The sequence below is a fragment of the Bradysia coprophila genome, unplaced genomic scaffold (assembly GCF_014529535.1).
Source record: "Bradysia coprophila strain Holo2 unplaced genomic scaffold, BU_Bcop_v1 contig_24, whole genome shotgun sequence".
In the NCBI taxonomy this organism is placed as follows: Eukaryota; Metazoa; Arthropoda; class Insecta; order Diptera; family Sciaridae; genus Bradysia; species Bradysia coprophila.
This window is the reverse complement of record NW_023503501.1, coordinates 697,867-986,224: the sequence shown is the minus strand read 5'-3', so window position 1 is coordinate 986,224 and position 288,358 is coordinate 697,867. Positions and strand designations below refer to the sequence as shown.

At 35.2% G+C, this 288,358-nt stretch overlaps 2 protein-coding genes and 2 long non-coding RNA genes across 6 annotated transcripts; 1 reads left to right on the top strand and 3 right to left on the bottom strand.

Annotated features, from left to right (window-relative positions):
* Nucleotides 1-51,981: 51,981 nt before the first annotated feature.
* On the bottom strand, nt 51,982-74,566 carry LOC119077627. The gene is made up of 3 exons (XR_005087842.1): nt 74,170-74,566; nt 61,133-61,137; nt 51,982-51,993 (listed from the first exon to the last, which is right to left on the bottom strand). It is a non-coding gene; the product is annotated as an uncharacterized LOC119077627 (long non-coding RNA).
* On the top strand, nt 56,755-64,832 carry LOC119077628. The gene is made up of 3 exons (XR_005087843.1): nt 56,755-56,767; nt 63,563-63,568; nt 64,763-64,832. It is a non-coding gene; the product is annotated as an uncharacterized LOC119077628 (long non-coding RNA).
* A 37,416-nt stretch (nt 74,567-111,982) lies between the features above and the next one.
* Nucleotides 111,983-128,055, bottom strand: LOC119077626 (trithorax group protein osa-like). The gene is made up of 3 exons (XM_037184843.1): nt 127,785-128,055; nt 113,534-114,718; nt 111,983-113,456 (listed from the first exon to the last, which is right to left on the bottom strand). Exons 1-3 carry the CDS (start codon nt 127,785-127,787, stop codon nt 112,227-112,229), a joined length of 2,418 nt encoding a protein of 805 aa, XP_037040738.1. The 5' UTR covers nt 127,788-128,055; the 3' UTR covers nt 111,983-112,226.
* A 28,720-nt stretch (nt 128,056-156,775) lies between these two features.
* Nucleotides 156,776-273,808, bottom strand: LOC119077624 (zwei Ig domain protein zig-8). Of its 3 annotated transcripts, XM_037184839.1 has the most exons (8): nt 273,243-273,808; nt 259,773-259,775; nt 254,434-254,938; nt 180,841-181,007; nt 175,775-175,985; nt 161,682-161,809; nt 161,252-161,420; nt 156,776-157,784 (listed from the first exon to the last, which is right to left on the bottom strand). In XM_037184839.1, the coding sequence occupies exons 3-8, from the start codon at nt 254,474-254,476 to the stop codon at nt 157,636-157,638; spliced, it is 867 nt and encodes a 288-aa protein (XP_037040734.1). In that variant the 5' UTR covers nt 254,477-254,938; nt 259,773-259,775; nt 273,243-273,808; the 3' UTR covers nt 156,776-157,635. The 3 variants fall into 3 exon arrangements, with proteins under 3 accessions (XP_037040734.1, XP_037040733.1, XP_037040736.1); XM_037184838.1 differs by lacking the exon at nt 259,773-259,775 and having other exon boundaries at nt 254,434-254,944; nt 273,237-273,808; XM_037184841.1 differs by lacking the exon at nt 259,773-259,775 and having other exon boundaries at nt 156,776-157,781; nt 254,434-254,944; nt 273,237-273,808.
* Between the last annotated feature and the right edge of the window lie 14,550 nt (nt 273,809-288,358).

Sequence of the window (288,358 nt, the reverse complement as noted above, 5' to 3'; positions counted from 1 at the left end):
GTGCACTCTTTATAATAAGTCCCTTACATGAGTCTATCAGCTGAAATACAGCTGAAACAAAATGCGTCACTTATTTCAGAGTTGCCGACTGTTTAATCTTGTATATTGCCAGACTTTCTTTCTTCTTGATTAGTAAAGTTAGATTGGCTTAGTTACGGCAAAGATTGGATGGTAAATTCGTTTTGGCTCTCACTCGTGAAATTGTCTAAAATCCACAACAGGTACGGATAATTTTGTTCTAAGGCATGAAAATTTAATATATAGATCGCCCAAAACCACTTACAGTGGAGGTGTGACGCAAGTCCTGTTATCCACTTACAAAAGAACTGATATCGGTGTAGGTGACGCTTACAGATTCGACACGCAAAAAGAAGTGCCCCTCCTGACTTTAGAATCTGGCTACGGCCCTATGATGAGGAAAGCACGCGAAAGTTGAAACAACAAAAACTTTAGTAGAAAAATTTTAGTAAGAAAATTATAACAAAAAAAATTGCTTATTTTGTGTCTCGTTCGCTCACTTGTTCGTCTGCACATCGCAGACATTATCAATGACTAGAAATATCAAAGGCACATAAGCTCACACATAAATTAGGACAATTTTTACCTAAAATTATTGAATTCTGATGATAATTACGTCTAAAAAAATTGCATGGTCCGTTTTGTTTACTAAACAAACTTCAATGTCAATGACACTTTATCACAGCTGTCTGAATTCACCATGATAACAGCCATAGAGGGGCGTTTGCACGACTAGGTTTTTTTTCCACTGTTCTTCGGAAGTCAGATAATGTTGTTGTAAGCAACTGGTGGTTATTTGAAAACCTGAAAAAAGAACTCGGAAAGAATGGAATTCGAGCAGTGCCGAAACCGGATAACAATCTGGAAATGTTGGTATCCAGTCGACTCAAAGACAAGCCACCAATCCTGCATCAGTCCAATGTAGTATACGAAGTACCATACACATGTGGAAAATGGTATTGTGAAACAATGAAACACGTATCGACTAAAACTCTATAACTTTGTCTTTTAAACGAACTTTCTATCTGCCATATTTTCCGAGTTATGGGTCCTATAGCTCAATAGCTTAAAACGCTCATAACTCCGAAATTATAAGCTTTTATGAAAATTTCTTCAAATTCGTTACTTAGAATTACGTCCTTGACATACCCTGAAAATTTCAGCCAAATCCACCAGTAAATTCAAAAGTTTCGTTGTAACAAAGTGACAAAGTAACAAAGGTTGGTAAAATTCATCAATTTCAGAATGTATGGCAATCAATATCTTCATTCAAATTTTTAAGTTTTGAAATTTAATATCTCGGCCAAATCTTAACCTTATGAGGCATGTGATAGCTCGTTGAACTCCTATGGAAGTTAAAAAAGTTGTTCCTCAGTTCTACGGAAACAATTTTTCGTCAAATTTTTCAGTGTGAACAGACTTGCGTCACCACCCTTCACTAACGTAGGGCCATGATCAGTCCTACGGATTTTTTTTTGTCAAATTTTTCAGAGTGAACGGACTTGCGTCACGACCCTTCACTAACGTAGGGCCATGATTATGTCCTTGTTCGGAACTATTTATTTTGCCAAGTGTGGCGTTTGTAGCTCGAGTCGAAGACGAGTGTGTAACAAAGTTCCAAACACAAGTTAAGTTATTCAATTCATCACGCCCCTGGAAAATGGGTTGAAACTCTCATGTGAACGAAGTAATGACTCGTTTCCCAGGGGAAATCGAGTAAAATCCTGTTCATGAAATGAGGGCCTGGCGCACACAATGTATTTCCGAACTCTCTTCGAACTCGTTCTGAAATACTTCGTTTCTAATCGAACTCTAATCAAAAATCCAATATTCTAAACTCAAGCACAAAATAACTGGAAAATTAATTGTGTCCACTTTTAATTAAAACGAAAACGTTTAAACAATGTTCACCGATTTATTTCAACCATAGCACTGAACCAAGCACTAGAACAGATTTTTTTACAACTTTTCAATAAATTAGATAAAACATTCAATTATCGAAACCAAAATACTGTCAACAACTAGAGCATGTGTGTCCAAAATATAGTACACCGGCTACTATCATCTTTTATAATGACAACATAGTAGGGTTGCATACGCAGGCCTCCCTTGGAAAATCTGTTCTACTGCTTGGTTGCAGATGCTATGTGTCAACACATCAAAATTATTATTCGATAATATGTTAACATTGAGGTTAAAATGCTATGGGCGCCAAGTATCTATCTCGCCAAGTGCTCAGTATCACAATCAACCTCGTATCCATTGTCCATCATTTCTCCCATAGATACTTAAACTATTATATAGATCCGTAAATTACTATTTAATTCTGTTCGAGTAATTTTGTAGACGGTTTGTCGAGGTAAACATCAACTTTAACATCGAGTTCGAGTTTCAGTTTTATTCAATCCAGTATCCAAGGCATAACAGACCAATTGACTTTTAGCCGTTCGTTATGTGGAATATGTTCGACGTTTTACTTCTAAGTATAAATGTTGTGTGGTGCATCGCTAGTTTCGTTCCTGACATCAATAAATTCCATAAATTTGATCACAACATTATGCTGTTCAATGGTCTAGATCATATGTCAATGGAAGAAATTTACGATTCGAATACACCCAGAACAATTTTACTATTGAACGGCGATAAATCGACCCGCATACCTTATCAACGTATTTCATCAGCTGGTGGAAATAATTGCTTGCTGTTGCTTTTCACAAATGAAAGTTCATCGATGAAAGATCCATCATTTATTCACTCAGAGCTTGCAGCTACGAAACAGTTTTCGTATTGGAATGTGAAAATGAAAATTGGAATTATTTTCCTTCCCGTAACGAAGGTCAGAGACGATGAACAGGGGCGTTTAATATTTCTGAAAAAATTGTTCGACTGGAGTTGGAGCAATTTGATTGTTAATATTTTTGTGCTGTACGAGGAAGAAAATGGCAAAAATCTCGTTTACACATACCATGGATACCAGACCAATAACATCGTGCAAGTGGAACCGCTGTCATGGTCCTTGTACTTTCCCGATAAAAGCTCTAACGTACATGGTCATCAATTGCAAATTGCCTTTTGGACAATAGATGCGAACATTCGATATAAAGACTCGAGGTTCGAATTGATGGAAGGTAAAATGTGTGAGTACATTATGAGAGGATTGAATGCCACGTACCAAGTTACTGTCAGACAAAATTTGATTTGGGGAACACCTGCATTGTTCATCAGTAATTGAAGTGTAGATTTTATGCCGCGCCGTTTCGCTTTAAAAAATATTACACTGCCAGACCAACAAATAGTCACATATCCAGTAAAGTTTGATGCGGCTGTTTTCTTGGTACCGGCTGCAAAGCCGCTGAGTCAATTTGAAAGTTTTTTCAAAAACTTTGCAGTTAAGAATTCGGTCATTTTAATCGCTCTGCCCATGAGCGCAATGATTGTAATCTTTTGGATCTTTAGACTAGGGAAGAGTCCAAAGAATACGCTTCTGCAAAGTGTAATGGATGTAATCAGTCTCTTGTGTACACTTGACGTAGCTGGCAAAAAGTACTTTAAGGACAATTCCGATCGAATGATCCTATTGTCGTTGTCATTCGGAGGATTACTTTTCACAAATCTCATTTTGTCAGTTTTCATCAGTATTTTAACGCGACCGGTAATGCAAGATGAGATTAGCACGTTGGACCAATTAGAGAAAAGTTCTTTGGTAATTGCCGTGCCTGATCCAACCTACACGTGGTATTTATTAACGCTAGTCGCATTGAAAGGACACGATTGGAAGAACAGAGTGGACGATTCGCTCACAGTTAAGGAATACACGAATGAAATAAACAGCTACAATACAACATACGCGTATTTCTTGACACGTTCCAGGTCTGATGTATTGTTACAGCATCAGAAACATTTCCCGATACGTGGCTTTCACATAGTTGATGAATATTTAGAATTAGCCCTGAGTACATATCAGATAAATTCTCGAGCACCGTTTAAAGAAAGAGTGAACCAATTGATTCTTATAGCTTTCAGTGTGGGCTTGTACGATAAATGGGAACGAGACATCTATGCAGATTTGGTAAAAGATGGATTCTTCAATCAGTTTACTGTCATTAACGATGATTCACAGAAGCCATTTAATATCATGATTTTGCCTGTGTGCGGATGGGTTTTCAGCCTCGTTGTGTTTGTGATTGAAATTTGTTGCTTTTATTTTAAGAAAATCTTTCCACACAAAAAAAATTAAAAAATGTCCCAGGAACCGGAAATAAAATAGTTTGTCCTGATTGATTGAGTGACATAGTCATCTTTTGTAATTAATTTCTTTTATTTTAATTTTAATATCCATTTCTCTAATTGACTCTTTAACAGTGAATTCTATATAATAAAGGTTCATAGTTTATGGTAGTAATTGAATCTGCCATTTGTGACGCAATTTTTTTAATATAAAAAATTGGTGTTAAAGTTAAATTTTTGCGTATCGGAGCCTTGAGCGTCACCCTTTCTGATATCAATACTTTTGTAAGTAAAGGACTTGTGTCACCCTTCCTCTTCTAAGACGTTTTTGTCTGATACAATATGTACAAAATAATAAATCAACGGACTTAATTAGGTTCAATTTTCGAACGAAATGAAAATCAATGTTTAACAAGTCAGTAAATATCTCTGGGGATAAAGTGATAGAAAAATGAAATGCCGAATACTTCAATAGTTAATTACAAAACAAAGTTCGGAAAACGGTACAAATTCGAGGAGTATTTATGGGCTGTACCATTAACCTTATTACACAAGTTATTTCCGTTTCAGAACTTTCGGATGAACGTCGATTTCATTTCTCTATCTGATACTAAACAATATTTTAGGACATCATAATAGATTAAGGAACTTGATCACGAAGTGTCCGTTTGACAAGTGGAACGCAACCGGTTTTGATTTTCAAGGTTTTTATTGGACTGCTACGCAGATTGTTTGGTGACAAAGGACTTCAGCTTCAAATTTGGGGACCTTCGCTTGTCACCCCTCACTTCGTTCGGGCTATAACTCGTGAAATTGCCTAGAATCTATTTGTCCACAACAGATACGTATAATTTTGTCCCAAGGCATGAAAAGTGTATATAATTGATTATATCCTTGGTCGGAACTATTTATTTTGCCGAGTGTGGCTTTCAAAACTCGAGCCGAAGACGAGGGTGCAACCATTCAAGGTCAAAATACAAAGTTCCAGACATAAGTTATTTTACTCACTATGCCTCTGGGAAATGAGCTTAAACCCTCGTGTCGATGAAGTAATGACTCCTTTCCTGAGGGCAAGTGAATGAAAGTCAGTTCATGAGATGAGAACCTGGTGCACACAATGTGCTTTCAAACTCGCTTCTGTAATACTTTCTTTCTTATCGAACTCTAATCAAAAATACAATATTCTAAATTCAAGCAAAAAATAACTAAAAAAATAATTGTGTCCTAAAAGTGGACGAAAACATTTAAACAACGTTCATCGATTCGTGTCAACACATCAAAATAATTATTCGATGTCAACATTTTTTTATTAAAAAAATTCATTCAATGTATACAATGCAGTTTGGAAATTGAAGAAAAAGTTACAACAAGAAATACTCTTCGTAAAGTTTCTCTGAATCTGGCAAAGAGTCCATGATACAAGCTGCATTTGATCTCTGGATAGTAATGCTGATCTTTTGCATTAAAAACGTTTTAGACCTCGGTTCACCGGAAGTCTGTCTGATCAATGAACGCAGGCTGTTCACCAGATCAATCTCTTCATCACACCAGGGACCAATCGTTTCGCACGCGAAAGGAACAAATAAATAATTCTGTTCGATAATGTCGGAAACAGTTGACCTTTTCCGCGTTGCAGCCATCTTTGCGACGGAACCAGACACCGCAGTGGAACTTTCAACGTACGATGGAGCCAATGTGTCCCAACAGGTGGCATCCCACACCAAAATCTGTCCATGCGACCACGGAACTAGCATCATTCCGTCCGGGCGCCTTCCGTCATTTCTACACAAACCTTCCGGTTCCAATTTAGCTGGAATTTCTGCTGAGTTAAGTTCCCTCTTAAGAATGTCATTCAAATGCCGATGACGATACAGTTGACGTTGATGCTATCCCACTGATGTTGGGATGATTGTTGCGATGGTGGCAAAGTATTGGGCACAAAGAAGTCCAGGCATCCAATGTATCGTCAAGACCTGAGGTATCGGAAAAATCTGTTTGTAAACAAGGTAGAATCGTACAGATTAATTCCGAGTAACCGATTAGAGATGATAAGAACGATGGAATAGCAATGTCCGGTACTCGGCGAACACCAACACCACCGTTGCGAATTGGTAACGAAGTAAGGAACCATTTCTCATATTTCCATATTCGATAATCTGTAAAAATTGAGGTTAAACTGTGGATACGTGCGTGAATGGAAGAATAGCATAGCATTTGTATGCGATATTCGTACCGTCTGATACAAACCATATATGAAAGAGTGATATATACGACAAAGTTGAATATTCGTGGAACAAAAAAACCTGTGTTGGTAGTACCGAAATTGAGCTAGTTAGCTGTCAAAATGTATGAGACTTTGTAGCTCCTACAGCGCTTCAGCGCATCGCTACACCATCGTCTCGTACAACTTTGACAGCTAACTAACTCAAATTCGGTACTACCAACACATAAAATTTTAGCCTATGTTTTTCTTCTACATACCGTATATGTCTATCATTCATATATGTACAAACTCTTAATTACTATCTCGCCAAGTGCATATCCATTGTCCATCATTTCTCCCATAGATACTTAAACTATTATAAAGATCCGTAAATTACTATTGAATTCTGTTCGAGTAATTTTGTAGACGGTTTTTCGAGGTAAACATTAACTTTAACATCGAGCTTCAGTTTTATTCAATCCAGTATCCAAGGCATAACAGACCAATTGACTTTCGTTATGTTCGACGTTTTACTGGTTTTGCTTTTAAGTATAAATGTTGTGTGGTGCATCGCTAGTTTCGTTCCTGACATCAATAAATCCCATAAATTTGATCACAACATTATGCTGTTCAATGGTCTAGATCATATGTCAATGGAAGAAATTTACGATTCGAATACACCCAGAACAATTTTACTATTGAACGGCGATAAATCGACCCGCATACCTTATCAACGCATTGCATTAGCTGGTGGAAATAATTGTTTGCTGTTGCTTTTCACAAATGAAAGTTCATCGATGAAAGATCCATCATTTATTCACTCAGAGCTTGCAGCTACGAAACAGCTTTCGTATTGGAATGTGAAAATGAAAATTGGAATTATTATCCTTCCCGTATCAGAGGTCAGAGACGACGAACAGGGACGTTTGAAATTTCTGAAAAAATTGTTCGACTGGAGCTGGAGCAATTTGATTGTTAATATTTTTGTGCTGTACAAAGAAGAAAATGGTAAAAATCTCGTTTACACATACCATGGATACCAGACCAATAACATCGTGCAAGTGGAACCGCTGTCATGGTCCTTGTACTTTCCCGATAAAAGCTCTAACATACATGGTCATCAATTGCAAATTGCCATTTGGACAATGGATATTGACATTCGATATAAAGACTCGCGGTTAGAATTGAAGGAAGGTAAAGTGTGTGAGTACATTATGAAAGGCTTGAATGCCACGTACCAAGTTACTGTCAGACAAAACTGGACATGGGGAATACATGAAGTGCTCATTAGTAACGGAAGTGCGGATTTTATGCCACGCCGTTTCACCTTAAAAAACATGACAATGCCAGAGCAACGAATATCCACATATCCAGTGAAGCTCGATGCGACGGTTTTCTTGGTACCGGCTGCAAAGCCACTCAGTCAATTTGAAAGTTTTTTCAAAAACTTTGCAGTTAAGAATTTGGTCTTTTTAATTGCTGCTCCCACGAGCGCAATAATTGTAATCTTTTGGATCTTTAGACTAGGGAAGAGTCGGAAGAGTCCAAAGAATACGCTTGTGCAAAGTGTAGTGGATGTGATCAGACTCTTGTGCACACTTGACGTAGCTGTTAAAAAAAGTTTCAAAGACAATTCCGATCGAATGATCCTGTTGTCGTTGTCATTCGGGGGATTACTTTTCACAAATCTCATTTTGTCAGTGTTCATCAGTATTTTAACGCAACCGATAATGCAAGATGAGATTAGCACGTTGGACCAATTAGAGAAAAGTTCTTTGGTAATTTCCGTGCCCGATCCAGCGTACACCTGGTACTTATTAAAGCTAGTCGCATTGAAAGGACACAATTGGAAAAACAGAGTGGACGAATCGCTCACAGTTAAGGAGTACACGAATGAAATACACAGCTACAATACAACATACGCGTATTTCACGACACATTCCAGGTCTGATGTATTGTTACAGCATCAGAAACATTTCCCGATCCGTGGCTTTCACATAGTTGATGAATATTTAGAATTATCTCTGAGTACATATTACTTAAATTCTCGAGCCCCGTTTAAAGAAAGAGTGAACCAATTGATTCTTATAGCTTTCAGTGTGGGCTTGTACGATAAATGGGAACGAGACATCTATGCAGATTTGGTAAAAGATGGATTCTTCAAGCAATTTAATATTATTAAAGATGATTCACAGAAGCCATTTAATATCATGATTGTACCTGTGTACGGATGGGTTTTCAGCCTAGTTGTGTTTGTAATTGAAATTTGTTGCTTTTATTTTAAGAAAATCTTTCTACAAAAAAAAAATGTCCCAGGAACTGGAAATAAAATCATCTTTTTTAATTAATCATAAACCGAACCGATAGCGGAGGTTTGTAACGCTAGTTCAACTTCCCTCAAAAAGAAAAAAGAACAACCAACGGGAGAACTAAGGAACCTATATAGGCGTTCGGCGTCCGTTTTAACTTTTCCATACTGAACCGTATCTAAAAAAACGAGTTCAACGAGCTATAGATCATTACAAACGGTTATCTACATCCGGAGAAAACACTACTTGAAATTGAAGCACCTTCACACATTTTCAGGTACTTCTACATATTCGAGTTAATAGAAATGTTTCATGTGGGTTTGATATCATGCCCGTACGTTAGTAAGCGGGCGTGACGCAAGTCTACTACCAAAAATGTTTAAAAAAAAAAAATTTGGTGACGGCGGAGCATATTAACATCAACTTTTTGACTTCTCCCCTCTTAACTCCAACAAACCCCAAAATTAGCCGAGATATTGAACTTCAAATATTGATGTTTGTATGAAAATAAGCAAAATCTCGAATTTTCAGATAATGCAAAGCGCCTACGTTAGTTACTTAGTTAGTTGTACAATTGTACAGTCTTGTTGTTGAAAAACTTTTTTTTTTCTATATTTCAAGAAAATGACGGCCATCTTGAAATTTCATATTTTTGAGATATTTACGGCTATAGGGCATGTACAGAATTGGGATAAAGTGTCACTTGTAGAGCTTGCTTAACTCTAAGCATTACCCAAAACTTCCAAAACAACTGATATCCCCCCAAAACCTCAAAAGAGGAAGAGGTGACGCTGGTATTGTCAAAGTTAAATTTCCAAAACATTTGATATCAATTTTGGACCTTAACGTAATCAATTTTGACCAAGAAAATTTTAACAAGAAAATATGTCAACGAGAAGTTTCCCGATAAGATTTTACAACGAAAGTTTTACAAATCAAAAAATGCGTCATAAGTGGCAGATGCTGACGAAACTCCTCATACGACAATAATCGTCTGCCACTTTGTGACGCATTTTTTTCGTAAAACTTTCGTTATAAAATCTCATCGGTAAACTTCTCGTTGACATACTTTCTTGTTAAAATTTTCTTGGTCAAAATTGATTACGTTGAGGCGCAGAATGCGTCACCAAAACTGATATCAAATGTTTTGGAAGTTTAACTTTTACAATACTAGCGTGACCTCTTCCTCTATTGAGGTTTTTGTGGGATTTCTTTTATTTTTATTTTAATATTCCTTTCTCTAATTGACTCTTATAACAGTGAATTCTATATAATAAAGGTTCATGCATGTGGAGCTCAAGTCTTTAGAGTTATGCTCGAGAGGTTATAAATGGTGGTGCTAGTATTAAGTCAAAAATTACATAGGCCCTCGCTTCGCTCTGGCTATAATCAGACTCTTAGATTTATCAGTTAGAGCGATCATTTCTGATCAATGCACACAGATCACTCATGGGATTCTTTGTACCATACAGTCATCATTTAAATCTTGATGCCCCCTTTAGCATCTCATCTCCTTCTCAGCCTATTACCTTTCGCCAGCTATGTCTACGGCTCTACTTTGTCCAAAAAGAAAGTGAGTACAAAGTACTCTCCGAAAATATATTAATATTTTTTTACGCGTAAATTCAGGCTTTACGCTTTAGTTTAGCATTCAAAATGGTTCACCTTAAACTGTAACACTGTTTCAAGCAAAGCATTCAAGCATTGTAACTGCGATCTATGTTGAATCAATACAGTTTTCAAATACAGTCGATAACTTTGAAATAAATGAATAAAGTATTATTACGATTTGAAACGGATTTTCCATTATACCAATCTACTACTGTCTCTGTCATTCACAAAGTACGCACACTTTTAAGACGGGTTATACATTTTTTGCGTGTAAGTCGGATGGGGTTCAAAATTCATTATTTTTAGACTGCGCTCTTTATGAATGGCACCTGGTATGAGTGGATCAGCTGAGTCAAGTTTCCATTCCAGTCAACAAAAAGTATTCCGTGAGAGAGCACATTGTCAAATAAACAAAACAAAAATTGAAAAAATTCAATCTTGTCTCTCACACGTTGGACGTTTTTGGTAAGAGGAAACTAAGCATTAAATTAGCTTAGTTTATGGTAGGAATTGGATGGTAAACTTACGGTCCACTCCAAAAGAGCGCTTGCCATTTGTGGTTATTGGTTGTGGAGGTTCAAAGTGTATTACACCGACATCGGGAGTACCACGACCAATAGGGTCAATATTGGGGCCGTTCTTATTTATACAATATGTACAAAATAATAAATCAACGGACTTAATTAGGTTCAATTTTCGAACAAAATGAAAATCAATGTTTAACAAGCCAGTAAATATCTCTGGTATATCTCTCTACAAAGTTCGGAAAACGGTACAAATTCGAGGAGTATTTATGGGCTGTAGCATTAACCTTATTACACAAGTTATTTCCGTTTCAGAACTTCCGGATGAACGTCGATTTCATTTCTCTATCTGATACTAAACAATATTTTAGGACATCATAATAGATTAAGGAACTTGATCATGAAGTGTCCGTTTGACAAGTAGAACGCAACCGGTTTTGATTTTCAAGGTTTTTATTGCATTTGCGGTGTGATTCCCCGAAAAATTACTTATCTAGAGCGCTAATTCATACATTAATAGGTTGCTGTCAAAACAGTCATATGTTGTTGTCTCGTTTTCGCTCATGCAATAAAGCATTGTATTTCATATGGAGTAGGATTCTCGCTGTCGCTCGAGGATCCTACTCCATATGAAATAAAGTACTATTATTGGACTGCTACACGCAGATTGTTTGGTGACAAAGGACTTCACCTTCAAATTTGGGGACTTTCGCTTGTCACTCCTCACTTCGTTCGGGCTATAACTCGTGAAATTGCCTAGAATCTATTTGTCCACAACAGATACGTATACGAAGATACGAAGACGAGGGTGCAACCATTCAAGGTCAAAATACAAAGTTCCAGACATAAGTTATTTTACTCACTACGCCCCTGGCAAATGAGTTTAAACCCTTATGTCAATGAAGTAATGACTTCTTTCCTGAGGGGAAGTGAGTAAAAACCTGTTCATGAGATGAGGACCTGGCGCACACAATTTATTTCCAAACTCGCTTCGACCTCGCTCTGTTATACTTTCTTTCTTATCGAACTCTAATCAAAAATCGAACATTTTAAACACAAGCACAAAATAACTGAAAAAATTATTGTGTCGCTCACTTTTAATTACAACGAAAACATTTAAACAAAATGTTCACCGATTCGTGTCAATATATCAAAATTATTATTCGATAATCGGTAAAAATTTGAGGTTAAAATGCAGTGGACACATGCGTGAATGGAAGAATAGCATGTGTATGCGATATTCGTATTGTCTAATACAAACTCTTAATTACTATCTCGTTAAGTGCATATACCCATTGTCCATCATTTCTCCCATAGATACTTAAACTATTATATAGATCCGTAAATTACTATTGAATTCTGTTCGAGTAATTTTGTAGACGGTTTGTCGAGGTAAACATCAACTTTAACATCGAGTTCGAGTTTCAGTTTTATTCAATCCAGTATCCAAGGCATAACAGACCAATTGACTTTTAGCCGTTCGTTATGTGGAATATGTTCGACGTTTTGCTTCTAAGTATAAATGTTGTGTGGTGCATCGCTAGTTTCGTTCCTGCCATCAATAAATTCCATAAATTTGATCACAACATTATGCTGTTCAATGGTCTAGATCATATGTCAATGGAAGAAATTTACGATTCGAATACACCCAGAACAATTTTACTATTGAACGGCGATAAATCGACCCGCATACCTTATCAACGCATTGCATTAGCTGGTGGAAATAATTGCTTGCTGTTGCTTTTCACAAATGACAGTTCATCGATGAAAGATCCATCATTTATTCACTCAGAGCTTGCAGCTACAAAACAGTTTTCGTATTGGAATGTGAAAATGAAAATTGGAATTATTTTCCTTCCCGTAACGAAGGTCAGAGACGATGAACAGGGGCGTTTAATATTTCTGAAAAAATTGTTCGACTGGAGCTGGAGCAATTTGATTGTCAACATTTTTGTGCTGTACCAGGAAGAAAATGGCAAAAATCTCGTTTACACATACCATGGATACCAGACCAATAACATCGTGCAGGTGGAACCGATGTCATGGTCCTTGTACTTTCCCGATAAAAGCTCTAACGTACATGGTCACCAATTGCAAATTGCCTTTTGGTCAATAGATACGAACGTTCGATATAAAGACTCACGGTTAGAATGGAAGGAAGGTAAAGTGTGTGAGTACATTATGAAAGGATTGAATGCAACGTACCAAGTTACTGTCAGACAAAATTTGATTTGGGGAACACCTGCATTGTTCATCAGTAATGGAAGTGTAGATTTTATGCCGCGCCGTTTCGCTTTAAAAAATTTGACAATGCCACACCAACGAATAGTCACATATCCAGTAAAGTTCGATGCGACTGTTTTCTTGGTACCGGCTGCAAAGCCACTCAGTCAATTTGAAAGTTTTTTCAAAAACTTTGCAGTTAAGAATGCCGTCTTTTTAATCGCTCTTCCCATGAGCGCAATGATGTTAATCTTTTGGATCTTTAGACTAGGGAAGAGTCCAAAGAATACGCTTCTGCAAAGTGTAATGGATGTAATCAGTCTCTTGTGTACACTTGACGTAGCTGGCAAAAAGTATTTTAAAGACAATTCCGATCGAGTGATCCTATTGTCGTTGTCATTCGGTGGATTACTTTTCACAAATCTCATTTTGTCAGTGTTCATCAGTATTTTAACGCAACCGGTAATGCAAGATGAGATTAGCACGTTGGACCAATTAGAGAAAAGTTCGTTGATAATCGCCGTGCCCGAAACATCATACACCTGGTACTTATTAAAGCTAGTCGCATTGAAAGGACACGATTGGAAGAACAGAGTGGACGAATCGCTCACAGTTAAGGAATACACGAATGAAATACACAGCTACAATACAACATACGCGTATTTCATGACACGTGCCAGGTCTGATGTATTGTTACAGCATCAGAAACATTTCCCGATACGTGGCTTTCGCATAGTTGATGAATATTTAGAATTAGTCCTGAATGCGTATCAAATAAATTCCCGAGCACCGTTTAAAGATAGGGTGAACCAATTGATTCTCATAGCTTTCAGTGTGGGTTTGTACGATAAATGGGAACGAGATATCTATGCAGATTTGGTAAAAGATGGATTCTTCAAGCAATTTAATATTATTAAAGATGATTCACAGAAGCCATTTAATATCATGATTTTACCTATGTACGGATGGGTTTTCAGCCTAGTTGTGTTTGTGATTGAAATTTGTTGCTTTTATTTTAAGAAAATGTTTCCACACACAAAAGTTTAAAGATGTCCTAGGAACTGGAAATAAAATAGTTGTCCTGATTGAATGAGTGACGTTGTCTTCTTTTTTAATTATTTTCTTTTTTTTAACTTTAAAATTCCTTTCTCTAATTGAAGACTTAAAATAGTGACTTCTATAACATAAAAGTTCATACATGTAGATTGTAGAGCTCAAGTCATTAGAATTATCCTCGAGAGGTTATAAATGATGGTACTAGTCTCAAGTCAAAAATTACATAGGCCCTTGCTTCGCTCTGGCTATAAACTGCTAGATTTTATCAGTTAGGGCTATCATTTCTGATTAATGTAAGCAGATCACTCATGGGATCCGTCTCATGAATCGATAATCTTATATTGTTGTTCACAAACTACGCACGCTTTTAAGACGTGTTAGAAATCGGATGGTAAACTTACGGTCCACTCCAAAAGAGCGCTTTCTATTTATGGTTATTGGTTGTGAAGGTTCAAAATGTATTACATCGACATCAGGAGTACCACAAGCGTCAATATTGGGGCCGTTCTTATTTATACCATATGTACAATCAACGGACTTAATTAGGGTCAATTTTCGAACGAAATGAAAATCAATGTTTGACAAGTCAGTAAATATCTCCGGGAATAATGTGATAGAAAAATGAATTTCCGAATAGTTCAAAAGCTATTTACGAAAGAAAGTTCAGAAAACGGCTGTTAAAATTTTTTATAGATTAAGAAACTTGTTCATGTAGGTTTTGATTTTTGCTTTTTATACGTTGCCACACGTGCCGTTGTCAAATTCAAGGTTTTATAGGAAGCAGGGCCTATTTTACGGAAACATGTTTCTCAAGTTTTTGAAAGTTTCCAAAATGTTTCTTAAAGTTTCTTAAAGTTTCTTAAGGAAACTTTAAGAAACTTTGAGAAACTTTAAGAAACTTTTCAGAAACATTTTGGAAACTTTCAAAAACTTGAGAAACATGTTTCCGTAAAATAGGCCCTATTAGGAAGGCTACGCAAATTGTTTGGTGACATAGTACTTCACCTTGTACAAATTTGGGAACTTTCGCTTGTCACTCCGTTCGGGCTACAACTCGTGAAATTGCCTAAAATCTACGTGTTCACAACAGATGCGTATAATTTTGTCCCAAGTAATGAAAATTGATTATATTCTTGTTCGGAACTATTTATTTTGCAAAGTGTGGCTTTGAAAGCTCGAGCCGAAGACGAGGGTGCAAACATTCAAGGTCAAAATACAAAGTTCCAAGCATAAGTTATTTTACTCACTACGCCACTGGGAAATGAGTTGAAACTCTTATGTCAATGAAGTAATAACTCCTTCCCTGGGGGGAAGTGAGTAAAATCCTGTTCATGGAATGAGGACCTCGCGCACACAATGTATTTCCGAACTCGCTTCGACCTCGCTCTGTAATACTTTTTTCTCTTATCGAACTCTAATCAAAAATCGAATATTCTAAACTCAAGCACGAAATAACTAAAAAAAAATAATGACTGTGTCGCTCACTTTTAATTACAACGAAAACATTTAAACAATGTTCACCGATTCGTGTCAACACATCAAAATTATTATTCGATAATCTGTGAAAATACAATGTGAACGTGATTCTTCCATATCACATATGTCATATCATGTGTACGCAATATTCATATTAAGGAAAGATGCAAGTCTAATACAAACAAACACTCAATCACTATCCCCACACAGCGCAGTACATACTTTTCAGTCCTAGGGTGGAAATGTTCATCTCTTTGAAATATTTGAATTTTCATTCTATTTACATCGGCAATATGTCAACCAGCTTTTAACTTTAATGCTTGATTTACATAGCAATGTAAAAGTAACAGATGAAATGTTTTTCGATTGTTCAAAAGTCAAAGAACAAAAGAAAATTTTTTGCATCTGTCACTGTGACATTGCTATGGAAATCCACAGTAATCATGCTTCGGGTTCGAAAGTGGGCAAATTTTTCTCATGATTTCCTTTGTACCTTTGAATGTAATTGTATCTATGCATAGCAGATGTATTGCAACGTTGTCTTTTAGACTTTTGACATATTCGTAAGACGCGCGAGCTTCCCAATTCGATCTTTTGTTAATTTTCTAATTTAATGTTTGAATATCAATCAATTGGCCAGCGATACTATATTCAACGCAGTGCTGCCCTAGGGAGATAAATAGAACATTTTTTCATGCTGTCAAACTTTGTGTTGCTTTGTTGAGCAAAACAGCGTAACTTTTCTATGCATGCGTGTGTCCCTCGTCCAAGTGCACGGTATCACAATCACAATTGTATCCATTTTCCATCTTTTCTACCATAGATACGTAATAGTTATTTATGCAATTCAGTGATGATATTTGTAACTTACACCGCCTTTGATCAATGTCGTATGAAAGTATTTTACCGCACTAGTGCGATAATGGATTTTCAACGGTTTTCTAGTGCGGTAAAAGCCATTTGTGCCACCGAGAATTGAAATACGACTCTTTTCAGCACTCATTTTAGTGACTTATTTCAGCACCCGTTTGATGTGATATTACAACACTCAGTGTTGATATGGAATTTGTATGAGTTGTTACAGCATTCGTTTGAGAAAATGCAAAGCAATGTAATCGATCAAATTTGAAGAGTGATTGTTTACAATGAAAATTATGATTTTTTGTGCTCTTGTCTATTTCAATTCTCGGTTGGCACAAAGCATGATGTGTTACACGTATTGTAATAAGATTTTTTCAGCACACGACCCAATTTTCCTTACGAGCGGAGCGAGGGTCTAGTGCTGAAAAAATCAACATTACAATACTTGTAACACAACATACTATTGTTACTGAAGTCACACTAAAACCATCTGCGGTATTTATTCGATTTTCTTCATTGCATAAATTGTTGTATGTAACCATATATGAATGATTGATATATTCGATATGTAGAAGAAAAACATAGGCTAAAATTTTATGTGTTGGTAGTACCGAATTTGAGCTAGTTAGCTGTCAAAATTGTATGAGACGATGGTGTAGCGATGCGCTGAAGCGCTGTAGGAGCTACAAAGTATCATAAATTTTGACAGCTAACTAGGTCAAATTCGGTACTACCAACACGAATATTCAACTTTGTCGTATATATCACTCTTTCATATATGATGCAACACGAATCTTATGCTGGTATGTTATCACACACGACGACCTGGCTTCGCCTCGGATTGGCAATCTGACATCTAGTGCAATAATATACCTCCACACGATTCTCGTTACATAAATAACTATTATCTACCAAAGGTATGAAGGTATTTTATCGCATTAAAATCTAGTCTTCCTTGAAGGTAATAGGTTCTGTACTGTAGCCTGCGAAAAAGAAATTCTTTTACAATTGCGTGTGAAAAACAGGATCGTATTTCACTGCACCCGGGAATACAGTGAAATAAAAACCCTCACAACGATATTAAATGGATGCATGGAAAGCTGATGATTATGTCCCGAAATTGTGAAAATTACTATTGTATTCTATTCAGGTAATTTTTGTACAAGTTTGGTCGAGGTAAACATCAACTTTACATCGAGTTTCAGTTTATTAAATCCTATATCCAAGGCATAACAGACCAGTTCGTCATGTGGAATATGTTCGACGCTTTACTTCTAAGTATAAATGTTGTGTGGTGCATCGCTAGTTTCGTTCCTGCCATCAATAAATTTCATAAATTTGATCACAACATTATCCTGTTCAATGGTCTAGATCATATGTCAATGGAAGAAATTTATGATTCGAATACACCCAGAACAATTTTACTATTGAACGGCGATAAATCGACCCGCATACCTTATCAACGTATTTCATTAGCTGGTGGAAATAATTGCTTGCTGTTGCTTTTCACAAATGAAAGCTCATCGACGAAAGATACATCATTTATTCACTCACAGCTTGCAGCTACAAAACAGTTTTCGTATTGGAATGTGAAATTGAAAATTGGAATTATTCTCCTTCCCGTAACGAAGGTCAGAGACGATGAACAGGGGCGTTTAATATTTCTGAAAAAATTGTTCGACTGGAGTTGGAGCAATTTGATTGTTAACATTTTTGTGCTGTACCAGGAAGAAAATGGTAAAAATCTCGTTTACACATACCATGGATACCAGACCAATAACATCGTGCAAGTGGAACCGCTGTCATGGTCCTTGTACTTTCCCGATAAAAGCTCTAACGTACATGGTCATCAATTGCAAATTGCCATTTGGACAATGGATATAGACATTCGATATAAAGACTCACGGTTAGAATGGAAGGAAGGTAAAGTGTGTGAGTACATTATGAAAGGCTTGAATGCCACGTACCACGTTACTGTCAGACAAAACTGGACATGGGGAATACATGAAGTGCTCATTAGTAACGGAAGTGCGGATTTTATGCCACGCCGTTTCACCTTAAAAAACATGACAATGCCAGAGCAACGAATATCCACATATCCAGTGAAGCTCGATGCGACGGTTTTCTTGGTACCGGCTGCAAAGCCACTCAGTCAATTTGAAAGTTTTTTAGTTAAGAATTTGGTCTTTTTAATCGTTGTTCCCACGAGCGCAATGATTGTAATCTTTTGGATCTTTAGACTAGGGAAGAGTCGGAAGAGTCCAAAGAATACGCTTGTGCAAAGTGTAGTGGATGTGATCAGCCTCTTGTGCACACTTGACGTTGCTGGTAAAAAAAAGTTTCAAAGACAATTCCGATCGAATGATCCTGTTGTCGTTGTCATTCGGAGGATTACTTTTCACAAATCTCATTTTGTCAGTGTTCATCAGTATTTTAACGCAGCCGATAATGCAAGATGAGATTAGCACGTTGGACCAATTAGAGAAAAGTTTTTTGGTAATTTCCGTGCCCGATCCAGCGTACACCTGGTACTTATTAAAGCTAGTCGCATTGAAAGGACACGATTGGAAGAACAGAGTGGACGAATCGCTTACAGTTAAGGAATACACGAATGAAATAAACAGCTACAATACAACATACGCGTACTTCACGACACATTCCAGGTCTGATGTATTGTTACAGCATCAGAAACATTTCCCGATCCGTGGCTTTCACATAGTTGAGGAATATTTAGAATTATCTCTGAGTACATATTACTTAAATTCTCGAGCACCGTTTAAAGAAAGGGTGAACCAATTGATTCTTATAGCTTTCAGTGTGGGCTTGTACGATAAATTTAATATTATTAACGATGATTCACAGAAGCCATTTAATATCATGATTTTACCTGTGTACGGATGGGTTTTCAGCCTAGTTGTGTTTGTAATTGAAATTTGTTGCTTTTATTTTAAGAAAATCTTTCTACAAAAAAAAATGTCCCAGGAACTGGAAATAAAATCATCTTTTTTAATTAATCATAAACCGAACCGATAGCGGAGGTTTGTGACGCTAGTTCAACTTCCTTAAAAAAAAAAAGAACAACCAACGGGAGAACCTATAAGGAACCTATATATAGGCGTTCGGCGTCCGTTTTAACTTTTCCATACTGAACCGTATCTAAAAAAACGAGTTCAACGAGCTATAGATCATTACAAACGGTTATCTACATCCGGAGAAAACACTACTTGAAATTGAAGCACCTTCACACATTTTCAGGTACTTCTACATATTCGAGTTAATAGAAATGTTTCATGTGGGTTCGATATCATGCCCGTACGTTAGTAAGCGGGCGTGACGCAAGTCTACTACCAAAAATGTTTAAAAAAAAAAAATTTGGTGACGGCGGAGCATATTAACATCAACTTTTTGACTTCTCCCCTCTTAACTCCAACAAACCCCAAACTAGGATATCTGGAATCTAGGAATCAATACGAGCTCACCGAGCTATCACACGTTACTGCAGCTTCAAAATTAGCCGAGATATTAAACTTCGAAATATTGATGTTTGTATGGAAATAAGCAAAATCTCGAATTTTCAGATAATGCAAAGCGCCTACGTTAGTTACTTAGTTAGTTGTACAATTGTACAGTCTTGTTGTTGAAAAACTTTTTTTTTCTATATTTCAAGAAAATGACGGCCATCTTGAAATTTCATATTTTTGAGATATTTACGGTTATAGGGCATGTACAGAATTGGGATAAAGTGTCACTTGTAGAGCTTGCTTAACTCTAAGCATTACCCAAAACTTCCAAAACAACTGATATCCCCCCAAAACCTCAAAAGAGGAAGAGGTGACGCTGGTATTGTCAAAGTTAAATTTCCAAAACATTTGATATCAATTTTGGACCTTAACGTAATCAATTTTGACCAAGAAAATTTTAACAAGAAAATATGTCAACGAGAAGTTTCCCGATAAGATTTTACAACGAAAGTTTTACAAATCAAAAAATGCGTCATAAGTGGCAGATGCTGACGAAACTCCTCATACGACAATAATCGTCTGCCACTTTGTGACGCATTTTTTTCGTAAAACTTTCGTTATAAAATCTCATCGGTAAACTTCTCGTTGACATACTTTCTTGTTAAAATTTTCTTGGTCAAAATTGATTACGTTGAGGCGCAGAATGCGTCACCAAAACTGATATCAAATGTTTTGGAAGTTTAACTTTTACAATACTAGCGTGACCTCTTCCTCTATTGAGGTTTTTGTGGGATTTCTTTTATTTTTATTTTAATATTCCTTTCTCTAATTGACTCTTATAACAGTGAATTCTATATAATAAAGGTTCATGCATGTGGAGCTCAAGTCTTTAGAGTTATGCTCGAGAGGTTATAAATGGTGGTGCTAGTATTAAGTCAAAAATTACATAGGCCCTCGCTTCGCTCTGGCTATAATCAGACTCTTAGATTTATCAGTTAGAGCGATCATTTCTGATCAATGCACACAGATCACTCATGGGATTCTTTGTACCATACAGTCATCATTTAAATCTTGATGCCCCCTTTAGCATCTCATCTCCTTCTCAGCCTATTACCTTTCGCCAGCTATGTCTACGGCTCTACTTTGTCCAAAAAGAAAGTGAGTACAAAGTACTCTCCGAAAATATATTAATATTTTTTTACGCGTAAATTCAGGCTTTACGCTTTAGTTTAGCATTCAAAATGGTTCACCTTAAACTGTAACACTGTTTCAAGCAAAGCATTCAAGCATTGTAACTGCGATCTATGTTGAATCAATACAGTTTTCAAATACAGTCGATAACTTTGAAATAAATGAATAAAGTATTATTACGATTTGAAACGGATTTTCCATTATACCAATCTACTACTGTCTCTGTCATTCACAAAGTACGCACACTTTTAAGACGGGTTACACATTTATTGCGTGTAAGTCGGAGGGGGTTCAAAATTCATTATTTTTAGACTGCGCTCTTTATGAATGGCACCTTGTATGAGTGGATCAGCTGAGTCAAGTTTCCATTCCAGTCAACAAAAAGTATTCCGTGAGAGAGCACATTGTCAAATCAACAAAGCAAAAATTGAAAAAATTCAATCTTGTCTCTCACACGTTGGACGTTTTTGGTAAGAGGAAACTAAGCATTAAATTAGCTTAGTTTATGGTAGGAATTGGATGGTAAACTTACGGTCCACTCCAAAAGAGCGCTTGCCATTTGTGGTTATTGGTTGTGGAGGTTCAAAGTGTATTACACCGACATCGGGAGTACCACGACCAATAGGGTCAATATTGGGGCCGTTCTTATTTATACAATATGTACAAAATAATAAATCAACGGACTTAATTAGGTTCAATTTTCGAACAAAATGAAAATCAATGTTTAACAAGCCAGTAAATATCTCTGGTATATCTCTCTACAAAGTTCGGAAAACGGTACAAATTCGAGGAGTATTTATGGGCTGTAGCATTAACCTTATTACACAAGTTATTTCCGTTTCAGAACTTTCGGATGAACGTCGATTTCATTTCTCTATCTGATACTAAACAATATTTTAGGACATCATAATAGATTAAGGAACTTGATCATGAAGTGTCCGTTTGACAAGTGGAACGCAACCGGTTTTGATTTTCAAGGTTTTTATTGGACTGCTACGCAGATTGTTTGGTGACAAAGGACTTCACCTTCAAATTTGGGGACTTTCGCTTGTCACTCCTCACTTCGTTCGGGCTATAACTCGTGAAATTGCCTAGAATCTATTTGTCCACAACAGATACGTATACGAAGATACGAAGACGAGGGTGCAACCATTCAAGGTCAAAATACAAAGTTCCAGACATAAGTTATTTTACTCACTACGCCCCTGGCAAATGAGTTTAAACCCTTATGTCAATGAAGTAATGACTTCTTTCCTGAGGGGAAGTGAGTAAAAACCTGTTCATGAGATGAGGACTTGGCGCACACAATTTATTTCCAAGCTCGCTTCGACCTCGCTCTGTAATACTTCTTTCTTATCGAACTCTAATCAAAAATCGAACATTTTAAACACAAGCACAAAATAACTGAAAAAAAAATTGTGTCGCTCACTTTTAATTACAACGAAAACATTTAAACAATGTTCACCGATTCGTGTCAATACATCAAAATTATTATTCGATAATCGGTAAAAATTTGAGGTTAAAATGCAGTGGACACGTGTGTGAATGGAAGAATAGCATGTATATGCGATATTCGTATCGTCTAATACAAACTCTTAATTACTATCTAGCCTAGCCAAGTGCATATACCCATTGTCCATCATTTCTCCCATAGACACTTAAACTATTATATAGATCCGTAAATTACTATTGAATTCTGTTCGAGTAATTTTGTAGACGGTTTGTCGAGGTAAACATCAACTTTAAGACGAATCTACACATGGCTAAATTGTTGCCTACGTTTTGGGGCAAAATTATTATTATTTTCATGATAATTTTGGACTCGCGTCCTTTTTCGAAAAAATACGACCATCGTTTGGTGTTAAAATGTGTCAGCTTTCAGTAAAAATTTAAATGTTTGTGGTGATGTAACCTCAGTCCGGGAAAACTCAATATTTCACGAAAATTGCTACATATTTTGAGTTTTCTCGGAGTTAGATTACATCACCACAAGCATTTAAATTTTTGCTGAAAAGTAACACATTTTAACACCAAACGATGGTCGTACTTTTTCGAAAAAGACTGCGAGTCCAAAATTATCATCAAAATAATAATAATTTTGCCCCGAAATGTAGGCAACAATTTAGCCATGTGTAGATTCGTTTTAACATCGAATTCGAGTTTCAGTTTTATTCAATCCAGTATCCAAGGCATAACAGACCAATTGACTTTTAGCATCGCTAGTTTCGTTCCTGACATCAATAAATTCCATAAATTTGATCACAACATTATGCTGTTCAATGGTCTAGATCATATGTCAATGGAAGAAATTTATGATTCGAATACACCCAGAACAATTTTACTATTGAACGGCGATAAATCGACCCGCATACCTTATCAACGTATTGCATTAGCTGGTGGAAATAATTGTTTGCTGTTGCTTTTCACAAATGAAAGCTCATCGATGAAAGATCCATCATTTATTCACTCAGAGCTTGCAGCTACGAAACAGCTTTCGCATTGGAATGTGAAAATGAAAATTGGAATTATTATTCTTCCCGTAACGGAGGTCAGAGACGACGAACAGGAACGTTTGAAATTTCTGAAAAAATTGTTCGACTGGAGCTGGAGCAATTTGATTGTCAACATTTTTGTGCTGTACCAGGAAGAAAATGGTAAAAATCTCGTTTACACATACCATGGATACCAGACCAATAACATCGTGCAGGTGGAACCGATGTCATGGTCCTTGTACTTTCCCGATAAAAGCTCTAACGTACATGGTCATAAATTGCAAATTGCCTTTTGGTCAATAGATACGAACGTTCGATATAAAGACTCACGGTTAGAATGGAAGGAAGGTAAAGTGTGTGAGTACATTATGAAAGGATTGAATGCAACGTACCAAGTTACTGTCAGACAAAATTTGATTTGGGGAACACCTGCATTGTTCATTAGTAATGGAAGTGTAGATTTTATGCCGCGCCGTTTCGCTTTAAAAAATTTGACAGTGCCAGACCAACGAATAGTCACATATCCGGTAAAGTTCGATGCGACTGTTTTCTTGGTACCGGCTGCAAAGCCGCTGAGTCAATTTGAAAGTTTTTTCAAAAACTTTGCAGTTAAGAATTCGGTCTTTTTAATCGTTGTTCCCACGAGCGCAATGATTGTAATCGTTTGGATCTTTAGACTAGGGAAGAGTCCAAAGAATACGCTTGTGCAAAGTGTAGTGGATGTGATCAGCCTCTTGTGCACACTTGACGTAGCTGGTAAAAAAAGTTTCAAAGACAATTCCGATCGAGTGATCCTATTGTCGTTGTCATTCGGTGGATTACTTTTTACAAATCTCATTTTGTCAGTGTTCATCAGTATTTTAACGGAGCCGGTAATGCAAGATGAGATTAGTACGTTGGATCAACTAGAGAAAAGTTCTTTGATTATCGCCGTGCCTGATCCATCGTACACCTGGTACTTATTAAAGCTAGTCGCATTGAAAGGACACAATTGGAAAAACAGAGTGGACGAATCGCTCACAGTTAAGGAGTACACGAATGAAATACACAGCTACAATACAACATACGCGTATTTCTTGACACGTTCCAGGTCTGATGTATTGTTACAGCATCAGAAACATTTCCCGATCCGTGGCTTTCACATAGTTGATGAATATTTAGAATTATCTCTGAGTACATATTACTTAAATTCTCGAGCCCCGTTTAAAGAAAGGGTGAACCAATTGATTCTTATAGCTTTCAGTGTGGGCTTGTACGATAAATGGGAACGAGACATCTATGCAGATTTGGTAAAAGATGGATTCTTCAAGCAGTTTAATATTATTAAAGATGATTCACAGAAGCCATTTAATATCATGATTTTACCTGTGTACGGATGGGTTTTCAGCCTAGTTGTGTTTGTGATTGAAATTTGTTGCTTTTATTTTAAGAAAATGTTTCCACACAAAACGGTTTGAAGATGTCCCAGGAACTGGAAATAAAATAGTTGTCCTGATTGATTGAGTTACGTAGTCTTCTTTTTTAATTATTTTCTTTTTTTCCGTCTCATGAATTGATAATCTTATATTGTTGTTCACAAACTACGCACGCTTTTAAGACGTGTTCGACAAACGCGTTTGCTTCATACATTTTCGAGAAAAAAAATCCATTTTTTGCATGCTTAGTTCACGGTAGATATCGGATGGTAAACTTACGGTCCACTCCAAAAGAGCGCTTTCTATTTATGGTTATTGGTTGTGAAGGTTCAAAATGTATTACATCGACATCAGGAGTACCACAAGCGTCAATATTGGGGCCGTTCTTATTTATACCATATGTACAATCAACGAACTTAATTAGGGTCTATTTTCGAACGAAATGAAAATCAATGTTTGACCAGTCAGTAAATATCTCCGGGGATAATGTGATAGAAAAATGAATTGCCGAATAGTTCAAAAGCTATTTACAAAATAAAGTTCAGAAAACGGTTATTAAAATTTTTTATAGATTAAGGAACTTGTTCATGTAGTTTTGATTTTTTCTTTTTATACGTTGCCACAATGTTCCAGACTTTATGACAAAATTCAAGGTTTTATAGGAAGGCTACGCAGATTGTTTGGTGACATAGTACTTCACCTTGTACAAATTTGGGAACTTTCGCTTGTCACTCCGTTCGGGCTACAACTCGTGAAATTGCCTAAAATCTACGTGTTCACAACAGATGCGTATAATTTTGTCCCAAGTAATGAAAATTGATTATATTCTTGTTCGGAACTATTTATTTTGCCAAGTGTGGCTTTGAAAGCTCGAGCCGAAGACGAGGGTGCAAACATTCAAGGTCAAAATACAAAGTTCCAAGCATAAGTTATTTTACTCACTACGCCACTGGGAAATGAGTTGAAACTCTTATGTCAATGAAGTAATAACTCCTTCCCTGGGGGGAAGTGAGTAAAATCCTGTTCATGGAATGAGGACCTCGCGCACACAATGTATTTCCGAACTCGCTTCGACCTCGCTCTGTAATACTTTTTTCTCTTATCGAACTCTAATCAAAAATCGAATATTCTAAACTCAAGCACGAAATAACTAAAAAAAAATAATGATTGTGTCGCTCACTTTTAATTACAACGAAAACATTTAAACAATGTTCACCGATTCGTGTCAACACATCAAAATTATTATTCGATAATCTGTGAAAATACAATGTGAACGTGATTCTTCCATATCACATATGTCATATCATGTGTACGCAATATTCATATTAAGGAAAGATGCAAGTCTAATACAAACAAACACTCAATCACTATCCCCACACAGCGCACTACATACTTTTCAGCCCTAGGGTGGAAATGTTCATCTCTAAGTTTGAAACATTTGACTTTTCATTCTATTTACATCTGCAATATGTCAAAACTAGCTTTTAACTTTAAGGCTTGATTTACGTAGCAATGTAAAAGTGACAGACATATTTTTTTTCGATTGTTCAAAAGTCAAAGAAAATTTTTGCATCTGTCACTGTTACATTGCTATGGAAATCCAAAATAAGCATACTTCGGATTCGAAAGTTGGCAAATTTTGCTCATGATTTCCTTTGTACCTTTGAATGTAATTGTATCTATGCATCAAATATATTGGAACGTTGTCTTTTAGACTTTTGACATATTCGTAAGACACGCGAGCTTCCCAATTCGACCTTTTGTTAATTTTCTAATTTAATGTTTGAATATCAATCAATTGGCCAGCGATATTATATTCAACGCAGTGCTGCCCAAGGGAGATAAATAGAAAAAAATTTCATGCTGTCAAACTTTGTGTTGCTTTGTTGAGCAAAACAGCGTAACTTATCTATGCATGCGTGTGTACCTCGTCCAAGTGCACGGTATGACAATCACAATTGTATCCATTTTCCATCATTTCTACCATAGATACGTAATAGTTATTTGTGCAATTCAGTGATAATATTTGTAACTTACGTCGCCTTTAATCAATGTCGTATGAAAGTATTTTATCGCACTAGTGCGATAATGGATTTTCAAGGGGTTTCTAGTGCGATAAAAGCAATGTGTTACTGAAGTCACACTAAAATCATCTGCGGTATTTATTCGATTTTCTTCATTGCATAAATCGTTGTATGGAACCATATATGAATGATAGACATATACGGTATGTAGAAGAAAAACATAGGCTAAAATTTTTTGTGTTGGTAGTACCGAATTTGAGCTAGTTAGTTGTCAAAATTGTATGAGACGATGGTGTAGCGATGCGCTGAAGCGCTGTAGGAGCTACAAAGTATCATACATTTTGACAGCTAACTAGCTCAAATTCGGTACTACCAACACAGGTTTTTTGTTCCACGAATATTCAACTTTGTCGTATATATCACCCTTTCATACATACATACATGCAACACGAATCTTATGCTGGTATGTTGTCGCCTCGGATTGGCAATCTGACATCTAGTGCGATAATATACCTCCATACGATTCTTGTTACATAAATAACTATTATCTACCAAAGGTATGAAGGTATTTTATCGCATTAAAATCTAGTCTTCCTTGAAGGTAAGAGGTTCTGTAGCCTGCGAAAAAGAAATTGTTTTACAATTGCGTGTGAAAAACAGGATCGTATTTCACTGCACCCGGGAATACAGTGAAATAAAAACCCTCACAACGATATTAAATGGATGCATGGAAAGCTGATGATTATGTCCCGAAATTGTGAAAATTACTATTCTATTCTATTCAGGTAATTTTTGTACAAGTTTGGTCGAGGTAAACATCAACTTTAACATCAAATTTCAGTTTTATTCAATCCAGTATCCAAGGCATAACAGATCAATTGACTTTTAGCCGTTCGTTATGTGGAATATGTTCGACGTTTTACTTCTAAGTATAAATGTTGTGTGGTGCATCGCTAGTTTCGTTCCTGACATCAATAAATTCCATAAATTTGATCACAACATTATGCTGTTCAATGGTCTAGATCATATGTCAATGGAAGAAATTTACGATTCGAATACACCCAGAACAATTTTACTATTGAACGGCGATAAATCGAACCGCATACCTTATCAACGCATTGCATTAGCTGGTGGAAATAATTGCTTGCTGTTGCTTTTCACAAATGAAAGTTCATCGATGAAAGATCCATCATTTATTCACTCAGAGCTTGCAGCTACGAAACAGCTTTCGTATTGGAATGTGAAAATGAAAATTGGAATTATTTTCCTTCCCGTAACGAAGGTCAGAGACGACGAACAGGAACGTTTGAAATTTCTGAAAAAAATGTTCGACTGGAGCTGGAGCAATTTGATTGTTAACATTTTTGTGCTGTACCAGGAAGAAAATGGTAAAAATCTCGTTTACACATACCATGGATACCAGACCAATAACATCGTGCAAGTGGAACCGCTGTCATGGTCCTTGTACTTTCCCGATAAAAGCTCTAACGTACATGGTCATCAATTGCAAATTGCCTTTTGGACAATAGATATGGACATTCGATATAAAGACTCACGGTTAGAATTGAAGGAAGGCAAAGTGTGTGAGTACATTATGAAAGGCTTGAATGCAACGTACCAAGTTACTGTCAGGCAAAACTGGACATGGGGAATACATGAAGTGCTCATTAGTAACGGAAGTGCGGATTTTATGCCACGCCGTTTCACCTTAAAAAACATGACAATGCCAGAGCAACGAATATCCACATATCCAGTAAAGTTCGATGCGACTGTCTTTTTGGTACCGGCTGCAAAGCCACTCAGTCAATTTGAGAGTTTTTTCAAAAACTTTGCAGTTAAGAATTCGGTCATTTTAATCGCTGTTCCCATGAGTGCAATGATTGTAATCTTTTGGATCTTTAGACTAGGGAAGAGTCCAAAGAATACGCTTGTGCAAAGTGTAGTGGATGTGATCAGCCTCTTGTGCACACTTGACGTTGCTGGTAAAAAAAAGTTTCAAAGACAATTCCGATCGAATGATCCTGTTGTCGTTGTCATTCGGTGGATTACTTTTCACAAATCTTATTTTGTCAGTGTTCATCAGTATTTTAACGCAGCCGATAATGCAAGATGAGATTAGTACGTTGGATCAACTAGAGAAAAGTTCTTTGATAATCGCCGTGCCCGAAACATCATACACCTGGTACTTATTAAAGCTAGTCGCATTGAAAGGACACGATTGGAAGAACAGAGTGGACGAATCGCTCACAGTTAAGGAATACACAAATGAAATACACAGCTACAATACAACATACGCATATTTCTTGACACGTGCCAGGTCTGATGTATTGTTACAGCATCAGAAACATTTCCCGATACGTGGCTTTCGCATAGTTGAGGAATATTTAGAATTATCTCTGAGTACATATTACTTAAGTTCTCGAGCACCGTTTAAAGAAAGGGTGAACCAATTGATTCTTATAGCTTTCAGTGTAGGCTTGTACGATAAATGGGAACGAGACATCTATGCAGATTTGGTAAAAGATGGATTCTTCAAGCAGTTTAATATTATTAAAGATGATTCACAGAAGCCATTTAATATCATGATTTTACCTGTGTACGGATGGGTTTTCAGCCTAGTTGTGTTTGTAATTGAAATTTGTTGCTTTTATTTCAAGAAAATCTTTCCACACAAAATAGTCAGAAGATGTCCCAAGAACTGGAGATAAAATAGTTGCCTTGATTGATTGAGTGACGTTGTTCCGGTAGTCATCTTTTTTTAATTAACACAAACATTTTAATAGGTCGCACCTTATTGGTGGGTTAGGTCCCATGATTGCCACAGTTTTCTTTTATTTTAAGTTTAAAATTCCTTTAATTAAACTCATGCAAGGTTCATGCATGTGGAGCTCTGATCAATGCACACGGAGAAAAAATAGGAACAAACAGAGTTTAAACACTCTTCTTTTGCTCACGTTAAGTGAATGAATGGAGAAAAAGAAGGTTGTTCCTATGGCTCTACTTTTTCCAAAAAGATAGTGAGTACAAAGTAATCTCCGAAAATACAAATTTTTTACGCGTAAATTCGGGCTTTAGTTTAGCATTCAAATGATTCGCCTTAAACTGTAACAGTGTTTCAGGCATTGCAACTGCGATAAAAACGATTTGTTGAATCAATCCAGTTTTACCAGCTTAATTTTCCTAGTTTTTTTGCTAGATGGGGTATTGGTTGAATAGTATTTTTTGTACCAAGCCAGAAAAGTTCAATTTTTTCAGCACTAGTCCTACGTTTTAGTACGTGTGCTGAAAAGATCACTTTCCTGTCGAGGTAAAAACATCGTTTTTTGCACATGATACTCAAACAACCAAATAAATCAATTGGTCGCTTCGACGCACAATCAAATATTTGAGTAGTGTACCACAACTAGAGCACTGCGCCATTCAGCCACGCCGAGGCCGCCGCCAAAAAAGCACATCAGCCGGAACCGCCGCCGATACCCCTCTCAGCCGCCTCAGCCATTTTAAAAATCGGCGGCGGAAGATGGCTTGTTTTCGTTTTAACACAGTTTGGGAGAATTTTGCAGCAATTTTTTTCGTTGGCTTACAAAATTGTGTACGCACCTGTCGACTGGTAGAGGGCAGTACAATAAAGTCATGAATGTACTACATGTGAAATGGTAAAACGTGCGCGTGTTGTAGTTGTAGTACGAGTGAGATCAGCTTAAACAGCTAAAGCCTTTGTTGAATGTTCGATTCCTTTTTTGAATGGAAGCGGTTTCGCCTAATCCATATGAAACAAATATCTATGTAACTGACTTCTTTGACTTGCGTACTTCTATGAGATTTGATTCGATTGTAGCAATACAGGAGAACAAAAGTGAATATCGTCAGGTATTTTGATTTGGGACTCATTGTGGATTCCAAATGATTCCACACAAAATGTGTTTAACAAAAGAGGACCTAGATTATTTTCATTTCAGCTGGCGATCACGTGCCTACCAAAAATTCCGTATGTGAAATATTAGTCCTTTATTGGTTAAACAAATTTTGTGTGGAATCATTTGAAATCCAAAACTAGTCCCAAATCAGTAAACCTAACGGTATTCACCGGCTGAGCCGGCTAGCCGCCATAAATATCATACTAGCCGGCCGCCGAAGGGTGTCGGCTACGTTTTAGCCGCCAACTGTCCATCGGCTGAACGGCGCAGTGCTCTAACCACAACTCGTGTGGTACCAGTCACTCTTTCACACGAGATTTAAAAGTCCGTAGATGTTTGACTTAGTCAAATACAGTCAGCAACTTTGAAATAAATGAATAAAGTATTATTACGTCTTTAAACGGTTTTTCCTCCACCAAGCGTGTGTTTGTGACTATTTCCCCGTATGTGATCTAGTTTAAACTCTGTTGTCTGGGAGTCATCCACAAAGTACGCACGCTTTTAAGACTTGTTAGACAAAAGCGTTTGCTGTTTATGAATAGCACCTTGCATGACTGGATCAGCTGAGTTAGATTAGCTTAGTTCACGGTAGAAATTGGATGGTAAACTTATGGCTCACTTCAAAAGAGCGCTTGTCATTTGTGGTTATTGATTGTGTAGGTTCAAAGTGTATTACACCGACATCAGGAGTACCACAAACGTCAATACACAGTGTCCCTTAACAAAAATAAAGTTTTTCTGAAGACTACCCAAAAAATGACTTCTGATCCGAGTGCTAGGACCTAAAAGGAGTTCATGACCGCTTTGCTTAGTGTTCAGTTAGATCCTTCCCCATAGTCGAGTTGTGAAAAAAGCGACATTTCCCATACATTTTCAAGATTCTTCAGAGCAAAAAATTGTTCTACGGCATGTCTGTATTTTTTATATGTAGCTAATTCGATGTACCAAATTGCTCTGAAAATACACCTAAAGCAGTTATTTACTTTCGCTTGAGGCCCCTCACTACGTTCGGGCTATAACTAGTGAAATTGCCTAAAATCTATTTGTACGCAACAGATACGTATAATTTTGTCCCAAGGAATGAAAATTGAATATAATATAATTGATTATGTCCTTGTTCGGAACTATTTATTTTACCAAGTGTTGCCTTTAAAGCTCGCGCCGAAGACGATGGTGCAACCATTCAAGATCAAAATACAAAGTTCCAGACATAAGTTATTTTACTCACTACGCCCCTGGAAATGAGTTAAAACTCTCATGTCATTGAAGTAATGACTCCTTTCCTTTGGGGAAGTGAGTAAAATCCTGTTCATGAAATGATGGCCTCGCGGACACAATATATTTCCGAACTCGCTTCGACCTCGCTCTGTAATACGTTTTTCTCTTATCGAACTCTAATCAAAAATCGAATATTCTAAACTCAAGCACGAAATAACTGAAAAAATAATGATTGTGTCGCTCACTTTTAATTACAACGAAAACATTTAAACAATGTTCACCGATTCGTGTCAACACATCAAAATTATTATTCGATAATCCACGCCTTCGGCTGAGGATCACAATCACCAACTCGTCAGAATAAATATTTGGACACAGATGTATAACTTCTAGGGACTTTCATTTTACTCTGACTTTTCCTTATATATATAAAAAAAAAAAAATCGGCGACTCCAACGAGAATCAAACCCTGATTCTCTGCGTATGGAAAGCAGCGATCATTCCACTGATCTAACTACACCTCTAACATAAGCGAACGTTATTGTGAAGTGTTGCGAGCATAACAGTCGGGTTCACTTTGAAGTAAATGAGAAAGTAGTGTTTGTGCATATGTTTGTTTAATTAATTAACATAAATATTTAATTACTATTGAATTCTATTCGAGTAATTTTGTAGACTGTTTGTCGAGGTAAACATCAACTTTAACGTCAAATTTCAGTTTTATTCAATCCAGTATCAAAGGCATAACAGACCAATTGACTTTTAGCCGTTCGTTATGTGGAATATGTTCGACGTTTTACTTCTAAGTATAAATGTTGTGTGGTGCATCGCTAGTTTCGTTCCTGACATCAATAAATTCCATAAATTTGATCACAACATTATGCTGTTCAATGGTCTAGATCATATGTCAATGGAAGAAATTTATGATTCGAATACACCCAGAACAATTTTACTATTGAACGGCGATAAATCGAACCGCATACCTTATCAACGTATTGCATTAGCTGGTGGAAATAATTGTTTGCTGTTGCTTTTCACAAATGAAAGCTCATCGACGAAAGATCCATCATTTATTCACTCAGAGCTTGCAGCTACGAAACAGCTTTCGTATTGGAATGTGAAAATGAAAATTGGAATTATTTTCCTTCCCGTAACGAAGGTCAGAGACGACGAACAGGAACGTTTGAAATTTCTGAAAAAATTGTTCGACTGGAGCTGGAGCAATTTGATTGTCAACATTTTTGTGCTGTACCAGGAAGAAAATGGTAAAAATCTCGTTTACACATACCATGGATACCAGACCAATAACATCGTGCAAGTGGAACCGCTGTCATGGTCCTTGTACTTTCCCGATAAAAGCTCTAACGTACATGGTCATCAATTGCAAATTGCCTTTTGGACAATAGATATGGACATTCGATATAAAGACTCGCGGTTAGAATGGAAGGAAGGTAAAGTGTGTGAGTACATTATGAAAGGATTGAATGCAACGTACCAAGTTACTGTCAGACAAAATTGGACTTGGGGAATACATTGGATGCTCATTAGTAACGGAAGTGTGGATTTTATGCCACGCCGTTTCACTTTAAAAAACATGACAATGCCAGAGCAACGAATATCCACATATCCAGTAAAGTTCGATGCGACGGTTTTCTTGGTACCGGCTGCAAAGTCACTCAGTCAATTTGAGAGTTTTTTCAAAAACTTTGCAGTTAAGAATTCCGTCTTTTTAATCGCTCTTCCCATGAGCGCAATGATTGTAATCTTCTGGATCTTTAGACTGGGGAAGAGTCCGAGGAATACGCTTTTGCAAAGTGTAGTGGATGTGATTAGTCTCTTATGTACACTTGACGTAGCTGGTAAAAAGTATTTTAAGGACAATTCCGATCGAATGATCCTATTGTCGTTGTCATTCGGTGGATTACTTTTTACAAATCTCATTTTGTCTGTGTTCATCAGTATTTTGACGCAACCGGTAATGCAAGATGAGATTAGCACGTTGGACCAATTAGAGAAAAGTTCGTTGATAATCGCTGTGCCCGAAACATCATACACCTGGTACTTATTAAAGCTAGTCGCATTGAAAGGACACGATTGGAAGAACAGAGTGGACGAATCGCTCACAGTTAAGGAATACACGAATGAAATACACAGCTACAATACAACATACGCATATTTCATGACACGTGCCAGGTCTGATGTATTGTTACAGCATCAGAAACATTTCCCGATCCGTGGCTTTCACATAGTTGATGAATATTTAGAATTATCTCTGAGTACATATTACTTAAATTCTCGAGCCCCGTTTAAAGAAAGGGTGAACCAATTGATTCTTATAGCTTTCAGTGTAGGCTTGTACGATAAATGGGAACGAGACATCTATGCAGATTTGGTAAAAGATGGATTCTTCAAGCAGTTTACTGTCATTAACGATGATTCACAGAAGCCATTTAATATCATGATTTTACCTGTGTACGGATGGGTTTTCAGCCTAGTTGTGTTTGTGATTGAAATTTGTAGCGTTTATTTTAAGAAAATCTTAGCGCACAAAATTGTTTGAAGATGTCCCAGGAACTGGAAATAAAATAGTTGTCCTGATTGATTGAGTGACGTTGTTCCGGTAGCAATATCTCTTTTAATTAAGTCATTAATGTTATACTCGACAGGTAATATGTTGGCCTTAAGTCAAAACTTACATAGGCCCTCGCTTCGCTCTGTCCATAATCAGACTCTTGAAAGTTTGTCATTTTAATAATTCAGGTAATATTCTTCAGAATTGGAATGATTTCGTCGAACAGAAATTTTCTTTTTTTTAAATCTGGTCAGAACTAGAGGTGTGCACCGCCGATTTTACGCCGGCGCGCCGCCGATTTTTTGCTAAATTTTCGGCGCGCCGCCGCCGAAAAATTATAGCTCACGCCACCGCCGCCGCCGATTGTATTTTCGTCGCGCCGAAATTTTATACGTTTAGTGCTTTCAGCCATTTTAATGGGCGGCAATATAAACTTAAATTGAAAAATCTATACAAAAGTGTGCGCCTGAGTACAAGGTTTTAGCAAATGTTTATCTTTCTTAATTTATAAGTCAGGTTTCTATATGCTGCTATGTTTCTATATGCGTAGAAAGGAGTTTTTTGTTAAAACATACAACTGAGGATGGTCAGATCACGCTGGCCTGGGACCGCCATCGATACCCGAGGTCGAAACAACATTTGTCTTTTCTGTATCCTCACTTAACGTGAACCCTTGGGTACGTTACTCTATCTCCTGTGCAATGGAATGGAGCGCGGCATACGGCAGACGACGTTTCTCTTATTGCCTGTTGATGCAGATAAGAGGAAGAAGAAAGAGAACAAAATTCAGTGCATCAGTCAAAACTGGGTGAATACTACTGTAATTGTAAAGTGGCAAACTCAAGACCTTATGTAGAATTTGGGTGGAAAATGGCGCAAATCACATGCTTCAGGAATTTATAAAGTGGAAAATCTTTCCGGTTTCAAGTTTTTTCGTCAAAAGACGAGACACGGATATCTTTATTTTCAATTTTTAGCTGCTTTATGTACAAAATTTGGGAAATAAAACCTTATTACCGTATGTTGATCCCACGGGGAAGGGACTGTCGATTTTGTGTCCTGCTAATCGGGATGTAATCAGAGGAATTGAGTAAGCAATCGAGCGGTCATGATACGAAACGATTTATTGTAGTGATGTACTTGATGTAAAGCTACAAATTCTGAATTCCACGAAATTAGGTTATGTACACAGTACACAGCTAAACTATGAAAACTTACATATTGTGGTTGACTACACTTTGACAACTATGCGACACATAATCTACTTTACAGACGGAATTCTCCGGCTATGATTCGATACGAAAGAACTATTAAGTACGGCTCGCTGCGTGATCGACGATTTGTTCAATAGAAATTTCCGAATGAATCGCTTATGGGTCGTGAATTCAGCGTGACGTTGGTTTATATTTGACGTGTCATCTGTGATGAACAAGCTGGTGCCATCTGCACATTGTAGCTGGCAGTAACACCGTAGTCTATACACTTATTACTTATAAATTTAAGTTTATCTAATTCTCTTATTTGCGAAAACTTTCTACTACGATCTCACTCCTACATCGAAGATGGACTAAAGGCAACGGGAACGGTTATTGCATAAATCGAAAGATAATAGTAGTGAGTTTGCGTAAATGACATAAATTATAAGTTAGAAATAAGAAACCTGCAAAACATCTAGTATGACGATGTGACTTAAAATTTCCAACTTATAAGTTGACTTATAGCTTATGTGTCATTTACGCAAACTCACTAATCATTCTTGGATTCATTAAATTAGATGTTTTTAAGATAATAGGTCAGTAATTGTACATTCAAAATATAAAAGGTGAGATACGTCTCAGTTGATTCCCCTTGTATAAGTAGTTGATACTTCAGATCGCAAGATAGTAAGAATTCAGTGTTCGGAAAAAGGATTGCGCACGCTTTTTCAAATGTTTTTGCATTATTTTCGAAAGTTTAGATTTTTTGTAAATTTATCGGCGCACCGATCGGCGCACCGCCGCCGACTATAAATTTCTTTCGGTGCGCCGCCGCCGATCCCTTACCAGTCGGCGCACCGCCGCCGACTATTTTAAGATCGGCGCACACCTCTAGTCAGAACTGTATCCGAGCTATCTCGTTGTTAATAATAGAAACAACATTTCTTGTATCAATACACCCATTGTGTTAAACTCTATGTTTACATCATTATGGGCCAGATGTTGTCTGTCAGTTATTATTCGTACAATATGGCTTCATGTGTGAACTATAGTTATGGGCCATCAAAAATTCAGGCAAAAACCCTTTTGGGAATAACTCTTAAAACATTAAATCGATTTTGTTCATCCGTGACCCAGTTATCATGAATTTGTGTCTTCAATGAAGGAAACAAAAATTTCGAAAATCGGTTCAGAACGACCCAATTTATCGTCCCACCAAAAAATCAGTCAACAGTTCCTTTGGAGATCATTAACCTTAGGGTACATGAAGCGTTACAGACATTTCCCGTTTTCAATCGAAGTGAACTTCAAGACATAAGACCCTTAACTTAACAATCAAGTGAATGATAAAGATGATGATTGTAAAATTTTGCTTGGTTCATGATCATGTCGATTGTAACCTAACATCCAATCCAGTGACAATACAAACAATATACATTGTACGTATGCATACGTACACACGTCGCGTTCATTATAAATAAACTTAAACCATAAACGGAAAACCCCCCAACACAATCATACCTATATATCAAATAATCCTGTGCAAATATCTGTCTAAAACCTATACATCATAAATGGTATACGAAACGTAACCTCGAAACGTAACGGAATCCTGGAACACTAACACACACATTTCACATGGCCATTTTCCTAATCTGATGTTGCTGAAATTACCTCTGTCATTATACTCGCAACGTAAATGTTCGGTTTACGTATTTTATGGAAATGTAACGGTTCCCAGTGTAACTGACATTTTCAATGTCCCTTGGGCAACCTAAATTTGGTTCATCTCCACTCCCAACTCGAGGAATTACACATAAATTTAGGTACGTGTAGTGCGGCATAGTTGACCTGTCCGGCAGCAGAATTCATCTTCTGACATTCATTATCGTATATCATCATAACCGAACCGGACTAAGTAATTATTGCTAGCAACGAAAATAGTTGTTAGAGTTTAAATTAACATCCGTGTATAGCATATGTGATAGCAAGGACATGTGAATACATTCGTAGTCATTGGTTGGCTGGTTGTTTTTGTAATTTAAAAATTTTTTCGTAAAGGGTATTACAAGTCTCGAGTTTATATTCGAGTATATTGAGTATATCCAGTATATCGCGTATATCAAGTGTAAGTCGTAAAAATGACAGCTGTCAATAGAAAAATTAAGAAATTTTAACTCGATGGATTTTCGTCAAACAAAATGCCAAAGTGCACCGCACGATCTCAGGACTCCCCTAAAGTAAATAATTTTTCAATCGGATCAATGCCGAGTGATAAGACTTTGGAAAAAAGTTTTTTTTTACATGTCGACCACCTCGTGTTTTCGTCTTATCACTACTCGGCAGATATTAGTCCGATTGAAATAGTAAATTACATTGGATGCTGCGGAGGTAGTTCATTACATGAGGGATCAATTTTGTGATACGAGCCGAACTCTCAAGAGTGGTTTTAAGCAACAAGCTTTGGAAACGGTTATTTTGACAAGTGTAGACTACACGAGTCAAAATAACCGTTTCCAAAGCGAGTTGCTTAAAACCACACGAGTGAGTTTGCGAGTTCACAAAATTGATTCCGAGTGTAATGAACTACCAAGCAGCATCCAATGTATGCTGTTTTATTGCTTATCCACCCGGAAAATTGTTGTTACAAGTACATTTTCCCACACAAGGACCTGATATTTCAAAACCAAAAGTGTTCCTGGAACACTGTTCCAGAGGACGACTGGCCGATTCTTCAACATCAAAAGATTATTCTAAATCAAAATTCAATTGTTTTTCTGTTGACAATTGTTCATTTACATGGTTTGGACTCGATAAACTGGATATACTTAACACACTCGAATATAAACTCTAGACTTGGAATACCCTTGCCGTTCAATATTGTAATCTGATGATGTTTTCTGTGTAAAATTGCAAACATGATGCAAATGGTGAAACTACCAAAAATTTAAACGGATGTAAAGATATCACAGCACAGCTTAAATAAACATGAAATATTAAACTTTTGCTGAGTTGCTTTCCTTTTCACGAAATATCCTTGCTGTCTGTCTCATTAAAAAAAATGTAATGCAAAAAAAACACACACCGACCGAAAAGCATCTCCATCTGATATTTAACTTCTTTTCCCATCTATATTGTGAACAAACTATCTACTATTGTAACCGTTGTGTGTTGAGGGAACAACGTTCCATCCAAGTTCATTATATATATTTTTGATGTTGTACAAAACAGTTTTGCAAAATGTTTTTTAATGAACTTCCGTTTCGTACTTCCCTCACGGAAGCGAATGCTAAAACATGAATCTGTTCAAGATATTATTTACGAAAATGAAAATTTTATGTGCCTCCTTATAAACAGTTTGCAGATAAAAGTTAAAAGTTGTTGTCCATAAATGTCAAACGTACACAAAAGTGGAGGAAGTATGCAAAGAAATTCAAATTGGACACATAAATGCTTGGAAAGTGAACACTTTGAGTTCAGTGGAAGGTGGAAGGATATGAATTTAGCGTTAACGTACATTTGTTAGTTGAATTAAAAGATGGGGATTGTCTAGTTTGTTCGCTTGAACTTTTAATCCAATTTAATAACTCATACACAGATGATGCTAAGGTTTCTTCAGCACAGATGCATTTTTGTCTGATTTTTGACTCAAAAGTTTTGAGTACGATTTGATGAGCCAAAATCAAGATTATTTTCCTGAAAGAAGATCCACACTTTCAGGCACTGCTCTGTTGCAGTCCACATCAGGTAAGGTATGTATTTCACTTTTTTTTATCAACCAAAAATATACCGGCTGCACCATCGGAACATTCATTTTCCGTCAATAACAATACCGTTGAACCTCGTTCCCGGGTGTATTCGCGTGTAAAATATACCTCGTTGTGGTTATTTTGACCTATTGCGCTCCTCGCATTGGCTCAAGTTCGGAATGCTACACTCGTCAAAATGAAAATCTTTGAAAAAATATGTAATCCACGATAGATAGGTAATCAATTAATAGACCGAAGTGGGAAAAGCAAGATGTTAAGAGTGTCAGTGCAGTTTTACTGTCAGTGTGGTTAGGAGTTTCAGGTTGGTTAGGAATAACAGTCTTGTGGAGTGATATTGTAGTTAGTATTAGTGTGACTAGGATTGTTAGTGTGGTTAGGACTATTATTATGGTAACAACATTGTGGCAGTATATTTAAGAGTGTCAGTGCGATGTCTTGAAACTCAGTTTGGTCTCAGGAGTGTCAGTGTTGTTGGGAGTGTCGGTGCGGTTGGAGTAACATTTGAGTTTATTGTTTCAGTATGGTTAAGATTGGTAGTGTATCCCGGGCGAGGCCCGGGTGACAGAACTATTTATTTATAAAAGCGACTGACTCAGAAGACGATTTATTAAAACAAACTAGATAGAACTAAACTTTTGACTCACAGCATACTAGAAATGAGCCAAGGTTAAGGCATATTTGGATTGCTCAATCAACAAATAGTTACTTACATGACAAGGGGTAAAAAGATGAAAAGTCGAGTTTTTGTGTGAAGTTTTTTCGTCCGAATCGAAGCCGAGATCAACAATCACAAAAAAAAACGTGATATTTCCCAATTATCCCGTATTTCCTAATGGATTTTACTTGTCGTGATTTCCCTTTTCCCTTTTTTTCCCTAGTAGTGTAATAAGCTATTTTCGCACCAAGGGAAATCAAAAGCATGTAAAATGAAGTTATTTCAACACAGAAGTCGTAAACGTGCGAGACTTTGCTTTCCGGTGAATTCAGTTTTAATGCTTTCTGCAGAGCCTAATCGTAAGGGCTGCAGAAAGAATTAACTGAATTCACTGGAAAGTTCTTTTGGATTTTTTCACTTAAATACAATCACGTCTTTTTGGTCATCTTACTACATTCTTGGCAGAGAATTACGACTCTCTAATATACCAAACTCATGGAAATTGTGAAACTAATATTTGTTAGTATTTGTAATGTACACCTTGACGACCATTGGACGCAGTGTAATGTAAAAATGTAGATTTATATATGAATAAATCGTTCTAAAGATAAATTTTCCCTTAAAAAAACATTGTAAATGGTATTAAACAGGTCAGACTTAAAGCAATATTTGACAAAAACACTGAACGTATTTAAACGGATATATGACCACAACCACAGCCATAAAAAAAGTCCAATGGGCTCGCTCCGTATAATATACCAACAGTTTTGAAAGCAATCATTTTTTGTGCCAATAAATTCGATGCTTCGATATTACATTTTCATGCTAAAGTAGCTGCAGGGAATGAGTTTTATCGGAAAATAATGGAAAAACTTAATGTCTTCGTTTAAAACTAGCTCATAAAAACCAGTTTACTAGCTGGAAGTGGATGTAAAACATCTTTATGGTAAACTTATTTTATCCCGTTTATTCTTATAGGTGATTCAGTAAATTTTTGAGCTTATAATGGGTTTTTTTGTGTGTGTGCAATGTTGAGATTTTTGCAGTAATGTTTAGTTTGTTGCACAACTTTTAGATGGTGAACAGTTATTCTCGAACGGCGGTGATAAAGAAATTGCTGGATATAGCACAAACTTGCCATGAAATTTTTATTCTTTAACGATATGTTACGGAGTTTGGTGTGTTTTGGTTGCAGGGAAAAACGTTCGATTTGAGGAACTTTTATAGAATGCTTTTATTGTACCATGAAGTGCAATGAGCACCTGTCCGGAAATGTTTCTCTAAACGGATTGAAAATATACTTAGACATAAATGCACTAGGTCCCAACGGTATCGGTGGGCTAGATCCCTTGACTGCTGTGTAAATATCTCTTTTATGTGGAAAAGGTTCTTTTCTATATTGAAAAAGAACCTTTAGAATAAAAATCAAAAATTAATACAAAATTGACTTGTCCATGTGCATGCATTCACAATGGTCGCCATTTTTGACGGGGCATTATTGTTGGGAATTATTGTTATTGTTGGACATTATCGTTTTTGTCAAAAAAAAGCTGGCGTCCTCTAATATTAACAAACTGACGATGACTTCAATCAAAACCATTACACCTACTACGATTACGCATACTATTACCTCTAAAAATGAAACGTTATAAGTAAAAAAAGGTTCTTTTTCTATATAGAAAAGAATCATTTCTACGTACAAAAGAGTCTTTTTTGTACAGAAAACTGCAGCCGTAATTCCACCCCTGAAAATTTAAATAAAACAATTAAATGCGTTCATATTCGATCTAGCTTTCATCAACAATCAGTTAATTTACTGACTTCAATTCCACATTTCAAACAGAGCTGATATACTCGATCGATCGTTTTTTTTTTTTTTTAGTCTGTATTTATTGTCGGAGAAAGCGTCCTCTCCCGCACTAAAACTCCGATAAAAAATATGTTTAAATATTACAATTAAGTTTCATTACAAATCATTTCATTAAAGTAATTAAAATAATCAAAAGAAAAAACTAAAAACTAAAGAAACAAGAATTGAATAAAATTTCTTCATTAAATTTTCATATCTTGTGCTCGAGTTAATTCCCGAAAAACATGGAAAAGAAAAAAAAAGAAAACATTAGTATGTCTACGAAAAAACAAAAATTAAAAATTAAAACTAGAGTAAATAAAAATCATCAACTCTTTTTCCAAAAGTTCCTAATATACAAGCCGCATTCCGCCTCTGTATCGATATAGAAATCTTCTGAAGCAAGTAATCTAAAGACTTCTTCTCTCCGGAAGCCTTCTTCATCATCTTTCCTAAAACTACGAGAAACGCTTTCGTTTCTGGGCCACAGCTACCCAAACTTTCGAACGCTATTGGTTTAAACAAGTGATTCTCTTTCAGACCGACATAATGATTATGTTTCCTACGCTCTGCTTGATCAGCGACAGCTCCAGCCTTAGTCGACGAAATAGACAAATAAGACTGAGCTAAGGTATCTCGAACTGTCACGTCCCATATCAGTGACTTTCCTCTACTCCACGGAATTAACGTCATTCCATCTGGCCTCTTCCCATCGTCCCTCGAAATCCCTGGTGGTTGCAAAACATTAGGGACACCGGCTGACGAAAAAGCATGCGAGAAGATATTGTTAACATCATCGTGTCCTGGAATCCATCCTTTACTATTCTTACAAGACAATCCATGACGACCGTATTCGTCTACTAGCTTCCCACAAACACAACGGTGTTCTTCGCATACCTTGCAACCCAATCTAAGTGCCACGGCAATTCTTGCCGCGTTATTGTCTAAAAGTAACCCCAGATTACTTGAAGGTATAACTTGCAACCACTTTGAAGACTCTTTTGTTGATGATGCAAGTAACCTAGCACGGTCCACTGGAGAACTAGAAGCCAATAACTCGTCAAAAACCTTTCGCACACCTACCAAGTCCCATTCCTTTTGAATACTCTTAGATTTTTCGCTCAACAAAGAGTATTCAGAAGGAAGACTCTGCAAAACTGACAAAACGTCACCGTTCAGCACTTTCAAACCAAACTTGCTGAGGATCTCATCCGATAACTTCGAAGACTGATGGACAGACGACAAATACGCCGGATAGGCCAACTCCGAGGATTTCCTAATCCCTTCACCTCCGAACGAAAGAGGAAGAGATGCCTGCTTCCAGGGAACCACTCCAAGCTTCGTGTTCGTAATAATTTCAAGCGTAGTACGAAACATCTCATCTACCCTGTTTAACACCTCGGGTACTAAGAACGACTTACAAGTACGCAGCAGATAGTTGAACCTAGGAGCTGAAAGAGAACTCTTAAAAACACATAAAGCAGGATGAACGTCCAAAAGATGTAAACGTTTCGATAACAGCTCAACGCTTTCAACTTTAGTCGAAAACATACCATGGACACCTCCGAAAATGGGAGCTCCAAGCAACTCAAAAGAAACTTTATCTACTTTACGAATGCCTGGTAAAAGACCCGATATTTCCCTATACATTTCATCCTCCTCTTCTACTGATGCATTCACAAAAAACACCTCACACTTCTCGGTGTTCAATTCCATTCCTGAATAATCACAAAACTCTAATATCTTTCTAATATCTGACAGGAGGGCCTCTCGATTGTCATCATTTTAAAACTTGACCTGGAAGAGGGATTACGACATCAGTTCTCAGTTTTCTATTCTATGTCAACTGTACCGATAGAGTTGAACCGTACTCTTTTTCGAAATATGTCGGTGCAACACTTCTTTTGAAACTAAATTCCTAAAAATTGTTTCGAAATTGCACGCTATATAGTGTTACAAGCAGGGCCTATTTTTTGATTTTTTTTTACAAAATTTCTAAAAATTACCAAAAATTTCGAAATTTATTTTTGGCAACTTTTGGAAAATTTGGCAATTTTTAGAACTTTTTTATTACCAAAAATAGGCCCTGGTTGCAAGGACTCATTTAAACCCGTTTTCACCCGTTAAACCCTGACTTTCAGTCAATGAAATAAATTCCACTAACAGGGCCGGACTGGCTGCCAAAAGGCGCATCCGGGCGGTAAGTGAAAAGGCGCTCAAAACAATAAAAATAAAATATGACGCGCCGTTAGAAAAAAGCGTATACTTGTTTCCATTCCTCAAATTCGCAATAGATTCTTGAACTAAGGGTGAAGCTCTTACTTGTCTTAAATTCGACACTTTTTTTTCATCATTGTGACTAGTACTTGTTTCAATAGAAATTCGAAAAGAATAAACCTTTGAAATGAAAGTACACCAATAGGAAGCCGCTCAACTATGTAGGTTCAACATAATCATGATACAGTTAAAAGTAAAATTCACAACATTCGAAGTGTAAAATTGAAGCTATTTTCATTCAGAATTTTCCTCCTTAACCTGAATAAATGTAAAAATACGAATACAAAGAACAGCATAAGTCTTATCACCGCAGGATTTACTCTCGGTTATATATGCATTTAATTCAAATGTTTCCATGTGTAATTCACATTCCTGTAATATATTGTTGATGTGTCTGGAGAAAAATGGTTCATACGGGGAAGCAAAGATCTCGGATAGAAAAAAAAATCTTGTGTTTGGATATGTGCTTGAATATGGTAGTTTTGTGCACAAGTTATATGCGGCACATAATGGCACAAAGAGTTGGAAAAAAAGAAGCATTATTGCTTGCCATCTTGAGAACGAAATATTTTATTTACTTTTTCCAGCTCTTTTTTTCGAAAAAAGATAAAAAAGGACGTTACTTTAGCTCGTTTCAAGAGATATGCACCATGTTTATGTGAATGTGAATTATTTAGCGCTAATGCCCGTTTTTGTTTTCATTTTTATAATTTCTTTCGCCAGAAAAGTTTTCAATTATGGTTAATGCAACGACGAGGTAGTTCATTTTGGAAAAGTTGCAGGATTTGAGGAATTACTCAAGATGATGATTCATTTTGACAAAAAAAACTCATCTCACTAGATGGCGAAGAGTCTTGGTTTTTGAGAAGGGATACTTCATAAAGGTTGTCAGTGACAATGTCACTCGTGCGAAAGAGATGCAGTATACGCATAAAAATATGATAAATGGTTATTGTTGTTCCAAATGGGCTTTTGCCCATATAATTTGTCGCGTAGATCTACGGATCCGTGTACAGCCAATGTCTTCTTAATCTATGCGATAGTTCTAGTAACTATCTTCACACGCGCCAATGTCGATCGCGTGTTTATCACTGTTTTTATTGCTTGCCACATGCGAAAATTGATTCATACATATCAATTTGCCCCCCACGAAAATGGTCGATTCTCTGAGGGATATTTGCGTGACACTTTCGTCAGGGAATCTCTATTTTCGCAGGGTGCTCGAGTCATTCATGTAAAATCAGTTTTCGTCGGGTGCAGCCATATATGAAGGTGAATGCGTCATCTGAAATATTTTATGCTTTTTAACATGAAAACGGGAATAATTATTGATGTTTTGTGTTTTTGGACAATTATTTTGCAGTGGCGAGAGTTCAGTGTGGCAAAAGAATTTCAATTCATAAAAAGAAAAATCACAAAACTGAAAGCGTCACCCATCTTTGTTCTAGCAATAATTTCAATGTTTGTTAGGAACACACATAGCGAGCACTTTTAGTTGCGTATTTTTCACTTAAATTCGAAAACACTTTACACATTGATTAATTTTAGACACAATTCATTTCACTTCACTGCAAAAATTTTCGTCTAAATAACAAAAACAACAAAATCATTGCTTAGAATGTATTATCATGGTACGGAATAACAATTCAATGACAACATGGCACCTGCTATGGTGTGATCACTTCGATCACTTTCGGTACGGTTGGTACTGCTGTACCAATACCAATATTTTCGGGATATTTTATGAAGAAGTATGAGCCGATTTCGGCTGTGTACTGGTTTTATAGTGCCGAAAAAATTTCTATTTGTTTTGTTGATTTTGTCTACAGATATAGTTATTTTTAAATCAACTTTTGTTGCTATTTATAGAAATTGATATGTAAGAATCAATTTTCGCATGGGCAAGCAATAAAATAGAATACAGTGCACCCTGCTGCAATGATTCATTACATGGTGGAACAATTTTGAAACTCGCAACTCACGCGTGTGTGTTTAAGCGCCTCGGTTTGAAAACTGTTATTTTGACGCGGGTAGTTACATACCTCGCCTTCGGCTCGGATATGCAAACTCTACCCTTGTCAAAATAACAGTTTTCAAACCTTGGCGCTTAAACACACACTTGTGAGTTGCTCGTATCTCAAAATTGTTCCCCCATATCCCCCATGTAATGAATCATTTTCGCAGGGTGCACTGTAACCTACTATTCTTTAACAAATGATTCCCGTAGCTCGAGTAATACAATTCTAAGGAGCTGCATTAAATGTTGTCCATAAAGAACGTTGTCAATTTTTTTTATTTTTTTACTGGACCCTGAATTTTTATGTTTTTTTTTATATTTTACCAATTTTTTTGTGGTATTTGGGATGAGTATCTATTTTCGTAGTTCGTTTAAATTATTTGTTTACTCGAAAACATGAGGAAAAGTTGATTTTTCTTGAACTCCTACTCGGATCGGTAAAGTTCCCTGATGGGTCAGAAATCTTACAAGTGTTCTCCTAATGCTCAAAACAAACGAGGCATTGAAAACGTGTTTTGGTCCTATTTTTCATGACGAAATTTTCGAAACTGTCAAATGAAGTTAGAACTTTTTCTATTCAAAATCGCGACTGCTGCATCTGTCAATGAAAACTAGGACCAAAACACGTTTAGTTTTTAATGCCTCGTTTGTTTTGAGCATAACAATATGCTTTTATTTGTTCCACCTCAGTCAAATTTGTAACAACTACGCTCATATGAAATAAAGAAATGAGTGTGGTAGAAAGCGAGCGAATAATTTTTTTTAACGATTCAGTTTTACTAATAGTAATTGGAAAACTTTTCGTCAAACCAATCAAATTATATAAAAATGCGAGCGGAGCGAGCTAAGAAAATTGTAAATATTTGAAGACTCTTGTTGAGGCGCTACAATAAACTTTTTTCGTGCTTTTCTCTAAACTCAATTAAATCGATAACATTAGTGTTCTCACTAAAAGGGAGATGAATGACTGTTCGCTTCAGAGTTATCCTTTGCATATTAAGAGAACACAAAGTCTCATGTATGAATGTATGAATGAATGTATGAATGAAAATGGAAATCAATTACATTTTATATTGATAAATGTTCTCTGCTGAATTCAAAATCATCAAGTTATGCAGAAATATGATGCAAAACGTATTTTTCTCAAAATGACTGTGTTTGAAATAGTCTCTTCTTGAAGTGTTCTCCAAAATTTTGAAGTGTTCTCATAGCATTGCTAGGTTGCTACGTAAAATTTCGGACCCATGGTTCCGTATACCATATCTATCGTTTTTCCAATTGATAACCTACGTTCTACTATGCTCCATCGAAGAAAAACAATTTTTTTTCACAGATATGCTGTTGGGAATATAAATATGATTTAAACATAATTTTGGTTCAAATCTACAGAAATCTTTTTCCAGTACACTAGGCACGTTATGTGGGTTTCTAATGCCCGTCGATACGGAGCTCAGCATTGGTTTGTTGGTAAGAATGTTCTCAAAATATTTCGTAAAACTAGGTCCCACCTTTTGGGCGGGTCAGGTCCCTTGACTGATAATTTTTTTCAATATCTTTTTGATCATTTTCATTGTTGAACTTCCGAAGCATCACTGATACAAATGCCTACATTTGATCCTAATTTATTTTTACATATGCTGTATTCCTAAAAAAATTGTCAAATTTAGAACATTAATATATCGATTACTCTATACATTACAACAAAATTCTTCAAAAAATCTTTGAACGTAAGACCGAATGATCTTTGAGTTCTTATGTTTCTTATAAATTTGCAGCAAGATTTTCAATCAACCAATCAAACTCGTATGAGCTATGTATTATTCTGTTTGATTGCCATTTTGTCGAATTGAATCAGAGTAGATGCGAAGTTTAACGAATATGGAACGATGAGAGGCCTTTTCACTTTGGTAAAAAATTTAAAAAAAACCCATTTCGTAGAAGGATGAATTCCCTGGGAACGAACAAAACGCCTTCTCATTACATTTCGTAGAAGGATGAATTCCCTAGGAACGAACAAAACGCCTTCTCGCGACATGTACCACATTTCATTTGAAAGCAGGCATTTTTCTGCCGTAAGACAGTAAAAACATCTTTCTTTGGTATTTAGTAGACGGATTTTTGTTAGTCAACTATCAGATTTGTTAGTCAACTATCAGATTTGTTAGTCAACTATCAGATTTGTTAGTCAACTATCAAATTTGTTAGTCAACTATCAAGTTGTTAGCAGTTCACTAACAAGAGATGTTTACCGGTTAGAGGCTGGGCATGTACTGACGAAATTTTTCTTCCTATTTGTTTCATGCACATCATCGAAAACATACTTATACGATTTACACACACTACGCAACAAATTCAAATTTCATCAAAGTAATCTTTTTCGATTGAGGCTATAATCAACAGTGTAAAATCCTGTTTTTATGGCATAGCTTCCAGATCCTTCGTCCCACATAGCCCATCTTCGAACTTAGCGTTGGTATTTTACTTCCACATATTTAAAAAAAAATCGTGCCTTGAACGATTTTTTGTTACCCAGATTAAACGTTTTTCATGCCATTTCATACATTTTCAAGCACAGTAAACTTTTTTGTTACCCACATATTTCGGTATTTTCTGGTGTAAGACCCTGACTTTCAGTCAAGGGAATAACCGCAGCTCGTGTGAATTACAACCCTCGCTTCGCTCCACAAACTTTAGTCGTCGTAGTTGTCTAATGTTTGGTTTGCTTTGGCCGCAAACTTATCGCTCGTCCGAGCTGTCTAATATTGCAATACGACACTGCAACTCTTGTGAATTACGACACTCGCTTCGCTCGGGCCGCAAACTTCACACTCGTCAGAGTTGTCTAATAATAAGTTTTAGTCTAATCGCAAACTTCTCGCTCGTCCGAGCTGTCTAATATTGCAATACGATACCGCAACTCGTGTGAATTACAACCCAGGCTTCGCTCCGCAAACTTCAGTCGTCGTAGTTGTCTAATGTTTGGTTTGCTTTGGCCGCAAACTTAACGTTCGTCCGAGCTGTCTAATATTGCAATACGATACTGCAACTCGTGTGAATTACGACCCTCGCTTCGCTCGGGCCGCAAACTTCACACTCGTCAGAGTTGTCCAATATTAGGTTTGATCTAATATCAAACTTATCGCTCGTCCGAGCTGTCTAATATTGCATTACGATACCGTAACTCGTCGAAGTTGTCTAATGTTAGAATTGCTTGACTTTTGTAATACTATATACTCACTGTAGTGTATATGTAATTTTAGGTATATGCTGCTTGTTAATTAATAAAATATAAAATAGCAATTATCAAATACCAATTATCGAAAATCAACTATATTGTTCATTTATTACATTTCTATTTTTTGGCATAACTTCCGAAGCGTTGATCACACATAGCTTATCGTCGAACTTAGCCTCAGGAATCCCATTCCTCGTCGATTAAAAAAAAATCATCAAAATCGGTTATGAATTACTCAAGTTATCGTGGTGACAAAAAAAAAATAGGTTACAAACAATTACGTTTTTCTTCACATTTCATACAATTATCAAAAATTAAAAAGTATCACATTTTCGTTTTCAATAGGTAAAACACACATAAAACAAAAATGTGATACTTTTTAATTTTTGATAATTGTACATTGTTAGGCGACAAACATTTTATGGTATTAGATCATAGATCATTAGATCGATGTGTACTCTTTATAAGATGATTCTGGAGTGACAAAAGACATAGCTAATGCGTTCTTTTTATACATAAATTCATAATTGATATTCAAATAGCCAACTATCAAATTTGATAGTCAACTATCAAGCAAGTTGATAGTCAACTGTCAAATTTGATAGTCAATTATCAAGTTGATTGTATACCATCAATTCTAATATAATTCGTTGGCGAAAACAAATTCAAATGATTTACACACACCCTAAAAAAATCAAATTTCACCAAAGCAATCGTATCGTATTTAATAGAGAAATTATCAACAGTGTAAAATCAGGTTTTCCTGGAATAACTTCCAGATTCTTAATCCCACATGGCTCATCTTCGAACTTAGCCTCGACAATTTAATTCCACATCGATAAAAAAAAAAATTTGTTGAAATTGGTTAAGAATTACTCGAGTTATCCTGCCCACAAGAAAAAACGGTTACAGACATTTAACGTTTTTCATAACATTTCACAAGTTGATAGTCAACTATCAAGTTGATAGTCTACCATAAATTCTAATATCAATCGTTGGCGAAAACAAATTCACATGATTTACACACACATCCAAAAAAAATCAAATTTCATCAAAGTAATCGTATCGTATTTAATAGAGAAGTTATCAACAGTGTAAAATCAGGTTTTTCTGGAATAACTTCCAGATTCTTAATCCCACATGGCTCATCTTCGAACTTAGCCTCGAGAATTTAATTCCACATCGATTAAAAAAAAAATTGTTGAAATTGGTTAAGAATTACTCGAGTTATCCTGCCCACAAGAAAAAAACGGTTACAGACATTAACGTTTTTCATAACATTTCATACATTTTCAATCAAAGTGTACATGTATGGTTACAGACATTTTTCGGTATTTTCTGGCGTAAGACCCTGACTTTCAGTCAAGGGAATTAGATGTCTATAATTCTGATGAGAAAAATCTCTTCTTACCTTTGTATGCCCACGCTTCTCAACAGCACCACCTTACAGCCTATCACAATTTTAAGTATTTTTTTTATGTAAAGACCAATTGTTTCGGCAATTATGTTTATGACGATTTAAATTGATTTTCGAGAGAAGTAGAAAGAATGCAAAAGGTTATCAAAAAAGTCATTTCTACGAATAAATCATTAAAATATTCAAATGATTTATCCATTGTGACGGGGAGAATAATACAGTAAAAGCGAACAATACAAACTAAATAACGAAAGTCGGCAAAAATGTAATTCGAATTTGACATTCAAAAGCAATCAAATGTAACCATTTACGATCCATATGGATGACAATATTGCAACAGTCTTTCAGAAAAACAACATTCAAATAGTGTTGCCAAGAAAAAAAGACAAAAAAAGTGGGATATAAAACCAAACCAACTATTATGTTACATAAACACCAGCTCTTTTGCTACAGATATCAGTCAAAAACACTTACAAAGCAAAATGTGATGCAAGTCCCTGTGTATGCTTCCAAAACAATTGATATCGTTTTAGGTGTGCGTGTGCACAACAGAAATTACCAGAAATTAACCCGAAAAAGCGGTAAGACTTTACAAACCTCGTTACAAACTCCTTCTGTCGTCCTGTCGTTTTTAAAAAATTGGGAAAAAATATTTTTTAAATTTTTTTTTGAGTTTTGCAGTTAATCTACAAGAAATCCCTGGAATACCAACACTTTTTGTCAATTACAACCCTAATAACATGATGAGATAGGACAATGCACTGCTCCTAGCATGAACACTCCTTTGACAAATGTCCAATTTGGAGGCTTTTGTGATGAGAGATTGATTGCTTAAGATTGATTTCATTGTGTGTTTTAACTCATACAACGAAAACAAGTCATCTATCTTTACGAAAGAAACGCAGTGCCTACTGTGACTTCATCAGCCTCCAAATATTTCTTATGTTCATGCTAGGAGCAGTGCGTTGGATAGGAACTCGCTCTCATTCGCACATTTGTTCTCCCCAATGCGTAGTGTATGATCGCTCGTACCCTACGAAAGCTGTAGAACTGTACCTAGATGTAAAGAATTTTAATCTTCATTCCCTGCGAATTAGAAACGTCGATGATTCAATGACCCCATCAGTAAACGAAACGCAACCCGAAAATCGTATGGTCAAATCTCCTGGTGCATTTGGATCGAATCAACGGATTTCACCCGTAATAAATCGTCCGGATGTCGCTCAATCCAAGCCGGAGACGCAACCCGAAAATCGTATAGTCAAATCACCTGGTGCACATGGATCGAATCAACTGATTACGCCTGGAATAAATCGATCAGATGTCGCTCAACCCAAGCATCACAATGACTCCACAGATGTCAAAGAAACTCTCACCGGATCCACCGGATCTCGAAAACCCGACGTCTAATTCTAGTTCTTTTGCCGAGGTGGTAACTAAATCGTCCATTGCAATATTGTCAAAGACTCAACAATTCAACCGCAAAATGATTCGATTCGGTCTCAACGTACCTTTACGCCGGCGACAGAGACACAAAAGGTAGCTTATTTATATCCCAATTTGATCCGTCTACTACCGAATCGCAAATTGTCAGCTATTTGCTACGGAAGAATGTAATAACGTCGGCTGAAGATGTGTCATGTAAGATATTGGTTTGGCCCTATGAAAATAAGACCTTCGTTATCTTTGTATCATTTAAGGTCACTGTGAATTCTGGCATATTTGACTCTGTAGTTGACAGTGAATTGTGGCCAGAGGGCATTGTCGCTCGTGAGTTTGTAAAGCGCTAAAAATCCAATGAATTTTGTATTTTTGATTTTGAATTTTTTAAAGAAGTAAACATTTTATTCAGGTAGTTTTTTGGCGGTGACAATAAATGCATTCAATAAGTCGATTAATTTGGAGATTATTTTGAAAATTTGATGTTTATTTTAGTCAACGACAAAACATTTAATTTTGGTTTTTTCTCGTATTTAAACTTGCATCACGCCTGCTTTACAAACGCGCCGGCACGATAACACGAATATGATGATTTCTGTTATTCTTTTGCAATTTTAAATGTTTTCATCAATGCTCTTCCCATACATTGACTTTCAGCTTAAAAACTAAATTTTATTATGCATTTAGGATGGTTGAAATGCAAATTGAAAATATTGAATTTATTTTCCAATTCAAATTCTTTGTATATACTTTCCAGAAATTTTATGCTCTCCACTTTGATACTTTTGCTGTGTGTAGCATACGGACACAATGTATACGTAGCGTAAGTATCCACAATTCAACGATGTGTATTTGGCGCAGTGTAAAGCTATTAAAAAACTTCTACTTTCGAATCAACTTTAGTTATGCAAATTATTAGATTTGCTTCAATTCTTGTGACACAGTCGCTCGCATTCAAAGACGTATAGAAATTGGATTATACCGTCTCGTACGTATATGGATTCCAAGCAATATCCACGTATTACGGTTGATAGAAGAAAAACAAGCTTTTCGATTAGGGGAAAAGAATGTATTTTTGGTAACTAGACATGCGCCTCCAAATTCTTGTCATATTTATACCTTCTTCCATCTAGATGGAAGTTCATTTTTTACTGTTCTTTCGCCATTCCCTATGTGCTGGTTATAATGTGCCAAATGATTCTCCTCTTAATTTGATTAGTGTCTGGAGGTTGGAGCAATGTTTTTCAATGAGTTCACCATCTTTAATTTGGAAGTTGGAAAATTTAATTTCGTTTTATTTTGCAGTGCCTAATGTGGGTCAATTAACTTTTCATTGGCACAAATGAACAAGAGAATTGCTCCGTTGTAATTGGAGTTTTATTTACTTTTAAAACGAAAGAAAAAAAAAGTTCGAGGTGTATGATTGGAACGTGAAAACTTTCACTAATGAAAGCATATACAGAATTGAAAACGTAGGATAGCTGATGTCGTTTACTTCATATTGTACACAGCAGCCATACTTTACTAATGATCTACCTAAAAGCGCGGATCATCTATACTTTTATAATTTGTTTTGATTTAGTGACCTTTTACGGAAAACAACAAGTGCAGTCTCGACCACCGTCTTAGCGTGACTTCCGCACCACGCCTAAAAGTATGCAAATTTTATCTGAGGAAAGTCAGGTGCTAATTACTATCGCGCCTAAATGTAGGCAAATACAAAATTAATTGTATTTGGGTTACGTCATGCGAGTCATTCAGTGTGTACGTCGTTGCATCCACCAAACACACTGCAGCTACCCAAATTAGGAAGCTTGAGTGAACTTAGGGACGTTACAAATCACTAGAAAATTCCATGTGGAATTCTCTAACACTGGAGTCGAACCCGGATTATTGTGGTGGAAGGGTAGTACGTAGCCACTGACATACGCCGTCCAAATAATACATCAGATGATGACATCAAAAAAGAAGTAAAAACGTTGGAAGTTTCCTTTCATCTTCCTTTGCATCCAGAGTGTCACTTTTTGACACTTTTCAACACTAACAATTAGTCTACCTTAACAACTCACGAAGGGTTTTTCTATTTATGGTTCTATGCTTTGGGGCTCTTTGATTATACTGAAATATTTTACTGTGCCTGCGTAAAGCTCAACGACATAGCTTGATGCATTTTTCGGTAAGGTGTGCGATCTACATTGTACCTGTTGCTTTGTTTTGTTTACAGATCTGTTAGTGTTACCCGAAGTTTGTTAAGTTAAGTTAAATTCGGTTTATTAGTTAAAATAACTACTCAAATTCACATTCTAGACTTATACACTATTCATAAAAATACTTAATTTTCACGAATTCTCTACAAAAATTCTTAAACAATTTCAAATCATCTTCATTCTTAACACTCAGTGGTACTTCATTATACATCTTGACTCCATAAATGTCAGCACGTCCATAGCAATTTGTTGTTGTACTGACATAAAGTTCAATTTGTCCAACATCCATTTGACGCTCGTTCTCCTCCTCTTCATCAGAATCATCCGCATGCATTTATTTCGCAACTTTTGGATGCGATCAGTGTGCGTTTTGTCAGACAGGTTGTTTGAAATGGTCAGGTGTGCATCTGAGCATTTCATTCGTTTAATATTTGTATTATTGACGGTAATTGATATACATCGAACAATATGTGGACCAGTTGTTGTCATTTTGTGGATCATGTTCCAGAAAACATCAACTTTTTCGTAGTGAGTAATACAATCTGCATGGAAATAATCCGCCCGCAATTAAATATTTTTTTTAGATATTTTTCAAAGCTCGAGCCAAATTTTATTAAACTTTTCGGTTGCCTTTTTTTGACTTCTACTAATTTAACTTTCATTAGCTCAATATTTTCGATATTAATGCCTTAAGGGGATTTAAAACAATTATCGAACTTTCTATTCTTTTGTTTACTTTTTTCTTCCAATTAACATTCGGGAAGTTGTATTCTAAATACATAGAGAACAAAACTTTCTAAGCCAATGCTATTCGTCTGTGATTGCGAATAGTCTTCTATACGCAAATCGTCCGCACATATTCGAGGTTGGACAGGTGTGAAGTGCAATGCACTCACACGAAAAGTTGAACGGAAACTTTAGAAATAGCTGATGCGATGCCACAATTCTAAATTGATAATGAACGACGATGAGGTTGAAATTAGCAATAAAAAAATTCAGTTTTTGTTTGAGCGTTCGGAAGGTTTAATTGTCATAAAAATAACGGAAGTTCGTGGTTAATAGGAAAAAATGAAATTGATAATAGGGAAAGTCTGGTTACGCGTACCAAAGTGATTGTAATTAAATAGGAAAAATAAAGAAATCGGGCGGCCCAAACAATTTGTGTTATTCCTGATTATTGCTATTGAGTGCCTACAGCAGCAAACGGATTCATCGAGACTCATCGAATACTGATACAAGATATCACAACTGACAATACAAGTCGTATCTACAGTATGATGGAATTGTGACTGTTTCGAACTTTAACGCTTACCTGAAGTAGAGGACAATATACAGCAATACGTAGAAAATAGAAAGTAATAATAAATTTAGTCGATTGTGCCCCATACGAAGTACTTGGGTCTCATAGGTTTTCTATCACGTTTGGAACACCTTGAATTCTCCTAGCTATTGCGTACACTTCACTATTTGTACGGGTCACTTCTTATAGACGTAAGACATTTGTTTTTGTTGACGGTCCTTGATTCAATTGTCATGTTCAAAGTCTATAATCAAAATTCTCGTCGCCACATATGAAGCTAGAATCGCAGGCCGTTCCTTTTTTTTGTCAAATTTGGATCATGGGATCAAAAGTAATGGTTCAGGACCTAACCGTGATTCGCGTTACTCAGCCCTACATCGAGAGTTTAATTTTTGTTATATATTCTGCACGGTACTGCTGCCTTTTAAACGCAATGGCAAACAGGACACAGTACACTCATCATCAACGCGGGCGAATAGTAACTTGAGAGCTTCTGTTCCTTGCCATTAATCGATTTTCAGTCAATAAACCGTTTCTTTTGATCAAATTGAACGACAAGAAATTCATTAAATATAAACTTCCGATATTTCTATTGTCGGAAAATTTGTGTATATTGTGGGCTATCAATCATAACTTATTATATCGAAATAATAAATTCCGAGTAAAGTTGATTGATTTGTTTCCAAACAGATTGGTTCAATATAATTTTTTAGATAGGCAAAGTAAATAACCTTTTCCAATTACAAGGTCATCGGACATATGCCTACTTTCAGCAAGCCTAGTACAATGTGTAAATCATTTAGTTAGATGAGGTTCAGAATTGAATGTTTTGTATTTCGAGTGTTGCAATATAGTTAGTAACATATAGCTTTGATGAAGTTATCTTTGAAACTCACAAACTATTTATATCGATATTAAGCTGAAAATTAAAAGAATTCGTGTATATATATAGCGTGAATATAGCGTTTCTCTAGAGAAAATTGATTTGGTTGTAGCCGTTTGGCCAGCTCTGCGAAAAGATATCATCAAAAGTAAACTAGTATTTAAAAAACGTCCAAATATATGCTTTTCATCAAAGCATCAATGCCTCTTAATCGTCACAGTTGAACTTATTGCACATATAAGTTTTTCCCGGCACTAAACTTAGGGTCTATTAATTTAAAAATTAAAAATGTTTCCGGCTGTGGTAGTTGGAAATGATTTTTATCAGAAGCGAAACCGAATTAGACTAGAACGTGAAAATGTGAATTTTAATTACATTGACTGAAAGACAGGGGTCTACTACAGAAAATCACTTGTAATGTCTGTAACTACAGTAAAAGGTAGCCAGCTACCAATCGGGAAAATCGGAAAAATACCCGTAAATTTCGAAAAATCCACTTTTTTCTTATAAAAATGCGAATAGCTCTTCGGGAATCGCTCAAATTCCCAGTATGGCCAGTCCGCCACTGAAGGTAGTCAAGGTGGGACATGCCTTAGTGGTGAGCATAGTTTTTTTTGTCAGATTTTACGTAATGAGGTGCAGGCCGTGCTATTCAGAATTTAAATTCTTACAAATTTTTGAAAATTCCTAAATTTCAGGAATTTTAAAGAATTAGTTCTTACGACTTCTTAAAAATTCCCTAAATTTCCTAAATTTAAGAATTTTATAAATTTCTTAGAATTTTAAGAATTTATTTATTTAGAGTTCCCAAAAACTATTAAGATTACTACGAATTTCCCAAAAAAAAAATCAGAATAATCCGGTGAGGACGTCGAAAGAAGTGTTAAGGGATTGTCATACTCTTTCTGATTATCTAAAAATCCAATTATCACTCTGTTGCATAAGCAAAAGCCTAGTCATTCTGCACCACTAGCTGCTAGCTAGCTGTACAGTGAATTATGCGAAATATTAGCGAAGGAATAAAGAAATATTAAGCAAGAATTTTCATTGTGAGTGAATTTACTTTCAATAACAAACACTTCCAAGCTTCCAATTACACATCACAGACTTGTCCCTTTAATTCGCTCCAATTGCTCTTACTTTAAGCTGGCTGTGTGCATAGAAATTTCAGCGCTAAAACATGAACAAACATCAAATAAACCCTTGCACACACAATCGTAGCACATATGCAATGTTGAGAATAATGATCATCATGCTTCTGAAAAGCAAACAAAGAAAAAAAAAGGTTCTTCTGGGCTCGCTTCTAGGTTTTGTATAATACATGTGTCGTAAGAAGAGACTTGAGTCAAAAATAAAAGAGAATAAAAAATCGTAATATAAATTAGTTCGTTTTGTCTACACTCTCAAGTCTCAATGTAATTCATTTTTTTTTTCTTTAAGATTCCACGGAAATTAATCTTATTTTGCAAGCAGAAAAAGAATAATGTTTACACTTAAATCTAACAACATGGCTTTTTTTCGTCAGCATCGCCAAAACGTTTCCATATCTACGTATGTACTCGTCGTAATAAGAATATACAGTGGAAAATCTTAGCAGCTTATTTCATGTAGTTTTTCTTCATTTTTTTTTCGTTCGTTCGTTATGCTGTGCTCATCGAAACGGAAACGATGTAATTTTCTTTAGCTATGCTCCGTTCATGTTATAGCATATATCAATGAATGTGGACGGGTTGCGTTATATCATACATATCGCAATCGCATAGATTCATATGAAAAAAAATATGATTATTTAAGTAACAGCTTTTTCTTGCTGTGTTGTTGATAAAGATTTTTCATATTTTGAATAATGTGATTGAAGACGAACGCCCATTCCTCTCTGTTCTCATTTTATTTTTTGTATTTGTTACTGTGTTTGTATCATTGTTCATATATGCATGAAATTGACTCGAACACTATACATAAGAATTGCATACTACATACAGGCTGGTTAATAAGTGTGGACAATTAGAGGTGTGGCATAACTTATTCATTCGTTTCATGATAATCGACGATTCATATCTCTCGAACATTCCTACATAACGTCTTCAGGATTGTCTTGCCTAGTAACTTTCAATAATTTATTAATTCTGAAGCCTCATAGCTCACTACTTGTTACTGTTTGCGAAGAAAAAAAGACCTTTATAAGACAAGATTGAATTTTCCAATTTTTTCTTTCTTTATTTGACAGCTCGCTCTCTCACGGCTCTCTCACTGAGTACTTTTTGTTGAGTGGAGTGGACACTTTAGTCAAATCTGACAGAAGAACAAAATGTGACTATAAATATCAAACTTGACAGTAGAACAAAAGGAAAATTTGAATTAGGTCTCTTTCGAGTCGTGTGTAGCTAGAGTTACTCTGGAAAACTCAACGCGTTCAATGACATATATCTATCTTGTCCCAGGCCTAGAACGGCTATTTTGGAAATGGTGCGCACTGACCAGAGCTTATTATTGAAGTTTTTTTCCGTGAATTTTATTATTTTTTTAATTGTTAAAAATTCAAGAATTTTTTTGGAATTTTTAATTTTTTTGGGAAGTTTCAAATTTGGTTATGAAATTTAATTTTTTTTTAGAAAATTTCAAGAATTAGGAATTTTAATAATTCTGAATAATAAGCCTTGTCACAGACAACCCCTGTGTTTCCGTAAAGTAGCTACTACAACGAAATTTACAGGATGCAAAATCTGGAAATGAGTTAGAAAAAGTTGGGCTTGCAGTGGCTTAAAATTACAAAGTGCTAACATCATGGTAAAATTTTGTAAGCTTCAAGCAATCAAGGTTTGCATCTAAAATGTTAATAGCACAAGCTGAAAACCTCTCAAAGGAAAATGTCGCGTTGTTATAATTCATTAGCAGTGTGCTGTAGTCATTTAATCTTCTTAAAATGTGTCTTTTACACTCACAATTTTTCTGCCAAACAACCACTCTATTGTATCTCATTTTCTACGATGAATCTAAATATATATGGAACTATCCTTTGTTCTACTACTACCTCTACTGAATTAAATATGACGTTAAATTAACGGAAATATTTCATTGGACGAAGACCGGAATTATATTTCACTTTTATTTTCGGCATAGAAGCATTTAGAAGAACAAAATAAATATTTAAAAACGAAATTTTGGTAAAATTAATTAGCAGAAAAGTTAATTATTTTATGTATGTACCAGCCGTTAATTTCGGGTGTAATACCCAGGTGTATAGAAAATTATATATTTTTCAGTATTGCGTGATATTGTTATTGATATACATATACGATAGGGTGTGGTAATAGTGGCAAATTTTTGTTAAGTCGTTTTTAAAAGGCTCAGAACGATCGAGTTCAGGATTGCGAAAATTTTTATTTTATAAAAAAATGAGGTTTGCTTCAAAACGGTTCAGAACCAAGAAAGTAACACTTCGTTCGAAACCACGACTTTAGTTGTCATTTGGCCTTTCATTATCATTCGATACTTATTGTTAAGGGTACGTAAGTAGAACATTCAACTTTATTGATTTGTTGCAAAGTCCAGGGGTCGCACTGATGTTATGGAATATTATGTGTACTTATTGTCCTAGGTGTCTTTGATCCACCCGAAACTGCTGCAGTGCCTGTACTTAAATGGTTTTTATAAAAAAAGTAAAGAAGTGGTCATGACGTAACTGTGTTCTGGTAGTGCTCGAACTCTTTCACCACCACACACCACAAGCTAAACATAATCAGTCTTATTTATCAAAATAGAAGTAAAACTGTGGAAAGTGAGATTCTCATGTTGGGTTATCTCGGTAGGTACACCCTTACGACCTTCGGCTGTTTTGTCGATCTTTCAAAGCACGACATCCTACTTGAACAATATTTTCAACAACAACTCTAACTGGCTGAGCTATAACTTTTGAGATCTCTTCCCGGGCAACCACGGAACCAACGACCACATAAACACAGTTTTCGATGATCCACATGTTTAACTCAAACGCTATCACGAACCCTGACATTTTCAGAATTCGGTAATTCAACATTCTAATACTTTCTCGGCTGGATCGTTTCTGAAATTTTTATGAAAAAGTTGACACACCCTAATATTCCACACTCATTCGGGAAATTTGTTGTATCGAGTTATAAAAATTTAATTTAAATTCAAATGTAAAACACGAACATGAACATTACATAAATCAGCTATAAGTGTGTATAGCCAAAAGTTAATATTTAATTTATCATCTGAAGAAAGTAAACGACGCTTTTCGGGAAACTCAAGTAGAAAGAAGTCAATGAAAGTAATTACAATAATATTTACAATAACTGAAACGACAGAATGGTTCCACCACAGTATACCCAAACACACACAGCACAAAAACACACCAATAAAATGCGAACCGGCAAAATATTGTTTGGTTAGAAGTTTAATAAAAATGAAAGAAAAACAACTAAACTCCCGTCCACACACCATTTTATATTATTATACACACACAGAGAGGAAAGCTCGATATCAGAAGGAAAGAAAAAACTTTATGGTGGCAAACTGAAAACGAAAAACCAATTACCTTAAGTGAGAGAGTTTTCGCAAAAAGGAATAAGACGGGAAAAAAATCGGCTGGTTTTAGTTTTCCGTTTTAGATATAAGAAAATATTTTATGACGCAGCATTTATAAGTTGATATATGTTCAAAGTTGAGTCGACGGTAGAGTTTAATTTAAAAATGGCTGTAGATTACTGGTGCGGCAAATAATATCTGGTTCTAATGTAGGTTATGTAAATAACAAAACTATAATGCGAAGAAAATCGATTTTCCACCCCTTTCCACTTTGCATACATGGAAATTGAATAGAGAATTACATAATCAAGTAATTTGAATGTAATGCTAAGCGTTAAAATGAGCCATTCGGATATAGTATATTACAATAACATTCAATCAATAGCTCATGCTAAGCTATTGTACTCTTTGTACTGTATTTACCTTACAAACTGCTTGTTTTGAAAAGCCTTAGGTAAGGCTTACGATACCAGCTCAAACTTCCAATTAATTATTAAATTAGACTGTCCGTAATTCAACATTTCACAAATCAGTTTCATAACAATAGATTATGTTGAAAACTCGCAATAATGATGTGTAATCGGATGATGGAGCAATGTACTGAACCGATTGGTTTATAAAGAAAAACGTTTTAGCGAAGCGTGTTCTGAAATCACTCGGTGAAAGCAGTTGCTTGTTGATAAACACTATTATATTCAGTCCATCACTTTGCATTTAGACTCATAATCGAGAGGTCCCGTGTTCTCGCGACTGGGCAAGATTATTATTCCTTCATTCGCTTTCTATGTAACACTCACTCACATGATATTCTAATGATCCATTGTCGATTCGCAACGTTAAAAATAACGAATGTCCCAAGTTACCCTTACAACGCTAATTTCATGTCGTTACACATACAGTTGTTTTGGTTGATTGAGCCAGATGTCGTGGATCTGATCGGTGGTGTTTCAATTGACTGATTTTGTAACTGATTTTCGTTGAAGAGACAAGGAATTTGGCGTTTCATCGAGAAGACTTGGATCATTGGAAGGGAATTTGGTTGCGATCGTGAGTACGGTACCGCTGAGTCTTGTTATTTCGTTTCGTTTATGGTTCGGATGTCTTTGAATATTATGAATTTTCTCAGTGATTTTTTGCTGCGAATTTGTGATGAAGTTTTCAAAGCAGCCATCCTTTCAATTCGGTTTTCTCCACTTTTAATGGTAAGTTTTTCTAAATAAAATCGTCAACAACTTGTTCAACGTTGCGATTTTATGCTGTCTTGTGAACGAATGTGATGGAAGCATCTGAAGATGAGCAGTTCTGTACTGTTCTGTGACCACCACCACAGTCGAAACAGCGTCTTTGCCTAAAGTTAATTCACTAAACGTGAACCATGGGAAAGAGAAAAGCGAAAAGCTTTTTTTGTTCCTGAAGTTTTATCTTTTATTTTAGTTTTTCCTTTATAGACATTTCAGTTGGAAAGTAATTTAAAGAATTCCAAACGTCCTGAATAAAGACGCATTGATTTGATCTACACTGCATCTTCAACGCAAATAATAGTCCGAATAAATACACAGTGTAACATAATATATTGGAGTTCTGTTTCTGCCGATAACAAGCAAAACAACAATTCATCAATTAGTCAAAAACTTAATCAAATTCTTCGTCGATGTAAGATGTTATAATCATATTCTTTCCATTGAAATAATATTAGCAGCGACTGTTAGCCCCTAACAAAAATGTATTAAAATAAAAGTATAGATTGAGGCGTTTTTATACGTATTGATATTGTATTGATATGGGACCTATGTCATTAATACAAGCATACTGCCTCTGTTTCTAGCTCTACATGTCATTAACAAAATCGTGCTTTAATATGCATTGAACATGCTATTGTTTCGTGAATAACAAGAAAAATGAATCGAATGTTTGCGTACCATTTTTTCAACTTGTAGATGTCACTATCTGAAAATAACAAGTAAAGACAGTTGACAGTTCGTTCCAGAGGTCTCTCTGAAGCTTGATGATAAATAAAAATTTAAAATATAATTCTGAGTAAAAAAATGTTCGACGGAATGCCTCGCAAATGGTAACCAGAGTAATAGTCACAACATCGTGAATGCGAATTTTGATAATTCTATTAAGAATTTTTTGCTGGAGATAAAATATCCCCCTTGTAAAAGTGCCATCGGTACCATATCAATACAATGTCAAGGGCAATACTCAATATAGTATTGCCTGCTCTATTTAATTGTATGCATGTACGACAACATCATGATATCATTGATGGGAATGTTTAGTGTTTTACTGTCTCGGAAAAAGAGTTATTTGTAGTTGTACCAGTCCGAGCAACACGTATGTGTGGATAGCCCGTTGTCAAATTACAACGTAAAAAATGTAGCCTTCAAATGGTCCCATTAATTGAGAGGCACTGCGTTTTTATTAGTAATTCTCTCGGCGTAACACGGATTACATTGTAAATATTATCGGCTAAAAAACGCTGATAAAAAAAATTCAAATCAGGTAAGCAAACACACACACACACACACAAAATCCACTTTTCCCCAATAAATCGTTCGCTAGCCTTCACCTTGTTCAAACACAATATAAAGCACAGAGTCCCGAGTCTACAACACCCTAAACAATACATTCTATATATCCTTAATCGGGTAAACACAGTCTACGTCATGCATTTTACCTTTTTTTTTATTCGCACCACATTGGCTTTGATTGAAAAGGGGGATAGACGGTGAACGAAAGCTCACATCAAAAATAGCATAAACCATTACACTCAGCACCAGTTGGAATGTAGGATGAACAGATTTCTATTTTTAATATTTTGTTATTTTACAATTTCACTCCGAATCCCTTGTCAATGACGTAATAATGAGAGTATTTGTTGGCTGTTAGCTGATGGCAATGCTATTTATAATTTAGTATTGATAAATAGACCTAGACCAGCATCAAGCAGAAAGCACTAAAAGTATCCCAACATTGTCGTTGATAATGTCGTAGATTTGTCATTCATATAGTCATTTACATAACTAGGGATAAAAACGTTAAAAGCAAAGTTTTCGTGCGAATTTTATTGATCCCAGACGCAGCCAAAGTCAATAAACACACGCAAATGATGGCGTCGAAAGTACTACTTGAAATATGAAAAGTACGGTTTTCGACGCATGTAGCAGGTAATAGTACATTACGCCCTTGTTTGGAGATTTGTATTTTGCCGAGATGGAGGTTTGTAGCCAGAGCCAAAGGCGACGGGTCTTATCACTCGTGAAATAACAATCTCCAAACAATTTTATTTTCCCAAGGTGCTGCAAGTAAAAATAATTGACTTGCAAAATGTGATCTACTACTATACGCCGATGTGTCGGTCGTATTTAAATGCGAGGAGTAAAGATTTTTCAGTCAAACCTAAACTTCATATCTATTTAGAAACTATTAAATTACGTTACGGACTGGTTTGCAGATCGAACCGACTCACCTCGTTAGGATAAGATTACGACTAGTCCTGAAAATGCCCCTTTTCGTCACTTATAACAAAAATTACTATTAAATAGGGTAAATACTGAAAATCTAGAATAGAACAGAAAATATGACACCCACAGCTACTATTCGATTTCTATGAAAAGTTTAGTCAAGTTTCAGCTTTGAGATTGACACACTTTGAAAGAGAGTGAAACATTTCACCAAAGCACGCCATTGATTGACACAAACACTTTGGTTCATATCATTCCGAGGGGTGAATAAACGTAAATTCCGTTCGAACCCTATTTAGCCTTAGGTTCAGTCAGTGGGACTAAGGTCTTGGACTCAATTTTTAAGGGCTTAGTGTACTTCGGTTTCCAAGTCTTTCAGAATGTTTGTTAACCAAATGAATTGGTAGATTTCTTGATCGTGGCAATGAGAAAATTACTCAATTTATCGATTCTTTCAGAATATACCAGTCGCTTAGCTGTTCAAATATTGCCATTCAAATACTTTCCGATATTTTTAAACTCTCTACGCATTAAAAACGACGAAATTTCGACTTCTGATGTGTGTGTAGCTTCACGGCCAGGATGCCGAAAGAAGACATTTTAACATAAATCAGCCCAGAATTAGTCCATCCACCCGACGCGATAAACCGGACTATGAAAGAAAGAAAAATCAGAGTTGGTGTCCATGGATGGCGACCCTGTTTGAGTTAGTTTCAAAGCCACCATCTGTAAGATATAATCTGAGAAAGATATCTAAAAATAGAGAGTTAAATGACGGTAATCTAAACGATAGAAACTCCAACAATTCTTTTTTTAAACATAAAATCCTAAAATCTCGTATTATGTTTTCGAGGCGCCGGTGATCAGAACTCCTTAACTTCCTTAACTTTATGAGAATCCGCACCTTTAAATTTGTGTAAGCGTTTCAAAGTAAAAAAAAAAAAAACGTTTTCCTGTGACCAGAATCCAATTATAAAATAAATATTTGTGCTTCGGAGACCTCACATGTTACTTTTAACTTAAAATGATTTTCTATCAACATCAAATATTTTTTAAAGGAAAAAAAACGAAGAGAAGAAAATTGACATTATTATGTGTACCCAGAATGTGAATGTGGACTCTTCTGCCATTGACATAGGTTTCTATTTGAAAACAATTCACGTTTTCTGTAATCTTTTATTACGTTTTACCCACAAACGCTTTTATACACCACTCGTACACCTGATGCTGATTATAATCCTAAAAATATAAAAAAAAGCAACCTAACCATCATAATATGGATGTGTGGAGTGTTTAGGTAACGGAAGATTTTCGTAAACATAACAAACATGAATATAAAAAGGGGAACAAGAGCCAAAAGATTCTTGGCGAGATACGTTTAAGATTTGGTTCGTTTGAAAACTTTGCCATTACCTTTCGTACTCATGGAGATACGGCAATATGAAAACATAATCGATTGGTATATTAAATGAAGTTTTGCATCCAAGAAACAAGTTATCAAAATGGTAAATTGAAAGCTCTTTGAGATCCGCCTGAATCGTAGCAATTTCTGAGAATAATTTTCAAATGTGCTACACAATACCGTAAGCATATGCAACTTTACGTTTATTATTAAAGGTAAAATCGTTCTTTAGAATCAAGCTGAGAATTTGATTTCAATTGTTATGTAAATTGTGCGAAGGGATAACAGTGCTCTGCATACGTTTATACATGGAAATTAGAATAGTTTCGAAATGAAAATTCAGTCGACTCAATCAAGATCAAATGCGAGCAAACAACGATTTAATTCCTTGGAAAGTTTACTGAATATTGTGTTTCTTCTGCAATTGTATTAGAATGTGGATAATATTTGAGTTACGTTGCGGGAAAAGGTAGAATTTGCAGGAGTGAATTTAGTTCATTTGATCTGTTAATTTAAAATAGGTTCTCCTGCTACATTTTTCTAAGACAAATTCTAAATGAGTTAAGGATAATGGGAAAATGAGCTGCTAAATTGAGTGATCAGGTAGATATGTTATGTGTTTAAATCAAGGCAATCTTCATTTATCAGCTAAAAGAATCCGTTTAAAGGGCTAGTCATTTGTAGAATTTGTATTGTAGAGAGTAGTAAATGAAGTAAGACAAAAACGCATTGAATTTTTAACTAGGATTGTCGGTTGCAATGTTTTTAGGCAGGCTTTCTTTGCATACTTTAGACTTTACTTTGGCTTAACGGCACGCCTCTAACTCTAAATTGGGACTCCTATTAAGGAATTAAGGAGGTTTCAGCACAAAAAATAAGGAGAAATAAGGAAATTGTTAGTTGAAATTAATGAAAAAGCTTTTGTCTTATTCGGGACGTTCGTTTTCTTTGGAGCGTTTGTCTTTGTTGAAAGTTTCTTCTTCTTTGACTGATTGAATTAGCAGATTGACCAACTCTGTTTTAACTTTGTAGCCTTGGGGCAGTCCTTGATGCTTTAATATATGACGAAGTTTGATAAATTTGAGCTTGGAAATTTCTTGTTCCATGGATTTATTCATCAACGGCAGGCGATGTTTTTCTTTTTACTGGGTACTGACAGTTCAACAATGATTTGCCGATGACCTGTCAAACTTATCGTCGCTTAAATCTAGGCTAGACACATGCGCATTATTAATATATGTGGCTATATGGAACTATGTTGAGCTATATAGTTACAAATTTTATAATATATAGCTGATAATGCAGGTCGCAGAATTTGAACGTTAAAACGAAAAATAGTCACTGAAAGATGTCTAAAATCGATGATATAATTTACAAATAAACGACACAACATTAAAATGTCAACTGATAATCGAATATTCATAGGATTATGAATCGATACTTATCCATTATCTGTCGATACTCATCGATTATCTGTCGATACTTATCGATTATCTGTCGATACTTATCGATTTTCTGTCGATACTCATCGATTTTCTGTCCATACTTATCAATTATTAATCGCTTATTGCGTATCGTTCGATACTTATCGATTATCGGTCGATACTTATCGATTATCGGTCGATAATTATCGATTATCGGTCGACACTTATCGATTATCGGTCGACACTTATCGATTATCGTTTGATACTTATCGATTATCGGTCGACACTTATCGATTATCGGTCGAAACTTTTGGATTGTTAATAGATCTCTGCTACACAACACATAAAACACTTAGAGCAATAGAGATGCACAGTTTTATGAGAGAATTTCATACGTTTACTCTCTCAAAATCTTGTATGTCCTTTGCATTAAGTTAAGTTTTTTTTGTATATTCGTTCGTATAATTCTTGAACACCCTATTGAGTCAAGGAACCTGGAAAACCAATAACAACGTTTCTTGAGCAAATCAAATTGAATGTAAGTGAATGTAAGTGCAAGAGATTCACTTACCTTCTAGAATATTGCATAGCTCTTTTCGCTCTCATATGATGATGTTTCATCTTATTCCAATATAGAAATGATTTACGTCTTTGTTGAAGCGAATATTAATTCTGTCTTAATTAGCCTAAAATGTGAAATTGCAGTAATAACAACCAATGTTATGTGACATATTAGATGAAGATGTTGTATAATTAATTAATTATAAGATCCCATACCGATCCATGGTAACAAATGCTTTCTGTTATTAGTATGATGCTTGTAATTTCATTCAAAACTAGTAATCTCGGACGAAATTCTTTTTCATAATAATCTCTGTGTAAAGGACCGGGTCACATTAATATCAAACTAATCAAAATATTTCACCATAGCACATAGCCACAGCCACGATTGCTCTTGTTAATTACTTTTTTATATGAAATTAGTGAACAATTTTTGGTTGGAAATGCACGTGCACCACAAACGATCCCATTTAGGTGGAGACGTGTCTTTCATACTCTACACATGTTAGTTTTATACATACCGCAAAACGGTAATGAATCCCAGAAACTCGTATACATACACCGAAAATACGAATGTTATACGGACTGGTCACGAGATGCTTCTTTTTTTGTGATTTTCCAAGGCAGGAATTGCTATTCTTTATATAAATCGTTTTTACGCTCATTTACGTTAATTGATCTACATCATCTGGATGTGGTGTGTGTATATACAGCTACCATATAGTTATACAAGTTCCTTTGAATGGTGCAAAAGAAAAGGCTTCAACTTTAGGATTCACATCCAGCAACAGAGTTTCGTTTTATACAATTTTGCAGAGGGACTATATATTTTGTGTTCTTTTGTGAAGTACAAGACACATTTAAGCACAGAAGTGAAAGTGTAACTCAAAGATGGATTAATGACTGTCAGGCAGATAAATGAAACGTGTGTTTTTGAAGATGATGGTAATTTGTGCTGAAGAAAACGTTGCTTAGCAGTAATTTGCGGTGATTTTCTTCTAATTCGTTTCATTTATTTGAAATGAATTACATGCATAGCAAAGCATCTTTGACCGGGAGTTTATTAAAAATGCATTAAGCTTGTGTAAGGAAAGGACTGAAGACGGGGGAATTGAATGTAATGTGGTATTTTAGGGAGAAATGCTGACGGTGTACTTAAGAAACTAATACGCAGCTCACTCCAGGCCTGGACTAGTTAAAGCGCATCTGTTACAACCAAAACAGTTTAATCTCGATAATCTGTTGCTTATGAAACCCTGGTGCGTCCATTGCCCTGACCATATTATCCGCGTAGTCCAAGTGCGACACATACAGTTCGAAAAAAAAGTATTTTGAATTGCGGAGTTCCTTTCCAAAAAAATGATTTTTGTATGGACCACATGACATCCTTGACACTTATCCTTTCCCAAATGTTGTTTATTCCTTATTTTTTGTACGTGTACAGTCCAGGCCCGTAGCTACTAAGGAGCGAAGGTGAGCTAAGCTCACCCTGACAATGTCAGGCTGATATATGCAAAAAAACCGGTTTTTCTTTAATTTTCCCATACAAAAATGTTTTTTTGGTCGTTCAGCTCACACTGACAGAACCGGCTAGCTACGTCCCTGGTACAGTCCCTGGTGCGCAATGTTTTTTTTCCGGATTCATTGTCTATAATTTTAGGTAAACAGGTTTTCAGCTCCACTGACAAACGAAATTTTAGCACCCAATTTTCCTACTTGAAACTCATATAAATAAGATGGTAATAACGAACATTACTGCGTGTTCAAGACGATTTTTACATTACCAACAATATATTGAAGTGATTGATTAAACATAAACTTTGTGCTGAGTAGCAATTGTAGATTTGTTTTAAATAATAAGAATAATGTCATTGCGAGCGAAGCGAGCAGTCAAATTTTGAAGAATAAGGTGTCACTACACAAATTCTGATGAACAAGAAAATGATGTTTTGATTTTATTGGTATAGAACCAACAATGTCAGTTTGACATGTATGCGTTAAAAGTCTTAGTTCATGAATACCACATCACAATTCGCTTATTGGCCAGTTTTTAATTAAGTCAATGTTTGAGATTTCTCTTTTCCATTTTGTCACTTCTTGTTGTGCTGTGGTATTATTTTCGAGTCATCAGGTTTCCTTTATTAACCTGATTTACATCAAGTGATGGCAATGTTTCCGATAAAATCGTTAACTACTCAAAAGCGACACAAGGTCAAGACCTACTCGTTTTGGCCACTTATGTAAGGGAAAAGTTATATAGTTCCACTCGTGGTTCTAATTGTTTCATTTTAGACTTAACTTAGTAAATGTTCGGATCGAATATTCACATGCGAATTGAAATTTTCACTTTCAACTCGTGGAGTTATGAGACTTACCACTTAAAGACGCATGACGTAAAGATCTGTGAACTTATAACTTTGATTAAAACATAGCTAACGCCGACCCGTACGAAACACCTATTCGTTTCAAAAGCCTTTAATGTGAAACTCTTCATTTCTCTTACTTCTCTCTTACTTACCCTTTAAAATCACTTACATTATCCACTCTTTGCCTTGTTATCATATACAACTAAATTGCCGGAGGCAATATAGACAGCCCCGTACGAAGACAAATTTCATAAATTCCTATTTAAACAGCTATATACCGCTATATTTAACTATATTTCACTATAAATAAACATTTCACAGATAAATATATGCTATTATATAGCTCTATATGCCTGTATATAGCGCAATATAGCTGTATATAGGTATATATAGATGTCCGTATATGGAATCCCTGAAACCCCACACACATAACAAATTATTTCCATGTTAACAGAAACTCTCTAAGTATAATTTTTCCCAAGATATTTCTATTTTACTAAAATCCATTTTGTTAGGAGACCGGAAATAGTACCGACGCTTTACATTCGTTAATACCTTTCAAACAAAAAAAAATTCATGAAATTCGGTCAAAATTTACTCGAGATATTGTCAAAATACACCACGTTCACTGTACTTCCGAGTAGCCAGATAAGAGCTCACTCCAAGAGACCTAGCTCACGCTCCGGAGAACATAATTTCATAAAAAAAAATTTCCCTGATTGGTACGGTCAATACCTATCTAATAAAGCTAAAACAGACGAAATATGTTCAAATGTGGCCGACCTACAAGCAAAAACTGCTTGCCGCCCTGTGCCTGTTCCACACCAAGGGGTCTAACTCACGAGTCGGTCATCCGATTTCCATAAACTTTTTTTTTGTCGATCGGTATTGTAAATACCTTTTATTTGACGTATCACTTACAAGTTTAACGTTTAAATGTCCGGAGATATCTTCGAAAAACCGTAAAGCACTTATTGGGCCACAGCTCGGGAGGGGTCGATCCAAAATCACTCATCTTCGAACTTAGCCTGTCTTTTGACATTACCAAACGGAAAAAAAAGAATTTTCAAAATCGGATGCGTTTTACTCAAGTTATCGTGCAGACAGACAGACGGACAGACGGACATTTTTTTTTCGCGGATTTGGCATCTCTAGACAACCACAATAGGTTTCCCCTTACTCAGGGAGTCCAATTCGACGTGTTACAAACGTATGCGTAAACCTATAAGACCCCAGTACTTCGTACGGGTCTAAAAAGCAGGAAGATCTTTACTTATGACTTATGTAACCATGTAACTATTACTGACTTACTTTAAACTTCTAAATTCGTATTACGTGCTTCTGTTCGTTAAATGTCATTATTTTAGTCAATTTTCCATATTTACCGACCAGAAGCACGTAAACCACTGTACGTATTTATTAGGTTCCAATGTACTATTACGACCGTCATTAAAAATTTTGACGAGTGTGGTGTTACTTCTAAATAGTTTTATTCAAAAACGTGAGGTAATGTTAACTTTACTGCACGGATCCAAGATCTTACCTCAAGTTTTTGAATAAAATATCTTACTTGCAATGGGGTAAATGATGGTAATTCTTGTGTGTATACCGATCGAGGCGTAGCCGAACGGCGTAGCCGTTAAACACACAAGAAGTACCATTTCCATCATTTTCCCGATTGATAAGCAATGTACTATAATTTATTTGTGGTTTGCGAGAACTCTGTGAAGACTTTAAGTTTGATTACGAGCGCCGCTTAAAGCGTATTCAAATTTCGCTCCAAAACATCATAGACTGGAAGCACTTAATTAACTGTCTCTTCAGACAATATTTCAGACATTCAGTGCCAAATTTTTCCAGTGACATGGGCTGGGCATGGTGTTGAATTTCTCATAGGCCAAGTTTTATATTCCACCTACTGGGGAAAAAAGTCGAAAGATATAAGCCCAAGGGGATAAGGTGACAGAAAAATGTAAGCCAAAGGGGCGAAAGCGAAGCTTCCTGTAGGCAAATGTTTTGTCCCTAACGTCTGCTTCGAATTCCTTGTGTTACAGTCGAAACAGCACCCAATACGAAACAGTATTGCAATACAAATTATCGCAGCTCAACCAAAATTCATCTCATTTCAATAAAAGTATAAAATGTAGATTTTCGCCGCATTGAAACCTATCGATGATTTAGAATTTAGAGTTGCTAACAATTTTGGAAATTAATGAATTCTGTCATCCAATGTTAAACCGATGACCACATCAATTATGCTAACCCTCTCCGAACTGGACGCAATTCGAAATGATTCCAATTTTAAAATTACAATTGCAATGCGTTACATATTGCATTCATACAAAACTAGTTTAAAGGCCGTTTCCATTTCGGTTTTAATCGTCATTTTCCAATATACTATTAGTTTTGTATGAACGGTTCGAGGCGGTAAAGCGATGGAGGTGATTCTATTATAATAATCAACCAACCTAGATTCAACATGGATAGCTGAATACAATTTCGATATCCTTTAAAACGGATAAAATGTAGGTCAATTTATCGCTCTAACTGTAAACCGAATAACCGTAAATTTTATGGCACGAAACATTGTTGTGCATTTACAGAATAATGTCCTATACAACAACGTCCAAAAACAAAATATCTTACGATTCTGTTTTGAGTTAAGTAGTCAATTTATACGATACACGACATTAAATACGTAATCCGAAACCCCACAGCAAAGATACTGCTTCGCGTCTCGTTTGCTAAATTTATTCCAATTTGCTCATTGAGATAAAACTTTGGTAAAAGCACAAAACTCTTCCGCTGATTGTTAGCAAAATGTTGTGGTTCAGTCAGCGGAAATGGTTTTATTGTCCCTGAAACTACTTCAAGGAACTTAAACGAAATCAAATATTTATTGCTGTAGCGATGGTAGAGTGCCTGTCGCTTACCACATATAACGTAAATTGTTGAGGCAATAAGAATATGCAATCTACATGTTGATTGAATGAATGTCGGTCCTTATGTTACTATACGGGTGTATAAAACGATGTTCACTGTCCATGAACGGAACATGCATTAAACATTCAATGGTAAATGTTTATGTTCGAAGACAAAAACTCTTTCGTCAGCTCGTTTTGATACAAAGTAAAAACATGTCGCAATAACAACACTGTAAATAACGATCTGTAAGCTCCAGTCTCTGTGGAAAATCTTTTGTGAGTGGACCGTCGTATGTTTCAACCTGTTTCAAACGACAGACATTTCATTATATTGTTTACACCAACAAATGTATTATTCAATATCTGTTGATATTTCGTTAGTCCTTAACAAAGTTCGATTACAGATGACTTTTGGTATCTAAGAATTTCAAACAAGAATAGACCGGCTAAAGCCTGGTGAGGTCTTTTTTATTTTTTTGTAGGCAAGGCGGAAGAATAGCTTCATCAGTCGATATCCAGCTGTTGAAGAGTAAACATCTCCACTAACGTTTGACCAATTTGGAATTCAACTACCAGTTTGATAGTCAACTACCATAAATTAAACTTTAAATAGGAGAGCAGTTAGAATATTTTTGTCAGTCGGTGCGTAGTTCTCGAATAGTAAACATCTTTCCCTCAAAAATTACGTTCAGTAGTCAATTATAACCTCGGTACTCAGCTACCAACTACCAAATTTTTGAATTGCAGTGTCAACTCTGAGCTATCGGTTATCAGATAACAAATAATTATTATTTGCCTGGTGTTGATATGCTCACGGTAGCTTTGCAATTTTGAATGTCAATCCACCTCGCAACTACCAACTACCAAAGCTACCGACTACCAAATTTCCGATTTATAAATAGCCGAGCATGTAGAATAATTTCGTCAGTCGGTGCGTAGTTCTCGAATAGTAAACATCTCTTCCCCAAAAATTACGTTTGGTAGTCAATTATAGCCTTGGTAGTCCAACTACCAAGTACCAAATTTTCGAATCGCAATATTAACTGTGAGCGATCGGTGATCAGATAACAAATAATTATTATTTGCCTGGTGTTGATATGCTCATGGTGGCTCTGCAATTTTGAATGTCAATCCACCTCGCAACTACCAACTATCAAAGCTACCGACTACCAAATTTCCGATTTATAAATAGGCGAGCATGTAGAATAATTTCGTCAGTCGGTGCGTAGTTCTCGAATAGTAAACATCTCTTCCCCAAAAATTACGTTTGGTAGTCAATTATAGCCTTGGTAGTCCAACTACCAACTACCAAATTTTCGAATTGCAATGTTAACTGTGAGCTATCGGTGATCAGATAACAAATAATTATTATTTGCCTGGTGTTGATATGCTCATGGTGGCTTTGCAATTTTGAATGTCAATCCACCTCGCAACTACCAACTACCAAAGCTACCGACTACCAAATTTCCGATTTATAAATAGCCGAGCATGTAGAATAATTTCGTCAGTCGGTGCGTAGTTCTCGAATAGTAAACATCTCTTCCCCAAAAATTACGTTTGGTAGTCAATTATAGCCTTGGTAGTCCAACTACCAACTACCAAATTTTCGAATTGCAATGTTAAATGTGAGCTATCGGTGATCAGATAACAAATAATTATTATTTGCCTGGTGTTGATATGCTCATGGTGGCTTTGCAATTTTGAATGTCAATCCAGCTCGAAACTACCAACTACCAAAAATACCAACTACCGACTGAGAGCTACCAAAACTACCAAATTTGTGGAACAGACAGACGGACAGACAGACAGACAGACAGACAAACCGGCCATAATAGGGTATTTTTTCTAGAAGAAAAAAGACCTAAAAATTGCACAAATCATGCTCATAGGGTGACTAGTCCAAGTCTTTTCCCTTGTGTCAATTCGCTCGTTTCAAGCTTTTCGAAATTTTTTCTTTATCTCATGTGATTGAGTATGAGAAACTGTGGAACTAATTTTTTTCTGGAAAATGGAAAATCGTCGGCTGGAAAGGTGGTTTATATGAAAGTCAAATATCCACTCGGAAAATTCCTAAACTTTGCGTTCACCTCCCACCGTCCATTCGAAACCGATTCCATTACATTTTTTTCATTGAGGAACTTTTTGAGAGCTATAAGCCAGGGTTTCCACGGTTGGCTAGCCTGTTAACAATATTTTAGAATTGATTCAGTATTACTTCCGTATCAACTTCTAGGTCCTAGAAATCGTAGAAGTTTGAAAATATAATAGTAACCTGTGTTATCTTGAGTTAGTATAAGGCTGGGGATATGTAGGGTTTAGGTCGACCTGTAACCTCAAAATTAAAAACCTGAAATTTACGTGACTTGATTTACTGTCACAAACATTCAACTATGCAGCCTTTTTCTAAATCTCTTACTTCTCCAACTTCTCTTAATCATGGCCCTACGTTAGTGAAGGGCCGTGACGCAAGTCCGTTCACACTGAAAAATTTGACAAATATTTTTTTCCGCAGGACTGAGGAACATATATACACGAACTTTTTGACTTTTCCCCCTTTGCTCCTACTTCCCCCAAAGTATTTTATTCGTAATCTGGGCGTCCATACGAGTTCAACGAGCTATCACACGCCTCATAAGGTTAAAATTTGGCCGAGATATTAAATTTCAAAACTTGGAAACTTGCAGAAATTTGTATGAAGAAATTCATTTTCATACATTTTGAAATTGATGAATTTTACCAACCTTTGTTACTTTGTCACTTTGTCACTCTGTTACGGCGAAACTTTTTAATTTACCGGTGAATTTGGCTGAAATTTTCAGGGTATGTTAAGGACGTAATTCTAAGAAACTAATTTGAAGGAATTTTCTTAAAAGCTTATAATTTCGGAGCTATGAGCGTTTTGAGCCATTGAGCTATATGACCCATAACTCAGAAAATATAAAAGATAGAAAGTTCGTTTAAAAGACAAATTTATAGAGTTTCAGATTTTATTCGACACGTGTTTCATGGTTTTCCTAAAAAGTCGTCTATTTGGGAGCTATGAGCGTTTTAAGTGCGAGCTATGTCAGCCATAACTCGGAAAATACGGCAGATGGAAACCTCGTGTAAAAGACAAAGTTATAGAGTTTTAGATTCTAGTCGATACGTGTTTCATGGTTTCACTAAAAAGTCCCTTATTTGGTAGCTATGAGCGTTTTAAGTGCGAGCTATGTCAGCCATAACTAGGAAAATACGGCAGATGGAAACCTCCTGTAAAAGACAAAGTTATAGAGTTTCACATTCTAGTCGACACGTGTTTCATGGTTTTCCTAAAAAGTCGTCTATTTGGGAGCTATGAGCGTTTTAAGTGCGAGCTATGTCATCCATAACTAGGAAAATATGGCAGATAGAAAGTTCGTTTAAAAGACAAATTTATAGAGTTTCAGATTTCATTCGACACGTGTTTCATGGTTTTCCTAAAAAGTCGTCTATTTCGGAGCTATGAGCGTTTTAAGTGCGAGCTATGTCAGCCATAACTCGGAAAATAAGGCAGATAGAAACCTCGTGTAAAAGACAAAGTTATAGAGTTTTAGATTCTAGTCGATACGTGTTTCATTGTTTCCCTAAAAAGTCGCTTATTTGGGAGCTATGAGCGTTTTAAGTGCGAGCTATGTCATCCATAACTCGGAAAATATGGCAGATAGAAAGTTCGTTTAAAAGACAAATTTATAGAGTTTCAGATTTCATTCGACACGTGTTTCATGGTTTTCCTAAAAAGTCGTCTATTTCGGAGCTATGAGCGTTTTAAGTGCGAGCTATGTCAGCCATAACTCGGAAAATAAGGCAGATAGAAACCTCGTGTAAAAGACAAAGTTATAGAGTTTTAGATTCTAGTCGATACGTGTTTCATTGTTTCCCTAAAAAGTCGCTTATTTGGGAGCTATGAGCGTTTTAAGCGCGTCAAATTTTCGATTTTCGTCAAATTTTCGATATTCGTCAATTTTTCGATTTTAGTCAAATTTTCGATTTTTATCAAAGTTTTGATTTTCGTCAAATTTTCAAATTCCGTCAAAATTTTCGAATTTCGTCAAATTTTTTATTTTCGTCAAATTTTCGATTTTCGTCAAATGAAAGCTGGAAGATTCAGATCAAAGAGAAAGTTATACAGTTTTGTAAGAAGGATATTTTCGTTCAAACTGCACAATATGATTGTCTATTATCTGCGACCAAATTATAAAAAATCACAACTTACAAAAGAGCTGATATCGCCCAAAACCACTTACAGTGGAGGTGTGACGCAAGTCCTGTTATCCACTTACAAAAGAACTGATATCGGTGTAGGTGACGCTTACAGATTCGACACGCAAAAAGGTATACGTCACAAATGGCAGCTGATGAGGAAAGTACGCGAAAGGCTTATCAACAAAAATCTTACCAGAAAAATTTTAGGAAGAAAATTATAATAAAAAAGTTTGCGTCACAAGGGGCAGATGATTCGGCTTTCTTCCGTTTGAATTCCATTTTTTAAAGGAATGTATTTCACAATTTTAAAAATTTTCCTTCCTCAACATCTGCCCCTTGTGACGCAAACTTTTTTATTATAATTTTCTTCCTAAAATTTTTCTGGTAAGATTTTTGTTGATAAGCCTTTCGCGTACTTTCCTCATCAGCTGCCATTTGTGACGTATACCTTTTTGCGTGTCGAATCTGTAAGCGTCACCTACACCGATATCAGTTCTTTTGTAAGTGGATAACAGGACTTGCGCCACACCTCCACTGTAAGTGGTTTTGGGCGATTCTCCATAACGAATATATAGAGAAATGAGAGAAGTAAGAAAAATAAGAAATTTAGAAAAAGACGGCATAGTTGAAAGTTTTGTCAGTACACGGTCCCCCTGAACCAAAATAAAGTTTTGATGAAAATGCACCCAAAAATTGATTGCTGTTCTAAATAGAGGGACCCTAGGGGAGTTCAAAACGATGGTCCGTTAAGCTGGACCAGATGCTTCCCCATCCCATATATTTTTTTTCTTAGTTGTATGGGGTTGGGGTAGCATCTGGTCCAGCTTAACGGACCATCGTTTTGAACTCCCCTAGGGTCCCTCTATTGAGAACAGCTATCAATTTTTGGGTGCATTTTCATCAAAACTTTATTTTGGTTCAGGTGGACCGTGAGTAAATTTGACCTGACCTGAACTCTTTATTTAACTTGACCTGAAATGACCTTTCGTCTCGCACTTTCATGCAAACGTTCATCAAAAGTTGTTGTAAGAATTAGTAAAACAGGTCAGGTCAGGTGAAGTCGAGATAAATTCAGGTCAGATCAAGTAAGATTTTCAATTTTCAGGTTCATCAGGTTCAGGTTCGAATCAGGTTTCAGGTTTTCCAGGTCTGGTTTCAGGTTGACCTTAGTTCGTAAAAGATGATCGAAAGCCTTATGTTCTTGGATCGCAACGATAGGGATAAGGAATGATCAGTGGTTAGGAACTGACATATAATTACCTCAAGACAATAAATCCAGAAAAACATGAAAAAAAATCCGGTAAAAATACGAGAAAGTTATTGGTTCTAGAGCTTGGAAGATAATGGAACATCACTGATGATCAGGAAGGTACTTAAAACTAATGGATTGTATATTGTGCAGTTAGTTATCACCATTTGACACTTCTGGCGTTAAATCATCTAATAGGAAGTATTTTAGTGGAAAAATAGGGTTTATAACGACGAGTTATACAAATTTGGGTATTGAAGGGCATCCACAACATCGATGACATTTTGTTTGACATGAAAAAAGTTGTTCCACGAAATTTTCGTATTAAATCAGGCTTTCAAGAAAAGAAGAATTTTTGAATAAAGTTGTATCCTTCGGTAGATATTTGACTTTTAATTTTGCAAAAGTGATTTTCCATGTTCCAAAAAAAAAATTAGTTCCACAGTTTTTCATGACCTTAAAATCTTAAGACGTTAACGTCTTAAGACGTGGAATGAGTGAAATCCTGACATTTTTCTAAATGTTAAATGACATTTCTTCCTCCTGACACAAGGGCTGGACTAGACAATTTGGTTAAATTGATATCTAACATTAGATTCTAAGAGGCAGAAACGTAAATGATCTGGAAACACTATCAACATTTTCGTCTTGAACCCATAGAATAAAAAAGGTGAGAGAGTGTGTGTGTTTGTGTATTAAAGAGAGGGTGTATCAGAGGCAGAAGGGGTGTGTGTGTGAGAGAAAGAGATTTTAAGATTTAATCAGTAGGGTGATCATTTCTGATCAATGCACACAGATCATGGGATCCTTTGTGCTACCCTGTCATCATGAAAATCTTGAAGCCCTTTTCAAGACCTCATCTCCTTCTCAACCTATTGCCTTACGCTCTACACGAATCACTCCAGGCGAGCAAACTGATCCCTATGATTAGGTACCAAAATGATAGCTAATCCTTAGGGCAGAAAGCAAAGAGTGACTGGCGTCAACCTCGTTTCATTAGACTGTAAATTCTAGAAAGCCACTGGGAGGACAGCTGTGTCTCACCCCTTAGACCTTACACTAATGACAGCGAGTAAGGCCGCTCGATATGGACCTGGTCCAGTCTCATATTTTATAAGACTAGCCCGTTCGAACGTAAACTTTCTCTGCAGTGGGCCGATATGAAAGCCGAGCCAGACAGAAGCGTCACTCAGCAGCGCGCCACCAAAAGGTCAACCGCCAAACTTTACCACTATTTAGCCCAAAAGCCCTTACTTTCAAATTAGACTGACGGACGAGCCACCTTTGAGACGAGGACCTTCGGTGCAAAAAGCGAAATGACAGCGTGTCCAGACGATGGCACACCACTGAATAGCACAACGACCCGACACGTCGACCATATCGTCCCTTTGCAAAGAGTTTTGCATAACATGGAATACATTCCTCGAATATTAATACAGAGAGATGTACCCTCATTGAGTGTACGTTGTCTTTGCGAGGAATCAAAATAAAAGCCGGGAAAAACTAGCATCTCTCAGCGGCATTACACCACCAATCCATCCGTCGACCTTGTCCACTCTATAGCCCGAAAGCCTAAGCTCTATGAATAGTCCGGATCATTTTACTCATATAGAAACAAAACAGAACCCAGCCACATCAGTGCGTAAACTTTTAGACCATGAACCAGCCGAGAGCTAAAGCTGGCGAGTGAGGCAAAGCAACTAAGAGTCCTGGCAGTGACACACCACTGAGAAGAGTACCAATCTCGCCAAGCCTTCCTAATGTCTCCTCGCAAAGAAATTCCGCTCACAGCGTCCAAAAATTCACCGAAGTATGTTCTCGAAATATTCGTCGTGAATTTCTGTTGGTTCCAGCTGTCACTATTTTTTTCGACGGTACGCGCGGTACGCGTACACATTGTGAGGTTATGACGAGCACCGTATCATTAGCCGCACGAAACCGTTGGTTTATTGGATGATTATGCGAGAACTCCAACTTTATCGGCGACCATGGCACTTCATAACCAAGATTTAGCCAACAGAAACGTTTTTTCTGGTCAGTTCTGACTACAAAAAGTATAATTATTTTCAGACACAGAAACAAAACACTTGTTGACGTTTGCAGTGTTGTCACTGTGTGAGAGAGAGAGAAACTGGTTGTATATCTGGTAAAATTGGGCTAATTCCATCGACTAAAATTTGAAAGTCAAACCTAACTCTTCGTCGTACTAATAGTTACGTTTCATAGCAAAATTTGAGCAATAGCCAGAATATGCATTGCATTCATTACAACACATAGCACAGACTTTGTCGGTATATTTAATTCCCTTCGAATATTAAGAGCCTTACTTAATGGTTTTGTTTGTCTTTTCATCTTAATTGAAATAATTTGCTACAACAGAGCAAAGATTTGAAGTAAGTTCATAATATTGTTGTTGGAATACATCAAAATGTATTAGTGAGTTTACTTTCATAATGGGAAACTATTGTTATCGAACGTTATGAAATATGTTTTGTTTCATAACATAAACTATTCAACGAACATTTTCGAGCATTAACTATTTGTGCATTATATAGAATGTTCTACAGGGGATTTTCTACCAACATTTCCATACAATTTATATTCATTACGGCTTTTATGCACTAAATTGAACTAAACTATAGAATGGAGCACCATACGTGTACGTGTACGTATATACTACGTCCAACAAAGACCACTCCAATCAAATGTCCGTAAATTGTGTTTTACTATTTTTCCTGCACCTCGGGTCTCTCTCCGTAAATACTGCTACGAATCGAGCATATAAATTGAAAAGAAACGATTGCATTTTACAAAACATACAGAACGCTCATAAATGTACACTAACTTGATTGAATACCTGGGAATGTACTCGGTATAAAACCATATTGTAAACTCGGAAGAAACTGATCGTATACAATATTCTAAAAACCCTTACATATGCACATAAAGCTACACAAAGCGTGTATATACAAGGAAATTTAATGTTTGGAAGAAGACGAAAAAAAATGTGGAGAAATTTCCTTGTTTTTCTATCAAAGAAAAGTGTTCTCGGTTCTGGAAACACTTGGAACATAATTTTACTATGATAAAATGTAGTGTTACCATCACCAGCATTCGGATCCACATAGCATACGAAATTTCAAATTGAATATGCTTTATATGTTAACGTAACTTGGGCCATTAGTAGATGGTTGTACATGACTGCATGAGACGGCAATTTGTCTGCACATTCACACAAAAGCCCAGGAAAAATGATGGAACAGGTTCAGGGATGTGTAGCACATATATCGCATTTTTATATAATATTATAATACAGCGAACGTATACTACAGTCACAATGAGACTTGAAACATATGTGAGAAATAATATAAATTTTACTGCAAGTCATACTGCACTAACGTAAAAAAAAGCAATTTTTTCACTTTATACTTTACACCCCTTGTAATCATAAAATATTAGAGCAAACGTATGTGCAGAATATACAAATATTTTTTGTCATAAAATAATTTCGTAATTCGATGTCGCAGGAAGCATATAAACACAAAAATAAAACGTAATTTTATGCAGATATATAGAACATATTTATGTGCATTCGGTGGGTATGTGTGTATGTACAGGGAAATTCATAAATGAAGTACTTTTGTTGGTTTTCTATTCGTCGCTAATGAGTGGAAGTTTGGGTGGTTTTACATGTGCGTAAAAGTACATAACAGCACCATAAATTGTATACCACGGTAACATATCATAGAAATAGGTTATATTGTATAACAGAAAGACTTCATTGACAACCGTCTAATTTCTAGTGTGACCAGGTAGGCCCGCTAACTTCTTTCCCGGAACAGTCACCAATGTACACCAATAGACGTAAAGTCACGAGTAGATAAGGAAATAGTACGTCAATACATGCCGATTAACCACTCTTTTATTGGTACGTATTGGTGGCTATTTGCATCTATTGGCGTCTAGTGATTTCCATTGGCGTCTATTGGTTTCTGGTGATGTCTATTGGCATCTATTAGTACCAATATCAAATAGCACCAGTCAAACAAAAGCTCTGAAAATATGAAGGCGGCTCAAGTCTTTTTGTATGAACTTATAAAATGTGTGATATCGCTAGGAGTGACGCATTCTGAGTCTGATATCAAACATTTTACCATAGAGTTTTCTGAAAAAAGAAGTTGAGTCACAAATGGTGTATCTGACACTTTTGGTACAATTTCTTTGTGAAAATTTTCTCTGGCATCTGACATTTGAGAACCAAAAAACAAACAGTCAGAAGTCCTAAAATTGTACAAGTGGCAGCGGTTGGGAGTGGGAAACTTTTCTCACTATTCCTCCTCATTCGACCTCGGGAATGTAGTTCCTTAAAAAAATTCCTGGAATACCAATTTCACTTTCAACCCTATTCCCAGCTGTGACTCCTCCGGATGATGAGCTTGGAACCAACTTCCAAAGTTCTTTTTTCAATTTCCCAGCCAAATATTACCTTATTTTTACGTGTGATAGCTCGTGCGGATGTTCAGATTCCAAATATCTAAGTGGGACCAAGTGGGTGAACCAAAAAGTTGCAGTAATATGTTCCATGTTCCTTAGCCCTTTAAAATAATTTTTTTGTAGTAGTGGACCTGCGCCACGCTCGCTAACTAACGTGCGAACATGATATGTATGGAATCATCTACTTATAGTTTGAAGTTGTAAGAAAAATAGAAGTACCAATTTAAATGGCGAACTTGTCTTTGGTATATTATTGCTTTACAGCTTTAAATGAATTCTTTCTTCAGGTCTATAGGGTACGGACCCCAGTATTCGGCATAGTTTAGAATATCGGCCATCTATTGTTTAGAACAATGAAACCCAATGAAACCTATTGTTTTGGCCGATATTCTAAACTATGCCGAATACTGGGGTCCGTACCCTACATATTCTGTGAAACTATTAGACATTCTAGGAATTTTACGTTTCCTTGATGATTTTATGTAAATCGACTCATACAAAGTGTGTATGTGCGTCGGTATTGAAAGAATTTCTTAATATGCATTTCAGAAATGCGGGAGCTTCAAAATGATATTCTGACTGCTTCGTTGCCATTAGTCTTACGTAACAAAGTAACAATACAACTCATTTCCAACAAAAACTTTTAAATCCGGCAAACTTATTATTTTGTTCAATGACTGCAACATCAAATTAATAGCCGGGAAATCCTACTTCCATATGGCATTATTATTTATAATACGTAATGCATAACGGCACTCATCGACAATGTGCTGTGTAAGTGCAACAAAAATGGTTGTAAATTAAAAATCGTCAGTGAAAAAGTTGAACATTTTCTTGGGAAATTGTGAGAAACTTTTCCGTTCTGGAAAATTTTATTCGGAAATGAGAAACTCGTTATTCGACATAATTTTCGTGAAACAAAGAAATACGTTTTTCTTGTTTTCCTTTATGGGAAATACGATACACCACACATAACGGTACACGAATGTAAATCCGATTTCATCAGGAATTTTTTTTCTTCTTCTTCCTATTTTGAAGTAAACTGGTTGGGTGAACGTAAGGATGGTTGGCATAAGAATTATGGTTAAAATGTTTTCTTCTTCTTTTTTATTTGTCGAACGTGAGCAACGGAAAATGCTATGCTTTTTAAGGAAAACTCAAGCATGGCCTAGAAAGTAAGAGGTTCGTGTGCGTTTCATTTTTATTTAGGATACTCTTGACTCGAATTACGTTTTCATTGTTCAAATAATTTATTTATGCGCTGGTGGATAAGGATGTTGTTGAATTATTAAATCACTTTCGCTGTAAGTGTTAAACATCATATATCAACGTAAATTTTCATTGTACCTACAAAACGCTATATGTACGTTATGCGGTATAATAGGGTAGGGTTATCATCGGAATGTTAGCATATTCAAGCAAAAAGTTGAGGCATTTACCACAATGTGTATAAACAAGTGGTGTGTAATATTTCATTGCTCCAAAGTGTCACATGTAGACGAACATTCCCAGACACAATATAAATTTTAATGCTTCGACAATTACGCATTTAAATTTTTTATGTCGATTTGGCGCAGACAGCTTTTAATGTACTTAATGGTGAACAATCACCATTTTGTTGCGCTCAGTAAAATTGCTTTGAGAAGTGGTGAACATTTTCGGTTACCAAATCCCCTGTGATGTATATTTCGATGACAAAGTTAGAAACTTTCTTTCTTTCTTTGTATCATCCCAGTTAAACAGCGACAATGTCACCTTCAATTCGTGCGAATGTTGTGAATTGAGTACATTTAATAAACCTAAAGATAAATAAGATTAAAAGGTTTTTGCCAAATGAAAAACCGTTTTTCTTAGAAGGAACTTTCGTATTTCACGGCTACGAACATCCAGCTTAATAACATTTCGTGTGCTTATCTTCATCATTTTAATTTTTAAAATAAATTCGTCTTAAATTTAATGATTTCTTGAAATTTCCTTCGGTCAAACATTAAAACACATAAAGATGAAGTTGAAGTGTACTTTAAAAATGTTAAGCGGAACTTTTCAAACACTTTTTTAATGAATTACCACTAACGTCTTTTCAAGTACGTATACGATGTGCAGCTATTTTTTTTTGTCTTGCTGTCCTTTTAAAAAGTTAACCTGACTTTCTAGCAAATCATAAGTCAAAATCTTCTAAGCAAATCTCTTTTTTTTTGCAGAAAAGTCAGGAAAACCACTACACGTTAAACTAATAAACTCTACGGGTGTTTTGTCAAACTTTTCATTAATTGGCACCACATCCATAAAATTGTGTAAGTCGATCTTCCGGAGAGTGGTGTCTCTTTTCTTCATTCTACCTTGTATGGTTCGCCATTTTTCGAAAGATGTCGCTGCAACAAACCCGGTGTCAACAGAAAAATAATTAATTTTTTACTCCACGGATTTTCGTCAAATAAAATGCACATGACCTCAGGACTCTGGAACAGTAATTAGTTTTACATCGACTTGGCGATAAGAGTCTTAAAAAGGATGTGGTGAAATGATAGCAAACGTTTTTTAAATCGCTTATTTCCAAGAAAATATAGGGCCGATTGCAAAAGAGTTTGAACTTCAAGCAATTGAGTTTTTAATGACAGCTGTCAAATGAAAAAAGTTTCCACATTCTTTTACAGCGCACTAATGTTTGAAGTGCGTTTGTTGAGTAAAAAATAACTATTTTTTGGTGACACCGAGTATCTTGCAGCGACATCTTTCGAAAAATGGCAAACCATACTCTATCGGTAGTGTGGATATAGAATAGAGAAAAGAGAATTGAAGTTGTAATCCCTCTCCAGAATTGCAACTGTAGGGAAAATTGGAATGAAAAACATTTTTCATCGAAAAGAGGGTCAGATATTGTTGGTGTGGAAAAGAGGACGAAAGTTTTTTTTTGTTATAGAAACTGGTTTCTAGTGTTACATGTTTGGGGACGGTAAGTGCATTTTCCCTGTCACGAGCAGTGATGTAAAGTGCACTTTACCGTGCATAAGCATGTAAAACTTTTTTTCACCATTCTTCTTCGTTTGACCTTTGAACATCATAAAAAATGACTGACTTACCAACCTCCTGCACTACACAAGCTGCGCAACACATACCTGGGAGTTTATTCAGGTGGAAATAATTTTCTATACGTGCGAGAGTGTATTGGTGTGAATGTAATGGCGATACATAACTAAGAATAGATATTTAATCACATCCGTAGGGAATGAATATTGCTTGACGTTTGCACAAACACACTCGAACAAGCCCTCGTGTGCGTAAATGTCTCGTTATATACTTCATCTCGCTGCACGTATCAATGGGATAAATTATGGAAACGGTGACTTAATTGGGAAGGTTCACTATCCGAGGCGAAGTCAGTGAACACTTTTTTTCAGATTTGTCAGCTTGGGACGATCAGTTTATTGATCTCAAAACAACACACATCTGGTGATCCGGTAAACACACACGAAACTTTTCCATTGATTGTCCCATTGACCTCTCGTTTATGCGTTAAATTTGTTAGAGTATGCATGCAATCGTAGCACTCTCGAGTATCATAGTTCACATACTTTCTCATTAAAGAAAATTTTCTTCTCATTCCAAAATAAAACTTCGTTCTGTTAAGACGTGTTTTCACTGAAACGTAATAGGTTATGCGCCCAGCAACTGAAACGGAACAGAAAAACAACAGAGGGTTGTAACGAAGTACAAAAGGAATCAACACGCGACAGCAGTGGGTTGTCGAAAAAGAAAATTGGACAGAAAAAGCAGTGGGCTTTCCGGTGAAACGATCTTGGCAGTAGGTCAAGCGTTCATATAGCAGAGGGCTATATCCGGTGAATCGATCTTGACAGAGGGTCAAGCGTTCATATAGCAGTGGGCTATATCCAGTGAATTGATCGTGACAGTGGGTCAAGCGTTAATATAGCAGTGGGCTATATCCAGTGTAAGGATCTTGACAGTGGGTCAAGCATTCATATAGCAGTGGGCTGTATAAATTCATCGAACTCGGCAGTGGGTCGAGCGGACGAACAGCAGTGGACTGTATCAATTCATAACACTTGGCAGAGGGTCAAGCATTCATAAAATCAGTTGGTTGAACATTCATGCAGCAGTGGGCTACGTCGTTTCATCAAACTTGGCAGAGAATCAAGCGTTTACATATCAGCGTAGGAGCGTGCTACATATCAAGTCGAATCTCATTTGAAGAAAATGGAGTCGGAAAAACACGAAATCAAGAAACAATTTATCTTCAACGGTAAAGACTTCAACAACTGGAAGTTTCGTGTGGAGATACTATTGAGGGAGCATGATGTTGAAGAGTTCATAACAAAATCGCTGGGAGAATATGATGAAGCAACGTCATAGAAAGAAAGAACAAACTGAAGGAAGAACTCAAGAAGAAGGAACGAAAATGCTTTTCTCTAACGATTATCTCGAATATTTCAAAGAAAAGGATAGCCCGAAGGATGCATGGACGTCTCTATGTGCAGCATTCGAAAGAGAAGGCGTTTCCAATCGAATGTTTCTCTGTCGTAAGCTGTTGACATTGAAGATGAAAGAAAACGAGAACTTGGAGAATCATTTGCTGACTTTCGACAAAATATTGCGTGATTTGAAGGCCGTTGGAGCAAAGTTGGAAGAAGAGCATATCGTATGCCAGCTATTGTCATCACTTCCGGTGAGCTATGATTCTGTAGTAACAGCGCTTGAAACAATGAAAGCAGAAGAATCAACCATGTAGTTAGTCAAAGGACGCTTATTGGACAGTGACATTAAAAAGAAATCAATGGTCAGTGGAGGTCAAGATCGCGAAAGTTGTGCCGAAGATCATCCGTCTGCAATGATGGGATACAACAAGAAACAAATCACCTGTTACCTATGTGGCAAGAAAGGACATTTTCAAAACAACTGCCCCGATTATGAGAAACGATGCAATTGCGAGTACAGCCGAAAGAATCGTGCAAACTTTGTTGAGAAACAAGAAGACTCTGATTCTTCAGCTTCTTCATTTTCAGGTGCTTCGATTGAGGGGGCGTGTTAGAGTATGCATGCAATCGTAGCACTCTCGAGTATCATAGTTCACATACTTTGTCATTAAAGAAAATTTTCTTCTCATTCCAAAATAAAACTTCGTTCTGTTAAGACGTGTTTTCACTGAAACGTAATAAAATTTTGTCAATTATTGTCCATACAATCAGAGAGTGATTAGACAAACGTGAGAGCCTTCGCAAAATTGTTTGTTGTGCATCTTTGCCGTTTGCTTCGAAATTCTATGTTGTTTTTCTTGGTTTGGATTATTGCCGATTCAAACTAAGAAAAACTACACAAAAAAGCCTTCGAAAAATGTCAAAATTTAAACCGCATTAGTGCTTTTCAAATCACGAGTTGTGTCATTGGAAGCATAAAATATTCAATTCACAAAACTCACATGTGCTGGAAACTGCGGGAAAAAGACTGAATTCGACTTTTTCGAAGAATCATTTTCATTTTAATGTCACTCAAAAACAATAGATGTGTTTTCGTCTCCGAAAACCCAGACATGACAACTAATCCATCCACCACAGTCTTCACTCCAGGTTTCTGATATGTGTGTGCCTCGCGTTGTACTTCTCCAGATTTAAACTTTGAACTGTGGATGGATTAGTTGTCATGTCTAAGCTTTCCAAAAGCAACAAACAATCGAAGACGAAGACACATCTATTGTTTTTGAGTGACGTTAAAATGAAAATGATTCTTCGAAAAAGTCGAATTCGGTCTTTTTCCCGCAGTTTCCTGTTATACTTTGACTCTCCATTTTGAACCAATTTAAAATCCATACTTCCGCAAGTATATAGCAAAAAAACAAACGTTCTCTCATTGTTTGCCTCAAAATTCATATTCAAATTATTAATTGAACATTTTGTGTTATAAGAGAAATGTTGTTTCGTTTCACAATCCCATAAATGTTCTGATACAATTTGGAAATTCAAAATATCAAAAGTCATGTATGTAAAGCTTCCACTTTCAATGTACAAAACACACATTTCAGTATTGTGATCGTATGCCAATTCTATTTTCAAATAAAAATTTATAAAATGTAATTTACCGATGATGATTCGGTTTAAGATAAAAGTGAAGAGAAAGATCGAATGAAAGGTGGAAATAAAACGAACAAACGACGATATTTTCGTGTACATAGGGTCAAGGCCCCGACAATGACACACATAATAACATCTGAAATAACTGGAGGCAAAGAGAAAACAAGTTTGTTTTGTTGTTAAATTCAATACCAGGTTGAAATTGAAAAGTTATATGAACATGTGAAGCGACGGTCACAACGGTTTTGTTATTTGGTTATATATCCGAAATATAATCTCTTATTACTTTTTATATATACGGGCACTTGTGATGTTGGATGGAAGAGGATATGTGAATATACTATAAACAGAGATTTTAAGAGAAATGTGCGTGGACGTGACTGATGTGTGGGAGTTTTTGGATATTATGTCAGCTGATGCTCGCTGACGCATGACATTAATGCGAAATATATATTTGCGATACTTTCGAAACATCCACTTATAACAACACTTCAGGCTGAACGATAGGCTCTGACAAAAAAAGCTAACAAAAATGTGAAAAATTATGATTTCATCGTGGCGTTTGTACCGTATTATCTCCATGGACTTACATTCTTAAAGCTATCGGAGTGCACAGCTGAATGTACACTGATAAAAAAATTTGGTCAACATATGTCCAGTATGTGTGAAATAGCTTCATTTCTGCCTAACTTGGGATATGTATATTCCAACGTCTGACATGTACATCGTCCATGTTCGACGTATAAACATACGAGTGACACAATACGATATACATGTCAGACGTTGGAATATACATATCCGAAGTGAGGCAGAAATGAAGCTCTCTGCCAGCCATTTCACACATACTGGACGTATGTTGACGAATTTTTGTTTTATCAACGTAGCTTCACACAGTGAAGGGAAATACATTTAGAGGCAAGCGAAACATCCTTTCCCGTTGTCAAAATGAAAGTCTCCAAAGTACGAAAGGTCTCAAATCTATTGTCTTTTGTGGCCAAGAAATTACGCATTTCGAACTTTTGTGACTTTCATTGTCCCCCGGATTTCATTTCAGTATAATCTTGGAAGACCTTGCTTTAGGCATTTTTCACATCCAACTGTAGGAACAGTTATGCCTTGAGCTCGAGCTAGGACTAAGCAGATTCTGCTTTGGGCCTGATGTGAATGTTGTCTTCTTTCAATACATTTTGACGTTCATTTTTTGGCTCAAATTTTGAAATTCGCGCAAAAATGTGTATGAATCATTTGAGCGAGCGCTTTAGGGATGCTTCACTCCCGTTCACTTTTAATGCGGAAGGGAGTACCACAATAGTATAACATATTATTGCATCTCAAACGAAGAGTGTTTTCAGACAAAAACACAATAATCTGGCTCTTTCGAGCTGGTGAGAATATCCCACCAGATATTAGAAGATTGTTTGAGGTTTATGTTGACCTAGAATAGATATCGTTGTGAGGTTTGTTTGATCTGGAATGAACAGTACTTTACCTTCATTGCATTCTCAGAATTCTACGGAATTCCGAAGAATATCAAGAGAAGTAATTTCTCCGAACTTCTATTGAATTTTGTAAAATTGGACAATATAATGAAGGTAACACTGGCATAATTTGAACTAAAGTTAACCTAAATAACACAATGGTAAACTGGTCGAGCTGCGTGCATTGAATAACTCTGGGAATTAAGGAATTTGTTACAAATCTAGGAAATAAAAGCACCGTAACTTGGAAACATCGTCAGAGAAAAGAGTCATTTCCCCCATTCTATTGAATATTATCGCATTCATTCCAATAAAATGTGTTGTATATGATGGTGTATTAAAGTACAATCGAAACGATGTAAAATGAAAATACCCAACGGCACAACTTTACTCTCCAAACTACACACACCAAATGGATTTATGCACAGCCGAAAAAAAGAGCATGCGAACGAATTTGTATAACATTTTCGATCCTTTTGATCATTCACTATCGAAATCCGTATCACACCACATATTCTTATTCATCACCATGTGTCCCTTTTCACTTTAAATTTAAATTTTTTTTCTTTCCTTTTTTTGCGATTTTATGAATTGTTTGGGTTCTTTCTTAACGTATTAGATAGAGGGTTAAGAAAACTGTATAGGTGAAATGGGAAAAAAAGTTTTTCTTTTTCGTTCTTATTTCCTATTTACAAAGTGTCCGTACGTATAGTGGGAGCGACAATGAAAGTTTTATTTTTTATTTATTGAATATGTTGATCACATAAACATAAAATCGAAATCTATAACCCCGTTAAATTGATTTTATTTCAGGAGAAATAAAGATTTTCTTTGTGAAAATCATCAATAAAATATCAACGTCCAGGCTTCGCCTAACGATTCTTTATTCTTTTCAGTCGTGCGGCGTGAATAACATTATTTTCTCCACTCAAATGCGGTGATAGGTTGGCGATTTTTTGACATTTTTTCTGATGACAGTTTAGGTGAGAAAATTGTTCGTTTCTCAACTCTTGTTTTTCCCATGTGGCGAAAAATTGTTTTGTCTCTTCGCAACTGTCAGTTTGTTTTGATTCTTGAAAAATAGTGACGCCAATTGATGTGTTTGATTCATGGATAAATTATGTGTTTACCTCGGGCCCTCGGTCAGAATTAGGAAATTCCAAATTTCGCTCTAGTTGGAATTTCCTATTTCCTCCACTTGGTAAACAAATGACCATTTCTATTGAGCGACGTCGTAACCATATAAATGGACTCTCCATTTATACATACACGTTGAATGAAGATCTAAATGTTGATTGTAAATTGCCAGCTCAGCTCAACCAATATTGCAATTTAATGTTACAGCAATCGGAATGTTAAACCAAATTCAAACAAAAACCTTCTGGTGAGCTACGAAAAAAACAAAGAGCAAATTCTGTTATCGATATAAAAGAGTTTGCTTTCATATACGGGTTCGACATGAAGTTTTATTTCAATGTAATTGCAGCAAAAAGTGTAAACATTAGACGGGGGTTGTGTGGTAGAATTTTTTATGGGTTCCATTTGAATGCATCCTTTCAATATCAAACAATTAACTACAAATGGATCAATTAATAGAAGCGAGCCACACTTTCGATTATCATCATTTGGAACATATGCTGCCATACCCGGAGTATGGAAGTTTAGATTAGAATTGTAAATTGTGTAATTTCAATGGGCTCCCTGGATATAGCAATTTAATAGCACTTAACGTCCTTGCTTGTAAGGTTGCTGTTTTGGCAAGTGTGAGCTTTGCGCAACGAGTCGAAGACGAGCGAAGTAATAACACAAGTCAAACAATTACGTAAGATATTTTATCACATACGCGCGGTGTTCGGATGTCAAAATTACTTAACTAGAAGAATAATTCAAAAAATACACTTCAGGTCTATGTTGTTGTCTCGTTTTCGCTTATGTAATAAAATAGAGTACTATCAGTCTCGGCAAGCCTCGACTTCTTCGTGACAAGTGTGTAATATATATTGTATGCTTGCTAAGAGGACCGAAAGTAGAGCTGTCAATTCGCGGGGCCTTAAATTGACATTTGCTTTCTTTCGGTCCTCTTAGCAAGCATACAAAACTTAATACGTAACTCTTTCGGCCTCCTCAATCGATACGTAAATAACTATTACTATACGTGCGAGAGTGTGTTGGTGTGAATGTAATGGCGATACATAACAAGGAATGAACAACACATAGTAGGGAATGAATATTACTTGACGTTTGTACCAACACACTCTCTAGTGTATAGTAATAGTATATTACGTCCTTGTTTGGAAATTTTAATTTTGCTGAGAAGGAGGTTTGTAACCAGAGCCGAAGGCACGTCCTCGTACACATACATGTCTCGTTATATACTTCATGTAGCTGTTACATATTATTACATGCTCGTGTACCGTAAGTGTATTTTCACTGTCACAAATTGTGACGGTAAGTGCACTTTACCGGACTTGCACTTTGGGTATTCAGGTGATGCCCGAAAAGTTTTTAATTTTTTTTTATGTAGGCCAATGAAAGGCATTTTACAAATGTTTTTTATACAAAGCCCCAACGTCTTTTTCGAAGCCAGTTCGTCCCTGCATCCGGTACTTCAATAGTACTTCAGTCATTATACTGTTGTATCTACTACCGTATATAGACGTATTAAAGATCAGTTGAAGCAAATTCATGCTGAAATTTAACTGTCTCTGACTGTATCATAACTGCTGATTAAAATGTTGAAAGGGAACAACGGATATTTTCCTCAAAAAAGAACTGTAACATTAGGAACGCTTACAAACTAATAAATCGTTTTCAATTCTGAACATCAGCCCCATTAAAGATTCTACTAAAAATTGTGTTTTTAATGCAATTTCTTTAAACTTTTTTTTATTCAACGAAGAATGAAATTACTTGAGTTAACTTCGCTAATGGAAAATATCGCAGTAATAATCTAAATGTTGTTGAGCAAATTCAGAAGTGGGACAACTATTCAGTTTTTGGTTATTTTAAACTTTCTAAAAAAGGGTATAAAATAGGCAACTTGAACGACTGTTACCTTTTTGGCCAGAGCGAAGCGAGGTTGGCAAAAAAGGATAAAGCGAGAAAGTTCTATGGTGAAAATCAATCAGTCAAGGGACCTGACCCATCCAAAATGTGGTCGTACGCATATACTGGTATACCCGTATAAAGCAATTTTGTTTGTATCACTTGACCAGCTGCAAATCAGCTGAAAAAAATTTCTAGCTAAATTTCACTGGCATACGTTGGAGCTTTCATTTCACTTTATTTTCGATTTTTCATATAAGATTATTATGTACAGTACATCAACCACCACATTAACTGAATATTAATGTTTCATTCAGTGTAAATTATACATCTAAACGATTCGCAACCTGTATGGAAAATCGCATATATTAATTTTTAGTTGGAAACAACAACGAATCGGACATTTCCATTGACAATACCGGTAGTGGTAGTACATCATGTGAATAGTTGAATGCTATTATATGGTATACATATTCGTTGTTGGTTAACGATCAATTTTATATATCGTTCGTACACAGAGTTATACAGTTTTCCACATATTTGTTCAATCAACATAAACAAATAACAAAAATTTTGTAATAAAATTCAATGTAATTACAAATTCGAATTTCATTTCAACAATAGGCTGTGCTATGTCCAGCTCGATTTACTAAAATAAAATCACGAATAATGTTGAACAATATTTGATTGCAATGTTTTTGTTTGGGCAAAATTATTGTTGTTTGTAATGCAGGGGATTTTTTTTTTGTAAGCGGACATATTTTACATTTCCTACCTTCATTGCTCTGTATTTTTCATTTATTTTAGTATATAAAATCCCGAATTGACATCACGAGGGGTAAACTACTTCCAAAACTAGCGTGACACGTTTCTTCAATAGACCAAGAGGCGTTGACCTTTGTTTCCCTATAGTGATTTCTCTATAGACATTCCTCGGAGGTATGGACAAGATTCTCCGTAGTTATTTACCCCTTCTTGGTTTGAAAGTATATTTTAAAAAAAATCAAATTGAACATTATTTACGACTCGTTTCATTCAATAAAGCAATGTGCTTGCAAAGTGTTTTTTGAATGACACGCTCAATGCAATAACGAACAATAACGATAAATTTCCAATTACAAGCTGCTAAAAGATGATAATGATCTATATTGTCTCTTCGACGCACACGCTGCATATGACTGTAAAAGCCCTGCATCACATTATATCAGTGACTAATATGTAGTACGTTATTACTTGGAGGTTCTCTAATCCTTCCCAACTTCGATTATTTTATTCCAAAGCTTTCTGTGTTACATGAAAACGAATTAAATGAACTACATGGCATTAGACATCTGAAAGTCTCGGTCAGATAGCCGGAAAAACGGCAATGTAGGTTTTATTGTAAGTACCTGGTTGCGTGTCCATAAAAGAAGCCATCGCCGACAAAGTCAAAAATGGGAGAAACAACTGGTTCGCTAAAATCCATTCTAAAGATGAAAGCAACTTTGCAAGAAAAACCCTCTCGAAAGACATCTTCCACGTGCGTATGAGGGAAAACACAGGTGGGCTGGCCAAATGAGACAAAGACAACAGCGATTCAGGCTAACGCAAAAAGAGAAGAATGAAATTACACATGCGACACCCGTGACACGATCAATGAGGAAAATTTTTGCGTACATTAGTCGTAACCAAAAATAAAGCGAGGAAGTAGAGGAAGATAATCGTTGCACTCGGCTCAGGACTTATTCACCCAAACAAAATATCTTTTATTGCCATCCTGAATCAGGGCCTATTTTTAATTTATTAAATTCATCAAATTCTTGAAAATTCATGAAATTCATTAAAATTCATGAAAATTCATTAAAATTCATTAAAATTCATGAAATTCATTGATTTTCATTAAAATTCATTAAATTTCTTTAAGCTTCATTAAAATTCGTTCCCGTTTCCGCTTGTTGGAAAATAAAAAGTTTAGCAAAAAATTATCCACGCAGGGCTAAAGTGAGCTTTGCTCGGCCTGGAAACACTAGATTTAATTTTTTTGAATGTATTTTTCGATAATTTTGATAATTTTTCGAGAATTTAGAGAATTTTCTGATAATTTCGAGAATTTAAATTATCGAAATTAGGCCCTGGCTGCGCCACTGTGAGCAGTCTTTTTTTCGCTTGTCAATAAAATAAAAACGGCCCTGCAATGTATCTATTTTAATTATTTATAGGTTTATCAGTATCAATTTTTTTCAAATTCAAGCTTTTCAATTAGTTAGAGCTGTACTCTAAAAATATAGGCTTTCACGTTCGTCTTTCTTATATGATTAAGAATAGCAACGGTGTTTTCCGCAATGATAAAGATACTATTCGCAAGCGACGTGGAATACAATTTTTCCTTACAATTCACATGTGAAGTTGCGTAACGTAAAATCGTATGACCTATTATAATTTCTACTTTTTACGTCAAAGTGTAATGAAGAATTATGAAAAATTCGAAGCAGAACATTATTCTTAGCAAAAAATTGTTCTACGGAACGCCTCCAAAATGAACAGTTTTTATATTTTTACAGTTTTCATTATTTCAAAATTGAGCTTTACGTCAAATTTAATTTAAAAAACTTATCAAATCTTTAATCTCCCATTAGACAGTTTGCGCAAATGACATATAATTTATAAGTCAACTTATAAGTTAGAAATTATAAGTCTGGAAATTCACTTGTAATTTCCAACTTATAAGTTGACTTATAAATTATACGTCATTCGCGCAAACTGTCTATTATAAGTGGAAATCAAGATTTCTGTAAAATATAACAGAATGAAATTGTATTTACGCGGTTTTTGAATACAGACATAAAGCACGTCAACCATTTCCGCATAAAGTAGGTCCCGCTTAAAATGTATACAATAGCCTCATCTTAACTATACGACCAGGCCTGGACTGGTCATACTGGGCGATGCCCGATGCGCCTTTTGCTTTTTTGGCGCTCCTCAGACCAATAAAGTTTATTTAGGCGCCTCTGAGTCTTTTTCAGCCAATCCGCCCGATGAGCCTTTTGGTAGCCATTCCGGCACTGGCGTGGGGTAATCTGGCACACGGTGCTAAAACAACGCATTTTTCTACTACGTAAAATGTGAACTCGCACACAATTTTTCAATACCAACATTTTGTAAAAGGAGTCATAAAATCGATGACATGGCTAAAAAGCATTTGCAGCATTAAACTTACGCGTGTGAGTTCACCTTTTACGTAGTTCAAAAGTGTTCTTTTTGCACTGTGTGCCAGATTCCCTGATGCCGATTTTAAAGGCTAGAAAATATTTAAGCAAATGTGTGAACTGAACAGCCTCGATGAAGTGGCTTCATCGAGGCTGTTTGGTGTGAACGTCTAGAGATCCGATGTTGCTCGGAAACAGATTGAATCTTAAGCGGCTTCATCGAGGCTGTTTAGTGTGAACGTCTAGAGATCCGATGATGCTCGGAAGCAGATTGAATCTTTATTTACGGGTCATAAACGAGTTGTAACTAACATAGAATTTAGTTATTTATTTCTGGAAATACTTTCATATACAGCACTGTGATCACAATTCTTGAAAATTCATTAAAATTTATTAAAATTCATCAAAATTCATTAAATTCATTAAAATTCATTAAAATTCATTAAAATTCATCAAATTCATCAAAATTCTTTAAAATTCATTAGAAAATCTGAAAAATAGGCCCTGATCCTGATCGATCTATTTAGACACAAAGTCGCATTCTATTCTGTCTAAATAAAGTCGCCAGGCTTGATCACCATGTAATACTAAAATATTCATGGTGAGTGATCCTATATAACGGTAAGCGCTTTTTCAGTGTCACAAACACTGACGGTGTAAGTGCGCTTTACCGTGCAGGCACAATGATTATAATGCTCAAAATAAGTTGAAGCTTATGTCCATTGAATCCATGCGGAATTGATAGACATTTTCACTTTCACTTTACTTAAATCGTCGAGGAATGCCTCCAAATAAATTTCTAAAAATTCAAAACGGAATTCTAGATTTTTATAAATCTCGACGATTTAAGTAAAGTCCAGGGTACCGAAAGTTGACAAGCCGCAATTAACTTCAACGTGTAAAAGTTAGTCTTTAGTTTTATTGTTAGCGATAATAAACAAACAACTGTTGCCATTTTTATCTAACTCCTGATTAAAAAATTAACTGAGTTTGTTTGTTTACATGGACCAGCTGGTCAAACAGCTGAATTGAAAGTCGGCCAGTGTACTGTACCACATACACGAAAAATTTCGAAATGTTTTAAAGGCCAGCATATGCGGCGTCAACACCTCTACCAATGACCATAATTTCAGATAAATGTGTTATGTATTGTCGGTGATATGAAACAAAAACTTTTGTGCATCCGACAACTGAAATACGACCTATTTTGCCATGATTTTTCATTAAGAAATGTCAGTTTTTCCCGAACTAAATATCGTGCGGGAAAAAACTTCATTTCTTTACGATTTATAGTGCGGTAAAAGAATTACATGAATTTTTCTATGACTACAGTCAAAGGCAGTCAATTTTCAGCATAAATTAGCTTCAGCTGTTTTTCAGCTGATCCATACAAACAATCACAACCGTTTATACGTCTTTATACGGTTTTACCACTATCATGCGCGTGCGTGTAGCAGCTTCAACCGTATGAACAAGAAAAACCAGTTTTGATTGTATGTGTGGATCAGCTGAAAAACAGCTGAAGCAAATTTATGCTGAAAATTGACTGTCTTTGACTGTATACGATTGATTAAATTTAATATGGTGAATGTGAAGTGTGTATGTTTTTAAGTAAATTGATGTGTTTTGTCTATTTCAGTTGTCGGATGCACAAAACGTTGTTCGTACCTCGACAGGAAAAGGATTTTTTCAGCACACGTCCTAATTTTCCTTACTCGCTTCGCTCGTAAGGAAAACTTAGGACTGGTAAAAATACTATTTTGGTCACCCTAGTGCAGACCATTTTTTCATGATTTCTGGCGTGAAAACTTCGAGGATTTTATTTGTTGAAAATGACTCCCCTGATTCAATTACTGTATACCCTCCAAAAATCGACGATGGCATGTTTTTAAGTTTTTCGAAGTTTTGGAAAATTGACTCTTAAGCATCAAGTCTGTTGTAGAGAACAAGAAAGTACTAAAAAACCTGATATGGAACTTACAACTTCAGCTGTGTCATTTCCCGCAACTCTTTGAGCAACCTTAATTCGGTTAAAGAATTTGTTTTTTGTATAAATTCGCTCGGTAATAAAATCTTTTACGATTTTTCTTGGACACAAGTCAAAAGTACGTGATTTTTCAAATGCACATCCGCCAATTCGAGTAAAACTTTAAAAGTGTATGCTTCCATATTTGACGAACTTTTTTTTAACAAACGAAACGATGTTACGGAAGATCTTATTGAAAGTCTGTAAATCTCAATGGCAGGCAATCGAAAAAGTTTTTCGATTTTCTATGAATAAAACAGAGTCGCTGGTACATTGTATCTTAGGCGAACAATCTGAAATAGAATTATTGTTGGCATAGATGTAGCGTTGTTGATACAAAGGAAATACTCACTTTATAATTACTCTGTGAAAATTTGTACAAAACAAACACATTAATTGTCCGAAAACGCTCTTGAGCCGACGAACAGAAAAAAACAAAAACAAAATTTTATCTAACATTTCATCGACGAAAAATGATAGTAATTTTCGGTTATTAAATTAAATTAACTTATTGTTCCATCGCGGGTTAACAAAATATTTCATAACTTTTCTCTTCTCATTTCGTTAAATTTTCTGAAATGTACCTCTGCATTCCACAACATTTCGTTTCGTCAACGCGATGAACTCGACCGGTTGTTGAGAATATATTGTTCCCACGACATGCCATATTCAGAAACATCTCGGTTAAAATATCTTGCAAATTGTGCACGATGAACAGATACAATAACGAAACGAAATAAAAGAAAGAAAATAAAGGTACTTAAGCATAATATCCATTTTCATGGTAAGCCACAGCCACAAAACCTTACGGTATCATCATCATTTTGCGTTGCCATTTATAAGATTTAAATACTTTCACTTTAAAAGAACATCGACAGTAATAATGTAAACCATAAAACATGATCACCAATTTTTACGTGAAGCAACAAAATATTGAAATCGAATCGTCTGCACAGGGAATCCAGATACATTTTTCGGAACATAAATACCTTTAAATTTGTGTCATAGTTTGTTTTGTGGTAAGTTGTTTCGTTTTATCAACGTTAATCCATGTGCAAATTTATCATTTTATTTACAAACACTTTTTTTGGTTCACTCCCATATATACCTTGGCATACACCATACCAATACGGCTGGTTATAAGGGAGAGCAAAAAAAATGAATAAATTTTGCCGTCATACCGAAATTTATCATTATTTTATCCGAAAAATATATATTCATCGATGCCGGATTATAAATATAATATAAATTGTGGCGACACATTGTGTGATTCAGTGTTCTACACGTTGTGACATTATATACATATATATGTTGTGTATCAGTCAAAAAAAATCCTGATGGTAAAAGTGACGCAAGTCCTTACAAAATAACTGATACTGCTGAGTTTTATCAACAAAAAAATGACCCAAAAATGTGGGACAGAAAATTTTACAAAAAATTTGCGTCACAAGTAGCAGACATTGAGGAAAGTAGTGTTAGGAAAATAGTTAAAATTGGGAAAAAAATAAGGTAAAAGCAAAATAAAATGATCGAGTCTGGTTTTTGACAATTGAATTTCAATTTTCAAAAACCAGACTCGATCATTTTATTTTGTTTTCATTTTATGTCCTGAATCATCTGAATCCCAAAATTTAGGAACTAATCTTGAAACATCTCACTCATGTCGAAAATAACCCAAATGCATCGAAAAATCCGATGGAAGTTAGGAAGTGCCAGACGAATCATCTGTCATCCTAAAATTTAGGAACCAATCTTGAAACATCTCACTCAAGTCGAAAATAGCCCAAATCCATCGAAAAATACGATGGAAGTTAGGAAGTGCCAGACGAATCATCTGTCATCCTAAAATTTAGGAACCAACCTTGAAACATCTCACTCAAGTCGAAAATAACCCAAATCAATCGGAAAATCCGATGGAAGCTAGGAAGTGCCAGACGAATCATCTGTCATCCTAAAATTTAGGAACCAACCTTGAAACATCTCACTCAAGTCAAAAATAACCCAAATCAATCGGAAAATCCGATGGAAGCTAGGAAGTGCCAGAGGAATCATCTGTCATCCCAAAATTTAGGAACCAACCTTCGAACACCTCATCGGAAAATCGAAAATAACCCAAGTCAATCGGAAAATCCGTTGGAAGCTAGGAAGTGCCAGAGGAATCATCGTCCATCACTCATGTCAAAGATAACCCAAATCCATCAAAACATTTTTTCCAACATTTAGGAATCACATAATGACTAGCTGAAACGAAATTATTTTCTTTTGACTCACACATAACTAACTAACGTAGCCAATTTCAGTTATCTGAAAATATGAAATTTTGCTTATTTTGATAAAGAACTCATAACTTCGAAATTCAATATCTCGGCCAAATCTGAACGTGCTCGTTGAACTAGTATGGATACATAGATTCCGAATATCCCAGTTTGTAAGTCGTTGGAGTTAGGGGGCAGTCAAAAAGTTGCTGTAAATAAATGTGTTCCTTAGTCCCTAAGAGATTTTTTTGGAAAATTTTGTAATAGAGGACTTGCGTCACGCCCGCTTACTAATGTGCGGGCATGATACATAATGTATACCATATAAATGCTATGAACTAATATGGCGAGACAACAAGACGTGTAAACATTGAGAAAGACATACGTATATAAATTCGTTGTTTATTATGTATATATACCTTACCTATACCGTACTACACAGCTTGATTGCGCATCAATTTCTCAGATGAATCGAATCGGTACCGGAATTTGCAAATCTGCAGAAATCGAAATTTTGATATTTTTTTTCACACAAATTACTAAAATCGTTAAATGAAGTCATTTTTAGCAGAAACCAACAGAAACTTTCACTCTTATTGATCATTTTTGTGGAATTTTCATGCTATTTAGTTAAGTACACACACTCAGGTGAGTAAATAAAATATTTATTCGCACATTTTTTGAAGGCGCACCTTCTCAGCGGTTTTATTTTGAAGCACAATCTACAAAAGTATGTTACGGACTTTTGTGTACTACCTGGTTATAGCCTGGTGATATATAACCAACAATATTCATCATTTTCGAGAAGATATAAAAAATGTTGAATAAGTCCGGAATCGAAATATATTTCCAATTTGTACCACATCGCTAAATGAGTTTCATTTTCATCTGCTGGTCATTGACTATACGCTGTGTTATTGTATGTTAATGCATTTTATTTTACAGATATTTTGGTGTTGATGTTCTCTGATTTTTTGTTTCGTGTGAATTTGTGTCAAGTATGTGGTTATATGAATATTTATTTTAAAGATTTTCGTTTGTTTGCTTTGGATGTGTATTAGGTCCGTTATTATGATCACTTAACACTATGCGATGTATGACAATGTAGTACAAGTAGCTTAATGCAGAAAATTGTCGAAACAGGTAATAATTTTCACTGCTAATTTGATGATTGATTTGACGTACAGCAAAACAATCCAAGTGAAAATGCTTAACGCCGCTGTTCTACGTTGTAGTTTTTTTATAGCTATTTACATAACTAAGGATGCAAATGTGAAAAGTCCGGTTTTCGCGTCGAGATTGTTGATCTCATGTGACGCACAGGTCATGCGTCAACTAAAGGACGGGATAGCTTTGTCGTTACGTACAATATCCTTCCACCGAATTGTTTTGGGTTGGATTTAGAGATGAGCGGGCCGCCCGAAATACATAGGCCCGACCCGACCCGACCCGGCCCGATCGGGTTCGGGTTTTGAAAATTCATTCGGGCTGGGTCGGGTCGGGCTTTGAAAATAAAAATTCGGGCCGGCCCGACTTAGAAATACAAATTTAAAGTAAGCCAATAAAAGCCTATAAAGCATGAAACACTAACTTATTTTATTATTTTACTTCGCGTATAAGATTATTGCAAAGCTTTTATGCGTAGAAAATGATTTTTCATTAAATTTCTTATAGTAAAAAAAGTCGGGTCACGTCGGGCCGATGATTTTTTCGGGTCGGGTTGGGTCGGGCCGCGAAGAGAAAAGTCTCGGGTCGGGTCGGGCTCGGGTTCAAAAAATTGGATCGGGCCGGGTCGGGTCGGGTATTGAAAAAACGTCGGCCCGCTCATCTCTAGTTGGATTCCAGTGGGAAACATGGATTTTTTCTGTTAAATTTGTCGTATTGGTAAAGTCCTAAAGTTCAATACACCTTCATAATTTGGGTGGTTGCAGTCTTGTACGATCACGTCGTACTATGAGTTTTAGTACGTGGTTCAATCAAAATCAAGCCTTTTATTGGGTAAAATGAACCAGACGACTGGTCGAACTACACACACAAATTTTGTCCGTAATGTCTCACTATCAGATTTTTATGGATTCTCATAGCAACAATCTAAGTAAGAAAAAAACTGAATCTCCATTAACAAAAATATTGCAAAATTCTATAAGAAATCGTTCCCTCACAATTCGAAGTTTAAATATCGACTGTCAAGTCGTTCAGCCAGACCAACATCGAACGGATTTCCGCGATTTTTCCTTGAAATCTGTGTATCTCGCACTCCTCCACCAAATGTTTCTTAGTTTTCGCTTCGCCGCACTGGAAAATTGCGATTATGTTCCATCTATGGAGCGTGAACATCCTTACCCGGTTCAGATACGGTTTAGACGCAGCCACTACGACAGGGTAAGTTGGAACCTTCCACCTCCACTGTCGGGTCGATTATTAACTCTTTGTTGTTCACCGTCACAGTGCTCCACCAATCTTTCCACTGAGTCTTTCGATCGCTTTGTCTGTCCGCGTTGCGGAAGAAAACCCAGAATGGCGAACGTGATCTTAGTCGTAAGTTAGTAGGAGCCGAGACCAAGTCATCAAAGATAGGCTACTATTATTACACGTGCGAGAGTGTATTGGTGTGAATGTAATGGTGATACATAACAAGGAATGATCATCACATAATTCGGTAATATATATTATGCATCTGTTGCCAAGATTGGTATTTTGACGTGTAGGACATTATTGCCCCAGCCGAAGGCTATGACCCACGCCTACACGTCAAAATAACAGTCTGGCAATAGGTGCATATCATATTTTATCTGTCGAGAACAGATATATCGAGATAAGCAAAAACTCCCTAGAGGGATAAGCTCGAGATTATCGTTCTAGACAGATAATGAATATTACTTGACGTTTGCACCAACACACTCTGGCGTATATAGTAATAGTATGTACATTACTGCTATAAGGCTATATATAAGAGACGTATACGTATACGAGAGCTTGCGCGAGTAATAGTACGAGTCTCTTATATACAGCCTTATATCAGTGAGGTATTTTCTAGTGATATAATTTTGCTTGCAAAACCTTTAGCTCTCTAGGGTAAATTTGTAATCAAGACTGTTGGCGTAATGTTAGAGCAATGAAGTAAACTGGGATTTAATGCGATTTATCCGAGGGTTTATTTAATTTGTTCCTGCTTATACCATTCACAATCGACGTTGACTGTTAGTCGCACTTTTATCGCATTTTTTGTATAAAATTTCACGAATTGTGTATGAATGCGGTGTAAAGGAGAATAAAACTATCCATTGTGTCAATTGATCCACTTTACCATAATATGCAAGGAAATACGTCGAATGGTAATCATAAAAAAATATGTCCCAAGTGGAAATTGAAAGGATTCGTTTATTGCGTTGATGGGTTCGCAGATCTACCCCGAAATTTGCCTATAAAAAGGAAACCATTGAAAGTGTACCCAAAGGTGACATATGTTAGAGGTTTTTCTTTTGATAAATGAAATTTTAAATCTGTTTTTTTTTTCTCTCTTGCCTCCGTTTTGCCATCAGTGATTTTCAATACCTCAAACTTGTGCCATCTACACATGAACCATACTTTAATATTCTCAATTTCTCTTCGTCGTTTTCCATAAATATTCAATGCGAATGGGTTTCGGGTGTATTTTTCAATTTTCGATTTTGAATGTAATTTTTTCTATGGTTTGATTTTCGGCTCCGGTATGATATAAAGTCAATTTACATAGGATGATTATGTGGTTGCTCTAATGTCAGTTAGATTGATGTACACAATGATTCCTATACGGTTTTTTTTCTTCTTCTTCTTCTTCTTCTTCTTCTTGTGGTTTGAGGAAATTCATATCTGAATAAATAATTCAGGGGTTAATGTTACATTTTACTCGGTCAGAATCATCAAAAATATGAATGAGTTATGTTCGAGGATGACAAGCGTAATGTTAAAAATATATCACTGACTGACGTGAATTTTTTCTTTACATTAAATTGATGAAAGAATTAGAAGCCAAAAGTCATAATAGATGATGAATTGTAGAGATTCGTCGATTATCCCATAATAGTGTAGCATGGGTTTAGAATGATGCTAAGAACTTTTCATCACATTTCAGAAACGACTAATCATCTGGTACCGTCAACGACAAAAATATGATCAATAAACTCTAGCTAATGTTGCCTTATACAGCAAAATGTAGAATTAGAACAAATGAGGTAGAAGATTGGTGATCAAACTCTTGGCGATAGTTTCAACAAAAAAAGTATCAGATTTCCCGATTTGCATGCAGTTTGTAAACAATGTTTGAACAAATAGAAGTTGACGTTTTAGAACAGACTTAGATTGTTTTCCGATACTTTGGGTAACATAACATATATCGTTGGCGCAAAACGTATCATATGGCCATATAAAGTGGTATAAAGTGATCACCGACCTTTTCCCGAAAAATTTGCTTAAGACATCGATAACCAGATTTAACAATATATGTCCGAACGAGGCTAATCGCCCCGTTTCACCAATCATCATTGTATCAGAAAATGTTCTGTGACTACGATCATTCTATCGAAATTCTTCCAATAGAAGTGATGATTTCGGTGCACTATCATGTATGGAGCGATAGCGGAGGACTTGACGCAGTCTAATCCCGAAAAGAAGAACTTAGAAAATTTTTTGAGACACGTCAACTATCTTTAGCCGAACATTTCAGTTTCTACCCTTTGGTATTTATTCCATCATATTCACGCTTTAAATACGAACAAAACATGCTATCACTCGACTATGCAGGTTTAAATATATCGGAGATACATCGTTTTGAAATTGGTCAATTTTCATACTAAATACACCAAAATTACTTTTTCCCGAGCTTTTTCCAAACAATCAAAATCTTTCAACTTACTCTGTATGTTTCTATCTATCTATCTATCTATCTATCTATCTATCTATCTATCTATCTATCTATCTGCCCATCTATCTATCGACGGGCTATCTCAGAAAGTAGTCATGTAATCTCCATGAAACTTTGCAGGCACCTTAATCAGGCCATTAGAACTAAAGTTTCATTCATCATTATCCCAGGAAAAATCAGAATTTCGTGTAATTAATTAATTTTCGGAACAATTTCTCTCATATAAAAATGTACAGCCATTTTGTGATGATAGTGTTGTGAAGTTGGTTGTAATTTGGTCGAAATATCAAAATTTAAAGTTTTTGAATATTATGGTTTTCATGGCGAGCAACTGGAAAAATTTTGTCACTTTCTGCGTATGTCGGGCAGCTGGAAAAATTTGGTCTCTTTCGGGGTATGTTGGGCAGCTGGAAAAATTTAACTTAAGTTGTAGCTGATTTTCACCAAATTTTCGATTTTCGTCAAATTTTCGACTTTCGTCAAATTTTCGGTTTTCGTCAATATTTCGATTTTCGTCAAATTTTCGAATATGGTCAAAGTGGCAGATGTTCAGGAACAGACCTACAAGAAAATTTATCTGCCATATGCGACTCAGATTTTTTTGGTAAAATTTTGGTTGTTTTCAGTCAATTTTTTTTGTTAAAAATTATTTGGCAAATGATGAGGAAAACTAAGCCAGCTTGTTTGAACTAATTGGGTGTACAATTTGATTTTTGCGTAACGAAGCTGAAAGTCCCAACTCTAGCGATATCATTCATTTTAGAAATTGTTAGAAAGACTGCGTTCTCGTAGAGATTTTCTTGGGATCATGACATAGATTGTTGAACTAGTTTGCCAGAAAGGCTCTAAACGAATTTACCGGATTCACACGTGAGTGGGATGCAAAATTTGAAGATGGAATTTGCCATATGATATGGTGGGGCTAAATCACCCATTTTGAGTGTATGTGTACAATTCTTAGAATTTTTACACGCTCGCTACCTTGGATTCTCTTCCAGCATTTCTACTAAAATATCGCTGCTAAAACCTGGACAGCTAAGTGGATATGGGCTTCCTTAGCCTAATGCGTTCGTTTCAGTTATATAATTACAGATATACAGAAAATCGCCATAACAACAAATTCTTTAATGGATGAATTGTTAGGCCAATGCAAAGATTAGAGTATCCTTTACTTCTCCATACTGTCTTTTAACAATTTTTCTGGGAAAGGTTAAAACCCTTAAAAAATTGGGATAATGGGTTTTGAGTTTTCTATTTTTATCTTCCTGGGAATCAACGCTTCATACAAATATTCGTCGATTAATATTCAATGAAACGACCGGGCTCTTTTGTTACGGTAATGATAATTGAAGGACAAAGAAAATTCGGGAAGTTAGAGCAGACTACATTTAAATTAGCCATTAAAATTCCGCGCTTACAAACATTCCGTTGTAAAAATTGTTACCTTTATTAATGTGTTATGATTCATTGAAAAAAAAGTATTCACAGCCGATAGCCTGTCATAATTTACAGTTTATTCGAAATTTCTTACCATTTTACCAATAATTATAAAGAAAATTTGAGATTGATTAATCGCTTCGAAACGGTACGAACATAATTTCTTCCTTCTGTCCAGAGTGTATATTATATGGAATGTATAGCATATTGAAAAGCAATTTAAGCTTCACCTTTCTCTAAAATAATATCATTACATTCCGTGTCTCTACTCACCGCACATAATCTTCACAATCAACGAAATACCAAAATAATTTAGTTTTGGAATGAAGAGGCAAGAGGCGATTTTAAAAGAAACAGAAAAATTGTTACAAGAAAGTGCAAGTTAATAATGAAAGAGTTGAACGACAGCGGTCAGACGGTTATATCTACTCTTTTTTTTATAATGAACTTACCGACCGTCTTCTGATATTCATTATGGGATGGGATTTTGTTAATTTTTGTTTGTTGGTTGAATTTTTCTGTGAAGAATCATCAAGACGAATACAAAATACCGAAGTACACGAGTAAATGTTAAAAACAACATCAACAAGTACAAGTCATGAAAGATCAATACCCTGAAGAGTCATTAACGGAATTGCTTTCAATTTCTCTTCATGAAGTTGAATGATAAAAGAGATTAATATGCCCTTGGAGGAGGTAATGATTTCCCACTCAATTTAATTGATAGCAAATGGCAAAGGTAAAGTCGTTGGGTGTACGAACGTAAAATGAAAATGTTTAAAAAAAATTTATATTGAAAGCCGTTAGCCGCAGTAACATCAAAGAGATTCGGACAATTTTCTTTCTTTTTAAGTGGTGTCACACGCACGTGTTTAGCGAAATTTCTGTTCTTTTATCGTAAAATTAAAAATGCAAGTAGTCAGGGGGCGGATGCCATTGACGAAATAAATAAATAAATAACCTCAGGAAAATTGTTTTCGTCTTTTTTGTTGTTGTTTTGATTATGATCATTATTTGCCATCAACAATTTCATCGCATTTGATGTACCTCATCATTGCTTGCCAATAAATATCTGACCCACATGAAGCACTGAGGGCTTATACAGATAAATATGCCGTTTGTAACAAGTGGAATTCGAAGGAGAATTTAAGTAAATGCCAGCCTTTTTGAAAATTTCTCTTGGTCTAGTATGTAAAGGTTCACTCATGAGTTTTTGAAAATCGGTTCAATGAATCATGGGCTACAGAGACTCGGCCGTATAATGACAGTAGAAAAACCAGATTTTCATAATCTTTTTCAGCTTTAGAAATTATTTAGGTGGAATGTTGGTTCCCCCACTTGCACCACTACTCATGGTCCACCATCTTCCCATTTCTAGAATTCTAGGATTTTGAAGAAATTCTAAGATTTTTCGGGTTCTCTTCTGGACTTTTGTAATTATCGAGGTGGCAAGGTGTTGTTTCCCAAAATTCTAGAACTTCACATGGTGCCCCAACTTCCCATTTCTAGAATTCAAAGAATTGGAAGGAACTAGGATCACGTACGAATTAGGTGTACGGTATATCGTACAGGACTAGCATCGCAGCGTCTGCTACATTCTCCACTGTTTTTTTTTCAAGTTCACTTGGCCTGGCTGGACATTTTCTGTAATCCAATATAACTCAAATGACACAAACAAAACCCATGCGTCCATCAATTATTTTTGATTCAACCAGTATTTAATGACTTGTATGCAATTACTTGAGCAATGGTTTAATTGGAAAAAAATTGATTTAACAATCTTGTAAACGAAGGGAACGTTAGCTACAATCTACGAAAATATGCTCGCAAAGTTTTAATGAATAACATGCTTCAACGTAAATTAGCTTCGAAAGTTGGTATATATGCTCCAAGCATAAAAGTTCAAAAAAGTTCATAAGTTGACAATGTTCACTTGTTCGGATAGGTCAAGATTAATGAGAGCGATTTGGAAAATATCTACGAAAAGTTTAATACAATTAACAGCATGTAATACGACTAAGTTGTCGTCGGTAAGTTGTAGCGTAACTTTTGAGTGGTCTTGCTTATTAACGTGAAAAGACTAATTATTGAAGACAAGATACAGCCGAATGTAGTAAAAATGGTAAATTACAAAATTACGTTAATGGTAATAGGGTTAAACGTATTTTATAATAAAACTTCGCTGAGGTTGTCGTGTGTTAGAGTTATTATCACGGGACTTTCCTTGTCCGGCGATTTTGTCTGGAGTCAATGAAGTTGACAAAATTTAGTGTTGACCTCAATCAATAGAATGCTCAGATTACAATGCTACATCAGCAGATGTAAGAAGGTATCGAGTATCGAGGGGGAAACTACGCGAGCAAACTATGTCCCATCTTCTCCCATTGGCGTCCATTGGCGCAGTATTTCCTTCGTCATCAATAGCAAATATCAACTGGCCCAGTATTTGCTCGCGTAGTTTCCCCGTCTTGAATTCAGGAAAATCGAGAGTATTCAAATGTTTGAACAGTTTTCTTGAATTTACTTGATTTTCTTGATTTAGGGAAAATTCATGAAAATTCGGAAAATGAACAAAATTTCAAGAATTAAGGATTAAAACTAGTACTAAACAATAATATTTGTGATTGAACGATGATACTGTTGCTAAGAATTTTCCGTCTATATTTTGAATGATGGTTTAATTTAATTCGAGCTCGATGTACGAAAAAGATACGTGAACAAATGAAAGTTTTTTCAAACCTTCGTAAGCCACAAATTTAGGACTTTGGTTGATTCTTCTATAGATACGAAGTGCAATGTTGAATTTTGAACTAGATGACTAAGTCATCAATTATATGTGCTTGAATCGAATGCTTTGATTCCCTCAAGTGGTGGTGTTTGGTAAATAAACAACAGACTGGCCACGAGTTAGCAAAGATGATGAGTTGAAATTTCATTTCGACTATGATTCGCTAGACTTGTTCGTGTGCAGATCGGTATAGTGTTCATAGAGCATTGTATCGAGTACTTTTGTCGCCATGACCTGATGAGAAATGGTATTTTCGAACTGCATATTAATGCAAAACGTCCAAAAACGTATCAAATTTTCTCTCAGATCGAAACAGTGGTCGAGTGTTCATACACGGCTATGGGTATTTTCCGACAATAACGATCTGATGAGGAACAAGATTAAGGTGTCAAAGCTCTAGTTTCAAGAAAGAATTTCAAATTTCAGGCATTAGATTGATCCTTCTTCTATTGCCTCAAAATGTTGATAATTTGTTCACAGTTCAATTTTAAGTCGGTTTGTAAAGATACAAAAGGTGGGCAGTGTAGTCACTCCACTGTTGTGATTAAAATTTACGCCAAAGTCATCAGTCTTTGATTTCCGATCAAATGAATAACGTCCACACGTAGATCTTAATCCAATTGTTAATGAAAAGAGAGAAGAAAAAAAACGCGTAATCCAACCTCTGGGCCATTAGAGTAATTAAATTAACTCAACGATGAACTCACTTTCTACAAAAATAAATTTATAAAAAAACTTAATTGCCTGCAGGGGATCAATACGGAACATTGTGTCGGCTGTACGGTTATACACATATAAAGACGTTAGATTAATTTCTTTTTGATTTTTTTTATTCATAATTTAATTCATTAAATTTAATCTTACATTTCTACGATTTATAAATTAAACATTCAACGCACACACATCGCATTTTTCTTTTCGTTCGAATAGAAGATTCATAAAAAAAAACCAACAAAACGTTAACAACAGCGATTATTGATAGATATGTCTCGACAGGCCTATCTGCCAACGTTATATTACACGTACATCAATTTGCAGGCAGCTCTTCTCGGTTATTCTTTCATCGATTTTATTGTGTGTTATTTTTATGGCAACAAGTTTTTTTTCATTTTTTTTTTATTTTCTTCGTTTGTTATCGATAGATTTTTGTGAAAAAATAAATAAAAGCTTGAAACATTCACTCACTCAACAGCAGCAAAAAAAAGTTCATTTCAAATGCAAATTGTTTCACGTACTACACTATATATAGCTAACACACACACGCGAGCACACCACATGCACAGACTTTCAGGGAATATAAAAATGTTTCAAAAACCATTTTTTTCCCTATTGAATTTTTGGTTCAGCAAGTACTTCTTGACCTGCTTGACTATTAATGAAACTGTCGACATCGCTGTGGTTATGCAGCTCTTCAAATGTCGTCTGTGGTATGGCTGGTGCATTTGAGTCGGGTTGTTCGATGGCATTCAAAATTGATTGCAACAGCCCTTCCGATAAAAATTGCTGGTGATTGGGCACGTCTATGCTGTTACCGGAACTGCCGAGAGGATCGGCGGCTTGGAACTGTAATTGGTATGAGCCGAGGTTTCCTTGCACCGGGATGGTTAGACTTTGAGATTGTTGCGATGAAATGATATCGAGTCCGGATCCACTAAGACCGGGAAGGTCATTTATGTGTGTGCTTTGTTGCTGATCGTCTTGCACTCTGATTTGTAGGTGTTCTTGTGAATTTGACTGATCGTGTGTCTGTTCAGATGTTTCGAGTGTTTGGATCAATGCTGCCTGTTTAGGTTGATTGTCTTCTGCGTTTTCTTGGCTCGACTCGTCTTGAATTATTTGCTCTTGAACACTGACATTATCGCTGGCTTCAGCTGTCAGAGCCGATGTTTTTAGTTGAGTGTCAAATCCTTCAGAATCCGAAACGATTGGACCAGATGGTGGAGGACCATAGCTAGATGTTGGTGAATGTTCTTCGATTGGGTGATTTTCAACAACGAAATTGGATGAAATGCTTGAGTCGTAATTGTAATTTGATTTTGCCGAATCGTAGCCAGTGGCGTATGATTGAGACGGTCCCAAACCGTTCAATTGTGGACCGTGTCCACAGTCACTACCACCACTTCCCGTATATCTTGGTTCTTGAATGAGAGGTAATGCTTGAGGCACGTCGTAGTTATGGTTCTGATGTTGTGTGAATAACTGGGCTGTTTGTTCAAGAGGAAGTGTCTGCAAACCACTTGGGGCATTCGGTATTTCTTGAGTGGGTGGTGGTAGATAGACCGGAGATTGTTGTTGTGGTTTTACTCCAAATGTATCCTGATGTTGAACTGATTGACCAATCGACTCAATCAGGCCTTGAGGTACCGGTGGACGATAAGAAACTGGACTAGTTGGTGCTGCTCCTGACCATTGTTGAAGATTACCGCTAACTGAACCATGCTGAATTGCTAATCCTGAATATTGTCCACCTGGTGGAACTCCATAGACTCCGCTTGGTGAGACGAGACCGGAAGCAGTTGGACCAGGATATGAACTGCCTAAGTGGTTTTCGAAGAGCTGAAAATGGAGTAAATATTTTCGGTCAATTTTTTCCGTCATGGAATTGGATTAGTGACTGTGACAATTTCAGTTACCTCAATTCCTTCGCTCTTGACAATGTTAAAATCGCCTAGACCAAGTTCATTGTGAAAATCAATTGCGTTTGACGTTGGTAAGTGTAGACTACCATCGTCAATTGTATTGTGCTGTTGAATGTCGGCGTTGTAACTACCACCAGATACAGCATGATGATGATGATGATGATGGTGTTGTTGTTGTTGTTGTTGTTGTTCTTCATTACTGTATGGAATCGCTGGGCCTGGAATTGGTTTCCAACCATCACAGTTAGTTTTAAGCGGCGAAACTATTCCACCTGACGATGATGGAGGTCCATATTGATTACTTGGTGGTGGAGGTCCATACTGATTGCTTGGTGGTGGAGGTCCATATTGATTGTTTGGTGGTGGAGGTCCATATTGATTGCTTGGTGGTGGAGGTCCATATTGATTACTTGGTGGAGGTCCGTATTGATTGCTTGGTTTCGGTCTAAATGGAGGCGCAGCAAAGTTTGAAGGAAGTTTCTGAATCGATTGTGGTCTTGGTGCACCATATGTCTTGTGTGGTTTGAACACTGGAGCTGGTTGGTGATGATTTGGTGGTCCATAAGATTGTTTTGGCGGTCCATACGATTGTTTTGGTGGTCCATACGATTGTTTTGGCGGTCCATACGATTGTTTTGGTGGTCCATACGATTGCTTTGGCGGTCCATACGATTGTTTTGGCGGGCCATACGATTGCTTTGGTGGTCCATACGATTGTTTTGGTGGTCCATACGATTGTTTTGGCGGTCCATACGATTGTTTTGGCGGTCCATGTGGAGGTCCATACACAGCATGTGGTATACCAAAATGTTGAGTTACTTGCTCGTGGAACGATCCATGACTGTTTGCGTCATGATGGTGATGATGATGATGTTCGTGATGAGATGGAGCAGGTGGTGGACCATATTCGACTTGAATTTGCGGCGGTCCAAACTGCACCGGAACTCCGTACTCTTTATGCGGCTGTGGAAGTGGTGGTGGAATGTCTGGTGGTGGTGGTGGATACCTCGCGACGGCTGGTTGGCCATATATAGGCGCAGGTAATGGAATGTTTTGAGCAGGAGGACCGTATGAAATATCGAGAGCTGCTTCACGTCGATCGGCTTCTTGTGGTGGTTTGTTGATTACTGCATATATTGGCGACGCCAATACGCAAAAAACTAAAACGTACGTGCTTAACTGGAAATAGAAATTAAAAGAAATTTAAAGGTAAAGCGACATGGCAAGTAGAATAGCAAATTGGGATGTTCATTAGTACATCAAGAACAAAATTAAAAAGTTACATATTCAAACAGTCTTTCACGTGTGTCACACCTACAGGGAAAAAGTCTTCCAGGAAATTAAGTTCTTTTAGTGCTTGCTTAGCGTACATACAAAGTTTACAAGACTTCAATAGGAAACGTGTTCAGCATCCATTATTACAAAAAAAAACATATAAAATAATAATTTCTCAGGCACACCTCAGCAGCAGCAGCAGCAAAATATTTGAATAATTTCTCAGCTTTTTTTTTTGCTTCTTGAATATTCAACCAAAGCTATAAATTATATTCCTCGTGTCATCTTGTGTATGATGTTACATACTCATTGGCTTTAATGAGTGAAAGTAAAAAAGAAGCGAAAAAAAAGATTTTATTTCACCTTATGGTGCACTGTCCGACAACAAGCAAAGAGATGCTGACATGTTATAATATAAGAAAAGACGAAATAGTTCTGAAGTGAACCTTAACACATCTCAAACGATGTGTGTGTGCTGTTGATACAACAAGAGTCATTTATAACGTTCGCATGGAACCAGTCATCAACTTTGTATAATTACATACATGCAATGGATTGAAGTGAGAAATTCTTGTTATTATTCGGATTAACACTTTAGTTTCATCATTGGTATAACAACAGTCTAAAGAGAATTTAGAAACGAAAAAAAAAGTTCCAGTGGAATAGCATCATAAGATTAATGGTATCCAGACAAATATGATTATACTACTCCGAAACACAATTTTTTTTTTCGTTTAGTTTACATCGAGAAACGAAAACAAATCGTTTTCAGTTCTTGTGGCTTGTGTCTTAGACAATGGGCACCTATTTATGGATGTGTTTATACAAATGTAATTACTAAATTTACAGTTCTGCGACGCATTTGAAGGTGAAGTTTTGTGATAAAATATGAAACTTGTTGACACGTTCCACACAATACGGTTCCACATTAATTTATTATGTCTGGAGCCCAGTTTGGTAATATATCATGTGGAAATTAACCTTTTGTGACCTTCTTCGGTCGGTATTCTCACACAAATTTTATCATAACAATATCGATATTAACGGGACACCAAATATTGAAAATGTGGCTGCTATATAGTCAATAATAATAACAACGTTGTCATGCATCAACGGTTATTGAATTACTAACTAACGGAGTTTCGGAAAATGTCCATAATCTTTAAAATAATTTGGTGCATTTATTCATTAAAAATGATTTGATCTCAGTTGACTGGTCATTTTGCTTATGATTCGCTAGACTTGTACATGCAACAGGATATGACTTGCCACTTGTGGTTAATTGTTTCCTTGCATGACATGGCCTGATGAGGTATTTCTAAAAATAATTCTTTAAAACTTTTAAACTTGCATTGCACTGTCGTCTCTCAGATCGAAAGATTTCAAAATTCATTTTTTGGCTGCAATCAAATTTTTGATTAATATCAATTATAAACGTTTCCGGCAACTCCCTGACTATTCGGGGTGCCATATTTTACGCTCACTTGGTTTCTATACCTATCTAAAACTGGATCTAAAAATGTTCGTTATTTTTTCGCTATATGGACACACGGTCATCGTTAGGATATATTACAACAAAAACAGTAAGTGAATGGAAAATATGATGAGGTATCCATATCAGACCATTGCCATTATTCTCCGATTAATGTTGTGCGACGGTAATAACAGCGGAAGTTCCGATTACAAAACATCGAGCACAAATTTATCGGAAAATGATTACGGGAGAAATGATACATTTATTTCCTCGAGCCGTTCACATTATAAGATCCAGCGTATCCACACTGGGCTTTTTCCATTACTTCAAAGTAATAATCATTTATTATATCGAAAGTCTCTGTGTATACATGCTCGTCATATACAGGCGATATCAAATTTTAATCCATAATTTCACCCAAAAAAACATAATAAATTATATGCAAGACCCATGAAACGAGATCATAATAAATAGAAACAAAGTAAAAAACCGATACACCATGACAAAGGTGATAATAAATCAATATTTGAAATTCAAATAAAAATTTTTAATATCCAGCGATAATTAATACTCATAAATAATGAATTTTCGGTTATTTACGACAGTTCGATTTTTCACATCTAACACAAACACAAAAAAAAAATCGAAATTTTATTGCTGGTTTTTAGCTTAATGTTGAAATGCATAAGCGACGCACAACCAAAATCACTTTCCTTTGTTTTCTTCCTCATTTTATCGCGTGTGGTTCATGGTAAATGTTATTAAAAACTATCGATGTGAATTTATCGCTTTTCAGACTCGCATTTTATAGAAACTGAGCGAATTGATTAAAATTGTTTCCTTTGAATGCATATTTAGTAGCTACTATATCGAGGATTCAGATCCTAATATTGAACACTGAGAAACCTAAAATTAACTGTAACTACACATTGCATCGCGAAAGAGACCTAAATCAAATTTTTCGTTTGTTCTTCTGTCAAGTCTGACAGTATAACAAAAGAAAAGATAAATGTACAACATTTAAGATGATTTAGACTATCAAAAAAGTTAAACGGCAGGCAGTGTAGCCAGGGCCCAATATTGAGAAATATTTCACTAAAGTTCACTAAAAAATGTGCCAAATTTTGGAAAATTTGTTAAATTTTCTAGTGAATTTGGGAAAATTTAGTGAAATATTTCTCAATATTACGCCCTGCCAGGGTTAATCGTTTGATTTTTGTGATACAGTTAGAGGCAGTGAAATTTCAGCATGAATTTGCTTCAACTGATCAACACAATTAGGGATGGGAGACGTTCAAAATTATCGATAATATCAATCGAAAGAAAATATCGATAATCGATTAATCATATCGTTATCGATAATTTAGTAATTATCGATAATTAAGGTAAAATCAATTGCTTCAATTTTATCAAAATATCGAAATTCGATAATTATCAAAATATCGATATTTTGATATTTATTTGAAAATTCATGATAATATACCGATATATCGGAATATATCGATAAATATCGGATTTTAGGACCAAAATAGTGATATATCGAATTATCGATATCTTGACAATTATCAAAATATCAAAAATTATCGATTATCGATATTTTTTTGATAATTTTCGATGAAAAAAGTCGATAATTATCGATTGCCGATAATCGATAATTATCGATAATCATTATCATTATCGCCCATGACTACACACAATCAGTCAATGAGAAAACAGCTGAAGTAAATTCATGCTTAAATTTCATTAACTCCGTCCCAGTCTTTTTTTTATTTGATTTAATTTGAAATAATTGAGAAATGATAAGATGATAGGAAAATAAAAACAATTTGATCGGTTCATTCCTAACATATCTGGCCTGCGAGTCTCCGAACTGACGCATCGGAACTGACTTTTTCTACGTTGAAAAACAACAAACTTTTTTCTTTATGTTCGATGGAAAATTTATTACAAAATATGCATCATTGTGTGTACGAGCCGAAAGATACATTAAATATTCAATATTCCGTGATCATTTAAAATGCTAAAATGCTAAATATTGTTTCGGAAATGAGATTGAATGAATCAATATATTTTTCGAAAATACAAATATTTAGCGTTGCAATATGCATAAATTCGAGAAGGTATTTTTGGTTGGGTTCGTATACCGACGAGGGAAAACATTTCCCGCTGATTATAATAATTTTTGTGTTAAATATATGTTAAATATTTGCAACTGAATAGTCAAGAAAAATAAATATTTTAATTGTGTAAAGAACGAAGCAAAACAAACATACCAAATATGGGAATCGCTTAACCTTGGCAAAGGCGAACCAATTATATCGATGCCTAAACGGAAGATGAATCAATTCTAGCAATTTCCCATGAATTTTTTGTGTGTGTATTTTCGTCTCAATAAGCAAGTTCGTAATAGATATTAGAAGCTGTTCACATATTACGTCACGCTATTTTATGGAATTTTTGACACCCCCTCCTCAACGTCACCCAAAAAGGGTCAATTTTGAACCAAATTTGTAACAACCGTCGCGTTTCATTGTATCAACCTCCCACCATTATAGCGTGACGTCACATGTGAACAGCCCCTTAATAATAGTACATTCCGATAAATGAACTTAATTCCCTTGCTTGTTATATCTATTTCGATCAACAACGGAACAAAAAAAAAGCTTCGTCGTAATTAAATCAATTTTATTTTTCGGTTAATTGGACTCCCAATTTTCTTCGTCGATTATTTGTCTAATTCACAAAAATTATGTCAAAAATATCCACACAAAACTCCACATGATAGTCAGGCAATTAGAAAAATTGACCTGCAGAGAGAGAGAGAGAAAGTTTCTGGTGTTTTATTCATAAATATCCAAAAATAAATTTCATTCTAAATATGTGAATGGCTGCGTAGAACATATTTTCAATGTTTATTGCGTTGATATGACAGAAGTTAATGTGGATAAATCAAATATAAAAGTTGGTCGAACAATATCGTAAACACAAATAGTAGCAGTGGATATATAGTTTGAAATATATTGACATCATGTATGCGATGCCTCGACGCTATAATTCATTGTAAGTACATAACTTTAGTGGTTTCGTGGCCACGTATCCAACATATTTATGTAATGTCTATGTAGTATGTACTGGATGCATTATTCACTGTTTTAAGCTTTTGAGTATTGATAATGAATTTTCATGTCACCCAGTGATATAGAGCATAAGTTATTGTCACTTTAGAATGTGGGTGTTTAATGCAATATTAATATTTTGATTATGATTGGGATTTACACATTTACAAATGTGCTGGTTCTTGGTGGAATTATTCAACTGTGTGCGGTTATGTCACATGTATTTGGGTCTTTTGAGGTGGACAGTACACGGAGTAAATTATATTTCTCTTTATTTAAATTCGAGAAAATTTTCACCTCATTTGCGGTTACGATGAACAAACATTTTTTTAAATGGTAATGACCGCTATATATGGACATTATCACCTGCAGTTGGAAAAGAAATATCTTTCTACGAAACAGGTGGTGATGGTGGTTAAACGGAAAACCGGAAATCAAATTATAACGGCGGTAATTCCGGACCGACGGTACATTGAAACAAGTGCATCATCTACACCGTGTTCTATTCGTGCAACGAGTAATTACGTAATTGTTATGATGAAAGCAAAAAGCTCCATTCAAGTTTGGTAGCAGAAAATGAAGTGCTCTCTTGACTTTTAATCAAATTTGTATTTCATAACAGCCGAGCCACTTTACATTAATCCTTTGTGTAAACTTTTCTTTCAATTGTAATTGCAAAAATTGACTTTTGATTCATTCTCGTGGTGCACATTTCTTCTTCCTCTCTTTCTAATACAATGCAAAAGCTTCAAGTCTACCGTAAGTAAAGTTGTTTTTCCATCATCGCCATAAAATAATGGAAAAGAAAATGAAATAACTTTAAGTATCCACTCGACTAACATGAGATAAGTTTTTATAAAGAAAATTGCATGATGTTGCAAAATTGCTGTATTACAAGTATTACGGAACAGGAGACCTATAGCTGTTTTAGTTAGTCCTAATTAAAATACTTTTTCTCGGAAACTTATTTAGCATGCAAAATGAATAACAAATAAAGGTTTGGTGCAACATTATAACATGAAGACAATGTAATGAAAATTAATTGCCAGGTGTGGAACATGAGACTATGTAAATTATTTATTGTGTGACGAAATCAGTTCATGTGTTTTTAGTCCGGGCTGCTATGTCATCTCGATCGCTCGATCGAGATACTGGATATCGTAAAGGGATCAAAGTTTCCGTACTCCATCACTCCAAGAGATCAGTCTCTTTCCCTTTTTTATTAGAGTGACGAAACTTTAGGAACTGACCTCTAGACTCATCAACCCAGCCCCAAATCCAGAAAAGAACTCATAAAAGCTGATGGTAATATTTGTCCTCCTGAGTTCTAGTACTGGGAATAAGATGGACCTTACGGTGTCTAGGAACTGACCTTTAGAAACCTCATTGTTTCCTCAAATCCAGGCTATAAAAAACTGGTGGAAATGATTGTTTTTCTTGAGTTCTAGCTTCAGGATGCACTCAGAAAAATCACATAGTTGCAGGTTGCAGATTCAACGGCACCATGGCCCAATGATTTTTTAAGTAAAATAATAGAAATCGCTTGAAGCACTCATTATTTCTCATATTTGTCAATGAAAAAAATTTATAGGACCACTACTGATGCTTCCTAGGGTCCTGATACTCTGATATGGCAGAGCTCGGCCAGCTATCGTTGATAGGGTATGAGCATACCTTTCCAAAATGCTCGTCAAAATTTATTAAGACATGACCAGGGAAATGAGTTTCAAAGTTAGCGGTTTTTTCGGGACACTTTTCTTCCAAATCCTCCAAAAAACGGGCTATTCTGGTCCCTTGACAAAAAATTGTTCCATGAGTTTTAGGAATTCAATCATCGTTTCAGGTTTTAAGTTTTACAGTAAAACCTTTTTTTACCGGTTCATACCGATTCCCTGAGCACAAGAAAAAAATTTAGTTCGGAAACTTTCACCACTTTTCGGTATCCAGTCGTCAAATAACATGGGAGCGACCGAGACGACTTTTTATGACATAGCAGCCCAGACTGTTTTCATGCTTTCAAAAATTATTCCGAAACGGATAAGTTGAAATAGTTCAACGCAGCTCATAACCTGCTCAAGCGTCCATGTCAAAATGTTATAACGTCAAATAGCATTTATCCATTCTGTTCAAATTGGATCCGCATTTATAATTGGCCGCAGGATATTTTTCATATATTCAGCCGAATGTGGATGGAAGAATGGAATTGTTTTAGTACAAAGTGTTGGATGTTTAAAACGGACAGGTATATAAGCGCTTGTATGCTCGATTTTTTGTATGCGAAAAATTTAATTGTGTTCCAATTTAGATTAAACGAACAAAACGTTTTGTTCATAAACTGAAGCGTAACCATGACCATCACTTAAAACCTGTATCGAACTGTTCCTCTCTCTCTGCCTTTGTAAGGACGTTAAATGTAAAATAAAACAGTAATTTAATTTGCGAATTATTCGACAAAGCTAAGCAAACGATAGCATGATTTTGTAAAATTGCAAAGGAAATGAATTGAAGGCACAATTAGGACATACATTTCACTGCAACTTTGAATGACTGTATGACGTATTGTTATTGTTGTTAAAACTAAAAATTCCAACAAAGAAATTTTAATGATTGTAGGGCTTATTATTCGGAATTTACACAGTTTTACCACTATAATGCATGTAACCATTTCACCCGTATAAAAACGTATAAGTACTTTTGCGTGTATGACTGCACCAGCTGAAAAACATTTGAAGCTAATTCATCTCTAAATTTCTAAAGTTATTAAAATTTTCAAATTTAACAATTTTTGAGAATTTTTAAGAATTAATTAGAAATAAAAAAATTGAATTTAGGAATTCTTTAGAGTTTTCATGTGCATTTTGCTAATCCGTCCGAGCCGAGGTCAATAAACACACGAAAACTTTTCATTTTTATCGCGAGTTGTGAATGGATTTAACATGCTGAGGGCCGAAAATGAGGGCAATTTTTCAAATTTTCACGGGTTTTCTGCCCTTTGCATGAAAATTCACATGTGTACCTGTTTGGGACGGTTGATTTAAGGCAATTTCGCGGATTGCCTATAGGCCGAACGAAGTGAATCAATCGTCCAAAACAGGTACATAAATGGCTAATGATTTATCTACACGCGGATGTATGCGTAAGCATCGGCATATCAATGCTCTGTTATAATTGTACATGTCAGATCTTGTATTGATGTCGTTCAATAAACATCTTGTTAAGATCAACTACTGGTTTGCTTACATATTTCAACAGGTTATGGGCCCAGTTCATGCAAGACAAATTCTATTCGTATTTAAGAGTACTAAAGGTCAGAAATGACTAAATCTCTTTCAATTTCTTAAAAAATTCCGAAAAATCTTAAAATTATTACTCTGGCAAAACATTTCCGAATAAGAAGCCCTGCATCATTAAAATTTGTTTGTTTAGATTCAATTGTTTTGATTGTAAAACTGTTGACAATGATATCTCCACATCAACAAACAAAGAAAGATTCATTAAACAACAAAAACAACTTGCATCATAAAAAATAGCTTCAATAGAACTGTAATGTCTGCTTCAATGTTTGATGTGCATCATCAAGTTAACAACGTAATATCGATGATAATTACCGATGTTATAATCCCCGTTTCGCTTTAATTTGATTCCACAGTGCCAGGTACAGTGACAAATTTTGTTTATAGAAAAACCCATAAATAGCCATTTAATCGTGTAACAATTAACATTTTCACCATCCACGACCATCCATAATTTATTTGTTGTCACAATTCATTAATAATTGTCCCGAAATTATTAAACCGGCATAACCATGGACGATAAAATGTTATACATTGTGCCTAACGAACGAAAAACTTAAACAATGCACTCGTGTAAAAGCATCTCTCTCTCTATCTCTCTCTGCGTACAAAATATTATATATCGAATTAATAATAATAAAATGTACGCCCGGCAATAAACCTTTCAAATTAATTGATTATGAGATTATGACCCCATTTGACAAATTAATTCGAACGCTTTAGTGTGTTTACGTTTTTCTGCTTCCGATATATGCATGCGTTTCCATTTGACTATGCGAAATTAAGTTAAACAGGGAGATTAACATTATTATTTGAAATTGGTAAGCTGTAATTCTATTGTCAGTACTTGTGCTCTAATAAACAAAAATTTTCTATTGGGTAACCGTTCCGACTGCATATGATACAGAATTGCAACAGACTGAGAAATGTTTTTTCATGCTAGCGATACGAAAATCCTAATTTTGTCTACTATGAAGAGTTGTGAATGTGAAAATGGCGTTTTGTTGTCATTCTGAGAGGAGTCATTTTAGGCGCACTGAAAAAAAGAGAGTTGAAAATCTTACCTGCAGCAGGTAACTTTGTCTCCAGGTAATGTGCATTATTTGCCACAGCTGTATTTTTTGTATGAGGCGCTACAACTGTGGCAGCTATTCTAGATTACCTAGAGACAAAGTTACCTGCTACAGGTAAAATTTTCAACTCTTTTTTGTCAGTGTGATAATAATTTTCTAACCTAAAATGGCGAGGTCAGCCATATTGGGTGAGAAAATGATCTTCTCACCTAAAATGGCTGACTACCAAAGCACGGCATTTAGTTTCGTTCTCTTCAAAGTGGACAAAAATGCGGATTTGTTAACATGAAGAATGTCTTATGATAGATCAAAACGCTGTGTGTGTAACGCTGCATTTGTTAAATTAATGATTTCTTCGTCACCTCGGGGAGAAAATAGGAAATTCCACCTTGAGCGAATTGCAGCACTTTTGGTGGAATTTCCTATTTTCTTCCCTTGGCTAACAAATAACTATTTTGGAGCTGAAGCAGCCCGTCCCACAGAACAGGATATGAAATTACTTCCGAATTCTAATTAAAATCCTTTTGAATTGATGAATTGCAACGATTTTCACTCTATCTGCGAAATTAAATTCCATTTACATCGAAGAAGTTATTTGTCAATATAATTGATTGAAATGAAGTATTCTCGCTATTCAGATTACAAATAATCTACAATACTACATTATGTGCGGGTTGCAGGTGCGCTGTCACTTCAGAAAATATTAATGGGCTTACACGGATGCATTTCGTTAACTTCATTTGAAAATCTAGGATTGAGAGTGGTATTCCGCAGAAAATTCAATTACCGATCCGAGATAGCTTTGTTCAATTAGAGAGGTGCATTTCTGTGAGGGATTTGAGGGAAAAGTCGAGAAAAGTACATTGGATACCTGGACGTTCTGGAAAATGTTAGGATAGTTCAGGTATACCAAACTTATGGATGTCTAATATAAATTTCCCATCCAGTGCCGCGTTATTAAGGGCCCGTTTTTCTTTACCAGCCAGCATCATTAGCCAACATTTTATTTGTGGTGAGGCTGGTCTTTTCCCTTTACCCCCGATCATATTACAGTGCCATGGGCCATGGTGGGTTTGGTGTGTATGAAGATGCGACACTGTCCCTATCCGACAAAGCCATAGCCATTGCATTGAGTTTTTCCGTAAAACTAACTCACAGTCAATCAATTCAAAAGTACCTTCCATTCTACAATCGGCTCATCATAGGCCGAATTTAATTTGTGGCAATTCTCCCATTTATTGTTCCGTTTTTTTTCGTTGCTCCTCTTTTTTGTAGTTGTTGTACAACAATCGGTGAGAACAAGTGAACGTTCCAATCAATTATTTTGAAACATTGCAGTTGAAAAATGTTTCTCTATTTCCGATTGTAATTATTTCACGTGAATGAAAAAGAAATTCCGTTCTTGCTGAAAACCGAATGCTGAATGAAATGTTATTTTTTGTACACTTTTCTGCTGCTTCTATTTGTACCTACACTTCCCAGTGTAAGTGGTGTGTTGTTTGAATTAAAATGTTATTTGAGGATGAGGATGTTTGATTTTTTTTCTCGGCTCAATTCGTTCGTGGTTGATAGCAATTCGAATATATACTTTGTTGAAAGCATACGGATTTGAGTTGGCAATAATGTGAAAAAATTTTCGTTTGTGTATTTCGTCCGGCATTTTCGTTTTCCGTGATAAGAGAGACAAGAACGAATTCAGTTGCAAGTTGATTAATCTTGTTGAAATGGAATGGGGAACATACACGTAAAAGTGGGTAATACCGTGTTAAAGTTCAGTAAATAAATCGAGAAATAAGAAGACCGAGCACCTAGCGAGCATCTTGGACAAAGTTCACTTTTATGTAGAGCCAGACGTTTGCACATTCAATGCGAACATTTCATACTCCAAATGTTCATAAATAGCACTGACATGTGTGGTTGTTGGTATATACCAGTGTGGTGATCGCTTCACCACGAGACCCGCATGTGTCATCAAATCGGGCGACGAAATGATATGAAAGTTTACTTTCATTTCATTTATAATTCACTAGACTTGTACATGCAAAAAGATATGATCTACTTCATAAAGATTGGTCATCTCTTTGCCACTGTCGGCATTCAGCCACGACGAAATTGGACCTATTTTCCTCAGGGATGTTTTAGATGAATACCTAAACCCAGATTGTGGACATGTTGTAGAAGCGAATAATTCGCGAATAATATGACAAAATGAAAATTATCTTGCGGTTGGACTTAAAGAAATTTATTTAAGGAAAATTATAACAATTACAATGCACTTGTGCCGACTGGGGTAAGAAACGGAATTTTCATGTTTCTTATAATTCGGTAATGCGACACATCCTCTTTCAGCGCTTAATTATTATCACATGTGCCTAGACCTTGGTCCCTAATCGCAAAATCGGCTCAAATTTCTCAAAAATATTTCTACTTCTGAATTAGAGAAGTAAATCTTGTATTGATTGGATCATGGCTTAAGACGCCTTTGAGAATTGTTAGAACATTCAAAGACGAACTGTTACGGACGCGTGAGTAACAATCCACTTCCACCCCCACGATAGCGATCACCCACTATTAGTTGTCAAATAATCAGTGATTAACCAAGAACAATTTTTTAGTGTTAATCAAAGTAGTTTTCCCATCGTCCGGACGAGAATCAATCGATCAATAATGTATTGAAGAAGGATGTCGTGAACGATCTCTTTAATTCGCTGATCGTTGCCACAATGTAAATGTGTAGCGAGAATCATTTATTTCTGTCAATCTCACTACCGGTAGGACAGAATCATATTGAAAGTCGTACACGGAAAAGACGTGCGAATCAATTTACTTCGTGAGAAAATCTGTTGAAGTCCGTCTCATCCAAATGAATTACAATTGGTTTACGAAAGGTGCCCAAGAATCCTATTCGTAAGTTAAATGCCGGTAACGTGAGTTAATACGGAATTTATTGTAATTCTTTTCCGATAACCATTGTTTCAGAATTTTAAAGCTGTCAACGTTTCACTCAAGTCATCGGTGCTCCCAGAAGTTTAATGCCGTAATTTGCATGAGGGACTGAGGGACTTAGTGAAAAAATGTAAAAGAGAATATTTTGTTTCACTGAGTCTTTTAGTCAAATTGCCATTGCGGCAGGTCAATCCACATTTTTGGCCGTAACACCAGCAATGACTGACGTGTAAATATAAGGTCGAAAACCGTACTTTTTACGTTTTAAGCACTACTTTCGACGACCTAAAATCCATTATATGACAGGGATAAAAAGACGAAAAGTCTCGTTGTTCGTGTCCTTATTGACCTCGGTTACGTCTCGGATCAACAAAATTCACACGAAAACTCTACTTTTCATCTTTTCATCTTGACTTTATTCAGCCCCCGACCCTATCAAACGCTCGGTCTATGTGTAAAAGACTGACCAGACCATACGTAAAAAATCTGACCAAACTCTTTAAACGATATTACAATCATTTGTATAATTAACACAATCATAAACATATTCGCTTTCTTTTAAAGCTTTCTTTTGACACAAATAAAATTCTTTGGTCATCACATCATCGGAGATAGGCAAACAAGAGATATAATCAAATTCAATTTGTGTGTATTCAATAAATAATGTTCAATAAAAGATGTGATATGCACGATATACACTCAGCCTCCTCTCACACGGTAACGTTATTAATTATAATATATCCGAAATGTGTGAGAAATCACTTTCAATATTCATTTCAGATATTGGTAAATGATTCATTTGGAAATCATTTCTGTATGGTAATGTCCTTAGGGCGTGTAGAGTCGAGGTACTCTAGAGCCATCACTCTTATTTTGGCAAAAAAAATGCCGCTTCATCACTTCACTTAAACAACATTTTAGAGTCCTATTTTCGAAACCAATTTAACACAAAATTGGTCGATTAGATCGCTATTTTCATTCAACGCTTAATTCCGCTTTGGAAATCTTAACAAATTCCATTTTCCATTTAGTTGCAACAAATAAACCAAATTGCCAGATTCCACATACCATTTTTTTTGTGTTCGTTCGTTTAATTATTATTATTCCAACAAAACGATGCGACAGGTCTGTTGTTGTTGTTTTGTATTAGCTATCCACTTTCTTAACTTGGCACTTAAATTTCATTTCATAAAAAAATAACGAAGAAAAAAAAAAGAAAAATTGGAAAAACACGCGCGATCTTTATTGCATACAACACACAATGTATATATAAAATGTCTTTGTAAGAGCAGCACTCTCGATGGCTATGTACGTACGATGTTCGGTTCAAGATTAAAATGCCGCTAATACATTACTATTGCACATTATTATAGTGCGAGCAGGTTCAAGATCCCTTCCAACTTTTTTTTTGTGTTCTTCTTCCGTTGTTGATTTGGCTGCTGTAAACCAGAAGAGGTGCTGTATTGTTGAATATAATATTTTGTGCCGGATCATCAAATCATCGTATTCTCGTTAAATAAAATCAGTTTTTTTCAGTTGGTTTCGTTGGTTTCACACACATGCCACTAGCACACAGGCCCGTAGCTACGGGAGGGCTAGTGGGGGCTAAGCCCCCTCTGGAATTTCCAAAAAAAAACGTTTTTTTTTAATTTTCCCCATACTAAAAGTTTTTTACCATCGTTGAGCCCCCTCTGGGATGTCTGAGGAATGGTTTCTAGCTACGGGCCTGCTAGGGCCACTAGCAGCATGAATAATAAAAATTTTATTTTTTAATATTAATCGCCCGCACTCTATATACATTAGTGTTGTATACGAGTGTTGTTTTGTTTAAGGTGGGCATAACATTAAAATTCAACAAAATTGAGATTGGAATTTCTATGATGAACACCTTGATTTTTTAATGACTTTTTTCTTCGTCTTTCTTTAGAGCACATTACAGCAATTTGATGTTACATGATGAAAGAATTTCTATGTCATGCAACCAGATTACTGTGGTAAGTATACAACAAATCGATCATCTCGATGATTTATCATTCAAATTGTTTGTTTGGATTATGTCATTTCAATAGCTTTTTCATTCTATTCACCATTCGGGGTCTTTTAATTCAGTTAAACATCCATGACATAATTAATCGAATTTTGCGGTTACAACGAGGGTAATTAACCCATTTGGAATTGTATTTTTATGGTCGTTATTAAACACCGAAACCACTGTTAGCATTAGTATGAACATTTTTTTTATCGTCAGTGTTGTGTTTCGTGTATTATGCATAAGATTTAATGTGTTTAGATCGCAAGCTTTGAAGAACGGACGTTATCAGAGTTGAACTTTATTGCTGTGGAAATGGAATGTTAACGAAACGATGACAAACTCTCTCCTCTTACACCTACGGAATCAAATTTTGATTCCGTAACGCGTTAGAATAGAGAGTTTGTACCGGATACAAGTCAGCAATGAGACTGATGGGATAATGGTCACAGGAACAGGAGGTATTAAATTACTCTTAACCAAAAAAATAAATAGTGAAATCAACCGGGAAAAACCGTTTAACCGGTCTGCCGTTTCCCGGCGAATTTTTCTTTCCATTTACCGGTTTACGGGCTCTGTCAAGTGTCAAAGCTACGTGAATGAAATTTCATTTTTCTTATAATTTGCTAATGTGACGTGTCCCGTTTATGCATTTAACTATTCAATTATTAGTTACAACTCAATAAGTTGTCCGGTGTCAATCATGCTGCCACATATTCACAGAGCTCCTACAAGTAATTTACGGTCATCTCTTTCTGGATTTCAAAAATGTCGAGAAACAATCTAGCGTACGTTGTCTTCAGCCATATTACCGGTAATAGTAGGTTACATTGGCAGCTGTGTAAGTGACTTCTTACATAAGGTAACAATTTTGTAAAAAAAAGCCTAATTGTGTGTTTTTGAGTAACAAGCGTTGGTAACTGTCTGTTCGACAAGAGTGTTCGAGCTGAAGGCGACGTCAAAAATACATTTGACGAAGCAAGTGGTTCGAAAACAAAGGGATGAGTTTGCAAGTATCAAAAAGATTAATCTGAGTATGAATTACGTAGCAGCATCCAAAGTATTTTGGTTTACTATACCTGCCCCATGCGATAGTTGATTTCCATAAAGGAAAATGAAAAGGAATTAAGGAAGTAATGGTCAACTTTCGCATGGGGCCGATAGTAAAACTTATTTACTTCGTTAGCAAAATGAACAATGAGACCGTGATTATAAGTGTTTCGAACTTTGGAAACTAGGACTCCCACTCGTCAAAAAAATCCGTAAAAATGACCATGTTAATTTGCGTTCCCGACATCAGTACCAGTTAAAATATAAAATATTGCTTCAAGCCGAAAGATTGCTAAAAAAACCTTCAAATGTGTTTTGTCTTTTTACAGCTGCCGATACTTTGGGGGTAAACCCAAAGCCCACGCGATTTCGTAGAATAAAATCACCATGCGACACTTCGTAATGTTTTTTTTAAACTTTATACCGAGGGCGTACTGTAGGCTAATTGATAACACCCTAGAATTCGACTGTATTCCGTTGGACGAGGAAATATCATAGAAAATATGAATTAACAGTGAAATCACGAGAAATTACCATGGAAATGAGGAATCGGTCACCCATCATTTTGGCTTCAAACAAAATGAAAATTTTTACGAAATCGCGTGAACTTTAAACTTATCCCTTATGTCTAAAACAAAGTTGAATCGTAAAAAATGTTAACGTCCTTTTCATATCACTCACCTCAGCGTGTATGGAAATATTATTTTTTTTTCTAATCTCTCGATACGCTCTTGCAGGTTTTCCCGAAAAACAATTTTCCATCTATTCGATGTAAATGGGAATGAATTGAAACTCCGACATATTTTCTCGAGTGTTGCTCATTCCAACGGAAACTTTTCTTTTCTTGTAAAACATTGTTATTTGAACGATGGAATGATTTAAATAGAATCGAAAAAACAAAACCTACAACCGAAGAATTAACGTTAACAATCCAACACATGGCAAACTCGGAATTTCGAATTTTATTACATTCCGTTCTTTGTAAACAGAGTCATTTCGAAAAGTGTTCCAAATATAAATAACATCATTCAACATCTCTGCATCCCCCACAGACAACCGCACCACCACCGTCACCGCCATCATCATCATACCCTCATTCGGGTCTAGCTATTTAAACGGTTTATGTTCGGCTATTAAATGTTACTAGCTTTTAGCGAACATAAATATTCAAAACGTTAACTAATGAAATCCTAATAAACTAAATACATTTTCTGAATGGTGCGGACACAGAGATAAACCAATTAAACCTATTTGCACGTACTTAATTAACTGTTTCGGGGAATAAGAGTGTCAAAAGGCTAGCTACGGAGTACGGGGAAAAAAATTGCAATAAATTTTGAAATGGTGTGTAATTAAATAAACACGCATACGACAGCGACCATACCATTGCATGACTGAGCAATCCCGGCTTTTAGGCGACGTTGACCTCGTTTCAGTTACATGGGTTTCGAGTGTTGTGTATCACACATTTGATTGATTTTTTTTTTGGTTGTGAATTCGATGGTATATCGACAGACATAGGTAGATAATTGCGTTAGGTCCTGCTGTTATATTTAGACTTTTCGTTCAAAAAAAATATATTTGATTTCACCTTTTGTTGTTGGTATGAACACATTTACAGCAGTGTCATGAATAATTCGGTATCAAATAAGCATTAAACTAACTTATTAAATACATACGGCAAGGTGCGGAACCAAAATTATATTCTAAATGTAAGGTTTTTACATAAATTATTTAAAAGATTAATTAAACGAAAATATTTACAATTTATTCATTCAAAAGGTAGATCCAGTACTTTATCGTGTATATGAGCCCTTTAAGTACTCATGTGTGTTACTTCACATGAAATTACCAACGAAAATTTTTCGTTCGGAACACACTCTGCGCGCGCGTTCACAAAAAAAAACTTTATTAAATTTAAATTGGTTTACGAAATGATAACTTTTTTTCAGTAACTTTTAACATAAAACTCTGAACTGTAAATATACATACACGGTTCCATGAACAAGCTAGCCCATACTATTGCTGTGAAGGAAAATCGTGGAAGAAGCTTTCGGAATGTTAAGTTGAAACGGGCGCTTTTCGAAACTTTTGATGAATAAAACAAAAGTTTATCTCTGTCCTATTACCATCAACAGATAACATCCAAATGGATGAATATGAAAGGCTTTCGTATATTGGAAGGACAGCATAAGTATACTAAACTTAACCTTCTATACAAGCAATAAGTCATCAACAGCGACGATAAAGACAATCGACGACTCTGACTATAGTTTCTATTTAATAGGGACTCCTTATCGAGGAGATTATTATCTACAAAGCTCTGTGTCCTCTTGTCTCGAAATCTTGGAATGATCTAGATTACTAGATAAGATTGGATCTAAGGCGAGTAATTGGTGCAATCACGAACCATTGCCAAGGTTAACGACAGTCTTCAGAGAATAGACAGGTCCTTGTGGCTTAGCATCTGAGACCGGTATACACACATCCTATATAAAACTGGGAGATTATAGTATTAGAAGAACTAAGGCAACTCTTGATGGCCAAAATAACTGCGGTTCAATTATTTTCTGGTAAAATTTCTTTGTTTTGGTAAAATCTGGTGAACTCTCGGGTCAATTTTCTTTCCGGTTTGTCAACTGTTAACGTGAAATCTGGTAAAATCAGTTCTTCAATCTCATGTCCATTTTTAGTCCGGTAGCTTCTTGCCATGTAATTGTTCGAATCAAATTTTGATAACAGGTAAATAATATCAGCGGTCAATTTCAATGTTAATTTGTGCAAATCTTGATAACAAAGCCAATCCTGGGCCCATAACCTGTTGGTTTTACTGGTCTAAAGGACTACGGAAGTGAAATTCAATTTAGAAAAACTGCGTCTTTATTCAAAGGGAGACTTAAACAGAATGCTTTTCACAACCAACTAAGTTTACAAATCGATTAGGGTAGGAAACAGAGGACATTTTATCTGTATTTTCGCTTCTAAACCATCCATCTTCCAGAACGAATGTTAAAAATAATGAAGTAATATAGGAGATTACGTCCTTGGAGCCGTTTATTTTGCCAAGTGAAGCGATTGCAGTCCGAGTCGAAGGCAAGATCTACAAGTGGAAATATAAAGTTCCAAACAGTCACGTAACCCCGAGAAATAACTTTTACCGATTAACCAGGGCCTATTTTTGGATTTTTTTTTCCAAAATTTCCAAAAAAATTGCTAAAAATTTCCAAAAACTGCGAACGTTCAAAAACTGAATCTTTCCATAATTTCTAACTGTTTTGGCAAATAATCGAGAGTCAGTTAAAACGCATTCAGCAGGTGCCAAAACCGTTCGAAATGGTGGAAAAATTTGGTTTTTGGACGTTCGCAGTTTTTGGAAACTTTTGGCAATTCCAAAAATATGCCCTGCGATTAAGTCAATAATAACTCAATTTCGGGGTGCAGTGAGTAAAACATCATACTAGTTCATACTTTGAACAAACGAAGCTGTAGTTGTAATGAAAATACGATTGGTTATGACGAGCTTGATGGAGAGTGACAAAATTATATGCTAGCAGGACGTACATATGCAATATTTCACTTCCAGTGCCAAACGTGTCTCTCACATAGCGTTAAAAAGATATTGTCTTTATTGCTTAACAGCTGGACTCTGGTGCCTCAAACCAACTAACAGTAGTTTGCCACCAATAGACGTGTCTTTGGTGTAGCCCTAATGAAAAAATACGACGCTATCGGTATTAACAGAATAGCGCATCATGCTTGAGTTAATCATTTGACCAAATGAAGAAAGTTCCGTCCATAGTTCATAGTAATGTTATGTAGAAACGGTGAGTCTTTTAAGTGCCATTTCATTATCAGCTATATCCATTTAACTAATGGTAATTTTCAAGATTCCGCAACATTAAACATATGCGTCAGTTCTGGCCTAAAGGAACTAACGCTGTGAGTATTTCACAAGCAGCATACGAATATCGGTAATCGTATCCGAATAAAATTATATGCGGATGAAGCATACGTCTACGTGAAACATGCATCAGACATCATATATTGAATATTTACCGATTTAAATTGAGAAGAAACACGACGCAAAACTATTCAATGTCTCATCACACGGGCAACAGAAAAACTTTTACTTTTTTGAATTTATTTAAAGTGAAACAGGTAAAATACCTGTCGTATTGTGTGCACACAAAAAAAAAAAGTTATTGAAACGAGATGATAATATTGCAAAAAAAAAACATTTTATCGTTCCTGACGATCATCATGTGTGCGATAGGTCTACGATTTGCAGTACACATTTCCATCTGCATAAACATTTATTGTGGGCATGGTCGAATATATGTATGTGAGACACCGCACAGAATTAAATCACTGACCACATTACGTTGGTTAAATCTGGTGAATCGGTTGTAGATTTCATAAGTGCTTATTTGTGTGGCTGCACATTGAAACGTAGTGTAATATGCATGAAAGGGAGTACGGTTTCGGAATTATTGACTTCAAATTTACTTACTGGCGACGAAGCGAATGCACAATTGCACAATTTAAATGGCTGGCGAAATTTTAAGAGTGATATCGCGAACATTTTTTTTATCAATTCTGGGGAAAATTGAAACAAAGATTCGGTGATTCGGACAAGCTACGGCACGTTTGAATCTTCGTTCTAGAGAGGTATCATCAATCTTTTTTCGATTTTTTTTTTTTTAAACTATTATCAACAGGTCAAACGTGAAGGCGTGTCAGAGGGATATAAACTCGCTTCGCTCTGACTGCAAACTTTCGCTCTTGTTGGAATTTCCTATTTCTCTCCTTGGTTAACTAATGACAATTTTGAGGTTCATCACTCGTAACAAAAAATGCTATTTTAGTCATCAGGACGCTACAAACATTTTCGGTAATAACTCTCGGCGGAGCAGCTCCATCGAGTGGTGACCATACACCTGTAGGTCTTTATAGGCCTACGAATAACGGAAGATGCCATTTCCCTAAATTTGACAGATGATTTAAACGAACCATAGCTTGTCCGCGACTTTGCTTTCCAATTGTTTCATGTTTACGCGATATCTCTCTTAAAAGAACTAATAAACGGTCGGTAAAAAAACTAATCTCCCATCGATTGGTCGATAGAAATTGTCTTTTAAGATTTATTTGAAATTCTATTGGACAGTACCAATGAATGATTATCTTTCTATCCAAACCCGTAGTATTTAAGGACCCCCAATATACCGCAGTGAAAGAAGATTTAACGTCTCGAATAAAATGTTAATTTGGCTGATTTAAAGTTGTGCATTTTGAGAACAAAAACTTTATGCAAAATCCATTAACCGCACATTACCTCGATGGTGCATTGTATGAATTTTAAAACGAATTTCGAATTCATTGTCATTCATCATTTGGCTCTCATTTATCGTTTGCTATTCTTCATTGGAAACAAATGTAATTGGTCTTATAAATACACAACAGTTTATGTGAGATGTGACTACAATGGATCGTATATACTTTTGCTAAAATATGTAAATCACAACACACAGTGCAACATTCATTGTGTGTGCACCAAGTAAATGTGAGGTAATGTTCGAGGGAACATTAAATTCCACAAATTGCTATTTCGAATATTGTGATCGCTCGTCGTCATCTTCATGCAAGGTATTAGTTATGTATACAGTTAATTTTAAATTTAATTGATAAGGCGTGTGCACTGCACAACGAAAACGCACAGTCAGCACCCATCATATCTAAGTGTAATTATCTAATTAGTGATGAATTACAATTTGGAAACTTGTCACATAAATCAAATTATTATTACACCAGTAACACATTTCAGGCCGGACAGTATTCGTCTGGCATTCACCACAGTAGTGGATTTTATTGTCATGTCGGTCGAATTTGTGATGGTGCCAAATTTTTCATGCTTGATTTCAAACGTTTCGAAACGTTTATCAACTTTTCACCGTTTCCAGCACAAGCTGAATCGTTTATTGTACCATTTGAATTGTCGGAGACATTGGTCTAATCAGAAATCAGACGTACTTTCTTTCTTACTTTGTACTGTACTAACCCAGGGAGAAAGAGAGGTATACGCAGCTTTGATTAAAGCTCTGGTGAAGAAGGAAACGAAAAGAGTCCACCAAAACCGGTGAGAAACTCTGAGTAGCTGCAGGCAATCGAAGGAATTTATGGTGGGCTGCAATATCAATAGAATATCGAATATCAAGTTCCTTCTGGGTCTGGGCTGAACCAAACTTCGCACGCGGATCGGTATTCTGACGGGATACACGAATCTAAACTGTCATCTTAACAAGATAGGTATCGTTATCGACCCAGTCTGTAGATGGTGTGATCGGACCGCCATGGTAGATTCATCAACAAAGGAGAACAGCACAATGGGCCCAACAAAGAATGGCGTAAGTGATTTCGCCGGAACTCATCAATTTAGCTTTAAGTACTTGAATTGTAATTTTGTAGTTTGTGTATGAGACTAGAGGTGTGCGCCGAGCGAAAATTTTCGGCGGCGGCTAGTCGAGTGTAGTGGTTCCGGCGGCGGCCAGCCATAACAGGTTTTTATCGGCGGCTCGGATCAGCCGCAGCGCGCCGATCCATTTTATAGGAAATTTAAATTTTCTTTTTTTTTTTACTGATTACTGATACTGACTACGAGTGAATTATGTACTTTTTCCATTTTCTGTTTTTTTGTAGAACCTGAATATCCTCCCATCAGTTACTTATAAAGACTCACATTCGCATTCGCAAAACGCATTGAGAGTAATTTTTCTGAAAGTCCGTGTGCCGAAATCGGAAGTATTTTATCGCAGTTATATGGATCGATAGATCTTGGTCCCAAGATAAACTTTTCTTACAAAAATTCTCCAGTTACACGAGCGTACAGTGTCATGTGGGGGGTCATTAGAAAGGTAATCACATGTACTATTGAGCCGAATAGAGACTTATTGGGTTTTAATTCATCCACACTGCAATATGTACAGCTGAAGTTTTCAACCGAAAATGACTGAGAACTTACATTGTTCTTACAGAAGTTTCTCGAGGTTTCTAATGACATCCCGCACGACCCTGTACAGCTCGTGTGACTGGAGAAATTTTTGTGAGAAAAGTGCAAGTTTTCGTTTTTTTTTTTTTGATGATCTCCCGCTAGCCACACAAACTTCGAAGAATTTTTTTGAAAGTGGTTTTGGTTTCTAGGGTCGAAGTCCTTTCTAGGTACATATGCAAAATTCCACTAGAAAATGCGTACGATTTCGGTACCCTGTTTTTCAAAAGAATCCCTCTGCCTTCCGTAGTCAAAAATTGTTTTTAGAAAGACCATCGCACAGTAGCTCTATAAGTGAGAGCCCTTTCGGAACAAAGTATACTCTATGAATTTCATAGTATGATACGATAGGTATACGTAAAAAACAGTCTCCTATTAAGAAAATCAGAAATATCTTGAGAGTGATAGCTTTTTAAATCATTAAAATCTATTCATCTATTGTGCAGCTGATAATTCTAACATTTAATAAAATTTAAAATTCAAATTTTTCAAGCCGACGAAAAGCATCGGCGGCGGTCGGCGGCTGGCTGAAATTTTTGTATCAGCGGCGGCGTCTCCATTTACTCGGCTCAGCCGCGCCGCCGGCTAAAAACTCGGCGGCGCACACCTCTAATGAGACCACGCACTCCTGAATAAAACCCAAGAGGGCTTTGACTGAGTCCTTAACTCGTCGTGTCCACCGTGGTAGATCCAAGGGCGAACTACTCCATTCTTATTCAGAGCTGATTCTTTTTTTTTGTTTGTATGTGGTGTATGTGGCGATGGGTTGGACTAAGGTTTTCTAGAGGCCCAGCTTTGTGTTTGTACATACTAACGTATTCCGAAACAAGTGCTTCTGGGCGACGAAACGTCTATTCCATTGGCTATTTTGCGTTCCCTGTATGTCAGTTTCAACGGTTAAAATGACTGGCCGACTTCGAAATTTTACCGATCAATCGTAATGTTCTGCCCGATTCGTGATCTCTGCTTTCTTTCTTACGTCGCTATACCGTTAACTTCAATTGTGTTTGATTCCCTCTCCATTTCGACAGACCGTTCCTCTTCCTATTAGATACACGTCATGAGCAAAGGCTGAAAATGGTTCCTTTGCAGTTCTTTTACATCGCTCTGATGACCTTCTTCAGCGCAAGATTAAATAGGATTGTCGACAGTTTGCCTCCTTGTGCAGTCCAGTGCAAATGTCGAAAAAATCGGATAGTACATTCTCGATCAGCACTTTGCGTTTTTGTATCGGTACATTTTGATCAGATTTATCAGCTGTTTTGGGATCACAAACTCCTCGAATATTGCAAATTAAGCTGGTCTTTCGATCAAGTCATATGCTTTTATGAAGTTCTCAGAGAACTGGTGAATAGGTATGTTGAATTCCCAGGCCTTTTTATTATTTTTTGGTCAGTTGATGACCTACCTCTCTAAAATTCACAATGACACCCTACAATCACTGTGTCAGCGTAGGTCGTTAAACGGTTGAACGCAGAAGAGAACGTTAAACGGAGACAATAAATAATGGAAACATTATTAATGAATGATACATCATAAGAGCAACGTTTTACCTGTTCAAACACTATTCGAAACAAGTCATTTCGTTTGTGTGAATTCATGTACTGTACATGTAACTAACATGTATTCATTTCATAGACATATGCAACTTTCTGTAAACTTAAGTGCAGACAGCATAGCGACAGCCTTGTTAGAAGCTAAAACAACCCGTATAATTATTAATACTCGGTGCTGCAGTCAATCCCGTTATTCAATTACACACAAAAGGCAATTTAACTGATAAATCAATTGCAGAGTACTATGCATGTGTTATAAACTGTATCCATATCATATACGCATTCATAATGTGGATGATAATATTTTATTCAATAAATATTGTACATTGTACCGTCTATAACCCATATATACAAAGCTGTGTGTAAACACACACTGAGTATTCATTGAAAAAAAATAAAATAAAAAATTTATTTAGGTCAGATCGTATTTGTTTTAAAGGGTTGACTGAAATATTGGCATAAGTTTAGCCATTTATTTCCAAAAGAAAATCGATTGGAAAATTGATTCGAAGAGGCGGCGTTGGATTCTTGGACGATATTTCAATTCTATTTTTGAAATGTTGAGATATCTCACTCCATAATTTAGCATTAAGATCTACTGAATACAAAGACTTAATATGGGACCCATACCCAATGGCTAGTTGTCCTAAAAAGTCATATATCTCTATTTTTAAGATTATTGTCATATGCTTGAAGCAATGTTAAAAGTCCCGTCCAAAATTAATCGTAATGATTGACAATATACACTGCTACATGCCAAGAGCTATATTTATCTATAAAGGGACATTCTACAGCTAAATTAAACTGAGTATAGCTATAAACAGTAGTTCTAGTACACAAATAGCATGCCCGAAACACCCTCAACACATAACCAATCACTACCCTATTTGCAGCAGTAACTTTCGATTTTATTGAAATACTTCATTTTTACTAAAATCCAATATGGCAGCTGTCAGCCATTTTGATAGGGAAATGAAAGCAGCAACAATTTGAGGGATTCTTCTGAAAAACAGAAGACCGAAATCGGCCGCATTTTCTATTGGAATTTTTTATATGTGCCCAGTAAGGTATTCGACCCCAGAAGCCAATCCACTTTCAAAAAAATTCTTTGAAGCTTGTGTGGCTGGTGAGAGATCAACAAAAACCAAAAACATGCACTTTTCTTACAAAAATTTCTCCAGTTACACGAGCCGTAAAGGGTCGTTTGGGGTGTCATTAGAAAGGTAATTGCATGTACTTCCGGGGCAAATAGGGTCTTATTGGGTTTAAAATTCATCCACACTGAGATATGTACAGTTGAAGTTTTCAACCGAAAAAAGACTGAAAACGTACACTTTTCTTACAGAAATTTCTCGAGGTACACGACACGTACATGGTCGTGTGGGGTGTCATTAGAAAGGTAATTGCTTGTACTTTCAGGGCAAATATGGAATATTATGGCTTGGAAGCATATACGACGAATTATAAGAAGTTGAAATGTTTCAGTGCTTATATTAAATCGCAGATGCTACCAAACTTCCGTAAGCTCTACTTTCCCTGAAAGTATATGCAATTACCTTTCTAATGATACCCCACACGACCCTGTAAGGCTCGTGTAACTGGAGAAATTTTTGTAAGAAAAGTGCATGTTTTCGGTATTTGATGACCTCTTAACAGCCACACAAGCCTCGAAGAATTTTTCTAAAAATGGTTTTGGCTTCTGGGGTCGAATACCTTACTGGGCGGGCACATATAAAAAAATCCAATAGAAAAGGCTTCCAATTTCGGTCTTCTGTTTTTCAGAAGAATCCCTCCTTGTCATTGTATGGCAGAGTAGTTACTCTGTCCATGATACCCTAATTTCAAGTTACATGAACCGATTTTGATAAGCCTTTATTTCCTGAATGGTATGTTATGGTGGTCTGTAGCTTTTATTACGTAAGTCTATAACTGCTTTTAGCTGCAAATTTCGAAACTTTTCTTTCTCTGATTAGTATTGATATCTTTGCAACAAACTAAATTTGTATTCGAACAACACCTAGAACATACTATCTACCTCACTCTACGGGCTCCAACTCACGATCCACTAAGACAATTTTTACAAATTTTTTTCTCTGATTCATGTCGTCAGCTCCTATCATTAAATATATATGTGCCTTGTGTGAATTGTGTTCGGATCTATAAACTATTTTGAAGTACAACTAAAAAAAATTATTACGCAACTGCCATATATTCGAGATTGATGCCGTCTTATGACACCATCCATTCGTTCTGGGTACCTTATTTATCATTTCGAAGAGTATCGAATCACCTGCGGTAACTATAGCCTCTCTTACCAACCCATCATTTATGGTATATTAACTAGGGTGCATTATTTGAGGCTGTGTTAAACCAATAATAAAAACATAAAAAGGGACCCGTACGAATAGTAGAAGAAATGTAGCTAGTTGTCCATGAAAGTCTTGGAACTACGCTGCCTCTTTGAGTCTTTTTATTTGAAATAACATCTAAACTACATCCCATTAAAATTGCTTACAGTAATATTGAAAGCCACGTACGATATCGAACATAATAAATGACTACAAAAAGCCCTATTCGGCTGTAAAACGCTCACCCAAAGTTATATACAGTGAGCATTAAAAGTTTGGAAACATATAATAATGTGAACAAAAGAACAACAGACGTGAATACAATAGAACAATAGGCATTGTATAAACCTGCTTCTATTGTTCTATTTTCTTCTTATCTATTGTTCTTTTGTTTACATTGCTCTTATATGTTCCCAAACTTTTTAGGCTCACTGTATATAGCCAAATGTAGTGATTAACATTTGGCTATATATAGCTTTAGGTGAGCGTTTTACAGTCTCACATGGCTTTATATAGCACAATATAGCTGTATATATAGATTCCTCATAAAAGGGATGGTTGAAAGACTCTGAACACAAAACCTTCTAGTTACCTCTTTACATCAACTTTCTAAGTATCAATTTTACCGAAAAATATCTTTTTACGAAACTTCAAGATGGCGGCTAGCGGCCATTTCGATAGGCAATGAAAAATACTAACGTATTACGTATTACGATCTCCTAAACTCACTCCAACGAACCCATCTCCTGATTCGGTAAACGGAATTTCATAAAAAAAATTCCCCGGATCAGTATTGCGAATATTTATCCAATAAAGCATAAATTGTCGAGATCCAAACTCTGATTTGCGGCATTGATAATGTAACTAGTTACAGAAAAGTGGTAGTTTTTGTCACTAGATGTAATTATGATACGAGGCCGCAGGCCGTGTGTCATACTACTCATCGTGAGCCTAATCAAGTACTCCAAACCGAGATTCATAAAACTTTTTATGCAACAGATGGATCGAAATGACCATTATGATCTCGAGTTGCATAAATAACTATTTCAACACACGACCCAATGGAAAACTTGGGTCTAGTGTTAAAAAAAGAACTTTACAACACTTGTAACAAAACATAATATTGTGCTTTCAAGTGGACTGTTTTCATTTCTAAAGATATCTTCGAAAAACTCTAAAGGTTTTAGGTGCCACCCAACCTCGAGTGAGTTGAACCTAGTAAATATTACCAAACAAGAAAACATTACCGAGCTTGGTATGTTACAAATGTATAAGACTCATGTACTTAGTCCGGGTCTAAAAATCGAATATCGGATGGCAGATGTCCATCTGTGTTTTTTTTGTGTAACCATAGAAATGTCCGACGAAATTTATTACATTTTACATTCAACTAGAATCCAGTGTATTATGTTCACATTTTCCGATTCGATGATAATAAATTATTACCGACACGCTTTATTGTCCAATGTTTAACCGAAAAAAAAGCAAAACTAAAATTTAATTAGACGAAATTTTCGCTGCTCATTAGCGAACCACAAAAATCATATCCTGATAATTAAAAAGAGTTGTTCATTTCAATCTGTTAACTGATTTTTTTTTTGTAAATTAATTTTGTTATTAAATTCATGCGCCGCAACTAAATAAAAACAACAAAACAAAAGTTCATTGCAAATTTTGTTTTTTAATTATTATTCACTCTCGTTATATCATCTGCTTATAGTATAGTATCCACATTTGTATCCATTTCTAAGCGCGAACTCTCATTAATTGGATAGGTGTGCATTAATTTCGGAAAACATTAATTTATTCTTTTGTTATACTGGATTCGTATCAACGTTGAACGGAAATTAATGCACATTTCATAATCAACTTACGTAAAACCGACGGTCAAATAAAATCTCGAATAAAAAAGCAGAATATTTTTGATTATTGCTCGTTTAATCGTGTGTTTAATTAAGTTAGATTTAATACACAAACTTGTTAAAAAAATTTAATAGTTTTTCTTTCTAAACTCGACCAATATTTTAATGGACTTTCTTTTAACTTGTTGATTTATTAACAGTTTCTTTTTCTCGTCTCGTCTTCGATTAACACGATTAGGTTTTAATGGCAGAATTTAATAATTTAAATTTTTGATTCATAAATAATATCGTTTCCGTATATCGAAAATGTCGGTGGAATTTCACCATTTCTGTATGCGCATACAACTTCGGTAAATTTTATTCACACAATTCATACTAAGCTCTGTTATTTTGGTAGGTCGGGTCACTTGACTAATAAGACTTTCATTCATTTTATTAATCGACTTTTTATGCAAATTTCGTAAAGTTGAAGTTGCAAAATGCTGATTAAATTTGGATTTTGCCACACTTTCTGCCACATTTATCAAAAATTAGGAATTATCACATTTTCATTTTCAATAGATAAAACATACGTAAAACGAAAATGTGATAATTAATAATTTTTGATAAATCTATTTTATCTTCCAATCTAGTATTCGATTAGATGCTTTTTTACAGTCGTTGTTCGATCATTGTGGCGCGTCACTTAACTCAATTTTGTTAGCAGAAAAATTCATGTGTTCGTTTGTTTTTTTAAGTTCCAACAGTTCCACACTTCAATCAATAAATTCCATACTTGTGTGATGTGTATGTTACACCAGTTGTCTCTCTCTACGCGTACTCGTAGAAGCAGTAAGTCCGAATGTCATTGTGAATCATATTACGAAGAAAAACAAGATGTCGCATATTTAAAAATTTTCTACATATTTAAGGTGGTTGTAGATTTGTTCAAGTTATCAAGGAAGTGAAAAACACTTCATGCATTTTCAATACACTTAAAAAAATTAACGAACTATCACATTTTCGTTTTCAATCGATTCTACATAATTTCTAGATCCACAGATTTGACAGTCTTGATATTGAATGGTTTTTTGGTTGGTATCCCAGTAAACTGGTCGTTACATGTGTGCGACAAAAACTTCGACTGGGAAAAAGTTCAAATATTTCATTCAATATAACAGCTGTCAGATTTTTGATAGCTGTACTAGTGAACATTTGGTGAAAAACACTTCCGAGTGATTTTCTTGTGAAAGAAGATAAGGTGTAATAGGAAGGGTCTTTAGTATCCACAAAGAATAACTCAGATTGTCTTTTCAATAATAACACCCTCGGAATTTACTTAAATACCATCAGTCAGATACCACCTATTTTTGAAATTAACTCCACATTAAATAAAAGAAACTCCATCAAAATCAACAGTGAATTGTTGTTCTGCTAACAGAAATCTTAAAATTTAAAAAAAATTCATCGAAAATTACACGAGTCATAGTGACATCGCAAAACACACGTTGTACAGTTGTTTGTGTTGATCAGCTGAAAAACAGCTGAAGCAATTCATGCTGAAATTTCTGTGCCTCTGACTGTAACTCAACATATTTAACGTTTTTCATCATAGGCAATATCAATGAGTACTACATGTGTTTGCTGCCTCACTTTCAGTCAAGAGAGTTAAGCCGATTTTATTTACCTGTGAACTAGGGCTCATTTGATTCTTCATTAAAAAAACAAAAAACAAAAACCTGAAAAAAAATTTGGGAACCAGTTAACTTACCGTCTGTTTGTCTATTTGAAACCTCAAGGATTTTATTCGCGCAAAAAAAGAAAAGAAATTAATTCTTTTAGGAATACAGTCAAAAGGCAGTCAATTTTCAGCATAAATTATCTTCAGCTGTTTTTCAGCTGATCCATACAAACAATCACAACCGTTTATACGTCTTTATACGGTTTTACCACTATCATGCGCGTGCATGTAGCAGCTTCAACCGTATGAACAAGGAAAACCAGTTTTGATTGTATGTGTGGATCAGCTGAAAAACCGCTGAAGCAAATTTATGCTGAAAATTGACTACCTTTGACTGTAAATCACTCGCACCAATTTTGTCCATTTACGAACTAGACTTCTAGAATTTCATTTTTCAGTCATGAAAAATTCAAAAATTGGTTGAGAACCTCGTTCCATTAAAAAATCAGACAAAATTTCTTTGGGAAATAACTACCGGATCATTAGGCTGATATTGCTCATCTACGAACTTGACCTCAGGAATTGGAACCAATTTTTGCTAAATCGGTTCAGAATTACTCGTGCATCCTTTGGAAATTACTCCGATGTCATTAGTCGGATATCGTTTATCAACCAACTTTTTAAAAATCGGTTCCGAATTACTCAAGCTATGGTGCTTTCAAGCGTTATCGTAATTTCCGTTTTTTGCCAACATTTCAGGAAACAGTAGACCATAGTGAACTTCTCCGGATGTATTAACTGACATAAGACCCTGACTTTCATTCGAGGAAATTATGAATCATCTTAATGTTAACTTGACCAAACAATGTACATTTGTATAAGCAAAAGATTTTGTCGGAATACATGACTATGATCACCCAGAAAACAAGAGCAAAGTGTGGACCAGAAAAGGAAAAGACATAAATCTTATTTCCATTGTTTAATTTATATTATCTACATAAATAAAGTTTTATGAGGCTCAGTGTGTGTGTGCATGTGTGTTCGGGGGCCAAAAATGTAAGAACAACTTCAATGTAACCGCACATAATAATGTTTTGCTGTCGGTATTATATTTCGTACATCGTACACATTTATAATCCCCAGCTACCATGTGAACATATAAATGATTTGTTGGACTGATTGAGTGTTAAGAAAAGTCTCTGAAGTATACTTTTCCGCAAAAGATTAATGTTATTATTATTTCAGTGACATTAATACGGCAATGTTTATACTGTGCAAACATAGATTATTAAATTAATGGTCATAATCTGCTAAATACTATACCAAATATAAGATAACTTGAGTGTGATATTACACATTATGTAGAATATAGGACGATAGCATTATATTTCGCCCAAAGTACATTGAATAAAAGATTTTAATCTTTATTTTCTCGAGTATCAATCTGTGCATTCAACGGTTGGATAAGGTAAACATAATATTCTGTAAATAGGATTAAAATTAAATATAGGGAATGGATGGAACGTAGAAGTGTTTAGGGTACTGTTACGTCCAAACAACGAATTTCCTAACATTTTTCGCTCTGCAATTTCGTTAAAAAAATCTTTGATGTATAATGAGTTGCTAATTGGCGGAGATTCGTCAGTTAAGTATTTGAAGCGATAATTTATTCTGCCAGTTTAATTGATATGCAAAACATTAATTTGTATTTGATTAATTGGGTGATTTTGTCAGTTAATTTGCTGTTGATTATCTAGGTCTATCTGTTCCACGGCAGAGAAAGCCCAGACAGGAGCGCTTGATTTGACTGGGCACCTGAATTATGTAGTAGCCTCATATTTAGCGAATAAAATTAATTCAATTTACTGACATAATGTAATTATGATTTGAGTTAATGCTCATACAGTGTTTAGGTCCCTTATTTAACATTCTAAAAACACGGCAGTCCGTTCTAATGTGTGGTTTACACTCAACAAAAAGTACTCGGCACTTTTTGGTGAGTGGAAATCAAGCATAACACTACAAATCCAATGATGGTGCTTCTTACTAAATTCAATTAAAGTTTGTAATTGGTTAGCATTCTACAGTTTGAATTGTTCCACATCGTTCTACATGTTGTCAACAAAAGAAGCGTAAAGAGTGTCGTTTCACTCAAGGCTGTATAGTGTATACTTTGGGGAGGTCACGCAGACCGCCATTTTATTAGATACGCGGGAACACACCACTTCTGATGACTTTACATTTACAAAAAATTCACCACATCATCCAGACGACGAGAATCATCAGAGTAGGTGAATTTTTGTATGAAATCGGCCATTTTATCATCAACTGTGGTGTGTAGCCCGCGTATCTGTATCTGCGTGACCTCCCCAAAGTATACAGTCTTGGTTTCACTCACACGTATACGTGTGGAATCGAAGAAACGTAAAGACAAACGCTACTTCTGGTAGAATACGTGGGATACGTGTGGAACAAATAAGACGAAAGAAATAAACGGAACTCACCAAGATTGCATTCTTATGATCATTTCATCATTTTATTTATAATTCCCTAGATTTTTTCATACAAAAATGTATGACCTACTTCGTAAAGGTTGGCCATTTATTTGCCTCTGTCACCTTGGCCTGATGAGACATGGTATTTTTGAACAGCATTATTAAACGCAAATCATCAAATGAAGCTGCGGGAATTTGCTCAGAGATAGCCTCACCCCCAAACAGATAAAATTTGTGGCTTAAAGCTTCGAATTTGAAATCATGCACAAAATTTCGCTGGAGAAGGACACATTTCACTTATCCATCCAACATATCGGCACTGTTGACATGAGTCATTGCATCTGTGGTGTCGATGGACAGCTAAGACTTCTAGCATTTCAGAATTACCCATTTTAATTGCAAAAAAATTTAATAAGTGCGTCTCAGGTGCCACTGCAAAATACCAAATATGAGAGAAAAACTTTGAGCTACTGTCGGCCTCTACGTAGTTGGTCTTCAAAATGAATTTTTTGGTATTTAATTGGTAGAGGAAATGTTGCTCTACTGCTATTTATTAGCTTCAACTCTTAAGTATCCACGCCTCGATGACTGTTTGGAAATCACGTTTTTTCAACTTTAGCGTGTCTCTGCCGGCTTCACTTGCACTTAGGGTACCAAATTTTTGTACAATTGTTATTAGAATTTCAGGCACTATCGACTGAAACCACAACCAGTTTTCCACCACTCTCTCTGTAGATAGGATGGGCTATGCACCAATGTCACCGACGGTATGAATGAAAATTAAAAAATTTTGTGTTGAAATGCTCAGTTAAAATTCATTCAACCCCACCGTGTCATGCCAGTGAAGTGAACACCTTTCCCTATAAACCAATTTGTTGTCATTAAAGAATTTTTCCGTTCGAGAAAATTATTAATTTCAACTTTAAAGTGAAACTCTTGAATTTAGTTCACATTTCTTGACACAAAACCGAGTGAAAAGTCTTAAACATTTTACAAACTATATAAACACTTCAAAGTTTACGGTTTCTGTTCCAAGACACACTCTAAATAATTCAACTATTATATAACGCCGGTGATGAACCTCACTACAAAAAACAAACAAACATTCCCTGTATCTACACACATTAAAAGTTGAAAACTTTTACATGTCTTCTCTTCCTGCCTTTTTATTTATCAAAGTTTTAATGAAGTTTAAAAACTCCACCAACGGTATTTGTGTCTTATAATACACTTTACTTTTCCAGACAAGTCGCACACACACATACACACATAGTATCACTTCAATTTATACGTTGCGCGCCCGTCTAAATCAAAACATGTAAAAAACAAACTTTTTCTGAAGAAGAAGTGTGCTTAAGAACAATTACCATAACTTTTAAAATTGAAATAAGATTACACCCGGAGAGTGCCGTATTATATAAATTCTGAAGTTGAATTTTACAAACAATTTATGGAGTTAAATTATGTTCACCCCAAATTAAATAATTGCATAGCATGAACACTATTTGAATATCATTACCATTACATTGTGTGTTATACTCACCTTAAAATTCACTTCAGTTGATGCTGATTCCATGTATTTTAATATGTCCGATCGCTACTGTCAAGCTTTGAAACAAAATAGAAATTGCATCGCATTTAAAATGCAAATGTGCTTCTCTTACTAGTGGGCGTAACTAAATATATATCGGACAACGGTGACATTCAATCGTAATTTCGCATCTAACTATAATCGCGTCGTACAAATTCGTACAAATTTGAGTTAAAACAATCAATCTATTTCATCTGCTCGAATAATCAACCAGATCGAACTTAATTCAATTTTGATTGCAGTTGGTATTTTTCTCACAAACCGTAGCTTTAGGCTGCAGATGTAAATCGGGAAAATTGCAGACTCTGCAATGTAGAGTTTATCACTGAAAATTATCAAAATTTAGAAGTTATATTAGGAGGTTGGTTGACTCATGCTGTCTTTGCTTTACACCCGGTGGAACTTACAGTTCAATTTCTGATGTGAAACAATCATGCAGTACCACGTTTCGCAAAAAAAAAGAGACAAATAGTCACTTTATACAACAGACACAACATCAATTTGACAAATTATTATTGAAAATACGAAGTGACAGTTCAAATGGGAAACTGTCAAGTGACCAATCGTCAACAAAACACAATTTTCTGATGGGCTTATCGAGGTGAGAATACAATGTTAATCACACCGCACGTATAAAATGGTTATTTTTTTACCAAGTGGAGAAATAGGAAAGTTTGCGGCAAAAGCGATGCGAGGGCAATGCTTAGCTGAAATTTCCGATTTTCTACCCGAGACGAGGTGACACATAATTATCCGTGAGTGGCGTGAATAACCATTTTTATCCACGAAACAAACAAATCAGTTTGTTTCACTATTTTACAAAACCAAAACAAAGTGACAGTTGCAAAGAGAAAAACTCTTCTTCACCCAATGGTAATCAATGAAAGTGTAAAACAGGTATGGTCTATTGTTCGCCAGGAGGACATACAAATTTGATTTTCGTACTTAAACACACTCATTTTTATATTATTTTGACATAAAATGTGAGTGCGTTTAAGACGAATTCGCCGATCGACCATACCTGTTCTAGACTTTCATTGATGGAAATAAGAGTTGAGAAAATACAAATTTTCTCACCAATACTGTCATCATAGAGAGATCGTCAACAAAAAGCCACTTTCTCGCCGAATTTGAGTGGAGAAAGTAAGGTTATTCAAACTGAATAGGTAAGAGATCAATTTGTCGTAAGAACTAATTCTCAGGCTAAATGATATGGCAAATACGTACTATCTCTTCGATAGTCATATTAACTCTACGTTTCAAACAGTATCGTAACGTGGTGAAGTCAAAGCCGACAAGCCTCAATTCTTACATCAATCTATCTTAAAATAAATTGAGTTCTAATGAAAGCAAAGATTGAAAATAAACAGGAATTTTCTATAAATAAATGTCGTACAGTGAACGACATCTCAAATTTTTCATGTCAAATTTTTCTGAGAATTTTATTGTGTCATTGCAAATTCACAATGACATTCTCTGAAAAAAATGACAGTGAGACATTTGAGATGTCGTTCACTGTACACCTACCTACATGTATTGTCTCACTTCACTTGTCTTGTAACATTTTTTTTCTCTACTTATTACGAACTTAACGAACATTAGTGTATACGAACTCGTAGGTACTATCAGGTTAACGTACATCTCAACGTGATCTCGTCCTTAAATTGCAATACAATATTTTATAAAGCCAGACGGCAACAGCTGCTAATTTGTAAAGGTACTGCCTTAGCTATAAGACATGCTAACAGATTCACATGTGTGATTCATTATTTTTAAAGTTTCGTCATTTTCGTGCAAAGTCGTTTTCCAGAATAAAACTCAAGAAGAAACACTGACGCGCTTAATTTGTTAGAATGGACAGACACTGGATTCACTTAAAGCGCAAATTAAAATTCGGTTAATTACTCAAGACATTCATTTGACGGTTCATTTATTTGTAAATTTATCTTTGTACAATAATAAGAGAGAGAGATAGAAAGATGGATAGAGAGAGAGAGAGAGAGAGTTGACAAGAGATGAACAATGTTTATTACCTTATCCTAATTGTACGGTAAATAAATCTCAAAACGCCCAGTTAATTATAAACACTGTAATAATAACGTCACATGTCGAGTTGGCTTGCAGAACAGCCGCTTAGGAATTATACCTAAGACAGATAATGTTTGCACAATAAAATCAGAGATTATACAACTGGAGCTGCAAGGTGGGTAGCGAGCAGATAATATATATATTTCTATCAAACTGAACAACTTTGGGTAAACAAAGTTCCAAGTGTTTGTTTACTTTCCCGAGTTTATTAGTGTTTTGCTATTGTTAAAGAAACTGCGTAGCAGTAACTTTTCACGAGAGTCTAACTTCTCATACACATGTGAGAATATCACTGCTGGAGAAATGTTGGCCGTATTTACCTTTAATATGTTATGCAAAAGCTGAAACAATATAATTCATTTCAACCCGACAAACCCCCCCATTAACATAACAATTGGAAAACATTGTGTACATTCGAGGCCCAGCCGAATTGTTTGCATATAAATTTTCGTGGCCTTAAGACATGTCAGTCAAGAAATTGTCTATATTATTTTCCGCAAAGGAAAACAAATTGAAAAAAAATGGAATGTAAACAAAAACATTAAACAGAAAATCGTCTCCTTACAACCATAATGTGTGGCTAGGGTGTATTATTTCCTTACCGAAAAAGAAAAGCGTTGTTTGTTCGTTCCAGGTAAATTTGTAGCAGAGCAATAAAAACAAGTGACGATATTTACAAAATAAAAACCATTTTCAAGATTGTATCGAGGGTGGTGGCTATTTGAAACGTTCACTGCTTTTCCCTGAAATGGAACAACAATTTAAATGTAATTGTAAGTAAACAGAAATAAAGATCGATTTCATTGTGATTTGAGCAACAAGACGATATAAGGGGTGTTTGGAGCAGATAAACTTTACCAGTTGGAACTATCCCCAGGACATGTGTACCCTTTTATTTACAGTTTCGAATTTTTATTTTTCACAGTAATTGCTCGTTTCCGATTTCACTAATTATTCTTTTAATGAATGCGTTATGTTGAATCCATTACCATTTATTATGTTTAACATTCACCTATTAATTATCGGATTAATAATCGAAATATATACTTGAACAATGCGGGATGTATGTTGTTGTGACAACTGTGAATAATATAATTATTATGTGGTAGGAGGGGTAATGAGATCGTTACACTTCTGTACGAGCGTTAGCGAGTGTGTGTATTATGTACAGAAGTGTAACGATCGAGTGTAGCCCTACTACCACATATATGACTTTATCGTTCCGGGGTGAGTATGTCATACATAAACGAAAACTGAAAAATATACTGATACACACATGCACACACACATTGTGCAAAACAAAACGTGTAAACAAATCCATTTCATTCGAAGTCTCAATGGCTGAATCTGTTAGAGCGGGTCACTTTTATACGATGGTCTTGGGTTCGCTCCTCGTCAAATTTTTGTTTTTTAATCAAATATTTACGTAGACCTGCAGATACCCTTCAAACTAATTTCATTTTCAATCGAAACGATATCTGTTTCGATGTATGACTCAAAAAAACGTGTTCTTACGTTGTTGTACATGTTGATCACATCGAGTTTTCAAAGGTTTGTATCTCGGCAGATATTAATCCGATCGAAAAACCAATTACGTTACAGAAGTCCTGAGATCAAGCACTACACACTGGCATTTTGTTTGATTGAAATCCGTTTAGTCGAAATTTAATCATTTTTATCGTAAACAAAATACAAGAGAAAGGGTTCACATAACAACTACACACACACACTACGCCATGAGTCGTGCACGTTATGTACTTTTCGAATTGAATCACATTAGCCGCGAGAATCCAACTAGCAATTTAGCAATTCGTACATATTCGAAGACTCAGTGGTCGACTGGTTAGCACTGCTTGCTTTCACGCAAAGTTTCCGAGTTCGGTTCTCGTTGGGGTCAGGATTTTTTTCCGAGTTTCTTTCATATATGCGAATGCAACACAACAATTGAATAGTTTAGTTTCTTTCATTTAAATACAGAGTAAAACAAAACTCCCCAGGGACGGGTCGCGGTCGAAGATAGATTAATATATCATTTAAAGCTTATATACAGAACCGTTTAATGTATGACATACTCACTCCGGAACGATAAATGATTTAAATTTTCGCAGATCGCATTACCGAATTCAACGAATATTTTTTTTTAAATACCTTTACGCATTTTATTATTTATTTTCAAGAATTTTGTCTAGACAGTGGAAAATGAGGCAATAATGACTAAATAATTCTGAATGGATAAATGGTGACGCCGAATTTGGTTTTTATCTATCCAATTAACGTAATACTCAAATCGAATTTCCAAAAATAGGCCTATGTTATGTATACCCACTTCATGCATAATCAGGTGTGCAAATAATATCTTCTTCCTGGTACCCAAATCCGACTTTCCAGAATTTTCCTGATATCCACTAAAATTCGACCAAAATTTCCAGTGAAAATATTGAGCTTTACATGTAAAAATGTTGGAATTTCCCGGTATTTATTTACAATTTTGCTCTTTCTTTAAGGTTCCTAAACACACATCATTCCATCACAATTTTTTAATGCTCAATGCTGGCAAACAAATGGTTTGAAACAATGTTTTTCTTCAGAAAGACAGGAGTGGAGCGAGCGAAAAAAAAATTGATCATTAAATGTCCAGTCGTTTGAATTCTATTCATTTGAAATGACACGAGTCCAGAGGAAAAAGGATATTGACTGAAGCTGCACTATTTCAATGTTTTCGAAATGAAGAAAATACATAACCAATTTTTGAAAACCTGAAATCGTGATCGAAGCGAGCGAAAATTTTCGTTTTACCACCTATTACAATTCAATTACAAGTTTTTTTTTCTATTATCCTACACAAAAGATCTCGATTTGGGATTTGCTTCCCGTCGTATACTCACCTGTTTTCATTTATTCATTTTTATTCCTGATTCCTGTTCGTTTCCAACTCTTTTCACTATTTTTACGATTTTCTAGTTTTTAGGTCTTTTTTCTTAAAAAAAGAACCTATTGTGGACACTTCATCTGTCCGTCCGTCCATCCATCCGTCCGTCCATCCGTCCGTCCGTCCATCCGTCCATCCGTCCGTCCATGTGTCTGTGTCACAAATTATAATTATGGCTATTACAGCCAAATACGCGACACTTAGAATTGCAATGCTACTATGATCAAATCAACACCAGGCAAATCATTATTATTTGTTATCTGGTAACCGATCGCTCATAGCAGACATTGCGATTTGAAAATTTCGTATTTTTTGGTAGTTGGACCACCAAAATAATTATCAGCGAAGATGTTAACTGTTCGAGAGATGCGCACCGACTGATGAAATTATTCGGCCTGCTGGTCTATTTATAAATCGAGTATTTGGTAGTTGACTACCACGATGGTAAATTGCAATGCTACTATGATCAAATCAACACCAGGCAAATCATTATTATTTTTTCAACAATTTTGGTCTAAACAAAGCAATACTACAATTAGTCAACAAACAAAGTGGTAGTTGAATGAATACCAAGCTGATAGTAAACAGAAATTGAAAAAGAAAAGAAAAAAGACCTCACCAGGCTTCAGCTGGTCTATTCTTGTTTAATTCTTTGCAGGACCGATTTTCCGTTTTGTTGGTAATTTTCCGTATTCTAGTAATTTCTCGATCTTAGTCCATTTCTGGTCATTTTCCGATTTCGGTCAATTTTCGATTTCTGGTCATTTCCCTTTTTCAGTACATTTCCCAATTTCTAGTCATTTTTCCTTTTTTTTGTCTTTTCATTATTTCTTTCCGCTGGGCCAGGTAGATTTCCCGGCATCCGATTTTTCGGCAAAAATATTTATTAGTATCCTGGATACCAAGATACACATTATTTGCACACAGTAAGCCCATTTTTGGAATTAAATTCCTAAAAATAGCAATTGGAGTTTGTTTTCACTTATTGGACAATGTTTCCTTTATAAATTCCGACTTGTACCAATGGACAATGTAGCTTTGACAAAGAAAAATCGTTTGTGTTTCGGTTTATGTAGCACATTCCGTTTTTGTTCTTACAATCTGACGTTCCCTAATATAGGAGGGGAGTTTAATTAAACAAAATGTCACTGTGTAGCGAATGATCTCAGAATTTCCGAGTTTCGTAAGACTTTTCCGTGTATTCATAAATAGTCGCCATGGCCTGATGAGGTATGGTATTTTGAATTGCATACGCCCGCACATTGATTTATTAAAATATTGAAATTAGTTAGGATAATATACGATCTGTATTTGTTTCAATAGTTTTGGATAGCAGTCTGAAATGAAGAACACAGTTGAATCAAAATCGGTCAAACAGGGACACAGCTTTTAGCAACAGAAAGGACAAAAATACAATTACCAGGTCAAAATTTGCAATCAATTAACTATTTAAATGATCGAATTTGCCAAACAAATCGCAAATCTCTATTTTAATTCTCGGACGTTTTCGAACGCTAATAGCTTCGCAATTTCGATTGATAAAATCATTCGTGCATTGTCAATGTGATTAACTGTAATAATGACGTGCGTAACACGACAAACATTTTTCATATGTGCATCCGAATTTGAATTGCAAAATCACACGTATGCTCACATCAAAAACAACATTGACAAATAGCAGGCAGCTTAAATTACCTTTTGTTGGGGAAAGTGCACACATTGGCATTACAATCGGATTTATAATAAAAAATGCTCAATTCTATCAATTCACCAACATAATTTTATTCTTTGTTTTGTTGTTGTATTGAAAGTCCATAAAGTCTGCAACAAATCGTTGCGAATGATTCATAAAATATTTTTTTTTAAATTCTATGTGTTTTTTTGTCTTTAAATTAGATTTACGCTTCAATTATTTATTATTTTCATTTTTTTTTATTTTCACTTTATTATCAGTTAATTGTTTTACTCCTAAGTTATATATAATATAAATCGACTTTATTTCACTTTTCTTTTCTTTTTGATAACAGTTTTTTATACTCTCTTCTTGTTTGACTTAAAATTTTCCCCCATTTTTTTATAATTCATTTAAATTTTTAGTACAAAACGTGAACTGAGTCCTTTATCACAATAAAAACTTATTAAACAATTTTCATTCCATCGTTCATTTTTTAAATCATCTGTTTTTACATTAAATTGTTTTTTTAATTATTTTATTTTTCATCGAGAACTTTTATATTTACAATTATATTTTCATTAATAATTATATTTTCAATTACAAATACTTTTTTTTTATCATTTTCCATTCAATAAATATTTTATTTTTTACAAATTATCTGTCTGTATATATAATATACAAATGTTAAATTCGAAATTTATAATGATTTTCCATTCTTTTTTCTTTATTTAATCTCAATTTTACAACTTACTGTGACCACAAAACAACTTTCATCATTTTACTATCGCTTTCGACAAATGTTTTTTTCAAGAACGTAAGACGACTTTTTTTAAGATTTTTTTGGTATGTGTGGACTGTGGAGTGGATAGCTGTAGGTGCACATATTCCAAAATCGCAGTCAAAAGATGGCGACTGTTCAACGTCCCGAATACACTCTTAGTGTTTGACCAAAACATTTTATTTTGAAAGATTAGGTCAGCAGTTAAGAGAAATAGATGCTTTACCGGAAAGCCTACACAAAGGCGTTTTTGGGTACCCTATTTTCGCTGATCTCTTTTTTGAAAAATGTAATACGACGATAGCCAGTAAAAATGTGTTAAGAGCATTAAAACCTTTGCAAATTTGTAGCCAACATTTAGGAGGAAAATGTTCGATTTTTAATGATTTCTCTGAACCAAAAATCTTTTTTTTGAAAAAGTAAAACCTTTAAAGCACGCACAAACGCGTTACTTTTAAAGGAAAAATTGGTTGGTGGGTACCTTGTGTAACTTTATGTAATCTGCACAGGTTTCTCCAAGTGAGTTAAGTTTTCACTGACAAACCAATTTTTAACATATTTTTGCGTGATGTAGGTTTTACTTTTTCAAAAAAAAGAAAAGGTTTTGGTTCAGATAAATCATCAAAAAAACTAATATTTTCTGCCTAAATATAGGCTACAAATTTGCAAAGGGTCCATTGCTCTTAGCCTACACTTAAAAATTGATTTGTTTGTGACAGTTTGATCATCTCTGAGGCAACACAGCAGTTTATGCAAATTTCGACTGCTGACTTTTCTCATAACTGGTCAAACTGCCACAAACAAATCTATTTTTAAGTGTAGGCTAAGAGCAATGGACCCTTTGCAAATTTGTAGCCTATATTTAGGCAGAAAATATTAGTTTTTTTGATGATTTATCTGAACCAAAACCCTTTTTTTTTGAAAAAGTAAAACCTACATCACGCAAAAATATGTTTTTGAAATACGATTTTTGTAAATACAATAATAAACGCCTAAATGTAGACTCTAATTTCAAAACAGTATACATGCTTCTAGGACAACCCTCATTTGCTTTGGCACCAATTTTTGTAAGAAAAATTCAACTTTTTCAGTTACAATGGTGTTTGGTTGTGGTTTTTTTTTACATTGTTTTGCATTCTTATCTTTTGTCCTCTATTTTCCCTTACTCATCTAAATCTGTGAGTCGAATTCAATGAATTTTTCATTGCAAATTTGTAAATATTTTTACACTAGTAAAATACATCTTCGATCTGCAGTTTTGAAATATGGGTTCAGCATCCTATCAATAACAAAAAAAACTTCGAAAAGAAAGTGCGGCCGATGTTGGTAGGCCTGTTTAAAAAAGTGCTCAATCCCACTTATCCAAATAGGGACCAAACGATTACAATTCTCGGCACATTTTAAATATGTAAAGGAGTAAGCGTTTATTCTTTGGTATCTTAAGAACAGACGTGTCCTTCTTAGCATGTTCAAAAAGCTTTTAAGTGAAGTTTTAGGATGGACTTGGACAGAAACTGTATTGTTAACGTTCGTCAATTTTTGGTCACAATTTTCTTCATTTTATCACCGTAGCCATTGCATCCATTTTAAAATCATTAACATTGACAATGAACCACATTCAGCGACAGCGTATAAAACACAAACGAATGATGACATTTATTCTGTGGCAAGTGGTTGCCATTATTTTAAAATTTTTAATTTTTAACACAATTTCCAACTGTAGTTACAAATATATTGTGTTTACATGAATGATAAATATACCTAAAAACCGAGAACCAATTTATTTTATCATTATTCCATCTGTACTGGCAATTAACTACATTATTTCGGTACAAATTGAATGATAACACTTCCAGCGACTTTTCTGGAAAATGTACAACACTATCGATGTTAAAACTAAAACAATGACACTCGGCTGCTTGCATTTTGACGATGTACCGTGATGCATTGCAGCTGGATGTTCTCCTGAAACAAATGTGCAGCACTAGTAGATATGTTTTTTATGAAAGTATTTTAACGAATTATATTTTTGTCTTTGGATATAAAGAAGAGCTGTAAACCTAATCTGATACTTTTGTGTGTCTTATGTATTATGTGTCAGTTGCACATGAAAGCTGAAAGCTTTTTAATTTTTGCTTTGACTAGTGCAACATGGAAAACTTTCTGTCGATGCATTAGGGTGGATTAATTTTAAGTCTGTTTCCAACGTCGACATAGTGGAACACTAGAGTCACCTGACCACTTTGCAGAACACCTTTTACTTTATATTTTGTTGACGCGGCAACCACAACCACGCAATTTTCTGTAGTTAGGTGTAAAGTAAATCTTTATGTTAGTACTACAGTTGACGCTACTGAATTGTAGACGTTAATTTGTTTCAGCTGTTTTTCAGCTGGTTCACTAATACAAACAAAGCTGCTCATACGTCTTAATACGATTTTAACAGTAATATGTGCTTCGATCAGCTAAAGACGTATGAGCCGTTTTGTTTGTGTGAGTTCAAATTCATGTCTAGTCTAACTTTCATTGACGTCAACTGTATTGTGCCATATATCCTCGACCCAGCTATCGATATTTTCTAGCTACACCTATGTAATCGATTTTAACCAACGACGACCACGACTTCACAGCCAAAGAGTACCTGAACATTTCATTGGCATTGCATTATATCCCCAGCCAGAAAATTGTTATGAATTTTGGAGACGAAATTAGTGGTCGTTTGTTGCACATGTCAATACTTTTGAGTGGAATGTATTAAAGGTTAAATCTCTAAGCTTCAACTTCAAGTTGGAATGGATCGATTTCACGGATATTCCATAGCGGCAACCTTGGCGTGTATGTGAATTTTAATGGATGAAAGAGCGAGGGAGAATATTTGAAAATCAAGACTGTTGAAAATTCTAAGTCGTTTTCATAGAAATCCTGTTGCGGACGCGAGCCAATCGAAGAATATTTTACCGAAGTATTTTCTGTACGAACCCTACGATTTACTGACCCTTGAAATAACATTTGCATGACGAAAATGATTCATTCGTATCAATGACATATCAAGTAATTGTAACTATCGTCAGTAAATGAAGAATTTGTTGTAATTCCTGCCGATTTCATTGTTTATAGAATTTACAAGGTCTCAGTTAATTGGAGAACATCGTCGATGGGATCGTTTTACTCCAGTCGACGGTGCTATTAAAAGCTTAGAGAGGGAAACGCCTGGTCGTAACAGGTTAACTTCAGGTGAAAAGGGGGAGATAGTACTGGAAAAGTGAGACTAGAGTTCGAAATTGTCTACTACTTTGAATTACACGTATTTTCAATATGGAAATGTTCTGTTTATGTAAAACGATGGATGTCCAATGGGTTCACCAGTTTCTGGAACAGTAGCTGACATATATCTGCAAAAATTAGAAAAAGCAATCATCCCAAAATGCCCCAAAATTATTTTTTGGAAACGCTATGTAGACGATGTTTTTGCTATCATCGAAGGAGATGAAAACGATGCAGAAGAAATCAGGCGATCCCTAAATTCATACCATCCTCAGATCCAATTTACAATTGAAATAGAATGTAACAACGAAATACCATTTTTGGACATTCTAATCAAAAGAGCAACAGACAGACGCATTGAAACCAGAGTATACAGAAAGTCAACCCACACAGACAGATACCTAAATTACAATTCGTTCCATCATAAGTCTCAAAAAATTTCAGTTGTAGATGCTCTAGTTTTCCGTGCCTTCAAAATTTGCAGTCCAATACATCTTGAAGATGAGCTCAACCACATCACGAACGTTTTAATGCAAAATAACTATCCAATGAAATTCATAACGACAAGAATAGCAAGAATGAGAGCAAAATTCACAACTATTGACACAAGTGCACAAAACGATAACCCAGGCAATAATTTATCAAACACATTACAAACTATAAACCCAAGAAACGCACAAAATTTAACGATGAACATATCCAATGAAGAGAAACTAGAGGAACATTGGGTCCCTCTACCATACATTGGAAACATATCAAACAAAGTCGGTGGATTCCTCAGAAACAGGCTAAAATGGAAAGTGACCTTTACACCAGGCATCAAAGTCCAAAATATGCTAAATGGAATTAAGGATAAAGAGAAAAATGAACCAGCTGGGGTATACAATATACCATGTAATTCTTGCTTCTTAGGTCTGGTCCTAAGCAATGCATGGAAACCAATATTACCAAAAATATCAGACATCACACATACACCAAAACCAATAGAACAAATAACATAGCAACACGCACACATACAAACAATCATAGTAACCGATACAATACATTAGTTCCCTGAAGAAGATTACTGACTATAATCGAAAACTCGGAAAAAATAAATTATCGAAAGATCAAACCACGTATCCAATTATTAAAAAATTAATAGTCTACTAGAGTGAGTTATCTACGAGACGACTGAAGTGAAGTAGTTTCAGGACCTGGAGAAAAATATGGTTCTCAAAAAGACAGAACTTTCGAAAGACCTTTAATGTCATTACAAGTTAAAGTATTTCTCTGTAAGTGTTGCATAATGCTCCTTCTACTCGCACGCAACATTTCAGTTCCATTTTGAAGCTGAAAATTTCGAAGCTTTATATGTCTGTCTGGTATAATTGGAAAGAAAATGATCCAAAACAGTGTTTCTTTCGCAATACTTTTCCCAACAAATAACTAGCGTGGGGGGTTAAGCGACATTCGCGATATTTCATTGGCACTGCCAATTTATATTAGTGATATAAATCCTGAAAATGACGCCCCAAAACTGTTAAAATGAACTCATCCGCTGTGCCATGCAATGAACATTGTTTCAGTTAAGCAGAGAAGAAACAAACAGAATAGAACGCACAGCTATAACAATCGACGAAAAAGTAAAATAAAATTAAATAAAAATCTTTAGCACTCGCTTCCGACAGTAATACACAAGCCTTTAATGTGTTTCGAAGATGTTCACTAAATCCCCATCCGTACAGACGTTCTACATTACATAACATTACGATTTGGCACTATGATCACCACCTATTATTATGTAACAGTGCGTCTTGTATTATTTGATTTTGTTTGGGTTGTGTACGGCTCTGTGTTTACCGATGCGAAAATATTCTGTTCGCACAAGTGCCATTACATACTGACGTTATCGTCTCACACTCCACGCTTTTGTGGGAAAATTCGTAAATAGACCAAAATATCATGAAAATGTGCGCTGTAGCACAATAATATTCAAGATGAGAATTCTATGTTCGTACATACAAATCGGATGAAATGTAGTAAATGTTAAAAGCACCACACATACACCCTTCTTCGGCATTCGTCGCACAGCTTTAGTTTCATTTATTTTATTATTTTCTTTTTTTTTGTATTTACAATAACGACAAATAAGCCCATTTGTATTGGAAAGCTTAGTGAAAACTTACCATTCAATATGTGAACTCGAACGGATATCGGATTGGCATTTGATGGAGCACACGTGTACAGACCCGAATCGCTTTGTATGGCCTTTTGAACTAAGAGTCGACTGGTCGTAAGTCTACCTTTTTCGGTTACCAAAGAAATGCCGCCCCTTGGTGAATCGAAATTTATTACCTGGAAAAGGACAGGAAAGCATACACAAAAATGAAATGTAAATATTGCGATATTATTGATTACATAAATAAACAAGACAATGTTTCCGTATGTGTTTCCATATCTGTAGTATAAACAAATGTGAGCCGTTGTTCCATTTTTATTTTCTTTGCGGAAACCTTTTCATATTATGTTTAGCTCCCCCCCGAATCGAATTGTGTACATCGTGTTAAAGTGATTGCAATACTACAAAATGAAAGAAAAATTCAACAATTTGCTTACCTCACGGTTGTGGGACCACACCATGGCTGGCGGCGGTTCAGGTGCAAATTTGACGACACATGTTAGATTTATCGTGCTGTCTTTATTGATAAAAAGATCGGGTCCTCCATGAATTTCGGTTATTGGCTCTGTGAATTAGAGAGGAACATAGAGAGTTGGTATTATATAGGTGGCTCGGTTCTCTTCGTTTTTGTTTAATGGAATTCTTATCAAAACCGTTTTCGATAAGTTACAAGATTGGATCGACTGCAGCCAGAACTGAATTTGTTGTGGTAAACCACAAAACGTTTTTTTAGAATTGGAAGATTTTCCTAGAACGTCAGCTTCTTTATCGGTAAATTTTATGTTGAGGGATTCTTTTGAAAATCTACCTATCAAAATCGGACCCATTTCGTCTGGGATGGATATATACATGGTATGAAAGGTCTTTGCCAGTAGACCTCAAAACAGGCCTCACACAGTCTCGAGCCACACCTGGTTGCTGGTGGAAGATCTCCGAAGTTGGAAAAATAGTGTTTTTTATCTGAAATTTTAGGCCGTTATAAATAATCGTTCCGGGTGAGAGTGGGCTCGTTGGAAAGCTGAGCTCATGTATTTTCGGGTCATGCCTAGTTTGATTAGATTCATTGATATATGTTTGCAAAAAATGCAAGAATTTTTTTTCAAAATCTGTGTGAACTTTAGACAGATCTGGGCTGGTACCGATGACGCTTAATGTGAACCTAAGATGCTAGTCGTAACATACATTGTCTAAGCTTTTCATTGATACCTCATTTGCAGTGCTGGTGATTGCTGGCGAGTTTGACGAGTAGCGGTTGTACTAACATAAAGTTCTGTTATGTCAGCAATCACCAGCACTACAAATGAGGTATCAACGGGAAGCTTAGACAATGTATGTTACAAGTAGCATGTTAGGTTCACATTAAGCGTCATCAGTACCAGCCCAGACCTGTCTAAAGTTCACACAGATTTTGAAAGTTTTTCTTGCAAATTTTTGCAAACATATATCAATGAATCTAATCAAACTAGGCATGACCCGAAAGTACTTAAGCTCAGCTTTCCAACCAGCCCAATCTCACCCGGAACAATCATTTATAACGGCCAAAAAATTCGGATAAAAAACACTATTTTTCCAACTTCGGAGATCTTCCACCAGCAGCCAGATGTGGCTCGAGACTGTGTGAGGCCTGTTTAAGGGTCTACTGGCAAAGACCTTTCAAACCATGCATATATCAATCCCAGACGAAATGGGTCCGATTTTTATAGGTGGATTTTCAAAAGAATCACTCGTTCCTTTAGTTATGGATTTTTTCTTCCATTTTGAAAGCTTTTCTATGCCTTTGCTTTGATCGTTCTTTAAAGGTTTTTGGAAATGGATTTTATTTGAAATGAAAATTTTTCTTTATCTGTTGCTATGTTCATCTGCCTCAACGAATATACATTTTATACAATATTTCAATAAATCCATGAGATTATTTTTGGGAAAACGTTTTCTTGAGTTTTCCAATGATTTCCTAAATTTTCCGATTTTTTTCCATAATTTTACCAAGTTTTGGTTTTGGAAAAATCTGGGAAAATATGAGAAAATTATAAAAAAAGGTTCCCCCTATTATATTCCTCCCTTAAATACATTCTTATCAGCATCTATCAGTTAGATCTGAATTTTATAAAATTCGACAACAAATTCCCATAGAACTTTTATAGTGATCGTTTTATCGATCTGCGATCAAAACAGACGGACATTTTTAATCGAAGTGTCCCACTTCATATATGAGTGGTAATCTAAATAAAGTGCCCAAACTGGACAGTGTACCGAACAAATTTTGGCACTGTAAGAAAATTTGGAAATAAATTCTTTATACAAAATCGTACTCTATTTGGCAGCTGTCATTAAAAGCACTTTTGCTTGAAGTACAATCGAAGGTAAAATTTTGAACTTAAAAATGCTCCGAAGATTACATCTTAGTACCAATAGTAATTTTATGGGAAACCTTCAAAAACTCGAAAAGACATCATTGCAGTCACAAAATGGAAAACAATATAATGATGACGCTTGTCTGTGAGATAAATTCTTTTTATGACTTCAATTGTGACCTCGCCTCTGAAGCAAAGTCAGCCATCGTGGAAACTTTTTCGCGAATTTTCATGAATTTTCATCCATTTTTGATAATTTTCGCGATTTTAAAGGTTTTTCTCAACGAAACAAAAATATCGAATCGCCATACCATTTTCGAAAACATAAACAAAGTGACAGTTCGAATGAAAAAAGTTCTATTTTCTCACCACGGGAGAGAAAGTGATGCACTTTTCTCACTAGAAATGTCATTCGATCAGTCGTCAAGAAAACACAATTTTCTCATGGGAGGGGTAAAATAATGTAAAACAGAACGCGTACATGAAAAATGTTTTTACGATTAGAGGCTCTGCTTTGACGGGAAATTTAACTAACTTTTTCGCTGCTTCTGTTTCTCAGTAACCGACATAAAGGGAAGTAACAAATCTTTAAGATAATTGAATTTACACACGACTTTCACAACTTGAAGTATTATGATGCGATGGCGCTAATACCCTTTCTTATTGAAACACTCCCAGCTATCGTACTCATTCAAGTAAGTTCATTCGTTTCCAATAATTATAAGTATAGATTGGCTTTAAGTGTTAATGCTACAATTAAACAAATATCCTGGTAACATGTGTAATTACACATCATCATCATCAGTTTCTAATTCAACTGAACAGGTATTTGTGTAAGTTAAGACTCCAACGGAAATTCTAAACCATGATCCCTTTATGCACGTCTATCGCACAATTTAATATGGCTTTATTGTCTTCAAGTATCCGTTACTAAACCATTTAGACGTCGGTCCATAGAAAAATATATATTTGTTATTGCCCAACAAAAAAAAAACGAAAGTAATACACCCCACTTTATATGTGATATCGTTCAATCGATGACGATGTATGAGCACAAGTGTGGTTGCTTTAAAAATTTCGGGGTTTTTCTTTCACTATTTATGTATGGGTGACGACCTTTTCGATATTATTCCCTTGACTGAAAGTCAGGGTCTTATGAAAGAAAATACCCTTAAATGTCCGTAACGCTAAGTTCACTTTGATATTTTGAAAATGTTCTACATTGGCAAAAAACGTTAAATACAGAAAACGTCCGTACACTTGTGGACTCGATAACTCGAGTAATTCTTTACCGATTTGCAAAATTTTGGTTTTAATCGACGGAGAATGAAAATCATGAGGCTAAGTTCGTAGATGGGCAATATTGGGGTAATGAGATGGGAGTAATTCTCAAGAGAATTTTATTCCTTGTTACCGCGATAACTTCCGTAATTCTTATCAGATTTTCAAATTTTTTGTGTAATTCTACGAAGATTGAAATTCTTGAGGTTGAGTTTGCAGATGGATAATGTTAGAACAACGAGATGGGAGAAATTCTTCACAGACGCTTTTCTTTGTGGACTCGATAACTCGAGTAATTCTTTACCGATTTTCAAAATTTTGGTTTTAATCGACGGAGAATAAAAATCATGAGGTTAAGTTCGTGGATGGGCAATATTGGAGTAATGAGTTGGGAGTAATTCTCAAGAGAGTTTTTTACTTGTTACCGCGATAACTTCCATAATTCTTATCCGATTTTCAAAGATTTTGTCTTAATCGACGAAGATTGAAACTCTTGAGGCTGAGTTTGCTGATGGATAATATTAGAACAACGAGATGGGAGATATTCTACACAGACGCTTTTTCTTGTTACCGCGCGATAACTTGAGTAATTTTTACCCGATTTTCAAATTTTTTGTTTTAATTGACAGAGACATATTGGAGTAGTGAGTTTGGAGTAATTGTAAAGATAACTTGTTATACCACGACATTTTTGCAACGGATTTCCAGAAAAATTTCTTATTTGACGAGTAGTGAAATTCTGGTTTTCTGGTCTAACAGTTTAGAAGTACTTCCCAAAAGAGTTTTTGCTTGCTTGCTTGAGAAACCGATAGCTCGTGTAATTCTCAGAGGCTTCAAAAATCAATTTCGACCAGTAGCGAAATTCATGTGGTTAAACTCGAACATTGCAATTTAATTGGACTAGTAATCTGGGATATACGACAATTTTTGGGTGAAATCGTATTCTAAAAGAATTTTTTTCGTTCCTAAAATGTTTGAACGAGTGTGAACTTTGCGGCCAGAGCGAAGCGAGGGCCGTAATTCACACGAGTTTTATTTTTTCAAGAGGTGGGCAAGAAATACGCCGCCTTTTCAGCGCTTTTAGTAGACTCACACGGTGCGCCTTAACCAACTTTAAATGAAAGTTCCGTATAACATTTTGTTTTTAATATAAATTAAAAAGAAGGAGGTCCACTGATTATAAAACCAGTATTATTATCGAAAACGGCTGGGAGAATTTTTAGTTGGTCGACATGAGTCGAATTTCCTATGAGGGATTTTATAAACGCAACTGTTTTCGAACTTCCAAATATTATTTTTTCTTTAAATTTGTACTTTACGTTAATGCTTCATACATAAGCTGTAAAACGACACCAAAAATATTTAATATAAATTGAACAAATTTAGGATTACAGCAATGATTTGGAGTTGATGTCACGCTACTCAAAATCGAATTATTTGGGCTTAATGCTTCATACCATTAACGTAAAGTACAAATTTAAAGAAAAAAAATATTTCGAAGTTCGAAAACAGTTGCGTTTATAAAATCCCTCATAGGAAATTCGACTCATGTCGACCAACTAAAAATTCTCCCAGCCGTTTTCGATAATATTACTGGTTTTATAATCAGTGGACCTACTTCTTTTTAATTTATATTAAAAACAAAATGTTATGCGGAACTTTCATTTAAAGTTGGTTAAGGCGCACCGTGCTCATATTAGGAGTTAAACGTACCTCGCTGGACCTTCCATTCATAGTGCTTTTTAGAAGACAATATAAACGACTCGTAATGGAGTAAAAGAGCAAAGAGTAAAACTATAATTTTGTGATCATTTTTACAAGATATGGGAGAAATTATACTCAGACGCTTTTCCTTGTTATCGTGATAACTTAAGTAATTTTTGTAGATGGTTAATATTGTAGTAGTGAGGTTGGAGTAATTGCAATTGTAAACACAACTTGTTACGACATTTTTGCAACGGATTTCCAGAAAAATTTCTTATTCGACGAGTAAGTGAATCTGGATTCTGGTCGAACAATCTAGAAGTCTAAAACACAATCTTGCTTGCTTGATAACACGATAACTCGAGTAATTCTCAGAGGCTTTAAAAATTGCAGATTTGAAAATATGAAGTGTTTTCGACCAGTATCGTAATTCCTGAGGTTAAATTCGAACATTGGACTTTATTGGACTGGTAATCTGCGATATACGACAATTTTTTTTCGTTCCTAAAGTGTTTGCACGAGTGTGAACTTTGCCAGAGCGAAGCGAGGGCCGTAATCCACATGAGTTTTTTTTCACAGGCAAGAAATGCGCCACCTGTTCAGCGCTTTTAGTAGACTATATAGGAGACTCATATTAGGAGTAAGACATCGCTCGCTGGACCTACAACTCATAGCTCTTTTTGTTTCTTCAGGAAATTAAATAAATATGAGTAAAATGAATCATGTGAATCTGCTGTTTTCTAAATAAAAGAGACATCACCTTTTCATGTGACTTTAGTTTTGTAATCTCAAAAACACCACCTTATTTAAAAATGGCTGGAAAACTAAGACTGGAATTATAGAAAGAAAAAAAAAACAGTCAAGGGACCTGACCCACCCAAGAGGTGGGGCCTAGTTTACACAAATTTATGATACTTTTTATTGGATGTTGGTGGTATCCTTTTGCATGATAAGGATGATGGATGAGTTATGTTTGAGGATGGAAAAAAAAATATGTTTCATGCCGACAGCATTTTGTTCGCATAATAACGTACAAAATATCCAATTTAATGAATTCATTACTCGAAGCCGTTCAATTACACCATTAAAAATTGGCACGTAAGGTTACTGATATCGGAAAACAGGCGTTCAATATCATTCGGAAATTTATCACATCGGTTTGTGAGGTCAAGGGTTTTATGTACTTTCATTTGTGGGTGATTCTTTTTAAAAACTGCCTACTGATATCAGACTCATTTTCCAGGGGAGTTTCTTATATGTTTCCAGAAAGGAACCAATTTAAAAAAAAATCCTCGACTCTTCTTGTGTGACTAGTGGGGGGAAGTCAAATTTCACCCTTAGTTTACATCAGCTAATTTTCAGCTGATTCATTCATACAAACAAAACTGGTTGTGAGTGTTTATACGGAGATATGCGTGGTAGCTGTAGAACCGTATAACCACTCACAATGTGAGTGAATCAGCTGAAGAAAACGGAACTGTTGCTGAAATTATATTGCCCTTAACTGTATGGAAAGGCCCTTACCACTCAAATGTCAAATTTTCCCCTGCACATTCTTAAAATGGATTTTTAACCCTGAAACAATGATGGCAAATTTTGGCCAAATGGGGAAAAATGTAGATCATGCTGTCTTATCCATTTTTCTCACGTTTTCAAAGTTCATCACGTTTTCAAAGTCTTATCGCTTGGAAGATATTGGTCCTATTGAAAAACTAATTGCTTCACCGGAGTCCTGAGATCGTTTACTACACACTGGCATTTCGTTGGACAAAAATCCGTCGACTCGAAATTTAATTATTTTCCAGTTGACAGTCATCGTTATACTCGATAAACTCAAATTTACTCTAGTATAAGTTCGCAACCGCGAATACCCTTAACACAAACAATCCTGAGCGGTAGCTCCTATCACTAAAGCCTATAAATTTGACATTTGTCAATTCAGTGTTCATGCTAAAGGCAGCGCTGTTCATTGGCCCAAAAACCAAAGTTTAGCCTCGTCGGTAAATACTGGTTAAGAGGGGTTACAAGTGGTATAAGCAAATTTATGTTCTTGAACTTATTTTAAACAGAAATTAAGAGCTTGATATTAGTACTGGCACCCTTCAATATTGAATTTCTCAATAGAATACCATTTCTGCTCAAATGTAATGTAATTATAACCGAAAGTGTGTTCCAATCTTACAAACTAATCTCCTACAAATTGCGTGTTATTTACAGAACACCGTTCGCCATATGAATAAGTAGAGTACCGATTTCGTAATTGTTGTTTTTACTGTGCCCGAAATCCAACAGTCCCAAAAACGACACTTGTTAACACTTGTTGAATATTCATATGCCTATTTTATATAAATAGGCGCCCAATCACAGCCGAAGAAATGGGATAAAAAGCCGTAAGTAAAAACAAAATTATTTAAATCATCAACTCTAGTGAGATTTATGGGCGGAACGGACCCTTATCATTTATACTTTGAGAATAAAAGTCTTCTTGGAAAGGATTTTTTTTTAATTTGCTATAATTGCCCCAATTAAGATAGCATCTGTGTGCTGGTGACAATATTTACTTAAAAAGAAATTTTACGGAGCAGAATGGAATAAGCTTCCAGTTGAATAAATGAAGAAAAAAAAAATGTTTTCTGCTGAGTGCACCTGTTTCATTCAATTTCTTTCTTTCATTAATCCTTCAATTCAGACATTCTACACATCTGAAACTTTATGAATATTTGACTATCCCTTACTAGTCGTATTTTACGAAATCCTTTCGTTTCTCGCTCTTCTCTAAAAGCCAAGAAATTTATTAACATAAACTCCTCGAATAATTTTTAATAATATTTATTCACGGAACATACAATATGCAAAAAGGAAGTCGAAAACCTACAGAACAAACAATTATTTGCTAATATACTAAGCAAATAACAAACTGTAACATTTTCTCTTCGACCACGATTCGGTACTGTTACCGTCCCGTTCAACATGCAAATATATGTATTCCCGTCCACCCAATGAGACTTGGTAGTCCCTGGGTATGTTATAATTGAATATATTTTCGCTCGCTTCTATAATGACTTGTTGTTATAAGTCAAAAAGAAACATTTATGTACCAGGGAGTACTATGTTGTTGCATTCCTGTTTTTTGTGTTGAAGTGCTGTGGAACTATAAAAGACAGATTCTAAGTAGGACAAAAGTTGCAACAACAACTTTTCGAAACAGTTGCACACAAAGTTCCGTGATAGTGTGCTGTGGTATTCTCTTGAAACCTCTATATATGCGGAAATAAGAATGTATCGACAAAACATCGTTCAAATCGAGTTGGAAATGTATTCGCTTTGTTTGAAGCTTTCGTTCGTGATAATTGTTTTTACATAAATAAATTATTAATAATAGGTGAAAATTAGATTTTTCGATCTGTTTAAATAATCGAACAAATCGAGGTGGTAAGAAAGGCACGAACAAAGCCCGATTATATTTAGATTGGAGAAGGTAGATTCGAGTAAATGGATTTTGTGTTAGTAGTAAATTCCGAACTATGAATTAATCAATGATGTTCAAGGTAATGGGTTTATTGTACGACCAAAATATTGACAATAAAAGTTCGTCACACCATCCATATAAACCTTTACTACAAGTTGGAAATATTCAAAATTTTCAGCAAAAGTCTACTTAGCAAACGCAGTCAATTTACACGCGTCGTGCGCAAATCATGGTGCATAGGCACAGAAGGATTCTGTGTCAGTTACGGTTCATGTGGTCTTGTTTGAAAATTTTGAATATTTTCACTAGCAGTAGAGCACAGATAAAATTTTGTTGCTATCACGTTCGTAAATGGGATCTAGCCCACACGTTCATTTGTTCGCCATTATTCTCTACAGAAATAAAGGTATGACAGTCTTTTCTATCTTTAACTTTTAACAGTGGCTGATCTGGAACCGATTTTCCACATTCCCACCATATAATGCCGGGAATGAAAAAAAAAATGAATTTTCACGATTTTCACCAATGAATGATACATTTTCATTCTGTTTGCTGTTATGATGTAGAAAATTGTTTCTGTTGTAAATGATGTCCCCATTTCCTAATTCAGAGGTTTTACTCTGGAATTGTACGACGTTTCAATGTTATTTTTGAATGTGTTCTGGATTGAAGACTTTCAAAGATTCTCCAATATAAAGTACCCAAAATTTCATGATTTCTCAATAGTCTCTTACATCCTAGCTTATCACCCTAATGGGATATAGCCCAGAACAGTGTTGAAAGTGACACAGGTTTTGGTTTTTGTGAGGTTTCATGAAAGAATTACAGTTGTCAAGTTAAATAACGTAGAATTACACACCCAGTCCTTGTCTCCTTCTTCCGCTCCCTATTCTAGAACTGAAAGTTTTAAAAGACTTTCCACCATTTTTTGGATTCCTTCCCTACTTCTAGGATTATTGACCTAGTTGTGTACTAGTTCCTAAAATTTAATCACTCCAGATGGTCCAGCATCTTCCCAGTTCTATAACTCTGGAACATGTAATAGTTGGTTGGTTCTAAAAAACTTATCATTCCCCATGATTCAGTATCCTCACGGATCAAGAACTTCAGGATTTTCCGTGATCTCACGGAATGATTTTAAAAGTTAAAAGTTTGCATGCAAGTAAATGCTCACATATCTCCCAGATCCGTCGTTCGACGTATATTTATGCGAAATTCTGAGATTGTAATATTTCCAACTGAAATGACTCCGATTAGCACAAGGGGTCAGAGAAGAATGGCGTAGAGGTTCTTATTGTAAAGAAAACTTGCTTCACATCGAGCAATTCTAAAGTCAATGTTCCAGTAAAATGAATAATTATACTTTTGTCCAATCACAACAACCAGTTTCCACTTTATAAATCTCAGCACATCTTAGTTTAACCGACCAATCAGCCACGTCAATATCATTCAAATCTCTTTCAATATGATGATAAACTATCGCCGATCCCTTCGGATTATTAATCGAAAAACAAACCCCTTGACTAAGCACCATGCGAGAAACAGAGGAACATTTATCACCCTATTATATCCTCGTCGAGTGCGGAATCTCATCAACCTCATTAGTGAATAATTTTGTATGATATGGCGAAACAAAATCATTCCACTGTAGTAATTTTGATAAATAGTCGCTGTCATCGATTTGACATGCTATAAAAGCATAATTCAAACCAGAAAACTACCAGCAAATATGGGTGAAATTCTTCTTCAAGGACCGGTAAATAAACTCTGACCTGAACTCCATTGAAACGAGAAATGCTGAGCTATTTTACGGCTGGGCTATAAATTATTTTGAAACAATAGTTCAACATCACAGTGAGTAATAATGGAATGTCTAATATAAAAGAAAGGATACTTTGAATATTGTTCCCTTACAGTACATTTTTCCGTCGAGAGTCTATTACATAATTAAAGTTATATGATGCCACAACCACTACCACTGCCACTACCTATAATAATAGCACCGAGTGTAACACATTTCTAAGAGCGGGAATGAATAAAACCATAAAATTGTATAGTTTTCATAGTTAGTAAAGCGAGAAAAAAATCCTTTTTCTCCATTTTCTGGCAGGTTATTTATGACTGAAAGTAAAAAAGCACATAATGTGTTGGTACGTTCTTTTGGCACAAAAACGTAATGAGAAATTTTCTTTTTCCGTATTACTCAATGGAGAAACATAGCGTACACTTTTACAATTCAGCTCTTGAACTGCACAAATGTACGTATACGTACATAACAGACACAATATGGCAAAAAAATAAAATATTTTTTGTGCCACCGAGAATTGAAATACGACGGATTTCAATATCGATAACTAGATTGAAATGTCCAAAATTACAACACCCGTTTTCATGGCTTATTACAACACTCAAACCAGTGTTGAAATGAAATTCGTATGAGTTATTACAGCATTCGTTTTAAAAAAATGCAAAGCAACGTGATCGATCAAATTCGAAGAGTGATTGTTTACAATGAAAATTCTGAATTTTTGTGCATTTGTCTATTTCAATTCTCGGTTGGCACAAAGCATGATGTGTTACACGTATTGTAATGAGATTTTTTCAGCACACGACCCAATTTTCCTTACTCGCTCCGCTCGTAAGGAAAACTTGGGTCTAGTGCTGAAAAAATCAACATTACAATACTTGTAACACAACATACTATTTCTTATTTACACGAAAGGATTTTTCCAAAGTATTTTTCGCCTCACTTTTGTGTATAATGTATTATTTGTATAATGTTCTCACTCAAAAATTACAAATTTCACATGACTGTACGACAATGGAAATATTGCATTTTATTTCGCCTTTCTTTGAACTTTCCGTGTACATACCCTTTTTCCGTATTAACGAGTACGAGAACGACACAAAAATGGTATGGCTGGTAATTTATAGCACTGTGTAAGATAAAAACGAATATGTTTCAAGCTTTTCGTGGAGATTTTATGGTAAGAATGTGCTTGAAAACGTACTCGCTGTGCTACAGTTTTTATTTTATTGTTCTATTCGCACGAGAATCATTTTATCATTAAAGCCTGGTAACAGTAAATTGGTCGTGGATAGAAACAAATAGCAAAACTCTACATTAATGTTAGGAATAAAGGGGCTGTTCATACACACATTTGACAGTTTTTTAAGAGTTTTGAAAGTCATCCATGTTCCCAGTCAATTAAGTGTTTCGCAGTCTACGATATTGGAATTCAAATTTCGCGCCAAAATATCATAGACTGAGAAACACTTAATTGAATGGGAACGTCGATGACTTTTAAAGCTGTGACCTTACTTGCCTTACACACCTTACACGCCTTACACACAGGGACGTACGTATCGAATTTCTTTTGTCCTAAATGTCAAATTTGACACTAGAGCAAAAGAAATTTGATACGTACGTCGCTGTGTGAAGCTATTTTTATTTAGTTTTGAAACTAAAAAAAAATTACTAAAAACTGGAACCTCCCTGAATGTAGACGTCTTGTATGGCCAACCCTAAAATCCCGGGAAATATTTACAAAAATTTTAGCTGTAGCTTCACACTTTCTAATCTTAATCACAAGATGCTCCGTATCTAAACTATGACCGAGGTAAACCAATCTTCCAGCTCATCAACTATAGAGTGTTTAAGTGAGAGAGATGGCGAAACGACAACCTTTTTTTCCATCTCTAAGTCTGCAGTCAGATTCTTTTGTATTATCGATGACAGCAGACCCCGAGTTGATTTTCCATCTCGCTCTACTTAAACGCCGTATAATCGCAGAAACATTATTAAAGTGCAAACAAACTGCTTCGGATCATATTATTAGAAGTTTTGAAACGTCCTTCTGAACATTTTATCCTCTTTTCCGAAAAGCTTTTTCCAGTTTTCTTATGCAAACATTGTATTCGAATGAGTGCTACCATTAAAATTGTACACTCCCGCAAGTGAATATAACCAGAGTTTTTTTGGAGAGTGATGAAATTTCTGCATCAGCAGTGTCATTTTGACACGAAATACATGTATACAGTGGACGTCACTGATTTTTGGATAGGAATTTGATTCAGCTGTTTTCTTAATACAAACAAAACTGGTTAAACGTCTTTGCACGGTCTTCCTACTATCACGGGTGTGTAACTGTTCAACTCTTATAAAGACTTATAAGCAATTTTATGTGTATGAGTGGACCAGCTGAATCAAATTTTCTACTGACGTGCAACTGTATTTCAATATGAAATTTTAGCGAGCTGATTGAAAACTTATAGGCTAAAATTCGATTACATGTTAAAGACATGTACATTGCATAGTAATAACCATACAGTCAACAATACTATAAAAATGCATATCCCACGGACTGTAAAACAGTCTTTCGTCTCATGATTAAGTTGATCAAGAAAAATATAGTTTTACAAGTAACATCCACTGTTTACTGGAAAAACATTTCTGAAGCCCGTTAATGCATTAGGAAAGACAGAAATTTTCAGAGTGCAACTCTCCTCGACATAGATTTATACGAACATATTCCAGTAGCTACAAATTTTAAGAGAGCAACGTTTTGTTCGTTTACACATAAATACAGCGACTGACCGCTTTTTCTTCCGTCTTCAACCGTTTTGTGGTAATAAATCTAATGTTTGCGGTCAGTTGAAACAAGGAACATGTCCGAACAACATTATACATCAATTCCAAGCGAAAAACTACTGATCACAACCCTAATAAAGAAGACGAGAACAAACAAAAAAAAAACCCGTTGCATAAACTAAGTTCGTCTTTTTTTTTCCAGTTTCCTTCATTGATAAATTTATGGGATTGTGTGATTTTTACGAGCATTCTTCCACCACTTTTTTTTACTATTCCATAAAATATCCAAACGCTTGGAAAAATGTGAAACATGATATTCCATATAAATATCTAAACAGAAATGCGATAAATTTTCGCTATAAAATATAGGGAGAAAATCTGTTGAGACAGAAATTTTACGAAGTAGGAACGAATGACATTAAAGCGATAGTTTTTCCACTGGTTTGATGTGCGGTTTAAACAGTAAAAATGTTTTCCGATTGCAAGAGATTCAGACAATAATCAACAGACTTTGCGGAAAATGTATGTCGATATTATCGACTCGATAACAACGTCATTTTCGTAAAATTATCAAGTTTGGCGAGGGAGTGGCAGGAGTAAAATTCCTATACGTTTCGTTCATCAGTTAAGGAATCGTTCACAAATAACGACTAGCTGTTTTATGATTTTTTCAAAGACGCGCCATTTCTACGGGGTAATTATTATCCTGGACATCAATATGATGATAATATTGCCCAGAAGGTGATAATAACGTCCACAAAATTGTGCGTGATAATATCACTCTGGTTGATTCTATTGTCCAGGGTGATAATATCGCCCAGAGGGTGATATTATCGTATTCTGGGCGATAATGATCGTTTTTTCGATCAATATTTTCCTATCTGAGCGATATTGTCCAGAACTATTATTTTCGTCTTCTGAGTGATATTATCGTTCGAGACGATATTCACACGGTAAAAATGTCTCGGCACCGATTTTCCACACTCCCATCACGCAAAGAAGATTCAAATTATCTTAAATTTGCAAGATTATTACATTTTACCAAACAAACTCTACCCCTAACGACGTGACGTCATTTGTGAAAAGTCCCAAGTTTATTTTCTGGATAAAAAAAGCAGCAAAAAATAAACTTACCAACTACATTCAGTCGCACAGGATGTCCGATCGGTGGTGTCGTTGAGATCTGACACTCATAAATTCCGGTGTCTTTCCGCTGTGCATATCTTATTCGAAGTGTCCATTCTTCTGTGTGCGGTGAATGCATTGCTTCGAATCTCTGATCGGATGTGTACGTATAACGGCCGACAGTTAACAGATGAATGTCTCGATGCCGAACCCAAGATACCTACAGGAAGCACAGCAAACAAACAAATCACTTAATTAGACTGTATCGGCGGTGATGGTTTATTTGTCGAAATGGTTACAGCATTTTGCTGCAGAATGCAAATCAAATCAGTTCAATTTTCTCGATACGTGCTTTGAGTTTTGATGGATGCCATTGATTTTCATCATTTATTCGGTGGTTTCGATGGAATGAAATGATTTTAGAAAATTATTTGATAAATTTGTTGTCGAAGGTTTTTGGTAGAATTAATTTCGTTGCGGACTTTTTGCTTGTGTAAGCGTAAATTGATTGCAAATAGTTATTCAATTACTTATTTGTACACAAATTAATGAATGCGCATACATTGAATTTAAATGCTTTACCATGCAATTATATTATCAATAATACCAAAAGACCAAGCATTTTCATCACATACAAATGAATATCGGCCAAGCCCGCTCCGGTACGGTATTATACAAATTGTGTAGGGATTAGGGTAGGAATTTGTCTTGGTCCTATTGAATTCATCCTGTTACAAATGGGGTGGGTATTATGTTTGAATCAATCCTTCTGAATTCATACTTATACAAATTGTGTAAGGAAGATGTTTGTAGCAATACTATTGAGTTTATCCTTTGACGGAATACGATTGTTAAGCTCCTTGCTGCACACAAAATATTCTTTTAATGTAAAAATTAAAAAAATAGATTTTAGAAATTTTGTGAAAAATCTAGTACTTCAAAAAAATCAAAAATCCCAATTTTTGAACATTTTGGGGGTTTCGACGACGCTTTCATTAATTCCTATTACTTGATGGCTGAAACTATTTATTTTTGCATCCTCGTACCATCAGCTTTAAAATGATACCACAAGAAATTTAAACAAAAATTGATTTTTTTATAGGACGTAATCATTCTGCTCAACCATGGAGGTTGTTCGTTTTTTTTGCTTCAAAAATACAAATTCTTGTTCGATTTTTTGTAGTCTCTTGAAATCGGTGATACATTTTTAAGGAATCTCGGTCCAACAGCTTTCAAGAGAAAACTATAAGTATTTCCAAAATTCGAGCAAGGATTCGTATTTCTGACACTGACAGAAAAGATCTTAAAATCGCACCTGTGGCACCAGGTAATTTTAATTCATATGGAAAATAAAGTTTTCTGCAGCAGGTAACTCGTTTTTTGTATGAGAAAAAACATTGCCTGGAGACAGATTACCTGCCTGTAAGATTTTAAAATCTTTTTTGTCAGTGTAAAAAAGCGAATAAGCTCCAACGATTACACCCAACAAAAACAGCAGCCAAAGATACAATTCTTATTTAAATTTCTTGTGTGCGGTGTCATTTTAAAGCTGATGAATACAAAAATAAATAATATTAGCCATCACCCTCAAAACGATCATAAATTGGGTTTTTTGAACTTTTTCAAGTACTAGATTTTTTACACAATTTCTAAAATCACTTTTGTGTGGTCATACAATATTTTCTGTGCCATAACTAAATCAAAGCCGAATATTTACTTTTTACAAAAAACAGCCAATAGCATTGTATTTGACCTTGAGAAAATACTATTTTGTCCAGAAAGCAGGAATGGCGAGAAAAAGACTGTTCGCAAAAGGTGCAAATAGCACTTGCCTTTCTTCAGTTTCTGAGTTAAACAAAGTTTTTGTCGACTTTCAGTCTTCCTGGACCTCTGCAGTATCCTTAGCTATGGTCCTGAGACCGGCTTAATAATGAAAGTATTTCAAATCTTCCTATCACCATGATTTGCAATTTGTGCTGTAAATGTTTCCCCGATCACTCATCAATTTCCTCTAAAATCATTTTCAGTTAAAAGCTTTTCATAACTGATATCTACCCTAATTACACTATACGTTCGTTAATTGGTACTAATATGCTTGACAGCCATGAACACAATCATGATTTAATAAGCGCCGATACACCTACAAATTTATGAAATTTCTCCAATATCCAAGCTCACTCGTTGGTTGTATCAAAATTCAAGCACAAACCAGATGACAGTGCGAAACATTTTTGTTAAATAAAAGTAGCTGCTTTATGTACAACATGTATGCTGTTTTAGCATATTGTTTTAGCAACTATTGTCAAGACACACAAATATTTTAATTAAATTTTCCGTTGAAATATTCTGACGCACAACAGATTCCAGTTATATAAGTTTGAATAATTACCAAAAAACCCCCACCACAAAAACCGAATCCCACACTTCCTTTGCTCGGTTTCTCTGCGAAAACGAAAGAAAATTTCAGGAAAATTTCATTATTCTGGGTGACATGATTTGGTGGTGGAAATTCTCACAGAATTATGGTAGCAATTTTCCGTATTTATTCCATGGTAAGTACAATCTCTGCGAATCTTGTTATAACCATATAGTATACCCTATCAACGTCAACACTGAAATGTTGAATTATCAATTACGTAAGTTGATTGTTTTGTTAAGAAAGAAAACAAATTTCAATAAACTTTGCTGGTGATTGCCGTTGTGGAAATGTTACAGCATTTGTTTAGGTCACGTGTTGTTGATATTCACTTTAATTTGCCTTTCTTGGTCTATGGATTCTTTAACAGAAGTTTGTTTTTCGGAATTTTCCGATGATGAGTCGTGGCGGATGCCTCTCACACAGTCTTTTCATTTTTGAGAGATGCAGTTTTTCGCTGCAACTGAATGCACCACCTCAAACAATCTCTTTGTACATGAACCATCTATAAGTGTCTTTTGCATCAGTTTGGTTTCAGAACAAGTGAAATTATGCTGATCCTGAACAAATGACGTGAGTGGTCAACAAAACTCAATTTTCTCAGAGGCGTATGAAGGGTCAAAACACGAGTTTTCTCGTTGGAAGCTTAAAACGTTATTTACCACTGGTATACAGGCTTATGGCTTATATTATGCTAAAAATGTTGTGATATTTTCGTGTATTTTATACATACTGTCGAAGTGTCGGCATAATTCTGATACTACCTACATTGAACATATTGTATGCCCAAAATCTTCTTCAATATTTTCCTTTCCATCTCTTATTCATTCATGCGATTCTTTTTTGTTATTTAAATAAAATATTCTTTGCTGATATACCCATTCAAATATTATTTATTCATCAAAATGCGAATAAAAATGATCGGATAAGGCAGAATAGAACGCGGAACCTTCAACCATAATAATAACCTTGTATATATACACATTGATATGTTATACGATATGAAATTGTTTTTCATTTAGTTTTCCACAGTTTTTTTTTTCTTCTTTTATTTTGTGTAGGTAGACGAATTTGGCACACTCGCACACACACACACACACTCAGAAACAAATGATGTCAAAAAATGTGAATAAATATTTTGGCCGAGATAAATCACATTTAAATAAAACAAATTGAATATATATCTATGACTGAGAAGCATCCGATATAACAGCCAGCAATCCTGTTTAAATGATAAATTATGTTTTGCACAAAAATATTTATAATACATTTTTTTTTCTGCCTCCCATCAATGATTAATGTAACTTTCATGAGACCATAAATTTTATGGAACGCAAAAATTGCAGGAAAATACGGAAAAATGTGTAATGAAAATCGAATGATAGGCCGAGGTAGTTTCCAATATTGTGCAATTTAAAATTCTTAATCGTAATTATTATTTTAAATTGAAATCGATTTGCTTTCAAATACATTTTCAGTTCTGCAACAAAACCAATGAAAATCGCATTTTCATTATAACGTCAATGGCAGAGCAGTAAAACTTTTAAAAAAATTTAATGTGAAAAACTCATTCAGTATCTGTATAAAAGCGGGATCGGAAAACACGTATGGTCATTTTTTGATTTAAAAAGAGTTTTCTGTCTGGTTGCGTCACGAAAAATAACAGACTAGAGAAAGTGTGATTTTAAGCTTTGAACTTGCAGCCTGAAACTGCACACTTGAATCTTGGAAGGAAAAATGCGAGAGGCGGATGCATATGTATTTTCAAATTGATTTTCTCCACCCCTATTTGTCAATGTTTTAAAGCATTGGTAGAAAAAAAGCCCGTTGTTCGGAAACAAGTCTAGTTGGGGGCACGACAGGCAGAAATTTAAAAATTTTACTTTTTCGTAGTCTGACTGTTTGGTCACTCAAAGAAAATTAACTTAAGATCTTTTGGGCGTAATTTTCTTGGAATTTTATTTTCCGATTGGGACTCATTTTTGGGATATCGATTTCTCATATTAATCACAACTTGCTGACATTTTCCAAAATTTGCTACAGTCGGTGACTTTGAAATAAGGGACGCATCTCGTTTCAACTGGTTTTCAGCGTATAATCACTTTGTTTGCATGAGTGTATTGGCTGACAAACAGCTGAAACAAAATGCATCACTTATTTCAAAGCAGTCGACTATAAGATTTCCATTGAACAAGAAGAATATTTAACTAAAGAATCTCCTCAACATTAGACTTTTACAGCTGAGGCAGTGATACTTCAGCTGTTTTTCTGCTGGTCCACTCATACAAACAAAACTGATGATAGGTACTTGTTATACGGATGAAGTTGCTACCACTCTGAAATATCACTGCATCTGACAGCAAAATTATCATTATCTATCAGAACCAATAAGTTCCATGTTATAGGAGAATGAGCCACTTTTCATGCATATTGAGAACCAAAACCAATACACAATCCACCACTCATCCATAATTATCTACCGAGAAATCCATTAAATTTCCCGCAACTCAAAACACATGATAACGAGATTTGACTGTACAAGAACGCAAGCAACATAAATATTGGAAGTGGAAGTCCACAACATTTTCAAACTATCTCCGTTTTACGATTCGTATTTTCTTAAAATTAAATTGAACTTTTCTGTTTGAAATATACTTACGGTTCGATTTCCTAAGTTCTTAACTTTACAAACTAAATGCACAGTCTTGCCAACCAGACCAGTTATATTGGATGGAATGGTTGTGTCAAAATATGGACCGGTTACTGGTGTTGGATATTCTTGTAGGAAATCCGTTAAAAATCGTCTTGAACTGCCAAATGAAGAGCCTGCAAAAAAAAATGTCATTGTCAATTCACGCCGTAAGTGTGCCTAAAATTTGAATTTTAAGTGAACCAATCGATGAAAAAGTGAACCGAAAAATACATTTCAACGCTTCCTTGTATGAAAATGCCGCTGCGTTAGAAAGACTTGCGTGAAAAAGATTTTGAATTTTGACCGCAATTACGGTGTGAATACCTTTATAGACTGTAATTACTTCTAATTTGAGGTAGGGACACTAATTCTCGAATGTAATATATTTTGGTATAATTCTATTACATTTCTAGTACGTTTCAGTACATAATTACTAATGTCAGCGCTCTATGTTTTCGTGACCAACTTCACTGCGATGACATTTCATGGATCAGAGTGAAGTTATTCACAACAAGATAGAGCGAAATGAAATACTCAAACCACACAGGCCAACCGTGGTTTTTCAAATTGGTTAGTTTTTCAGTTTTAAAAAGCTGAACTTACAACAACCCACAAAGAAGTGATGTTCCCCGGTTTTTCGAAGCATATGAAACAAAAGCATTATAATGACAAAAATCCTCAAGAGCCGGAGCTCGTTTCACACTCAATTAATTTGAAAATGTATGCAAATAAAAGAGAAACCTAGTATAATACCCAGGCAGAAGGCAGACACCATCATATATATATGTACCTTTTTAGGCAAAACATTTAAAAAATAAACATGTAAAATAAATAAATAAAAACAGCAAACAAATGTGTATGTAAACGAAAATAAAAGATCCTTTTGTGTATTAAATGTGCTCGAATAAAATACCATCAGTGAAGAGCAAAAGATTATTAATAACTCATGACATGACACTAAGTACATAAATTCTAGCCCTAATGGGACAATGAATTTGCATATTTTAGCAGAGTGAAATTTACGAGAAATAATTTTTTTTTTCACCCCGCAATTTCTTTCTTCCAGAGATTTTTTTATGTTGGTGAAAAAAATGTATGTAAGAGTATTACATCAGCACATCGTCAGCCAAAAATTCGATGGTTGAAAATCTCTGGTACGCTCCTTAGTTGAGCGTATCTCTTTCAACAAATCCATATTTTTGTGGCTCTGAATTTTTGAATGGGAATACTTTTCTTTCGATGTGCTGAATATAATGGGATAATGATGGGTAAGGATGGTTAAGGATGGTATATATTTCCAAGTAAATATTCTAAAATGATAATATTACGGCATCGTTTATCGTTGAGTGGATAATAGTTTGTAATTGATCAAATATTGTAATCCATATCGGAATTTATGAACTTTCCAACACCATTCTGTGGTGGAAAATCCGAAAGCTTTAAATAACCATCATGTATAATAGACCGTTGCATAGTTTACAGTTCTGTCATTTCTTTCTACTGGCAAAATAGCTTGTCTGAAATAATTTGATATTTAGTTTTGCTGAATAAACTTTTCCATTTTATATCCAACTGCAATATTTTCCTAGAGATATCTGTTCGCTAGATTCTGTTTTTGTTTCGCTATGCATACTTAAACATAGAGCTCTATCTCTAAATATACATTGCAATAAGTTAAGTAAATTAAAAACAAAATTTTCCACATGGGAAAATTATGAAGAGTTTTTGGTTTGGAAGATCGCAAATTTGATTGTTGTCCCGTTAAAATTGTCTGCAAATATTTGTGGAAGCCATAAGGACGTACTTGGACAAAAACCAGCATCAGGGCGCCACCAATCAGGGTGATGTGATGAACACTTAAAATGGAATCAATTATTGGCCAGTTATAATCAAGCAATGCCTATTGTGGTATACACTCACTCGTCGTAGCCATTTTGAAATTTATGACATATTAAACGTCAAATTCAAAATATAGCGGAAGGTGTGCAAAAATTAGTTTAGGGACTATTTTGACTCATATTTTGAATTTGACCACAAAATTTGACAAATGCAATTTCTACCACCTTTTTGCAAAAATTGTTGATTTCGTTTTCGATTAGATTTCTTCAAAGCACCCTTCAACAAAGGGTGCAGCGCGTATCGGAAATTAACTGAACGTACCTTTTTACTTAGCATGTGGCGACAATTGTTTTTTTGTGTGAAAAATTGGAACATACTTATGTTTGATATTCAAAAATTTCAACACAGAAAATAGTGTCATCTGTTGAATAGGGTGTAGCGGTTTTTACAAAATGTCTTATTTCTTTTGAGGCTCAGCCAGAAATCCACTCAGCTGGTCCAGCTGATAATTTTATGGAAGAAAAAAAATAATTCAAACTTTAATTTTGTGCTGCCGCCAGATCGATCTTTGAAAATTTCGTCGGTTTCAGTCCACGTCACATAGATCGATTTTTTACGGTGGGCTCAGTGTACATAAAAAGTTGGCTCTATATGGTAATCTTATCTCCAGACTTCACAGATTATTTTACAACAAAGATCGAGTCTAAAAAATATTTTTTGAGTTCGTGACTTATTGTCAACGTTCCCCGATGGTCATTTTGAGACTTTAAACTCGCTGCAAAACTTGATGAAAATGTGCAAAAATGTAAATTAAACGTTAAATATGCTAAATGGACCGAGGTGAGTCAAGCAAAACATCTGATTTGATATTGGATATCTAAGTTTGATATTTATCTGACAAAAAGTTGTGATTTTGGTACATGGAATATTGGTGACGAAAGTGGGATTACCTCAAATTTAAACAATTTTTAGCTTAGAATGTATTCCCAGGTCCTGACAATACGAAACCTTTAATTTTAAACGTTTCCTAAGCTAATTTACAACATTAAATACATTAAAATTTGAAAATGTAGCGAGACCTACTCACTAGCACTAGAACTTATTAACAGTACGTAAATTAGCTTAGGAAACGCTTAAAATTGAAGGTTTCGTATTGTCAGAACCTGGGAACACGTTCTAAGCTAAAAAATTATTGATTTGAGGTAATTCGACTTTCGCCACCAATATTCCATGTACCAAAAACACAACTTTTTGTCAGATAAATGTCAAATTTAGGTGTCCCAATTCAAATCAGATGTTGTATTTGACTCACCGCGGTCCATTTAGCATATTTAAAGTTTAATTTACATTTTTGCACATTTTCATCAAATTTTGTGGCGAGATTAAAGTCTCAAAATCACCATCGGGGAAGTTTGACGATCAATCATGAACTCAAAAAATATTTTTTAGACTCGATCTTTGTTATAAAATAATCTGTGAAGTCTGGAGATAAGATTACCATATAGAGCCAACTTTTTATGTACACTGAGCCCAAAGAGTTCAAAGATCGATCTGGCGGCAGCACAAAATTAAAGTTTGAATTTTTTTTTTCTTCCATAAAATGATCAGCTGGACCAGCTGAGTGGATTTCTGGCTGAGCCTCAAAAGAAATAAGACATTTTGTAAAAACCGCTACACCCTAGTGAAAATCGCGAAAAGGCCTTGAAATTTGGGCGAAATTTGGCCATTGTAGCGCAATCGTGAGAAATTTTTAGTAATTCATTTTCAATTTCCCTAAATTTCATTTCTTTATAAAGATCTTATCGAGACGAGACCTTGTCAAAGAACCAGCATTTGTAGAAATTGGACCACTTTTATGACGATAAATTTGGGAAAATGATGAAAAATTCTACTGATTTTTGTAGCGTATCATAAGCGCTGCATGTGCAACCGGAAAGGTAAAATTTAATCCCTACTTTCTAGAAATAGTCTACACCTTTCCAACACTCTCGTTCGTCAAAATCTATAAAAGTTGAAACACTTTTTGCAGTAACTGAAAATCGGCAATATGACAGAATTCCGCTAATTTCCCATGGCATTTTGTAGGCAAGTTCCAATGAAATTTTCCTTCCCTAAGATTTACTTCATTTCCCCATATCTTTGGAATGAGTGATCAAAATAACATTAAATTCCATCATATTTCTTTGTGTACTCGATTAGATCTAAGAAATAGGATGAAATAGGTAGGTAGCGTGATGAATTCGCCAATTTTAAACTGTCCATTTCACGGCGAGTGGTTCAAGATTTATTGAAATTTATTGGGCCAAATCGTGAGCAAATAAGAAGAAATGTACAGTGTGCGGCTGGTTCTCAAAAACACGCACACACGCTCCTTCTGTAGAAAAACGCTAAATAACATAGAAGCTTTACATACGAAGCTAACGTAGCAAACACATTATGTGTGCCACATTTTATAGAGAGCGAACTTTTGTGGATCAGCTGGACGCGAAAACTGCACATCTTAAAATTTGGTAGACTGTGAAAATCAGAGAGATAATTTCAAATCTTGTTATGATTTCCATTTCCATAAAAGCTTCAATTTTGTGATAATTTCAAACAATAACTTTAATGTTCTACCTAATGAAGAGCTTTGCTCAAGAGCTCGCAATATTCCAATAAAGAGAATTCATTACACACTTTAAGCATATTCTACACTGCAAACAGTTTCAAACCGAACTTGAAACTTAGTCTGGGAGCTGTTAGACACTATATATTGGACGTTGTGAATTAAATAACATGAGCACATTAAATATTTAATGAAGAATCGCAATAATACGAACGAAAAGCCATCGTAAAGTAAAAGATATTTTGGTTCGAGAGCGGAACATATCTATCTACAGCTCAATCTTTTCGCAGAACACCGAATACAAGTCCACCACATAAAAGGTTTTCATGTCTCATTAACACAGCAGTCAACACACCATCTTATTCTCGAAATTTTATATGCCATTTAGCTTTTGTGTCTGTCCGACAATAATTATTTATGGTTTTCTCTAGAGAAATGACTTAGATAAAATCCGGTTTCCTTTTATATTCAATCTCTCGACCCCCATTTCCACCCATTCCACACAGTATGTTCATTATACGATATTGTGTCGCAGTCACAAAAAGATTATGTGCGCTGATGATGTTGTGTGTGTATGTGAGTTCATTCAGCAGGCCAAACATTACACAACAACCAAAAATAAAATATTTATAATGTAAATATCTGTCATATCAGGACACACCAGAACAGAACAGTCGTCCCGAGCTGTTGTTTCCATTGTTCGGATTATACGACATAAAACACAACCATCCCCATCATCATCATTATATTGTACCCAAAAATGACATCCGAATGAAAGCATATGGATGCATATGTCATGCCATTCTTTGTTAAACACTCAACCGGAAATGATGGCACTATGACGTATTATAATTTTATTTAACGAGTTTCACTTTAATGTTTCCATTCCATGTTGTTAAAACAAAAGAAAAAAATTATTTCGCTATACATACGCTCACCACACATTTGAGCGAGGGAACATTTTCTTTCTTCATTATATAATAGCGTTAAGGGGGATGCAATCAATAAACAGTAAAGCAAAATCTGGTTGATTCTTTTATGTGAACGTAACAGATGATAGAAAGCAGGAAACTAGTTTTAATTAAAAGTTTTTAAAATCGGATTTTTTTCTCGACAAATTTTCCTTAATAATGCCAGACGCTGTGCAATGGTAACAAGTCATCATCATAGAAATCGTTTTTTAACGAGCTTCAAATTCAGAATTTAATTTCAAACTTACTTTCGCAAAACATGTACATCAAAGCAAACGGATAAGAATGTTGTTGGCTGCATGGCCCGAACAGAAATCCATTTGGATAATTGCGCAAAAATCGAGACGAAAATTCTTTAATTGAATAATGGAAAGAATGTGCTCTGTAAGGAGCTGTAATAAATTATTCTATTTTTGTTGTTGCGATAAACAGTTCAATGAACGATTTCGATCCAATTGAACGCATCTTCCACATAATCCTTTAGTTATCCCTTTACTTACACCAGTGATAAAAGGACCAGTTGTACAATATGTGCGCTGGTGTTAACTAACCCTAGCTAGGGAAGAGCTGCGAACTTGTCACACATTTATTTAAAAATGCCATAGAACAGTGATGAAATCAACGCGCTGATAAATCACATTTTTTTGTCATCATTTGTCATTTCACCATAATAGCATTATTTCTGGTGTCATGCTTGTTGTATTTCAGTAAAAGTTTGTAAACTTGTCAGTTAGTCATCATGCATAGATGGAATGTTAGACAGCGCCACCTTCAACAGCGTTAAATTTGACGCGTGTGTGTATAATGGAAAATGTAATTTATGTAACTGATGTTTCCGCTGTTTCCGGCATAATTGGAATTGATACAAGTTTGCGCGGAAATCTTTTTACAATTCGAAAATATGCATAAGGATGGCACCACATTTATTTGTTGATCATAAATCACTTTAATTTTATGGTGTAATTTTGACGAATGATATGCTGTATCTAGCCTCTGTACCGAGGGGTGACTACTGGCAAAAAAATCAGTCATAACAATTTCACTATTCAATTCCAAAAATTCCACTAAATTACAAAAATTTCATAATTTCAGACGTCAAGGCCAAGTATTTGTCAATGCAATAATCCTAGATATTCAACTCGAAAATCCAATATTTCCACAAATTCCACTCGAAATTCCAATATTTTCATTTAATTCCAAAAATTCCATTTCTTATTTCCAATGATTCCATTATCCCAAAAATTACACAGTTGTTACCCCCTCGCTCTATGTGCTTGAATTTTCCTAGAAATTTTATTTGTGTAAAATTATGGTAAACGATTTTGATGTGCAGTATATGGTTCAGACACTTTTTGGTGAGAATTTCGGTTTGAACCGATTAAAAATGTGTTGATAATTCATCGAGTTAAGCACCAATGAAATTACAACTAACATTAAGCTGGACAAGTGGGTTGGTCAGTAGAGGTGCCACATTTTTTTCATAGTACTTCATTTTCTGCAGCTTATTTTTATGTGAACCAACTTCACATTTGTCATTACAGAACAGATGTAACCATATGAAGTTGGTTCACATGAAAATAAGCGCAGTGACAGCAGTAATTTTATGACAGAATGTACTAAAATATGGGAAAACTCTATTACATTTCTTCTTAGTTTCTGAACATCATTCTCCTATGAGTAGGAAAAGCAATAAACAAATCACTGACACTTTATACATTTTACACACTTGGAATCTCAAAGCTATTGAAAAATAAAAATTCCACCCCCAGTGGCTCCAGAGAAAAGAAAAATTTGGTACGCCCACGGCTGAGATGGAGATGACATATTGGTTTGCAAAAGGAGCCAAATGTGAGAAAATTGCATTTAAATGTCAGTCCAATAAGTCAAAAATGTCTATTCCAACCGCCAGGAGCACCAACTTCAATATTTCTTTGAGTGGCTGGTTTTAGAATGATAGTCACTATATCACTTACCACTCGTCAAAATAAAAACTTTTCCTGTACATTATAACGTACATGTCTCTTCAAAGAGGACGCCTCTTGCTATTGATTTTAAAATTTTATTATCGGTTGAGCGTTGAGCCACTATTTTCGATTATTGTATCAAAAAAATTTAACGCATATTTCAACGTAAAGGCGAAACGATCTACAGTAACAATTATTTGACAGGTTTTTTCGTTGTCATGTTGGATTTTCGTACAAAACTGTCTGTCAGAATTATAAAATTTTACCGTACGTTAGTTTTAAAGCATAGCATCTATAGCGCAACATCAATTATATTTACATCGAAACACATAAGATACGCCTCAATGATATATGTGTAACAGCATCGCAAATCTAATCGACTCAAATATCTAAACGATGAAATCGTGACCCAACTTTATGCACAATCAAATCAAGAGAAGACTCCGCGAGCTGTTTAAAAATTCCCATAAATTTCAATTTTAAAGTAATATCGCTTAACTTAACTTTTATACAAAAGTCAAACATCAATTTATATCGCCTAATATCGTTTCAAACACATAATGTGTTGTACGATTTCATTGCAGTAAATTTTGGGAACATTGAGGAAGCCTTTTTCAACCCAAATTTAACATTATTTCTACATCTTCTGTGGAGCATACACAATGTATAACTCAAATCTATTATAAAGTAAATCATTCTCAGAACATGTGGTGGAGATCTAAAGAAAGAAAATTCTATAGGAAAAAAAGATAAAACCGCTTGGTTGCTTGTGTTCCACCACAACTACCGACTGAATGAGTATACCTATGTAACGATAAAAACTCGGTATGAAATTGTATGATATGATGAGCATAGTGGTAGATCCCATATAGATCCCATATAGGAATAAACGACCGATGTTACCAAACGGAAAAGCTGTATTTAGCCAACACACCATTTTGTGGTTATTCTTGTTTTTTTTCCCTTCTAAACTATCGATTGAATAAAAACATTGTGGGATTAACCTCATTGGTTTTTGCAAATAATTCTTTGGCTGGCATTACTGGGCTTGGGGAAAAATCTAAACAACTTCAAAATGATAGGAAAATTTATTGATTAACGGTGTTAGTCTCTGTGGTAGAGCTGTGCGGGCTGAGGTTTTTATTGAAACTGGTCCGAACGAGCCCGCAAAAAATATTTCCATAATGAATTGAAATTCCTGAATAGGTTTTCCGATTCAGGGGACGTGTAAATGGTCATTCGACTTGAAACTTTCGAATACGATAATGTACAAACGTGCTCCATCGAAATTCCAACTCTATGCCGGGACATATTAACAGTGAAAGGGAAAATACATTTTTCGGAATTTTTTGGTTAATTCGGCGGAGTAAACCTCACTTTAGCCGTTGCCAAAATTATATTTTTTCGAATATTAAGTTCAGAATGGCGTCATTTAATAGAGGTAATGGCAACACCACAAAAATTAGTACGAATTTTAGGAAAATCGAGTGGCGATAAAATGAGTTTCTCGAATTTTATCTGGCCAAACCTCTTACAAATAATTTTGCAAACAGAAATTGGTGAGTCAAAACAATACTTTCTGTGGGGTACGCCCTCTGATTTCGATTACCTTAAAAACACTCTTTAGACTGTGATGATTCTGATACTGGAGCAGTTCTACGAACTCTATTCCCACATAGTGCATAATAATTTCTAAAATAGACATAAGCCTAATTAATCGATAACAGTCAAAAATTATGGAATGTAATGTGAATTCCGATTTATGTAACATTAAGGCTGGTATTCAGAAGTAAGCTACTGTACCCAAAAATTTTCGGTTAAAAACTCTAACGACCCAAGTGAAATTTTGACATAAAATGTATGGGCAATCTGTAAACATTTTCAGCTCGCGTTGAAAAATGTATGAGAATTTCATTTCACCGACTGTATATATACTTGACTAATTCTTCTCCGGGTTCGTAATGTGACGTATACTGATCGACATGCAAAATAAAGAGATTAGCTGCGCTCATCAAAGCGACCATTTACCATTATGCCATTATGGTAATGACATTTTGTAGCATATGTAGAGATCTATAACAAATCTCCACTGCATGAACGAGCATTTGTCATTCGGTCTGCTGAATGGGGAATGTTGGCATTTAGAAAATTGCGGAAAATATTTTGTTTTCTATAAGCTCCGAAATATTTTCGTACAAATAGAGAAATAATTTCCATTTTTTTTTGGCTGGGAAAATGTTTCATTTTGATTGATGATACACACAATAAAATAAAGTTTTCAATGTAATACAATTTGCATACGCTTTTTTGATGTAGGATTTTTCACGTATATTATTTTCCAATATATTTATGCGCCCTTTCTACATAGACGGTTCTTTTTTGGTTCGAGTTGACTGGAATCAAATACTAAACAAACACAAAAACGTATAATGTACTTGAAATAGAATATTGGAAAATGTTTTATGTTATAAATTGGTGCCTCTAGCATATATACATTGATTGTTATTGCAATAGCCTAAATATGATGGATGATGGAAAAACCATCATGTAAAAAGAGAAAACATTATATCAAAAAATTTACAATTAAATCATTACCTTTTTTCCAATTACAATTTTTTATAAATTAAATTTTAAATTGATCCACTCATAATCTTTTTTAAAGTTACAGTCGGTATAATAGAGAGATTGTGATGTTTACTGATTATGAATAAGTATATTGAAATTACAGTATATATACTGTAGTATGACAGGTAAACAATTTTATGTAAGTTCTTTGTTCAAATCAAATTTCACCTTCATACAATCCTCCGTTCTTTGTTATAAGCCATAAAATCCTGGTAACCAGGCCCTGGTTTATACCAAGGTCTTCTATTAGAGGGTTTCGTCCATCACCGGGTCAGTTATCGCAAATCATTTGCAGCACATTCTGCTGTTATTTCCAAACTACAATTTCAGCTTTCATTTGAAAAAATGGCGATTGTCGTCAGAACGAAAATAAAAATTTGACAGGAAATGTGTGTCAAAATGATCCGAACAATTGACAGTATAGATCATCTTCAAGATACGGTCATATATCTCTCATTAATATATATTACGGTACTTCCAGACGTAGTCTCACTTAAGTTTCGCTAAATACAGTGTGTCTAAAAAGTTTGGAAACATGTAATGACAATGTAAACAAAAGAATTATATACATGACAACAATAGAACAATAGAAGCATGTACGATGAAATTTTTATTGTTCTTTTGTCTCCATGTCTATTGTTCTTTTATTTATTAGTTTTTCTATGTTTCCAAACTTTCAACTGACACTGTATTTCGTTCATTCATTAATTTGTATAATATTATTTTAACGTGGATGGCATTTCTTAACGTGGATGGCATTTCAAACGGCCTTGAAGATGATCCACACATTTCCTGTCAAATTTTTAGTTTCGCTCGAAGTTGAAAAAACTGAATTTATCCGAAAAGGACAGCCGTCAATTTTTTTAAAGGAAACCAATTGATAATAATCAACAAACGTTTAGGCTAAAGGCAGGGTAAATTCGACAAGGATATAACATTCACAATGTTTTGTCGGTGTATTGAGCTTGCGCGCGCACGTTTACACTTCGAAGTCGAGCTTATGCGTGTGCATTAGAACTGTTTACAGATAATAAACCTAACAAATGCAGTATAAAAAGTGCGGTATGAGCGGTATGTAAGACTATACTTTCAAATCTGGATACACTCAGAATCGATCATTTGCTTCCACTCAATGACATATTAGTGGGATTCAATATTCCGAAGGTACAAAACTTTATTTTACCTGGAAAACACACTAATTCCAATGTTACTATTATGTCATTGCTTCCACTTTATTACGAATGGTTTTGTTTTTAAATTAAAAATATTCACTCGACAGAGTAAATTAGAAAATCTGTTTTTTTTCGAACATTACTGTTTAGATATTTCGGTTTTCAATTTTCGATTGAGTTTGAAACCACAGCATTTTAGAGGCATACGGTACAACAATCTTTTGATTATAGTAATGTTTTATGTCAATCAAAAGAAAACTTGCTAAAACTTCTATCCCTCATTATAAATCGACGTGAAACCAGCAAATCACATGTAGCTCCACCATGAAAATTACATGGACATTTATTATAAATCAAAATAACAAACTCTCTGGAAAATCATTACAGTGAACGACATCTCAAATATCTCACTGTCATTTTTTTCAGATAATGTCATTGTGAATTTGCAATGACACAATAAAATTCTCAGAAAAATTTGACAGTGAGACATTTGAGATGTCGTTCACTGTAATTATGGCTGTGTTTCAACCTTGTTTACTGTAATACTATCAGAAAAACATAATCACGAACTCACTAAAAATGTAATTAAGGATGCAATTCAACCTTTTTCAATGCAGTAATATAGGAGAAAACATGATCATCAATGAATTCTATGGAAATCAAGTAGCATTTGATTAATTTTATGTTTTTTTTTATTACAAACCAATCGAAATTTTCAATAAGCCATGGCGCTCAAAACAATAATCCCTGAATGAAACTTATTGCGGGTATTTTCTAGCTTTTCATAAATTTTTAATTAATCATCAATCAAGGATGGGATTTTGATTCTGGAGCGGTATTACGGCATACTCTTCTCTTTTCCTATTCAACCAGTGCTTCGCTTTTTCAATCAAGATGTCGTTGGAACTATATTCGACTAAAATCTGTAGAATAATATATATTACACACGTGTCACGAAGAAGTCGAGGCCTGCCGAGACTGATAGTGACAAGTGTGTACTCTATAGATTGTGGAAATTGTTATAGTCACTACCGCAAAAATGAGCGATGGCACTGCCTTCGAGTCGGTCTTTTGAGATACGAAATTTAAAAATCAAAATCATTTGTTGGGAAATTAAATTTTCGATCACATTGTCCATGAAAATATAGAGTGTTATGATGAAAGAGAAAGAGATATTTTGACAAGTACCCCACGCCAAATTATAATAGCTAGTCTTCGGTTTTCTCGCTCTGATCATAACAGTCTATTGTTCGATGAAGTGACAGAAGTGACCGACTTGCCGACAGCGTCAATCATTGACAGACCTGTGAAATAGTGCTCAAATCCACGATCTATTTTATCACATAAGCGAAAAGGAGACAATAAAATAGAATTGAAGTGTAATTTTTGAATTATTCTTCTAGTTAAGTAATTTTGACATCCGAACACCGCGCGTTTGTGATAAAAATTTATTATTTATCGGGCTACTGCAGCGACATCTTGATTGAAATAGCGAAGCGACGGTATAATAGAAGAGTTTTGAATTTCAATTTCAATTTATTTGTAATCAAAGAACAAAAAGGATCACTTCTTATACAAATATAGAATTCTTTCCGTAATACCTCTCACATTGTTCGACGTAAAAGTTTTTGCTTGAAGTAATAGATTTGCTAATTATAACGCTACATATTCCGTATGTACTCTGTTTAACAGTGTTAGCAATATTTAAATTTATTACAAAATCATTCAATAAATTCGTTGATACATTTTTGTAAAGGAATTTCGAAATGAAACCCTTCCGGAAATGGATTCCTTTCGGTACACAGCAAAATCTACAATTTATGATTGAAGTTGAATGAACATTCGTAATCCCAAGAAAAATAAAAACAAATTCGAAATTATTTTAAAAATAGATTCTCTTAAACCTATCCGAATTTGATCCGGTAAAAAAATACATTTTTTTTTCATCTGCCAGCTAGACCATGTGAGCGTTGTAAAATATTTGACTGAAAAACAACATAAAAAACTATTCGTGCATAAAATAACCGAAGAAAAATTACGATAAACCTCGTATCGCACACTGAAATCCCAACGATTTGAAAAATAAAAAAAGGCAGAAAAAAAAGAACGAAAAGCATAAAATTATTGAGGCGAGAAATTTAGTATCTAAATCAGTATGACGTTCCTCATTCAAGTCATATCACGTTCATTCCTCTATTTTGCGAGAAGGAACAACGGGTAGAAAAATACAAATTTATTCATATACACATTTTTATGAAAACCTGCTCTTCCTTCACGGAGGCGGGAGAAGAAAAAAAAATGGAAACTTTATTCAAATACAACACGTTTTTCATGCCCAGATATGATAAGCACTGGTGTTTATACTTCGTCAAAACTGTCGGAGCTATAATTTAAATGGAAAAAGATATCTTTCGTCTGTAAATCAGATAAGTTTTGCTGTATATTTTACCCCCGATGCCTGTTGTGTTACGACTCCATTCACAGCACTATTACAGCAGAGAGAGAATGAAAAAAGTATTTATCTAAAAGTGTTTTTTAGTGCAAATGTTTTCTTTGCTCACTTTAGCATAATCCTGATGAATTGTGTGTATACCCTATCACATATTATTGCGCTGAAACATGTAGGAAGTTGTAGGATTTGGGCGACGTTTTATTTTGTATAAATTTTTAAGTAATATGTTTTCTCGCAGCTCCACAAATCCATATAATGATTATATTGGCGAAATGGCGTGGTGGTTCTTGATTCGAAACATTTCTCTCGGTAGAATATTCCTTTCGAATATTCAATTAAATTTATGCCAAATTGACTGTAATTAGACACCTGAATGACAGTGTTTAGTGTGATGCATGAACCATACATTATATTCAGACTGTTTCAAATAAATTCCATTCATATTGCTGTAAAACATATTTGTATAGACAATTGTATAGACACAATGCGACAAAAGCTATACTATTAGCGCAAAATGTATTACGAAAATGTGTTACATAGGCGGAAAACAAATTTAATTATATTATTAACTTGATAAACCTTCTCAGACCATATGCTTCCGTAAAGTAATGAACAAGTGATATATCCAATTTGTGATTCGATACCCTAAAGATAAGTATAAGTAAAACACCACCATTTACCACCACCCCACCCGACCCGCATTACCTGCATTATGATACAACGTTGGATTATAATATATAGACAGCAACCGGTAATATAATACAATATTTGTTAAATGTGACAATTTAATGCCGCTGTGGATTTGATTAGGGTTTTAATTGGTGACATAAACTGATTTAACACGACAACTTAATGCTACACTTTTGATTTTCGCACACTTTTGATCTGTTTGAAAACTCACGTGTGGGTATAAAAATAGGCATTTTTGAAAATATCTCCGCTAGAAATCGTCTGATTAAAAATGTATGTCTCGGCGTTTTAGAACATTTAAAACGTTCTTCATTGTGCGATGCGATTGAAGATACGGTTGGAAAACAACATGTCAGTCATTTTATGTAGGAATTTTTCCAGGAGTTGGCGAATCTTCTTATTTCTATATAAAACCCCGAAATCCTCATCGAAAAAAATTGGCATCTCTTGGGACAGTACATCGTCGAGATCAGAATCGTACATTTTACTATACCAAACCGCACAATTTATGTAGTCCGCTTGCTTACAGCGTACAACTAACACGTACGGTGGACGTTGTAGATTGTGACTGTCCCGTTTTTTATTACGTGAGTAGATGATGCTTAAAGTTATATGAATTGTATATTGTACTGCATAAACCGTTATAAGTCCATCGCTGTTGTACAAAGCTGCGACAGTGTGTACTGTCCCGCTACACTCAACTCACAAATATTCATATGACTCTCGGTTATTCTTAGTCCCACTGTCATACACGTTAGTATAATTCCCTTACAAGCGCACGCGAAGAGTTAGACAACGAGCTTAATGTGCACATGGTGTATGTGTGTAAGATGTGTGAAGTGGATCCCTTGGAATATAAGAAAAACCAGCAAAGACATGGATTTTTGCCAGCTATTTTGTGGTGAGTGTAATTTAGTTTGACATATTCTCGATTTTGTCGGTGTTCGTAAGCCTACTGCTTGTACCACTGGGACATTCGATATTTTTAACGTTGCAAATTGGCAACGGACTATTAGAATATCTATGAGTAGGTGTTACACAGAAAGCGAATGGAGGAAAAATCATGTTGCCCAGCTGAAAGTCTAAAGATTCCAAGCATAGTAACATATTTGCATAGATTCAATCTTAGTTTACGTAAGCCACCAAAACAGTTTTTTGTTTATCGTTGCGCTCTGGCCGCAAACTTCGCTCTTGTGAGATTTCCTTTTTCTCCTCGAGTTGAACGTGTAATTTTTCATCCGGGAGTGGCTTGAATAACCATTTTTGTTCACGAAACACAGACACCAAATTGTTAAAGCATTTTTCAAAAACAGCACAGAGTGACATTTCATGTTCACCCCATGGGATAAGCAAAATTTTCTCACCTGTCATCAAAAAAACATCATCTTCGTACCACATTTGAGTGGAGAAAATAAGGTTATTCACGCCGCCAGGATGAAAAACGTTTTTTAGTCTGTTACAGACGGCAAGTATATGACCAGTATTATTATCGGATCTATTACTTCCATCGATCTTATCCATTATTTTTACTCGGTTGATTTCAAATCTTGTACTTCCATTTTTTATCATGCATTTTACTATATAATGGACCATATTACCCAGAACTTGTCATTACTTTTGTCGTCGTTATCAATAACAGATGAATAGCCGTATGTGACAGGTTAACCATAATGTCTCGTAAACTTTGTGACTAGAGAAATACGTGCAAGAAATTCATCTGTGGTAGACTTACAATTCCAAATGAATCACACAGTTTAGACGAAACTAATTTCGAACATAAAATATTCGCATAATTAAAATTCGATTATTGCGAAACAGCACGTCAGGTGGTCGGACGCTTTCAGTCTCTTTTATTATCCATTCAAATCAAAAGTAAAAAAGTACCACAGTGACATGCTGTTTAGCGGCGAAATTGTATACTTGTCAACGGCGGTGTGGAATGTAACATTCCACAACATTTTCTCCCCTTTAATTTTTGAAAGTAAGAGCGTTAGATGCAAACAACATAAACGAAATACATATAAAATTGGCTTTATTATCGTAATTATATTATCATAAAGCCTATGGAATATAATATTTTTTCCCGTAAACCGAATAAAATGTATGTTTTTATGTCGCTAAATATAAATCTGCAGCATTAAAATTTTAATACCAAATGCTTTTGCTGTAGCCGCGATTTTATTGCCGTCAATTTTTTTTATCTCCGAAATTGTTTATAAGCTACCACGAATGTATATATATACATGGATACCGGAATGACATTGATGGTTTTTTCTTGTTTATTTTTATGACATTGTCAATATATTTATGTGTATCACTGAGAACATTATGATGCTTTTCGAATTAACATTTTGATAAGACAATTTTAATTAGGTCACAGGGATTCTCTGAGCGAATATTTTTGAAATTCCTGTGCATCGTGAACATTCATTGTTTTAATTTGAGTGTTGTCCATAATATTATCAGTCTAAAAAACCGTTAAATGGTCAGGTTGACGCAAGTCCTTATGAAGAATTCAATAATTTTAGATAAAAAATAATTTTGAGCGAATTTTGTTGATCCGAGAAGAAGCCGAGTTCAATAAACACACGAAAACGAGACTTTTCATTTTTATCCCGAGTTATGTATTTTACATGCTGAGGGCGTCGAAAAGAGTGCTTAAAACATGAAAAGTACGGTTTTCAACGCATGTAGCATGACTAAAAAGACTTGTAAATTAGTTTTACATGCTACATGCGTCGAAAACCGTACTTTTCATGTTTCAAGCACTACTTTCGACGCCCTCTGCATGTAAAATCCATTACATAACTCGGGATAAAAATGAAAAATCTCGTTTTCGTGTGTTTATTGACCTCGGCTTCGCCTCGGATCAACAAATTTCACACGAAAACTCTACTTTTCATCTTTTTATCCCTAGTTATGTAAAATACTATTACATGCTACATGCGTCGAAAACCGTACTTTTCATGTTTCAAGCACTACTTTCGACGCCCTCTGCATGTAAAATCCATTACATAACTCGGGATAAAAATGAAAAGTCTACACCCAGAAAAAGAAAATTCAGACAATACTCCGGGTATGTGTAAAATTTCTCGGAGAGGTGTAATATACTTCACTGACGTATATGAGACATTTGAATATTCATGTGTTACGTATTGTGGTGATGTACGTGGAATGTGAATAACTTACGAGTGGGACGCAAGTTAAACCCTCATCACGTATGTTAAACGTATACAGTGGATGTTTGTCCTAAACAATGAATTTGCAGCATATTGATAATTCGTAACACGAAGAAGATACACGACAATTTTTTTTTTTGTAAATTAGAAAAATTCTCGACAAAATCCTTTCAATTTTTATGAAGGATCTAGTTTCATTTCGTAATCATCTCAGAAAGTTGTTTAAGTCAAAATTATCTACAATCGATCCAAGTCCATGACTATCTTGCTATCAAGTCTTAACTAATTCCTCATTCCTTATGAACTTAAATTCAATTATGTTAAAACAAACGTCATATCATTGTTTATATGCGTTCCGTTATAACGCGCTTTCAAATGGCTTTCAAAGTACGCTTCAACAATAAGAAATGTCAACCAACACTACTGTACTGCAACATTAGGAAGATCGTTGGCTCATGATCCAGAGGTCCCCGGTTCAATTCCCAGAGAAGTCAATTTTTAATTTGAAATATTTGTTACAAATAACTTCTAAAATGTATAATAACTACTGTCAACTGTTAATATCGTGTATGTTGTAAGTGAATTCAATAAAATCCATATTTTTAAATCTCTGTCAAAGCGAAATACGTCTCACACGTATTATATTCGAGACCGCTGTATAACTATCTTACCACACTTTTTAACAGGGGGCACGAATGATATACGCATGGCATGTAGGAAATTTCGCTCAGTGTAGTTTTCGTGTGTTTATTGACCTCGGCTTCGCATCGGATCAACAAAATTCACACGAAAACTCTTTTTTTCATCTCTTTATCCCTAGTCATGTAAAATACTATTAAATGTTTGTGTGGATCAGCAAATTCATGCCGAAATTGCACTGCCTCTAACTGTAATTGTAAAATGATAAGCTCTGAGAGGGTTATGGTTCTTTTCATTTTGTTCAAACCAAATGTAATGTACATGCTACGTTGCCAGATAAAAATCGTTTACATTTTGTCGCATCATGGAAGAAGTATACAGTTTTTCGAGCAGTAAAAGAATTTTCTCTGAGGAAACAGCCGTGAATATAATAAAATAAAAATTAAAAAGAGAACTAATGATGAAATAAATGCGACAAACACGATGCGCTGCATCCGCATTCACGAAATTGCATTTACTGCAGAAACTTACTGCCAAAATCATTTTTACTGCCAATTAATTCAAATTTACTGCCCGAGAAAATCCAAACTGTTTCGAAACTTCAAAATCTTAACCGATTTTGACATGGATGATAGCGATGATAGCTCGTTGAGCTCGTATTTTGTGCCTAGAATAAAAAAAAATAGTTTGGGGGAAAGGCCAAGGGGGAAAGTCAAAAAGTTGCTGTAAATATGTTCCTTAGTTCCTAAAAATTTGGCAGGAAATGTGTAGTTGCATATTACACTTACAACCGCGCTAGCATGATTTTATGACAGTTTTTCATTCAAAATTTTTTGTTTTGAGCAAAAAATATTTTAAAATTGTCAGAGTTTGGTTTCCTTTTGTCACTAATATCATAATGGACTACTCCCCAGCTCCCCATCTAAATTACCAACTGACTCAGACGGTGCATTCACGTTCAGACGAGACAAGAACACGAACAACGATTCATAAATGTGACACGTTGCGGCTTTTACAATAAAAAAAAACAAACTTTCTAACATTGTTCGTATCATATACGTATGGATAGATGTTCGTTCATTTATCTCGTCCGTAAAATTTTAAAGCATTATGACTTTCATAACGGATATAAAACTATGAAATATGTACTAGATTCCACAATTGACATTTTTCCCAATAAGAAAATTCCTCGGTCGGAATTTGTTCCATGTAATTTGCAATGAATTATTGATGTTCGTGGTATAGAAATAACCTCTTCGACTCTCAGTCGTATACCGTTGGGCATTAGTGGTGTACCATACATTCACATAAAATACGGCAAAACTATATGTAGACATCTACGATAGTAGTTATGGAGGATGAACCTCACATATATATATATACAAACAACGCTTATAAGCGATATATCATGAAACTGGAACATACCATTTGAAATGTCCTTTCTATGTCCAATGGGATAATAGCAAGAAAGGGAAAAGCAAGTGTTTTCGAATAGAAAAAAAAAATCCTATCACATTGCATCGCATCCCAGAATGCTTACACGTTCCATAGTTTTTACCGATTTATTGCACAGTATACCACAGTATTCTGTGTAATATTATTGTGCTGCGGGCCATATATAAGTTGTCGATGCTGAATATACACGGAAAAAATGCTCTGGCCACCATATTTCCGAGCATATTTATTTTCTCACATATAGAATGTTTGTCTGTAAAATTTAAGCTTCGTTGAAAAAGACAGTTTCGATAATTGACAGGGACAGGAGTTATTTTTCCATACATTCCGAAAGCTTCACTTCGCCTACATTTGTTCAAACAATAAAATATTTAAAATTAAATTCAATTTTATCGTACAGCGTTGTTGACACTGTAGTACGGTCTTATTTCCTGTGTACTTCAGTTATCTACGATTAGCACACAAGTATTCCAAGAATCACTCACCACCGCCACAAAGAAATTAATTATCTCCACAGATCCATTAAAGATGCATGTGTAAAGCTTACGGAATGCTCTCAGAAAGTTTGTAGTGTATAGCGTTGTTGGAATTTAAAATGAAAAGTACCAACAACTTTGTTGAGAGTTTTATAAAATCTGTTAAGGTTACCCCCAATCTATTAGAGTCTACAGAGAGTACTGCACATGGCACTGCTTTTAGACTAGTTTTATAAATGAGGAAAGCCATGTAAAATGCAAAATTAAAGTCACCAATTCCGTTAACGGTTGTTGAGTAAGTAGATTAAATGTTGGTGAGAAACTTCAAACATTCAAATAAGACTTCATTATTACACACTTCGCGGCTTTTATTTTGATATTCAAAATAGTTATTTCTCAGTGACTGTTTTACCAAGGATATTATAAAGTGTGTGTCCTAGACCACTAGTTCCCCCTGACCGAAAGTCTTACGGACGAAAATCACTTGAAAATGTTTGTCGATTCCTTGATAACATGATAACTTGAGTAATCCAGCCCGGATTTCGAAAACTTTTTTTATTCGACGAAATTCGATGAAATGCGTCGGGTTCATTAACCGAAAATACTGGAGTAAAAATGTAGGGTTATTTCGAAAAAAATGCCTGATTTCTGAGTGGCTGTTTGTATAAAATAAAAAATAAAATTCGAATGAGTGCAAAGAAGTTTATGACCAGAGCGGAGCGAGGGCCGAAATTCACACGACGTTCATTTTTATTCAGAAAATTTGTAAAGAAAAAATAAATAGAATGAGCAATTTACGAGAAAGCAACACCACTTTTATGATATTTCTGTAAATTGCAAAATTCAATTGAGAAAACCGTTTAGCGAAGAGACCAGACCTATCGAAACAGCATTTACATTTAAAAGTCCTACGATAATAATAATGACGGGACGTATACATCGCAAAACGGTGCAAACCTTAATCGGAAACTCAAGTTTTTACACCAACAACGTTTGATTGATTTTTAAAATTTTTCATTTTAATGAAAATCAATGTATACACCAGCCATTTTCCGGCAGCCAAAAGCCACATATCTTTCATTGTTCCGTTTTCCAAAAAAAAGAAAAGCCAACAATTTGAAAAGTTTGTTACCATTATAAATGTCATTTGTCATACAAACTCATTCCGAATTGTAATAAACTGCACACCACGGTCGATCGTTACATGGCGAAAGCACGCTATTTAAACCCTAGTGGTTTCATCGTCCCGCTAACTTTGTATAATAAGAAAATGGAAAACGGGTGCAAGCTACTCTCAATGGATGAAACAAAATAGAATTGTATATAAAACTGTCAGTCCGTTCACCTTCATTTCGTTTGTCGTCTGAATTCATATTTCAATTTCGCGTGTATCACTCTAGAGAAATGTACAAGATCAACTAGTGCACGAACGGCTATTTTCAATTTATGTAATGTATGAAAGGTAGTGTGGTATGTATTAGTTTACGGAAATTAATCTGGTATTCACGTTCAGTAATAAGTGTGCCTTGAAGAAAATTATAATTTGCATCTCAGTCTTTTCATAATGACATATCAAAGGACATATTATAATATTGCTCTCTATATTTTGCAACTCAATTATTTTGTCAACTCTTCATGGAAATCTGCATATAACCAAGAATTATTCATTGTCGCTACCTATATGTCCCTAAGTGAATTATGGTTTGCTCCATTCAGTGTTGATTCACTTTGCTATAGAACAGCAGCTGGCAGGTCTCTTAAGCTCGACCAATCATAATCGAATCATTACTTTAAACAAAACAAAAAAACGTCTACGATGTGCCTCTAATACACCACGTGCACTAAGTTTCACTGTTTCACTGACATTCATTGTGTAAAAAAATGAAGTTAGATTCAAGATTTCGTAAACGGAGACAATTTAGCACAGATAATTAGGTAGGATCATAGAGTCATTTTGATCTTCAGAGAAAATATGTCCTCAGCCAAAGCACTTCAAGCATGAGAGGTAGTAGAGTACTGAAACGGGACAGTGTATCAAACAAAATTTGACACTGTATGGAAATATGGAAAAAAAATTAGTACAAAATAGTACTCTATTGACAGCTAGCTGTCACTCGAAGCCCTCGAAGCAATTTTGAAATTTCATTTTTCTTATAATTCGTCAATAGGACATGTTCCCTTTTTGTATTAAGATATTCAAATACAATCAAACCATCACGTTACATACCACTATTTTGGAATTAGACAAATAAAATCAACAGAAATTTGTGCTAAATCGAAATAGATTTTACAGACCAATCGACTCAAACCACAAAAAAACCGATTTGAGATGCCAAAAGATTTACAGTCTTTTCATTTCATTCGATTATCTGATAAAATCCATAGTCAAATGCATGTGTCTGTCTAAAGAACGAAATAACAAATCCCATAACGGCGAATCAATACACAATTGTATTATCAGCCGTAGCAACCAAAGCAAGAAAGTCCCCGAACAACATTCGCTTTGATATCACTCCTCTTTTTACTTGTCGGTTTATTGTGTAAACAAATTGTATGGGTTAGTTAAGCAATGGTTCGTGTCTAGCTAAATTGTGATTTATCCGTACAGTAGATTCGAAACCCTAAATAGTGTTTTCATTTCTTTCTTCCCCTTCTACGTGTATACATAATTATCGTGTAGAAGCTTGAATACGAAAAATACAAAATGTTAATATACAATGGCATGCTGGGACACAAAGAAAATTGGGTTTCTGTTTTGTTTGTAGAAAATCGTAGAATTTCAGTTGATACGTAAACTTAGATGGAATAGAACATATAAAACGTAATACCGTGCCTTTATCTATTCATTGAATCAATCTCTTTACTAAGCATGTTAACATAAATATAGTGTGTGTACACAGGCAGAGCAGCACACACAATAGTGGGTGTAGCATTTATAATAAAGAAATGTTTTGTCAAATTCAAGATTAAGTTGTTCAGGCTCCTTGTAATAACACGCCACATGTGTGTGTGCGTATCATTAAAAAGCTCTATTCCATCAAAAACAAAAATAATATTCTCTGAATAAAACGCACCCACAAGACCCCTCATCCATTCAACACAGACAATGCAAACCTAATGAAAATGTACGATTATTGCTTTCAGACATGTTCCTAAATTGTTCAATTAGCTCGATTTCCATTTCATTCCTTTCATTAAGTGCGATAATTGTAAAATTGCGTATTTCTCCCGAAAATATGAAAAGACCTGCGTGTGCTCTCCCTACGGGAGAATACATTTCTTACTACAGCATTCCACACTAAAACTCTGCATAATTTTGTCATAATTCGAATTGTGTTATTGTACATCCTGTTCTACTGTACGGCAGACACCGGTGTTCAGCGTTCGTGTCTGGCTTGTGTGCCTGTTTAGGGACCTCACTAACAACTTCAGTCTGGACCACCGGTCCAATGTGACTTCTGACATACGCCTAGAAGTATGCAAAACTCTCTGATCAAAGCTATGTGTTTAATTGACATCTCGCCTGAATGTAGGCTGAATATATGTAAACAAATTTATCGTATTGTGGGTTACGTCATACGAGACATTCAGTGGGTACATCGTTGCAGCCACGAAGCACAATGCAACAACCCAAATTATGAAAGCTAACTGAAGATACGTGAACTTTAGGACAATGCTGTACAATCGCTAGAACTAGCACCCAGATCATTTTGGTGGAATTCTAGTATGTAACCCCCGAGCTATCCCGCTTGTATAAACTACAAAACTTTCGAGATATTCCCCGAGACAATGCAACTTTGGATTCAAAGCAAAGGAGTGATCAAGGATCATTGGTATTTGAGATATAAACAAGATGGATATTAGGGATAAGATTTTCTAGCTATTTTCTACGTGAAAATCCACGAAATTAGATCGATTAATTCTGTGTGAGATAGATACACGCATCTTTCTAACGCCTGTAAATTGGTGTTTGTAAGATAAGTGCTCGGAGACTTCATCGTCTATTAACTGAAGAACGTCGCGCGTCGTCGAGTACATTCATTATTAATAACATTTAAAATAGCGAATACTCGACAAGTCATTTAACACTTCCGTGATGTACGTATACCACATATCAAAGTATCACCCAAAACACCATAATATTCAAATTAAATGTATGGAAATGAAATTGGTTATTTCTTTGAAGTAATATGTGTCGCTGTTTACGTGAAAATTGACAAGTTACTTTCAGAATAATGTAAATCATGTTTTATTCAATATAATGCTTGGGGTTTATTTAAATGATTTCCAGATCGAGTTACGGGAGGTTTGTACCGTACAGCATACGGCATTGGTATACTTCAAAAGAACTTTGACATTTTGTGTACATCTAATGTCATGAAACTTAACGACAGTGAATGCATTATTACGAAGACTATTTGGAAAGTTTTGAACACGGAAAATAGTTTTGTAATACACCGTTAGAAAATGAAGAACAAGCCACATTCTACAATGTACATGGATTGTAATCGCATGGAATGGAAAACTTGTTCACTAGCTATTTTCATTACTTGGAAAGTTAATTTTCTGTTCTCGGAAAGTCAATTCTCTGTTCTTGGAAAGTAAATTAATTGAATTCAATCAAAATCCTATTGACAAGGGAAAATGCAGGATGTAAATGAAATAGCAATTAGCCGGCATCAATGACTCTTCGTTGTGTATGTCTAGTCTATGCTACTGTTGAGACTATCTGTTGGCTTAAACTAAATCCAGAAGAGTTTTAGTCTCACATATCTATGGACCTTTAAGGTCGCAGAGAAATACACAACTCCATGGATCTGAACCCGACTAACAACAATGTTAGTTTCATCAATAATCACTCCCCTTCTCAAAACCATTGAAATTTTTTTTCAATATCAATTCCAAGACCTAATTTTCTAAATTGCATACATTTCAATTGTGGACACAAAAAATTGGTTGTACTATTATCGAACTAAAACTTCTATCGTTGTTACGTATTTCAATTTTGTTAAGCTTTTATTAATGTCTAAATGCGGAAAGGGGACATGTGAAATTAGTGAATTATAAGAAAAATGAAATTTAATTGATTTACAGAGAGAGAAAGGTGAAATTCGACATATATAATTTCGGAGTTGTGCTTTGTAATTGATTCCAAAAGTACAGCTATCAAAAATTAGGTATTATCTCATTTTTGTTTTATGTAAGATCTGATATTTCTTGTCCCAAACATTCTGACAGCTGTTATATTGAATGAAATATTTGAATTTTTTCCCAGTCGAAATTTTTGTCACACACATGTAACGACCAGTTTACTGGGATACAAACCAAAAAAACCATTCAATATCAAGACTGTCAAATCCGAGGTCAAATCTGTGGATCTAGAAATTATGTAGAATCTGTTGAAAACGAAAATGTGATAATAAGTAAATTTTTTTGCATTCAAATTTTGTGTGGAATCATTTACAAATCACTAAAGAAAACAAAGCATAAGAAAAACCGTCGTCAGTTTCTTAGGAATGAAGTTAAATCAACGAAATTTCATTTTTCTTATAATTCGCTAATTGAATACGTCCGCCTTCTGTGTTTAAGTGCTCACACACTTTACAACGTATGTGAAATAAATTGTAATGAATTCGTTGATCGAATGATGTAAATTATAATTCCATAAATGTAGACGAAAATCGATAAAAAAAAACGCTTTCGGAAAATTTATTCAAATTAATTATTCAGGCCTCGTCGTTATTCAGAATGTGTAATCAAACACACACACATACACAATTGAATGTTTGGACAAATTAGCCATATTCGAGTTGAATACTCCGCGTTAACTTTAATTAGAGCACACTGTTGGAATAAACCATACGGTTAATAAAAACTCCGCGAAAGAGAATCAAGTTACTGTTTTTAAACCAACCCGTTACGAGCGCGATTTAAGCGAAATGGAAATTCTAATTGAACCATCTTTATCCTCGACGTTATCTGCATAAATCGTTGCTGGTATATTTTTATAGATTGAATACATGAATGAATACGCTTTGATGAAAGCCGGGTACTCAACTTTATCGAAACATTTAAGGGTACTGCTCAATTACAATTTTTCTATCGTTCAATTTCCCATCTGTATCAGTACGTTTACAATTTAAATGAGAAATGGTAAACACAGTCGAATAATCTTATACAGTAAGTGGCTGTAGAAATGTCTTTTGTAGATTTTTTATTGGGATAGGAAACAGCTGGTTTTCACAAGAAAAAAGGTATTATACGATAGATGGATAGATAGGTATTATTGGTATAGTATAAAGAGGTATCTACTCAATTTTTCGCCTGGAATCGTCTATCTCGTGACAAACTGACGTATCTCCCAAAAACACAATGGAATTTCATTGTGTTTAAAAGTCTACGCTAGTTTGTCGTGAGACAGACGCTATAAAATGTCTTTGAACTAATAAAAGGTCTATACATTTTTCTTGAAGTAAGAGTGATATGTGCTGTGCACTATACCCATACGTCGAGTCGATTAGTTTTATAGAATCGAAGTTATGAAAATATTGCTTTTGATATGAATTGAATTATAAATAAAATAAATAAACCAGTGCCCCGAGTCACGCAATCATAAGGTCACGGTTTTAAATCTGTGCCATATTATAGACACGCCAACTACAATATGGCGACTGTAGGGTGTTGTCCTATACGACCAAGCCAAAGGGGGCTAATATCATAAATCATGTTCCATGTTCCAGATCTACATTTTTCTCCATTTGGCCAAAAATGAGCCATCATGGTGAAAAACCGTTTTAAAGAATGTCTTGGCCAGAAATAAGTCACCAAGTTTAATGATTCTTTGGAGAGTTCCAATATAATCACTTTTGGGCATTATCACCTCGGAGCCCTGAACAAGGTTCCAACAAAATTTTTGACTATCATCCGTACTGCGGATTCCACAGCACCTTTGGTGGCAGTGGAACATGGGCCATCCAGTCTACAAGGAGAGTTCTGGTAGGTTTTGCAATCATTAGTGGTTGGAATTCTAATAGCAATGGAACAAAAATTATGTCCCATGAGTGCAAGAGATGCCGGTAGAGACTCGCTAAAGTTTAAAAAACATGATTTTCAAAAGGTCATAGAGGCGTGGATACTCGAGGGATGACGCTAATAAATAGTAATAGCAGTAGAGTGATATTACCTCTATCAATATCCTAAAAATTACTATTGGAGACCGTCCACATAGAGACCGACAGTAGCTCAAAATTATTTGAAATCTGATCACTGTCGCGAAACTCAGAGTCACCTGAAACACCCATATGATAATTTTTCGAAATGAACGAAAATGTATGGAAAAGTGTCGAACTGAAGACATGAAGCTCAACTGAATCAAAATGAAACGACTCTGTTCAACTATGGCATGTGACTGTACCTGGAAAAAATTGTAAAAATTTGTCGAAACGAGTAGATTGAGCCTGACAGAGTCAACATTGATTTTGTGGATTTTCTTGGAAATTTTCTCTCGTAAAATTTTAAAGGATTTTCTTTTGACTGACAAAGGATTTTTTATGAATAGTTGCCCCTCGTACCAAAATCAGTCTTGCACTTGGCAAACAGGCAAGCACACACCGCAGTTGTCTCTAAAAATAAATCTTTTTGCCACATATGACCAAAATGACAGCACTTCTTACGAAAATAGCAACTGTATCAAACACTAGACATTTATTTGATATGCCCCGTCGCGTGTAGAAGATTTAATTCTAAAAAGCTTTTGAGTGAGTGGTTTGAATTACAACCCCCCAATAAAATGACTGAAATCAATTTTTTTTTATAATCCAAATATCCTTCAAATGGATTCGTAAAGTTCAAATTTCACAAACGTTCGATGCCCATTTACATCGAGGGGCTTTATTTTATTGGTTAATGAGGAAGTTTATAATCTGTTTCATTTAATTGGATTCAAATCCTTTTTTGATTTGATTGAAATGTATTTTCAGTAACCGATTTTTATTTTCGATCGTTTATTGGTTAAGAAACACGCTAAAATTTATGTGGAATGAAACAACCAAAAAAACCGATAAATTATACTCATAAAACGAAGGGAGAAAAAAAGAACGAATTTTATGAGGAACGAGAACAAAAAAAATAGAACGGAAAAATAATGAGCTTATACCATCTCCACTTCTCTTGCTGTTGATTAATATCGCAGAATAATTTTGTCAGTAATCTTCATATTATTTTAAAAGATGATTATCTTGATGATGGCTGATGCCACAAGAAAGTTTGCTCACCTGAAAAAAGAGAAATAATTTTTCGTTATTATTTATGGCCAACAGTTTTTTTTATATAAATTAATGAGCTTTGAAAATTCCAAGGGTGTTTGTGTGTCGGTGTGGTGGTGAGAAAAAAAAACTTTGTGGATATTTCTTTATTCCCGCGTATTTTATTTACTGTCGCATAAAGGAAAACGAACATAAAACTTTCTTTATTAGCTAAATAATAACTTATAGCGAAGCTTATTAGGTTTTAGAATGCGTTGATAAAAGAAATTTTATTTATTGGCGACATTTTCGGTTCAATTTCTTCAGGTGAAGCTAAAACTGTTTCAACAACAACACATCGGCCATACTGCCATACATTTTATATTTTGAAACAATTTTGATCTAATCCCATGTCGTCGAAAAAGAAGTTGAAATGTTGATGGATGTCGTATGCTAGTCTTGCCGTCTAGATTATCTAGGTTCCCTCACTTTCTGCATCTCGAAATTCCATCGGATCGATGAAATGAGCAGAAATATGTTCTCAAGACCACTAGACGGAACGGTGGAACGGTTTCCTTTGGGACCTAAGAAAGCGACCACCCCTAATATAACTACAAATGAAAATTTTACAGCTCAACATGTTAATATACACATACCCTAAGATTAGGGAACTAATTCCCAAAATTACCAAAAATTCTCAAAACTCAATATGCCCATAGACTGGATGCCTGAAACACCCTGAGCACACAACCAATCACTTCCCTCATATAACACTAACTTTGTAAGTATCATTTTTACCGAATTTATTCTCATTCGTCATTCTGTGTTAACCAGTGTAATGATGATAGGTTCATCTTTGGTTTAACAAATTCAACAATATAGATACATTGCACCTTGTATCTATAAAAGAATCACCCACGTTACATGAATACGTGCGACTTATGAAGTTTTGGGAAAAAAAACTCTCATAAGTTTAACACGTGTATATGTACGATACTTGGTATGTCCAGCTTTGTGGTGGCTAACCACACACACTGGCCACGAGTGGTTGAGTTTCGGACAGAATTGAAATTTCATTTCAATTATGATTCGCTAGACTTATTCGTGTGCAAATCGGTATAGTGTTCGATAGAGCACTGTATCGAGAACTGCATATTAATGCAAAACGTCAACAGACGTACTTGATTTTCTCTCAGATCGAAACAGTGGTCGAAAGAAACAGTGGTCATTACCTTTGAAACAAAAAAAATCATAAAAATCGGTCAAGTTTACGGACGAGTAGTCCGATATGCGCTCATTCCAACGGAACTAGCTCACGATGCAATCAGCCGAACTTCATGAACTTTTTTCCTTGGTTAACCAACACTGTAAAAAAATGTGCTACCCAGAGACCGATTTTAAAAATCAATTTAGTAGAAGTAAATAAAAAATAAGTTCCATTTAAGTTGCAATCCACTGTTCTGTAAGTAAACCTGCATTTTAAAAGCTTCTTTTATAAAGTTATTAAATCTCCCCATACGAACAGACAATATCTCCATTTTCCATTTATTCTTCAGTAAGAGAATTGCATCCCGTCCCAGAATTCTCAACTTGACTTTGTTATGGAACAAAAAAAAATCGTCAACCTGTGTTCGGTTTATACCTAACAAAGGAAGTCTTCTATATAAAGTAATTCGGTCAATTTATTTTGTTCAGTGTACGGAACTACTTTCACTTCGAATCAGGGATTATTTTTAGGAAAAAAAATCTTTTTTTTTACTTGAATTTTCCCCAATTTTCCTCAAAATATAGTTTGGGAAAACCTAGGAAAATGTGGTAAAAATCCAGAAAATATGCAACCATATTTTCCAGAAAATAATCTCTGCCTCGAGTGCAAGCTATTTCGTTTGCGTTGAAAGCTGAACGGCATCACATTGATCAAACGAAAAACTTACCAAATACAAACATTGTAGAGATGGTGAGAGAGATTTTTTCTTGGACAGTTTTTGCTGTTTTTACAAAGAAATACTTTGTGTGGCTTTGATATGAGCTTCCTTTAACTGCTATTTAAAGAGGAATTCGGTCGATATCATGACTAATACTACTTCGTTAAAGACTTCTACCAACTTCTATGTCTTTAGCCAAAGTCATCGTGTCATATGTTTAACATCATTTAGTGAGATAAATTTGATGTGTAGCTTTTTTGGCAACTTGAGACAATGAATGTCCTCCGTGTACGGTACGAATCGTACCATCAATAAATCTCCGGAAAAATATTTATTTCCTTTGAGACCACATTCTGGACGTGTCTCAGAGACACATTTTCGGAAATGTAATTAGTTACGTCTCGTAGCGCGAGACTCTTACCATTTCTAGTCGCGCAGGTCTGACATTCATCTGGTATATGCGTTATCCATGGAAAAAATCGATGATATGAAATATGGCACACAAAAAAACCCTCAACCCAGTGAACAGCTCAGTGAACAATTTAAAAGACAATCACAAATATATTCAATGGATTACAATAAATTGATTACCTTTCAAAATCGTTAAATGAACTAGAACATACTCCACAGTCAATAACAACCTTTCTTTTATCTTTCGGTAAGATAATTTACTTCTGTGCAAGAAGAATTGGACGAGTCGGTTGTATACATCATACACAAAAAATCATTCATTTTTATGGGACGAAAGAGACCCAGAGACATTATGATTTATGACATCAAAAAGTTTACGAACAAAATGTGATAACCCGTTTCTCCTACATATTGCGGAAACAGAAACATATTTTGCCATAACGGTATGGTATATATGTGTGTAATTTGATGATGTACTTGGTATTTCCTCGTTGAGACTTTCTTTTATCCGTCGTTCTCTCTTTTATATATTAACACAAGTAAAATTGTTTATTTTTATTTAAAGAAAATTTCCTTTTGTTGTGTCCTCCCCGGTTAAAGATAAACATTGTGTAGCACCACATCTACCACATTTGTTCACATATAGAGATTCCTATCCGGGATAATATCGAAAATGATATGTCAACAACCAATCTAACATTTTCGCCAAAGTCACGATGATAATACATTATTGTTTGGTGGAAAGTGTGTGTGTGTGAGTGTTTTTTCTTCATTTTCTCTTGTTCTCACAATGAAATGTTTTTCTTTAAATGGAGGGTTTATTTAAGTGGTTTACGAACTCCTTTCAGAGCCTCTTCAGTTGTTTAATGGCGCATTGTTCACTTTCAATTTTCGATTTTCTCTTTTACAGAGTAGACGGAAAACGTTTGGAATTTAAAATTATGTATGATGGTTGAGTGGAGTATTACTAACACATTGATTTATGCTTTTTTCAAATCAAACCAAAAAAAAAAAAGTTTAAAAAAACAAGAATGGAAAAGAAAGAACGTAAAGGACTTTTATTTTCATTTGGTGCGCGTTGATATCTTAATATATTTTTTGTATTGTCGTTTTTCGAAATTTATGAGATAAGTTTTCGGTCTTATCAAAGCCAAAAGTTTTCGTTTTTGTTGTATTATTTTGATAAATTGATTGTTATTCGACGGAATTTTATTTGAATTTATTATTTCGTGGGTGTCGAAAGTCGAAATTGGTTCTTTGATGGAAAAGCGTGCGGATTCGGAAAAGTTTTCCTGTTGAATTGCGGTGTAGAAATTTCGATTCAGGTGACTGGCACAACGTAATTCAATTTAATGCCGTAATTCATCAATTTTAGAAACTAAAATGGAACGCAAACATATTTATGGGGCGGTAATGGGATTTTTTGTTTAAATAAAACCATTTCGGTTTGCTCTACATAAACTGACTCAATAATTTCGATTTGAACCTTTTTCAACTTTGTACATTTATATGTGGGTGGGACTTTCATTTGTTTTTCTTACAATTGTCTCTTCGATCCATCATAATCGTCGTATTATTTAGCTATGATTATGACCACCCGCAGTGAACATAAGCAATGAAGAGGATGGAGCAAGTGGAGGACTCGTGCACCTCTGACAGAATACATTTTATCACTGACATTTTCAATATTCTCCAAACATTAATTGGGATTGAACCATTGGAAGCGATGGATGTTCTTGATTGACGTCGTAGAAGAAGTCCTCCCGATCGAGTTAGTGTTGATGCCGATGGTGACATCTCAGAAAGTTGAGAGTACTTTTGAAAAAGATGTTCAAGTGGAATGTAGAGCATTGAAAACTCTTCAAAACTGCAGAAGGTGCAGATGGTCCAGGAGGTGTCCCTGCCGTAATTTTCTAACAGAGGAAATTGTATGTTTTAAATTTTTCCTCATATTTTTTCACAGACAATCGATTGTGTTTAGTTTGTGGTGTGAGGTTGTAGTGGAGGTCAACAACAAGTACTCTGTTAACATACCAAGGATGTCCCGGACCCACCTGAAACAACTTTTGTGACATTTTATAAGAACTATTTAAGCGTATCTACTTCGCCAACGAAGCCAATGCAGACACTGCAACCGGTGCTGGTGAGTCGAGGACACCTTGTGCAGTAAGTACTCACATCATTTCCATGACAGTAACTAAACTCTTATAAAATACATTTGCGATTTGCATAAATCACAAATATATTTTCCACACAAAAGCTATTGCAGACCTTACAAGTCTCTAAATTTGATACTTTCCAATTGACAAGCCTCCAACTTGAAAGCCGCAAGGTGAGTTAGATATCAACTGGTATTTGCTCATTTCGTCGTTATGATAACAGTGTATAAGCAGTGTATATTTCGACAGAAGAGTTTTCTTGTGGTAAATTAGTTGAATTAGTTCTTTTGTGTAATGAAATCTTTGCCACTGTGAATGGTTCATCAACATCAACTTTGAAGAGAGTGTGTGCATCAATAGTTTAGATTGAGAGCTTGAACAAATATTGTAAGAGTAGAATTTGGCAACAAAAACCACGATACCACCATCATTGACAAACCAAATATTTTACGTAAAGTTTTCATTTGAAACAATTTCACTCAAAGACAAAAACATAACACAATTAAACAAGCGTCAAATTTTGAAACGATTCTAAGTTGGTACGTTACGACAACTTTAGAAAGATTTACCACAATATGAACACACTCTACGAACACATGGAATGTTTTTAGCTGGCTTGAAAAGTTTCAGTGTGTACAAAGCAAATATTTGTTGAATTCTGAAAGAAAACTTGCAGAAATTTTCTAGACTATTTGGAGTGGAACTACCGTTTGAAAATCATTTCAAATAATTCTCATACTTCTAATGCTTCTAATAAATAACCACAAGAACATGTTTGTGTGTGGTGTGTAAATGGAGAAATATTGTCCGAACCACTTCAAATCGAAACCAACTTATTTGAGAAAAGTGAAGTCAGATTAAATATGTGTGTTGCACTTGTTTGCTATATAAAATTGTTGGGAATGTGTGAGTAATTAGCAACTGGTCATATGTGCATGCGCATATAAACCTGGACTTAAGTTTGACAAAATGATTGTAAGATCGTAGCTTTTGTCAATAAATTTCTTCTTGCTTTAAAAGCAATGGACCCTTTGCAAATTTGTAGTCCACATTTAGGCGGAAAAATATTCGTTTTTCGATGATTTCTCTGAACCAAAATCTTTTTTTGAAAAAATAAAACCAATAAAGCAAGCAAAAATGTGTTACTTTTAAGGGGAAAATTGGTATGTTATAGTACAATAACCCTAATCAACCGTTCAAATGTCAAACATTTTAATGTCTTTGGTAGTGAATGTCCAACGTTTTATTTATTTTCCCTACAAAAGCCATTAAAATATTTGACATTCGAACGGACAACTACGATAGAATTGAAAACGAGACCCGACAGATACTGACAGCCGTAATTCCTCTCCTGAGATCGAAATTCATTTGCTTATCATAAGAGTCGTTCATAAAATCGTCGTTTTTTGAACTCAAGTAGTCAGCCAATTCGAGAACTACATTTTCTCGAAATCATGAGTTTCACGAGTGCAAAAAGTCTTTCAAATGGAACGTTCCAAACTTATCAATGAAAGGTCACGTCACCCGAGTGGAAATAGTATTTCAAATGAACCGTTCAACGGAAAAATTGTTGTCTTTTGTCACGTCATAGGCGAATTGAAAGGGGACATTTAATGGCAAATACAATCACTAAACCATTGGCTTGTGCCGAATCAGCAACAGCTGAACATCTCCAGCTGGTCGACAAAGACAATACCTTTGTCATAACAAGTATGACTGTAGTAAACTCGTTGTTTAGAATGTGTTTTGATTTGTTTTGAGTTTGTTGATCAGCTAGTGAAGTTCAGCTGTTACTGATTCGGCACAAGCTTCTGGTTTTGTGAGTGTACAATCTATATTTTACAAATAAATCATTGCGAATGTATAAAAATCTCAAAAATCCCATTCGGGTTTTAGCCCAAGGTAATTTCCAGTTTTAAATTGGCTCTATGTACTTGCTTTATACAACCAAGTCTGCATAAGTGGTATGTCAAAAGAATTGAGCAGTTATAGTCCTAACAAGAGACTTTTTGTCGAGTTAGTAAGGAAGTGGGATTTTTATGAGTAATTGAACTAAATTTGTAACTCCTGTGAACTTCTCCAATTTTACGTTTCTAAATTAAACATAGAACCAGAAATCGTAATGTGCAAATACTTTAATGAACATAGGAAATTCGGTCCAATAACCTCTATATATACGGAGAGGAGATTGATATCGATTTCACCACTTGCCAATTTTTGTTTATATTTTAAATGTTTATTTATATTCAGTCGTAAACCTTGTTTTATTTTCATATTTTTCCTATCAACCAAAAAAATAAAATTTTACCGAAGAATATTTTTCAATTTATGTGTAAACAAAATCTGAAATGTATACGCAGTAACACACACCCCATTCGCATCATCAATACATATCCATGAATGCTCAATTTCATGGAAAAGGATGTCTGATCTTTTTCTCTTTTCTGGAAATTTACTTACTTTTCTGGGCATTAAGAATATATGTTTGTTTTTTTACGTTATGTATAAATCATTTTTATACACAGTGCCTCATACAATACATATATATACATCTATACTACACATACGTAAGAGATTGCAACTTGATGTTATTTTGATATTATTTCGTACCTATGTACGCATCTACATAATCGCAAAAAGGATGTAGATTTACGGTTCTATTAAATATACATAAAGATAATCCATATCATAAGAAAATGATGAACAAGATTACTTAAAGAAAGCGATTTTTCTTCAACGAAAAGAAATATCGTTTGAAAGAAGGATCATCTGATATACAGTTGCTTTACATCGATAATGGAAAGTGTTGTTGCATATAAAACGTATGTATATTTCAGAAATATTATTTCTAAACTTAGAATAGAGTAGCTACCTATTCCACTTACAATATTGACTTGCCAGCGGTATGATCAGTAATGGATTACCTACAAGTGAAAAATAGAAATATGAGTAGGTGTCATATGGTGGAGATAATTGCTTGAATTGCCAAGGTCAAAGGGTTTATCGGCCTATGCAGACGTTACGACGATCAGTCAAAGATACAAAAATGTGTCACAAGTGAGAGATGTCGGGGAAGCCTAAATACTATTGTGACGCATTTTTTCTGTGGCAAAATTTTCTTATCGATATCAGTTAGTGTGAGTAAAGACACAGGGACTTGCGTCAACTCTATCCTTTAAGGTTTTTGTTTTACTGATAACAGTTCTTTCGAAAATATGGTCAGATTAATGGAAATAGGAAGATAGCGTTATAGTCCAAGAATATGAAACAAAGTCAAATAAAGACAAAAATGATCATCACAACTTCCTCTATAACAGATCAGAAGGTAATATTTTGACGCTTGACCAGCGCCTCCAACGACTTGGGAAACCCTTATCTCATCGATAAAAATAATCGCAAAGACTTCGTCTACAACAAATAAAGAAGTATTTTTATCGGCCGTTTCGTGTGCATCGAGAAATTTCTGTAAGAAAAGTTTGAGTTTTCAGTCTTTTTTTCGGTTAAAAACGTCAACTGTACATATCTCAGTGTGGATTAATTTTAAACCCAATAAGACCCTATTTGCCCCGAAAGTACAAGCAATTACCTTTCTAATGACACCCCACACGACACTGTACGGCTCGTGTACCTGCAGAAATTTCTGTAAGAAAAGTGCATGTTTTCAGTTTTCGATCACATCCCAACCAGCCACACAAGCTTCGAAGAATTTTTTTGAGAGTGGTTTTAGGTTCTAGGGACCAATACCAATCTAGGCACATATAAAAAAGTCCAATGGAAAATGCGTCCGATTTCAAGATTCCGTTTTTCAAAAGAATCTCTCATACTATATCGGTGAAGTAAGTTGATATCTCGTATCACGATGAGTAAGACTATCCAAAGGTTTTGTAGTGCCCGTAAACGAGGCTCACACATACACACTGGCATTATATCAAGCGTCGTCATATTATGTAATGCGAAGTAGAGTCAGTCTACCACCGGTACTCGATCTGTTAACAGGCACAAATAAATAGATCAAACAATTACACCGACTCGTCTTTTATCATAATGCCAACGGCATTATAGCTTCACCTGGATACGAGATATTTCATTGCATCGCTGATGTAATCTACTATTTTTGTAATAGAGGCCTTGCGTCACGTTCGCTTACTAACGTGCGACAATGCTCAATGATACTTATGATAACATTTAATGAAAATTGTCAGATCATAATTTCTGAACACATAAAAGACTATTAAATTGTGGTCATCGATGATATTGATCCTACAAATGATTCGGCGTATCCTCAATACAAGTCGCTTCAATTTTTTATTATTTTTTTTAGCTTGTCAAAACGAATGTGGCGAATTAAAATATGGCCCACGAATCCATCACTATATGCAACAAACAGAACCGACCCAATTTATTTCGACAGCGGAAGCACCTCGCGGCGGAAAACAGATTGTTCCACAGTTCACAATATATTATGTCATGTCGCCTAACCCGAATTACTTACAATACTCAATTCAGTGACCTTTGACCCGAAATTACAATAACGCGTTACATATGGGTGGAGCGTTTAAAAATTTAAAAGAAAATTTACAACAGCCATCCCGATGGTGTTTGAATTTAAAATGTATTCCATTCCGCACGCGTTGCCGTGTTCCATTATTTTAAAGATTTAACTTAAATATTTTATGGATCTGTTGTCAATCATGGTAATATTACTCATGCAAAACATTCCTTTTTTGTAGCTTGTTTTTTGAAAGGATTACGTTACTGAGTAAACTATAACAACACACACACAAATTGTGCTCCGTATTTCACAGAGCGTTAAAAAGTATGATAATTTTTTTTTTTGTAATTTAAAAGTTTCCCTTTAATTAAAATTGCAAATTTTTTTTTATTAAATTGCGTTCACCTCGTAAAAGGTTTTATATTACATTGCAGCTGGCTGGAGTAGGTTACTTATTCATATATAGAAATTTTCCACGCCTGTGATCAACTAAATGTTCATAAAATTTAAAGTTAGCTCCATATTTCGTTATAAGCCCGAGAAAACCGTGAGTGTAACGCTTTCTGCTTGCTATATTGCCAGAACGTATTATTTCTTCTGACTAACATTGTGCACACGGAGTACGGAGATCGCTAAGTTTTTTCTTTTCAACTTGCTTTTACCAACATATATCACAGTTTATAATCCTGTTCTGTACGCGGCTATATTTAGCAGCGTTTTATCTTTTACTTTATAGTAAAAAAAGCCAAACAAAATTATAATTATTCATAAAGAAAATTACCATACATTGTGTTTAGCCTTTTTGTTGTAGTGTTTGAGTTTTCTTTTTTAAATTTGGGAAGCAATTATTTCCGGTGAATGCATACCTGCCTCGATTGTGCCGCAGTTTTTTCTTGTCTACCGAATTACGTATATTTAGGCCACAATCGTATATTTATTAGATGCTAACTTGAACACATACATAAAACGAACAATTCAACTTAACTTAATGACTATTATAATACAAACGTGTGCTTAATTTCAATGTAAGCCGGGGGAAAATTCAATAGGATAGAAAATGATTTCGTCGACGAAGAAAAACGTAATATAGAAATTTTGATTTATTTCTGCACACAAAATAGGTAATTAATTATAAATGAAAGCTTAATGTGAAGTTTTGGGTTAATATTCGTGATTAAGCACAGTTGAGCATGACATTGCGGATGTGGTGTGTGTGTGTGTTTTTTTTTAATTTGCATATTAATTGATTGCAAAAGTGGTGCGGATGCTTAAGTAAATGTGGAACAAATCGAGCGGAATTTAATCGAAGATTTTGTAGAAGTTGAAATTAAACACGAAAATTAAACCTGGATATTAGAACAGTATGGTAGGATGTTCTCACCAGTCTCCGGGTATGTTCCAGTAGTCGAACATCTATTGTTCTTTTATTCATAATCCTCGGGAACGGAAAGATACGTGATCATTTTGCTTGCCATTGTAAAAGACTTGTAAAAGTGGCCAAAGTGCTAAGACCCTGTGTCTCACCCACTTTATCCTAATCCTACTAGTACATTACGTTGGATGCTACGAAAGTAGTTCATTACAGTAAGCAACAGTTTTGTAATCAAAGCAAACTTGCAAATGTATTTTTTGTATCAAATTGATTCGATAACTGTCCCCTTGAATGTATTGGTTCCGATCGTGAGTATGGCACTGCTGAGTTTTGTTGATTTTATTTCGTTTATGGTTCGAATTTGTTGAATTTTGTGAATTTTCTCGATTTTTTTTTTGCTGTGAATTTGTATGGTGAAGTTTTCAAAGCAGCCATCCCTTTGATCCGCATTTCCATTTTTAATAGCAACTTTTTCCAAATAAAATCGTCAACAACTTGTTCAAAGTTACGATTTTATGCTGTCTTGTGAAGGGTGTTGACATTGCAACTGAGGATGGTCAGACCACACTGGCCAGTGACCGATGTCAGCACCTGAGGTCGAAACACAAATTCTATCTCAAGATTCACTTAACGTGAGCCATGGGAGGGAAGAGAATCGATTTCTCTGTTTGTTTTAATGTTTTTTTCTGATGTTCATTTAGCAATTTATCTGTAGGCGTTTCAGCTGTGGGTAATTTCGATATTCCAAAACGTCCTGGTTAAGGACGCAACGCTTGATCTACACAGGATCTTCAATCAACAATAAAGACTAAAGTAATTTTGATTTAATGTCTCAGATGATGTCCAAATTAAAGTTTGGAAAGGAGTTTTTGATGATTTATTCGTAGTTGTCCCCGAGAGTTATGTATGTATCCTCAGCCCGTTGCCAAATTGTAATGCTAAAAAACCCTCTGAATTTGTTTTCAGTTTCGCTATCATTTTTCCTTCATTCGCTTTCTATCTAACGCTTACTCGTAGATATTCTAATAGTCCATTGCCAATTCGCAACGTTAAAAATATCGAAAGTCCTATTTCGGAAGTAGCCAAAGTGCTAATACCCTGTGTCTCACACACCCTACTAGTACATTACGTTGGATGCTACGAAAGTAATTCATTACAGTAAGCAACAGTTTTGTAATCAAAGCAAACTTGCAAATGTGTTTTTTGTATCAAATTTATCCGATAACTGTCACCTTCGGCTCGGATATACAAACTCTACAATTGTCGAAAAACAATTTCCAAAACAAAAAAGCCCAAGAGTGAGATTCCAAGAATCTACCTTAGACTAAATAGATATAGAGTGGCAGTAGACGTAAGCCTGAAGCTAAAGGAAACCAATATGACATATGTATAACATTCACAAAATACACCAACGGCTAGTAACATCCGCTCAGTTCAAAGCAAGCTGGTAAAGCCGCTGACGTTAAAGCACAAAGCATATGCAAGAATTCCAGCCCATCAGATCGGTGGATTATTTGCGATCGTTGCTTGCATTGGTTTCACCCGAATTGCGCTTCACTGACTGATGAACAATTTGAGAATATAATGAGGAAAAACAAGCATTGAGTGTGTACTACATGCAATAGTCAGGAAATAGAACAAGCAAAATCATTGTTATTGCAAACAAGTTCGTTATCATGTGATGAATGTGGTTTCAAAGCCAAAAACGCCAACGGATTGAAGATTCATATGCGACGTCATAAAAAACCTAAAAATGATCAAGGAAGTTTGACTGAGTCGCTCATTAATGATGTTATCAATGTTGCGGTAACAAATGACATTGAAAATGAGTCTAATTTTGAATTTTCTGTAGAGTCAGATGGTAATACACAATCAGTAAAAGATAACGAGAGCGATACGGTACCTTGCATGTTATGCAAAGACAATAAAATGTACAAACGAAAAGGAGGTTTAAAGATCCATTGTGTCCGAAAGCACAAAAGTGAAGATTATAGCATCATGTTCGAGAAAACTGAGAGTGGTAAAGCTTTCGATATTAAATCTTTGTCAGATAAAATCAGTTATTACAAACGAAACATAAGAATATTAAAGAGAATCCCAAAAGGCGCACGAATGACTGCGGCTTACGAGTTGACAAGGATAATCGAGAATACAGTTCGGCTAAATGATTCGTCATCGTGGGAAGATTTATTACTTTTTCCTTTTAAAGCTTTCCAAGTACCAGAAAATAATAAGAAGAATTTAACGAAACTTGTAAAAAATAACATAAATAGAGAGACATTAGACCCATCGTTCAGGAAATTTTCAAATAATCAAGATTTGCTGTCAAATAGAGTCGAATCTAAAATATCAGACGGGGATATTCGTGGAGCTGTGAAATTGCTATCATCTTCTAATGAATTAGCTAAGGATAATGAAGAGACGTACAAACGCCTCCTGACTAAACATCCATTACCAAGCAGAAATATCGATATACCACCGGTCGATGATGATTTGGAATATGTTGTTGTCGAGGAGAGGCAAGTTTATTCAGCGATATTCAGTTTTCCTAATGGATCCGCTTCTGGTATCGATGGTCTATCGCCACAACATCTAAAAGACATGATTTGTAAATCGAATGGAGAAGCGAGTGTGAAACTCATATCAGCGATAACAAAGCTATCAAATTTGATGCTCTCAGGTGATGTTAATAAGGACGTATTATCGATTGTTTACGGAGCAAATCTGTGCGCATTGACAAAAGATGATGGCGGAGTAAGGCCCATTGCTGTTGGCTGTACATTTCGACGTTTGACTTCAAAAATGGCTTGTAGATCTGAATTTGGTAATGTATCACCAATTTTATTCCCGAAACAAGTAGGTGTCGCAATAAAAGGTGGTGTAGAATCAGCTGTCCATGCAGTAAGGTCATTCATGTTTCAAAATCGAGGCAAGAACAAAATCATGGTGAAGGTTGATCTGAGCAATGCTTTCAATGCGATAGAACGAGATGATCTTTTAAAGGCAATTTTGAAATCGACACCAAGATTATATCGTTTCTTTCATCAGTGTTACGCCGCCCCAACAACGTTGTTTTTTGGTGATTATAGAATCTCATCCGAAGTCGGTGTCCAACAAGGTGATCCGTCCGGTCCATTGATCTTTAGCTTAGCAATTCAACCAATATTAGAAGAAATCAAATCAGAATTGAACATCTGGTTCTTAGATGATGGAACTTTGATTGGTGAGGCAGAAACAGTTAAGAGCGATTTAATTATGATTCAACAAAAGTTCAAAACAATGGGCTTAAACATTAATTTCGATAAGTGTGAGTTATTCCAATTAAGTGATGAGGCAACAGTTGGAATGACAACGATCAATGAGCTTTTTCCTGGTATGAAAGTTGTTGGAGAGAAAGATCTTACATTACTTGGTGCACCATTGACCATGGCAGCCGTGGAGCCAGTGTTCGATAAGAAAATAGCAGAGATGGAATTGCTTTTCAGTCGCCTGAAAATTCTAAAATCTCATATGGCTTATTTCATTTTGAAACACTGTTTCGGAATCCCAAAACTTATTTATTTTCTTCGTACAACACCATTATGGAAATTTCCACACATCATCAACAAGATTGACTTATCTTTGAAGAAAGCAATTGAGACCATTTGTAATATTAAACTAAACGATTATCAACTTTCAGTTTACTCACTGCCGTGTCATATGGGCGGTATCGGTATACGCAAAATAGCTGACATTGTGCTTCCAGCATTCCTTTCATCTGTGACATCAACTTCTTCTTTGGTCAACTCGATACTAAGTGTTACAACTTCTGACCTTGTGGAAGATGCTTTCTATGAGGAAGGAATCGCTATTTGGAATTCAATGAAAAATATCGTACCTATAAATGCAATGGCCACACAAAATCAGTGGGACAAAATTAACACTAAAAGAATAATATCGTCATTACAGTTCAAAACAGATAAACAGAATGCATTATTCAAAGCTAGCAGCGAATATGAATCAAGTTTATGGTTATCTGTTCTCCCATCAAAGAATATCGGAACATTGCTAGATGATAATACGTTCAGAATTTCAATGGCCTTACGATTGGGAGCTGATATGTGCAATGAACATACTTGTGCCAGATGTGGAAAGTTAGTTGAGAAATCCGGAATTCATGGCCTTAGCTGTTTGAAAAACATTGGAAAATATGCAAAACACAGGGAGTTAAATAATATAATTCATAGAACACTTCATTCAGCGAATGTCCCTGCAAAACTAGAGCCTGACGGGTTGTTCAGAGATGACGGAAAACGTTTAGACGGATTAACATTAATACCATGGAAACGAGGTTCCTGTCTGGCATGGGACGCAACATGCGTGGACACTTTAGCGGCATCCTATATCAACATATCAAAGGTCAAAGCTGGTAGAGCAGCGGAAAAAGCAGCGTTGAGAAAGCAGAATCTTTACAAAGCTATCAAGGAAAAGAATATCATTTTATTGCCTTTCGCTGTGGAAACATTGGGGCCATGGTGTGAGGAAGCGAAATCGTTCACCGATGAGCTCGGTCGCCTGCTCGTTGCTGCAACTGGTGAAAAACGTGCCACGAAGTTTTTTAAACAAAATATTAGCATTGCTATTCAGAGGGGGAATGCGGCTAGTATCATGGGTACTTTCGAGTCAGGTCGCAACTTGGAGGAGATTTATTTTATTTTATAATTTATAATTGTATATTATATATTTATTTGCTATTGAAAATATAAAACTATAAAAATTTAAAAAAAAAAAAAAAAAAAAAAATCATTTCTTAAACAAAAATTGAGTTTGGCCATACAAAGAGGCAATCCAGCGGTGATGGAAACGTTTAAAGATCACCAACAGGTTAATATGCATCTAGTGCGCAAAACAATCCAATTTACTAATTTGTTAGCAAAATAGCTATTAATAACCTTGAGCAAAATGCATTTACAATAATATTGATACTAATCATATGTGGCTGCAAATAGCATCACATTAAACAAAAGAACGTTAGCCTGCGGAAGGTTCCTCTTTTATTATAGCTGAATAAAGAGCCGCTTGCCTAGAAATCAAGTAGTTAGTTTTAGGTTCATCACAACCAATACAAGCAATTGGTTTGTGTTTAATCATACATGGACAAAACTACTAAATACGAATAAAACGAAATTTAGGTCTCTACAGTAGGTGCTCATCATTTGGTAGATTTACCCTATACAAACGATATGAATTTCATAATTCACAGAAACAACCGCAGCTAGCTATCAAACGTAATAAAGAAATTGTTTGAAAAATTAGCTTTACTAAAACATAACGTCAACATTCAACAACGATGTATACTTTGTTGAGATCTAACCAGCAAACGAATGCATTCTTACTTGGCTTAAAATTTAATTTAATAAATAAATGTGCGGTTGTGCACTGTCGAATAACTTTTTCCTTACCATATTATCTGCTAATAAAGACATTCTTTATGTTTTGAAACGTGAAACGAATACGTGCTATTATAGGAGGCGTTAAGGAGCATTATACTTCTTGATTTCTTTTTCAATTATTATACGTACTTGTTTCGGTTGGAGGTAATATAAAAATAAGGAAAAGACGAAAGTTCCTTATTAGTGAATGACTGGTAAGAAACTATCGGAACCAACATTTTCCATCCAAACCATTCTGTTCATTAGTAATAGTAGTAGTAAGACTCAGAACAGGTCAGCTATTCCTTGATCTGAGCCTGAATTTCCGGTTGACCTGAGAATATTTGAATCTGAACTGACCCGATCTGATCTTAAAATTAGTAAAAATTCAGGTGAATCAGGTCGGATTTCTGGTATATCTGTCCTGATTTATCTGAACTTTTATCGATATTCCGATTTCAGGTAAATGCAGGTCATACATACGTATACGTATGTGTATATGTACTTCAGGTCAGGATCCGGTTCATGTTCATCTCAGTTCATGTTCACGAAAACCTAATCAGGTTACCCGAACTAAACCGATGAAACAGATCATATCCAGATCGAATACAAACAGTCAGAAACTGTTATACCGGAAATAAGATATGTTCAGAACCGTATGTCGATATCGCCCGTGGAATGAATAGCATAATTCAATTGAAATTGTTGGATCTTATAATTCAACTGCAGTTGATGTATGGTAGATTTATAAGCTTTTCGAATTCAACAAAGAGGTAAAAAATATTAATCCCCATCTGCAGATATCTCGGACGGTATGGGTTCTTACCGAATTTATAAGTATTCCACTTTCTACTAGAAGAAAAACGATCGGCTACCTCAAAGTTATATAATATCGTTCTTACAGGAAAATATCTCTTGTGGTTTCTATGCAAGCGAACGGAGCATAAAATAATATCATTCCATAGTGCATCCATTTCCTCTCGGATAAAACAACAAGCTGCATAAAATAATACACTAACCACAATTGCATAGAGAATATATATATATAGCTAATGCCAATATATCACATAAAGCCGTACTCCAATGAATTTATTTGTTTGTTTGTTTGTGTTGTACTGAAAACCACTTAAAAGGTTCTCTATTCCATTTTTCGAATGTATAAAGGGGGTACACATATATTTTCGCTGGATTAGAGCTTAAATGTTAAGTATTCCGAAAAGTCATGCTCGAATTGTATATGAAATATATTTAAGTTGGGGATTGCAGTGCATTAATGTGTTTATTGTTGTAAGGTTTTATCCGCCCAAAAGGGACGAATTACCAATACAATATTGCTATTCGCACCGAATAGATTTAAAACGATTTTAAAAACTTTTTTTTACCATTTTTCGAAGAAGATGTTACGTTCAGTTACGTCACACTTTGGACTTAATATCTATTTTCGCGATCATTAACTTCAATGTCACATTCTCTCACTTAGAACAAACACTTTTTATTCACAGTTTTTCGTCCCAGGGCGTAGATTCTCGTGTAGCGTTCGTAACTTTACGAACTCGTAAGTTGACAGTTCTGATGGGATTTTATACATGCAACTGTCAAGTTACGAATATTTGGAGTTACAAAAATATGAGAATCGTCGCCCAGGGCCGTATTTTCGTAGCTCCAAATATTCGTAACTTGACAGTTGCATGTATAAAAGCCCATAAGTACTGTCAAGTTACGAATTCTTAAAGTTACGAACGATAGGTTTCTTCCAAGGCCGTTCAAAATGTCAATCGTCATCCACATAAGAGCCAACACAACCTCACTTTGAAGTTTTAACGAACAAATTTGTTTAAGTTGCGGTTATGTTTGGTTCTGTGGATGACGGTCGGTGGTTTTCGGCTTGTCAAAATTCGTTTTTACCGTACGATGGAAGAAACCTATTGAGAATTGAGGCCCAGTTGTGTTACTTTTTGCGTAAGATTGCTAGGATTTCAGAAATGACAGATACATGACATGACATGAGATCCCACTAAATATAGGTTAGTTCCAACTGTAAACCCAAACTTTGACAACACGAACGGCAACGATTTCATCCACAGAAACATAAACTACGCGATTTTACATACAAATGTTGATGAGGTTATGTCTCAATGGATGAAATTTGGCCTTGGAACAAGAAAATTCCCAGTAAACAATTCAAGTTGATGTTATGTTTTGTTGACTGGGTCAAAAATACACCTTTTTGGACCTACTATAGCATAACATACTAATTCTAGTTAAAAGTCGGTGCAAAAAGCAACACCAATTATACTCAGGGGTGAATAGTAGCTTCGTTTATTGTACACATTCCACAAGAATAAATTTAATTTTCTTTTTTTTAAGAACAAGACATCAAAATGAAGTTGCTTTTGGCTTGAGAATTCAATTCCTGATTCTCGTTTGTTTATTTGTACAAACATGTCGGATAAGATTTTATTGTCATTTTATTTTCCATGTCGTTGTTGATGGCTTTGCTAGGCCACTCATGCTCGATTTTAAAATAGAATTTCTTGCAGAAATTTTCTTCTACAGCAAATACGAAGAAAGGGTATATAGTCTTTGAGGATGTCATAAAAACGACATCACGTCTATAACGATGTTATTACTTTTATCGTTGCATTTCGCTTATCCTCACACATCAGTTCATTTCTGATGGGTGAATGTGCAAACAAGATGTACAACTATCTGTAGACTTAGTATTGTAATGTACAAAAGGAGAGAAAATTAGTACAACATGAGTGAACTGTGTACGTTTACGCCAGTCATGATAAACTTCATCGATTTTGAATATAATTAGCCCAGATAACGTCTGTTATATTCAAAACGGTAATGTAATATAAAAATGAAATATCTCATCGTAGCCTCTTTGCGAAAATTTCATGCAGCAGCTGATGCTACGACGGTAATAATAATAATTTGTGAACGTTAAAAATTACAAACCATTTTCGTTGCTTTAAAAGCAGGTCTACACATTGTTGGGTTCAATTTTTTTTATTGAATGTGGGTGGACCTACTCGGTATAGATCATAAAATCACCTAAAATAACCTACTTTATGTGTATTTCGTAGTGTATGTTGCCGTAGGCTAGAAATCCGATAAAATACGTGGGTATAGGATGTGTACAAGAAAGAAAAACCTCACATCCTTATATAGAAAACTGAAACTGGTTGCCAGTGTGTTTATAATAATTTTTGTTGACGGGATGTATTCACAAGGAAACGAACCCGTCGTTGGATACATCGTTTAGTTTAGTACTTTAATGGTTAGTATGGAGTTTTACACAATATTTACATTCAGAACTTGTGGGTCGGCTATAAATACAATTTTTTTACGATATCATGGTAGTAAGATACAGACGATAACGTACTTGCCTTTGTAGTATAATCACGTTACGTGCCAAAATTAGTTTCGTAACCAGTTGCCAAGATCTTAGGTTCTATTTAGATTACATACATGTAGGACATGTTAATGTTCTGCGTTTTTTGTGATATTTAGGTACTTTATACGTAGAATACTAAATAGCACAGAAAAGATACAATTATTGCCAATAACATTGGCTTGTGTTCGGGGTTTGAATAATTCAGTAATTTCATTTATGATGTGAAAATGTATTACTCATCGGTTAGGTAAAAATGCTGTGCAATTAAATTGATTATGGCCATTAATTTGATATTAAATTCTGATTTCCAATTATTTGAAAATCAAAATTGTTTTTTTTTTTGGAAAATAAATGGAAAAAAATAAAATTTTCTTTATGTGTTCATATGTCTGACACGGCAGAACGAGATTATGAGTCAGGCGCCTTGCCACCATGCGTATTGTACTAAGCTTTGAGTCGTCATTAAGTGTTCGAGTCCAACAATTCCCATTTCTATTTTCTATTTAAACTTTCATTTGCCCAACTGTACTATTATCACTGTCTCGCTAGGATATTTTTTGTTGAGGCGTGTGGGTAGTTAAGTTTGTACTACGAGCCGAAGGCGAGAAATTTATCACACAAGTCGATACAAAAAATTTCGCAGCGTCCTGCGGCTTGAAAACGCGAACAACTGGTTCTTGTTTACACGATAATGAATCGTTTTCTGGCCGCAAGACAACAAAGAAATTTAGTTTCAATTCAATGCTTCCAATAAAGGATGTTCAACAAAGTTTTAATTTTTTTTTTTTGCTTCGTTATTTTATAACTAATATTGGGTGTTATGACAAAGTAGAAACAACTGCCAAACAGAGAATAGAAAGGTTATAATTTATCCATTACCAAGAGTGTGATAAGATACGCTTTCCCGTAAATTTCCATTCATGACCGTATCTAGGGAAAGGTGGAATAATTCTGCTCTGAAAATTCTGTTTGGCTACGATCCTCCTCAATCGTCGAAAAGATCAAATTACAGTGATTTCACAGAAAATTGTTTTCCCAATTTTCTTCATGTATGCGGTCGTAGTAATACTAAAATGTTTAGCACTTAAGTGTCGCAATATTTAAATCATTCGTTGGAATTGTTACTTAATTCGGGAAGGGGATAGTACGGCATCAGTTATCTCTTCTCAATTCTACCTGAATTGATTCACTAATTAACTGAAAGATGGCGCTACAACAAAGCCAATGTCAACAAAAAATAATTAATTTTTCGACGGATTTTAGTCAAACAAAGTGCCATCGTATCATAAGCTACCTCAGGACTCCGGAACCGTAGTTTTTTAATTGACTCTGTATCGACTTGGCGAAAAAGGATATGAGGAGACGATAGCAAACGTTTTTTCAAACCTTTTTCACCAAGAAAATATGGGGCCGAATAAAAAAGTGGTTACTGTTTCGGAATACTGAGATCATCTGATATTTGACTAAAATCCGTCGAGCAAAATAGTAGATTACTATACCAGGGAAGTAAATTGATATCTCGTATACAGATGATATTCAATTATTTGCCGAGAGCAGAACGCTATTTTAGTTTACGAGCGAGATAAAGTGTTTTCTCTAGGGAGTGAATTTCTCTGTTACCTCCCTAGTAAAGTAAAAGTAGGCCGAAAGAGTTACGTATTAAGTTTTGTATGCTTGCTAAGAGGACCGAAAGTAAAGAAATGTGAATTCGAATTGACAGCTTTACTTTCAGTCCTCTTAGCAAGCATACAAAATTAATTATTTCTCTGTTGACATTGGGTTTGTCGCAGTGACATCTTTCAGTGAAATAGTGAGTTGGAAGAGTTGACATATAATAGAGGAAAGAGAATTGATGCCGTAATCGCTCTCTATTCTCTACTAAATTATGCACATATTTCAATCACGTACGTCGGTTGAAACATAGTAATTTTGGTAGGGTAGAGAATAGAGAAAGCATTCCGTAATTCTTCATCTGGGAGAGAAGAGTGAAATTCGGCATGCTTGCTTAGGTATTGTTGTTGTTTGTAAATAATCGATTTTTTAATTGCAATTTTTTTGAACAAATGAAAATCTAGATTTTATTTTCTGAATTCCGATAACTCACGCGGTCGCAACAAGAATGAAATACAAAAATTAAAAATCTAGATTTTCATTTGACAAACAAATTTTGTGTGGAATCATTTACAAACCACAGCCACTGCAACTCCCAAAACGGAAAACATGCGTTTCATGTATGCGGTCGTAGTAATACTAAAATGTTTAGCACTTAAGTGTCGCAATATTTAAATCATTCGTTGGAATTGTTACTTAATTCGGGAAGGGGATAGTACGGCATCAGTTATCTCTTCTCAATTCTACCTGAATTGATTCACTAATTAACTGAAAGATGGCGCTACAACAAAGCCAATGTCAACAAAAAATAATTAATTTTTCGACGGATTTTAGTCAAACAAAGTGCCATCGTATCATAAGCTACCTCAGGACTCCGGAACCGTAGTTTTTTAATTGACTCTGTATCGACTTGGCGAAAAAGGATATGAGGAGACGATAGCAAACGTTTTTTCAAACCTTTTTCACCAAGAAAATATGGGGCCGAATAAAAAAGTGGTTACTGTTTCGGAATACTGAGATCATCTGATATTTGACTAAAATCCGTCGAGCAAAATAGTAGATTACTATACCAGGGAAGTAAATTGATATCTCGTATACAGATGATATTCAATTATTTGCCGAGAGCAGAACGCTATTTTAGTTTACGAGCGAGATAAAGTGTTTTCTCTAGGGAGTGAATTTCTCTGTTACCTCCCTAGTAAAGTAAAAGTAGGCCGAAAGAGTTACGTATTAAGTTTTGTATGCTTGCTAAGAGGACCGAAAGTAAAGAAATGTGAATTCGAATTGACAGCTTTACTTTCAGTCCTCTTAGCAAGCATACAAAATTAATTATTTCTCTGTTGACATTGGGTTTGTCGCAGTGACATCTTTCAGTGAAATAGTGAGTTGGAAGAGTTGACATATAATAGAGGAAAGAGAATTGATGCCGTAATCGCTCTCTATTCTCTACTAAATTATGCACATATTTCAATCACGTACGTCGGTTGAAACATAGTAATTTTGGTAGGGTAGAGAATAGAGAAAGCATTCCGTAATTCTTCATCTGGGAGAGAAGAGTGAAATTCGGCATGCTTGCTTAGGTATTGTTGTTGTTTGTAAATAATCGATTTTTTAATTGCAATTTTTTTGAACAAATGAAAATCTAGATTTTATTTTCTGAATTCCGATAACTCACGCGGTCGCAACAAGAATGAAATACAAAAATTAAAAATCTAGATTTTCATTTGACAAACAAATTTTGTGTGGAATCATTTACAAACCACAGCCACTGCAACTCCCAAAACGGAAAACATGCGTTTTTTTTCAGCCCACAATTTTGAACCGACTTTCATGTCTGTTTTTGTGTATAAAATTAAATGACTTCCCAATTAGATGGTGTGTACATTTGGCGATTTGAATTAAAACTGTCATCAGATTATAGTTAAGAGGATAAAATGAAAATAGACGAAAATACGTAGTGTGACTGATAATTTGAAATTCCAATCAAGTTTCGTTTACGTTTTGCTTCCAGCTTAAATTGTAGTTGCTAAATAAATAATTATAAAATCTGTTTACGGAAATACAATTTACTGTGAACTAAACATAAAATACGAACAAAATTACGTAAAAAAGTGGCTCCTACATCAAATACGAAATATTTGATAGTGTGAGTTTTTCCTACTAATTTGCCCACCATAATCAGCGCGTAGAATTTGAATTTGCCTACTAAAATGATTGTATTAGTCGGACATTGAATTACATCGAAATTGATCAAAAATTTCTATAGATTATTAACCGATTAACCCGACTATGAACTGAACATTGGTAAGGCGGTAAATACGCAAATTAAGGTCCATAATTTATACATTTGCTGAATATAAATACCTGTCGTCACACAAATAATTCGGAAAAACGGTCTCTGCACACAAAATTATACCGGAAAAATTAACATTTGTAGTCTCTCACGCTCCTACTTCGGCAGTCCTTAATAAAACATATTTCCACCTGGTACAATGCACCGTATTTTAATTTGAATAATTGAATTGAATTGAATATTTAAATTGTTTAAACAAAATTAAATATCACAACGTCGCGACGAGAAAAACAACAACATGGAAAATTGACAGCTATCACAATAGTCAACGCCTACATGTGTTGGTGTAAATGTAAAGTCATACGAAATATGAATATTATACAAACTGATGTAGGGGCCACCTTTCGCCAAGGCTGTAAACTTTGTGGAGGTCATGATTTCATACAAAAATTCACCTCCTGTGATGATTATCGTCGCCTTGATGATGTGGTGAATTATTTTTACATGTAAAATCATCAGAAGTGGTGTGTTCTCGCGTATCTAATAAAATGGCAATCTGCGTGACCTCCCCAAGTTTACAGCCTTGCCTTTCGCAAGGTTCTGAAAGAACAGGTTAAGACAACTCTCAGTTGATCACGAAGGCGGTGCCACACGATTGCGTCAACGGCTGCGAAGTTTATATGTAAAATGAAACTTAACAAAAACAAAATTCTGAATTTTCGAAAATATTTTCTTCGAGCTGAAATATTTTCTTTAAGTTGATTTCTCACACTATCTGTTTATAAAATTTGGTGTCATCCGCCTTCGTGGTTGTCTTAACCTGTTCTTTCAGAACTTTGACTTTTCACCGTACGTAATTCCTGTCTAGAAATGATTAGTCTAAGCATCAACCAATCGATAAATTCTTTCATTCACTCTTTCATAAATTCGAATAAACTTTTTCATTCATTCATTTATAGAATTTCCCTGCAAAATTTAGTAATATAAATCTTCTCGCTATGTCTCGATTTCTTTGTTCCGCAATTCTAATGAAAAATTAATTTATAGTAGCGTGAGTCATTGTTATTAAGTCCACAGAAATCACTAACTTCTTAATTTCCGTAGTATAAATTATCAACCGAAAAAAAAATGTCTAGCGAAAATGTACTAGGTGTGCTTGTTAAATACAGAAAACCCACATTGCATGCATATAATTGAATTAAGTTGTTTCGCAATTATTCAATGGTGTTTATTCTGATGGAAAATATATATTTTACATAATAAAATTTGAAATTCTACGCGAAAAACAGCTAGGTAAGTCGTGGAAAATGTATTATTAGCAAATTTTGTTATGGCTACACGGTGTGGTGTGACAGGTGGGTATACCATGTATACCCTCATCTCCATTTCGCATATTATCTCTTTCCCCATTATACTTTAACTTTATGTACTACACTATATTATGTACCGGAATGCTTTGAGCAACATCGACTACTCTCCGCATTATATATAAAAGTTCTTTTTTCTCCTCCTTCCCTCTGAAATCCAATAAAATATTTCTTAGAAGTTTTTCTTCTTTTAATAAAATGTTTGAATTAAGTGAATAAATAATTTTCCAAATTTTCTTTTACCTTTTTTTCCGGTTAAATGTAGAAATTTGAGAATTTTTGTTTTGCCATAGAGAACAAGAAAGAAAAAAAAAACCGAAATGGTAGAAAAGGTATTCACAGGCATTCGGATAATACGTTTTGCATAAATTTAACTATTTTACGAATTCAAAGAATTCTTTCAACAACGATATTTGATATAGGAATTATGCATGTAATGTACAGGAATTATTGTTCAGGCAGTCTTAAAAATTCGAGTTTTAGTTGAATAATGTAATTTTTCCAATTTTTTTGTTCTCTCCGAAAAAGTTTAAACAAATTAGGTCAGTTAATTTCTACAATTCTACCTCTCTCTAGGTATTCTATCGGATCGTATTCTTAACACAATTTTTTTTTTTTTTTCGTTTAATTGGAAGATTTGTTAACATCCCGTAGCGATTGCCTGTGAAAGAATGTGAAAATAATAATAAAAAAAAAGTTTTTCCACAAAGGATATAAAAAGAAACTCAAATTCAAGATCGGTCTTTTTCAGTGTGTTTTAAGCTACTCTCAATTTTTTTTTTTAAATAAATGCCTGTTGCATGGATGAAATGGATGAAACAAATACACTCGGAAGAGTAAATCCGTTCGTATTATTCAACAATTTTCGTCCTGGAGGCAATTTTTTAGAGGAATGAGTGTGTTTAATTTGAAATGTGTGGGCTTCAAATGAAAGATTGTAGTCAAGCGGATGGAAAAAATGTGGAGTGAAATGAAAAAGTTTATTTTTGTTTCGATTCGGAGAATGGATGGATAATCGTATACCAGAGTCGAATCATATTCGATGCGAAATAAAGCTTGGAATGGATCGACCAATGTCGACAGCGGCCACAAATCAGCAGAGCCTGTAATCATGAATTTTTACGAATTTTTCCCGATATTTGAAAAACACGAAAATCAGGAAAATCCGTGGAAATTCGTGAAAATTAGAGAATACATTTTCTGAAAATCAGTCTCACCGGAAATTCCTGGTCAGGTCTCGAAAATTCAGAAAACCTACTTGACCTGATCCTCAAAACATCCACCAAATAAAGCCTTTTGAATTCAAATCATCGTTCTCATGTCATCCTATGCATTTAATCGCTATATATCAACAAAAATGTGAAAAATATGACAATTTATAGAAAGATGTCCCAGAATATGGCAATTTGAAAAGTTCCCAGAAAATGCGAAAACATTGGACTTTTTAGATGTTTCCAGAAAATTTGCAAAAAATGGGACTTTTCAGAAAAAGTTCCCAGAAAATAGAAATCTGTAAAAAAAAAATTGGTTGTGTTGCGTAGCTAATTGCACACAGGTGCCAACAGTATTTACTGTATTGTTTGACTAATCGTACCCTGGTATGCTGTTAGTAACCTGATTGGTTCTTAAAAACGTTCAGGTCAGCCTGTCAGGTTTCAGGTGAAGGGTCAGCCTGTCAGGTTTCAGGTGAGGTCATACCTGCTATAATCACGTCACTTCAAAATTGATTGAATCGGATTCAGGCAGGGCCTATTTTCAGAAATTTAATTTCCAAAAATTTCACTTTCACAAAATTTTTTAAAATTTCCAAATTTTGTTTTCTGTTAGATCTCATTCCGAAATAATCAGTTAAGCTCAAAGACATGAAAACCAACTAAAAAGGCAGTAAAAACAACATTTACGATCTCTTGTGTTTTTAGATGAAATGACGAAAAGTGATGGAAAAATTTGAGAATTTTGGAAATTTAATTTCCTTAAAATAGGCCCTGGATTCAGGTCAAAACAGGTTCAGATATTTTCAGGTCAAATTCAGATAAGGTATACGCCAGGGCCGCCAATATTTGTAAACATTTTTGTCAAAATTTGTGAAACTTTTGGCAAATATTAGGCCCTGGTATACGCTCAGAAATTTTGAAACCTGATTTCCTTAAAAAAGCATAGCCTTGAGTAACGGCCTATGACCCTATAATGTTCTCTGAATTTTGACCACTGTGCGTAACAAGAAATTCGGGTTCGGCTTTTTCTTTCAATGAAATCTCCAAATTTTTCCGGAGTGATTCAGTTTAGTGTCTTTGAAAAAGGGTAATTCATCAAATGCCTCTCACAACAACATATAAGTTAAAATTTCTACTACAGCATTGCCCAACGAGTAATTTTGTCCGAGAAGTTCCTAGCCTTACTTCCAACAGAAATCCTAATTCATTCGAACCATGAATTTTCCTCTGTGATGCTTAAATATCATCATCATCAATACAGTCATTCCATGCAATAAATCCTTCGCTTTAGTAAATCGTGCAACCTTTTATTGGTCAAATAACTATACATTCGACATTGTCTTCATTTTATATTGAATTATAATTCATTACGAAACAAACCAGGCAACCACCATGCTGGTTACAGAAATATCACGTAACTGACCTAATCGCAAACAATGTCGGAAATAAATCTCTCTGTAATTTAATAAGAACATTGTCAGAATATGCCTTATAAATGATCCCCGAAAATTAACAACGTGGGTACTACACTAGCACTGAAATGAAATGAAATGTATAATATGCTGAGAGTGTAGTTGGTATATATTATACGAAACTAGATCATAAGAAAATAGAAAAAGCTATTTTCGTTCGGCGATTGTTAATGCATATCAATCAAAACCTTTATCTTCCGAACTAATCCCAAACTGAAGGTTGATTTGATAAGCCCAATTTATCTACACACCCCAGTGCCTTAGCCAAAGTTCTACATACATTTAAAAGAAAATCTCCTCGTAGTCATAACGGTTGGCTTCATATCCCGTATTTATAGCATATTCAATAAAATGATACAGTTTACGATACGAGGAGCGAAAATTCTGATAAATTCTAAAGGATAAAGAAGATATGAAATCAAAACGTTAAGCCCATCACACATATATTGCTAACAGCGCTATGTGTGTGTACACATACAGTTTTATGTTTTATATGTACAGTTTGGGTGCGGTAGCAATTATTTAGATTAGACGACTATGTGATGCGTTGCTTGTAGACGACGTATGTTATCTTTAACGTAGGCCATAATTGAAAAGGTCGTTGTGGTTATCTTGGCTGAAATAATGCGCTGTGTGGAAAATTTAAGAGAACGAAGGAGGAAAAAAAAAGTAATTTAAAAGTCTGCCAACTTTCTTTCTTTTTTGCTTTGTGTATAACCAGGGGATTTATAGAACAGTTTTTACGTTGTATAGAACAATCCAATACACGATAGCAATGGAAGAAATATAAAGAATCGCAAGTGCGGAAAGCTCTGAAATTAGAATAGCGCTTTTCAATATATCAACGTTGCACGATGTAAAGAGTGGGTTTTCAGGCGGCAGAAATTAAGTTGTTGAAGAAAAAGCTGTTCTGCAAACAATGCGATGGTATAATATGGAAATTTCTTTGCACGAAATAACAATACGCTCTCTTGGAATGGTTTGTAGGAAATAAAAAAAGGTAATTAATTAAAAAAATTTGCTACAATGAAGCCGGTTTTGTTATTAAACTTTTTCTTTCGTACAGCAGAAAAAAATCTGTTCGAGCTGTAAAGAACATGGTAAAAATTAATTCGAAATAGATTAGAATACCAGATGGGATTTTCAAAAGATTCCTTGCGGTTATTGTAAATTTTTAAATTGAAAGCAGAATAATACGAATTAGATTGAAAAAATTGCAAATTTATCGACATTTATTTGCACACTGCGGGAAAATCGAACTTGACTTCTTCACTTCTTGTGGCAGTGAAAATGCACTTACTTCGCGCTTATGTAATAAATAGTAACTCAACACTAAATGTAAGAAAATGAGATGTTAATGGTTCCACCCTTCCATTACCGAAACATTTTACTTACAAAAAATCAGGGGTACAAGGGAAGAAAATTCAAATAAAATCAGCAGAGGCTTAACACACCACCAGGGACACAAGAAGTTCCAAAACTCAAACACGACATAAAAAATCACTGAAAAATCACCAAAAAAAGTAATTATAAGAGTACTCATCACTGATCCTATCCCATTTTTCTCGCGAAGAGATAAGTTTGAACTTATGTTCGAATGAAGATACTGTTTCGTCGTAAGAGGGTCCTATCAGCTGCAACTCATCAGTCTAAGGCAAACAGTTTTCTCGGAACACCTTTCACGTGCCAAAGATACAGTTAAGAACACACAGATCGAATAAATGGTTAGTATACTCTGAGAATCGTTGGACTTCATCCGAAATGTCTGACAGAATCAGTACATTGACAAAAGGCACTTTTCGTTTTTCCTTCTTTTTTCGTTTTTTCTGGTTTTCTTCTTATTGTTAGGTTAGTGACCGTGGATTTTTGATAGTGTCAATGTTTTCAGATTGTGTGAGATGGCAGAACTTTTATTATGAATTTTCAAATTACTAGTTCAATCAGAACATTTACTGCTGTCTCGGGAAGAGCCTAACGGAAACGACTGATGAAGGCTTGCCCACTCTAGGCTTTGACCGCCGTTAGTGCTCGAGGTCGAAACAGAAATGTAGTCTCCTTATTCGCTTCACGCGACCATTGGGTGAGGGAAAAGCGGTTCTGCTTTGTTTGTTTTATAGTTTTACGTCACCTGAGGAATTATTGCATATTAGATAACACCACCACTGGAATTAGTGTGTCTTCCAGGTAAAATAAAGTTTTGTACCTTCGGAATATTGAATGAGCATTTAATCAATGTAGACCATTCCTTGCACTGAAGTACACATTGTTAAAAAGGTGCCATCTACGATGTACTAGGAGCGGTTGCCGGTTGTCCGTTTAAAAGCTCCCCACTGGTTTGATCTGACAATCACTCCAATAAATGCTCCAATAAATAACATCGCCTTGCTAACAACGCATCGTATTTGTGCCTCCGTTTTTGAAGAGCTTTCGTGCGCTTTGATTTTTTTTGTATTCCATCTTCCACTTCTTCAACGGAAAAGCTCAAAGCTTTCGAAAGCTCTTAAAAGCACATACGTCATTTTGGATTAACACGGCAGTGCAGATGTATAATATGACGTTACTTAATTACTACGAAAAGTAGGAGTACAATTGTCTCGTGAAATTTGTTGACCCGAGAGGTATTCGAGATTAATAAGCACACACAGTGTGACATTTCATTTTTGATCATGTACACAACTTTTCAACGAATTACAAAACAAATTACATGTCTAGAGATAAAAGTAGAGTGTTCGTGTGAATTTTGTTGCCAGAGGCGTTGCCGAGGTCAATAAACACACGAAAAAGAGACTTTTTTTTAGCTTATTGAGCACCAGGCGCAGGCGACTTTTGGAATCGAATTCGCTAAACAAGCCTTTCAGCATAAGTTAGGAACAATGTTTTTCATCAACGTCTCGTTTTCGTGTGTTTATTGACCGCGGCTACGACGAAGTCGCGATTCAACACTAGTTTGGGAAACTAGTGTTAAAATATTGCGACTTTGTCGCTTATTTCCCACGTCGTTTAGGAAAAATGTTGTTCCTAACTTATGCTGAAAGGCTTTTTTAGTGAATGGAGGTTTACGAGCCGGGGGCGAGTGCTGGAAACGAATTAGGAAAATAATTATTACAACTCTAGGACTGTAAAGTAAAACCGAAAGTAAATAGATTTAAGCTTTTGCTCCGTGTAGTATAGTCTACTACTACTTAGGAAAATTTTGCATTGATCGATTAACTCTCTTCAAGTCTCACAGGTTGTCCAGTTATCGCTTCAGTTATCGATGTATCTTTCATTTACTCGTTAAATATGAAGTCAGACATTTTTAATCCGTTAATAGCACAGTCTTCAGCCCGTATCAATATTGAGATTATGTCAAATCATTTATTGTACATTCGTCCAGGGTCACCTCTGAACCATTGTAACGTAAAGGTGAATTAGACCTTGACTGGAGTAATAAAGTTAAAGGAAATTAAAGCGAATCGTTATAACGCACCATTAGGCCATCATTATCCAGTACATCTCCCTGATTGTAATCAGAGGATTACCTGTCTACACAAAATATTATTATAAATTTGTCAACGTATCTTGTGATGCAATATCAACTAATAATCATACTGTCGAAGTGAGAAGTCATTACAACGATCGTGCTCCATTAATTATGAATAGTAAATTATAATTTGGTCGTACCGGTGGTTGTTTATAAAATTATCTTTCGTTTGTTATGTTCAATTACAGTCGGGCAGGTTATATTTTTCCATTAAACAAATTCCAATACAATCTTCAATCTATAGTTACATTCTCGACGCCCAAACAATAGCAATTTTCACCTTCATAAAAATAATACAATGGTTCCGTCGTCGTTCCGTTCTTTTTTTATTTTTAATCCAAGAAAATATCGCCCAATATTTATTGTAAGGGTTTAACAACATAGGCACACAACATGTTGTTAAGTACAATCCATTTATACTGATTTAATCTCGATACTTTAATTGTCAACCCCAAAATGACACATTACAGCAATCATTTATTATAAAAATATTTCTTTGATTGCGTGACTATTGTCGACACATACACACACATATATTTCTAGTTAGATACGTGTTGAGAATTTCTCCTGCTCTCGGGTGGTAATTTAATCGACTAGAATGGGTGGCACAGCACGATAACTAAGAGAATGGTTTTTACTTATTAAGCGATTTTAATAAGTGGAACAACATTATTCTTGTGCTGTGAGTTGACTGTGTGTGTAATAAGTTACTTCGTATCCAAAGTGTTTATGTTGAAACAACTTCCTAGAGTAGTTTCACAGGACGGATATTATATGAATGATACATTCACACGCACATATCTATGAACTAGAATTATTTACAATTGAATAATGCATCCGCATGGGTGAAACGTTTTTAGAGAATTCGGGAAAAAAATGTTACAGCCAGCGCTCCATACATATTTGAAGAGATGAAACATCTAAAAGTAGCCCAAGTGGGATAATAAAACATTAAGGGAATTCACAACGATGAAACATACAGAAATTCTCAGCTTTGTTCATATTGAATTATAGTTGCGGTGTGTTTCGAATAAGCACATCATTGTTGGAGAATGCACCCTTTCCTGTGTGGTGCTGCTTGCGTTAAAAATAATTCAATTTAACCAATATTTGACTGGAATGGGACCTACAAGAGTTGGGTATTCGCAAGTGGAAAGTTGTCGCCGAGGATCGTCAGATATTGCGAAATGGTGTTGTGGAGTCAGCCAAAACCCGCTTGGTGATGATGGCTGTTATGTAGGTAAGTAATATTGTCATCCGTATTGGTATCAATTTCATGAAAATAACGGTCGAATGTTCTATACAGTCAAAGGCAGTCAATTTTCAGCATAAATTCGCTTCAGCTGTTTTTCAGCTGATCCACACATACAATCAAAACGGCTTATACTTGTTTATACGGTTGAAGCTGCTACACGCACGCGCATGATAGTGGTAAAACCGTATGAAGACGTATAAACGGTGCTGATTGTATGTATGAATCAGCTGAAAAACAGCTGAAGCTAATTTATGCTGAAAATTGACTGCCTTCGACTGTAGTTATTTGTTCAACGAGGGAAGAAAAGTTGGAAATTGCGAGGGTGTTGTGACCCGAGAAAACGCAATTTCCAACTTTTTCCCGAGGTAAACACAACGTTTTTCACAAAAATGTCTTTCGAAGTTTCAGTGGAGGGGAGAAAGTGACTATTTCTTCCCTTGCGTTGTGAACAGTATTGTTGCGCCAGCAGACTGAAATTCGACAGATTTCGACACGCAAATGGATTTTCTTACATATTTTTTTGGACGCGATTAAGTGTGCATGCTTTGTTCTTGAAATGGTTGTAGATTGATTTATTTGTTAGTGTTGTCGTGGCTTCGTCTCATTTCAGTTTTTAAGCGCAAAAAACGTCGTTTGTGACTCGTGTTGAAAGTGGAATTTTTCGGTACAGGTCGTAAGTGCTCTCGTCTCCGCCTCGTTAGGGCATGCTTACGACTAGTACCGAAAAATTCAACTTTTCATCACTCGTAACAAAATGTACCATTTCATGCTTCCATCAACGACAAAATTCTAGTTTTATCACGTCATACGCACTGTGAGTTTTACCATTCTCTCACAAATTCACCTACCTTCCCGTATAATTTACTCATTTCGCATGGGCGTGGGGTAATTTGGCACACGGTGTTAAAACATCGCATTTTTCAACTACGTAAAAGGTGAACTCGCACACGATTTTTAGATACTAAAATTTTGTAAAAGGAGTCATTAAGTCGATGACATGGCTATAAAGCATTGACTATGTTAAAAGTGTGTAGCTTTGGCACATATTCCTTTCCTTTAAAGTGGCACCTGTGAAGGAGCGAATTCTTAAATGAAAGCAGTTCAACAGATGCGAGATATAAGCGATATACTGAGTAATTTCATCGTCGTGAATCCCCTTACATCATACTCGCTTGTACATCATTGAAAAACCATTGAATTTAAAAACTGTAAAACTTCACAAATTCATTGTTCAATTATACACTCACTGTTTGCTTTTAATAATTGGTTACGACAATGATAACCAAAAGCAATTAGATTTGTGTTTCATATTTGTTCAACTCATAAAATCAATATTTTAACAATTAATAGTTTTTCTGAGTTGTCGATTTTAACGATGTCGTTAATGCATGTAACGATTTCATGGTATAATGTAGGGTCTTCGTTTTTCAGAAATATTCAAAATAATTCCCCTTATTCCTCTTTATTCTGTTTCTTTTCCTGGCCTGGTAATGCGAAATTCCGGAAAATCCCTTACGATCCCGTTTTCCATTCAGTGGCGCCGAGTATAGGGGGGCGAGGGGGGCGATTGCCCCCCATGACAATGCAAAAATTCTTTAAATTCCTAGGGTTTTCAACCATTTTTTATCATTTTGTGCTCTTTGCCCCCCATGAGCCCCCCATGAACGAATTTAAAGTCGGCGCCTCTGTTTCCATTAAAGATTTATTATGATTTCCGCAGGTAGTCGAATTATTCAAAAATGCAGACAATTTGACGGCGCAAGGTAAAACTTTATAAAGAAGTTTGAGTGTATGCTGAAAAACAGCTGGGGAAAATTCATGTCTAAATTTCACTGACGTCCTCTGTAGAAAAAATATCAACCACTTCGTGGAAAAAATAAAAAATGTGATTTCAAGATGCGTCTGATTTATATATCTACAGTCGGAATGTCTGACGAGGTATATAACATCTGCACAAGATTTAAAATATTTGGGAGTTACAATTTTCTAGTCTTTTGTTCATTATCCGAAAAGGAGTCGATACATCGATGAGAATCGAAGTTTCTTTAAAATTTCATATAAAGTTAGGCCACGCTCCAATCCTTAACTCCAATTCCTCACACCAATTTACTTAACTCCAACCATTGAACCGAATATGCTCGCAGCCCGTAGCGTAACGCTTGGCCTAGAAATGATTTTACAAAAATAAATGTGTTTGAAATATCATCCATTGAAAAATATCGTTTCGGTTTGTTAAAAACATTTTGCATCCGTTGTGAACTGTTGAATATTTTAATGGCTCCGATGTCCGTTACAGTAGCATTTTTTGATGCTGAGAACATTTCCACGTTTGAATGATTTCCGCAAAAAACGTTTTTATCATCCATCAAATGTCAGTACAAAAATCTTCAATTGCCATCATCCTGTTCTCATTATTAACGTTTTCTGCTTTTTCCTAACTTCATACGCACATATAATACTGAAACGACATTATGCAAAGGTGATCTCTTTTTTATTCGGATCGTTTTTAAAAGATATTCCAAGCTTTTTATGATTTTTCCACATACTTCTTGAATTCTTGTCTGTTTAAAAACGAGAAAATATTTTTCTTGGCGATGTTACAGGTTTTTCTTCCCGACATAAATCTATTCAACTACCCACTCGCAATTCTATTATAATACCACAGAAACGCAAATATATCATTTGCATACACCGTTGGAAGGTAATAACATATACGAAAAAGCAACATTTCAAAGTTATATGGTCAAATGTTTGTTTCATGTGGGAAATAAAAACTTATTCCGTCAAGGGATGGAAGTTATTAGTTAGCCATTGCGATCTTAATTTGTGGTTCGAAATCATGCATAAATGCGCATTTTAAAAATGTCATTAAAATTCGGTCATCGGTTGTTTACAGTTGGGAAAAGGTTGGCCAGTGGCCACAGTCAATGTGCCTATTTTAGGGAATTAAATTCACCTAATTTCCAATAGTTATTTACATAATAAGGGATAAAAAGTTGAAAAGTGTGAATTATGTTGATCCGAGGCGAAGCCGAGGTCAATAAACGCACGAAAACGAGACTTTTCAACTTTTATCATGTAAAAATACTTTAAATTTCCCGAAAATTCTTCATCTGGAATAATTTCTGGCCATTTGTCAGTTTTCGAGTTGATAGTTCATAGTCACGACAGAATGAGGCATTTTCGGTTATACAATACCTGAATTTCATTTTTCATATTATAAAGTATTCGAGTTGAGGTGGATGTCGAACTACGAGTTTATTTCGTACAATTAGGGACCATACATAACATAAATGAGTAAAAAAAAAACGAGACAAGATGGAGCCAAAAATTAGGAATAATCTGGACCGGCTCGAACAAAAAATTAAAAATGGTTCGGTGCAAGTGATTGGCGTCAACTCTAAGTGGGTCATACATATTTTTAGTCCAATTTTTGGGTTTTAGGTACAGACAAACAGTTGGAAAACTCGTTTCGTCTTCATTAAGCATTAAGGGCTTAAAAATTTTTTCTCCGCCAATAACGGATTTGTTCCACGGTTTTTCCGGCTCTTTCCATCCCCGAAAGTTTTGGTTGTCCTCTCACATAACTCGGCGGCGGTTCGCTGATGGTAAATTTTCAAAATCTGTAAAATCGTCTATCAGCGGACGCCTGAGTTTCTATGGTGAACGAATAAAATTTACTGGAACGTGAAAAACTATGGAACAAATCCGTTATTGGCGGAGAAAAATTTTTGATAGCGGAGATCGCCGTAGAATATGGGTTTGAAAATGCAGACCTCCGCCAATTGCAATAGTTTTGTATGACCAGTTACCTCAGATCAAATTTTTAACACTTTGAGGCAATAAATGAAAGATCAGTTTAATGCCTGAAATTAAGATTTTTTCTTGAAAATAGAGTTTTCAGTCTTAAGAGTATTCGCGGTTTCGACTTATACTCGAGCATATCCAGTATATTTGAGTATATCCCGTATATCGAGTATAAAGACAGACAACTGTCAACTGAAAAATAATTAAATTTCGGGTTGACGGATTTTGGTCAAACAAACTGTCGGTGTGTATAGTAGCGAACAATCTCAGGAACCCAGCAACGTAATTAGTTTTTCAATCGGACCAATATCTGCTAAGCGATAAGACTTTGAAAACGTGATGTGAAGAACATGCAAATAAGAACATTTTTCCAAAGTTTTACAAAAATTATGAACAATTCTGAAAATTCTTTCTGAAAATTTTAGGAATTTTCACAAATTAAACCTCAAAAATTCTTTACATTTCTAAAATACTTGAAAATTCCTACAAAAATTCCTACAGCCGATTCTCGAAACATTCGTAACTTTAGGAATTCTTAACTTGACAGTTCTTATGGGATATAATACACGCAACTGTCAAGTTACGAATATTTGGAGTTACAAAAATACGAGAATCGGCACCGAGAGGCAGTGAAATTTCAGCCTGAAATTTCTTCCACACAAACAGTCAGAGCGTCTTCATACGGTTTTACCAATACCACGCGTGTACATGTAGCAGGTTCAACCGCATAAACAGTTTTGATTGTATGTTTGGATCAGCTGAAGCAAGTTTATGCTGAAATTTCACTGTCTCTGGCTGTAAAACTTCTAAAAAATTTCTTTTACGAATTCCCGAATAATTCCGATAATGCGCCCTGCTCTTCACAAATATGAAATAAGCTTACAGTACTGCGGCTATAGCCTTACAAACATCGAATCTACCGCTATTTGAATGGAATTACGTAGGCACCGCCCGCACTAATACAAATATTCAAAATCAAAATCGTTCGTTGAAAGCGAATACAAACTGGCTTAGGCTATCCATTCAATATAATCAATATATTGTCTACAATGTTCTATCTAACGTTAAATCGCTTTAATAACCTAATACTTCTCAGCTGTATCGGAATAGTATTAGCAATATCCAGATATCTTCCTCCTTTCATGCGAAAGTAATCTACCGAAATATTATACATAAAGGTGTACTTTCATAGACAAAGGGTGTAAACTCTGCAGCTAAATAGTTCCGTTCTGTATTATATATACGTTACGCGTATCCTTTTCCCCAAATAGGTGGCTTTGTATACGTAAATACACACTATGCTATAATAGATGTGATATACGTATTTAGAAAGCCGGATGAATGAAACCGACATAAATATACACATAATACAAGGAGGCTAATTACATTTATAAAAGGATTCCACCTATATATTCCACAACTCTCTGTGCTAATCTAGCTGTGACGATTTTCTCATAAAACGAAAGATAATGACAACGAAATACATCTAATTTGAAGACGTTTATTACATTGCCGTGGCTTAGCTGGTACGAGAATTGGATACCGGATTATTGTTATTTCTAATGAAAATGTTTCTATTCAGAACTTTCCCATCGACCTTTTGCACACTCGCTGTCGCTCGTCTATGTGTATGACACAATAAATGTTGAATTCAACCGCAAAACCAAAATACTATGTGCTCCTGCTTCATAATACGTCTATTTGGGAATATTTCGTCTAATTGTGTAGATTGTGAAATGTGAATTTACAGAGGCGAAAGTGTAAATTTAATGATACTCGTTGAAGTTGCAAATAAATTTGCCATTGTCCTGGTGGTCGGTATTCGGGATGTGAGTTTACAAATATGTTAAGTTGAAATGTGACCAGTTATAAAACTGGCACAACCTTGCAGTCAATCTCTTTAACTGATTCACTTCCGAATGTATGAAATTTTCATTAGTATTGTTCTTTGTAATGACTTAATCCAGCGGTTTCCCACAATACTTTATCGAGAAAAATTTAATTGAAAAAAAGACAAAACAACAACGAGATTTAACTACGCTTTTTATGAACAATTTAAACTTCAAAAGCAAATTTTACCGGAGAATTCTGTACATTCTTGCGTTATAAAACCGTATATTTGGCGAGAGAGCTTCAACCAATCTACTAATTCTTTTAGATGTTACACCATGCCATTGCAGAGGTATGTAGTTTCGGTTGTATAATATTCGAGATAAACATTAATTTAAATTCAACACCTGCTTGTTTACATCCAATGGTACTCTAAAGGGTGCAAAAAATGATTATTAAAATATGTAGCGTTGTTGTGCTAACATTTACATTAAAGTATGCAAAATGATTTAGCTTAACACAACGTTTCATCTCATACGTACGGAAAGTGTAATGAAACGGAGAGTGTCTTAAAGGGCGCACAAATATTTTTCAATCAAACTATCTTGTATTAAAGATTGTAAGTCTCAGACGAAAGAAACGATAACCCGCTCAGGGCTTATTTTTGGGAACTTTTATTCTGAAAATTCGAATATTCTGAAAACATTCCGAAAATACTCCGAAAGAACTCTGAAAAGATTCCGAAAAAGCTCCAAAAGAACTCTGAAAAAATTCCGAAAAAGCTCCGAAAGAACTCTGAAACGATTAAGAAAAAGCTTCCAAAGAACTCTGAAAAGATTCCGAAAAAGCTCCGAAAGAACTCTGAAAAGATTCCGAAAAAGCTCCAAAAGAACTCTGAAAAAATTGAGAAAAATTCTGGAAACATTCAGAAAAAGCAACGAAAAAAAATTTCGAAAAATTCCGGAAAAAATCAAATTTTTTTGCATAATTGGAAATCGTATTTGTCGTAATTGGAAATCTTCCAAAAATAATACCTGCCCCCACTCCCACTCGTTAATTAAATGAAACTCTAAACCAAAAGGAAAATTTTATGCTAAATAAAATTCAATTGTGTGCGCGCCAAAACAAGAACAATACACCATATATCCGTTCAACACGACTCGTAGCATTTGCTTTTGAACATGATTCTCCGAATTTCGCATAAGATTGATAAATTCTGTTTTACTTTCATCCACTTTTTATAGCATTTTTGAAGTAGCTAACAAGAGTGCGTAGAAAATAAGCTTTTAGCATAACACTTCGGATGTACTTTATTCTCCCCACGATTAAATGCCTACAAGTAAATTGTTTTCCACCACCGAAAATTGTAAACTCATTTCCATATAACCGCGTTTTATTTGACAAAAACAAAGTAATTTTGTTTCTTGTCGTTTCCGTGCATTTATCTACATATATAATATCATTTCGTGTGATAATAATACACTCAGCCCATACAACTTAACGGAATTTCATTATGTGTATACGCGTATGATCCTCATCATAAAGTCTACTTCAACGGAATGATAATAACGCTTATCATGTTTATAAAAGTAAGACCTCAGCAACATAAATAATGTTTTTTTTTGTTGTGTAGCGTACACAGAGTATGTGGAGTGGAGCATTGTAAATTGACGGTATACCAGTAGAAAACTGGTATGGGATGTACGAAGGAAATGAATGGATGAGTAAGAAGAAAGAAGAAAAAAAAGCAAACTCTCAGACTCCATACACAACACTCTGGTAACAATCTACTCGACGTCATCTCATATCAGCTTATCATTATTCAAAAGGGTAGAAATATTATAATAATCATTTTACGCATTGAACTTTTCCCACATTGTTGGTTATTTTCGATGTATAAAAGAGAAATGCGAACGAACGACGAGCAAAAAGTTTTTGAGTTCAATTTCACCGCATATTTTCGAGGTTTGTCAAAAAAAAATCGAGAGAAAGAGTATAGACTGAGTATGCTTCAGCCCCTATCCAACCAAACAACCATTATGCAAATAAAACCATCATGATATGTAAAATCGGTTAATATTTAATATACATAAAAAGCGTATAATAAACAGAACCGGAGAAGAGTTGTTGTGTGTGGAACGTTGTTGTTGAATGAAAATATGTGTACATTATACGAAGCATAATAATCATAATAATAACAATAAATTAAGAAGAATACAAACGGCGAAAGAAAAAAGGATTGAACGTCACACCATAAATTTCCATTTACTAATACTAAGTCATCCCACCCAACAAGGACATTTCAAAAATTAAGATTTTGCGACCGATGAATTTTAGAAGTTGAATATTTTTGTGTTAGTTTTTCGGATGAAAATCGATCTAGGCAACAAATGCAGTAACTGGACCGATACTATCCGGATTGTATTTTAACGTCTCTATTAAGCATTACTTTTTGATTGAAATATTATGTAACAAACCGCGAGATTTTATGCAGATTTTAGCTAATTTCATAACTAGATAGCAAATGGGGTCGTTTTGCGCACTAGATGTGAGACAATCGATACGAACGATACGACTTCGAACATCGTGTTTGCAAAACAATCCCATTTTCCACCATACTGTGAACACTGTTTTATCTCCTGTAATGTCAAAATCACCATAAAAAAATAAATTGAAAAATTACTCAAACTTTAACATCAACACGCTGATATCGACTATCATGGTTCATAACAACTTTTAAATGGTGCATGTCACAGAGCACTTTCCCAATAAAACAACCTAAGGCTTGATTTCCACTTATAAAAAAACGACACCGTTTTGTCTCCGTGTAGCTAAACCACGACTCTTTTCTATTGTTTAAAGAGTAAGTGAAGAGAAAACGGAGTACTTTTTTCGTAAGTGGAAATCAAGACTAACTGTCAACTGTCACTGCGAAAATAAACAAATATTGAACTTCTCCGTGCGCAAATAGATCATTGTGGAAAAGCTGTCTCTTTTCAAATTCTCACAAATCACAATGTCAAATTAGTTGTCAAACTCATCCAGCCAACCTCAATAAATTTTTCAAACATTGAGATCAGCTGGATGAAATGGACAGCTAATTCGACGTATCAATAATATCATGTTAATTGACAATGATCTATTGACAGTTCACAAATACCATGCTAAAATGTCCCTTATACAAATACCGAAAGATGGTAACCAATTATGAATGTTTTGATATTGCGGTAGATAACTCATTAACTCATTAAAAACATACAATAAATGTTCCAGTAGTTTAACAAACATCAAGTCTGCCGATTTGAAAAGAATTATACGTAGGCACACACCGAGAGCTGAGGGAAATAATCGGTTCGTAAAGTAATTTCTAAAATTACACGTTCAATAGCTCGTTGAAAATGTTTCGATGAGTTCTGCGAAAGTTATCCTTTTTGGCTGCGCTGCAGCGCTACTTGAGGAGAAGCTACAAAAATCGGTAAGATTTATCGACAATTTCCACAAATTTCATCTGAAAGTGGTCGAACTTCAACAAGGGCGGTTCTTTGAGAAGGTCTTATCGAGATTTAACGGATTTAACGGACAAATGAAATTTAGGGAATTTTGAAATGAACGAAAAAGTTTTTTTTTGCACATTTACGCTACAATGGTACAATGTCCACAATTGTTTCTAAAAGTCCTATACAATTTCGACAAATTAGTGTTCATTTGAAAGGTTCTCTCAAGGTCTGACAAACGAAACGAAATTTTAAGAAATCTAATCGAAATCAAGAGAACATTTTTGCAAAAAAAGTGCTAAAAATTTCATACCACAAAATTTTGTCAAATTTAACCTGAAAGTGATACAATGGACATGGACATGACAACGTTTTCTTTGAGTCTTCAATCAAATTCATAATATAAGGGAAAAGTGAGCTAGATATCGCTACTCCTCAACAGTAAGCTTTTATTCTACGACTGTAACACAGATTGTCATACAAAGTTGACGTGTCAAAGGGGAGTAGTCTCCACCCTTGAACCATATATGAAAGAGTGATATATACAATATACGACAAAGTTGAATATTCGTGGAACAATAAAACCTGTGTTGGTAGTACCGAATTTAAGCTAAGTATGTCAAAATGTATGAGACTTTGTAGCTCCTACAGCGTTTCAGCGCCTCGCTACACCATCGTCTCATACAATTTTGACAGCTAACTTGCTCAAATTCGGTACTACCAACACATAACATTTTAGCCTATGTTTTTCTTCTACATGTCGTTTATATCTCTCATTCATATATGCTTGAACATAGTAATCTAGAACGCTAGCAAAGAATTTCAGGAATGGTAGAAAGAATTAGGGAAAAGCAATGTAATGTTTAAGGAATTTTTGGGGATGTGGAATGCCTGCCATAGAAACACATACATCGCCCATTCCCTTTTCGCTGTTCCATTGAAGGATATGGTAATTGAAACATTCCGCATTTTTCTTTATACTTTCTTTCTGTTTCGTGTATATCATTTTCGTGTAAACCTTATACGACTATTGTGTGTTGTTTGTAATGTTTACGCGTATACACATCAAATAAAATTTAAATGGTTTTACACATGAAAAAATACGAAAAAGTCACTCAAAATATTTTCTGTGTACGCGAGGTTGAACGGATTGCTAAGGGAGGAAAAAAATATCCCATAGAAAAATAATATGGCAACCGCATATAAATACACGCCTGAAGAACAATATTTTGAAGAAAAAAAAAATTATTCTATATTTTCCTCTCTCTCCTTTATTTTCATTTTGACTTTGATGTCTTTATCGTGTTTTTGAGCGAGTTGTAGAATGTAGATTGTGTAGAGTCCTCCATATTTATCCGCGTATGTTCCAATGTTCATCTCGAAACATTCTCCGTAACGGTGATGTAATTTGAATAATAAACAAATTGAATTATTTTATGTTTGAAATCAATATGCGTTATGCGAATGAAAATGAGGAAAAAGAGCAACACAATGGAAACGAACGAATGAAGAAAAAAAAACGAAAATAAATGTAGCATTATGCAAATGCAAAATCACATGAATTGGTAATGTGATCATACAGTATATCAAGTTAATTTAATGTCACAAATTGCAACATATAAAGCTGATACACTAAAAGAATGTCATAACAACGGACTTTATTGATTTAGAATGGGATATAATGAAAGATTCATTTCGTGTCTCCTTAATGTTAAAATTTTTTATTTTTCTTTTATTTGATGTCTTCGTTTCTGCTTACATATGCTAGAAACATGCCCAAACGTATTTATGAACGTTACATGACTTCTAAGTTCTAAAATTATTTATATGGAAGACAGATTGGCAGCCACTGTTTCAACAAATAAGCAGCGACGACATAATTGTTTTTATTGTTGGCAATATAAAATGACCGTGAATAACGGTTATACTATGCAGTGGACAATTTTGCCCAATTTCAAACAAAATTTTCATCAATAGCCAATTCCATTCCGCAATAAAAATCCGTTTGAGAAGTCATTATTTTGCCGGGCAAGATTTTCAACGGTTTTATCGCATTACCGTTGACTCCATAATCTTATCTCGAAATGTCGATTAAAATCTTGGATTTTACCGAAGAAAATGAAACGATTTTCAAGTTTAATCCTTGAAATCTTTTGTGATGACAACACAAAAGCGAGACGACAAATTCAATAATATCCAAATCCCTTACCTATAATTACCGCGTTCAATTTTTTTTTATCCCCACGGGCTAAATGATGTTCCAAACTCTTAACAATGTCAACATTTCAACGATTATCCTCGTCTCGTTTCGCTAAAAGTTCAATAAGTTATGCAGATGTCCCGTATGCCATAACAATTTTGAAATTCTTCGTAAGGGGATTATAAACTTAGAGATCATCGAACTAATTCTCCATGCTGCTCAGATGTGTTATAAGCACAGTGCATATAATATTAGTTCAATGATCTTCAAGTGTAAGCTGAAGTGCTTTTCGAACCATTTGAGAGATAACCGCAATAGTAATATATAACTGAGAAAGTGAAAATTTTAAAGTCGAAGCTGGTGCGGCCAGGCTATAACCACATATATGTTTAGAATATCGAATTTATCGCTTATGTTCACAGAGGGATTATTGGATGAAGACTTGCATGTGAGTATATAGAGTTAAAGAGAATGGTAATGTGGTTGATATAGTTCCATGGGTTTGGCGTTCAGAAAATGGAAATAAATTTGAATTTTAATGCCCAATTCGGAAGTGATCTGAAATCAATTTTTATATAGATGTAGTGAACAAGGTTCTCGCCTTCGTCTCGAACCGTTGACTCCATATCGAACCGAGATACCGTTTTACAGTTCTAGTAGCATAAATATCTGTTAGAAACTGTTAGTCACCTGCAATATTTACCGACATCTGCTAAATTTTACCAAAATTTACCCAAAATACTGTGCTGTCAACGAAAACGTAACCGATTTAACGGAGATATGCCAACATACACTGACCCAAAAAAATATTGAAAATCTAAACTGTTTCAGGAAACTTTGTCTCCAGGTAAATTTGTCTCCAGGTAACTACAGATATAATAGCTGCCACAGCTGTAACTCTCCATACAAAAAATACATCTGTAGCAGACAATTACCTAGAGACAAAGTTACCTGGAGACAAACCTACCTGCAACAGGTAAGATTTTCAACTCTTTTTTGTATCGGTGACTCAGTCTCAGTGAGAATGCAAATTCTATAAAGAATCTGTGGTAATAGGGACAAAAAAAATGATTTTGGAAGAATAACCATACGAAGCAAAAATTTGAAGTTGCCTTTCGAGTGTATTTTTCCACTGAAAAATCAACTTTAGCGTTTATTCACAAATTGCGCGGTGAAAAATTGATTTATTTTCAAAACTGAGTTCAGCGACGGTTAGTCGATCGGCGTATTATCCGCGGCTCACATGGCTGCCAAAATGTATGTAAAAGATTAATAAGTTCAGTAGTAGCAGATGCAGAACATCTCACATTCAGACGTTCCGCAATATTACGTAGCCCAATTTATTGATGACTCTCATCACAGTTCATTGATTGTGCTGCATATTAAAATGTATTGATGGCCATCCGTTCGGAAAAAAGGGGAAAAACGAATTTACGAAAAACAAATTGTACAACTATACCTCTTGATTACACCTTTCGATGTTATATATCAAGTTTAAATGTATATAACGTCCGAACTCCGAACGAACAGAAGAGACTCTATTATATAAAATGGATGGAACACTCACAAGAAAAAAGGCACCCCATATAACACCGGTGATTTAGTTGGGAACAATAGGAAAGAATGTGTTTAAGAAAATTAAGTGTTTCGGAAAGTTTTTCGGATTGACAATTAATTGCATCAGGACAGCAATATAAAACCATTTCATTCGATCAATGTTCGTAAAATGAAAAGTTAGGAGAAAAAAAGGTTTTCTCATTTCTACGAAAAAAATATGTTCAAAAGTCAGGTAAGTTTTGTCGAATTCCTTGTGTATTGTGGTTAAAAGGGTTTTAAAAAAAAATCACCGGTTTCAGCTCGACTATTGACACTGACAACCTTACGACCCACATCTTCACGGTGAAAAAAATCCCATTTACTTAAGTGTTATATTTCAAGAAATTCATCCACTTCTGTTTGATTACACAAAATTTTTTCATTTTTAAATTCAACATTTACAGCTGTAACTCACCTGAAACAATAAATAAAGCTCCCATCAGCAGCCATAACGCCATCCTGTCACGAAAAAAATTAATTTCTGTAATAAAGCAAGGAACAGTGAGCACCCGCGTACAGTCACAGTATAACCATTTTCAGATGTTCTGTTTCACATGGATATAATTTAGAATTGAAATGACACTGTTCAAACATATTACGACACTCATATTTCTCTACAGAAAGAAAAGGGAAATATTTTTATTTTTCCACCTATTCGAAACGTTTTACACATGCAGTGTACATTCGTGTATGTTAAATATTATCAGTGAGACAGCGAATACTTCCTTTACTATTCGTCCTGATTTTTGTCTTTTATTGTCACCTTTTTATTATGTTTTCGTTTTACTTTAATGTTTTTTCATGCTAAGTAAAGTTTTCCTACTCGAATTGAATTATGTAAATAAGTTAGATGAACTTGTGTATCACGATGCATACAACCAACTTTTTAATTAAAGTTATGCGGTTTTGTAGATGAAGCGCTGTTTCTGAAAATAGAAGGAAAATACGTTAGAGTCATTCATTATTACAGTACAGCGATATTATCGCATATAATCAACAGTTGCGAATAAAAACTAGGATCCGTAAACAAAATATTGGGATAGGGAAACAGACAACAATTTGTAGCTACACACAACGACTCAACCAACACTCTATCTAGCAAACAAACTCTCAGCTCTCTGTGTCAAATTCACACCTCATTTCTTTGTATTCAACAAACACATGTAAATTCCAACACTTTCACCAACTTAGAAGGTCAGCAGGTCAGCAGTGCACGAATTTGATGTAAGTACAGCAGTGCAAGAATTTAGACAATGTAGGCTCTATCTATGTAGTGTAAATATTGTGACGGTAAGTTCAGTGTGACGGTAAGAATTTATGAATAAAAAACTTTAAAATCTCGTCTCGCAATACAGCATTAAAAAAATCGCATACGTAGTGGTGTGAAGGCCCGGGAAAGCTACATTGCTGAATTGCGGCACGAGATTTTTTGATTTTTCAATAATAAATCTTACCAAAATGCTGAATATGCGCTACAACACAAAGTTTACACGACATGGATAGTGTTCACATCGAATTCTTTATGTGCTGAATTGCTGTATTGGAAAGTCGCTGGAAAGATACGTTGGCGAAATTGAAAAAAAAAATGCGAAAGTTACAGCTCATCTGATTTTATGAATGAAATTTAGAGTTGCCATAACCAAAAAATATGGCATTTGGTGTTGTCGTGGCGAGTTTTTTCACGTACATAGTTGTGTATAGGATCAGTCAACATAAATGCAGCAAAGATTCATTCACTTTAGAGGCATGGATGCTTATCTAAAATTGTAGCCTACATTTGTGTGTATTTTGAGTTGTATCTTCTCGCCAGAATCCATTTTCAAAAATGTACGACCGCAATAGCGACCACGAGTATTTTAGCTTCCAATAAATATGTAGATTTGAGTAGTTTGTAAAATTTTCATAGACTTTTCAGTTTTCTCTCAGAGCTTCTACAATCAAATCTACGTTCTATTGAAAGCTAAAACATTCGTGGTCGATGTTGCGGTCACACATTTTTGAAAAAGAATTATGGTTTACAAGTTATCATCAAAAATAATCTAAAATGCGGTATTTCAAAAACGCCCACATGTTTAATCGTCAGCAAAGCGTCCATGTTTTTTTTAGAGGCATAGCCACTTGGCTGAAATTATAACCTACATTTGTGTGTTTCGAATTTTATTTTCGAATTTTCGATGATATCTTTTTACAGAAATTATTTTCCAAAAAAAAAGTACAATTTTTATTTCCAGTAGAAATGTGTTAGCTTTCAATACATACGTAAATTTCTTAACAATGGAAAAGCATGTGGATTGCATAAAGAGAATTAGATTGTAATTGCAACTTGTTATCTTTCCTCGTCTGTACCGAAAATGAAAAATGAAAATAAGTTGCCTTTGCGTCTAAATTTTCTTCAGGTGTTTTTCCATCTTTTCCACTTATGCAAGCACAATGATTATAGGTGGTACTGGTAAGACCGTATAAGTTTGATGAAGAAAACTTAGACACAAATTCGACTGACCCTAGCTGTACGTACATACGCCAATATTGCGAGGAATATTCTTTGATGTAGTGACCATGCATTAGTGTTTCAATGTATCGTTTACGTTCTTTTGCACAACTGAAACATGCTTCTACGTAAACATTTTAGTCCTGCAAACGCAAACACTCATTGTTTGCTATAAAAAAATGTTTTTAAAAAAATGTTTTAAAAAAATGTTATAAGCCAAGTGTAGGGTGCACAAACGAATAAATTTATTCCAATTTCGTTCATAATTAATTCCATAAAATGTCTGCAGTTTACCGGAAAAATACGCAATATGTTGTTGTAAAAAAGATAAATAAATTTTGTGTTTATTCAAGTAACATGGTACGGTAAATTAATTAATTTTTGAATTTTTTTTCTCCCGATTACCACCCACCATATTCAACAGAAACCTACGATTATATTGCAATTACATTTAATTGAAAATGACATCGGTGGAACGATTAAAAAAAACTTTACCGCCGCAAAAGAATTTATTGGAATTTGTGAGCGTGTGTACATAACGGCAATAAATAGCCAGGTTCCCTCCATAGTATTTCAATTTTTTATAATTCGATAACAGCATAGATATGGCGAATTGATTATAAAATCTCTCTTTAATTTAAAAGTTAACTTTTATGAAGTTAAACAAGTTCATGAAACTTTCATCGCTAAACTAACAACTATAAAGCCAACAGACCGGATTTACCATGATACCCACATTTCCTCGTTACTGTTCAATAAAATGCTGGATCAGTTTGAATTAATCATAAAGTTGCGGTTAAACAATATTATATTAAAACCGAACTGACCTCTCCAATTTTCATTACGAATCGAGATAGAATCGAAAAACCATTTATGCACTAAAGCACTGAGAGTATACAACTTCCATACATCATTTTTACTCCACATTTAACATAACAATTTTACTTTACGATATATTCAGTATGTACATTGATTGTACGCTTTCATCATCGTAAATAAATGAACGACAATTTAGAAGTAAAGAAAATATAAAATCGGTCTGATCGTCGAAAAAGGCATCGATATTATTTGCTCTCGTTCTTCGTCGTCTTGTTAGCGTGTCCCATCACATTTTCCGTTTTTCTTTCACATATCAAATGTGCAGAAAACTTTTATAGCCCACAGAAGATTTTGCTGTGCGGTTACAGAAAAGTCTTAGAAAGTTTTTTTTTACTTCTATTACGTTAAAGTTCCGTTCGCTATTTTATTCCTTTTATTTTTCTCTTTTTTTCATTTACGGCTGGCCATCGATTTCATTTAGATTGGGAATGGGAAACGTAAACCTTGCTAGAATATATTACCGAACAACATTCTTGATAAATAAAAAAAAAGTTTTTTTTTCTCCGAATGGGATGGGATGGATGGGTATAGAACTAAATAAGCTTTTTTGATGGAAAACTTTTTAAAAGTGAACATAGTTATCCACAGCATAAGTTAAAATGGAACATCTATTAGAAACGATCCTGCAGTATCCTTTCAGAAAACATTCAAAGAGAATATTTCTTACAGCATTAATGCAGCTTTTCCAGTGACATTACAAATGGATGTGGCTTTTTTCTATAAAATATTTCACTGTTGTATGATGGAATCGGATGGATTCCTTTGCTAAATTAAACTTTTATTTAAAAAAAGACTTATATGAGCTTTGAATCTCCCGGTTGAATGTACCATTAACATTCAGTTTGAAGAAAAAAAAACGTAATATTGAAAAACCATTTTTAGTTTTCTCCTTCCATATTATACGTCGGTTCTTTTTTTTCGCTATCGAGACAATGAGCTTAAGTCTCTGTAGCTCAGTTGATTTTAAATGGAATTTTCGATGATGTTACGACGAACTCAAATACGAAAATACGAAATCTATACATGTCTAAGTTGTTGCCTATATTTCGGGGGCAAAATTAATACTATTTTGATGATAATTTTGGACACGCATTCTTTTTGGAAAAAGTACGACAATCGTTTGGTGTTAAAACGTGTTAGCTTTGGTGATGTGACCTCAGTCTGGGAAAATTCGATATTTCACGGTAATCGACACATATTTTGAGTTTTCTCAGAGTTAGGTTACATCACCACAAACATTTTAATTTTTACTGAAAACTAACACATTTTACGAGTCAATTGGCCAAAACTTCGAACAACTTAAAAACAAGCCATCGGCGATTTTTGGAGGGTATACAGTAATTGAATCAGGGGCCCCTCCTGAGTCATTAGCAACAAAAAAAAAATCCTCGAAGTAATTATGTTTTCACGCCAGAAATCATGCACTAGTTTTTGTTGCATACAGTAGAAGAAAAATAGATTTCGTTTCAACGAATACAATCCAAACGATGTTATTGAATCCAAATGCGATCAACAAGTTATAATACATATTAATACGTAAATATCGTAACATTGGTAATGCTCGTGGGATAAATAGCATTGATTGGATTGTATTGCCAGTTTCTTATTTTTCTTCGACTGTATCCCCGACAATACGTAACGCATTCATCTGACATTATGGTCATTTCAATTTTGCCGATGCGAAAGTGACAGGTCATCTGATATTGTGATATGAATGAAATTTAGAGTTGCCATAGCAAAAAAATTTGGTGTTTTTGTGGCGAATCCTTTCGCGAACGTCGTTGTGTGTAGGGCCAGTAGGCTCTAATGAATGAAAAAGTTTTAAGTCTCACGTCACAATACAGCAATGGAAATCTCCGGTTTCATAAAATAATAATTTGCAAGCGGACACAAGTGCTGCCTTGATTTTCATATCTCATTTTATGAATATAGTTCAGATTTGCCATTATTATTATTTGGCTTTGGCATTTGGTGTTGTTGTAGCGTGCATCGTTGTGCGAAGGCAGATTTATAATATCTAACTCAAGTTATAGTATCTAACTCTTAGATAGAAAATAAGTTTCAGAATTCGACTTTTTGTTTGTAATGACGATGTCCACCGGATTGATCAATATGCTGTGTAATTAAGAAACTTACGTTATGTAAGCAGCACCTTTTATGTTAAATGTTTCTCTCTAATCTGTTCGTCAGCTCACAAAAATTCATAAAAAGCATTGAGATTAAGCCCAATTTAAATTTCTCTCATTTTTCCGTGCGATCTACAGATTAGTTAAAATTAACTGGTCAGATATCGCTCCCCGCGAACACTATTTAGATTTTTTTTTGTAGTTCTGTACATATTCAATACTTCATCCTTCTTGAAGAGTCTACAAAAAAAACTTTTTAACAGGCTGTTTAACGTTCCAGTCTGCAAAGAATATCTTTATGTCCAAAATACGTTACTATATTCATGTACACATTTCAACCGCATCAATTCTAGTATGTGAACACGACACAGTATAAGTAAAAGTTAATTTTATAGACTACTTTCGCTGAGAAAGGTTTCTGATTAATATTTTATCGTTGGTATAAAAGAGACACCAATTAACTATAACGAAAACCTTAAGAAGCACTAACTTGATTATTACTTACGGAACAGGTCTTAGCTTAAACCGAAGTTTTATCATAATGTTGGGATTTTAATCGAATCTATCCAAATCTGGGTCGAAGACCTAATCAAAACTGAAGATTTTATCGTTGCAGCAAAGAGTTTCTTTTTAAGTAAATATCTCGGAAAGTTTTTCATGCTTAATTCTGAAACATATTTTGATTGCCAAAAAGGTTCATCGGCTGCATTAAAATTTCTGCATTTTATCTCGTCTGCTTTAAGTAGAATTGAAACGGAAATTCTGTTTTTTAATAAAGATTTGATTCTTTCATTTGACGTTCTTCCGTTTTCTTCTCTAGAAAACTTATCCACATGACTTCCCATAAATGGAAAAAAAAGAATTTCGTTTCAAGAAATTATTTCATTTCTAAAATGAAGACATCTAATGAATTTTCATTTTCTTTTCCGTTTAAAATTGCGCTCATTATTGTTCCCATCAAGTTCACTTTGTCGAGTTAACAAAACTGGAGAATCTCATCACGAAAATGGAACGAAAAGAGTTTAACTCTTCAAAGGAGTTGAAGCCGTATAGCTTCAGACAAATGGAAACTAGTCGCTTATGTGCAAAGAATTGAACAAACTGTGCAGAATTTACAACTAAATAAAATGAATAAAAATTTGATTAAATGAACGTTCATATCAAATTCTGCGCTCAGCGTCTGTCTCCGGTATAAATATTTTACAAATCTCTTTACGATTCAATAATGAGATGGTCTCAGTTATGCTAAATAATAGAAAAGACATCCAGCTGATAAAATTCCGAAAAAACAGCGTCCATTCTCAGAAGATTATTCTTTCATTGCTCTTGCTTAAATTACCCTTTGCAAATTTTTGAATGTTTGCTGCGCGACAGTGATGAAGATACCTTTTCCCTATATAAATAATAGCTATTTATGCAACAATAATCGTATGAAAGTATATTATCGCACTAGATGTCGATTGGCAACCGAAGACATAGCCACATCGTTTTACAACGTTTTATGCAATTCAGTGACAAATTGAACAGAAACAGAACAGAACAGAAACATTCCAAAACACGGATACATACATTATACGACACAAACCATATTGCACAGTTACACTCCTGAGGACTGCAGCTTCATGAATGGACATGTTAAGCGAATCATGATCTCAGCACTCACTGAACATGTCCATGTATAAAGCCAAAACTATTATCCTCACTGATACTTGAGCTGCACTGTAGAGGGCGTCACTTTTCTATGAAAAAGCAAAGATCACGAGTTGTGTCATCACATTTTTCTAACTAATTTTTCCGTTGATTTTTGACATATCTTTGCTAATAGTGTCGCTAGCTTACAAGTCTGGTGAGTTTTTTACTAGCGTCCTGCAAAAGTTCACTGCCTTCCCATATACTTATTCTAATGCGGAACGACTTTATCAGTTGTTTTTCTGAAAAAGGACTGGTTGTGAACCACCGAAACTACCACAACACTGAATTTTTTCTATATAACATACAACACGATGCATCACTTGTACAGAAAATGCAACAACTTTCGTTCGTAGTTAGTAATGTGAGATTTTCGTCTGCGCTTAACACCCATTTACTAACGTGTTAGCCAAACGATTTTATGTACAGCAAAGGGATCCTCATTTTATACAAACGTCAATTTACGCACTAGTGCGTAAATGTGTGTATGAAAATCAATTTACGCAATATTTTGATCGCACTGCTGTACATAAACCTGCGTGTAATAATCTTCCTCGTAAAGATATCACAAAGAGACAAGAAACGGTTGAATTTCGTCACAGAATTGCATAAAAATACTTTACCGGATATCATCGGATTCCACCTTTTACAGTTATTGTAATGTAGACAACAAAACATCGAGAAAAAAAAATCGAAAACAAATTTTATTAAAATGAAATTCCATAGCAATGAATTTAATGTAAATTTCGTTCCTCACAAAATCAATTTGGGAAATTATTCTAATTTATTTGGGTTTTATTAAGTTCCATTAGATGTAGAACAAATACCATGTAAACTAAATTGAACGACGACCACACCACATACGCAACACACCAAAACAATAACTTTCGTTCGGTATATGTACGTCAAAACAGAATGGAAATTGTAACCTCCATCCGTATATAAAGTGGATACTATACTGTGCGAGATAACATACTCCCCGAAATTCCCGAGAGTAAACTATTAATGTTCATGCATCAAACGAAAGGTCGAATTTTGGAAATTATTATAAAACCCAAAACGAAAATGATGCGGTGTGTTAGACACATCCGACAAAATAATTTATTGAGGCAAAGTCAAAAATGAACATTGTTTAAGGACTTAAGAACTGAGAATATATTTATTAGAAGAAAATTCATGACATTTCACATTACCTTAAACAATAATTTGTGTGGCTTTTTAAGGGATGTAAGCTTTTGTTAGTGTAGCTAAATGAAATGGAAATGAAGGTTTTGCTTTATCGTTTTGAACACTGGCCACATAACCGTTAAATACGAATGTTTTAACGGTAGTTACAATTAGTAGCATCCAGTGACTATTTTTGGGAAAATGTTTTCCTCAGGCCTCCCACGTAAAATTAGGCCACTTTATTGGGAAGGAGGTTTTTGAGCAAAACTAAGGAGAAAATTAGGAGTTTTCGAACTAAATTTAACGAAAAAAAGTTAAATTGAATGAAATCAATACCATCTCTAGAAACTTACTACTTTTATTAAGCAAACAAGGGAATAAGGTGGTATTTTGACAGCGTCAAAACGAAGTTTGTTTGCTAGAGAGGGTATTGATGAAATACAATGTCTAAACAGTACCACACCCAAAATTGTACGTTACTAATTTTGCAATGAACTAAAGTACAGCCAATTGGCAAATTAATGGTTACAGATAGGAGAATAACATAGTGACATGTAGGAGATAAATCTGTTCTTTTTGTAAACGCATAGGGACAGCTGGCAAATAGAGTGCTATTTCGTATGAAAATTTTTGTCCCAATTTTTTTTCAGTGCCTTTTGTTTGATACAATGTTCACTTTCGGTACTGCCTTTCGAGTATCACTCATGCGATACTTGAACTGCGTTGGTAACGTACATACTTTAGCATCAAATGATGGTGCTGTCTGTTTTTTTTTTCAAATGTTACTTGAATTCAAGTTTTTCGAAAGTTTACTTGTTTTCCTGATGAATGTTGACTGGGTTTTTACACAATGACGATTCATCTCAACATATCGACATATCGTTAGGCTCTGTGGTCAAACCTTCTACCATATGCATTTTGATTGCGAGTTTGGTAACTTTTCAGGACAATATACACAGAGAATTCAATGAAAAATTAGGAAAAATAAGGAGGAATGGGGACCTGCAACATTTTCCTGTCATTTCCTAAATTTTTCCAAATTTTCTAAAAAAATATTTTTTGGGAAAATCTAGTGGACCTGCTTAGGATGAAAAAGGGCTTAATCGTGCATCTTACAAAATCGTCCTAGATGATTGTGGGTTGTTCCGTTTCGATTCCTGATTCTAAATTGACTGGGGGCAATGACGGCAACTCAATCGTTCACCTGTGAGCGGCCGTCATGTCACTTTTTTATGATTTTTCATTCCTAAACAAGAAGAGATCAATCTACTTCCAAAGAATAAATTATAGAAAGAAAGTACAAATTTTTTTGACATTTGAATCCAAAATGGCACAAAAAATTGGCCAAAGTAGAAACATATTTATTTCTCATAGGAAAATCCCTGAGACAGATAAAAAGACTGTAAATTCGCAAAAAAAATTCTTCTGCGGAAACATGCTCCCAGTTCTAAAACTTAAGGATTTTCAGGGGTTTCTGAGAGTTTTCTTTTTTTGGATTATCTTCAGGATTTATTGTACTATAGTATAGCTATTAAGGTGGTAGTAGGTCAGTCCCTAAAATTCTGTGCATTCTGTGCTCTAGAATATAAGCATTTTGAAGAATTTATGAGGTTTTATTGAGTTCCCTTCTTGTCCACTAATCTAGGAAAATGTGTTAAAATTAAAACAAAATATGAGAAAATGTTTTAGTCCCTCGGTAGTCGTAATATCTGTTTTGTGGTCGTTTGCTCGTGAATATGAAATTATTTAAAAAAAAAAGTGGACTGCAGGCAATACATTTAAAATAATTTGTAGAAGTTTGTTAACGATTTCAAGTACTAATTGATATTCGGATTTTTACCGGAGGGTGTACACTGTACAATTTGCATTAAAGCAATAAACGTTCAATGCCGCATTATATGAATTGTTTCCGATACCAGACTTATTATACTCTTTCAATTACGTCATTTTATGATGTTCACTTTATTATAATGATGACATTGGGATGGTCATTAGAACATGGCTAGCTATCGTGGAAATTATTACGCTTGAACAATGGAAAATTACAAATTGATGGAACGACATTCTGTTAATTAAAACGTCGAAAGTAACCATCCACAGGCACTAATACACTTTTAATATTTTTTACGGGCGCAGTACGATTCTCAGTGGTGCTTCTACCAGAAAGAGGAGCGGTATAAAATTATTACCACGTCATCGAAACGGTTCTTTTTACATTGTGCCTTCACAGTTTACAATGAAATTTCAGAAACTCAATATTTTATAAACCAAAAAAAAAAAAAAATTTGCAAAGCAAACGAGCAGCGAAAAATCCGTATGCTATTTTCAAACGTGTCAGAGTCATAAAACGATTTTCGAGTGAGCATATAACCACTCCTCAACTCAACTCCCATTCAAGGCAGCATGAATACAGTATTTTTCCAGTATTCCCTTGACAATATCCAGGCACACATACACACCACCGCCTATACTTCATTCACAACTCAAATTAAACTTTTTCCCTTTTTCAAACAAATTATTTTTTTCCGCTCTCACACAAACAACATCCATCCCTCTAAGTACACAGAAACGTTTTCCGTTGATTTTTCTATTCTCTTTTTTTTATTATTTTTAAAATTATTGAAATAGAATTAATTAAGTTGTTTGCAGATCTAATAAAACATTTTGCCGTAGCCTCATCCGACTGTAAATACACTTAGGTAAGATGAATTAGAATTGGAGTAAAATATTTTCTTCTTTTAACATTTCTTTTTTTTTTACTTTTATTATGAGCTCATATATGGCCCATTCCATCGAAAAAGTGTAAATTTTTGTCCACTTTGCATAAGTTTTCATGGGCTTGCTTAACTTTTCTACCTATTCTGAGTTCTGAAGTATTGTCCTAATCTCTCATTAGAGCTCATAATACTTCCCAAGATATATTGATATTTGTGTCAAGTGTACAACCAATGGAATTATCCATATACTGATGAATAAGTGGGTACATTTTCTGAATAATTTTGCATCCTCTGTGGATAGGAAAAAAACCTGAATAGAAATGCGAAAATTGAAATAAAAAATTATAATAAAATGAATTCTAATTATGTATACATGCTTTATGTACATAAACATTGAATGTTCCATCTAAAACGATTTTGTGAGCAAAATCAAAGTTTATTCAGGATGTTTGAGGAAATAACAATATTTACGTTGAGTTATCTCAAACAATAAAACTTCAACGGGATCGCTATTGTATTGCTTCTCTGTTTAAAATATTGTTTATACTGTGTGCTAAACATATCTACCACCTGCACCTGCATATGACGAGATCTCATTTAATCAAAGACAGAATCGTATAACGGTATAACCTACAAACATATCACTTCAGTCTGTGAAAGAATGTGTAATGCATGAAAACGGAACTACTTTTTATTACATTCCAACAACACACAGGCATTTCCCGCTCCACCAGTCATATAAAAATTGCATTATCCGTATGTCGTTATACTTACGGAAACAAAAAGAAATCAGTCCTCTTAGAGGAGGAGTTGTGACGCAAGTCATCTACTTACAAAAGTGTCGATAAAACAATGTTAATTTTTTGCGTATCGGAGCGATCGGAGCTTTGAGCTTTACCTTTTCTGATATCAATACTTTTGTAAGTTTTCTTGGGTCCTCTTTCTTTTCGAAGAGTTTTTTTTCTGATATCGTGTCTCTTTTGTAAGACAGTGTCGGTGTTGGTATAAAATTGGAATTGAAAGACTTTTCAAACTGTCCGCCTCTGAGACTTTGACGAAGAAACCAATTCTCTAGATGCCACAGTTTCCAAAATAACCCAAAACTGCCCGAAATTCTTCGTGAATTACCGCACCGTTCTACTTCATTGAGCCACCTAATATGTCAAACTTAAGCTCTAACGTCACAACACATGAAGATACACCTACACATACATACAAAACACTAATTTGACATGTGATAGGTAGGTTCTATGCCAACTTCCGATAGCTCTTGCTCCCAAACGAGATCATTTAGACCCATTGTTTTGCCAAATGTTGATTCTAAATTTTCAAAATTTTATCAAAATCGCTTCGGCCAATCTCGAGATAGAAATTGACCACAAGCAAGCAAAGGCTGGTAAAATTCATTACTTCAAAATGGGTCGAATCTGATCATTTTTGCATACAAACATTATATTCTTTTCATGTGCTTTTGGACCCCTTACATGAAAAGTCGTGTACGCATCTGTTGTGGACGGTTTATTTTAGGTACTTTCGCTTGTGTCCCTAACTTCGTACAACTCGCGCAATTGCCTATAATATAACCGTCCACAACAGATACGTAAATAACTATTTATATTAATCGGTTAAATCCAATTTTTACGTGCGATAGTTCGTTGAACTCGTACTGACAACGCAAAGAGGGAAAGTCAAAAAATTTCTGTATGTAATGTTCCTTAATCCCTAAAAAAAAATTAAAAAAATTTGAAGTGTGGACTTGCGTCACAGTGCCTTACTAGCGTAGCGCCTTGGTTAAATTTCTCGGAAATAAATAAATGAAATAATATTTAATAATTAGACAAAAAAAAATTATTTGAAGGATGAGCTTCGTATTTTTTATAACTTCCAGGAAATCTTCCATGTCTCAACTACGAGAAAACATCAGTCTTTTGTCACTACCAAAAACACATTGCACATGAACATTTCATGCTGCGAAAGTTATTAATTCCAACAGTTTAATGATAAAACCAAAGTCACAACTGTCTTAAAATAATTAATTAAGTAGTAGCATCCAAGGTATTCTGATTTACTACCTGTACCGTGCGAAAGTCGACTACCACATAGGAATTCGTGAAAAATGAATTGAAAATGTTCTTCATCTAATTGATCAAATTACTATGTAATAGTCAACTTTCGCGTAGGGCAGGCAGTAATGTATTTTCTATGTACAAGATGACATTAAGAGGCAATTTTATGTTTAAAATATGAAATGGATTCGAAATTAGTCAGTTATTTTCGGCCATGTGCCTTTTTGAACTTGCTAAATGGATTTAACGAACCAAATGAACGTCTGTGAACCTGGGAACATTTTTTTCGTGGTATCATTTTGACATTTCTTAATTGCAATTGAATATATACAGAGGAGATTCGTCACTTGTAGTGGTCACTAGTAGTTACTTGTTGAAGTAAAGTTTCATTGGAATTATACTCTCCCAGCTGTAATGTATCATAAAATTTAGGAATTCCATGTTGCTAAATTGACAGTGCCAATCACTATTGTAAAGAGCTTTCATCTTCACTTCAATCAACACGATTCAGGTTTATTTTGTGTTGAAACGTTTTTCTTCTAAACGACCGAATTCACTCGTAAATAGAGGTAACAGTGGTATATTAATTATTAACTGGAAATGAAGTAAAAAACAAAGTAACTACTTTGACGACTAATGTGCAGCTTTTCTGTCATTTAAAAATAGATGTAAAAGGAAACTAATTAAATGGAAAGTCGAAATGAAAATGTTATATTAATGGGAGCAAAAAAAAAGAAAAAGATTTTCATAGAAGACTTTCATGAGCAAATTATTATTCAACACAGAATGAATCTGTGAATCTTTGAAATGAATTTGCTTCATCTGTTTTTCAGCTGGTTCACTCATTCAAAAGTACAGTGAACGACATCTCAAATGTCTCACTGTCATTTTTTTTCACAGAATGTCATTGTGAATTTGCAATGACACAATAAAATTCTCAGAAAAATTTGACAGTGAGACATTTGAGATGTCGTTCACTGTACCTTTACTTGTTTATACGGGTTAAATAGCCACATACACGGTAGGGGTAAAACTGTAAACAGTTTTGATTGCATAATTGGACTAGCTTTTATTTATTTCCCCAGTAATTGGACTAGCTGAAAAACAGCTGCAGCAAATTAATGTCTAAATTTCACAGCCGTCCATTGTATTTACAAATAGGGTAAGGGAATTTTCAGTCGCTTGGTATAAAAAACTGTTTCTTTCAGATAAAAAATTACAAAAAATTCTGGAAAGAGGTTGAAGTTTCAGTTGTGCCGAGGCATAAAAAACTGTTACATTGAGACAAAGTCTTACTATGAGAAACTCTAAGAAAATTTTTAATCGTGAACAAAATAACGAAGAAATTTTGAGGAACTCTCATTCATCAGATTATTTAATTTAAAAAGTTCTTGTCCATAGGACTCCCTAGGTACCTGCTAGGTATTTTCATAGTAAACAAATTAGTCCATTTTAAAAGGACTCATGTTTCAATAATGAAAATACCTCGTCAAATTCACAGAATTCCGTTGAAATAACGTCTTTCCCTTCTGTTGTGTACGTCTTTTTATAGAATATCATATTCAACGTTACTTACACGTGTAACGACTGAGCCATCGATGTTGAAGACGATAGTATTTTAATAACATTAAACGGTATACGACAGCAGACTGAAAAACTGAAGCACTTGCTTTATTGAATCGGAAAAAATTTAACTCTCATTCGCTCGACACCGCATGGAACGGAGGCTAAAACGTAAATATAATTGTAATATTCAAATGTCACGTTCAAATCGAGTCTTAAATTCAATTACCTTAGTTAACACATCACTCTGTAATACAGAGTCTATATTGATCTTTTTGGTGTGTAACCTCAAATAGCGAAAGAATTTTGGTGTTGTCGATTCGCCAAATCTCAAGTGAATATAATTTGTTTAGGAATTTTCGACACGTGGAGTTTTATGCATGATTGATTGACAATAATCAGGCTTTTGATTGGTAAATCTATTGAAGTAGTTTTAGTTTAATTTCATCAATCAATTTTTATGAATGGTTAGTGATGGAAATGGCTTTTAATAAGGAACGTCAGATTGTTCGAACATAAACGGAATGTATAACACAAACGTAAACACAAACGATTTTTCTTTGGCGAAGCTACATTGTCCCAAAGAAAAATTGTTTGTGTTTCAGTTTGTGTTGGACATCTCGTTTCTGTACGAACAATCTTAATTTCCCTTCATCTTGAATAAGCGACGCCAAAATCGGTCACCATTGAAAATTTACAGTCGATTTGGAAAATTTACAATATCTTGACAGACAAATCGTTCGATTCATTCGATTGAAACTACGAAACGGTCACATCAAGGTCTCAGTTCTTCAAGGTTCTTACTTTGGTAAAAGGCCGAGGGGTAACCGACTCGGGAAATTGACTACACACCCTCAAAGGAATTGCCGGAGTATCCGGTAAATAATTGGAATTGATGGAATTGACCGGAATTGGCAGGAATTGATCGGAATTGATTGGAATTGACTGGATATATGTGGAATTGTAAGGAATTGAAAGTAAATGAGAGTAAATGCTGATAAGTGTGATGATCGGAAAGAAGGACCAGCAAATGCAAAACCACATTATATCCTTTTTGTTTTAATTTTAAAAGCTCCCGCACAATAAATAACAGTGTACAGTGTTGATCAGTTCCATTTTAGAACAGGTCCAACGTCCTTTTATGTTCAAAATATGCACACTGAAGGATTCTTCTTCGGACGATTCTTGTTAGTCAGATACGGAAGAGTTTGAGCCGCAATAAACAAGTGAATATTCGTCGGGGGAATGTTAGGCTGGGACATTGCCGTTGCGAAATGCTCCAGGTTCAAACCAAATTTACAAAAAAATGCATCACCGACAATATCATCTATTCCATCAACTTTTCAAAAGCCTAAAATCTTACGATGTCGATCACTTGAGCGAAACAAAAAATTGAGTGCTTTTGCCTTTGCTGACGTGTGCTGAACAAATCCATTTCCTGTCGAGGTACGAACAACGTTTTGTGCATCGGACAACTGAAATAGACAAAACACAGCAACTTACTTGAAAACATACACTCTTCACATTCACCATATTAATCAATCGTATAGTCATGGAAAAATTCATGTAATTTCTTTCCCGCACCATAAATCGTAAAGAAATGAAGTTTTTTTCATGCCCTGGGCATAAATTACGGAATTTTTCTCGTAACTTAGGCCCTCAGCATGAAAAGTTGTATACGCATCTGTTGTGGACGGTTTATTTTAGGCACTTTCGCTTGTCGCCCTCACTTCGTTCGCGCTACAATCCGCGAAATTGCCTAAAATATACCGTCCACAACAGATGCGTAAATAACTATTGCTGCACGATATATAGTTCGGGAAAAACTGACATTTCTTAATGAAAAATCATGGCAAAATATGTCGTATTTCAGTTGTCGGCACAAAAGTTTTTCGTCATTTCCTGACTTGGTACGAAAAATACTATTTATCTAAAATAAACAATGATCTGCGATGTGAAATCATTTTAAACAAAACAGAAGTCAATTGGACGGTTTAATCTAAATTGAAAAATCTCTTCTAAAAGTATGAGTAAAAATTAAAGATTCTAACAAAATGAGTCACAAATGTAGGACAACATAGTTGTTCAAAATTTTTTTTTGATATAGTCTGACGATTCTTTTTCCAAAATGCTTAAGTGTTTAACTTTGACTTTAAGTTTATATCTATTTGAAAATATCGAGCAATTATTTCGAAAATTCGTGGAATTGAAGGAATTGATTGGAATTATAGGAATCAAAGGGCGAATCCAGCAAGTAGTGGTGTTAATCCGTTAATTAAAGAAATAAAAGGAATTAAGAGCAATTAAAAGGAATTGACAGGAAGTACGTTTAGAAAATTGAAAGGGTATTGAAACGAAATTGAAAGGAAATTGAAAGAGAATTGAAATGGAATTGAAAGAAATTGAAAGGAATTGAACGGAATTGAACGGAATTGAAAGGAAATAGAGCGAATCCGGCAATTAGACGAGTTGGTCCGGTAATTGAGGTAATTAAACGGAATTGAAAGGAATTAGAAATTGATTTGCCACCATTTTGGCCAGTCGGTTACCCCTCGCCGTTTTGTTTTAGAATCTTACTTGCATATTAGATATTAACGACAACACACACCATCAACGGGCATTTCGCCTTCCTGACTGAATGACATTACCAACGAACTAAATCCAAGAATAGTCTAATAACCGATTCAATTAGATGTCATTATTGTGGACAACAACCTGATAAACGAATTATTTCTGTTGCTGTTGAGTTTCGAACCCACAACTGGCTATCCAATAATTCAATGTTAAGCCTCGACTCACACACTGCGGTATTGAGTAGAACTTAGCGATAAATGAGTTACGTTCAATTTTCCATCGAAACCACATTGAGTTATAGCACTCAAGGTAAGGGCAATGAACCCTTTGCAAATTTGTAGCCTTCATTGAAAAAATATTCGTTTTTGATGATTTCTCTGAACCAAAATCTGGTTTTGAAAAAGTAAAACCATTAAAGCATGAAAAATGTATTACTTTTAAAGGAAAAATTGATTTGTGGGTGATACCTTATACTTGGACAAACCTTTGCAGATTGTGTAAATTTATGTAATCCGCACAGGTTTCTCCAAGTGGATTAAATTATGACTCACAAACCAATTTTTCCGTTAAAAGTAACACATTTTCGCGTGCTTTAATGTATTTACTTATTCAAAATAAATTGTGATTCAGAGAAATCATCGAAAAAACGAATATTTTTCCGCCTAAATGTAGGCTACAAATTTGAAAAAGGTCAATTGATCTTAAGGCGAGGAAAGACCATCTACGACGTTATTTTAAGTCTGACTTTTGTGGATTCTTGATAACCTAATACTGAGCCCAGTTATAATTGATAAAATCCACACAAAAAAAATCATTTTGAACAAATAATAAAACTGGAAAAATATTCCAACAACCGAATTCCTTGACATACCAACAGAGGGATTACGACATCAGTTCTCTTTTCTCTATTCAATCAAAACTCTACCGATAGAGAACGATTTACCATCTCATTGAAAGATGTCGCTCCAACAACGCCAATGTCATCAGAAAAATAATTAATTTTTTCTTCGACTGATTTTAGTCAAATAAAATGCCTTCGTGCATCACTTGATCTCAGGACTCCGGAACAGTAATCAGTTTTTCAATCAGCCGATATAGGCTTGGGGATAAGGGTTTCAAAAAACGTTTGCTGCTGTTTCATCACATCCTTTTTTAAGACTCTTATCGCCAAGCCGATGTAGAACCGATTAAAAAAATATTTGCTGTTCCAGAGTCCTGAGGTCATGTGTCATGAGGTCCTATTATTTCTAATTATATGTTCCATATAAAGTAACTTCTGGATTGCTCGAATATTACCATTCTTCATAAAATCCTATTCAAGCAATCGTGACTCGACAACCGCCACAAGTTAGTCGTTCTTCACATAAGTTTTTTTGTCAAGTCGGTGCGAAGAAAAATGGTAATTTCAATATACAAAACACTTAAACACTAATAAAACTACAACACACTGGCAGAGATAGTAATCCAGGGATAACAAAAAATTGTCATTTGTTATACTTAAAAAAGGCATTGTAAATCCGCTGCGCATTATAATGTATACGAATAAAAAAAAAAACAGGAAATAATGGAAAACAGTTAGATGGAGAGCTGCTGCCGTTTTATTTATATTTTTTCAAGGCTTAGCTTCCATTACATAAGAACAATTTAAAATTCACATTATGTTTTCATTTGTTTTTTTTTTATTTTTTCTTTCCAGTCGCAACACAAAACGAACCCAAGCAACGGAAAAATAAAGTACAAAACAGGGTGGAAAAGGTAATTTCGTCGTTTATTATTTAACACCGGCCCGCATATAAAATCTTAAAGAGCATAAAGAGAGCCATATATAACATAAAATATAATAACCAGATGAAGACAAGATAAATATATTCTTGCAATATATACTTTTTAGCGGGCTGATTAAAACGATAGAACAAACAGACAATGTATGCTATATTATATTGTAGTACCTCTACACGTAGAATCTGCAGTATTTCAGCTTTTTTGTCCAAATTTCATTTGCATAAATCTGTTACTGTATATTAACTCCTCGTCAAAATCTGTCCACGCTATACACATTGACTGAATGGTGAGCATATACAGCTACCTGAACATAAAACCGCCACTTTTTTATGGAAAATTATTCATCCATAAAATTATTTTTTGATAGAAGCACAAGCACACTAATAACCGTTTTCTTCTATTTGTACATCCATTGCGGCTAATAACCAGTTAGATGTTTGTTCACGCTAACACCGTACAATTTTCAAATAAATAAAAATGTTAAAAAAATACGAAAAAGAAAATTATTTTCACTCCCGTAATTGCTCGATTATATATTCCATAATAACGGCATAACACAGCGGCACAACTGAAAACAATAACGACGGAACATTCCTCGCAGGTAAATGATTTCCGTTGTACTGAGTACTGTTGGATCTATGGAAATTGTTCACGTGGTTTCAAAGTACACAAATTTTGTTTTTGGGAACACTTTCACATCAACATGGCGAGAACAAGTTATACAAACCGATGCAATCAGCAGTTGTATCAGAACTAAACGAGGACGATCCGATGCTGAACGACATTCGTTAGAATGTTTACGAAAGCTTTTGCGCACTTAATCCATTTCAATGCACATGACACCGTAGTGCTACCATCGCTACCACGAAAACTTCCCCTCAATTTTGTCAAACGGTTTGTATGTTTATACACACCAGCTTCCACATGCATAGAAAACTTTATGTTCAACTCAATAATCTGACCTAAAGACATGAATAACATTGTCATGTATAACACACTTTAAAGAAAACTTCTCCTTTTATGAGTTTGTTTGTTGGCGTGCTCTTCATCGTTTTATTTCATCTTACAGTTAGGGTTTGTTTACTCATGGTTTTATAGTGAAAATAAGCATCCGTTATAATATACATAGGATGGGTCAGTTACACAACGCAGACAAGAATGAATAATGTCGTTTTGTTCGTAGTACAATGGACAAAAATGCCTATATTAACAGTACGCGTTTAAGGCGTTTAAGGTAACGCCATTTCATTATGACTTATATGTCCTTAGTTGGACTCACAGTCATTCATTTGCGTGACTTTTCTATTGTTTGGATGACTTTTACATTGTTTTAATTTCATCTGTCAAGTAAACGGAGGTAAAACCGCTGGAAAACGGACGACTGTGAGTTCATCATCTCTACGTTCAATAATTTAATGACAGACAAACGTTATGTTGATAGTACATGCAGAACTTTCACTGTATTTTCATCCAAATCATACTCTCTTCTTAAAGGCCGTTCATGAGTTATCTAACGTTAAAATCTCCCTCCACCATATCATGTGAAATGTATGACACTATTAACGAGAAATGGGAAGTTTAAATGGGTAGACCAGCCAAAATTTTCACAGTGAACTTCACCGGACATTATTGTACGCACTCTAAAAAAATGGACTGTCACGCAAGCGTTAGACCCCCTTCTCCCCCTCTTACATTACGTAATTTATGAACGATTACTTAAGAGTAGACATATGATTTGTGTACGACCCCCGAATTGTTGCCTATTAAGAAGACAAGACCAATACTTTTTTAGGGAAATTTGCAGGGTGTAAGACACAGTACTATTTAAATCTCATAACAGGAATGCTTGCTTCTTCTCCATAATGCGTTTATATCGAAGCGCAAACATTTCAACAAAACCGTCCGTTTATAAATGCATAAAAATGTATTTTTTTCTCCATTGGTCGCTGTGAATGCTAACAACACGGTTCGCTTATTCAGCAAATTATTTTCCAAGCATTTTTGCCGAAAAAGCAATTTGCATTGCACAATGAAGAATAAAATATATTTAAATAAATTGGATTCTGCATCGGTTTGAACCCTAACGGTGCCTGTTCAGAAAATAATTTTCCAGAAATGAGAGACTATGTGCAGATGACATTCTCAGCTATTAGCCTTATAGTGTTATCGATACGTTTTGTGTAAATGAGGAACGGGTCAGGTGATTTTGTTTCTCCGGCTATACAATAATCGTGCTGGCCACGAGCTGTCCGTTGTAAATCAGTGTAATTATATCTGAGTTGTGCTTGTGGGGCTGGTAAATCAAATGGACAAGTTCGATAAAATACCTGCTGTTGCAAATTCTGGACTCCAGTGAAATCTTCAAACAACAAAAACAATACAACGGAGGTCCGAGATTATTTAAAAGTAAAAAAAGAAAAGGTCGATTGATCACGATTTTAGTGGCAGCTAAATTTTGGATGACCTCCTCCAACGCCGTATCATCCTTGGATTAGAATGAAATCGAAAATGAAGTAAAAAATTTGAAATCCATCTCTTGAAAAGCAAATGAAGTAATAGATCCGAAAACATAATTTACTGATATACTTGCCGTCTGTGAACGGTTAACAAGCAAGCAATCATTGCTTGTAATTCAAAAGCTTCAATTGCCGCAACGCACTCTAATAACAGTCATTTGGCCCTCTTATTTTGTTTGGAACGTCCGCAACAACGACAGAGTAAAGTTAACCAGGCCGATTTGACAAGGGACCTGAATAATCCCTACATTTTTTGCGAATAAAATTTTTCAATTTATGTCAGTGTTCATTTGAGTTCATTTTCATGCAAAGTATTAGGTCCCTTATTTGACGTATTTTGACGAAGCAGGAGCGGTTTATTTTACTCTGCCGTGCCATAGCGCAGTAAAAAACAACATCAAATAAACAACATAAAAAACTAAATTTTTATAAGAGTTTTGGACTACTGCGTCGTATAGGCCTCTTATCATAATTTTCTTCTTGTGCCTGTTCTGGGAGTGTGTTGATTGACACTGTTTGTCTGCTTAAAATTCGAAATTAAAACTGTCAAACCCAAAGCGTCGCATCAGAGTGCGTTGATTTTAGTTTAAATTCATTTGTTCATCCATTGATTCACCCAAAATTCAAATTCTGAAGCCACGGCACGGCAGAGTAAAATAAACCAGGCAGTAGCGGTTCATTTTCGAAACGTCAAATAAGGGACCTAATACACTGGATGAAAATGAACTCAAATGAACACAGACATAAGTTGAAAAATTTTGTTCACAAAAAATATAGGGCTACTAGATTATTCCAGGTCCCTAGTCAAATCAGCGCTCCTGCCTGGTTAACGTTACTCTGTCGTGCTGAAGCGCATCAATTGTTATATTTTTCATTGAGTTGGTTAGTGTGTTCAGTAATCGTATAATTCTCGTCTGGCGTAATCTCTTTCTTCTTAGTTTTTAAAGTCTTTTTGTTCGCTTAATTTATGCTGTACAAACCCTTACATATTTCTTAACTCTCTTCGTACGTACATGCAGACGTGAACAAAAAATAATCAGATGTTATCCAAAAATATTATAACTTTCTTTATTTCGTTTTGCCTTTTTAATATTCGTCACTGAAAACTTTTCAAATTTATAACAACAAAATCACCCATGGAATTATGTTTCACCGAAAAAAAAAACTTTTACATTATCCCTTTTCCTTTTCGGTGATGTTTTGTACCTTTCGGCAGCTTAGCTTAGCTTCAGCGTACGTGCACCCTAATAAATACCATGTTACAAGGACCGAGAGAATGTCTGTCTATATAATATTCAGTTTACGTCTTTCTTATTTGTAGCGTACTAGTTAATAAAAATACCGAGAGAAAAAAAGTTTTTTTTAAGAAAACAAAACAGGTGCGCACCTTTTGTTTGAAAAATTTATTTATTTTTTATTGAAAACTAGCACTATTTCTTCAGAAATTGTAGTTTTCTAATACGTGATCGTCGGACTTTCAAATTAGAAAAAATAAGTTTTGTTCCTTCGGAATATTGAGTGTTACGAACAAATTGCAGCGATTTTGATACACTAATTATAAGTGAAAACATTGCATCTTAAGTTGACAACACACTACGAGGTGCGGGAATTCAGAGCTCTTAACTGTAAAACTTAAAATACAATTCCATCATAACTTCTTTAGAAAGACACCAAAATTTAAAAAAAAAACGCACCATCTTTAACTAAGAAAAGAACACATCCATTTCTGACATTGGTCATTGGTGACGAAAGTAAATTGGAATATAATCTCACTGTATTCAATTTCTGCTTGTTATTCCCTTGACTCTTGCCTTGGCTGTAATAGTCTAGTATTTAAGGACCAAAACGTTTACACCTCTGGAATTCGCATTTTGATGAAAATTGTTAAGGTGTCAAAAATAGGACATTCTGGTGAGCCAAAAAAATTTATGGAAGACGAACGTCTGATGATAAAATTCTCCTAGATCACTCAAATGATAGGTGAAAGTTCAAATTTTATTTTAGCGATTTAGGTTTTTTTCACTTTTCCAACACTTTTTGTTAGTGTAAGATGTTATCTGATCAATTCTACACACCCTTCACGTATTTATTATTTTTTTGGGTGTCATCTGGTGGTATTTGGTCCCCCACCTGTCAAATAGTAAAAAAAATAGTTATTTGCATCACTTGGATTGAAACCACGAAACTACAGCATCCGTGTGAATTCGTATACCGAGAGAATATTTAATTTTTGCATAAGTATGTATGTTTCATACAGACGTATGCAAAAATTATACTCGTGGTATGCGAATTCACACATATACTGTGATTGAGTGGTTTCAATCCTATGATGCACACAATTTTACACTCGTCACACCATGAAATACACAAACAACAAAACCAAGAAGAAGAATGAGAATAAAAACGAAACCGAAAATATGCGATATAAAGCCGAACGAGTTGATCGTTCGATGTGCATCACACTCCTCGTTGATACGGAGAGTAAGCTCCGCCTACGTATCAAATTGCTCTCTTTGACGAATAACATAAACAAACTAGGTTGCAAGGTCTGCTGAGAGAGAACTAAAAAAGTGTGGTTTCCGATAATTTTTGACGCGTGATATTCAGTGTTTTCATGGTTGGGCGAGTGTAAAATATATTAGCTATTGTAGGGCAGATAGAGAGAGTTGGAATAAGCTATAAAGTTTTACGAGTGGAATAATTTAGAGACCCAACAAAATAGCCGACAGCCGTCATCTTGGAAATATCGTCCAAATTTAGGGTTAGGATTAGGGATTTTAGCTTGATCTCAGGAAAAAGGTAAGATCTCAGAAAGAAGGTAAGTTGGTTTCAAAGGTTAAGTTGTTTAGTTTCGTGAGTGGAATATTTTAAAAGTCAAACAAAATGACCGATTTGGTCGTGCCGAGTTTTTTAACGTTACGATTTAGCAACACTAGAACTCACCCACAGCGTGAGGCTATTATACTATAATGAAGCGACTACCTGAAAATCTCCTTTCACAAATTTATTTACAGAACCAAAAACCAGACTCCTTTCTCTCATTTATTGGGTAACCTAACTGAGAAAATAAAACTAGCAGCTGAGCTCTTACGAAAATTTATTATTGATTGCAGATCCAGTGTAATTCAATCGTCTCAATAGCATCGACTGATTTCAGCATTAGCAACTTCGTCGTCGTATTCCACCTAATGTGTCTTGAAAAATGATTATTTTCTCACCTAAAATGCAGCTCCTCTCAGAATGACAACAAAACGCCATTTTTACACAAAATAAGGATTTTCACATCGCTAGAATTATTATTATTAGCGTATGGATTTATACAAAGTTTCAACATTTAAAGTTCAACATCCAAACGTTCCATCCAATCGATAACATTTTGTGTTATATTGATGAAGTCCATTCTATCACCATCGTAAGGCTTACGACGTAAGCACGTAACGGGCATTCGAAGACAATGTGTTGAATCGTTTGTCGACCGGTGTTGCAATCACAGGTCGGTGTGTCGGTTAGGCCCCATTTGTGAAATGAGTCTCTACATTTTCCATGATTCGTTCGGATTCTGTTAATAGAACACCATTGCTTCCGTTGTAGGTCGAATCCAGACGGTTTTTCATTTTTATTTTCATTCAGCATAGGTGTCCATTCTGGTGGTGCTAGAATGACAAAGATATATGCGGGAGGTGTGCTATAATGTGTACTCTGTCTCTTGGATCATAGATTTTCATAGCATTTCGTTATTTGTATGTTTCCCATTTAAAAATAACCTAACTCCATCGTGTACATTTGTTGCGAATATTTTCACACCAAATCTAATTTTGCAATAGATGTGCAACATTAGTTGATGAATAATTTTCAGTCCAATTGTGCCACGGAGTTTTTTTTCCACAATAACCAAATAATCCAACTCTTACATGAAAAGACGCCTTGATGGAGACGATGTAGCGGTAGTACTTACTTCTCGACGACGTAGACGTTGCGAGTATAATAAAATTTAAAATTTATTTCAATAAAAACAAAGGTTAATCTACTTTATTAGTCTTCCTGCTCCGGAGGTTGTAATAGATGTTGCATAATATAAAATGAATCGCAATAGAGGAGAAAATTACTTCCAGGAAAAGACTTGCTATTTTATTCAACATTCTTAAAATACAGAATTTTATCGCGATGTTATGATTATCTTCGTTATTTTGTCAGATGATTCTTTCGAAGAGTCGTGGCTTAATATCACAAACCGGTATGCATGCATGCATACGCTGATTATTGTAATATAAAATAAAAATATCATCAACGAAACCAACATATAAGTCTGCTCCATTGGAGCAGCTCTACCAACAAAGAAGTAATTGAATACTTTCGAAACTAAAGCTGAGAGAACAGGGGAGTTCAAAAACGTGAAATTAATTCCTGGAATATATAGATTACAAGGAGGAACAAAACGGTGATATTCCCTTTACTTATTCACTACATGATTGTACTTCGATGCGCTTCCATTTCGTTCGGAAAACGGTTCAATGGCGCTGTTAACATATTCTTGGAATTGAATCAATATGATCAAGTATGACGTCAAGGCTGAAACAAACTTTACAGCAAGTCAATAAATTGTTTAAAAAGAATTCGCCCGTTCTTACAGTAAATTGCATGGGCCAGTCCATGTGAAATAATCCGCAAGAAAATGTTGGCGATACATGGAGCACCTGTTGTGATATAATGTGTAGCTGAAATTTATGAGATATTCCTGGAATTACATAATTAATTGCTTTGTATGTTTATACCCTCCGAAGAATGTGTTTGTTTTGGGTTCTAGCGATTGCTTTATGGACGAGTGCACCAAGGTCATCTGCCTGAAATTCGTATTTTTTCATATAATAAGACATGGTAAACCTTTCAGAAAGAAGTAATAGTAATTTTCGTGTCTGTCTTGGTCAGCCCGCTTTCGTGCGCGACACATGAAAAAGATTTGTTCACTTGCGCTTGTTCAAAACGGCGATCTCAACTATTGCCCAAATCGCCGTTTCGAACATGGTTTGGAAGCATTGCATCAAGCCTCGTCAGAATCCATAGCGTGGGTAAAATATTTGGACATTGAAATTTGAAGTGAATGAGTTTCCTGACCTTGACTTTAAACTAAATTATTTTTTATAATCAAAAACCGAATTGTGAAAGAAAAATGTAGACAAAAACCATACGGTTAATAATGAAATTTCTCCCCTCAATAGGCCATGAGAAAATTGCGTTTTCTTGGCGACTGGTCGAATGACATTTCTAGAGAGACAGTGTAGCACTTTCTCTCCTCTGAGTAGAAAATTGAAGTTTTCTCATTCGAACTGTCACTTTGTTTATGTTTTCGAAAATGGTATGACGTATCGATGTCTCACTTTCGTGGAGAAAAACGGCAAAACACAACATGCATGAAAACCGTTGTGTTCCCTTCTGGAAGAAAATAGGAAATTCCAACCGCTGGCTTCAAACATCGCTCTTGCTGAAATTTTCTATTTTATCCACTCGGTAAACTAATAACTATTTCATCAAACACTGGACAATACTTTAAACAAAAGAAGTAATAGATTCAATCTTAATTACGATCTATAGGAACGCAACGGCTGCCATCTTTCTATAGGCAAATTAATTATTTTGAAACCGGGGTTTCTATTTTGTTTCCGGCAAGTCACTATCGATTTACAAATTTACATATCGAAATGCCCTTCTGGCAACACTTACCTTCTTCTTGGTCCACGCCGACCCAAGTGTAATGAATATTACCGAAATGTTGAAATAAATTGCCAGAATAAGGAAGAACAGAAACAAATAGTAAAAGGTATAATCATTTGACACAAATGTTTTGTACACATTGTGAAATGAAAATACCGTAATTATGAAGTTTCCCGCATAGATTGGCAATATCTGTGTAACGGATTTTTGTTTTTCAATTTTTGAAATAAAATTATTAAAAAAGGTTTCCCAAGCAGACAACATTTGTTTTTCGGCAAGCATCGTCTAACTGTCTAACATACTAACGTTATACATTTCCTTAGATACATATGCCTCACTGCCTCACGTTTGACAGCATTTAAATAAGTTCTTTAAGATTTTTCTTTGTTTCATGTTGTTTACCATGAAAAGTTGTGGAACAATTTCTTTTCCCCGGAAAATTGAAGCAATTTTACCTGGCCATTTCCAATTCCATTTTTCATAAAAGCGGTGTGATTCGAAAGCTACATTCAAGTATTTCTGATTTCAGCCGGATTTCATCCATGTTCAGGAGCGTCAGATATGGCCTGGGAAGAACATGTATGTCCCGTATGGCCTAATGAAGATTTTCGAAGCTTTTTCTAGATCAATAAAAGATACGTAACTGTAATTTGGGATACCAGTTCCAGTGTTTCTTGCACAGACATTGCGAATTCAAGGATTATAGGAACTTTATTGACCCTATCCTTGATGAAATTATTTTTGTGACAGTTTGTGTAGTAACTCGTCCAAAATAATGTCGAATCCTGGCGTTCCTGCTACTTCTAGACACAAGACATTTCTTACGGTTTTGTTCATTTTTTTCGACTTTCGGACTTTTAAGAAGTTTCCTATCCTTGAATTATAGAACTGCATGGATTTCAGACGATTTTTTTGGTTTAAAGTAGGAACAAGTAGGAAAGGACAGACGTATTTCATGAATGCTGCCTAATATTTATCTGCTTGGGTTGCGATTTCGCTAAACTAACCACTATTGCAAAATAGTTATTCATTTTTCCGGCTAACGAATTTAACACGTCATGAAAGTCTCCCACAACAAATATAAGATCGCCAATCAGCCGTTCATTTTCAATTACATTGGGGTCTAACAAGGCAGCTTCGATTTTCTTCCTGGAATAAAATTAATGCTACAATTTTGCACCTCTTGTCTACAGGGCCGGACTGGCTACCTGACGGTCAATCGGGCGATCTCTAAAGCGAAAGACAAAACATTTTTGTTGACCAGAGCTGCAGAGACCAGAGGCCATTCAGTTTCCGCCCGATCTGTCAGTATTGCCAATTCGGCCCTACCTTCATATTTATGCAATCTTACTCAAACATGGAATTCAACAGATGGAATCGTAGGCCGATTGCGAAAATTAAAAATTGGCATTTCCAGCATGCATACGCGAACGTTAAATTGGCTTTGACATGCGAAAATAAGTAAATGAAATCAATGTAACCTAAGTGATTGACCATGTACACGGAATACGCAAAAAATATCGAATAAAGTGAGACCATCGAACCAATCAAATAGTAAACGAGTAGTGATAGTCTTCCTGTAGTTATTACTTTCATATCATACTCCTCAACCTGAAACGTTAAGTTCGTAATATCAATACATTTTAGCATATTATCGATTCCTCAGTAAGGAATCCTTACCTTTGTGATAATGTCTTGGAGAGTCACAACAATATACCAAATTCTATTGCGCATAATGAACACAACAATCGCGCCTGATAGTGTAAAAAATAATGTACCAGTCGTTATTAACAGAATTCCGAAAGAAAACATTGTATCCTTCCTGTGCAGCCTGAACAAAGAGTCCCAAAATTGAAAGTTGTAATACGTTAAGTAAATGTTCACGGAAGTCACGAAGCAGAAAATCAGTATATCCATAGTTGTGACTTTAATCAAGGGTTTTTCATCTTCCGTCGGTAACGTATAACACGAAAGACCTAACGGTCTACCCATTCGATGCAGTATTCGAAAATTGTAAATTATTCTTTTGTCTTTGTTTTTAAACCACCTGTGAACTAAGTTGTTGGTAGACATGTCGATCCGCAATGAATTGCTACTATCTGAACGCAACAAATTAAGCCCAAACAATTTAGGCTGCAAATTAACAATCAATTAGTATAAAAGGTTTTTCAACCGTAACTATAAGAACCATTAGGACATTTAACCACTACTGAGCGCATGTCAAAATTTAAAAGCATTAGGAGGGACCCGTACAAATAGTGTACGCCATACAGTTTGTTGTCCATAGAAGTAACGTACCTTGAAACTACAGTGCAACACTCAACCTTCAAATCTTCACTTATGTCTCTTATCCATACTGTCTCTCATTAAGATTGCTTGAGTACCCAGTACGAGGTCGAATTTGTCTTGATAAATCGCGTGTCTGAAACACATAACCAATAACTTACCTATTGACAGCAACACTCTACGCATCGTTTTTACTGAGTCATTTCATTTTTACTAAAATCCAAAATGTCGGCTGGCGGCCATTTTGTTAGGTAACTGAAAATAGTACTGCCGCTCTACGGGCGTCTACTGGCACTTCTATATTCAATGAACTCTGAAGAGAGTCGAACTCGACGTGTAAACAAATAAGGCCCATGTAATTCGTGTGGGTCTAAAGATAATCTTGTTTGAACTGGATTTAATCGAAAATTTCACCTCAATTTTAAATTTAATTTTTCTCGCATGTTTCGACGCAACTAATTTTTTTTTTTATAAATTTTGTTATTTTAACCGAAAGCGTTTTTAAAGTAGTGCTGCCTAGTTTAATGCGACTGTGTCACGTAATGCACACTAATTGCTTTTACATTATTCGTTGTAAATAATTAAAAACAATGAATTGTATCCTCATGGTTAATGGTTTCAGTGTGAAAAAAGAGAACTTTGAAAACTAACCAATGATGATTAAAAATGACACTCCCTAATTGTTGTGATACACTGTCAAGTGTCAGTACTTATGTAAACGAGATATATTATAATTTGCTTGATCTTAGGCTCTGCAATCTTACTTATCTTGTAGGCGTAAAAATTATGGATAATGTAGAAATTGGCTTTAACTAGATTTATCGATCAACGAGAAGTAACAGGCAAACATAGCTTGGGAGAAAATCGAGATTACATTAGGTATTCTCACCCAGATTAGTTCTCTTTCAAAGCAAGGTTCAGAAAGAACAGGTTAAGACACTTCTGAGTTGATCACGAAGGCGGTGACACACAAATTTTGACAAATAGATACATTTTGTTGAACACTCTCATTACAGATTGTTTGAAATGTCAACTTGATAGAAACTATTTTTTTCTTCAAGTTTCTTAACCTGTTCTTTCAGAACCTTGTTTCAAAGTAGTTGCGAAAGTTGTTGAAAAAATTTTTAGCGATAATTTTCTTTTTAAGAATTTTGCAACAACTTCAGACAGGAGAGCAAAGCGACACGTACATTACTGACTTTGTTTGTTTGTTCTGTGTGACATTTTTAGACCCGTACGAAGTACTGGGGTCTTATAGGTTTACGCATACGTTTGTAACACGTCGAATTGGACTCCCTGAGTAAGGGGAAACCTATTGTGGTTGTCTAGAGATGCCAAATCCGCGAAAAAAAATGTCCGTCTGTCCGTCTGTCTGTCTGCACGATAACTTGAGTAAAACGCATCCGATTTTGAAAGTTCTTTTTTTTCCCGTTTGGTAATGTCAAAAGACAGGCTAAGTTCGAAGATGAGTGATTTTGGATCGACCCCTCCCGAGCTGTGGCCCAATAAGTGCTTTACGGTTTTTCGAAGATATCTCCGGACATTTAAACGTTAAACTTGTAAGTGATACGTCAAATAAAAGGTATTACAATACCGATCGACAAAAAAAAAGTTTATGGAAATCGGATGACCGACTCGTGAGTTAGACCCCTTGGTGTGGAACAGGCACAGGGCGGCAAGCAGTTTTTGCTTGTAGGTCGGCCACATTTGAACATATTTCGTCTGTTTTAGCTTTATTAGATAGGTATTGACCGTACCAATCAGTAAAAATTTTTATGAAATTATGTTCTCCGGAGCGTGAGCTAGGTCTCTTGGAGTGAGCTCTTATCTGGCTACTCGGAAGTACAGTGAACGTGGTGTATTTTGACAATATCTCTAGTAAATTTTGACCGAATTTCATGATTTTTTTTTGTTTGAAAGGTATTAACGAATGTAAAGCATCGGTACTATTTCCGGTCTCCTAACAAAATGGCTGCCGGCGGCCATATTGGATTTTAGTAAAACGATATAAAGTGGGAAAAATGATGCTTAGAGAGTTTCTGTTAACATGGAAATAATGTGTTAAGTGTGAGGGGTTTCAGGGATTCCATATATGGACATCTATATATACCTATATACAGCTATATTGAGCTATATACAGGCATATAGAGCTATATAATAGCATATTCCTCTGTGAAATGTTTATTTACAGTGAAATATAGGTAAATATAGCGGTATATAGCTGTTTAAATAGGAATTTATGAAATTAGACTTCGTACGGGGCTGTCTATATTGCCTCCGGCAATTTATTTGTATATGATAACAAGGCAAAGAGTGGATAATGCAAGTGATTTAAAAGGGAGAATAGTTTTTCAGCAGAGAAGAAAATGAAGTAAGAGAAATGAAGAGTTTCACATTAAAGGCTTTTGATACGAATAGGTGTTTCGTACGGGTCGGCGTTAGCTATGTTTTGTTGAGGTGTGTGAGAAATTTTTTTTCGAGCCGAAGGCGAGGAATACATATCACACGCCTCAACAGAAAATTTCCCTGGCAAAACAGTACTTTGTTGTCTTGCGACAAGAAAATGCGACAAATCGATTTTGAGCGAGACTGTAATGACGCATTTTCGGCCGCAAGACAACAAAATTTTCATCAGTTTCTGCAGAAAAACTTTTTTATTTTGGAGTGAGATTTAATCACTTGAAATTCAAAAATTCCACCTCAAGGATTCTAGGCGATTTCTCTAGCAATTCTCAACTATCATTTTCTATTCTGTTTATTTGTAGTGAACGATAACATGACCCAATAGATTTAGGCATAGAAGTAGACTACCTAGAGGAATTATGACCGAAATTCATTGAAAAGTTATATCACACACGCCACTAACACGAAAACGTCAACTTTGCTTTACTTTTGACATTATGAGTCCCTTTACTTTTGACATTAAGAGTCTGTACACGGAGCTGTCACACACACATTCAAATATATGATTTTTCATTTTAATTTGTCAGTTTGTTCTATTGATCCCTTGGACTTAGGTATAGGCAGTAAAATGTGCAGGCTGAACCACCGGCTTAACGTGACTTCCGATCCACGCATCGAAGTATGCAGATACTATCTGAGAGAAAGTTAGGTGCTTAATTGATATCTCGCCTAAATGTAGGCTTAGACATTGTATTTGATTTACGTCATACAAGTAATTCAGACCAGGTTGCAGCCACCACACTGCAACTACCCAAATCATGAAGCCCTGATGATGGACTACACTGGCTAAAAAAACTGCCCAATTTTATTGACAAAATATTTTATTAAATAAAACGTTCCAGCCGAACTTACTTGTTTATGAATAACAATAAATTGTGCATCTGAAATAAATTTGAATCGGTAACGGCATCACACTTCCTACAATAACGAAACAATATTTCCATTTTTTTTTCTATTTAATTAAAAGTTTTCAATTCCAAGCTTTAAATACACAGTAAATTAGTAAAGTTTAAATGAATACATTTTGTATTCCTCTAATGTACACTGTGTATACATATACTATATAGCATGGGCTGACGTTGTATTATATGATCGCTTCCACCAAATAAAAGCGTCGGAGGATCTATTAATTTTAATACATGTGCTTGTTGTTATATACCTCTGCAATAAAGTTAGTGTTAATGGAAAAAGTATTTTCAATTTAGATTACCATTCTACCTGCATATAAATTGATTTAATTAAAATGAAACGTAATCATTATTCCCCATTAGTATTTGAAAAAAAAATGGAAGAGAAGAAAAATAGACAATTATTTAGTGAAACAATCATACAGTTTGCAGCGCAGCTATTAGTCTGAGTTTCGAGGCGCTTCCATTAGATACGGAACCAGAAATATACATTAAGAAAACTTTTCGCTTGATTGTTTCAAGCATTCGACGTTGTTTATTTTATTAGACTTTTGTGTGGCACAATTTGTGTTCATTTGCTTGTGTTGGGAACATCGAACGTACTGTGAAATTGCGTCAGGATAAATAAATTCGATGTCATTGTTGCTATGTACTAGAAAAACACGCAGAAATTAATTAATTAATTAGCAATTTTGAAACGATAACTGAACATTGGTAGATTACGGTGAATATAAACGGCCAATCATATGCAAAAGCCTTGCATCCAAATGTCGGGGACTGATGCATACTCTGTTGTGACAATAGTTTCAGCTAAAAAGATATTTTTAATTGACAAAGAATTAATTAATCTTTTGCATCATCACGGGCTAAATTATTAATCATCCAATGTGAGCATAGCACTGCTCCTAGCATGAACACTCGTAAGGCAAACGTCAGAAACTCACACCAATAATAGGTCGTTCCATTTCCGATATAGTTCACTTTTATGCCGTGGGACATCATACAAAAAATGAGTTATGTGTTCACTTTCGGTATTTTTTATATGAAGATGCCGTGGGACAAACTTGAACCATCTCCGAAATGGAACACTCTATGCTTCACTCATGTCATAACAAGAGAAATGCAGCGCCCATTTCGATTTCATCGGCCTTTAAATATTTTCTATTTTAAAGCTAGGAGCAGTGCTACAATCAGAGCTTATGTAAACAATGATGACTTAATCATGTATGTAGCATATTACTAGAGTACGCACGCAAGTGACCGAAGAACCTTGGACTAAATTGGTGCCTCCGTTTACTTGACAGTAGACTACACGACAACTGTCATATCATGCAAACGGAGGTACTTTATTTTAAAAAGATCTCTCCGTCTTCATTCTTCACATTGTTGGTAAGAAAAGATTTTTCC

What these genes read in the sequence shown, in the direction of transcription:
- LOC119077626 (XM_037184843.1), bottom strand. An exon ending in TCAAGAGCGAAGGAATTGAG is followed by an intron (nt 113,457 to 113,533) that starts GTAACTGAAATT and finishes CTCCATTTTCAG; the next exon opens with CTCTTCGAAAACCACTTAGG.
- LOC119077624 (XM_037184838.1), bottom strand. Translation starts at nt 254,476, where the DNA reads ATGGCGTTATGGCTGCTGATGGGAGCTTTATTTATTGTTTCAG. An exon ending in AGCTTTATTTATTGTTTCAG is followed by an intron (nt 181,008 to 254,433) that starts GTGAGTTACAGC and finishes TTTTTTTTGCAG; the next exon opens with GCTCTTCATTTGGCAGTTCA. An exon ending in TGTGGTCCCACAACCGTGAG is followed by an intron (nt 161,421 to 161,681) that starts GTAAGCAAATTG and finishes GTCCTTTTCCAG; the next exon opens with GTAATAAATTTCGATTCACC.